Source organism: Pinus tabuliformis, chromosome 2_1, assembly GCF_031772625.1.
Source record: "Pinus tabuliformis cultivar Carrire ecotype Pingquan chromosome 2_1, CPIR1, whole genome shotgun sequence".
Classification (NCBI taxonomy): Eukaryota; Viridiplantae; Streptophyta; class Pinopsida; order Pinales; family Pinaceae; genus Pinus; species Pinus tabuliformis.
Window position 1 is genome coordinate 109,634,409 of NC_142299.1, and position 288,358 is coordinate 109,922,766.

Below are 288,358 nucleotides of genomic sequence, written 5' to 3' on the forward strand. Positions count from 1 at the left end.
AAACTAAAATTCTCTTTGCATTCAACTTCTTAAGGATCTTCAAGCCTACAATTAGTGCCTCATATTCCGCTTCATTATTGGAACAATCAAAAGCCAACTTCTATGAACAAACTCTTACATTACTCGGGACTTTATTTGGTGAGAAAACAGGGTTTCATATCCAAATACCAATTCTAGCACCTTTCCTACCTACTGCTCCATCAAAGTCCATACTCCACAAACCGGCTTCTTCTTCCAAGTGCTAGAATTCTGCCCGCTTTTCTACCTTTGGCTGTTGTCCATCATTTTCTTGCTGTTGGTGAGATGTTGACTGTTCTGTGGTACTTTCAAGCCTTTGTCTCTCTTGATCAAGTACAACTCAAAAATTTTCTGTTATCTCTGGTATATCTTCAACTTCAACTAATTGACTATTTACATCATTGAAACCACTATCGGAATAAAGAACAAAAGATTCTAAATTTGTATGTACATAATTAATTGGATGATTCAACGGTTTCTCCTTGCTTGTGATCATATATTTCATCTTTTTCTCCCTATATAATTTCCTCATCTGACCAAACACAGGAATAGTGGCATAGGAGAAATCTAACTGCAATGTCCCTTTGAGTTTTGCACCCCATGATCTAGATAGAAGCATGCCAAATCTAGGGGGAATGTCGGCCACAACTACATCCATAAGAACATTTTTTGCTGGAATCTAATCCAAAGTTACAACCAAATCTTTAATGAGACCAATACATCTTACTCTACCAAAATCAAAGGAATAAAGGTCATGATACTTTCGAGTGATGTCCAAACCCAATTTTTCCATAATTTCCTTTGGCATCAGATTGTGAGATGCTCCTGAATCAAACATGGCATTGTGAAAAACATAATCATGCAATCTAAGGCTGATGTAAAAAGGAGCTACATCACTATCCTCAGATTGGCCTTCTAATGCTGGACCAAAGATAAGTTCAAGTTGGTCATCTTCCACATTTACCATATCAGACAGAGGATCTATATTCAAAATCTTTGCCACTTCACCTTTATAATTGTTGTTCTTCATTAATTTAGTCAAAGGTATTGACACTTTTAACTTAGCAATTTCATTTTCTAAGCTAAAGGCTGTAGTTTTCTCTACCTCTTTGACTGGAGCATCCTTCTTTTCAGTCTTCTCCTTTGTTGCACTTGGCTGATTTGACTTTTCGTTTGCTGATTGCACTTTGCTGGAAGTAGGATCTGCTAGCTCCTTTCCCTTTTTCTGCACATTTGGAGAATCATTCTTTGGTGGTGTTGCTTCCTTCTGCTTCTGAATTGGATTGATCGGTACATCCCTACTCTTGAGTGAGTATTGTCTTTACTATGCTATCAATGCATTCATGTATCCTCTTTGATATTCATCTGATTCCTCTTCTAGGACTGTTTCATTTGCCAATATAAAATCTTCATCTTTTTGTACAACTGGACTTTCTGAATACTCCTCGTCTTCAGTGATATAAATTAGCAAACCATCTGGAGTAAATAAGTGATTGTCCTCTCCTATTGGAGTCTCATCATCTTCTGATTCAGTGCCATGGACATAGTTCAGCTGTAATGGTGTTTTGACTTGCTGTTGAGCTAATGGATCTTGAGCTCTTTGTTCCCATTGCTTAATTTTGAACTGTGGTTGTTGCTAACCACAAAAATTTGGATCTCTGTCCTATGTCTCAAGCTTATCTGCAATGGTTAATCTATCAAACATCTTCTCAAGCTTATGAAGCACTTGATCTGAGGTGGAAGCTTCTTCCTTTATGGTCACTTTCTTTTCCATCTTTGTCCTAGCTCTCTTAGCTAGCAGATTTGCCTCCACACTTACTGCAATTTTTTGCATATCCTCCAATGTAGCCGGGTCTATTTCTCTCAATTGATATGCCATATCGGGATCAAAGCCATTGGGAAATTTGATCAAAGCCAGCCCCAAAGGTGGCTTGATTTCAGCTGCAATGGCATTATAAACAATATTGAATCTAGCACAATAATCTTGGACACTTTCACCAGCATTCCGCTTTATGTTTTCATACTCGGAAAGGATTTGGAGTGGAATTTTCTTTACCTCCCAACAATCTAGAAATTGTCTATGAAGAACCACCAATGAATTGATTGTTCCAGCAGGCAATGCTCTGAACCACTTTCGCACTTCATCTCCAAACATTTGCACAAATAATCTCGTAGTTACATTCTCTTCATTTATCTTATGGAGATCAAAGAAATCACTCATCCGATCAACATGTTGCTATGTTGTGATACCTTGGGAAGCATCAAACAATGGGATTTTACTTTGATAATCAATGCCCAGAGCATCCAAGTTTTGTGGCAAAATAAGAGGTGCATATCTGGCAGCCATTGCTCGAGGTGGATTTAAAACTGGCCTTGGGGATGTAGGAGAAGTGGGAACAATAATAGTAGTCGATGTGATGGGTGTATGAGGTGTCGAAGGGGATGAAGAAATGTGTGATGCTTGAGGTGTAGAAGGGGTTGATGGGGGAGAAGAGACTGCAGATCTCTGATCAGATATGGTGGGCTACACGGGAATGGTGGGAATAAAAGGAGGCTCAGTAGGAATTTCTGAACGAGACATAATAGTGGATGAACCAAGAGTAGTCGATGCAGATTCTAAGAACTCAGGAATATTGGTAGTCAAAATTGAAGTTAGAAGATTCAAAATATAAGCATCAATTAATCAATTTTCTCTTTCAGTTTCAAGATCTTTAACAAACTCAGGATTTAGAACAGTGGTACCAACTGCACTTTTAGACTTAGTTTCAAACAATGATAGCTCAAAATTTTCATCAAATGGGAGATCTTAAAGATATTCAAAAACAACCGGGCATGAATGAGATCTAAACACAGGAATCACAGAACTTTCTTGATGGAGAATGTTGTAGATCTAACCCAGAATATTATAGATCAAGAATAACAAGATATAAATAGATAGAAATGCTTCTTTATTATCAAAACCCTTATGGTAGGGCAACACCATATATTCACTCCTTAAGGAAGGAGAAAACTCCACAAGCCATATGCTTGTTCATACAATAATCCTTCACTATTTCTTCACGTGGAGTCTCTAGCCTCTATATAGGCCTCATACATACAATACCATGGATCATTACCATGGTTCCCTCATACCATCGACTAATACCATGGGCCCATTACATTATTATTAACTACTTGTGGTCCCTTACATGACATGGGTTAACCACCTTATTTATTACTATGGCCCATCCCATTATTACATTATTACCTTGGGTACCTCCCTTGGTACCCCATATTATCCCCCCTAGGTATATAACAACTGAGGAGTTTATTAAAGAGGCCCTGGAATTAAATTCCCTTATGGTGAAGCAGTAGGAGTATTTCTTCCAGAAGATGTCACACATTACTCCCTATCTGACTACTAAAGACCTACTGACAGATAAGGCAATTGACCAGAGAATAGAGTTTAATGATTTAAACACCAGAATCTCTAAGTTCATTGAATGGCAGGAAACAAAAGATGGAAGAAAATCCAATCTACCTGAGATTGAGGAAACTCATAAAGACATTCTCTTCATGGATTGGGATGCAAGAATCAAACAAGCCGAGCTAGTAGTAGCAAGGAAAGCCGAGGTATCAAATAATATCATTAAGGCAGTGAATCACATCCTTTTCACCACCAATCTCATTAAAGAAGGCAATACGAAAGAAATTCCTGATTTAAATGCTCTATATAAAAGCTAGCAAGAATAGGTGGGGAGTCAAAGAGAGGCAATTACAAAACTGACCACGACCAACTGGGAGTCATATTGGCAGTATCTTGTTAAGCCACACAGCTAGTTTATGAATCTCAAATGTTCCCTTCATACGACTCAATGGATGCTGCCACCTCCCAAAGATGTGATCTTCACAGGAAAACTTAGGACACCATTCGGGGCACCTCCTCAAATTCAACCGATGACCAATATTTGTGATTTAAAGGAAAAGCTAGTAGACAGCAAGTCATCCTCTTAGTTCTGTTCATTTAGCCTCTATTTATTTTTTGATTTAGTTACCTAGTTAGGAGGAGGGTTGTTTGAAACCTCCTCAAATATTGTATAATTTATTTTTCGTACATTGGTTAGAATAATATTTATACCCTTCTCATGCATTTAGAGAAAGGTCCAGACTTTTATCAAAAACATTTGCAAAGAATGCACTATTGTAAGTTTGTGAATGCTTTGGTGAAATTATGGAACATGACCGTTTTGTTTAGATATCAGACTACCTTCCTTTGTTGATGCACTTTTGTATTCTTGGGAGACAATTTGATTTGAAGAAAGAAGTTGGTCTATGTCATTTGTCATATGAGTAGGACTTCACACATATGGTACTATTGTCTTGTATGATTGATTTTGTTTACATTTAATTAGTGGCAAAACTTTACTTTTATGAATTATATGTGAGATTTATTGTTTCTGTTAAGCGTTAATTGCACTTTTGTATGATGCCTAGCTGAAATTGTGATCTTCATATATAACTCATCATATATGTGATATATTTTATAAATTCCTTTGACTAACTATTTATTCAAAGGAATTATCTTTTACGTTATCATCTCTGTTTAGTTGTGTTCAATATTTATTATCACATGTTAAACATATATCTTTGTAGATCACATACCACACAAGAATACAAGGGTTTATATTAGAATAAGTTAGTTAGAGAATTGCATCATAAAATAGGTCATTAGATTATCATTATTCTATTGCAAACACTCATGAACCACACAATCTCATCTTAAAACCCACACTGGGAAACTCGTCCCATTATCCCCAGTCGGAGCCACCACTTTAAACAGAAAATGAGTTATCTTAAGGTCTAAACTAGGTGGTTATCCCCCATGTTTCAATAGCGAAATTCTAATGCCATAATATTTTTGGCGCTAGAAGGAGGGTCTAAACCTTCGTGAATGGCATATAAACCTAAATATAATTCGAAAATAATTCATAAGAGTCAAAACCATTCCACCATTTCTACACCTTCTGAATCTCATTCAGAATCTCCTGATCAGAAGTCTGAAGTTGTAGGGACATCTCCCTCATCTCCTAAAGTTCATTCTTTGATACAAAAATTGGAACAAATATCCATTTCTGCCGAGAAAGCAGAGATACCCAAAGTTTCTAAAGAAAGTGTTACCTCCTTATTACAACAAACTAGTGTATTGACTAGACTGCAAAGTGCAAGACTTGGGGTCACCCCTTTTGAGTTCCCCATCCCTCCATGGTGTAGGAAAGTTACCTCATCAAGATCTGAATCAGGTACCAGTGAGATCACATCACCTTTCCATCCATTCACTTACCTAGTAGTAAGTTCTTTGCCATCTATACCTACTTCTGGACCAACCTTCCCAACTTCTTAGCTTCCAACTCAAGTTATGGCCAATCAACCATGCACAAATCCTGGTGCTATCCTAGTTGCAAATCCAAATGCACTCCCAGGAAACCCAGAAAAATGGCTACCTAAGTATAATCTTGACGATGCTCTCCCGACCGAAGAACATCTAAATAATGCTATGTTAGCCATGAATCTCAATGGGGTTGCACATGAAGATGTTGTAATCACATTGTTTCCTTATACTTTCCAAGGATTTGTTGGGTCTTGGTATTTTTCCCTCCCAGTCAGTTCAATTAGAGACTGGGATACTTTTCAAGAAGTATTTCTTGCAAAATTTGGTGATGATATAACCATAGCATCCTTGATTAATGATCTTTCTAATTTGAAAGCTAATCCAAATGTAAAGATCAAAGATTTCAACTCTAGATTTAACAAATTGCTAAATAAAATCCCAACTGCCTCTAAACCTGCTATAGATGTACAAATAGAATGGTATATATCATCTCTTCCTTCTAATATTGTGATTTTTGTAGATAGATCCAATAAGGCTATCCTTGTAGAAAACATGGAAGAAGCCTTGTTTATAGAAAGAAGAATCATAGCTTTGGAAAAGAGATCAAAAATATATGGAAGGAAGTCAAAGAAAGTAACATTTAAGGATCAACCTAAGAAGAAAGATTCAAAGGACTCTTTCGATCTTGAAGGCCTTTAGAAAATGTTAAAAACAATGTCTAATGAAATGGTCGAAATCAAAAAACAGGTCGCAAATTCCCCTTCTCCCAACAAACCTTTTCGATCATTCAAGAGGAACCCTTCTTCTGCACCACAAGCCCCAAACACCATTTCAAATGTTGATTTTGTCCAAGAAGCAGAACAAGATTCACCAAACGAAGAGGAACCTGAAACGAAAGAAGAAATTGAACTAAATGGGATGTGGGATTTCATCCTCTCAACTGAAGAAGAGGCATAAGCAATGCCAGTGACTACAAGAATTAAAAAATCTCCTAACATGTCTATCATAAACAATGTAAACATTGAAACGGGAACTGATACTATTACCTGTTTCATAGAGATAGTGAAGAAGTGACTCAATTTTGAAAAGGGGTGATGCAGAACACACATGTTTATTTTAGAGCATAGTTTTTGGCACTTTAAATTTTTTTATGTACATTACATTTTAGAATGGTAGTGATTTTCATGATGTTTTAAAAAATGGTAATTCTGCATCAAGTCCTTTTTTTAAAATACCACCGTCTTAATTAATTTATTTATTTTGTAGTTAGGTTTTTTATTGTTTTGCATATTTAAAGAAGAAGGTCGATATTTTGAATTTTCGATATTCTACATATTTATACATCGTTAATTAATATTTCAATCCACATGAAATAATTTTCTCTAAAAAACAATAATTTTTAACAATTGACATAAAAATAACCATTTTTAACATAAATATAACTAAAAAAATACACGTTTTGATCATTATTTGCTAGAGATGCCATGTCAAAATCACAATTTTTGTAGGAAAAATTTAACTAAAAATGGTTAAATAATAGTTTTTTTTATGAATTTCATTTCAAAAAAATACTAATAATCATTTTTTTTCAAAAAATTATGATTAACATAAAAATTAATGCGAAAATCACATAATACAAATATTGAGCGCATAACAACCTTAGTTGAGCGCTTATTCTTCTCATAAAATGTCAAAATCAAAACATTACAAGTATAACTAATTAATAGTTACAAAAAATGAGCTTGATTGCCAAGCATAACTTAAATTTAATCAACAATATCACGTAATCCAAACTCTTTGTCCTGTAGAGTTTCATCATTGTCTTCTTCCACAATATTTTCTGCTTCATTTTGCTCATTTTCCTCCTCTAATGGATCTTTGATGTCTGTGAATCTCCCAATGTACGCCTCTCCAATCATTCCGAGAAATGGTGGTTGGGGTTCCTTTGCATTTTTTGCCACACACGATTCACTAAAGTCCCCTTTCTTCAACCCAATTTCTTGCATTGCATCTGGAAGAAATTGGAGAGCATTAATTATTTGTTGAATAAAATTGCACTGTATTGGATCTTTTTCAATGGCAATGCAATTGCTTCCTTTTTGAAGGCAACATGCTAGTGTTGTACCTAATTATCAAACACAAAAGAAATAATGAAGTAAATTAGTACAATGACATATAAATTAATAAATAACATATTGAGATTCAATTCCTCCCCTTCATTTGAACATATGTCTATAAGATAGTTAATCAATAATTGCTGTTTTTGATAAATGTTAACGATCTCTCCTTTTACTTCTTTGTCTTCATATGTTAGTTTTCTCACAACAGAATCATAAGTTAGTATTTGTCTATGACTCTTTCCATCTACTCGATTAAAAATCATAGACATAGAGCTATCATCTTTTGCCCAACTATCAATATGGATGGACTCACAATCATTTATAAATGGTTGATCTTCATGGTTAAGAAGATTTGACTTTTGCCTGTAACACGAAATAGTAAAAGTTCAATTAAGTTGTACATAAATGAATTTTTTAACATTAATCAAATATACATTTTAAATTTTTTACCATGTAAGCTGCATCCTTGAATTTATTTTCCCCTTGAAGCTTGACAATAACATTGCCAATTGTGTGTTTGAATGAAATGTCAGAAATCTCCATAATGGTGATGACGTGACTTCTAGAAATCCTGCAACCACTTTACTAAGAGCTTGATAAGTATAAGGGTCACTATTATACTCAATGTTTGGAATATTGAAACCATGGTGAATATCTACAATAACTAGGGCATAATCCATTTTAGGTATGAGTTTAGCAATGTAATCACAGTCGCCTTGTATTACTTGATATTGAATAGTGTGTATCCCATTCCAAATGAAATGAGCAGGAGTTGGATCAAGTTCAACATTCTTAAGACGTTGCTTCTTCAGTATTTCGATCTTTATTTTCTAAATAAAGGTTCTGAAACTATCTGGTGCTCCATTTACATACTTCTTCATCTTTTATAAAATAAACAAATATATGGATAAGTTATAAATTAAAAATAGTATACGGATGAATAAAAATGAATGTATAAATCAACATACCTTTTTAAATGCAAGATAATTTTTTTATAATGTTGATGTAGAACTTGAATCTGGATAGTTGCACACAACATCATCCCAACTATCTTCATTCAAAAAATTAACCATTTGTTCTTGAATTTTCAAGTAAACTTTATGACTGCATAGATAAAGTAAAAAATGTTAATATAATGATATGTATAACAAATACTACCAAGAACAATATGTTATATTGAAAAGAAAACTATAATATAGAAATAAATAAAAATAATTCAACAAAATTACTTTTGAAATTCCTTAGACATTTCCTCCAACGATAATTCCCTTGACCTCACACGAGATAATATTTCTTTGACAAGTTGTTCATCCTTCACTCCTTGAATTGTTGTCCAAGGTGTGATAGTATTATCTTGTGGAAGCTGCTTCATTTCAGGCCCTGATTTACTGTTGCTACATATCATTGGTTTAGACTTTTTGACCTTCTGGTTTTTAATGCCAATGTTCTCCCACATGATAAAAATCTCATTAATCAACTCCCATATCTCTCCAGTTATAAATGCCAACTGGAAAATGTTATCAACAGCTCTGAATAAATCACTAAATTTGCCACCTTTTGAATTGATTTTCTCTTCAATTCGATAGCCCATTTCCATACAACATTCCTTTCAGAAATCTACAATAACATTTTTCCTATCCCCACCACATTTTTCTTCAAATTCACTATGAATAAATCTAACACTTTTGATGAAAGTCATAGACATCCTACATTCATTATTTGAATTATGATCCCATTCCACTAACTTTGCTTATGTATCTGATAAACCAGCATAAATGATACATTTCATTGTTTCAAAACGTGGGTTATTGGGATATCCCTCCATCAATTGTCTTTGAGATTCTACAGAATGGTTCCCCCAAAGCACATAATAATTGTATTCAAAACATTTTGACTTACCAAATGCTTCTTTGTTGGGAACTTGAACTGGATCAACAAGAAGTACATAATTAACCACATGAGCATATGGATTGCACCTCATCAATGTCTTCAAGTTGTGAACATGCAGATGCTGTGGCTTTTTGATTTGATATTGACGTTGTCCTTCACTTTCCTTATAGATTTGTCTGAAATTAAGCTGAAATGTACGACCACCCTCAATTAAGTTTCTCTTTTTCAAGTTTTGTCAAATGGCATTTTGTTTTGTTTTGATAATGCCATCCTCTAAATCAGCTCCTGGTGTAATGATTTCTCTACTTTCTTTTGATGTTTCACTAGGTTCTTGATTGTTGGTAATGACTACTTCAAAATGTTCAACTTTACTTTTCTTCTTCATAACATTCTCATCATTAAATGTAACAGATTTATTCTTGGGAATTGTTACTTTTGGTCTTTTACGACTCTTCTCAGTTCCAATGTCATCCTCGGTATTGACAACATATTCTTCACTGCCAGTTTCAACTTCCCCGTCTTCAAAAGTAACTTGTCTACCCTTGCTAGATTTATCCACTAGAGGCTCTTTTTTCTGATCCCTTGGATGTAGTTTTGTAGCATTATGAATTACTACATTTTGCTTGTTTGCCATATCTTCTTCTGACACTGAGTAGAAACTACTGACAACTTTCATAATATCATGCTCTATGAAATGAATGCCACCCAACCTAATTGAACAACTTTCAACAAAATTCTGCCAAACAAAATATCATATGTCAATAAAAACAAAGTTAAGAAAATATAGTGAGACAGTTATAACAACGCAAAACACAAATATAAATATCAATACTTACAATATTTTGTTTCATCTCATTTACAATTTGTTTACACAACTTTGTAGATACCTATCTCGTGTCATACAATGAATATGATAATGGTATTTAATCCTTTCATGTGACTTGGGCGGTTTTGTAAGTATGTAAACAACTTCATTGTCTGGTACCAAACACATCTATGACTCTTCCCATCACGTCATAAATTACATTATCATTAGGTATATCAACATTTAGATATATATGCACATTTTGGCTTTCCCTTTCTTTCACATACTAGACATTTGATGGAAGTTTCACTTCTTTTGATTTCTTCTAATATGAAATCATCTTCTTATCATTTGAGGCACTTGAAAGATTTGTAGGCATCAGCTCAAGTGGGGTTTGTTCACAAATGTTTTTTGAAGATCCACCTTTAAGAGTCTTTGGTCCAGAAAGATTCACAAAAATTTTCTTTGATGCCATTTTCCTGAAAAAATGCATAAATCAGTAAATAACAAAAGCATAGTAACTTAAATTAACAACGAAAACGATAAATGATAATTAATTTTATAAACCATAACAATTTCTAAAAAAAATAAGAAATTAAAAAAATACATCTCCTTGCCACCGCACCCTAAAAATCAGTCGGCTGTTGGGTTCGGCCCCCTAACCCACCCTGGCAGCCCAACCACTACTCGTCTTAGAATCACCTCACCACCCCACGGGCGGGAGGGCTACTGGAGTTGCGCGGGGGGGATCTCTCAGCAGCTATCCCCGCGCCACACCGCTGGCCCACTCGCCCATGAGGTGGTGGGGCGACTCTACCCCGCCCACAATGTTGCGAGGTGATTCCACCTGGTGGATGGGTGAGCCACCTTGGTAGCATAGGGGAGCTACCATCATCTCCCCCTACGCCACCCAGGCGGCCCGCCCGCCAGCGGTGTGGCAGGGTGACTCTTGGGCCGCCGGGGTGGTGCAGAGGAGCTAGCGGGTCAATTCTCAGAATTGCCCCACCACCACGTGGGTGGGCGGGCTGTCGAGGTGGCATGAGGGGCACTGCAGCTAGCTCCTCCACGCCACCCCAACGGCCAGCCTGCCTGTGGGGTGACAACGCGATTCTCAGAATTGCCCCGCCACCATGTGGGTAGGCGGGGTGGGGCAAAGGGCCAGGTAACCATCCCCATTGCCCATAATCTACTTGCGTGTTTGGCTGCTGTGAGCATTACATGGCCCACCATGCCCACTGCGGATGTAGTGGGTAAATTTGGTCCACAAAAAGTTTTAATTTAAAAAAAAAAAAAAAAAGCTTCATTAAATTTATTTAATTTTAAAATTTTCAAAGCAGAAAAAATAAAGTCCCTTTCAAATGCAATAATCCTCCATTGAATATGTTGTTGATAATAATGTAGTTGCTCCATAAATTTGCTCCAAGTCTTTCGCTCCAAGTTTTTTAACAAATATCGGAAAACCTTGATGTGATGTGAGTAATAGTGATAATGAAACTTATTATATAGGTGAAATTACAGAGATGTTTTACTGTACGGTTAAAGTGAGATTAATTTGTTTTAAAAAAAAATAACATGTTCATTTTGTTATGGTGATATAGGAAACTATGATAAAGCAAATATTATGGAATTGTTTTACAACGCGGTGAATGTGGGATTAATTTGTTTTAGAAGGTATTATAAAAATTAGAAAAAACATTCAATTGTTTAAAAAATATTATATAGTTTAACTATTAAAAATAATTTAGGTAAAAGTTTTAGTTTACAATTTTAAATTTAAAGATTTATTTCATAAAAAAATTTAGTTAAAATTTTTCAATAAATTGTAGAATAAAATAATGAAGGGAAATACATGAAACGAAATTTTTGGAGGGAAAATTTCATTCTCTAAGCTATATAATATCTTTAGGAGAGTCTGCATTTGTATCATTCGACCTCTTCCATTTGAAAGGGATGGATTCTTCTGATAGTTAATTTTCTCTTTGTAAATCATCAACATCTTCGTCACGTAACAACTCTAATCGTATTGATGAATATAACGGAAATTTTTCCACTATGAATAGAAAGTCAATTCTTCCACTTAGTCCTAATCCTAAGGACTATGAGAGCAGCACTAATGAAAGAGTGTATGAAGAATTTCAAATAAATAAAGAGTCACAGATTCCACTTAGTCCTAATCCTAAGGATTATGAGAGCAACAATGAAGAGGAGCATGATGAAAAATTTCAAAAGAATGGAGTGTCACGATGTCCACTTAGTCCTAATCCTATGGACTATGAGAGCAGCAGTGATGAAGAGAATGATGACGAATTTCAAAAGAATGGAGTGTCACGGTGTCCACTTAGTCCTAATCCTATGGACTATGAGAGTAGCAATGATGAAGAGCATGATGACAAATTTCAAAAGAATGGATTGTCATGGTGTCCACTTATTCCTAATCCTAAAGACTATGAGAGCAACATTGATGAAGAGAATGATGAAAAAATTCAAAAGAATGGAGTGTCACGGTGTCCTCTTAGTCCTAATCCTATGGACTATGAGAGCAGTAGTGATGAAGAGCATGATGAAAAATTTCAAAAGAATGGAGCATCACGGTGTCCACTTAGTCCTAATCCTATGGAATATGAGAGCATAAGTGATGAAGATCATGATGAAAAATTTCAAAAGAATGGAGCATCACGGTGTCCTCTTAGTCCTAATCCTATGTGTTGTGGGGAAAAATGCCTATGCAGGACGATCCTATCCTCCTAAGGCGTGATAGTGCCTTAGCAACAAACGAATGCAGCTACTTCAGTTTCTTTCCTTTATGAAAATGAAAGAGAGGAGATTGGTAGACTTACCGTTATCTTTCGGTTGTCCCTCGATCTAGACCCTCTCCGCTTTGTGTGTCCACAGCTACTTGCCTCCTCGCTTTTGCACCCACAAGATCACAAGAGAACAGCTACCTGTGACAAGAGAGCAGCTACATGCAACAAGAGAAGGACACAATACAAAGGAAAATACACATATTCATAAATGATTCAGGATTAGAATTAAATCAAATACACTAATGCAAATCATACAATAAACACCAGCATATAGGAAAGAACCAAGAAGCTTTATTGATTGATAAACAGGGTTCAGGAAGAGATACAACCCATAGGGTTCCAACCCAGCATCTCCTTCCCAGCAGCAAGGAATTCCTTCTTCAGCCCCTTTCAAAAGCATAAACACCCAATGATCCAACCACAATCCAACAGCAATTCTTTGCAATACAATCCAGCCTCTCTAGACCTCATGAGAGAGCTCTATATATAGGAGTTTTGGAGAAAGGATGAGTCAGCTAGAGGCTGGCATGAAGCTGACTAGTGTCCTCTCTCACTTCAGTTCTTGAGTCCACTTGGAGATTCTAACTTCCACTTGGAGATTTGGAACCTCTTACTCATCACCAGTCGAATTCCTTGATCCAAGTGTCATTTTGGAAGCTTCCTGGGCATTGACACCTTGAGGAATGAGTCTGCCACTTGTCCAAGTACGCTCAGTGCAGGTGGCCTTCTTTGCAGTTGACATTCAGCGCAGGTACACAGTGGAGCACTTGACATTCAGCGCAGATGCTCAGTGGAGCAGTTGACATGATCCAGAAATTGCTTGTTTTTGAGTGTTTTCAGGTGGAGAACTTTCATAAACTGCTGTGGTTTGCTGGCCTTGTTCCTCTAGGGTTAGGAACAACATGTTTAGGGACTTTGGATCCCTTAATTATTTACATTTCATGCTCAATGATGCAAGGCACAAAAATGTCTATAACAGTTGCCCCCTAAAGTATGAGGCCGTTTATCAGGTGAAATGCTTTATCCAGGGGAGTCCGAAGTTCATCCATTTGCTGGGAGGAGACCTGTAATAAGATACAATACAATACATTGTGATTCATTCTGCTTTCATGATCTAGCTGAGGCGGGCATTCCCATGCTCAGCTTTATAAATACATTTTGGTACATAGAATAGACAATTGTCTGATGGTAGACTGATAGTTCTGGCGAAACTATCATCCTTTGAGGAGGATGATCATCTGCTGCAATGATGTACATAACAAATGTTTTTATTTTTCTGAATATATTATCGCAGCCCGGATGGATGAAACTAGATCCGGGGTCTTCAAACTCGTTCAATCTTCACTCTAAGTACAAGTCGATCCATGTGAGAATTGCGCTGAAGTCGAACATGGAAAGACATCGCTTGATTACCGGTCAATGATGTAAACCGTTAACAAGCGCGAGAGGAATCACCGATAATGATAATGACCCTCAAGGTACTGCAGTACAATTCACGTGGTGTGAAGAAAGGACTTGGCGTCGAACACCACGCGAAATCTTCTGGTCGAAGGTCATTGATGTATACCTGTCGCCGGAAGTGAGAAACTTGCCATTGAGGCATGCAAGCTTCAAAGTACTGAAGCGGTTGTTCCTAGATCAACTTCTTGGATAATGAGCTGATGTCGACAAGAAGCGATCCGTCAAAGGAGGGCCTTAATGAATCCCACATCAGTGACACGGAACGGAGCTAATGATTTTAGTGGAGGTGAAAACAATTTGTGACATATGATTCAGGGTGGCGGTCATGAAATGGATGAAAGATAATGTATGGCAGTGGATGGGACTTGGTTGACTCTTTCTGAACGACTTCTCTTGAACATATGGCGACACTGATGCGATGGATCGGTAGCATTACCCCAAATATGGATGGTGTGGCAAAGACCATGGTGATGTGACCGGTGAATGAAACAACCCAACCCGATGTGATACGGAGGAAAAGTGTCATGTTCAAGAGTGACCTGCTACCATCAAAGACTTCTCGATTTCTTCCCAATTTTTCCCCAGTCATTGCTGACCAGTACCTCTTTATTTTTGTCAAGCTTGAGGAGGATAACATATGCTTGTTCTATAACCTGCCCTTCGGGCAAGCCCATCGCTATGTTTTAACGAGCCTAGCGATAGGGAAACTCGTTCTCGTCTAAAGACAAGTTTGTCGCTATTTAATAATTTTAACGAGTCTAACGACAAGGAAAACTCGGCCCTTTTCATTTTTAGAGAGTCTGAAAAGGTACATAAAGTCAACTCCAAAATTCCTTTTTCGTCATCTAATCCCTTAAGTCCGAAAAAGTATAAAACAATACAGAAGGGATGAGTTTTCGGTACTTTTAACGAGCCGAACAAAACAAGCGCTCGATCTTTTTGTGTAATAATCCCTCAGGTCCAAAAAGATTAAAATCTAGAGGAGGGATAGCTCTTCCTGTCCTTTAACGAGCTGGAAGGCCAAAACTCGGCAATCTTTTCATATTTTACGAGTCAATTGAAAAGAGCTTAAAGAAGACTCGTCTTTTGAGGAATGAGTGATGAACAGGGATAGCAACTGATTCCAGGTACAGGTTGGAATTTTCCAATCACGGCAGTGTCACAAGGATGGCTAGGTGAAATCACTCTTCGCAGCTGTTCCTCAAAAAGGGTAAACAATCATATGGAGGTAAACGATCGGCCAAATGAACGGTGGAGGTGAAGGCTGCGGAAACACGACCAAGGCTTTTTATGGTTGATCAGGTTACATTCTTAATGGTTATTTACCGGGGAAGTTCATTTTTTAACGAGCTTAAACTTGCTCAAAGCTTATGTTTATTTTTTAACGAGCATGAACTATGCTGCTAAAACTGCTCGAAAGCTTATGTTTATTTTTTAACGAGCATGAACTATGCTACTAAAACTGCTCGAAAGCTTATGTTTATTTTTTAACGAGCATGAACTATGCTGCTAAAACTGCTCGAAAGCTTATGTTTATTTTTTAACGAGCATGAACTATGCTGCTAAAACTGCTCGAAATACCAGTCATATGATAAGATTGTCTCATTGTGAGATTCCTATTTTTTATGGAGCTTCATCTCACTACGCTCTGCTCCATAGCCTTCCTTTATGCAAGTTCGGAAATGGCTAACCCCAAAAAATAGATAAATAACCGGTTCCGACACAGCTAACCCCAAAAACAGGTAAATAGCTGCTCTTTTCTTGCACTCCAAAAGGGTTTGCATGCCCCCAGGTATAAAATATGATTTCAAGGTTGCCCCTCCTCCTTCTCACTTCTGTTTTTCTTTGGGTGTTCACAGCTACTTGTCGTCTTGCTAGTTCAGTTTAACGATACTTGTCTTCTCGTTAATTTTAACGGGTCTATACGATACTTGTCTTCTCGTTAGCCCGACTTTTAATAGATTTTTCGCAAGATCGCAAGAGAAGAACACTACTCAAAGACAAAACATTGGTGTTATTGAGAGAGGCTTACCTCTTTCTGGTTACCCGAAGATTGTCTCGTTAGACAAAACACTTCTTTGGCCTACCTTTTTCAGGTTACCTAAAGATTGTTTCGTTAAACAACACTCTTCTTCGGCAATGCCTACCGAAATAGACAAAGATGGGAGACGGGCCCCGTCTCTCCCAAGTACCTTGACAAAAGAATCCTATTCTAGAACAACCCTCTTTCCTTCATGGACGGGGTATGGACTAGTCATATTCTTTTGCGGAAATCCTACCTTATACCCAAAGTTCTCTCCCGAAGCAGACCAGGACGCATGCCCCCTGGGTTCCAGTCATGTCCTCCCGAATTACTCGCGCTTATCAGGAGGACGGACCGTGGGTTGAGACACTTCTTGCATGAATAGACCATTTAGGGATGGTAAGCGACTATTTGTGATGTGTGATCCAGGAAACGAAAGTTGGTCCATGAGCTTGACCATTCTTCCTCCATGTGGAAAACACATTACTCTAAAGAGTGAGGAGACTACTGCTCCCATGCAATATATATAGTCTCGTCCAAGGAGTAGGTTATAATCCAAGGGTCCTTGAATGACCATCACGTTCATTTGAACGGTCTTCCCCTTCAGTGTTATTGGCACATTGGGGAGGATTCCTAAAGGGCGACTGGTTCCTTTATCAAAGCCTGATAGATTTCTCATCTCAGGCAAAAGCGCAGGCGAACCAAGCGCTTTCCAAGCAATAGAGGAAAGGATACTCACAGATGCCCCCTCATCAATGATAGTGCCAGCCATTACCATTCTGTATATTTGACAAATAATTCTGAACGGTATACTGGCTGGCAACCGGGGTCTGCCTAGTTGGTTCCAATCAAAGGACACAACCAGGTTGCTTGGTGGTGGGACCGAGTAAACGGCCGGATAGCGCTCTGATGAACTTCCTTCCTGTGATAAAGGAATGGTGGCATTTCCCCCTTGATCATCAGAGTGAGTGCCGATGAAGAGAATCTGGACGGTGTCGTCTTGATTCTCCTCTGTGATGGTGTCATTCGAAGATGGAGCCTCTGAAGGCAAAACCGGGTCAACTGCCGTATCAACCTTTTGACTTTCGTCAGGCATGGATCCAGACGGTTCATCTTCAATGACAGGTGCTTCGGCTGACCACCTGGGCGGGTCAACCGGATTCTCAACTAGCGAGGGACATGGCAGGAGTTTTTGATATCCAGGAGGAAGATTTGCTCGTAATATCGGGCGATCTTCCAGAACTCTTTTTGCCTCGTCTAAGAAGGGACAATGGTGGATGGCGTGATTGCCTTCACACAGTCTGCAGGGAAATTTAGCTTTCCCGCTCTGTCCTGGAGCTTCACTCCCACTAGTTGACGGTGAACAATCAACATGGCTATCAGAGGTCGATGCTACCGAATTGTGCAGACAGGGGGACCAGTCTCTTAGTATCCGAGGGATACATGGACAATCTCTATGGAAGTGGTCTCCCCTGCATATGACGCATGGCGATTTAGGCCTTACGAGTGCGGTGTGTGGATTTTTGTTAGATGACGATTGTTTGCCCCCAGTCGCCTTAGGCTCCTTCTGCTTCTTTTCTTTCTTCTTCTTCTCCTTTTTCTCCTTAGGAACTCGGTTCTTTGACCGACCAGTTCCGTCAAGCGAAGAGGAAGAAGGAGAGGAAGATGAAGTAGAAGGCTGGGAGGCAACTCTTGTCTGATCTAACTGTTGACTCGACTGCTCAGGAATGGTGGCATTCTGAACGACATTGGTTGAAAAGAGCCAAACAGGTAGGCCAATTGTCAATCCTGGAAGCGACAATGTGGCCATGTGGGGCGCACCAACATCTCCCCAAGAGGAGAAGGGACTAGGATTCCCACCAAGGGGAACTCCTTGGTTGGTGTGCTCCATCTTTTCAACCTAAAGATCAACGCATGAATAAGGGTGATTGTTCCATTTAAAATAAATAGTTAACGACGCTTTTAGACACAACTTGCTTTTTCAGTTTTAAAGAGTCGAGAAAAATCTAAAGATGACTCTAGTCTCCTTCGATATTTTAACGAGCCCGAAGTGACAAATGCTCGGTTGGACTTTTTCTGTTATAGAGTCTGAAAAAGGCCAAAAGAAACTGCTCTGGAGATCTAGGCAGAGGGTGTGCCAAACTTTTCGCAAAACCACAGAATATGTTTTACGGTACAGGTGGTCGATCTTCGTGAATGCTGTGTTCACTGCATTGCGATCAGTAGGGCGGCCGACACGGCTTCCTAAGGATAAAGGATATATGCCTATAGGGGTCTCCCAATATATACGCGACGGTACGTGGGAGCACAAGTCCGTATTAGTGCAATCGTCCCTCAGGAGGAATCACCCACCTTCTTAGAGATTGACAGTCACTACGTTTAACGACGCCGGAACACGTCTCTACCTAGACCTCTACTGTGAGCGTTATGTTGCAAAGCACTGTTAGGTTCATTCAATATATTTTAAGTTGATCTTTTTAAAGTTTGTCTTTCAGGATCACCACGAGATGTATTGGTACAAATTCCTAAATGCAGTCTAAGATGATAAGCAAGCTTTATAATCTTTCAACTTTGAAAATCCTAGCTACTAAGGGAAAAGAGAGCGACTATCTTTTCTCAAAGAGCAATCAGCACACTCTAATGCACTCTCCCTAAATCCAACATGCAATCTTATCAAAATGCAAAATGCACAATGCAGGTGTTTGTTTTCACTTTCTTAGTATAAATGCCTACAAAGAAAGCTTTTTGCACAACTTCGAATTTGCTTTTAAATGACTGAAAATAAACAAGTTTACTTTTTCCCAAATCAGCAAGGGTAGAAGAGATTACAATCACTTTGCGATTTTTCGAAAGAAATACTTGTTTCGACACTTAAAAATGACAAATTCAAACCAATAAGCAAAAGCAAACGATAGATCAAACTGCAAACAGCCAATGAACTCTCTTCTAAGATCACAATCAATCACTCAATCAGATCTGAATCAAGGCTACAGGATGACTATTTCGCTCATGCAAAGGAAAACTGTAAATGACGCCACAAACACATAAAAACACTTACAGTCTTTTTGTACAAAAATGAGGCTGAATACAAGCAAAGAAAAGGGATTACAGATGTGGTACCTATGCTTGTTAAAGGCAACAAAAACAAAGATCAAAACAGGCAAAAGACAGCAAGGAACCCCAGCTACACAAGGCCACACTGGTTCAGCGCAGGTACAACACTATCAGTTTGACATTCAGCGCAGGTAGCCTTCACGGGACCTGCGTTGAAATGCAGATTGCCTTCACAGTGCCTGCGCTGAAAGGAGAAACTCTCGTCTCTCTTGGTTTCCGGGTCATAAAATGCTCAAAAATCAACTGTTTCAGGCCAAATCAAAAACACAAGCAAGGTATAAACAGAGGGATACTTTGAAAGGGTACTAAAGACTATCACAAAGGATCATCAAGTCATTTATGAGTCCATTGTTAAGATCATAGACAAAAACCCAGTAAAGGATCAAAGCAGCAACATTCTACTTTGCAAAGCAGTTCGATTGTTGCCGTTGAGTCTATGAAGTAAACAATGATGCAAGCTCAAACAAAATGACTTAAAGCAAAGTTCTTCCCCAGTGGAGTCGCCAATTTGTTGTGGGGAAAAATGCCTATGCAGGACGATCCTATCCTCCTAAGGCGTGATAGTGCCTTAGCAACAAACGAATGCAGCTACTTCAGTTTCTTTCCTTTATGAAAATGAAAGAGAGGAGATTGGTAGACTTACCGTTATCTTTCGGTTGTCCCTCGATCTAGACCCTCTCCGCTTTGTGTGTCCACAGCTACTTGCCTCCTCGCTTTTGCACCCACAAGATCACAAGAGAACAGCTACCTGTGACAAGAGAGTAGCTACATGCAACAAGAGAAGGACACAATACAAAGGCAAATACACATATTCATAAATGATTCAGGATTAGAAGTAAATCAAATACACTAATGCAAATCATACAATAAACACCAGCATATAAGAAAGAACCAAGAAGCTTTATTGATTGATAAACAGGGTTCAGGAAGAGAACAACCCATAGGGTTCCAACCCAGCATCTCCTTCCCAGCAGCAAGGAATTCCTTCTTCAGCCCCTTTCAAAAGCATAAACACCCAATGATCCAACCACAATCCAACATCAATTCTTTGCAATACAATCCAGCCTCTCTAGACCTCATGAGAGAGCTCTATATATAGGAGTTTTGGAGAAAGGATGAGTCAGCTGGAGGCTGGCATGAAGCTAACTAGTGTCCTCTCTCACTTCAGTTCTTGAGTCCACTTGGAGATTTGGAACCTCTTACTCATCACCAGTTGAATTCCTTGATCCAAGTGTCATTTTGGAAGCTTCCTGGGCATTGACACCTTGAGGAATGAGTCTGCCACTTGTCCAAGTACGCTCAGCGCAGGTGGCCTTCTTTGCAGTTGAGATTCAGCGCAGGTACACAGTGGAGCACTTGACATTCAGCGCAGATGCTCAGTGGAGCAGTTGACATGATCCAGAAATTGCTTGTTTTTGAGTGTTTTCAGGTGGAGAACTTTCATAAACTGCTGTGGTTTGCTGGCCTTGTTCCTCTAGGGGTAGGAACAACATGTTTAGGGACTTTGGATCCCTTAATTATTTACATTTCATGCTCAGTGATGCAAGGCACAAAAATGTCTATAACACTATGGACTATGAGAGCAACAGTGATGAAGAGCATGATGATGAATTTCAAAAGAATGGAGTGTCACGGTGTCCTCTTAGTTCTAATCCTATGGACTATGAGAGCAGCAGTGATGAAAAGCGTGATGACGAATTTCAAAAAAATGGAGTGTCACGGTGTCCACTTAGTCTTAATCCTATGGACTATGAGAGCAGCAGTGATGAAGAGCATGATGAAAAATTTCAAAAGAATGGAGTGTCACGGTGTCCTCTTAGTCTTAATTCAATGGACTATGAGAGCAACAGTAATAAAGAATTTCAACTGAATAGAGTGTCAAAATGTCCACTTAGTCCTAATCCTATGGACTATGAAAGAAGGAGTGATGAAGAACATGATGAAGAAATTCAAAAGAATGAAGTGTCATGGTGTCCACTTAGTCCTAATCCTATGGAATATGATAGCAGTAGTGATGAAAAGCGTGATGAAAAATTTCAAAAGAATAGAGTTTCACGGTGTCCTCTTAGTCCTAATCCAATGGAATATTAGAGCAGTAGCGATGAAGAGCATGATGACAAATTTCAAAAGAATGGAGTGTCACGGTGTCCACTTAGTCCTGATCCTATGGACTATGAGAGCAGTAGTGATGAAGAGCATGATGAAAAATTTCAAAAGAATGGAGTGTCATGGTGTCCTCTTAGTCCTAATCCTATGGACTATGAGAGTAGTAGTGATGAAGGACAGGATGAAGCACTTAGTCCTAATCCTAATGACTATAAGAGTAGCAATGACAAAGGGGAGGATGTAGCATTTTCAGTAAGTAAACAATCACATTTTTGACGTAGTCCTTATTCTATGGACTATGAGAGCAACACTGACAATGCACATGAGGAAGAATATCAAATAAACATCAAGTCAAATTTTCCATTTAGTCCCAATTCTAAGGATTATGACAGTAGCACTGAAGAAGGGGAAGATGAAGAATATCCTCCAAGTTAGTATTTGAAAAGCACAGTTGATCATAGTGTGGATAATATTCCTCTTAATGGTGATGAAAATGCTTATACAAATGATGATCCAATGATGGAGATGTTGCCAAGAAATATTGTATCGAGGAGTAGGAGTAGACATTTTCGTATCAATGCAAGATGTTCTAGTTATACAAGGGGTAGAGCAAAATATCTGATGAGAAGAAGTTCTATCAGCGCTCTTAGTTCAAGTGAATGTTGTCAAAAAGATTTCTTGAAACATATGTATTTCAAATTTGCATGAGAGAAAAGGAAGAGATATTTTTCAATGAATAAAAGCATGCAAAATTCATATTTAGTTGGGTGCATGCAATCTACATTGTCAGGTTATGATTATCATATCAGGTCTTTATTTATCTATAGAAAGGCTTTCAAAATGTTTCATTCGATGGGGAATTTTCATCTCTTGAGAATTCAAGAAAATTTGGTAAAGGATCCCACATTTTATTCAGAAGTACATCACAAACGACAGTTTGGGCCATTATCAAATATTGTAATGTCATGGACGAAAGATTTATATTCAAAGCATGGAGAGTGTATGCCAAATAGAGAGACAATAAATATTCCAGACAATTTCTCAAGATGAGAAATCTACAACTTATACAAAGAATATGTAGAAGGTGTTGAGGGACATGGTCGGTTTATTACATATAATTATTTTGTGAAGGTATGGAAGAAAAAATTCAACAATGTAGTACATGTGCTTCTCTTAAATAAAAAAGAGACAACTTTGAAGGGTCAGAAAGAGGTAAGCATTCATAAATTTAACTTTTAAATTGTATAGTCATCAACTATGAAAACATATTTCTTAATGGCTTTCTTTTATGTTGTGTAGATTCAATTGTCAAAGAACTTCAGCAGCATCGCGAACAACAAACAAGTGAAAGGAAAAAGTTGTACATGCATCGAAAGAAGTGTTATGATAATCCGAATAAATATTTGGGTTTGATAATTGATGGTATGGATCAGAAGAAAACACTTTTACCACATTTTGTTCACACACCCAAAAATTTACAGGAGGAAAATTTTATTCAGTATCACTTGGTCAGTTGTATGGTCTTCAATGGGAAAATGTTGCCAAGGGTGTACTTCACAACTCCAAATTTTCATAATGATGCAAATCTGATAATAATAATAATTCATGATGTGATTTCTCATTGGTCTGGTAATCTTCCGGAAGTTTTGTATCTAGAATTGGACAACACTTGCCGTGGAAACAAAAATCAGGTTGTTTTTGGATATCTAAACATGCTTGTTGAATTGAGAATTTTTTAGAAGGTAAAGGTTGGTTTCCTTCTTTTTGGGCACACTCATGACCATATTGATTAGATGTTCAGTCGTTTGTTAGTCTCATTGAGGAGGAAGGAAGTTGGGATCTTGCCATCATTAATTGAATGTATTAAGAAATCATACATGCCAGAGCCTACTTTTGATGTGTTGGAAGAAACTGTTGACATGTGAAGGTTTATTCTGGGATCGCATGGTGAGTAGAAATGCATTGAACAACTTAATGACATTAGCTTCCAACATCAATTTCATATCAAAAAAATTGATGGGAAAACACTAATATGGGGCAAGAAGTATTCAACTACTGCAGAATGGGCACTGTCATCAGGTTTGGAATTTTTGAAGTTCATTCCAGATCATCCAATATTTGCGTATAAATATTGTTATTACCATCAGTTGGTGAAGTTCATAATGCATGCAGACAGAATAGAGATATAAATTATTCTGATTTCCTAGAACAAATTAAAAAATGTATTAGATATACATATAAGTACTTTGACATTGCTGATTCAGTTTGGTGGGATTCATTTTTCAATAATCAAAGTGATATCATCTCAACAACAACAAATGAAGATATACCTTTGAAAAATCCATTTATTTGGCCACAAAATGTGTCAAATGAACACGAGGAAATAAAAATTGTTGAACAACAACAATCTCAAGGTATTATTAATTCTTCATAGGCAAAGGAAAGAGAGATGTATATTGGTTCCAGAAGATCTCATGCACAACGTGAAGCCATGGAAGACCATTACAAGGGTTCAATACATGATATTAAGGAGGCTTGCATGATCACAGTGCTAGCAGATGGAGATCCCAATGGCTATCCATTCTGGGTTGCTAAGGTTATAAAGGTCTTTACAGAAAATGAGGATGTTACAGGTGTTGAAGTACATTGGTATGCCACAAATACATAGCCATTCAATGGTGTTTATAAGCTAGAGATGGTAGTTGACAAAAAAAATGGCAGAAAGAGAAAAAGAAAGGGTACAAATATAAATCGCCACCGCACAACCATGTTAAAATTCGAGGATGTTGACATACTTGTTTATGACTTCAATTTAACAAAGAGAGGAACTCTTCACTTCAAGATGATAGAGATTCTGAAAAGGTTGTTACCAGAAGGAACAATGTTGAGATGGGAGTATGCTGAAACGAGTCGTAGATCTAGAAGAATTTTGAAACCTGAAATGGTGGGCATGCATGTGGACTCAGATGGGGCATTAGTTGATGAAAGAGAAGAATTTGGAACATCTTTGTCAACATCCACTCATTCATCTGAAGATGTGAATTCGGATGGTGTGCAAGAAAATATGAGTGATTTTGAATAATTGTTTAAGACAATTTATATAACTTATGTTTGCATCGTATTTTGAAATAAAAAATTTGATTTCCATATGGTGTTAAATCAGAAGTTATGAGTCATTTTTATGTTGTTGGATTATATGTCTTAATTATGATAATTTTTATTTTTTAGAATATCTACAATGCAACATTAAATTAGAGATATAATGTATGTTTCATTCAATATAAAACAATGACATTTTGATTAATTTAGTCATGTAATTTGTTCATAATGTCATGGTTTTCTAATTTTATGGCTGAAAAAATTCCAATTTTTTTATCTAGAATGTTATGGTTGAAAACATGTTGAATTTATATTTAGGAAAGAAAAATGTTATTCTACAAAAAACATTAGTGTGTATTTTTCCTCATAAACAACTCCTTTTCTGCACATAAAAATTCGGTTTTACTAGCATTTTTTAAAAATGTTGAAAATTGACCCTAAAAAAAATCATTGTTCCAGTATCAACACTTTTTCGTTTTCAAGGTGTTTTTTGCACGAAAATTTCATTTTCACTTCCATTTTTTAAACATGTTCAAAATTGACCCTAAAAAAAATCATCGTTCCAGTATACACACTTTTTCTTTTTAGCACTATTTTTTATGTTTTTTCGAGTTTTTTTTGCTAGAGTTCCCATTTTGAGTTTATAGTTCCCGTTTCAAAGTTTACATTGTTCACAAATCAGAAGAAAAAAACTACTAATCCTGCAAAGGAGAACAATAGCTAAGAAATCTAAAACAAGCCAAACCTATCTTGTTCCTCCAGATTCCACAAATGCCTCCAAAACATTGGTAATCTCACATACAGTGGAATACAATATAGTGGAAGGCATGAAAAAGACTAGAGCTAACATCTCATTTCATGAGCTCAATAAACTCAAGCAACAACAAAATATTCTATTAAGAGATTTGAAAGTAGTTCCAATACCTCCTCTACCATCTGCTGTAGTTTCTCAAGCTTCCTATGAAATGGGAAAATCCCCCTCATTCTCAAACAAAGTAGATCCTTCAGATCTAGTTCTAACTAGTGATAGGTCTATTTCTCATGTTCCTCCATTTCTACTCACTTATGAAATTTTCAACAGGAATGTTCATAATTGCCTTGTTGATTCAGGAGCCTCATCAATATAATGCTAGAGCTGTGTGTACCAAATTGAACATTACACCTCAAAAATCTGCAGTACACATAGTTCAATTAGATAGGAAAAAGGTAGAGGTTCTTGGAGAAATAGCATCATTTTCAATTAGGCTTTCCTCTAATCCAAATGTTTCACAAACAATTGATATTTTGGTGGCTAATATCCCTAAATTTTACAGTTTGATTCTCAGTAGGGATTGGTCTGAAAAATTGCACGGTTATTTTGCAACTTATTGGTCTCACATGTGGTTGCCACACAACGGTAAACCAAACCAAATTAGGGTAGACCGAGAGAAATTCATGAAATATACAGTCACTGACCTTGAGGGAAGCAACAAATGAGTTTCCTTCACTAATAATGTCATTGGAAATTACTCAGTCGAGTTCTCTTTAGGATCCTTTAATGCTCAAAGGTCTCCCTTTTTAGATAACATTGTAGTTTCTCAAATCAAAAAGATTTCACAAACAGATGCTTCCAAATGTCTAAATTTAGTAGATAAAGTTTCTAATAACTCTCTATTCTGGACTCTCTATTTTGACAGTTCTAAATCAGAAGATGGCATAGGTGTAGGATGCATGTTGATCAATCCGCAACGAGATAAAACCATGCTAGCCTGTAGACTTGAATTCCAGTGCACTAATAATATCTTTGAATATGAAGCATTGATCCAAGGATTGTATAAAGCCATTGGTATTAATGTCAAATACCTGCAAGTCTGTTGTGATTTTGAAATAATCGTGAAACAAGTGAGAAATACAATTCAGTGTGTCTCTGGGCATCTTAAACATTACCAATATTTAGCTCAGAAATTAACTTCTCATTTTTCTGCTTTTAACATATCTTCAGTCCCTAGACTGCAAAACACAAGTGCTGACTTACTTGCTAATGTGGCATCCAAGCTTATCCCCTCAGAATACTTTAGTCTAAACATATTTTCAATAGAGTTAATATTTAGGCCATCTATTCCAGACAATGTAACAAATTGGAGAGTATTCGACAACGATGCAGATATAGTTAATGTCCTTACATCAGAAGGGTTGTATGAAGAACAAATCATAGATGAACATGAGCATGATCTAGAAATCAAACATAATCATTATCAAAACCCAATCCCAAAGTTTGTGGTTAAGATGGAAGATCTCTTTGGTCTAAAAGATAGGTTCAAGAAAATTACCAACTCCAAAACTCAAAGTTCTACTATGAGATTTGAAGTAGTAAACCTAGGATCAACTGAAAAGCCTCACAATGTCAACCTAGTCTTGCCCTATCATCTGAAGAAAGAATATCATTCATTAGGTTGTTGAAAACATACAGAGGTGTCTTTACCTGGGATTACGTAGATCTCAAGGCCTATGATGCCTCTGTAATTCAACATACCATACCTATGACTTTGAATGAAAATCCAATTCAACAGAAGCTTCACAAAATTCACCCAAATATTGAGATTCAAATCAAATCTGAATTGAAAAAGCTTCTGAAGGTCAAAAGAATATTCCTTGTTAGACATTTTCAGTGAGTATCGAATATGGTACCCGTAAGGAAAAAGAACGGTGATATTAGGATTTGCATCGATTTTAGAAACCTGAATAAAACTTGTCAAAAAGATAATTTTCCCTTGCCTACTATGGAACATATATTACAATCAGTTGCAGATTCCGAATTAATGTCTTTTCTAGATGGATTCTCAGGATATAATCAAATTCTTGTGCATCTAGATGACAAATTAAAGGCAACATTCAGGACCAATTGGGGAACATATTCCTATCAGAAGATGCCTTTCAGGCTCATTAATGTTAGTGCCACATTTCAACGTGCTATGGACATTGCCTTTAGAGGTCTAATTAATAAATCAGTTGTTATTTACTTGAATGACATCACAATCTATTCTAAGGCTAAGAACAATCATTTAAGAGACCTAAAGCATATTCTCAAAAGATGCAAGGAATATGGCATTTCCTTAAATCTCAAAAATCTTATTTTGCTTTACCAGAAGGTAAACTCCTTGAGTTTATAGTATCCATGAAAGGAATTTACATTGATCCCAATAGGGTCCAAGAGATTGAAAAGATTCCCCTCCCACACAACAAAAAAACCATGCAATCATTCCTAGGCCAAATAAATTTTGTATAAATATTTTTCCCATATCTTTCACAAATTGTCCTACCCATTCAAGAAATGATAAGAAAAAACACAGTTTTCAGATGGAATAAGGATCAAAGAGAGTCATTTTAGTCAAATAAAAAAGCCATTATTAATGCTCCTTCATTGACAACCGCTGACTTTCTCAAACCTTTTGTACTATATACTTTTTCATCTGATACATCATATGCAACAATTTTGACGTAGTTGAATGATGAAAATATCAAGGCACCCATCTCCTTTTTCAGTTCTACCTTGAAAGGTGCCGAATTAAATTATTCAACTCTCGAGAAACAAGCATTTGATGTTTTTAAGACTTTGAAACATTTCAGACCTTTTCTTCTTAAAACACATAAACAGATAGTTGTACCCTACCTTGCAGTAAGACAACTATTGATCCAAAGATAAGTAGGGGAGAAAAGAGCTAACTAGGTGACTGCACTTCAAGAATATGATGAAGAAATCCGGCTAGCTAAGATTGTTAATGGCCAAGGTTTTTGTAGGATGTTAACAAGACCTTCCCAGTTACCACCAGAAGAGGATCAAGGTAGTGAAGTGCAGATGACAGAGGTAAGCCTCAATTATTCACCATCATAATATGTTGTTTTGAAGTTTTATTTAAAATATGGATATGATCCTATGCATCTTAATTATAAAACAAAGTGAGCTTTATAATTGAAATCAAATCATTATGAACTAGTCAATGATGTATTGTTTATGAAAAATTATGATTCAGTATTGCTAAGATGCTTGGAGAAACCTGAAGCCAAAAAGGTCATACAAGAATTACATGATGGACTAACTGGAGGACACTTCGGGGGAAATACCACAACTCACAAAATCCTGCATGTAGGATATTGCTGGCCAATGGTATTTAAAGATGCACATGAATATGTAAGGAAGTGTAAAACTTGTCAAACCACAACCAGAAGAGAAGGAAAGCCATCATTCCCTTTACAACCAGTTAATGTCCAACAACCATTCAAACAATTGGGATTAGACATAATTGGTGAGATTGTTCCTAACTCTTCCAAACGGCATAGGTACATCCTTACAGCTACTGATTATTTTACAAAGTGGGTAGAAGCTATCCCATTAAAGATAGCTAATATAGAAAACATCACAGACTCCATTGATCAGTACATAATTACCAGGTTTGGCTTACCCTTAGCTTTAATTTTTGAGAATGCATCTTACTTTTCTGGAAATACAATGGTAGAATCTCCTCTAAAGCAAGGTTTCAAGTTGAAATATTCAGCCAATTATTAAAAGCAAGGTAATGGATTAGTAGAATCAACAAACAAGAACCTCATCAAAATTATCAAAAGGACTATTGATCAAAATCACAGGAATTGTCACAAAGAATTAACATTTGCTCTATGGGCAGACAAGATTACTCAGAAAGCCTCTATTGGTTCTTCTTCTTCTGCTTTAGTTTATGGAAAAGAATTTGTTCTTCCCACAAACATAGCAATCCCATATCTTACCCTAGTACAATTCATCAATGAAAACCCTTCTTCTTCTCTCTAGGATAGACAATTTCAAATTCTCAATCTTGAAGAAGAAAGGGAAAAGGCTAAAGAAACCCACTTCCATCATCAACAATTAGTCAAAGCTTATTTTGACACAACTTATGCTAGTAAAAAAACTTTTGAAGTAGGTGACTTGGTTTTAAAATTGGACAAAGCACACGAAGAAAAAGGTGGACATACCAAATTCCAAAGCCTATGGCTTGGCCCTTTTCAAATCATTGGAAAAATTGGGCAATCAACGTTTCTTTTACAAGACTTGTTAGGTAAGAGGGATTCTTTGCCCGTTAATGGGAAAATTTTGAAAACATACTTTTCCTAGGAGATAACCTCTTTCAATTTTGTAACATATTTCTTTTTAGGAAAACAATGGTTAACTAGTATTTATTTTTGGCTTTTCAAAATAAAATATTTGATAACATTTATGTTTTTTCGCTTTTATAAGAAAGCAAGAGTTGAAAGGAATAATTAGGGCATTTGAGTACTAAATTAAACTTGATTTCTTTGGAAAAACTTGATCTTGCTTAAAACATTTATTCTATGAACAAACTCTTATCTTTATAGAATATGAAGGTTTTGATATCAGTCAAGCAAAGAATCTTTAACCTAGTAAGGTGAGATAAAAAGTCTCATTACGAGCTTGTTTACCATGTTCATAGGGGAGTGATTAAACTGATATTAAACCAATACTGCATATCAAATAGGGTAATAGCTAATGATCTCCTCGATCAGAAGACAAGGGGTCTCATAAAGATCCATCTTGTTTAGTTTACTTACAACTAGTGAATGGCATTGTCATTAGTAGGTTACCTTGCCTAGACAATGTCTTTTAAGAAACCATAAAAGAAAAAGATTACATTCAAAAAAGGAAAAAAGGGACAAGGTCCAAATGAGATTCAATCCAAGTGAATATCATTTTGAAATTTGAAAATTCATACAGATGAGACAATGAATCATTGTTGGTTAAAAGATAACCCTATTGAGGCTATGAACGCCTGTTGGTAGCAAAGGCTCTATCTATGATAAATGAGTAAACACCAAAAAACTAATTCACTGAAGATACATGCTATATTACTTTAAATCTTATTATTGGCTGATGTGAACATTTATACTTCTATCATTACAAGAGTAAAGTAATTAAATAAATAAACTGAGCAAGTAATGATGATTCCAGAGAAATATTGTTTACCTTATAACTCATGTAATCATTATTCTTATAACTCTAATTATTTTTAAAGTTTTTAGAAATTTCATAAAAACTACTCAGAGATAACTGGCTCTCCCAAGTGAATCGCCAATTTTTGTACTACGAAACAACCCCCCAATTTATAAAGAAAAATAGTTAAGGTTAGAGTTATAAATGGGGGCCCTTTGAAATTTTTAGGCCTAGGATAATAATAGCTAACTCTAAGAAAATACCTAGCAAAACCTTGCAAAACGAACTAAGGATGAAATCCACATCATAAATCGCAAATCACACTTTTCCACGTGACTATCTTAAAACATCTTAAGAAAATTGTGATTTGCGATTAGGTCTCTCACTGTGATAACCCAATAAATAGCACCTTGTCATTTCAAAATCACATTTTCCACTTCGCAAGAAACTTAGCCATGCCATTAGAATGTCCATTAGCAATTTGCGAAATGTGATATTGCGATATCTGCAATTGCATTTCACTTGATGCATCTGGTAGAACTATACTGTATCCCTTTAAAGATTACGATGCATGATTAAGAGTAGTAAAATGTGTGAAATAATTACGTTTTAAATACTGAAATGAACAAATTGACAGTTTAATAAATATTTAGCGGCCTGAGGAAGGATGATCATTTTCCAGGTTATGGGTAGTTAACATCAAGTATCTCACTAAACCTTTCTCATTATCCAAAGTCATTTCAAAGAAGCTTTCAGTCTTAATTACCTGATATCATTTGCGCTGATATATCTTTTCTATTTCAGGCAAGCTACAAAAGACATGTCACTAAGAAAGGTGATGTAGAAATAGAGCAAGCAGACCATTGTTGAATATGAGTTTACAGAGATGGATCCTATCTTCGTTGATACATTTTGTGACGCTGTCAGAGGCACAATAGATTAGTAAGTTATTTACAATAGGCTGGAGGATGAACATCCTAAAATCACTATTACGAGAGAAACAACTGACTCAACAAGGCCTTTAGGACTTCAGTACAAAGATGCTTCCTGTTCTTTCCTTCATAAGATAGGAGCAAGAGCTAAAATCCTCCCATACATGGATATGATCAAGTGGGTTATCAAAAACCTTATCATTGAAGATAGGCAATTCAAGAATTCAAGGATGGAGCTCATAGGGTTATTCAAAGTAGAGGACTTGAATAAAATGTTCCACATACCTGACCCGCATGATATCTACGACAACACATTTGTGCCTAACTTCACAAAGAATAAACCATACCCCTTCAAGCTAATTCAGGGTTGGAGAGTGTTGGACAACAAATTCAAATATGAAAAATCGGGTATGTATACTATAGTCTCTTTGGAAAACCCCTACAACTATGCAGTAGCCATGTTATGTAGATTGTATGGGCTACCTAATAATACTAAGTTTTCAATGGAATGGATTCCTCTGATTGATTCCTGTGTTAATTCCCATATCATGAATTGGCCCTCCATCCTATCTGACAACCCAGCCACCACCATTACCGAATATCGACAGAAGAAAGTCTCCTCTTCAGATAACCTCCCTCCTTTCCATTTTAGTGCCTACATTATTGATGCTATCTATTTTTGCATGGCATTTCCAACCATGGGTTGGAAATGGACCTTACAAGATCCCTACCCAATCCATCTCAGTCATAAACAAATATGGGAATCGCATTACATAACTCACTTCTATAAGATATTTCATGTTGTTGTGTTGCCCCTACATCAAATAATTTTCAATAAGAAAGCCCCTATGTTTTCCTAAGAAGCCACAACAGACCTGTTTACTTTCGGAAAATATTCCATTAAAGAATGGTTCAACTACATTAGGGTTTTTGGTAGCACAGCTGATCCACATTTCCTTCATTCATATGTTTCTAATAAATTATTAGCAAGAGAGATTGCCTACTAGACAGTGGGAAAGGGCCTTGCCAAAGTTCTCAAATATGGAAAGAAAGTCATTATGGCCCTCTTTCCTTGTCAAATGTGGTTCTTTTTCTTTAGTGAATTTTGTTCATGCTACTAAAGAGTCAGCACATATGGAATCCATCAGGCTTCATATGTTGCCTAAGAGGAAATTTGATCCAAACAAAGTGGCATATAATGTCACTATTGGAGTAAAGCTCAAGCCATACAACCATGAAGATAATTATTTTGAAGACTTGTTATAGTCGACTGTATCCTTTGAACAAGCGTTCAAATGGGAAAAGGCGAATCTAAGACTTGAATATTTTCAAATATTTTAGGAATTCAGAAATGAGAGGCTCTAGGTGATCCCAATGCATCTGTTAAAGCCCAAGGATAAGCCTACACCAAGTGTCACTGTTGATAGTGGAGGTCCTAGATCTCAAGTAGGCTATCAAGTAGACACTGAGAAGACACTAGACACATGGAAACCCTAAGACGTAGACAACACAGTTGAGTCCAGCAGGAAGTCAGTTGAGAAACAAGTGATGAGTACCGCAACTATAGAGATTAGTTTAGAGGTCAAAGGCACTAGTTTGGAGTAGGAGTGGGATCAATTTAATCAGAAATTACAAGGCACTCCTAAAGCCACAAATACCTAAGAAATAGAGGAATGTAAAATTCCTCTGCATGTTCATAATGATACAGAGCCCAAGTCTATCGACGAATAGTCCAAGCCCATGAAGGAACAAGAGACAACATCCCAACATACTGAAATTATCCCTTCTCTGCCCACATTAGAAATTGTTTCGAAAGTAAATAAAATACCTCCACTTGATGTGTTCTTTAGCTCTCTCCACAAGGCTATAGTAAGAAGGCAGAGAAAAGGGATAAGGGTAGACACACCCAAATTCCCACTTGGAAACAAGCTGATGGACATTGTTTGGAAGGATATTCCTTTCAATCTGATTGAGAACTTGACTAGACTATCACAGTTCACAGGAGCATACACATCGGCCACTATGGACAAGGCTACTGAAGTCTCTACTTTGTTAAGGGGAAAAGAGGAGAGAATTGCACAACTCGAACAACAGCTCAAAGAAAAGAAAGCAAGTGTAAGCATGTAACCAGGTGAGCAGCTTGCACAATTACAACAAGACATGGAGGTCTTGAAAATAATCCATGAAGCTGATATATCAGCCAAAAACATGCAACTCCAAGAAATGCAGCAATCCATGGAAAGATACAAGGATGTTCCCACTATTGAGGAGTTTATTAAAGAGGCCCTAGAATTAAATTCCCTTATGGTGAAACAACAGGAGTATTTCTGCCATAAGATGTCACACATTACTCCCTACCTGACTACTAGTGAACAACTGATAGATAAGGAAATCGACCAGAGAACAGAGTTTAACAATTTAAACACTAGAATCTCCGAGTTCATCGAATGGCAGGAAATTGAAGACGGAAGGAAAGCCAATCTACCCGAGATTGAGGAAACTCATTAAGACATTCTCTTCATGGATTGGGATGCGAGAATCAAATAGGCTGAGCTAGTAGTCGTAAGGGCAGATGGGGTACCAAGGAATATCATTAAGGTAGTGAATCACATTTTGTTCACCACCAATCTCATTAAAGAAGGCAATATGAAAGAAATGCCCAATTTAAATTCTCTGTATAAAAGCTTGCAAGAAAAGGTGGGGAGTCAAAGAGAGGCAATTACAAAACTGACCACGATCAACTGGAAGTCATATTGGTAGTATATTATTAAGTCACACAACCAGATTATGACTCTCAAATGTTCCCTTCATACGACTCAATGGATCTTGCCACCTCTCACCGATGCAATCTTCACAGGACAATTCAGGACACATTTCAGGGCACCTTCTCAAATTCAATTGATGATCGATATTTGTGATTTAAAGGAAAAGATGTCAGACAACAAGTGATCCTCTTAGTTCTGTTCATTTAGCTTATGTTTATTTTTGGTGTTAGGCACCTAGTTAGGAGGAAGGTTGTTTGAAACCTCCTCAAATTTTGTATAATCTATTTTTTCCACATTAGTTAGAATAGTATTTATACCCTTCTCATGCATTTAGAGAAGGGTCCAGAATTGTCTCAAACACATTTGCAAAGAATGCACTATTGTAAGTTTGTGAATGCTTTGGTGAAATTATGGAACATGATAGTTTCTTTTAGATATCACACTCCTTTCCTTTGTTGTTGCACTTTTGTATTCTTGGGAGATAATTTTATTTGAAGAAAGAAGTTGGTCTATGTCATTAGTCAAATGAGCAGGACTTCACACATATGGTACTATTATCTTGTATGATTGATTCTGTTTACATTTTATTAGTGGAAAAACTTTACATTCATGAATTATATGTGAGATTTATTGTTTATGTTAAGTGTTAATTGCACTTTTGTATAATGCCTAGCTGAAATTGTGATTTTCATATATAACTCATCATATATGTGATATATTTTATAAAGTCCTTTGACTAACTATTTAGTCAAAAGAATTATCTTTTACGTTATGATCTATGTTTAGTTGTGTTCAATATTTATTATCACATGTTAAACAGATATCTTTGTAGATCGCATACCCCATAGGAATACCTAGGTTTATATTAGAATAAGTTAGTTAGAGAATTGCATCATAGAATAGGTCATTTAGATTATCACTATTCTAATGCAAACACATGAACCACCCACTTTCAACTTAAAACCCACAATGGGAAACCGATCCCATTATCCCCAGTCAGAACCACCACGTTAAATGTAAAAGGAGTTGTATTAAGGTTCGAACCGAGTGGTTATCCCCCATGTTTCTGCAGCAGAATTCTAAGGCCGCAACAGGACGTGCATATTCCAATACTCCACTAGAATTGGTAAGACTTTTGTCTCATGTAAAATTTAATGGTAAGATAAATACTTATGAATTTAACCATGTTCTACAATTTATTCAAGAATTTTCGAAATCACCTTTTCAAGGAATTGACGAAGGTATTTTATGTAGGATTTTTACTCTTACATTCTTGGCAAAAGCTAGAAGTTGGTGTCAATCACTTCCAGTTGCCTCAATTCACAACATTTATTAATTTGTTACAATGTTCCTTTGTAAATTTGATGGCTATGACTACGAACATGTATGTGATGAAATTGATATTTATGAAAATTTGAGTCTGAATCATTGATTGATTTTACCATTTGATTTCATTTAAATTACTTGAAATTTAAAATTGAAGATAAACCTTCTGAAGAAGAGTTATTAGATTGGTTTTAACATATTTGTTTTCTTCCTCTCATTCATAATGCATGTGAAATTATTACAAGCCTTGATCAATCCCCTTCAAAATCTATCATAGAGGTACATCCAAATCATGATGAAGTGGCTTCGGCCATGTATGATAAATTCTTAACATTAGTACACACCTCTCATGGTAATCATGTTAATAAACCAAAATCACAAAGCTTGTAAAATTTCACAAATCAACCACAAGAAGATACAAGAAACATTCTTCAAGAAAATACAATTAGCCAAGTAAATGATCTTAAATATGAAATTTGTGATGAAGAAAATGTGCAAGAATTCTCAAATAGAGACAATTTTAAACCCATTTCTTCTGATTCTCATTTTCTACTTTATCCTAATATTTTTGCTGATATCAATCTATCCCCTCTTAAAATTAATGGCATTTCATAAAATAAAGAGATTGATCTTAATGAATTTCCAATTAGCTTTTATCAATATAGAGCACTAACCATTGAATATTCTTCTCACATTAATGAACATGTGCTTCATATTTCTCCTTGTTTTGATGTATTGGATTGTATCGAAGAGAATTGTAGTGAATGTCGTGAAGTCATTTATGATAGTTACTTTGACATTAAGGATATTTATTTGTCTTTTTTACAATTGAATCCTCATGATGAAAGTCGAATCATATGTGAAAATGAAGAACACTCTAATTTAGAAATAGTTTCAAATAGTTCTCATTTTCAGGCAATTGATCATAATCATGATTTCAACATCCAAGAAACCATCCCAATCTATTATTTATACGATGATCAACCCTCCATTCCTATTCCTATTCATAATTCTCTTTCTAATTCACAAGTTGGTATTAGCAATCATTCAAATTCTATTATAAATCAAACCAGTTCGTGTGAAGAGGAAACTATTTTAAATCAATCCCAATTGTGTTGTAACAATAATTGTAACACTAGTGTAAACTATGATTTTATTTTACTACTTTTCCTACACTTATTTTTTTTAATTTCAGATTTCTTTACTATTTTGAGTTTTCAATTTTTAGATACTATGTGTTGGCACATCGAGAAATTTAACATTAAACACTCAATTGATGCATTGCCCGAGTGGAAATATGAAGTTTTACGTTTTAATCTTGAACATCAAGAGTCATTTCTTTTCCAATTCCAATTGATTCTCACCTCTTATCAATTGCTTCTTTCTTTTCCAAAGCAGTGTCAACAAGAGAGTGCATTTTCACAATGTGACAAGCAATCTAATTCAATTAATAATCTTCCATTGTATCTAATAGATTTCCACTCATCTTTCATAAATCCATTTGAAATATATTTGGAAAGTTTTCCTTCATGGAAGATTGTTAATAGTTTAACACTTGCACATAGCACTAACGATTTTATACAAGCCTTTGAATCAAAATAGTTGTTTCTACAACTTGGCCTATTATCTTCTCTTTTGAATCACCTCCAATCATTAATAAAAATTCATCAATATTTCTATGATCCAATTGAAATTCGATTGGAAAGGATGGTCCAAGAGAAGATAATTCTAAATAAGTTTTTGTCTGTAAATATTTTAGTAATAACTTTATATTCTGCATTCAAATTTAAGTTGTTTAGTTTAATTACATTCTTATTCCTAATGTTTAATCTGTACATACACGTAGGAATTAAAATGCTTACATGGTTACATTGGAAATATGACTATACCTAGTCATTTTCCTTCCATTCCATTAGTAATAAGGAGTAGATTAATTTAGATTATATTCTTTTCTAATTTTATTGCACATTTCAATAAGCAAGTAATGAATTTAATATTTTCAACATCTATTTTTCATTTTATGATCAAGGGATTTAAAATGTATCAGAGTCTTTTGAATCATTTTATTATCTTTATTTTGCAAAACTTCATCACACTGACAATCACGCTTTTAATTAAAAAAAAACATGTGTGGAGAATTGCTATCATTTGGCAATATTTGATTTACAATTACTTATGAAAAGGTCATGGTCATCACTGTTGTCATTTTATGTGAAATTGAGATGAATGTAATCTTAAAATTCATTACTTAGAATTTTAGATTAAATTAATTAGATGATATTGAACAAACTGAATCTGAGAAATACATGGAAGAACTTGAAAATCTATGAGGTAAATTATAGTCAAAATTCTTCTAGAGGTATGCATTTTACAAGTTCATTTTTATCTATCACTAGTTTTTCTTTTCATCATTATTTGTTTTATAGGTTTCCATTGTTTTGTTTGAAAACTTAAAATAAACAAGCAGTTAACTTTTTATAAATCTGCAATATGTTCACGGAAATACTTATTGTTTCATCAAAATTTGAACATTCTCTAAATTTTGCTTCCCCTCATAAAAGTCCTGATAATCCTTTAAAATGTTATCAAAAGACTCATATCAGATCATTAAATTTTGTAACTTTCCTCATTATAAAGTTCTAATAACTTTCTCAGATCAAAACTCTCGATAATTAATTAAATTATTTAAATGGATTTTTTATCTTAAAGAAAAGTTTAGTCAAATGGTCTCTTTTGAATCTTGTAGCAAATGGTCTTACTCATGATTTTATCTATGCATGTTCCAAGTCTCACAATTTGCCTCGTAATTATAGAATATCAAATAGGTAAATCTAATAGATCATGATTAATTACTTTTGAGTTCTCTTTTCTTTTCAATTCTTTGATATATCACTCCATACTTAGAGATTAAAACTTTCATCATATACTTAAATGATACATGATTTGAGTTTGAATCATTCTCTATATTCTGGGGCTGGTATCAATTCAGAAAAGAAAGAGAACATGCATCACTGCAAATGATAAACAAGTGAATCTTAATTTTCATTTTTAGATAAAATCAGTTTTGTCTGATTCCCTTGAACATGTCATCATTTTATTAAGTTTACTGCTTGCTTTAGATTAGATTTAATAAATAATGATTTTGAGTTAGTTACGTTACATTGGAGAAAGTCATATCTCTCAAGTAAGATTAAATGCGATTCTTCAATAGTAAGTCTCATACACTCACTTTCATTCATTTCTTTATTTTTCTTTTAGATTTAGTTTTTTCTTTTGTTGATATGCAACTTTCTTTTTCATCTCTTCACAAGCATTTTCACACCTTCACTAGAGTAAACTTTGAGCTCAAATTTCAAAAGGAAGCAATAACGAATTTCATCAAATCAACCAAAATAGGGGATTTCTAAACCTTAATCTTTTTCTTTAATAAACAATTACCTTGATTTAAAAATGGTTAAAAGTTTTTTGCAAGTTTTGCTTTTGAAAAAGAATATCCATAGCAAACAGAGATTTCCTCATTCGAATTGCATTTTAATGCTTATAACTTTACAAGTTAAAGTTCATCTAAATTTCAACATAAGAATAAGTGTTTTCTTGATTATCTTTTTATTCTTCTGTTAATAAATTTATATAAACAACCTTGTTAGAGTTTTCGTTTCAGATTTAGTGTTGGTTGATTTTACCATCATACTTGTGAATGGTCGTATCTTGAGAAAATTTGGTTATCATATCACATTTACATTTTTGTTTTAAGCATATGTTTGGATTTTCACAAACATCTCTTGAAACCATTTTATGATTTTTTTCAATTTGAAAGTAGAAATTTTTAAGGAACTGGTTACGGAAATTGAAAAATTAGATAAAAATTATATAACTCTATAATCTTTTCCATTAAGTTGTCAAATCTTTTAAACCTCAAAAATTATAAAGTCCTCTTTTATCAGTTAAGAAAGGTTATCTATAAAATGTAAAGACTGTCAAGTATGACTAAGCACTTTCAACTCGGATTTGTCATCCAAAACCCTTAAGGAGTCAATGATTCTCCCCATCCATTAAAATGTAATTTTTAGGGTGTAATTCAAAAACATAATAAATCTAAAAGTTAAGAGGTCTCATCATGAGCCTTCCTACCATGATAATAGGGAAATAATAAAACTGACATTACCAATACTAAACACCAAATCAGGGTAATGGCTTATAATTGTTTCAATTGTAAGATAAGGGGTCTCATCACAAGCTAGCTTGTTTAGTTTGATTATTACCAATGAATGGAATTGTCATTATTTGGCCACTAAACCATGGACAATGTCTTTTAGGCATCAGTTAAAAGAAAAAATAAAAGAAAAATAAAAATAAATTTACCTCTAAATATTGCACTACTAAATGGATGTGACACTGAATTATTTTTGGTTAAAAGGTGACACAAGAATCAATTGTTTCAAAGAATATCAACAATCGGCCCCGCGTTTGCTATTCCCTTTACAATCCAACCTTTTGCTGCGCTACTCTGATTTCCTCCTTTATATAAGCCGAACATTGATATTTCCCCTTTTTAATAGAACTACTCATGGTACATTGTAGATCACCTCACCTTTGATTCAACGGTCCACATTATATCACAATCGAAAATCACTATGGGCAAGCGCTTAGGGTTCGACACATACATATGGAACGCTGCGATGAGATTTGATGAATAATCGCATCGCCCATCGCATATCCCAATTTCCCAATGCTCCAGGCACATTTCCTTACCAACTAACATATCGCGATGCGATGGCTCATAACTGCACATTCCACTGTCTTACGGCTGAAGGTCCTACCATACACCAATGCTTTATTGTGATGCGATATTTCGATGATCGCACATCGCAATTATTTAAGGCCTAAGGTCTAATAATACACAATTACTTTATTGTGATGTGATATTTCGGCAATCGCACATCGCAATTCTTTAAGGCCTGAGGTCCACCCCCTTGTAAATAGATATTGCGATGCAATATAGGTTAATCCAATGGTTGGCGGAATTTCGCACTGCTGGTTGAAACTTAGATCAAAGGTTGGGATTTAAGCGGGCTTCAACACTGTTAATAACACTAAGGACAATGATTTCCATTTAACTCTGAGTTTTATAACATAAAGCATAAAAACAGAGAAATATTTGATTCTATCCCGAATAAAAGTAAACAAGTGCAAAACGAGAGTTCCCATAGATTCGATATATAATCACACATGCATGAATTAGTTATTACTATCAATGTTACAGAGTCTTGGCCATTTGGCTTGATTACAATGATTTAAAAGACCCTTGTTTCAATCTGGAAATCCTCACTCTATTACTTGACTCTCACTTCACTCAATCCTCCCTCATCTCTGCCAATCCTTCTACATTACGTTTTTCTTCCTTTTATCCATCGATTCTCACTCTAATTGTGCTTTAACAACTCAATCTCTATTTTTAAACAATTTAACAGTCAAATCTCTATTATCAAGCTCTATCACACACTTATGCTTAACAACTTGTCATTGAATCTAAAATAAGACAATTTCTACTTATTACAATAATGAAATACAAATCATTTTCTAGAGAGATCCAACCCTGTCATTAAAACTGAATTTTGATCACTCAGGTTAGTGAAATTCAACTTGTTTAGCCACAACATGAATAGACCTTCACATTGCTGGCTAAGTCCAGATGCTCCTGCATCAAACTCCCGGGGAAGAAAAGAACTGTCCTTGAGACTTTTAGGGCTTACTCCATACTTCTGCAACTCTGCTGTTGTCAACCAGATAGCATCCTCCACTAACTGTCCTTTCCATTTGACTAGATATTGAAAATAAATCTGTCCTCTCGTTCTTTTGGATACTCTTTTCTCCAAAACAACTTCCACTTCTTTCCTAGCTGTCTTTGGTATTTGTTCTTCCCAGTTCAAAGTTTTAACTTCATCTTCCGTAGTTTCCTCCTATAGCTATGTCTCTATCCCTTTGTATGGATACAAATCTACAACATTGAAAATAGGTGATATTCCAATTCCTTCTGGCAATTCAATTTCATATGCATTAGCTGAAAACTTTCTTACAATTCTACATGGTCCTATCTTTTTCATCTTTAGTTTATTGTAAGTCTTAGTAGGAAATCTTTCTTTTCTCAAATACACCATCACTAAATCTCCCACTTGGAATTCTTTCTCTCTTCTTTTCATATCTACTCTCTATTTTTATTTGCCACTACTTTCCTGTAATCTGCCTTTGACATCTTCTTGTAGTCTCTGCATCTGCTCTGCAAACTCTTCAACTTTTTCACTTCTTGTCTCCTTTTTACCGAAATTTCTGAGCTCATATACCCCTCTTGGATTCATTCCAAAAACAACCTGAAATGGACTCTTTCCAATACTTCAGTTTGGAGTGTCATTATAAGAAAACTCAGCCTAAACTAGTGCTAAATCCCACTACTTAGGATTTTGATACACTAAGCTTCTTAATATGTTTCCCAAGCTCCTGTTTACTACCCCGGTCTGTCCATCTGTTTGAGGATGGTATGATGAACTGAAACTGAGGTTAGCTCCTAGTTTCTTCCAAAGAGTTCTCCAAAAATTCCCTACAAACTTTGTATCTCTATTAGACATAATACTTACAGGGAATCCATGTAATCTTATAATTTCTGAAAAAAATAGATTAGCTATATGTGTTGCATCACTAGTCTTCTTACAAGCAATGAAATGTTCCATCTTGGAATATCTATCTACCACAACATAAATGGAATCATTCCCTCTTTGAGTTTTAGGTAATCCCAAAACAAAATCCATGCTAACTGCATCCCATGGTCAGTTTGGTATTGGAAATGGCTGGTACAATCCTGTATTATGGCTTCTCCCTTTAGAATGCTAACAGATCCTGCACTTCCCAACAAATATCTTAACATCAGTTTTCATTTTTGCCAATAATAAAAAGCATTCACCTGAGAAAAGGTTTTATCTTGTCCAAAGTGACCATATAATCCTCCACTATGTTTCGCTTTTATTATGTTTTCCCTCATAGAACATTTGGGAATACACAACTTGTTGCCTCTAAATAATAAACCTCCTTGGATAAGATAATCTAACCACTAACTTTTGTTATGAACTATTGGATTTTGTATTGCTGTATAAATGTCTTTGAAATCTGCATCATCTTTGTACATTCCAATCATTTCTTCGAATCCTACAACACCAACTTTGAATTCTTGCACAATAAAAATTACCCTGCTCAATGCATCAACAACTTTATTCAACTTACCACTTGTTTTCTTTATCAAAAAAGTAAAACTTTGAGAAAACTCTACCCACTTGGCATGTTTCTGGTTCAATTTCAGCTAGTTATTTATGAACTGTAATGCATGATTTTTAGAATACAATATAAATTCCTTTAGCAACAAATAATGTCTCCATTTTTTCAAGGCTTCTACAATAGCATAAAACTCTTTATCATAAGAAGAATACTTCTTCTTCACTTCATTCAATTTCTCATTGAAGTACGCTATTGGTCTTTATTCCTGACTCAGAATTGCGCCAATTGCAGCTCCACTAGCATATGTTTCAACTTGAAATACTTTTTCAAAAGTAGGTAAAGATAAAATCAGTTCCTCTGTGATTTTCCTCTTCAACAATTTAAATTCTTGTCTGCTGCTTCTATCCACTTGAATGGCTGATTAGTCTCCTTGATTGTTTCAAGAATTGGTGCATAAATCTGACTAAAACCTCTGATAAATTTCCTGTAAAAACTTGAAAGACCATGAATAGTCTTACCTCAAATATATTTTTGGGAATAGGCCAGTTCCAAATTGCTTAGAATTTCTCTGGATCCATTTTCAACCCTTCATTAGAAACTACAAATCCCAAGTAAATTAATTCTTCTTTCATGAAAATAAATTTCTTCAGATTTATCAGTAGTTTCTCTTTCGGCAGAGTTCTTAAAACCAATTTAATATGCTCTAGATGTTCTTCTTTACTTTTACTAAAAACTAGAATATCATCAAGATAAACAATAACAAACTTGCCTGCATAATCCTTCAAGACTTCATTCATCAATCTCATGAACGTGCTAGGTACATTAGTGAGTCCAAAAGGCATCAGTAACCACTCATACAACCCACTATTTGTTTTAAATGTAGTCTTCCATTCATCTCCTTCTCTAATTCTTATTTGATGATATCCACTCTTCAGATTTATTTTAGTAAAATAATTTGACCCACTCAAACAATCCATCAAATAATCCATGCGTGGAAAAGGAAATCTATACCTGATTGTGATCTTGTTAATGGCTCTGGAATCTGTGCACATACACCATTCACCTCCTTTCTTTGGACTGAGTACTGTTGGTATAGCACATGGACTAAGGCTCTCTCTGATTATGCCCTTATCCATCAGTTCTTACACTTGTCTTCCAACTTCTACATTCTCTTGAGGAGTTAATCTGTACACTACTTTATTTGGCAAACTTGCTCCTGGTATTAGCTGAATATGATGACTAATACTCCTGATTGGTGGCAATGCATTTGGTAACTCATCCACAATAATATCAACAAAATCATTTAACAGAGTTTTGATTTCTTCAGGTAAATCATCTAATTTTGTGGAAGTTAAAATTACCTTCAGTCTCCCTATGACAACAAAATGCATTTCTTCACCTTTTCCAACCTCTTGCAATAGCTCCTTTCCACTCATCAGCATAACACTATTTCCATTTTCTCCTTTGTCAGTGTCTTCCTTCAATGGCAGCAATGTATGTTTATTTGCATCCTTCTCCAGAGTATAACTGTTTTTCCTCCCATCATGAATAGCTTTCCGATCAAACTGCCATAGTCTCCCTAGCAATACATGGAATACATCCATTGGCATTACATCGCATAATATTACATCCTTATACGTACCAATCTGTATTTCAACCTTGCATTTTTCTGTCACAATAATCTGGTATCCTTTCTGCAACCACGACACTTTGTAAGGAGTAGTGTGTATTGTCTTCGCTAATCCAAGATTGTCCACCATCTCTGTAGAAACAAGATTATCAGTGCTTCCACTATCAATTATCACTTTACAACACTTACCTTTGGATTTACATGTAGTTATGAATAAACTCTTCCTCTGTGTCGGTTCTTCAATCTATTTCTTTGACTTAAGCAATTTCCTTCTCAATAATAGGGATTCTCCTACTTCAGGGGATTCTTGCTTTTCCATAAGTCGAGGTGTTTCTGGCTTTGCCTCAGCCACATTTGCATTCCTATGGCTTGCTAGTTTATTATGAGGACAGTCCCATGACACATGTCCCCATTTTCCACATGTGTAGCACTGAATATCTCTACCTCGGCCTCTTCCTCTGGGCGCAAATCTTCCTCTATTAAAATCCCCTCTCTATGGTGGTCTGCTACTTGAACTGCCTACTTCATGTTGATGTTGTTGTCCCCTTGGTCTGGTAGTTCCTCTACTTCTTACTGGGATTCTTACTCTATTCCTCTGATTCTATTTTCTCAACATCTTCTCTTCTACCTTCAAACCCACTTGATAGGCATCCTCAATAGTCTTCAGACTTAGCAAGCTGATCTCGTCCTCTATGTCATATCTTAAGCCATTGATATATCTGGCTACCTTCTCCATTTCATCCTCTACATGTCCTGCTCTAATACTCAATCTATAAAACTCTTCTATGTATTCTTTAACATACATTCCTTTTTTCCTTAAATTCTACATCTGTTTAAAAAGATTTAATTGATAATATTTTGGCATAAATTTGGCTTTCATCTTACTCACCATTTTGTCCCATTGCTTGATCTTGTACTTTCCTTTCCTCGTTTTGGATGTTTGTAGTTCATCCCACCAAATAGCTGCATGACCCTTCAATATGGTAACTATGAATTTCACCTTCCTTTTGTCGTCAGCTTCCTCTTCATAGTCAAAATATTTGTCTAATGACCTGATCCAATCCATTAGCTCTTCTACATTTAGAGTCCCTTCATACGTAAAAATTTCCACCTTTGGTTTTCCTCCTACCTTCACCAACATCTTAATAACTCTGGTAGGTTCATTTTCCTCCTCTTCTTCTTCCTCAGAAGATTCTTCTTTAGCACTATCATCCCCTTCATCAGGTGTTCTTCTCTGAGCAGTCTCAATTGTTTCCATCCTTGCACATAGACTTCAAATCTCCTCTAGTAGAACTGCTTTTGCTTCAGGTCTTCCTCAACCAATGCTAGCTCCTCTTCTTGGCGGCATGTTTATTACAATCAACCTTAATTTATGTGCTCTAATTCCACAAATGATGCAAGAATCAATTGTTTCAAAGAATATCAACAATAGGCCCCATGTTTGCTATTCCTTTTACAGTCCAACCTTTTGCTGCACTACCTTGATTTCCTCCTTTATATAAGTCGAACACTGATATTTCCCCTTTTTAATAGAACCACTCATGGTACATCATAGATCACCTCACCTTTGATCCGATGGTCCACATTATATCGCAATCGCAAATCGCTATGGGCAAGTGCTTAGGGCTTGGCACATACATATGGAACGTTGCGATGCGATTTGATCAATGATCGCATCGCCCATTGCATATCACAGTTTCCCAATGCTCCAAGACCATTTCCTTTCCAACTAACATATCATGATGTGATGGATCACAACCGCACATCGCACTGTCTTATGGCCAGAGGTCCTACCATACACCAATGCTTTATTACGATGTGATATTTTGGCAATCGTACATCGGAATTCCTTAAGGCCTGAGGTCTGATAATACACAATTGCTTTACTGCGATGTGATATTTCAGCTATTGCACATCTTAATTCTTTAAGGCCTGAGGTCCACCCCCTTGTAAACAAATATTGCGATGTGAGATGGGTTGATCTAACAGTTGGCAGGATTTCGCACCGTTGGTTGGAACTTAGATCAACAGTTGGGATTTAAGTGGGCTTCAACACTGTTAATAACACTAAGGACTATGATTTCCGTTTAACTCTAAGTTTTATAACATAAAGCATAAAAACAAAGAAATATTTGAATCTGTCCTGAATACAAATAAACAAAGGCAAAACGAGAGTTCCCATAGATTCGATATATAGTCACACACACATCAATTAATCATTCCTGTCAATGTTATAGTATCTCATCCCTTTGGCTCGATTACAACAATTTAAAAGACCGTTGTTTCAATCTGGAAATCCTCACTCTATTTTTTTTTATTTTTTATTTCTAAGTCAGGCTATGCTATTATATTACAAAAAGTCAAAAATTATAGCAGTTTTACAACAGGGCCGTGGCCATGCGTCTCTAGAGAGATTGGCATTTTCTCATATTTGGACATATCCAGAGTGGAACAGGTACAAAAATTGGATTGTATGACGAACATTACTAACATTGCGACCCTTGACTTTGCATATTTCCGACACAGAGAACATATGGACCAACATAAAGACGAACAGACACAGAGAACAGAAAAGACGAACAGACACAGAGAGAAGCTTTCCTTTCCAGGCAGCGAAGAGCGAACTGTTGGCGGAGTTATTCATCGTCTGTGGTGTATGGCTCATCCTCCACTTTGCATTTGAATTTCTGAGATTCTTCCGAGTCGGAGAGCAGAGTCCTCTGAGCCGGTTCACTGGGGCCTGCGCAGGCAGCCTGAGTAGCTGGGGGGATGCTTTCTCTTGTAGGGCGCTGCATATCAACAACTGGCACCTGCATATCTACTATGGGTGCCGTCCTTTGAACCTGAGGAGGGTTACCATGCGTGTCTTCCAATTGTCCTCTGAAATTGCTACAATGTTCAACAGAAACAGAAACGATGAGAGTAGTATTCGCCATAGTGCAAGGAATTCTGTATCTGACTGTAGGATGCTCTGTATGGCCGCAGTCCATTATTTCTCCCCGCCCATGCACATTGCCACGGCCTGCTGGTCTGCCTTGGCTCCGGTTCTGGTCGGAGGTTGCTTCCACTGAGGAGGAGGGCGAGATGGCGGGCCGGTGAGTTGAGGCACGACCCCGTGAACTTCCTCGGCGGCTACTCATTCTGAGCCGTTCACGCTGCATTGTCCAATTCACGACCAAGCAGGAATTCCTCTGAGAAATCCGCCACAGAACCAGAGAATGTTCCTTCTCTGCCAGCGTTTGCCCCGACACTTCGAGGGAATACCGGAAAGCGGCAGGGGTATCGAGCTTATGAAGCGCCATCACTCCAAGTTGCAGGTAAACAATGAATGCAGACAAGACTTGCATCAAACCTCGCTTGAGTTCACCTTCCGGCGTCTTAATGAAACCAACGGCCAGGTACTGCGTGGCTCGTCCGGGCTGACACCTGCCCATGTGACGAGCCACTGGTCTTCTACGCGTGGAGAGCACCCGCATCCGGGAGGGAATCCTCACTCTATTACTTGACTCTCACTTCGCTAAATCCTCCCTCATCTCTGCCAATCCTTATAAATTACATTTTTCTTCTTTTTATAATTCAAATCTCACTCTAACTGTGCTTTAACAACTCAATCTCTATTTTTAAACAATCTAATAGTCAAATCTCTATTATCAAGCTCTATCACACACTTATGCTTAACAACTTATCCTTGAATCTACAATAAGACAATTTCTACTTATTACAATAATGAAATATAGATCATTTTCTGGAGAGATCCAACCCTCTCGTTAAAACTGACTTTAAACCACTCAGGTCAGTGAAATTCAACTTGTTTAGCCACAACATGTGAACATACATTCACATTGTTGGCTATGTCTAGATACTCCTGCATCAAAAGGTAAACCCGCCGAAGCAGTTGGGTGCACGAATTGCACTTAAGCAAACTCCTCAACACATAATTGTCAACTCGGGGGGATTCGTAAACTTAGAGATGAAGCACGAGCAATGCCAAAGATGGTATGAATTTTCCCGATAGAAATTCCTACTTTAAAGAAAAGCTTGTAGAATCAAAAGAGTAAAAGATAACTGAATCATCAAAGTAATCTAGTGCCGGAACAAGAAAGAATGCATTTGCAAAGGAATCAAAATAAAAAGGAAATCACTCCAACTGATCAATTTTTAATTACTGAGTATGTGTTATGTTTTTCTTTAGAAGAGATAGTTGGAAGTCTTGTAGAATGGACCCTTAAACCTACTTCTTTAGAGATTTCCTTCTTGCACTAATCTGTCCTGCACTATCGCAGTCTGCTTGCACTAGTGCAGCAATAAAGGTTTATGCAAGAGGTATAAATGGTGTCTTTACCAAAGGATTTTAACTTCATGCAAGGGCTTGAACTTTTCCAGGTTCAAAGCACTCAGATCCCATGGCAAGAAACTAGTTCTTGCACCAGATCAGAGTTTCTTGCACTTAGCATTTAATTCTTGAAATAAGTGTTTAATTACTACAAGTGTTATTATACTGTGAAATCAGATTGCACACATAAAAATGAATGTTCCTGATTTTGACAAACTACAGAAATAAAGAAACCATCCATATAATTTATCATGTCATAAAGTATTTAATGAAAGCAAGAAAATTGCGGGAAGTAAACTAGAAAGGCTTGCTGAAATGAATAGCACACCAACGTGCATTGGTGCAGGTTTATTTCTCCTGCTTGGACTAGGCGGGGAAACCAAATCAAACAGAACTGTAGAAAGTGAATAGCACATCAACGTGCACTGGTGCAGGGTGATTTCTCTTACTTGGACCAGGCGGGGATAACGAAATCAATCAGAACTGCAAAAATTGAATAGCATGCCAGCGTGCAGTGGTGCAGGGTGATTTCTCCTACTTGGACCAAGTGGGGAAGACCAAATCAATCAAAACTACAGGAAATGAGTAGCACACCAATGTGCACTAGTGTAGGGTGATTTCTCCTACTTGGACCAGGCAGAGGAAACCAATGCAAAATCAGATGCAAGAAAATAAATTCTAACTACTTCACATTGCGGATCTACTTTCATTCAAACAAGAATTCATGTGTTGTGCATTAAATCACACTTAGCAGTATAAACATAAATTACAAAAACAAAAAATAGGGTAAATGTGCTGGGTTGGCTGGGCCCTAGCCAACCAGTGTGTTTCCCTTTTAAATAGAAACGCTACTCAGTAACTCAGATCAGACTCATTTGTTTAAAGGAACAAATAAGATTTGAAAAGAATGAGGTGGAGCTCCTTCTTCCTATTAATTCACAAAGGAAAAGTACATCATGAAATACAGATTCCAACCCAGATTTGGGTGATACTAGCAAAACAAAGTTACAACAACACTACTGTAGTGTCGCTCCTCCATCGTCCCCCTTTCTACGTGCATCATTCCTCCTATAATAATATTTCATAATGATTAAAACAAGTTGTTCCTTTGCAAGGAATATGGGGATTAAATCCTAACCAATTTTAATTACATAGTATAACAATACAACCATTCCCCTATTAAAAGAATAGAGATTTAATACGAATTTTCCAATTCTTGGATTTTTCTAGAGTTCTGGAAAATTTGGTAATTTTAACAAACTCCCTCCAGAGCACCCTTCGTATCTCCTCAACCATTACATATTTTGGAAAATGGCCTGTGAATTACTCAATCTCCTATACTGGGAAGAAAACCCATGTCGCGGAATTTATTTATTTACCTTCATCTACACAAAAAATGAGGCGGAAGTTGATAGTCTGGACACTTATTGACTCTATTTTCTAGAATTCTGGAAAATACAGTGTTTTTCTATAAAAGTGCTTCAAAAACCTGTTTGTAACTTTTGGAATAATTTGAATCTTAGGAAACGGTTTCGGTTATGGGTAACTCGTTATATTTGTGAAAACCCCATTTTCTTGGATTTCCATAATTCACGTCCATTTGCATAAAAACCATGGTCAAACTTGTCCATTTAGAAATAATGCGGATTTTGAGCAGACTTATTAATTTTCAATGCTGGTGTAGGAATGTGTTCTCCAAGAACCCTACCGGTACTAGTGCAAGAATCTATGTTGTAGGAACTTCACCTCTATTAGAATAGGCATATAACCAACTTTGTGTTAGAGCCTAAATCTACCTCAAGCTGAAGGAAGGCAGGTCTAGGGTAACATCAAACCACGCTTAACTTGGTAGCTAGCACTACCAGGTCGGGAGAGGGCTCTCTCCTTGTCAATCTCAATTCAGATATCGGGAATTAGGGCTTGAGATGAATGAAATGAATGCTGATTTTAGGCTAGGTATTGTAGATCAGAGAATTTTGTGTGATTTTAGGTTTTGGTTACTGAATCAATTGGAGAAGGCAGTTTGGGTCTGGGAAATCAACTCAGGGTTACAGTCATGTCCTATGGGACAAGGTATACAAGAGTTTATGTACTAGCAATGGATTGAGATGGTAGAGTAAGATAGCTGAGGAGTTGAGGAGGGCATAAGAAACTATGAATCCTCTTCAAACAGTGAAAACACTGAAAACCAAATGCATTCCCAAGATAAAGCACTGTAAATTTAGTGTATTTTGTCTATTCACCTTGATTCATTTAGTTTAGAAGAGAGAGAGAGAGATGTGGATACATATAAAACATCAGGAAAAACAATACATAAACTCACTGTCACAAGAATCCCACAAAAATATTTATGAAACTTGGTTTTATTCCTTGCCAAAACTGCTAATACAAATGTTCAGTGAGTCCAACACTTCTGCCAAAGTCCAACCTTTACAGATGAATCAAAAAGTACATGATATAGGCAAGGAAACTCCTCAAGCTAGCTATCAGGGTCGAATCCATAAGAAAAGGGGTGGTTTCAATCATATCTAAACTAAGAACAAGAATATAGGCAGTGGAACAGCTTGCCTCTAAAACCAAGGAAACCAATTCATTACAGCTCAAAACCACTTGGAATTTGATGTAACTACTATATGAAGTGATCTTAAACCATATTACATCAAATTGATCATTTACCATGCTTACATTTACCAAGAAATGAGGAAAAAGTGATCTCCCAAGAAAACTAGGAAAAATCTGGAAAATCAGGAAAAACTGGCAAAATTCATTTAATTCGCAGCACCAAGATTTTAATGCACAACACTTTTTGTAGGCCAGTTTTGGAAGGATTTCCAGAGTCCAAATTAGGCGTAGGATAGCTCGTTGGAAATCCTGTCGAGTCTACTTTCAAGAACAACTTTAATTTCTGAATTTTGAGTCCATTTGCCCCTCCAAAAATTGATACTCCCAAGACTACTTCCTGTGTGGGCAAAAAGTGGCAGAGAGGGCACTTTTTAGGTGTTTTTTTCCCTTTTGGAGACCTAGAACTTGTCTAAAATTCCTCACCATTTCTGAGCTTGCATATTTTTCCATGATGATTCCAAAAATGTAAACCATTTTGCAAGAAGATGTCCCCAACAAAAGCGCAGCACGCACCTATTGGAAAAGCCTGTTTTTCGCATTAAAAATTTCAAAATTGACAAAAATTTCTCCAAATTTCTTGAAATTTGGCATGATTGACCCTTGTTAAGTGCTTTGATGAGACAATGATGCTTCAGCCAAGATCTTGAGTTTACCTTGCTCCTTTTTGCTCCTCAATGCTCTTTTCAGCTTGGCTTTTAGCCTCTTTACCCTTGTTTTGCAAATCTTGTTCCAGGTTAGGTAGTGATAGGCCATATGGTGCAGCATTTTCTTTTCTTTGTTGGCCTTCTCAAGCATATTCTCAAGGTTAATGTTTGCCCTCTCCAACCATGATTCTCAGTCATCCTCAATTTCTTGCTCAAGGGAGGTCATCTTCATCTTTCTCTTCTTTGCCTTTTGCCTGTTTTCCCTAATCATTTGCAGCTCCATAATAGCTTGCTTATCTATTAGTTGCTTGTTTTCCTGCTCAAGAAGGTTGATGATCCATTTGGCCCTCTCAAGGTTAAGTGATAAGGCTTGTATTTTAGCCTCCTCTTTGATAATTATGTCCTTGAATCTTGAGCTTTGAGAGCCTAAATTAGTGACATATCTTTGTCTTGCCATTCAGGAAGGACTTCCTCATGCATCTTTTGTTTCCCTTTGTCTCTGCTCTTTGAATGTTGCCCAACTTGTATAGCTGGAGAAGAAGGCAAGGCCCCTTTCACCCTAAGTGAAGATAACATTCGTTTGTGGTCTGGTGAAGAAAACGAGACCCCTTCCAGCCCTGGTGGAAATAATACTCGCTTGGTAGTAGCAAAAAGCCTCCTTGTGCCTCTCTTATCGGTGACAAACACCAGCACACCTATAGTTTCAGTCTCATGAACACCTGGCTATCCTAATGGCCCTCCTTCCTCCTGAGGCATTGATGGAATCACCTGAGGGCCTTTGAAAATCTCGTGGGCAATAAAGGTATCCCATGGTATATTCAGTAAGCTTAGCTGATGCAAGACAACAATTGTAATCAGTGAGAAGTGGTAAATGTTGTTGAATTGTTGAGGAAAAGGTTTCCTTTGCACATAGTGAGCCATCTTCTCAATATTCCTGCATATAAAGTAGGGGAGGTTCATCATCCTTACTCTTGTGAAATACATCAACAACCTGATATGATATGTGTATAGGCGGGAAAACCTTCCTTCACAGGTGAAAGCCTTGATGAGGAGCTTCATGAGAGAAGCATAAATGTTCTGCAAGTATTTGAAAGGAAAAACCCTACTGATTTCCCTGTGATATCCAGCCTTAATGTAAGGCTCATAATGTTCTCTGCCCACATACTGCCCCTTATTCCACTGTTCACCTACATTAGGGATGCTTGTTGCTGCTAAAATAGTGGCAGGTGTCAAGGTGAAAGAGACACCAACGAGGTTCACCTGGCCATTGTGGAGATGGATAACAAACAACCTAGCAAGCTCATGATGAAATTTTACCCTCTCTACAATTTCACAAAACCAATAACAAGACTGGTGCTTAAAGTTAGCTACAGCAAGAGGGCAAGCAAGCAATTCTATAAGAGTGGTGGGATCCTCCTGGATGATCTTTCCCCCTTTGTGTGGCTTTCTTGGCACATGAGCTTCTCTGGAAGAATCACTGAGAGTTTCCTCTTCCCTCTCATAATCTGAATTTGTCTCCATGCTTTTGGTAATATGATGGGTGAGGAAATTTGAAGTGAAAGCAGATGAGTATGAAGAGATTTTGAAATATGAAGTAGTGTGTATGAGGAAATGAATTCTTGGGGAATAGGAATTGAGTTTCTTTTGGGAAATGAGGGGAGTGAATGGTGTTATGAATGTGAAATAGGGGTTTGGTAGTGAAGTGGATGTAGTGAAAGTGTAGGATGTGGGAGTAAGGGTTTGGGAATAGGGTGTAGGGCTAGGGTTTGGTAAATGAGAGTGGGGTGTGGGGAGTGAATTTTGATGATTTAGGGAGAGGGAATGGGATTTGACAAACTCAATATGAATGGAGTGAAAAAGAAGAGCAAATGACCTTTGACAACTTTGCAAGAGATGATTTAGCAAATTAGTTAGGGTTTGTGTTCACCATTTAGCTAGGGTTTGCTCTAAAGGAAGCCAAACACACTCAAGCAACCAAGGATAACTCTTCTTAGCATGGAGAGGTGATATACTTACTTGGAAAAGGCATCAATTGTTTTTCTAGGAAGTCTGGAAGTGATTTGAAGCAATTCTGGCTTCTCTAACAAGTGCACAGCACCAAGGAATAGGTGCGCAGTGCACTTTTAATGCACAGCCCTAGGAAAAAATTCAGCTTTAAACCTGCAATAGGTTTGCAGCACCATTTTAATGTGCAACACCAAGGCACAAGTGTGTAATGCCAGCAAGATGTCTTGACTTTTCCCCCTGTTTTGCCTTCTTTACTCAAAATCGCGATTTTCTCCCTTTAGCTCTTTCAATTTCAACAATGAAGACATAAAACACATGAATTGGCTTTTATATCCCTTCTCATTTAATTTTTCACTAACCAAGACCCACTTTTCTAATGTTTTGCCAGCTTTTTCAAAATGCTCTATTTCACTTTCATTCTGAATTTTGCCTTTTTTCTGTAGGTGGAATTATACATTGACTTTTTGTAATGGCAGGAGTTGACTTTGTCACCAGGTCACCAGGAATAGCTATTGAATACTTATTACATATAGAAACAATTAAATTACATGAAATTTTTACAATAATGGAAAAAAACTCAACACTAAAGACTCATAACTGAAATGACTAAGAACTAAGACTAACTCAGAACTGAAACAAGACACTCAAAAGTTGAAACTAGACACTCAGCTGAAACTAGACACTCAAAAGCTGAAACTAGACACTTAGAAGCTGAAACTAAACACTCAAAAGCTGAAACTAGACACTCAACAGCTGAAACTAGACACTCAAAAGCTAAAACTAGACACTTAGTAGCTAAAAATAGACACTCAGAAGTTGAAACTATCTTGAAATTAATGAAAACAAAAAATGACTTAAGACTTACTTAACTGAAACAAGTACTTACAAAGCTTTTTAATGGCAGTAGTCCATTGAGATTTGAGGGCTTCAAATCATAATGACAACCACCTGCCTACTGATGAAATATGTACAATCATGTGAAGTGGGCCTTCCAATGTAACTAATCCAGCAAATGGCTACATACTGAAATTTTGCTCTCACTTTGCCCAAGCAAGTAGAACATGTACATGTAGGCAACTCACAATAACAACTGAAACCAAGGCTTATGCTACCAAACTAGGCAACATTCATCTTTTCTAAAGATTGCAAAAGAATGTCGAAGGGATCTTGAAAATCCTAAAGCACTAGCTTGTCTTGAGATCTAGCAACAAAAATACAAGTACTCCCTTCATTATGATCTGAAAAAACAGTTGGTTGATGTTTGATAGGAAGGCATAAAGAAGTATAATCTTGTGCTATCTGAGTGTTGGTTGTGAATTCCTTAACCATGAGAAATTCTGACTTGAATTCTGGCATACTGTGTCTCTCAAGCTCACACTCCTCAATTTCATAGTCTAAGCCATTCCTAAACAGAAAACATTCTTCAAGATTGTCAAACATGATAGCCCTATAATCTTCATGAAGGAAAACAATATCTATTCGTTGATCTATAAATCTAATTTCAAGACTGTCATCATTTTCAAAAGTGGAAGAAGTTTCACCAACACCTTCTTGACCATGTGCACACTACAGACCTGCATTATCTTGGGCTATAACATGGCCTTTCAGGACTTGATCTATCGCATCTTCAGATAGAGGAGAAAGTACTTTTTGTTCCCTTTTGCTAAAACAGTGATTGTCTTCTTTCCCTCCTAAAGATTCACAAGGTTTTTGAATATCTTTATTAATTTCAAGCAGAGGAGTATATAAATTTTCCTTAGACTGCTGATTTATTTCATGTGATTCATGTTGACTATCAAGATGCAAAATTCCTTCATCTTCAACAAAAGAAGAAGCTATGGTACACTGACTATGATCTCATGTAACGAAGTGACTGGCTCTTTGCGACTGTTGTTGAAGGGAAAAATCAAAGAATGCTGCAATGATTTCTTCATCATCATGATTTGAATCTTCCTCATCATCACGATCTGAATCTAGATCTGGAATAGCCAACTTGACTTTATCACAATCTGAAATTAGAACTTGAATTTCCTGACTACCATATTCTGTTATGATTAGATCTGAAATAAGACCTTGTCTTCCATCATTTTCAATTGAACTAACATCTTGAACCTATTGCAAATTTTTCAGAGCATCTTGACAAGTATCCTCTAAGCTCTCTTTATTCTGCTGAAATGGATTTTCATACAGGGCTTCCATGATCTCATCGTCCATGAAGTCATTATCTTCATAAACTTTCTCAAGGTTTTAAATAAAACTATAAACTTGTTTGCAATAGTTCTGGATTAAGTTTAATGATGGATAAGATTCTTTATACCTTTCAAAGAACATGGCATGAAAATCCTTCAAACAGTAAATACTAGCAAGTGGCAAACTTTCATACCAAGATCGGGCTTCACCTTCCAGAGTGGCCATGAATACCTTAATCAAGTAGTCTTCAGGACAATCAACCTTCAACTTGCGAATATGGATGTGAAATCTAACCAGATGTAAAGCAGCATCATTCCTATCATCATCTTTAAACATAGGCAAATTCCTTTGCCAATCTACCTTCGGAATTTTATTTGGGAAACTTGGAATGTGATCTCAGCTCATGGGAGCATACCTTCAAGTAAACAAATCCAGTTTGATAATAATGAATTCACCAAAAAATTCTTCAGGCTACTGGTTCTTGAAGAGTGGAGTTGCCATAAAAATTCTGAACCTTGGGATTCTTTGACACTAGAGTCGCCAGGTGAATGATTTCAACCTTCTAGTGTCTAATTGTTGTCCACCATCAACAATCATATCTAAACTTGATACATTTTTCTGAGGAACATAAAACTACATTCCATGGTATGGTCGCCACTATGTTAGAGCCTAAATCTACCTTAGGCTGAAGGAAGGCAAGTCTAGGGTAACATCAAACAATGTTTAACCTGGTAGCTAGCCCTACCAGGTCGGGAGAGGGCTCTCTCCTTGTCAATCTTAATTCAAATATCGGAAACTAGGGCTTGAGATGACTGAAATGAATGCTGATTTTAGGCTAGGTATAGTAGATCAGAGAATTTTGTGTGATTTTAGGTTTTGGTTGCTGGATCAATTGGAGAAGGCAGATTGGGTCTGGGAAATCAACTCAGGGATACAGTCATGTCCTATGGGGCAAGGTAGACAAGAGTTTATGTACTAGAAATGGATTGAGATGGTAGAGTAAGATAGCTGAGGAGTTGAGGAGGGCATAAGAAACTATGAATCCTCTTCAAACAGTGAAAACATTGAAAACCAAATGCATTCCCAAGACAAAGCACTGTAAATTTAGTGTATTTTGTCTATTCACCTTGATTCATTTAGTTTAGAAGAGAGAGAGATGTGGATACATATAAAACATAAAAAAAAACTCATTACAAAGAAAAAACAATACATAAACTCACTGTCACAAGAATCCCACCAAAATAGTTGTGAAACCTGGTTTTATTCCTTGCCAAAACTGTTGATACAAATGTTCAGTGATTCCAACACTTCTATCAAAGTCCAACCTTTACAAATGAATCAAAAAGTACATGATATAGTCAAGGAAACTACTCAAACTAGCTATCAGGGTCGAATCCATGAGAAAAGGGGTGGTTTCAACCATATCTAAACTAAGAACAGGAATATAGGCAGTGGAACAGCTTGCCTCTAAAACCAAGGAAACTAATTCATTACAGCTCAAAACCACTTGGAATTTGATGTATCTACCATATGAACTGATATTCAACCATATTACATCGAATTCATCATTTAACATGCTTACATTTACCAAGAAATGAGGAAAAAGTGATCTCCCAAGAAAACTAGGAAAAATCTGGAAAATCAGGCAAAACTGGCAAAATTCATTTAATGCGCAGTGCCAAGATTTTAATGCACAACACTTTTTATAGGCCAATTTTGGAAGGCTTCCTAGAGTCCAAATCAGGTGCAGGATAGCTTGTTGGAAAGATTGTCGAGTCTACTTTCTGGAACAACTTGAATTTCTAAATTTTCAGTCAATTTTCCCCTCCAAAAATTGATTCTCCCAAGACTGGTTCTTGTGTGGCAAAAAAGTGGCAGAGATGGCACTTTTTAGGTGTTTTTTGCCCTTTTGGAGACCTAGAACTTGTCCAAAATTCCTCGCTATTTTTGAGCTTGCATATTTTTCCATGCTTATTCCAAAAATGTAAACCATTTTGCAAGAAGATGTCCCCAACAAAAGTGCAGCGTGCACCTATTAGAAAAGCCTGTTTTTCACATTAAAAATTTCAAATTTGACAAATATTTCTCCAAATTTCTTGAAATTTGGCATGATTGACCCTTCTTAAGTGCTTTGATGAGCCAATGATGCTTCAAACAAGACCTTGAGTTTATCTTTCTCTTTTTTGCTCCTCAAAGCTCTTTTTAGCTTGGCTTTTAGCCTCTTTACCCTTGGTTTGCAAATCTTTTTCTGGGTTAGGTAGTGATAGGCCATATGGCGCAACATTTTCTTCTCTTTGTTGTCTTTCTCAAGAATCTTCTCAAGGTGAATTTTCACCCTCTCCAACCAAGATTCTCGGTCATCCTCAATTTCTTGCTCAAGGGAGGTCATCTTGATCTTTCTTTTCTTTGCATTTTGCCTATTTTCCTAATCATTTGCAGCTCCATAATAGCTTGCTTATCTATCAGTTGCTTGTTTTCCTACTCAAGAAAGATGATGATCCATTTGACCCTCTATAGGTTAGGTGATAAGGCTTGTATTCCAGCCTCCTTCTCTTTGATAATTTTGTCCTTGAGTCTTGAGCTTTGAGAGCCCAAATCAATGACATCCTCCTCAATCAAAATAAAATCTTTGTCTTGCCCTTCAGGAAGGACCTCCTCATGCATCTTTTGTTTCCCTTTGTCTCTGCTCTTTGACTGTTGGCCAACCTATATAACTGGAGAAGAAGGCAAGGCCCCTTTCACCCCTAGTGAAGATAACATTTTCCTGTGGTCTTGTGAAGAAAACGAGACCCCTTCCACCCCTAGTGGAGATAGTACTCACTTGGCAGCAAAAAAAAGCCTCCTTGTGCCTCTCTCATAGGTGACAAATACCGACACACCTGTAGTTTTGGTCTCATGAACACCTAGTTGTCCTGATGGCCCTCCTTCCTCCTGAGGCATTGATGGAATCACCTAAGGGCCTTTGAAAATATCATGGGCAATAAAGGTGTCCCATGGTAAATGTTGACAAGACAACAATTGTAATCAGTGAGAAGTGGTAAATGTTGTTAAGTTGTTGAGGAAAAGGTTTCCTTCACATAGTGAGCCATCTTCTCAATATTCCTGCATATAAAGTAAGGGAGGTTCATCATCCTTACTCTTGTGAAATGCATCAAGAACCTGATATGATATGTGTATAGGTGGGAAAACCTTCCTTCATAGGTGAAATACCCGATGATGAGCTTCATGAGAGGAGCATAAATGTTCTCCAAGTATTTGAAAGGAAAAACCCTGCTGATTTTCCTGTGATATGCAGCCTTAATGTAAGGCTCATAATGTTCTATGCCCACATACTGCCCCTTATTCCACTATTCACCTACATGAGGGATGCCTGTTGCTGCTGAAATAGTGGTAGGTGTCAAGGTGAAAGCGACACCAGCAAGGTTCACCTAGCCATTGTGGAGATGGATAACAAACAACCTAGCAAGCTCATGATGAAATTTTACCCTCTCTACGATTTCACAAAACCGATAACAACACTGGTGTTTAAAGATAGCTACAGCAAGAGGGAAAGCAAGAAATTCTGTAAGAGTGGTTTGGATGATCTTTTCCCCTTTGTGTGGCTTTCTTGACACATGAGCTTCTTTGGAAGAATCACTGAGATTTTCCTCTTCCCTCTCATAATCTGAATCTATCTCCATGCTTTTGGTAATATGATGGGTGATGAAATTTGAAGTGAAAGCAGATGAGTATGAAGAGATTTTGAAATATGAAGTAAGTAGTGTGTATGAGGAAATGAATGCTTGCGGAATAGGAATTTGGGTTTCTTTTGGGAAATGAGGGGAGTGAATGGTGTTATGAATGTGAAATAAGGGTTTCATAGTGAAGTGGATGTAGTGAAAGTGTAGGATGTGGGAGTTAGGGTTTGGGAATAGGGTGTAGGGCTAGGGTTTGGTAAATGAGAGTGGGGTGTGGGGAGTGAATTTTTATGATTTAGGGAGAGGGAATGGGATTTGACAAACTCAATATGAATGGAGTGAAAAAAAAGAGCAAATGACCTTTGACAACTTTGCAAGAGATGATTTAACAAATTAGTTAGGGTTTGTGTTCACCATTTAGCTAGGGTTTTCTCTAAAGGAAGCCAAACACACTCAAGCAACCAAGGATAACTCTTCTTAGCATGGAGAGGTGATATACTTACTTGGAAAAGGAAAAAATTGTTTTTCTAGGAAGTTTGGAAGTGATTTGAAGCAATTCTGGCTTCTCTAACAGGTGTGTAGCGCCAGGCCAAAACTCAACTGTAAACCTGCAATAGGTGCGCAGCGCCAAGGCATAGGTGTGCAGTGCCAGCAAGATGTCTCGACTTTTTCCCTTGTTTTGCCTTCTTTACTCAGAATCGTGATTTTCTCCCTTTGGCTCTTTCAATTTCAACAATGAAGACATAAAACACATGAATTGGCTTTTATATCCCTTCTCATTTAATTTTTCACTAACCAAGACCCACTTTTCTAATGTTTTGCCAACTTTTTCAAAATGCTCTGTTTCACTTACATTTTGACTTTTGCCTTTTTCTTGCAGGTGGACTTATACATTGACTTTTTGTAATGGCAGGAGTTTAATTTGTCACCAGGTCACCAGGAACAACTATTGAATACTTATTACATATAGAAACAATTAAATTACATGAAATTTTTACAATAATGGAAAAACTCTGTTTTCACCTCAAAATAGAGTTTTGAGGTAAAAACGATTTATTGAGCATAACAAAAGTAAATTTATGATTTTATGAACCTTTTTATCCTTCTCATGTGCCTGCTGACCTTTTTATTCAATTAGGATGATGGAATGTAGCTAATTGGATGAGACACCTAATATGCGTGCAAAAGAGCAATTTGATCACCGATGGAAGTGTGAAGACACTGACACTAACACTTTGTAAACCTGCAAACACACAAACTATTATTAAATATGCCTTTAATGTTTAAATCTCATTAAAACAAAGGAATAACAAATACTTACTTATTATCTCTGAGAATGCACAAAACTATGACAATGACTATTCAAGCTAAAGAAAAGCATGAGTGATTTCGAGTAAAAGGTGACATAAAGCAAGGAAAAACAGAGGCCTAACATAGCCCTTCTTGCATGTCCTCATGCAAGGAAATCAATTGTCATGTTGTTGCTCCCTTGCAAAAGCAAGATGAAAAACATTTATGGGATTTCGTAATGATGTTTCCTGCAATTCTATGTGATCACATTTCCTATGCTAGATAAATGTTGTTTTAAGAACAGAGTGTTTGCTGGACTCTTTGATTATTTATACTAATTTTAAGAAAATTTATCACAAAAAATACTAAATTGCAAGGATGGTGCATGCTTTCACTGATCTTCTTACACCGCCTAAACTGCACTGCTTTGCTGGCACTTTTATGCTTGCACTATTGTATATTACAACGTGATTTCACTGGTGCAAGCATAAAATCTGCTAAAAAAATAGGGAATTTTGGTTAAACATGGGGTGGAATTTAACATGACTTCCTCAATCATATGAAAGGTTTGCTTCGCCATTTCTTTGATGTTTCTGAGCATATCCTTTTACTCTTTCTCCAGTAGATCCTGCAATAAGTTCATGGGGGAACAAAGACGTGGGAAAAGGGAAAATTCAGAATGGGAAGGAAGTTTATCATAGGGATTCTAAGAATAGTACCATCAAGAGGGCATAAAAAGAAGTGAGATAGGAAAAAAAATTGAAGGGGTAAGGTTGGATTTACGAAACAGATGGGAAGGTAATCATTCTGCGATTGAAGAAGAAAACTGATGGGGAATTACGAAAATGCGATATGAAGAAACGCGGAAAAATTTCTAGAATGTTTGCTTGCTAACCATGTTACAGTTCTAATGAAAATATAAATTGTAAGAATGCAACAAGATTAGGCACAAAAAGTAGAAATTATAGACAAAAGAGTATGGTACATACCTGTTACCTTGTCCCAAATGAATTCCTTGTTTTTTTTTTGGCCCAAAGTCTTATAATGAAAATCAAATTTTTTTGAAAAGGTACAATCTCAAAATAACTACCACAAGTTCATGCACCTACTATAGCAATCTTGTACCTAGATTATGTAGCGCATATCTAGAGGCAACCACCATCAATACACATTGTTGCCAAACAACATCTTGTGAGCAGACATCATTGAGTAATTCATCACTCTAAATACCATGAAAGTCAAAATGAGTTATGATATTAATTAGCAACCTCTTTATTGAAAACTCTAAATTCCATTGTCATCCGGATTCACACTAAATTTCCTCTTAATATAGCACAAAGACTAACCTTTACTAGGGGTACCACATCCTTAAAGATTCTTGATTTTTGAAAGATATAACTCAAAGAATCATGTTCAAATCATCTTTAAAACCAAAAAAGGATAAGTTTAGGGGAAGAGAGAGATAGCCACGCAAATCATAGTATGCAATTAACTTTAATACCACAGACATAGCCCTGCTACCCGCAGGTGTCCATAACCTCGGCAAGGGTGTCTTTTGACCCATCAAAATGTCTGTGTCCCACTTACTAGGCATGGATTCAGAATTATATTATTTTAATTTCAGATGAAGGCCACTGTTCTGGGTTGGTAACCAACTAATGGCAGTGCCACTCACAAGAAGTAACATGGATGAACAGGTTAGCTTGTGATGAGACGTCCTATCTTCCAAATTTTCGGTTGAAAGCCATTACTCTGGCTTGGTGACCAGAAGCAGTAATGTCATGCATGCTAGGTCTCATGATCATGGTAGGCCAGCTCATCACGAGACCTCCTATCCTCCCCTAAATATTTTGTATACTCTGATTATGATTAACCTAAAAGGCTACTTAATAAGTGGGGAGACATATCTACTCCTTAAGAGTAGGGGATGACGTGAAAACTTTTTAATTACCGATCATTATTGACTAGATCCTCTGCCCCAAAGACTTATTAAAGATATCCCGGATAATGACTGAAATACTCCTTGAATTAAGAATGCTAGTGTTCTCATGAATAGCTTATTATGATCTTAACAAGAGTGGTCCTCCATAGGGAGTTTCCAATAGTACCTTCTAAGGGAAACTGAAATTATATATATTAGATGACAACTTCTTAGAGTGATTAGTCATGGTTACTTTGAAAAATCATGAGGTATTAGAGTGAATCATACTCAACAAGATGTGTCACAGATGTGTGTGTTAACAACCAATGTGGATCAACAGTTTTAATGACTACACTTTAAAAATAAAAAACCCTAATAGCATTTTATTCACCTACCCTACTTTACCTAAGAGGCAGAAGACTTCCTTTTATGTATAGGAGTACTTCCAATGAATCCATGTGCAAATCAGGTGAAAATATATATTCATGCTCGAATTTATCATACAAACTTGAAAGTGTACATGAGCATGAAGAACCAACCAATGCACTTGATATGACAACAAGAGTTTTAAAAGAGAAGAATACTCCCTCGCTTGAGTCATTGTTCGGAACCAATGTTCAATATGATCATGGTATTCTTGGTCCATTGGCCCATGCTCCTCATCCTCTTCTTCCATGTCATGTTGATTGTTCTAGTGGATGTTCTCCATTGATTATAGTGCATGATTCATTTGTCTCCTTAGATGACTGGTCAGGGAAATCAAAATAGACTTCCAAATCCTCTTGTGGTGGTGGAGAATTGGACAAGTTCTCAAATATTGTCAAGAAGTTCTCTTCCTGAGAGGTAGAGGTCAAGATCCCAACAGCTACTAGGGCTTGTGAGAGGTCCTTCATATTTATCATCTTCAAGTCCATCTAGTTGATTGATAGTCCCTGTATTCACACACATATTAGTAAAGATGGTTCTTACAACACCCAAAAATGATATAACGGTAAAGATTAGGATATGAAGGTAATTGATTTTAAAAGTTATTGGCTGAAATAAAGCTCACCACACTTGCATAAAAAATACAAAAAGATAAAGGTAGACTTACCCCAATTGCATCAACGGAAAATTCTTACCAATCAAATTGCCTCCTTGGCAACGACGCCTAAATGTTGGGCGCACGAATTGCACTTAAGAAAACTCCTCAAAACTTAATTGTCAACCTGGGGGATTCGTAAACTTAGAGACAAAGCACAGGCAATGTGTTATGAAACCAGCTCACAAAAAAATAGAAAAGAGAGATCAACGCCTTAGAACTTAGCCTCTTCGAGGGGGAAACCTCCTTTACATTACACAAATGAACAATTCTTGGATGATACAAATGAAAAGACCTCCTTTCTATATATATGAGTCTAAGGGGTCATAACATAATCAGAGCTGACATAACAATAATAATGTAAGGGCACAATAATAACAATAGTGGGCTTCTATGGGGCACAATAGTAACAATATGGGCACTACATGGGTACATCAATATAATAAGTGGGTTGTACTATTAACAATAAGGGGTTACACTAGTAGTATAGGGGCCTAACATGCCCCTCTCCTTTAAAAAGTGTTGTCCTCAACGCTTGAGTAGTTCTTGATGCTTCTGTATAAAATTCTTGTCCTCCCATGTGTAATCTTCAGTGGGTAAGTTCTTCCACTTGATGAGATACTCTGAAATTGATCGATTTCGTAGCTGTCGGGTTCTTGTTTCTGTGACTACTCCATGTTCCAATATGATTTTTCCTTCCTCTTCAATTTCTGGAAATATTGTTTGAATTGGGATCTTTTGCAACTTTTGAATAAGTGGCCATACTTCTTCGTTCTTCTTCCATTCATCCCTTGCTTCGTTTATCCAATCTGGTTGGATAATAGAAATAACACAAAACAATGCTTCCACATCCTCATCCTTTCTTGAGAGTGCATCTAAAACAAAATTTTGCTTCCATTTTCTATAGATGATGTCAAAGTCATAACCCAACATATTTGTGACACATTTTTTCTGTTCTTCTAAAGATAATAGTTGTTCTAAAAAGTATTTAAGACTATCATGATCCATTTTTTCCTTGAAGAGTCTTCCCATTCGGTAAGGTCGCCATTTTTTAAGTGCATGTAGTATTGCCAACATTTCCTTCTCATAAATAGCTTTGCTTAAAAACTTTCCCTTGATTGGACGACTTTCAAAAGCAATGGGTCTTTCATCTTGCATTAGAACAACACCAATTCCATTTCCTGAAGCATCACATTCCACAATAAAGGTTTTTGTGAAGTCCGGTGTAGCTAAGACCGGTGCTTGGCACATTGCCTCTTTAAGATGTTCAAAGGCCTTTGTTGCTTCCGGAGTCCATGAAAATGCATCTTTCTTCAATAATGTTGTTAGAGGTGCTGCTATTCTCCCATAATTCTTAACAAACTTGCGATAATACCCTGTCAAACCGAGAAATCCTCGCAGATGCTTTATGGATGTGGGGATTTTCCATTCCTTAATGGCTTTAATTTTGCTAGGGTCTACCTTAACTCCTTCATGAGATACAATATGACCCAAATATTCCACCTCTTGGACTCCAAAGAAACATTTGGATCTTTTTGCATATAATTGTTTCTCCTTCAATAGTTGTAGCACCTTGTCAACATGTTCAACATGATCCTTCCAAGACTTGCTGTAGATTAGTATATCATCAAAAAATACTAACACAAATTTTCTAAGGAATGGTTTGAAAATTGAATTCATCAAACCTTGAAATGTTGAAGGTGCATTGGTAAGGCCAAAAGGCATGACCAAAAATTCATAATGACCCTCATGAGTTCTAAATGCTATTTTCAGAATGTCTTCAGTCTTCATTCTGATTTGATGATATCCTGAACGAAGATCCAACTTGGTGAAGTAAATTGATCCATGCAATTCATCCAGTAATTCATCAATGACAGGAATGGGGAACTTATCTTTAATAGTGAGCTTGTTGAGCTCCCTATAATCCAAACACATGTGCCATGATCCATCCTTTTTGTGCACCAATACTACTGGAGCAGAGAAAGAACTTTGACTCGGTTGAATTATACCAGCCTCTAGCATTTCTGCAACCATACGTTCAATTTCACTCTTTTGGACATAGGGATATCTGTACGGCCTGATGTTTGGAGGAACACTTCCTGGAATCAGATGAATAGCATGATCATGATCATGCATAGGTGGGAGACCTTTGGGAGTCTCAAATACCTTGGAATGATTGTCCAGGACTTTTTGGAGATCTGGAGAAATAGATGATTCCGATGTGGACACATCTAGTGAGCATAATTGTGCAATTACACCTCTTTGCTCCTTTTTTAGAAGCTTTGTCATACCATTAGAGCTGATTATCTTTCCTGGTTTCCCTGCAATACCCCTTAATTCAACTTCCTTTCCTTCCATAGAAAATTTGATGAAAAGTTCTTGAAAATTAAAAGCTATTGTACCCAAGGATTGTAGCCATTGGACTCCTAGTACAACATCAGCACCTCCCATTGGAATGGAAAGCATTGGGCTAGTCAATACATATTCTCCCATGGATAGCTTGATATTATGGCACTTTCCAGAGCAATTTATTGTTCCTCCATTTGCAATCATCACTTGACACTCTGGTGCTGGATATAGGAAGCAATTCAATTCTTTTGCTACCTTACAATGAATAAAATTGTGGGTGCTTCCTGAATCAATCAACACTATTACCTTTTTCTTCTTGATTTGTCCTTCTATCTTGATGGTTTGAGGAGTGGTAATTCCCGCCAATGCATTACAAGATATGGTCGGATTTATTTTTTCTTCATCTAGGCTTTGTTCCTGGAGTATATCCTCTTCTTTTGACCTTTCTTGCTCCTTTTCTTCTTCCTCTTCACAATCTATGTAGAATAATTTCTTCTCAGCACACTTATGACCTTTAGTGTATTTGCTATCACAACTGTAACAAAGCCCTTTTGCTCTTTTTTCTTCCAATTGTTGTGGTGTCAACCTTATAGGTTGTGGAAGACTAGGGGCAACAACACTTCCGTCTTTATAGTTGTGAGTGGTATGCTTCCTGGTTGCCATAATTTTGCTTTCCATTTTTCTTGCTAACCTGAATGCCTTCTCTAATGAATCAGGTTCCCAAAGGCGAACATCATGTTGGATATTATCCTTTAAAGACCCTATGAACACATCAATCCTATGCTCCTCTGGAATATCTTTTACCCTTATGTTCAATTTTTGGAACTCCTCAATGTGCTCCATTATTGAACCCTTTTGTTTGAGACTTATCAATTGGCTAAAAAAAGTGTTGCTTTTTGTATCCTCATAATGTGCTATCAATTCTTCCGTAAAAATTGCCCAAGTGATAAATTGTTTACGAGAGCAAAGCCATTGATACCATACAAACTGATTTGGTTCCAAATATAAAGTTTCCATACGTACCTTTTGTGTGTTTTGCACATTATTGAGATCGAAGAATTGCTCCATCTGTAATATCCATGTGGCAGGATCCTTGCCATCAAACTTCCTCATATCGATTTTTGGAATATGGTGAGTCTTTGATCCAACATTAGCATCTATGGAATCATGATTAACATTTCTTTTGTTCTCATCATGAGTTTCCTTTAGTACCCTTTCACCCTTAGGGGCCATTTCTTGTAACAACTTATTCATATTTATCTTCAATTCGTCCATGTCTGTCTTCAAATCTATCTTCAAATCATCCATCTTAGCTTCCACGTCAATCATCTTAGCTTCTACGCATTTCTTTAAACAATCCATCTTAGCTTCTACACCTTTCTTTAAACCATCCATCTTAGCTTCTACATCTTTCTTTAAACCATCCATCTTAGATTCTGTTTTTGTGCAAGGGACAGTTGTTGCACTTGGTCTTGTAATTTTGATATATCATGTTGCATTTCTTCCTCTTCTTCATGAGTCATGCTAGAGCTTTCAGGTTCCTTACTAGGTGTTTGCATTTTCTTTCCTCGGGGCATCAGTTACCGATAATAATGCTCCGCTATCCCTTTGAATTCCTTCAAAATAAATTTTCAAACCAAGCTTAAGCAAAAATTTAAGAAAATCTACACACCTTTTTTCACTTTGTAGGAGCTCAATATTGCCTCTGATGTATCTCTGTACTTTCCCATCATCTAGTTTTGAATTTGTGACCTGTAGTAGCCCTCTGTGTCCTCTTTCCAATGCCACAAGTCTGACCCAAATTGGATTCTCCAAGGAAGAGTTATGTGAAATCTCCCACAGTGACTTGTTTATAGACTAGTTCAGTAGAGCGAACTTGTACGACGTGCCACGAGTCACTGTTTCGATCTTTGGATTTGAAACATGCACACACAAAACTACAGTCCATCCTCTTTCTGTACCTTCTTACGAAATTTCAATCCGATCCCTAGAGAGAAATTTATGATGATTTTCCCCAGGTCACCTGTTTTGAATGTAATTCAGGAGTCTACAAAAAGACCAACTTCCTCAGATCATATCTCCGCAAATATCATGCGAAAAGCTCTGAAATTTAGACCCAAGGTTCAGCGCGATTTATTCTCAAATGGGTTTTTTTTTGCGACTTCTGAAACGTCACAGAAAAAAAGTTATAGCGAAAATGCCACGATGACCTGTTTGGAGCAGCGAAACCCTAGAATCCAAAGCTCTGATACCAAATGTTATGAAACCAGCTCACAAAAAGATAGAAAAGAGAGATCAACGCCTTAGAATTTAGCCTCTTTGAGGGGGAAATCTCCTTTACATTACATAAATGAACAATTCTTGGATGATACAAATGAAAATCCGCAGATGCTTTATGGATCTGGGGATTTTCCATTCCTTAATGGCTATAATTTTGCTAGGGTCTAACTTAACTCCTTCATGAGATACAATATGACCCAAATATTCCACCTCCTGGACTCCAAAGAAACATTTGGATCTTTTTGCATATAATTGTTTCTCCTTCAATAGTTGTAGCACCTTGTCAACATGTTCAACATGATCCTTCCAAGACTTGCTGTAGATTAGTATATCATCAAAAAATACTAACACAAATTTTCTAAGGAATGGTTTGAAAATTGAATTCATCAAACCTTGAAATGTTGAAGGTGCATTGGTAAGGCCAAAAGGCATGACCAAAAATTCATAATGACCCTCATGAGTTCTAAATGCTATTTTCAGAATGTCTTCAGTCTTCATTCTGATTTGATGATATCCTGAACGAAGATCCAACTTGGTGAAGTAAATTGATCCATGCAATTCATCCAGTAATTCATCAATGACAGGAATGGGGAACTTATCTTTAATAGTGAGCTTGTTGAGCTCCCTATAATCCAAACACATGCGCCATGATCCATCCTTCTTGTGCACCAATACTACTGGAGCAGAGAAAGAACTTTGACTCGGTTGAATTATACCAGCCTCTAGCATTTCTGCAACCATACGTTCAATTTCACTCTTTTGGACATAGGGATATCTGTACGGCCTGATGTTTGGAGGAACACTTCCTGGAATCAGATGAATAGCATGATCATGATCACGCATAGGTGGGAGACCTTTGGGAGTCTCAAATACCTTGGAATGATTGTCCAGGACTTTTTGGAGATCTGGAGAAATAGATGATTCCGATGTGGAAACATCTAGCGAACATAATTGTGCAATTACACCTCTTTGCTCCTTTTTTAGAAGCTTTGTCATACCATTAGAGCTGATTATCTTTCCTGGTTTCCCTGCAATACCCCTTAATTCAACTTCCTTTCCTTCCATAGAAAATTTGATGAAAAGTTCTTGAAAATTAAAAGCTATTGTACCCAAGGATTGTAGCCATTGGACTCCTAGTACAACATCAGCACCTCCCATTGGAATGGAAAGCATTGGGCTAGTCAATACATATTCTCCCATGGATAGCTTGATATTATGGCACTTTCCAGAGCAATTTATTGTTCCTCCATTTGCAATCATCACTTGACACTCTGGTGCTGGATATAGGAAGCAATTCAATTCTTTTGCTACCTTACAATGAATAAAATTGTGGGTGCTTCCTGAATCAATCAACACTATTACCTTTTTCTTCTTGATTTGTCCTTCTATCTTGATGGTTTGAGGAGTGGTAATTCCCGCCAATGCATTACAAGATATGGTCGGATTTATTTTTTCTTCATCTAGGCTTTGTTCCTGGAGTATATCCTCTTCTTTTGACCTTTCTTGCTCCTTTTCTTCTTCCTCTTCACAATCTATGTAGAATAATTTCTTCTCAGCACACTTATGACCTTTAGTGTATTTGCTATCACAACTGTAACAAAGCCCTTTTGCTCTTTTTTCTTCCAATTGTTGTGGTGTCAACCTTATAGGTTGTGGAAGACTAGGGGCAACAACACTTCGTCTTTATAGTTGTGAGTGGTATGCTTCCTGGTTGCCATAATTTTGCTTTCCATTTTTCTTGCTAACCTGAATGCCTTCTCTAATGAATCAGGTTCCCAAAGGCGAACATCATGTTGGATATTATCCTTTAAAGACCCTATGAACACATCAATCCTATGCTCCTCTGGAATATCTTTTACCCTTATGTTCAATTTTTGGAACTCCTCAATGTGCTCCATTATTGAACCCTTTTGTTTGAGACTTATCAATTGGCTAAAAAAAGTGTTGCTTTTTGTATCCTCATAATGTGCTATCAATTCTTCCGTAAAAATTGCCCAAGTGATAAATGGTTTACGAGAGCAAAGCCATTGATACCATACAAACTGATTTGGTTCCAAATATAAAGTTTCCATACGTACCTTTTGTGTGTTTTGCACATTATTGAGATCGAAGAATTGCTCCATCTGTAATATCCATGTGGCAGGATCCTTGCCATCAAACTTCCTCATATCGATTTTTGGAATATGGTGAGTCTTTGATCCAACATTAGCATCTATGGAATCATGATTAACATTTCTTTTGTTCTCATCATGAGTTTCCTTTAGTACCCTTTCACCCTTAGGGGCCATTTCTTGTAGCAACTTATTCATATTTATCTTCAATTCGTCCATGTCTGTCTTCAAATCTATCTTCAAATCATCCATCTTAGCTTCCACGTCAATCATCTTAGCTTCTACGCATTTCTTTAAACAATCCATCTTAGCTTCTACACCTTTCTTTAAACCATCCATCTTAGCTTCTACATCTTTCTTTAAACCATCCATCTTAGATTCTGTTCCTTTTTGTGCAAGGGACAGTTGTTGCACTTGGTCTTGTAATTTTGATATATCATGTTGCATTTCTTCCTCTTCTTCATGAGTCATGCTAGAGCTTTCAGGTTCCTTACTAGGTTTTTGCATTTTCTTTCCTCGGGGCATCAGTTACCGATAATAATGCTCCGCTATTCCCTTTGAATTCCTTCAAAATAAATTTTCAAACCAAGCTTAAGCAAAAATTTAAGAAAATCTACACACCTTTTTTCACTTTGTAGGAGCTCGATATTGCCTCTGATGTATCTCTGTACTTTCCCATCATCTAGTTTTGAATTTGTGAGCTGTAGTAGCCCTCTGTGTCCTCTTTCCAATGCCACAAGTCTGACCCAAATTGGATTCTCCAAGGAAGAGTTATGTGAACTCTCCCACAGTGACTTGTTTATAGACTAGTTCAGTAGAGCGAACTTGTACGACGTGCCACGAGTCACTGTTTCGATCTTTGGATTTGAAACATGCACACAAAAAACTACAGTCCATCCTCTTTCTGTACCTTCTTACGAAATTTCAATCCGATCCCTAGAGAGAAATTTATGACGATTTTCCCCAGGTAACCTGTTTTGAATGTAATTCAGGAGTCTACAAAAAGACCAACTTCCTCAGCGCATATCTCCGCAAATATCGTGCGAAAAGCTCTGAAATTTAGACCCAAGGTTCAGCGCGATTTATTCTCAAATGGGTTTTTTTTTGCGACTTCTGAAACTTCACAGAAAAAAAGTTATAGCGAAAATGCCACGATGACCTGTTTGGAGCAGCGAAACCCTAGAATCCAAAGCTCTGATACCAAATGTTATGAAACCAGCTCACAAAAAGATAGAAAAGAGAGATCAACGCCTTAGAATTTAGCCTCTTTGAGGGGGAAATCTCCTTTACATTACATAAATGAACAATTCTTGGATGATACAAATGAAAATCCACAGATGCTTTATGGATCTGGGGATTTTCCATTCCTTAATGGCTTTAATTTTGCTAGGGTCTAACTTAACTCCTTCATGAGATACAATATGACCCAAATATTCCACCTCCTGGACTCCAAAGAAACATTTGGATCTTTTTGCATATAATTGTCTCTCCTTCAATAGTTGTAGCACCTTGTCAACATGTTCAACATGATCCTTCCAAGACTTGCTGTAGATTAGTATATCATCAAAAAATACTAACACAAATTTTCTAAGGAATGGTTTGAAAATTGAATTCATCAAACCTTGAAATGCTGAAGGTGCATTGGTAAGGCCAAAAGGCATGACCAAAAATTCATAATGACCCTCATGAGTTCTAAATGCTATTTTCAGAATGTCTTCAGTCTTCATTCTGATTTGATGATATCCTGAACGAAGATCCAACTTGGTGAAGTAAATTGATCCATGCAATTCATCCAGTAATTCATCAATGACAGGAATGGGGAACTTATCTTTAATAGTGAGCTTGTTGAGCTCCCTATAATCCAAACACATGTGCCATGATCCATCCTTTTTGTGCACCAATACTACTGGAGCAGAGAAAGAACTTTGACTCGGTTGGATTATACCAGCCTCTAGCATTTCTGCAACCATACGTTCAATTTCACTCTTTTGGACATAGGGATATCTGTACGGCCTGATGTTTGGAGGAACACTTCCTGGAATCAGATGAATATCATTATCATGATCATGCATAGGTGGGAGACCTTTGGGAGTCTCAAATACCTTGGAATGATTGTCTAGGACTTCTTGGAGATCTGGAGAAATAGATGATTCCGATGTGGACACATCTAGCGAGCATAATTGTGCAATTACACCTCTTTGCTCCTTTTTTAGAAGCTTTGTCATACTATTAGAGCTGATTATCTTTCCTGGTTTCCCTGCAATGCCCCTTAATTCAACTTCCTTTCCTTCCATAGAAAATTTGATGAAAAGTTCTTGAAAATTAAAAGCTATTGTACCCAGGGATTGTAGCCATTGGACTCCTAGTACAGCATCAGCACCTCCCATTGGAATGGAAAGCATTGGGCTAGTCAATACATATTCTCCCATGGATAGCTTGATATTATGGCACTTTCCAGAGCAATTTATTATTCCTCCATTTACAATCATCACTTGAAACTCTGGTGCTGGATATAGGAAGCAATTCAATTCTTTTGCTACCTTACAATGAATAAAATTATGGGTGCTTCCTGAATCAATCAACACTATTACCTTTTTCTTCTTGATTTGTCCTTCTATCTTGATGGTTTGAGGAGTGGTAATTCCCGCCAATGCATTACAAGATATGGCCGGATTTATTTTTTCTTCATCTAGGCTTTGTTCCTGGAGTATATCCTCTTTTTTTGACCTTTCTTGCTCTTTTTCTTCTTCCTCTTCACAATCTATGTAGAATAATTTCTTCTCAGCACACTTATGACCTTTAGTGTATTTGCTATCACGACTGTAACAAAGCCCTTTTGTTCTTTTTGCTTCCAATTGTTGTGGTGTCAACCTTATAGGTTGTGGAAGACTAGGGGCAACAACACTTCCGTCTTTATAGTTGTGAGTGGTATGCTTCCTGGTTGCCATAATTTTGCTTTCCATTTTTCTTGCTAACCTGAATGCCTTCTCTAATGAATCAGGTTCCCAAAGGCGAACATCATGTTGGATATTATCCTTTAAATACCCTATGAACACATCAATCCTATGCTCCTCTGGAATATCTTTTACCCTTATGTTCAATTTTTGGAACTCCTCAATGTGCTCCATTATTGAACCCTTTTGTTTGAGACTTATACTTTAACTAAAAAAAGTGTTGCTTTTTGTATCCTCATAATGTGCTATCAATTCTTCCGTAAAAATTGCCCAAGTGATAAATGGTTTACGAGAGCAAAGCCATTGATACCATACAAACTAATTTGGTTCCAAATATAAAGTTTCCATACGTACCTTTTGTGTGTTTTGCACATTATTGAGATCGAAGAATTGCTCGATCTGTAATATCCATGTGGCAGGATCCTTGCCATCAAACTTCCTCATATCGATTTTTGGAATATGGTGAGTCTTTGATCCAACATTAGCATCTATGGAATCATGATTAACATTTCTTTTGTTCTCATCATGAGTTTCCTTTAGTACCCTTTCACCCTTAGGGGCCATTTCTTGTAACAACTTATTCATATTTATCTTCAATTCGTCCATGTCTGTCTTCAAATCTATCTTCAAATCATCCATCTTAGCTTCCACGTCAATCATCTTAGCTTCTACGCATTTCTTTAAACAATCCATCTTAGCTTCTACACCTTTCTTTAAACCATCCATCTTAGCTTCTACATCTTTCTTTAAACCATCCATCTTAGATTCTGTTCCTTTTTGTGCAAGGGACAGTTGTTGCACTTGGTCTTGTAATTTTGATATATCATGTTGCATTTCTTCCTCTTCTTCATGAGTCATGCTAGAGCTTTCAGGTTCCTTACTAGGTTTTTGCATTTTCTTTCCTCGGGGCATCAATTACCGATAATAATGCTCTGCTATTCCCTTTGAATTCCTTCAAAATAAATTTTCAAACCAAGCTTAAGCAAAAATTTAAGAAAATCTACACACCTTTTTTCACTTTGTAGGAGCTCGATATTGCCTCTGATGTATCTCTGTACTTTCCAATCATCTAGTTTTGAATTTGTGAGCTGTAGTAGCCCTCTGTGTCCTCTTTCCAATGCCACAAGTCTGACCCAAATTGGATTCTCCAAGGAAGAGTTATGTGAACTCTCCCACAGTGACTTGTTTATAGACTAGTTCAGTAGAGCGAACTTGTACGACGTGCCACGAGTCACTGTTTCGATCTTTGGATTTGAAACATGCACACAAAAAACTAAAGTCCATCCTCTTTCTGTACCTTCTTACGAAATTTCAATCCGATCCCTAGAGAGAAATTTATGACGATTTTCCCTAGGTAACCTGTTTTGAATGTAATTCAGGAGTCTACAAAAAGACCAACTTCCTCAGATCATATATCCGCAAATATTGTGCCAAAAGCTCTGAAATTTAGACCCAAGGTTCAGCGCGATTTATTCTCAAATGGGTTTTTTTTTGCGACTTCTGAAACGTCACAGAAAAAAAGTTATAGCGAAAATGCCACGATGACCTGTTTGGAGCAGCGAAACCCTAGAATCCAAAGCTCTGATACCAAATGTTATGAAACCAGCTCACAAAAAGATAGAAAAGAGAGATCAACGCCTTAGAATTTAGCCTCTTTGAGGGGGAAATCTCCTTTACATTACATAAATGAACAATTCTTGGATGATACAAATGAAAAGACCTCCTTTCTATATATATGAGTCTAAGGGGTCATAACATAATCAGAGCCGACATAACAATAATAATGTAAGGGCACAATAATAACAATAGTGGGCTTCTATGGGGCACAATAGTAACAATATGGGCACTACAAGGGTACATCAATATAATAAGTGGGTTGTACTATTAACAATAAGGGGTTACACTAGTAGTATAGGGGCCTATAATGCCCCTCTCCTTCAAAAAGCGTTGTCCTACTTAACACTGCATATTCGCTTTCATTCAAACAAGAATTCATGTGTTTTACAATAAATCACACTTAGTAGTATAAACATAAATTACAAGAACAAAAAATAGGGTAAACATGCTGGGTTGGTTGGGCCCTAGCCAACCAGCACGTTTTCCTTTTAAATAGAAACGCTGCTCAGTAACTCAGATCAGACTCATTTGTTTAAAGGAACAAACAAGATTTGAAAAGCATGAGGTGGAGCTCCTTCTTCCTATTAATTCACAAAGGAAAAGTACATCATGAAATACAGAGTCTAGCCTAGATTTGGGTGATACCAGCAAAAGAAAGTTACAACAACACTGCTGTAGTGTCGCTCCTCCACCATCCCCCTTTCTACGTGCATCATTCCTCCTTTTATAATCTTTCATAATGATTAAAACGAGTTTTTCCTTTGCAAGGAATATGGGGATTGAATCCTAACCAATTCTAATTACATAGTATAATAATACAACCATTCCCTTATTAAAAGAATAGAGATTTAATATGAATTTTCCAATTTTGGGATTTTTCTAGAATTCTGGAAAATTTGGTAATTTTAACAAACTACCTCTAGAGCGCCCTTCATATCTCCTCAACCATTACGTATTTTGGAAAACGGCTCATGCCTTACTCAACTTCCTATACTGGGAAAAAAACCCATGTCGCGAAATTTCTTTATTTACCTTCATTTGCACAAAATCCAAGGTGGACGTTGGCAGTCTCGAAGCTCGTTGACTGTGTTTTCTAGAATTCTGGAAAAAACAGTGTTTTTTATAAAAGTGCTTCAAAGACCTGTTTGTAACTTTTGGAATACTTTGAATTGTTGGAAACGGTTTCAGTTATGGGTAATTAGTTATATTTGTGAAATCCCCATTTGCTCGGATTTCCATAATTCACTTCCATTTGCATAAAAACCAAGGTCAAACTTGGCTATTTAGAAATCATGCGGATTTTGAGCAGACTTATTACTTTGCAATGATGGTGCAGGAATGTGTTCTGCAGGAACCCTACCGATACTAGTGCAAGAATGTGTGGTGCAGGAACTTTGCGTCTATCAGAATAGGCATATAACCAACTTTGTAAACCTGCAAACACAAAAACTATTATTAAATATGCCTTTAATGTTTAAATCTCATTAAAACAAAGGAATAGCAAATACTTACTTATTATCTCTGAGAATGCACAAAACTATGGCAATGACTATTCAAGCTAAACAAAAGCATTAGTGATTTTGGTTAAAAGGTGATATAAACCAAGGCAAAACAGAGACCCAACAGAAGCTATGAGTGTTTGCTAGCAACAATGGCTCTACCTGTGACAAATGAGTACATCAAAATCTAAGTTGTAAAAGGCCCCCTACTTTATCTTTATAATTGATTAATGATTGATATGGATAAATATGTGTTTTTATCTATGAATGGTTTTTAAGAAATTACAATTTAATGAGTTTTTATGATCAGAGTAATTTTATTTATCTAAATATTTCAATAAGTAGAATCCCCTTTCTAAATTATTTTTACTGAATTTTTGGAAAATTTTATTATTATTTATCAGAGATAACAAGTTCTTCCAATGAATCTCCAATTTTTGTACTATTCAACAACCCCCAATTTTAAAATAATAATTTTAGATGAAATTTATTATATTAAAATAGGGACCCTTTTAAAATTTAAAAAAAATAATAATAATAAATATTTTTTCTTTTTAATAAAGCATTTTTTTAATTTTAAAACCATTTGACTTTATAAAAATAAAAAAATCCAAATAGCCCCAGAGACCAAAATTCATACTTAGGCTTTTAAAGCCCTAAGTATTAAACATGGGTTATTTAATAAAAAAAATCAAAATAATCGGAGTTTTAACCAAGGTTAGGCTTATCTAAAATCTCATTCCTTGCTGTAGGTTTTAACCCCATACAGAAATTACCTGCATGCAAATTCTAAAACACAGAAAATAAATAATGCGAGAGAATAACACATAAAACACATATACACAGAGATTTTTGCCTAGATCCCAAAACCGAGACTACCAGCTTGATTATTCATTATGTTCCTTTTAATGTTACAATACATATTTTTACATGTCGAAGCAACCAATACCATGGACTGAAAACCATCGCGTCCAAAACCATGGACCGAAAACCATCGTGTCCAAAAAACATGTGCGAAAATCATGCACAAAATGATAGGTGGGTCTGCCCAACCTAACGTAGGGTCCAAAACCAAAATTTTCCATAAAGTGGGGTTACGGGTACCCCTCAAACCCCTTGTGACCTCCCCCTCTCTAACCCCCGGTGGCCTAGTCGTGGAAAGAATATAACACAACCCAACACTTGCATCACAACATATCATGGTTAATGCCTCTCTTCTCACTGCATTGCAATTGTGATTTCAAGAACGAACCCAATGGCGATGTTAACGCAATTCTATAAGCCATCACGACCGAGATCACAATATTTGCAGCCTAAGTCCTGAAGGCCTTGACTCCATATGTGATTGCAATTAGCCGGACTCAAGGGATACTGAATTTTATTTTAAAAGTCGTCGCGTCCATTGCATCGCAAAATCTATGGGTTTGATCACATTATCCCTCTGCGCAAGTGATTGCAATCTACGATAAAGCCTGGACCCGACATAGTAATCAATTGTAATTCATAATATATCGCATCCGAAACCATCAAAATCCCCATTAGTCATGTCAACCATTCCAAAATCCCCTACCAATTTTGATTGCGATATGATAGTCCGAATCTGATGGGAAAATTAATCGTAATTCATAAAATCCCCACATTCACGGCTATGACAAATTTCAAAAGCCATACCGCTCCACTCCAAGTCAAATCTCCCAATGAGAAACACAATTTTTACGAAAATAAATATTAAACAAAAAAGAGTTTAAAAAAAGGAAGACTTGGTGAGACCCATTCCTCTGCCACGTCACCCATTACGTCATCTTCCACATCATTCCCAGGACATCGCAATCGCAAATTTTAACGACACCATTTGTTATCAACTGCTTCATAATTGCGATTCAATTAGCCCATCCCTTCTTTTCTATAATTGCGATATCGCAATCGAAAAAGGCATGACACTTGTGCCATCGCCTCCCGATCCTATTAACTATGATTGCGATATTCCCAAGTATTGTGTTTTTGATATCTCTCCATGTATTATGATTATGATCAAACCGAACATTACAATTGTGATCAAAACCAATCCTTGAATATTGCAATATTGTGATCGTATATTAAATTTGTAGAAAAAACAGTGTGTTTCAAATGCTTAAGGATCTATCCTGATGTGATTTCGATTGAAAGCCCAGTTGTCTTCTTTAAGCATGCTAGTTCATTGTTTTGTTTAACACAACTTATGGATTTATTTTCGACAGTTTGAAAAAGTTAATATTCAGATATTTAGCATTGATTCTATAGCTCATCCGCTTACTGTTTTTTTATTTCAGGTGCAAAAGAGAAGGGACAACTGTACAAAAAGGGACAAGTCATTCCATAAAATCAACCAGTGTTGGATATTTTGGACTCAATCAACAATGCTAAAAGAGATAGAGCGAAATTCCATGGATTGTTATCAAAACTGCTTCTATTTCTGCATTATCTTCACAAATAATAAGGGATTTGTTTAAACTCCCCAGCACTATGTGCAATCATTTTTTTTTTGCATCCTCCATGTGCTATAAAAACGCATTAATCATAATGAATAATGGGTCACCAATCTTAGAAGGAAATCCTTGGAGCTCACACTTCTCTATTCTTCAATTCTATCTTAATAGGAAGACTTGGCCAGGTCCCGAAATTTTTAAAGAATGATTTTGAGAAGCTTACACTTCTATACTTCTCAAAATATTCTTAATAGAACAATTAGATTAGAGTTCTGGATTTCTGTAAAGAGAGCTTCACAAAGACCGCACTTTTGTAGCTTTCGGAGCAGTAGAATAAAAGATGAGATCAACATTGTTTTACTTCACAAATAGAGAACAATGTATTAGGTACTTTTATCATTATTTCTCTGTTCTGTTTTGTGTAATTTGTTGGAAATAATACTGAGAGGGGGGGGTGAATCAGTATTATCAAATCAATAAAACTTTTTCATTTCCATATTCAGAATCATATACGCTACATCATTTAAGCAAAACCACGTGTATACGCAACTGTGATTAATGAAACCCGCATATATCCAATAACCTTATGTTTCAGTTAATTGATCCTTAATGAGTGCATCAGAGCATTATTAATCAGAAGCAGTAAACAGATCATCACACACAAGAAGCACACATGAACACCAGATATAAGGAGGAAACCCAATGTGGGTGAAACCCCCCTGCTGCAAGTCGTCTCTATCTTTTTTCAATAAGATACATCATTTTACAATATTTTGTACTGGTGCAGTCCTTTACCAGTACGCAGGCTTCTACCTGCAGAGGGCTACAACCCTCTCTCGTTTTCCAGACTCTCCTAGATGGGAGCTACAACCCCCTTAGCTCTTGTACTAGCCGATGTACTAGTACGTAGGTGCCGGCCTACAATCTCCTTTCATCCTCCAGGGACCACATTTCATACATTTTCAGACTGGATACTCCTGAAGCACAACACTATAATCTAAAGGCCACGTTTCATCAAATTTTCATACTGGACCCATAAATATCATTGAAGCACAAAACAATCAATACTAGCATCATCAATCTCTGAATCACTGAAACACTGAAACCCTGTCAACAACACAGTCACCAGAACACAGAGCAAACACAGAACTCTGCCATAACAATCAGACCCATCTACAACTTCAAATATTATACTTTATATTGTATACGCTACTACGATGAATCAAACCAGCGTACATACGCGCTTTCGCCAAAGACAACCCGCGTACAGATCTAAAAATATTTCCTTATAACATTGCAGCTGTACTAGACATCAGTCATACTCATAATATTTATAGAACATTACTTGCGTTAGTATGCAGATCTAGAATAAGCATAATCAACCATATAAAGATAGTTCATTTCAAACCATTTGATCCCGATCTCTCCTTAGATCTTGTTCTCCATCAACCGGTGAGATCCCTCCTTAGCTTAGATCAAGAAATGCATCATCAACCCATATCCTGCATACTGGATCTCACACTTCATCAGATATTCAAGACCTTTTAGATGCATTTGCCTAATGATCTTCTTCTCCTTTTATAGTCTTAGGCCTTGCTCAATACCACGGTCCAAAACCATAATAAATCAATACCAAGGGCCCAATACTTGGGATCAACACACTTGTCGAGATACCACGGTCCAAAACCATAGGTTCAAATACCGAGGACTAACTACCACGGAACAAAAGTAAGCTTTCCGACATGTACGCGCTTTTATGTGCATGAAACTGTGTGTATACCCTACTTGGTATATATCGAACCTGCGTATACGTGACTTGGTATACAGTGAACCTGCGTGTATACCCTACTTGGTATATAGTGAACCTGCGTATATACTCTTCTTTCTTCATTCTTTGTAGTCTAATCATCAATTCTTTGCTACTGACCTACTGCACTATAATCTGTCATCTGTGTGAGTTGCCATCAAGGACAACACTTGTCTCATAATGCCAACAATCTCCCCCTTTGGACTTGATGGCAAAGCTAACTTGTCACACTTAGAACTTGATCTTCTTATTCCTTTGAGCTGTCCTGCATCCCATGCATTTAGTCACATCTGTAGATTGATCTAGTTATATGTAAGTGAGATGATCTTCTATGAGTGGGTTGCCATCAAGTACAACACATGCATCATAATGCCAACAATCTCCCCCTTTGGACTTGATGGCAACAACACCAAATCACTCTCCCCCTTTGACATCAAGGGCAAAGGGCGGACCAAGGTATTCTCTTCCTTTGCTGAACATTGCACTGTCCATACTCCCCCTGAGTATCTATTGAAATCTGTGAATGAGCTCCCCCTTTGTATATGCCAAGGTGTACCAATCTATCCATGCTCCCCCTGAGTACATGCCAAGTCTTTGTACTGCTGAAGTGTGCTAATCATGCTCCCCCTGACTGTAGGCAAGATCTGCAAAATATGTTCTTCAAGAAGAACCATGACTTAAGCATCATAAAAGACCTTCCTATCACCAAAAGACTCAATACATACATCCATCACCCAACCAAGTGGGGATATACTAGAATTGACTCATCCACTCAACCAAGTGGGGATACATCAAAAGTTTACACATGATAAAACAAGAACATTACATCTTCATCCCAGGCATAGTGGGGAAACCAATATAGGCCGTTACATGACCTTGACACCATGAAAGAGATACTACAAAAGAGATATATGACATAGAGACGAAATATCTAGAGCAAGTCTTAGCAGCATCTGATAATCACTGTATATATCAGCAACCATGTTCTCCTTCTTTTCTGCAGCTGATCCACCTGAACCAAAATAGCTTGAGTACTTGAACTAAAAGATTCTAAGGTAATGCCAACAATGCATTATTAGAAGATTATCTGCTCTCTCTGAACCTGTGCCATATGGACTCTGACAGACCCATATCAGACTCTCTGCAACCAGAATTTGTCCATGCTGATTTCCTTCAAAACTCCATATACGCGTCTGCACCTGCATATATCGGCGTATGTACGCGGATACCCCTCATCCAACTCACGTACAATAATTTCCATATCAACAACCTGTAAATATCTTGTAACAAGGTATGTTTGAACATAGATGTCAACTCATCCTTTTAAAACATCATCATGAAATCATTCACATTATATCATATGTGAAACCACCATAGCCATTTCATCAACATCAAGCTCTACATGATCCAAGTATCATTACTTGGAAACATCTGCATCAATCAACATATGTAAGTATCAACCTATCATCATATAGATACGAACTCATCATCATGTCTCCAACAAAACGACTTTGAGTAGTCATCCATGTATCAGCACTATGTATCTTGAGCTCAAGCTCTTTTTGACAAAACTTCTTGATATCCTCAACAGCAACAATCCTTATCCACATGAGTGCCTGCATCATAACTGTATGATCTTTATGCATATGACAACAACAGTATATGAGTGACTCATCATCAAGTGAGGAAGATGTGTATTCAAGCTTTGTACTTCTCCTTATCCTTATGAAGATCACCATGTAAGCACCATATATGCATCATCAAAGAGTCAACCATAAATCTGATCTGAACATCTACTATGTAACTTCAAGAATCATATGAGAGTTTATCATAGACAACTCACAACCACATCATAGCAAGATATATCATTTAGCCATATAAGCATCATCACCAAGGACTATTAACCATAATGCCAACAATGAATTATGGAGGGCATATGCTCCCCCTCAACCTGTGCCATCTGTTAGATCTGATCATGCATATATCAACAATAAGCATCAAGACATCATCATCATCAAGTTAGGATCAAACCCTTCTAAACATCTTACAAGTATCAAGACATTTCCACACATCCTCAGCAGACTGTAAACATTATCAAAAAATAATGGATTGAAGCATAACAAATCCTTTTTTTGAACCTGTCCCTACTGCATTTCTTCAGATAATCATATACGCGACTGTGCAGCATCCAACTCGCGTATATACGCGACTTCCCTTTATGGAACTTGCGTATGGGATTCAAGACGCTGAAGTTTTATACTTTCAGCTCCCTCTGAGTCTGTTATGTCTGTGCTGTGCTGTGTCTGAGTACATTGTGCTGTGCCACATCTTTCTGACTGTTCTTCCTTCTTCTTCCATATCTTCAAGTGTGATGTTGTTTTCTCCTTTTGGTGTGATGTCCGTGCTTTTTTCCTGCATTCCTTTGCTATATGTCCAAGCTTGTTACATGCATAACATCTTACATGTTTCATATTTCTCCTGTAGCAATCAGCAGCTTTGTGACCAAGCATATTGCAAGCAAAGCAATATCCATTAAAGTACCTGGAATGTGATGATATTTCTGCATGATGGTCTTGAACGCTTCTTCTTCTACATCTAGCTGCAACATGTCCAAGATTATGACATACATAACATTCAACATTATTCATAGGAGGAGTAAAAGATTTTCTTTGAGGAGTCTCTTTCCTTGATCGTTGATGGGGTTGACCTCTCATCTCCTTGATGATCATTTTAGATTTCTCTTTAGAGTTCCTTGCCTCACCTTGTGAGCTAGATTCACCTTCAACAGATTCATGAAAACCAAGACCAGTCTTGATAGCAGGAGACCTTTGACTACTAAGAATATCATCCAAGGCTTTAGTACTTTCTTGAAATCGCAATAGTTTATCCTTTTCTTCTAATTTACTTTTCAAGATATTTACCTCAACTTGAAGTTGTTCTCCCTTTTCTATACATTGCTTCTTCATGTCCTCTTCAGCTTTCCTTCCTTCTTCCAACTGATGCCTTAGTTCAAGAACTTCGTTTTCTTGTTTTTGGAGTAGATCTTTATTCTGCTTCTTTGATTCTTCAAGATCTTGCTTTAGTGAGCAGATCATAGCTTCAAGCCTTTCATAATAACTGGATCTATCTCTGAGTTTCTTGATGATTGAGCTCCTCTCATTTGCTTCATTTCTTAATGATGTCACTTCACCCTGCAACCTTTGACATTGATTTTCCTTGTCCTTAAGTAACTTTCTTATCTTGTTTCCTTCCTCTAATTGAGCATTTAGTTTGGAAACTTCTTCTTTGAAAGCACATTCCCTTTTGTTCAATAGATCTTGTTGATCTTTAATCTTGTATGTAAGCCTTCTAAATACAACCTCTATTTGATATTTTTCTTGCTCACCCATAAAAGCAAATTCAGTGGTTTCGCTATCACTTTCATCTTTTCCAAATGGATAGATAGCTGGAACATCAGAGGATAACATATTCATACCTGATAGTTCATCTTCATTCTGAAATGATTCTGAATCTGATTCTGAATCTGAAGAGCTTCTTATACCTAATCCCCAATCGATTCTCCCACTGTCATAGATCTTCTGAGATGCCTTATTTTTCTTAGGTGCTTTCTTCTTAAGCTTCTTTCCCATTGTTCCACGGATCTCCTTTAAGCGATCAAGCCTCTATCAAAGGACCTGCTCTGATACCAATTGTTGGAAATAATACTGAGAGGGGGGGGTGAATCAGTATTATCAAATCAATAAAACTTTTTCATTTCCATATTCAGAATCATATACGCTACTTCATTTAAGCAAAACCGCGTGTATATGCAACTGTGATTAATGAAACCCGCGTATATCCAGTAACCTTAAGTTTCAGTTAATTGATCCTTAATGAGTGCATCAGAGCATTATTAAACAGAAGCAGTAAATAGATCATCACACACAAGAAGCACACATGAACACCAGATATAAGGAGGAAACCCAATGTGGGTGAAAACCCCCTGCTGCAAGTCGTCTCTATATTTTTTCAATAAGATACATCATTTTACAATATTTTGTACTGGTGCAGTCCTTTACCAGTACGCAGGCTTCTACCTGCAGAGGGCTACAACCCTCTCTTGTTTTCCAGACTCTCCTGGATGGGAGCTACAACCCCCTTATCTCTTGTACTAGCCGATGTACTAGTACGTAGGCGTCGGCCTACAATCTCCTTTCATCCTCCAGGGACCACATTTCATACATTTTCAGACTGGATACTCCTGAAGCACAACACTATAATCTGAAGGCCACATTTCATCAAATTTTCATACTGGACCCATAAATATCATTGAAGCACAAAACAATCAATACTAGCATCATCAATCTCTGAATCACTGAAACACTGAAACCCTGTCAACAACACAGTCACCAGAACACAGAGCAGACAAAGAACTCTGCCATAACAATCAGACCCATCTGCAACTTCAAATATTATACTTTATACTGTATACGCTACTACGATGAATCAAACCCGCGTACATACGCGCTTTCGCCAAAGGCAACCCGCGTACAGATCTAAAAATATTTCCTTATAACATTGCAGCTGTACCAGACATCAGTCATACTCATAATATTTATAGAACATTACTTGCGTCAGTATGCAGATCTAGAATAAGCATAATCAACCATATAAAGATAGTTCATTTCAAACCATTTGATCCCGATCTCTCCTTAGATCTTGTTCTCCATCAACCGGTGAGATCCCTCCTTAGCTTAGATCAAGCAATGCATCATCAACCCATATCCTGCATACTGGATCTCATACTTCATCAGATATTCAAGACCTTTTAGATGCATTTGACATCAGCAACATGACAGGAGATTATACAGAGACAGGGTGCTGCTACAAGGGGCAGTGGCACTAGAACACGTTCCTCACTAAGAGGGAGTGTTAGTTTTTGTAGAATTGGATGTGTTCTATCCACAAAATTTTGTGGAGAGGCTAGAATATAAGAGATTTCCAAAACCCAGAAATCATTTCTGGAAATTATGCCTAGAAATGACTTAATAAATAATTAGCCTGTTTTTAAATATTTCCTAAGTCTAAACATAGGGAATATGGTTAATTAATCAGAATTAATTAAGTCAAGGTGTGAATTTTCTAGAAACTCACATGGATCAACTTCCAATTAATCTTAGCCATCGACTAATATTTAATCTTGGCCATTGGATTCCCAACAGAGGATTATAAGAAGAAGTCGATGGGCACTTGGAGAATACACTTGAGGAGTTCGATTTTACTTTCAGATCGATTTCTAGAGTAGCAGCAGTTAGTTTCCAAAGAGATATTCAAAGAGACTGAAGCAGTGTAAGGGGTAGAGGCAGTAGCAAGTGAGCTGAACTATCCCAGAGAGGCAATGTTGTGGGGCAATGTAGTTGCTTCAGTCAGGTAGTTCGACTTAGAGAGAAGAAAAATTGTTCTCTTTCCAGAGGTTGGGAAGGAGTCCCAGAGAGTCGAAGGGATAATTTTCTCAGCATCCAAAGGTAGAACGATTTCATCATAGCCAAATCTAAAGCAAGTCATCCAACCAACTATGCAGGGCAGTGCAGAGGCAGACGAAATGCTCCAAGAGGCCGCGTTTTTGATAGGGAAAGTCAAGCCAGAGATTGCTTGTGGGAGAAGGGTAATCCACTTTAGTATATTGCTCATATTTTCTTATTGTTTGGATTTCTAGTTGGGCATCCATAAATGTACTCATATTTCACTGTCGTTGTTGAGTATTGGAAAAGGTATGTATTTACCATTTATTTCTTTATCTTTTCCTTTGAATCATAACTTCTTTACATTCTAAGATGGTAATATGTTAAAGAATTATGATAGAATTAAGGAGATTTGTGATTGATGCAAAATGACTAATTATTGTCTTTTTCTATATAGAAAGTGAAGAAAATGGAAAATCACTATTCAGGAGGAAAAGACAAAGCAGAAGAAATTGTTGTCCCTTTGACAGGAAGCTGTATCCAGATGAGGGGATCAAGATCAGAGTGCATGATCTAGGAAAAGGAAGAGGAAACAAGGCATCAGCACAAGACGACAAAACAATATCTGGAGATCAAAGATATAGCGCATCCCTTAGGATCCTTTGATCCTGAGGGATCGCTGCTTCAAGGCCTATCGGTACTCTTGATACTCCTTCCTAGCCATTATAAAAATGGATAGCGTTCATAGCCCAAGGGGTAGATATTATTTTCAATTTGTAGAACTTATTGTTGTAAACTTAACTTTGATCATTGACTCTCTTTGAAGAGTGATAGTTGTAACTCTACGATTTATGATTAATATATACCTCAGTTGTTGTTCCATTATTTGATCCTGGAGTAACCGCACCAGTGCTTCCCTGGTGGCTAAGGGCCCGACCTTAGTGGATCCACTAGCTTCTTGTATCATTATTTTACGATTACATTCGTGTGTGGTTTGATTTCCTTTGCATTTCTTTAATTCGCTTCACTTAGTAATATTTTGTTCCCGAACATTTCATTGAATTTCTCTGTTATAACGAAATCGTAATTGAATAGCAAGATTATTATTTACAACTGAAAATATCCTGTTGTGCCTTTTGAAACAATATTGCATTGTCTAATTCGGATTCTGATGTCTATCTACAATTGTTGTCGTTGTTCATTTATAGTGGCTATTGCTGTTCATTTACAGATTGATATTGTTATTCATTTACAGTTGCGATTATTGTTCATTTAACTATAGTTCACGTTTAATTGTGATTGTTGTTCATTTCACTGCTGATTAATTATAATTGAAATTGTCGTTCCTTTATACCTGTGGTTAATGTCCATTATGCTAGAATAAGATTACTAATTCAATTACTCTATATTTGCTGTGTGGTTACACTTAATTCGATTTGTTGTTCCTTTCTTAGATCGTTGTTCAATTCCTTTCTTAGTTAAGGATTGTTGTTAAATTCCTTAGTTAAAGATAGTTGTTCGGTTCCTTTCGGTTAAGATTGCTGCTCAATTCATTCCTGTAGATTAAGCTTTGTTGTTTGATCTTTTTAATAGATTTAGTTGTTGTTTGTTTTCTGCTAATCAAATTGTTATTTCCAACATTTACTTGAGTGTGGATAGAAAGATCTACAACTGTAACGAACATTGACTACTGCTCTCTAAGTTCTCAAATTAAGGTATGGTCTATGATTGATTTCCATTTACATAAGTTTACAGGGGAAAGAGTTATCATTACTACATCTTTGACTCATGATTGTTGTAGTTTCTTGAGTGAATGATCTAGTTACAAAGCATTTAAGTTTCTTGCCATTACAATTAGATTTTGTTTCCAGCATTCATTTACTTTTGTAAGCACTATACTACAAACATTACTCTTGAACAAGTGACCACCTCAACCTGAGTACACTCTTGAGATAAAAAATCATACCTGGATTGATAATTAATGTAGGGTAAATAGGGGATAAAAGACACCTTTTCATCAGTCAACATTTTGGCACCGTTGCTAGGGAGAGTGTAGCTATTTGTTTCTTTTGAAAAGAGAGTAGTGTAAGTAACTACTAGGAGAGAGTTTGGTTTTAAAAATGGAAGGTAACAACCTGCGTACAGAGCATGTGACAACCCTGCTCCCCCGCTCGCTTTCCTGCAGATTTGTTGATTATTTTGGGTAGAAATAAGTATTTGATTTGTATGCATGACTAAGTAGGAAAAGCCTGAAAAGAATCCTAAACCACTACCCAAACCGGATAAAGCTAAGGGACCAGTGACCCTTAGCCGATCGACCTTTTAGACAATATCCTTAGAAAGGCAGAATCTCAGCTGTCAATAGGTCCTAGAAAAGATGCTTCTAGACAACCTATTAGTTCCCTTTGGGACACATAATCACCATCTGTAGCCTTTGCTGAGGTGCACAGCCAAACAGAGGAGCAATATTTTCAAGAAATTGAGAATTCTAGCCCAAAATCGTTACAAGAAGGGAATCTTAGTAATCTCTGTGAAGGAGGAGGAGAAACAGGGGAAACCGAAGAACCAAGATCTCCTCTTGGACTAGTTCAGCCACTAAGCAGCCCAGATAAGGGAAGTGCTGTCAAAATCATCCAGAACAAAGCTGAAGAACTTGAAGGGCTAAGATCTCCCCAAATATTAGTTCAGCAAGGAACTCCCATCGTCCCAAACAAAGGAAGTACTGTTAAGGCCATTCCTGCTCCTTGTAGCCAACCTAGGAATACCCTCCTAGAAATCCCAGAAGGATATTGGCACATATTTGACCAAATGGCCCAGAACCAACAGACACCCCAAACCTCGACACTAAAATATCCCATTGTAAATATTGTAGTTAATGCACCTATGAAGACCATTCCTCTTCAGCATATTCCTACATTTAATGGCCTAACATCAGAAGATCCAGAAGCATTTTTGTTTGAATTCAATGTGCTATGCCAGGGGTACGACTATACCACCGATCCCCAAAAGCTAAAATTATTTCCCTCTACATTAAAAGGGGTTACCTTACGGTGGTTTATAGGGTTAGGTGGAGGTGTTATAAACAACTGGGATCAGATGAAATGTGCTTTTCTAAAGAAGTATCATGATTATTGTAGGTCTATAGAATTAAAGGATAAAATATTTCAGATGGTAGCTAGACCTAATGAGACACTAGAAGAGTATGTTGAACGCTTTCAGTATAATCTTTAGAGATCGCCTTATGCATCACTACCCTTACCTGAAAATGTATTAAAAAAGACATTAATTAAAGGCATGAAGGAACAATGGGTTAAAACACTAAACATTATGGGAAAAGGTGACATCTATCAAGAAAATTTTGCTGACATTATTGATTTGTGAATCAGGAGTTCAAGAGGCAGTACAAGGCTAAAACCAGCTGAACATGGCATGCTCACAAGGGACAACAAGATCTCCGGTGGAGGAGTAACCCATGTAGAAATTGGGAATTTACTAGAGAATTTCAAAACTGATATATTGGGGACTCTGACAACGCAACTCGATATTATGCAAGTTAAACAGAAACAAGTAGAAGTAGAGAAAAATCTTGAAATATTCTGCCCTAGATGTAGAAAGAAACACAACCATAAAGAGTGTCCACTGGATGCAGTTCAAGTCTGTGCTATTTGTACAAAAGATCACTCCATAGAGAACTACCCCTCACTCTCGGGTTTGAAAGTAGTGTACAAAGAAGTGGAAGAAGAATCAGAACCACTGTACGTACTCAATCAACACTATCAATGGTAGCCACGACAAATAGGTATGCCCTTCAATCCATCTTCTTCTTTCCAACCTCCGCAATATCATGCTCAACAATATAATAATATATGGCAAAATCAGCCACCCTTTTCAAACTGGTCACAACAACCATTTCCTTCATCACCATGGCCAAATCAAACATGCCAATCTAATTGGCCAGATTTTCCCTACTCTCCACCATATTTGCAAAACAATGCATATCCAACACAATGGTCCCCTCCCACTTCACAAAGTCCAACCTGGCAGACAAACTGGAAAAGACCGATGAATCAACTAGCAGGAACCATTCCACTCCCTCAACTCACACTACCAGTGCCATATACACTACAACAAAATCCCCAGTCCAACTTAATACTGTAACTCCCAGCCCAACCCAACTCGAACCCAAATAATAGACCAGATCAATCTGTTCAAATAATCGAAACACCAAAACTAGAAACTGATCGAAGGGAGTGCAACGACCTTCAATTAAGGTCTGGGTGCATAATAGAAACTGAGGGAGATAAAAATGCTCAAGGTGAAAATCAGCTACCTGTAGAACAACCACTACAAGAAGAGGATGTGGTTAGACATCGAACTCATGACCAAGCAACCACATCTTCTCCCCCATTCCCAGAACGATTAATCATACCGCACCCTATAGAACAACCTAACTTTGATATTCTGGGAGAACTAAGAAACTTGTCTATAAAAATCCAACTCCTCCAAGCTATCCAAGATATCCCAATATATGCAAAAACAATCAAAGCGTTATGTATAAGAAAGCCAAAGAGGAGGATAACAACTAACCCAAATGTCCAAGTAGTTGGCACCCTATCTGATCTATTATCAGGAAGAGAAGCACCTATCAAATATGAAGACCCAACGAATCCTATAGTGACGGTGCAAATCAATGGACAAACCTTTTCAAATGACCTAGTTGATTTAGGGGCTGCAATTAATATTTTAACAACCACCAATTGTCAAAAACTGGGCATTACAGCAGTGGAACCAACCTCCACCTTATTAGAACTTGCTGACCAATTAGTAGTTAGGCCAGAAGGTACACTACATGATGTAATGGTATTCGTAGATTCCTGGGAATACCCTGCCTACTTTCTAATAATCAACCCCAAAAACCGACTTGATGGACACCCTTTAATCTTAGGTAGACCTTGGCTTGCGACTGCTGATGCTTACATTGGCTGCCGACAAGGCAGTATGACTATAACTAGAGGGAGTAATATCAAGAATCTAGCTCTATACCCTCCAGCCCAGCTGATGAGCCCTAGAAATGGGTAATTATATGGGCTCATTTAGCCTCCAAATTCGACTTAATCCACCATTCTCATTAGTTTATTACATGTTTTTGATTATATTTATGTTAATAGAGTGAATTGGGTTAGTCATTATGCCAAAAAGTCTAATGTGTGCTTTTTGCAGATTTTTGGTCAATTTTGAGACAAAATCAAAGCATTAATGAGCATTTGGTAGCCAAACTCGTGGAAGAAAAAGGGAGAGGATTTGTAAGAAGGTGTCCCCTTCATTTATGAGCCCTTACCTTGAATTCTCCATCAAAAAATCGGAGCCCAAGGAGCAGCCAAGCAAGTCAAGTAGGACTGTTTATCTTCAGTTCCAGGAAGCTGAGTTACTTGATTTTAGGAGGACTGTTCGATGTCCCCATTTGTATAAATAAGAAGGCTTAGGGCCTCATTTCAATTAGTCAGATTTTAGTTAGATGTTAGTTAGATTGTAGTTAGATTTTAATCAGTAGGTTAGTCATTCTGTTAGTCTATTTTCCCACTTTAGTGCAGCTCTGTATCAGCACATTTTCGAGCTTTTTCTTGTAGACAGTCTTTGGGATGTAACTATTATTTTTTTATCAATAAAGATGAATCCAGCTTTGCGCTAGCTCTAATATTTCTTAGGAGGCTGTAGCTCTTGGGTTTGGGTGCAACCCAAGTGCCTGTACCTCCTTTGTGTACTTTTATGTGTCTTTGCTGCATTCATAGAATAATTTCTGCTATTTAGATTAAAATCTTGCTTTGTTACTTAGGTCATTTTTTATGATTGAGATAGCTTTTCATGCTTCAGGTTGATTTGATAGTTTGGCAAAGGGAAAGACATACAAAAAGGCCACCAAGAAATCCTTGATCTCATCTTTCCCTCCTTGGGACTATGAGCAGAGACCAAGGCATACTTGCTGCCACAAAAACATTGTTTTTGCCTCTTCATGCAATTGCTAGTGTTAGATTTTTAGTTAGGAAAGTTGATACCAGTTGTACTTGCATGCTTAGAATCTGTTATCGCTAGTTTCCATAGTTATCTTGCATAATTTTCTGCCAATAAACCTCTGTTCATCATGTTTCCAGTTTTTAGGTCAAAGTAGGTCAAAATAGCTAGATCTTTGGTTTTCCTAGTCTTTGTTGATCAGTTTTGGAAAATAGTGTGCAGAACACCTGTGATACCTCCCTGCCTACCCTTCCTCCATCATACAACCTGATCCAACCCCTAATCCAAGATTCCTTCCCTTCATTTGCACATTTTCCCACTTTGCCCTAATTTCTACATTCTTGTGCATCATTGCTCCCTCCATCCTTGAACAAATCCAATCACCTTAATCACTCCTTAGCCTCATTCACCAGGTCCTAGACCCCTTAACATCATTATCCAACCTCCATTTCCACTTTCCCACCGTTTTTCCACCATCATCCCTCTAAAATCCTCTTTTGGATCTTCCTGTAGAACACCCTGTAGAACCCCTGCAGACCTCCTGTAGAAGTTCACATGAGCGGTTTTTCAAGATTCGATCACTATGAAACCATTTTGCATGGTGTTAGGGATCCCGTAGGCTCTCTTCTCACCTTCCCAACCTCCTACAAGCACCCACTCCATTTCCTTTCGCATATCAACCTCTGCACAATCAAAAATTGTTAAAGCACATGCATAATAATTCTGCAAAATTACTCAAAAATATAAAAAGATGATTTTTCCATATTTTTCTTCAGAAGTAGCTTAGTCACATGAATTTTACCTTTACAAGAGTCAATGGAATCCATTCCCACTGCTTTCATCTCTTTTCTTGCACCAGTAGGGTTAGTCGGTAAAACTAGGGTTTGCTAGCGTTCGCATTTCTTTTCAGCTTTCAGCTTCTTTCTGCAAGTAGACTAGCCTCCTTTGAGTTAGCTTTCATCCATCACAATTAAAAGATTCTTCTAAGAGTGCATATAAGTTGGATTAAGCTCCTAGCAGACTTGTGCCAGCTGATCAAGTGACAGCCTGTGGCAAGAGCTAGTACTTATGCATATAGCACCGTCGCTTCCAAGTTTGTTACGAACAACCGGGTTGATAAAAGTAAAGAAGGGAGTCCCAGGAGTTGCAGCATCATTGCTGCAATACTGGGGCCCACCATCTTTTTGGCGCCGTTGCCAAGGAAGCATCAGAGTACTTTGTGATTGCTAATTTTCTGCTATTTTCTACTACAACCTTCTGCTAAGTAGTTTATTTCAGCAAGAGTAGAGTAGTTGTTTCATTTCCATTCTGCAATTTCATTTCCGCAAAAGTAGATTAGACATTTCCTGCTTTCGTTTCATTTTAGCAAGCATAGATTAGATATTTTCCTCTTTCATAGATTAGCATTTCAATTCTGCAATTTCAATTTTGAAAGCATAGATTAGTATTTCAATTCTGCAACTTCAATTCTGCAAGCGTAGATTAGCATTTCAATTCTGCAATTTCCATTTTGCAAGCGTAGCTTGGCATTTTAATTCTGCAATTTCATTTCAGCAACATAGATTAGTCATTTCCTACTTTCATTTCAATTCCGCATTTTCATTTCAGCAAGATGGATTTTAGTTAGTTGCAGTTCAATCTATTTCAATTTTGCAGGTACAAGCAGAAAAAAAGCAAAAATCAACCAAAAATATTTCCTTTCATGCCTTGTAGGAGTAGAGATAATTCAGAAAAATGTTTGCACAACACCCCCACTACTTCACACATCCAACCTTCTCTCTTCTTCAATGGTTGTGATTAAGAAGAACCCTTAGGTGGACAACAAGACATATTTGAAGAACCTCTAGGGGAGAAAAATAAGAAAACATTCCTCTCAAGCAAATGGCTAAAAATAGAAATGTTGGGAGCAGTACCTTTTCTTCCAACTCATCCATTGAAGGTGAAATTGGAAACATGTGGGAAGATTGTAAGAGCGAGATAAGGCAGATGGTTGCCATGCAAATGGATACCTTACAGATCTAAAGGAAGCAAGAGGAATTTGAGAGGGCTTTTGCCATCTTTTGTCCTAGGTGCACTAGAAAGCATCCTAGGAACGAATGTCCATTTCACTCCATAGAAGTGTGTTTTGTCTGTGAAAAATACCATCCTATGAATCAGTGCCCCTCTTTACCTGAAATTAAAGTTGCATATCAGAGGGCCAATGGAGTGACTGAACCACTCTATTATATGAACCAAAGGAGGCCACATGGACCCATACCTTACCAACAGGGAATGCAAGGGACATCCCAGACCTATTACAACCCCTATCAAACCACTTCCATGCCTTCTTAGGGTCCCCCTGCTCATCCTTCCTGGTCCACACCTCCTCCTTTGTCCTTCACATCTCCATACTATGCCCAACCAGCTACTCATCCATTCCACCCCTACGCTCAGCCACAGCCTCAGTGGAATGCACCTCATCAAGGGTGGAGGCCCCAATAGAACACTCCTCCCACTCGTTTACCTCCACCACCTGCTCAATCGCAACCATCACCTCCTGCTCCACCAAGGCAGCCCCAAATGCCTGCTCAACCAAACTCGAACCCAAATAACAGCAGGCTCAGCAAGTATATAGTGGGAAACCACCTGCCCAACCACAACTCCATCCAAATCCATCTCAAATATACACCCCCACTCAACTACCCGTGCCACCATTTCTAAAACCGCACATTGAAGTAACTCAACCCAATTACAATGCTAAGGCACAACATTTCCAAACAACTCCTTTTGAGCTCAATGATATTCACCATAGCTCAGGAAGAGTATTGCAAGAAAGAGATTATATTGACAGCATTGAAGGACCACATCCAGCAAAAGAAGATTCAAAAGAGGAGATCAAAGAACCATGGGCTGCACTTGATGAAGAGAAGACATCAGAATCAGAGATCGAGAGAGCTCCCTCATGGTTACCATCAAATCCTCCATGTATTCAAGAGAAAAATTAGCAAAAAGAGGAAGATGTGAAGGTCATGATAGAAGAAGATATGGAGAATGATCCAGATCAACAAAAGGACCAAGGATATCAGAGCTATATTGAGATATGGTTCCAGACGGTCACTAAGTTGCAGCAATACTCTCTTCCTCAGCTATGTTTGATCCCTTCAAAGTCAAATCATTTGGTCTCTGAAATTTGGATACCTGTCAAAGCATGCATTTCAAGCTTCCACATTATTTTGTCTCTAATCTCGATGTGCACATGGCTCCATTGGAAGTATTCTTATACTTGAAAGTGATTTTTTTTCTTAAGTAGGGTAGGGTAGGAAAAAAGAAAAAAGAAAAAATGAAAAATGAAAATAAGAGGAAAATAAAAATATAAGGTGAAAACCTCCTCGGAGGCACCTCAGATTGGCTCATTGATTGAAAACCTCCATGAGGTGGTCAATGGGTTAGAAAGAAGAGAAAAGAGAAAAGAATAAGATACCTGGGTGAAAACCTCCCTTGGAGGCACCCAGGGCAGGCAACTAGGGTGAAAACCTCATGAGGCGCCCTAGTTCTTTTCAAAAAAGGAGAAAAAGAAAGAAGAAAAGAGAAAAAGAAAAATAAACCTAACTTCTGTTGAATAATTGCAGGTTACAGGAAGGACATTGCGGGTTAGGAGGATTGCACAAAACAAAGACAGAGGTCAGCACTAGGCTGCAGGCATCCCTCACAATCCATTCCTCCATGACCACTACCCTTTCCCAAGATTTGGTCTTATTTGGACTGAGATTTCACCTTCTACAGGAAGTTCTGTGTCTTCTATAGGAAGATCCTGTAGAGCCTACAAAAAGGCCAAGATCGATCTCCGAGGAGGACCCAAAGGTTGGGAATCTATCCATGATGCCTGTAAACATCTCTGCTTCCATCCATCACCATATGTGACCTTTTTCAATCTGCATACACCTCCATTGCACTCATTTTTTTTATGTTCCTACATGGTCACACACAGAAATCCTGTTTTCTTCATACTACCAGCAAAAACTCCTTAGTGAAAAATCAAGCAGCAGTTTTTCACTCACCATACTTGTTACCCTCCATTTAGATTCCTCATCAGCCGAGACCCAAGTCTGCATTACAGCCCAAGCTCATTTTTTCCTTACTGTGCAAAAATTGCAGAATGCTCTGATACAAACATACATAGAGTAGAAATTCGTTTTTCCCCTAACTTGAAAACCATGCATCCATTTAAAAAACTGTTTTATGGGGAGTTGTATAGGGATGATGGCAACATGCCCGAGAAATTTCAGCCAATTCTAGTGCATTTCCAAGACATCAGCCTCCATCACCTTCAGCCATTTTTGCATTTTCTACATATTCATGCATCCATTTCAAAACCTGTTTCATGGGGAGATGCATATGGGTGATAGTAACCTACCCAAGCAATTTCAGCCAATTCCAGTGCACAGTTTCCGAGAAATTGAAACATGCTCAGAAAGTTTCAGGTCAATCCGGTCTATCGTTTGGGAGCTATGGACAAAACAAGTCGTTGTCCTGCAAAAATCTAGCATCAGCAGCATGAGGGTGCAAATCTAAACATTGAAACAGACTCCTGCATCTTACATCTAGCCAGAGGATACCTACACAAGAAAAATAGCCATGTATCAGAAACCAAACCAGCATGCATCCACAGAAACGAATGCATGCAGCAGAAGGAAAGGCCACAACACCTCACAGTAAATGTATTCGACTTCCAGGTACTGACTAAACCCGTTTCTCTGTTGCATGAATGTAATTTAAGAACTGCATGGACAGTGACATGGTTGTGATTAAACAAGAATGGTGGCTAGCTAATTGGCCACCCTCATCCAGTTTAGATAGTGCCTCATCTAGTTCAAACAATGCTCAGTGGGTGCAATTGAAATGTGTGTTCAACCATCTCGGGAAGAAAACTGAAAATAGGTAGTGGTGGCTGTTTAAACTCCAACGTAATTGATGGAAGTGATTATGGGCAAGCAGCATACAATTTCATAATAGCACTACAGTCTGCATGGGGCCAACGTACATCCGGCCATGTCATCTCCTCACCACAAATCACGCCAACAGTTAAAAGACAGCTCAGTTAACGCATTCACCACTCTTTGTTCACTATGCCTTCACGACGTTCTCGATTGGAGTACGCATCTACCACTTCCAGAGCAGCTAACTAGTCACCCTCCACTAGATTTCTACCTGTTTTTTGAAAATATCTCGCCTATCGGGCTCTACAGGAAGCACAATTTCATTCTACAGGAGTCGGGTGACTTCTACAGGAAGGCTTCTACAGGAAAGATAGAAAATATCCCTACAGAAAGAAAACCTAGGATTTTCATCGAATTTCAAGCTCAAAACGAGGAAGGATCGGGAAAACTTCTCTGTGCATGATTTGTTTGTGCAAAGTGGTGAATTGAACATGACACGAGATTGAAAAACGAGAGTAAAAGTCTACCTGTGCATTGAGAAAAAAGTGAAAGTCTGCTTGCATATTTCACTGAGTTTACCCAATTTTTTTCTCTGCATCTAAAATCTCCTCATCATTTTTAATTTTCCTATAAAGAAGATACATGCAGCAGCAAAGGCCAACCTGTGTGTGTGAAAAAACCCGAATTTACATATCTATCAATGTGCTGAAAAAGAACCTGTGTCCTTATGCTCTATTCTGTAAAAAAAAAAAATTATGTTCTTTCATAAACAGATAGACCAAATTCTGGGTGACAGCAGTTTTCAAACAGGGGAATTATTGCCATTTGATATTGTAAGGAGCACACGAGAAATTCCATCTTTGATCTAAAAAAAACCGAATTCAGCTATCCTCTGTTTCAGTGATTGACTGTTTTTTTCTTCCACCTGAGCAATTTCTTTTCTGGTTAAAACACAAAAAGAAGCACTCAACACCATGCCAGGAGGATTCAGGAGGAGCAAACTGAAGAAATTGAGAAGAACATTGATGAGGGAGCACAAGACATTCAAGCAGAGGGCAAAATAGAGGAAGAACAGAAGGAAGAAGAGGAATTTGACAAGACTGCTGAGCCTAAGACAGAAAAGGAGAAAATAGCAAAAACAGAGAAGGGAAAAAGGACAAAGATTGGCAAGAAAAAGGCCAAGAAAGCCCAAAAGAAGGCTACCATAGCCAAGGTAGGCACCCAGCAAGAGAAAGAACAGACACACCCTGAGATATCAGTGACACAAGCAGAAACAGTGGGCATAGAGATTTCTACAGGAAGTGAAGAAAAAGAACAGCAGAAAGAGAAATCCCCTAAAATGTTGGCAAGGGAAGCAGTAGTTGTGCTTGCTGCATTAAGCACACCTACAAAACAAAAAGGAAAAAGAAAATGGAAAAACTCTATGTATTTCAAGGCTAGGAAAAGCACAAGAATTCAAATAAGCAGAATAGGAGGAACAGTGGAAGGACATAGACAAGAAGGCAGAATTTTATGGCACACATGAGTAGACCATATCATAAGCTTGGGATGATAAGGAGGCCACCAGGGCCATGAAAATGAAGAGATAGATTAGTTGCTCGGAGGATGAGCAACACCTTCAGTAGGGGGTTGATGATGAGCCCCAGAAATGGGTAATTATATGGGCTCATTTAGCCTCCCAATTCGACTTAATCCACCATTCTCATTATTTTATTGCATTTTTTTTATTATATTTATGTTAATAGAGTGAATTAGGTTAGTCATTATGCTAAAAAGTCTAATGTGTGCTTTATGCAGATTTTTGGTCAATTTTGAGACAAAATCAAAGTTTAACGAGCACTTGGCAGCCAAGTTCGTGGAAGAAGGGAGAGGATTTGTAGGAAGGTGTCCCCTTCATTTATGAGCCCTTACCTCAAATTCTCCATCAAAAACTTGGAGCACAAGGGGCAGCCAAGCAAGTCAAGTAGGACTGCTGATTATCTTCAGTTCCAGGAAGCCGAGTTGCTTGATTTTAGGAGGACTGTTGGAGGTCCCCATTTGTATAAATAAGAAGGCTTAGGGCCTCATTTCAGTTAGTCATATTTTAGTCAAATTTTACTTAGATTGTAGTTATATTTTAGTCAGTGGGTTAGTCATTTTGTTAGTCTATTTTCGCACTTTAGTGCAGCTCTATATCAACACATTTTCGAGCTTTTTCTTGTAGACAGTCATTGGGATGTAACTATTATTTTTTTATCAATAAAGATGAATCTAGCTTTGCACCAGCTCTAATATTTCTTAGGAGGCTGTAGCTCTTGGGTTTGGGCGCAACCCAAGTGCATGTACCTCCTTTGTGTACTTTTATGTGTCTTTGCTGCATTCATAGAATAATTTCTGCTATTTAGATTAAAATCTTGCTTTGTTACTTAGGTCATTTTTTATGATTGAGATAGCTTTTCATGCTTCAGGTTGATTTGATAGTTTGGCAAAGGGAAAGACATACAAAAAGGCCACCAAGCAATCCTTGATCTCATCTCTTCCTCCTTGGGACCATGAGCAAAGACCAAGGCATACTTGTTGCCACAAAAACATTGTTTTTGCCTCTTCATGCAATTGCTAGTGTTAGATTTTTAGTTAGGAAAGTTGATACCAGTTGTACTTGCATGCTTAGAATATGTTCTTACTAGTTTCCATAGTTATCTTGCATAATTTTCTGCCAATAAACCTCTGTTCATCATGTTTCCAGTTTTTAGGTCAAAGTAGGTCAAAATAGTTAGATCTTTGGTTTTCCTAGTCTTTGTTGATCAGTTTTGGAGAATAGTGTGCAAAACACCTATGATACCTGCTTGCCTACCCTTCCTCCATCATACAACCTGCTCCAACCCCTAATCCAAGATTCCTTCCCTTCATTTGCACATTTTCCCACTTTGCCCTAATTTCTACATTCTTGTGCATCATTGCTCCCTCCATCCTTGAACAAATCCAATCACCTTAATCACACCTTAGCCTCATTCACCAGGTCCTAGACCCCTTAGCATCCTTATTCAACCTCCATTTCCACTTTCCCACCATTTTTCTACCATCAACCCTCCAAAATCCTCTTTCAGATCTTCTTGTAGAACATCTTGTAGAACCCCTACAGACTTCCTATAGAAGTTCATGTGAGTGGTTTTTCAAGATCCGATCATTGTGAAACTCTCTGGAAGGGTGTTAGGGACCCCTTAGGCCCTCTTCTCACCTTCCCAACCTCCTACAAGTGCCCACTCCATTTCCTTTCACCAATCAACCTCTGCACAGTCAAAAATTGTTAAAGCTCATGCATAATAATTCTGCAAAATTACTCAAAAATACAAAAAGATGCTTTTTCCATATTTTAATTTAGAAGTAGCTTAGTCACATGCATTTTACCTTTACAAGATTCAATGGAATCCATTCCCACCGCTTTCATCTCTTTTCTTGCACCAATAGGGTTAGTCGGTAAAACTAGGGTTTGCTAGGGTTTACATTTCTTTTCAGATTTCAGCTTCTTTCTGCAAGTAGACTAGCCTCCTTTGAGTTAGATTTTGTCCATCATAGTTAAAAGCTTCTTCTAAGAGCTCATAGAAGTTGGCTTAAGCTCCTAGCAGACTTGTGCTAGCTGATCAAGTGACAGCCTGCGGCAAGAGCTAGTACTTATGCATATAACACCATCACTTCCAAGTTTGTTACGAACAACCGGGTTGATAAAAGTAAAGAAGGAAGTCCCAGGAGTTGCAGCATCATTGCTGCAATACTAGGGCCCACCACCAGCCAAGTGCAACAATAATAGAAACTAACAAACAACATGTATCATACCTCACATAAAACATTAGGTCCCCATTAACCATAGAAGATGCCCTCGATTTTAAAGATCAAATAGAGGATGATGTTATTAACAACTTCATTAACCAATCTAAATCCATACCCCATGTACAATGTCACATGATAGAGGCAACATTTGACAATTAACTAGAAGAATATCCCCTCAAAGACACTCAAGATCAAACAATACCCACTACCTCTGTTTCAAACAACAAAACTATAGAGATTGAGCCAGGAAAAACCTTGAACATTAACAATAACCTGACTCCTGAACAAGAAGAAAAATTGGTCCAACTACTAAGAAAATATAAGGAAGCTTTTGCATGGAATTATCCGGACATGAAGGGAATTGATCCCCAACTTTCTACGCTCCACATTTATGTAGAAAATGATGTTAGACCCATTCGCCAACCCCAACGAAGACTCAACCTCACCTGAAAGATATTGTGAAAGTTGGGTTACAAAAACTTTTGGATGTAAACATTATCTATCCAATCTTCGATAGCAAGTGGGTCTCCACTAGTAGTGGTGCCAAAGAAGAATGGAAAATGGAGGATTTGAGTAGATTACATAAAATTAAACAAAGCAACACAGAAAGACCACTTCCCCTTCCATTCATTAATCAGGTATTAGACACATTAGTAGGAAAGAAATTATTTTCTTTCTTGGATGGCTTCAGTGGATACAATCAGATTCAGATTGCCCCTGAAGACCAGGACAAAACTACTTTTACCTATCCTCGGGGAACATTTTCTTATAGAGTCCTACCCTTTGGCCTATGCAATGCCCCTGCCAGATTTCAAAGGGCCATCCTCAGCATCTTTTCAGATTTAATAAATGAAGGGATCGAAGTATACATGGATTATTTCACACCATATGGAGACGATTTTGAGCCAGCATTGGACACATTGGAAAAGGTGTTGCAAAGATGTATCGCCACTAGGCTCTACTTGAGCCATGAAAAGTGCTATATGATGATGACCGAAGGGCTCATCCTAGGTCATTATATCTCAGCAGCTAGAATACAGGTAGATTTGCCCACAATTCAAATAATTTTGTTAATACCTACTCCTACCACACAGATAAAGGTGTGCAGTTTTCTAGGATTTTCTGGTTATTATAGGAGATTTATAGAACATTTCTCTCAAATAGCTACACCTCTATACGCACTGACAGGGAATGTTGATTTTGTTTGGATAGATAAAGGCAACCGCGCTTTTGAGGATCTAAAAAAGCTTGTATCAACAGGCCCAATGCTCAGAGGCCCAAATTGGGACCTGCCATTTCAAATTTCATCGGATGCTTCAGACACAGCTATTGGAGCAGTCCTTGGGCAGGAAGAAGATAAAAAACCATACGCAATTTATTATATTAGCAAGAATTTTTCTCCTGCTGAGCTAAACTATATCATTACTGAAAAAGAGTTTTTAGCTGTAATACATGCCATAATAAATTTAGGCATTATATCACTGGATATCCTGTTTTTTTATATACAGATCACTTTGCCATAAAATATTTAGCAAACAAACCTATTACAAATGGTAGAGTAACAAGATGGTTGATTTTATTGCAGGAATTTGACATCACAATAAAAGATCGACATGGGAAAGAGAATCTTGTAGCTGATTTTCTCTCACGAATGCCAAAGCCAACAGACGTAGCAGCAGTCGAAGATCAATTCCTAGATGAACATTTGTTTGTTGTTACTGTCAAGACACCCTGGTATGTTGATGTTGCAAATTATTTAGTAGTAGGAAAATTACCAAAGCATCTAACCCCCAATGAACGAAAACAGATTGTGCATCATAGTACCCGATTTTTTTGGATTGGGGACTACCTATTTCATACAAGGGCAGATATGCACATCAGAAGATGTGTCCATGAAGATGAAATATTTGACATTCTGAAAGCTTCTCATGATGGAACATGTGGCGAACATTTCGTAGATCACAGGACTGATCACAAGGTTTTTCAAATAGGTTATTACTGGCCCACAATCTTTAAAGACGCTAAGAAATTTGTTCAAGCCTGTGACAGTTGCCAAAGAGCAGGACACCCTAGATAGTCCGTCGAAATGCCTTTAAACCAACAATTAGTAATCAAACCATTGGAGCACTGGGCGCTCTATTTTGTTGGTCCGATCAACCCATCATCAAATCAGAAAACATATATTCTAGTAGCAACAGAGTATGTTACCAAATGTGTTGAAGCAGAGGCACTTCCAAGAGCTACAGAGGACTCTATGATTCATTTCTTGTTACAAATATTTAGGCGATATGGCCTCCAAAGGGACATAATCATGGACGGAGGACCACAGTTTGTAGGTAATAAAATCATAGCAACACTAAGAAATTATCACATTCAGCACAAAATTACCACTCCATATCACCCACAAGCAAATGGCCAAGTAGAGAGCACGAATAAGGTGATAGAGGCAATATTGACAAAAGTCTTTGCATCACACAGGTGTGATTGGGTTTCAAGATTTCCCGAAGCCTTGTGGGCATACCGAACAACGTGGAGAAACACCACCAGTTATTCACCATATCAACTAGTATTTGGAAAGGAACTGATCATTCCAATAGAGTTCGAAATACAAACATTAAGAACAACACAGGAGATCGGTCTGGATTTAAATGATGCCTAGACTAACAGATTACAGCAAATTAACGATCTAGATGAAATTAGGCTCTCTGATCTTTAACACTCTACATTAATCCAACAACAGAGAGCAAAATGGCACAATGCCTTGATCAAAAAGAAAATCTTCCACGAAGGAGATTGGGCACTCCTATATGACTCCAGGTTTGAGGATTTTCCGAGAAAACTTCAGACTCAATGGCTTGGACCATATGAAATCCAGAAAGTGCATGACAATGGCACCATTACTTTGACTACTATTGACGGATCTAAACATACCTTTAAAGCTAATGGTCACCGAGTGCGACTGTACCATAAACTGCTTACTCAGGAATCCTTTTACCAGCAACTCTAGGAAGATTCTGATATGCAGATTCTTGCTGAGGAAAATAATCCTTCCTCAGCATTGGTTCACTAAGTTATGTCATTATTCTTAAATTTTGTACATAAGTTTCTCTTTTCTACTTGTATAAATTACTTTATGTACATATTTTTGCATTTCAACAACTTTTGCATTTTGTTGTTCCTTTCAGAAGGAACAACATTTCCGCCTTTTGCTGTCCCTTTCTGAAGGAACAACACTTTTGCATTTTGTTGTTCCCTTTCGAAGGAACAACAATTTCACCTTTTTGTTGTTCCTTGCTGAAGGAACAACACTTTTGAATTTTGTTGTTCCTTTCATAAGGAGCAACATTTCTACCTTTTTGCTATTCCTTTCTGAAGGAAAAACACTTTTGCATTTTGCTGTTCCTTTCTGAAGGAACAACATTTCTGCCTTTTCGTTGTTCATTTATGAAGGAACAACACTTTTGCATTTTGTTGTTCCTTTCTGAAGGAACAACATTTCTGCGTTTTTGCTATTCCTTTCCAAAGGAACAAAACTTTTGAATTTTGTTGTTCCTTTCCGAAGGAACAACATTTCAGCCTTTTTGTTGTTCCTTCCCATAGGAACAACACTTTCACATTTTTCTGTTCCTTTTTGAAGGAACAACATTTCCACATTTTTTTTGTTCCTTTCTGAAGGAACAACATTTCCGCATTTTTGCTATTCCTTTCTGAAGGAACATCACTTTCGTTTTTCATTGTTCCTTTCCAAAAGAACAACACTTTCACATTTTGCTGTTCCTTTCCGAAGGAACAACATTTCCACATTTTTGTTGTTCCTTTCTGAAGGAATATCATTTCCACATTTTTATTGTTCCTTTCAACACTTTCGTTTTGTTGTTCCTTTCCAAAGGAACAACACTTCTGCCAGATTGTTTCGCCATTCCTTTCCAAAGGAACAACACTTCCTCCATATTGTTTTGTCGTTCCTTTTAAAGGAACAACCCTCCTTTGCATTTTTTTTCCTTTTTACCGTCCTTTTTGAAGGAACATCAGTTTCGATTTCGGATGATCTTAGGTTGTTCTACCAAAGGAGAGGTATTTTCTTTTGCGCTTACTTTTTGTTGTTTCGTTTAAGAAACAGCTAAGAGGAACAATAGTTTCGAGTGTATTTTTTTCTTTTGCTTGCTATTCCTTTAACAGTTTTTGCGTGCAGATGTTCTTTTATTGTCCCTCTTAAGGAACAACAGCTAATCCATCTAAGGAACAAGACTTTTTCAGTGCATTTTTTGCTTTTGTGTATGTATGTGTGTATGTTTCATCATTTAGATGATTTTTGTGAATGATGTTTCATTTAAAGGCACATGTATACATTTATGCAAGAACACAAAAACTAGAGGATACTGAAATCAGCAAACCAAAGAAAAATTGTTATCTTTAGAGAAATTGCTTTGAATCGATAAAGAATAAAGAAGAAAGGACATAACTATTTATATCATTTTGCTGTCTTTATTTTCACTAAAACCAATTTGATTGATTATTTTTATCATGTTGGTTCTTTCTTAAATCTTCATAATTCTCTTTGATAATTATTATTGAATAAGAATAAGGGCATATTTTCCTCTATTTAGATGTTTAGACTTCTTCCACCATCCCTACTCTTAAGGAGTGTTGAGCCATCCTCTGTATATAAATAAGAAAGTGCTATATAAAAGAAAAAAAAAAAAAAAAAAAAAAAAAAAAAAAAAAAAAATATATATATATATATATATATATATATATATATATATATATATATATATATATATATATATATATAGATATATCTATATCTATATCCTTACTAACATGATTTGTCAGATGAAGGATAGGGGGTCTTATCAAGAGCCAGGCTACCATAATCATAAGGAAGTAAGTGAAGTGGAATTCCCACTATGGCCACCACACCAAGGATATGATCTATGAGGCATATCAGAAAAATAAAAAGTCCTTGGAACAGGAGGTCTCATCACGAGCTGGCCTGCCCACCTTTCACTCTTTCCTAGTGAATGGCATTATGATTCATTTGGCTACCAAGCTAGCACAATGGCCTCCCTTATGACATCACACAACACTTTCCTAGGCATATATGAAGGATTATGGTTCCAAGGGTGAAACAAGCAACTCTGTCAAGGTTATGGACACCTGTGAGCAACAGAACTCTGCTGATGGTATTGAAGTCATACTTTTCATACACCAATAGTCATTATAAATCCTTTTTCTTATATCCTTATATTCATTTCAAATGAGATTATGTTATATAACCCTCTCAAACCTTTTATACATGAAAAATCATTTATAAATCAATCATAATGGTTAAAGTGGATAATGACTGCATAAGAACTTTTACTTACATCAACTGTCCCATCCTCTATTTTTCACATCATTTCACGGCATTTCCATATCTATTTTCGATTTCCATCATAAGCCTCAGTTTTAGTAATCCGCTGATTTTTGTAATCATGTCATGGATATATGTTTCGTTCCTTTATTTTACTGTACAACTGCAGTCCAGCATGATGCTCCTTTATTTCCGGCCGAGGACGGCCTATTACATTTTAGGGGGGCGTGGGTGACCTCCATAATACATTGGCATACGTGTCAACTCCTTATTTGGAGGCACTATGACTCCATCAAAACTCGAGAATAGAAAGCTTAACAGTGTTGATATTTCCCAATATGCACAGCTTGTTGTACCATCGTCATTTCTGTGTTTTTGCTATGAAAAAATTAACAGTGTGCTAAAGCTTGAACAACTTGCTATTCCATCGTCATTTATGTGCTTTTGCTCTGTAAAAGGTAACAGGTTGCTAAGCTTGAACAAAATGGGAGGCAGATCAATATGCAGTGAACCGAAGGTGTTAATAATCTCTGACACTGCACACAAAATATTAGTGAGAGCAGGATGGATTGCCTACCTTAACCGACTATAGCAGTCTAATGAGACAATGGCCATTGAATTTTTGCAGAATTTGCAGGAAGATTGTTCCATGGTTAGGGGAGGCAAATTACAGTAACATATGCGATAATTGCTAAAGTATCGAGACTGCCAATCATTGGACCAGTATGGACCCAAAAAAAAGTGAGACTTCAAGACGCTATAACCATCTTCCGGGATGAAGGACAGAGCCTTATTGTCAAAGGAAAAGGAGTCCTGCCTATAACCCTGGGAGAACCTTGGGCAGAATTAGCTAGAATTGTGCAAAGCTACATCACATATGATGGCAAAAAAGATGTGGTAAGACTGCGCCATCTCAAACTATTAGCTGTATTAAAACAAAAATGTGTTGTGAATTTTCCAGTATACTTAAACTTTTTACTGCATGATGCTGCTCAGAGTATAAGAAAATCTCGTCATGTAGAAACATAGTAAGTCATCATGGCCTAATTCGGCTAATAATCAGTTATATTCTTGCTCAACAGAAGATTAGATGGGAAGAATTGGTATCCTCAATAGATGGGGGATTGACCTTACCAGCCCCAAAATGAAAAAGATCTCATAGAACATCAATGAGACCGTAGAAACGAAGACAATTTGCTAGATTGGGGAGAAGCAGAGGAATGTTGGGAAATCCCCAAGAAAATAGTAGTTAGCCATTAGAGATATATGACTCAGAGGATGAGCAACTCCCATGACTTGAAGGAGGGGAAATGATGAAGAAGAAGAATTAGAAGAAAATGAAGAAGAGGAAGCGGAAGAGGAAACTGAGCACTCTGGCGAGAAAGAAGGGGAGGAAGTGTTACATAGTAATTTGTCACTGCCTTCACCCCAGTCCTTCTACTGTGTCATATGTCCAAGTAAAACATGCTCATACTGAACAGATGCTCTCTTATGCTGCCAATTTACCCAATTTTCCTAAGCTTTCTGCCTCATCACGATAATGGACTTAATATACGCGACGGATAGCGGTCGTAAATAGTCCAGCTGTGCTTCCAGCGTGGAAGTACATTTGTTTCCTGCAACGGTTGGATTTCATCCTCCAGCGCGAGGCTATCTACTATCTTTAGCGATGGTTTGACTGGCTACATTACCTACTAGCAATGTCAGCACTAAAGCTTAGTTATAAACTAGCGATGATCCAACTTGGGCGAATTCGTTCCAATAGTCGGCCTTCTAGATGTCTCCAGACCTGGTTGTTGGCATAGTTTGTGTCACCCTTCCTTCTCTGGTATGGTAATTCTGCCTCTTGTGCAACCTCCCTTGAGGATAAGCTCCCTCTCTCTCATTTCATGGAGGCTCCTGCTCCTATAAAATCACTCACCATTGCTATGATCTGCTAGTTGCTAGTTGGTAATTTCTTCGATTGAGTAGTGTTGTTAGTGCTTTTGAGTTTGATAGATAGCTGGTGTGGGTGTGAAAAGTGTGGGATTGTTGATAGCTTGTGGAAGGTTGTGAAGTGCCCTTAAATTTGTGTTAAAACTTATGAGTGAGAGAGAGATTTTATATGTTGGTAGATGAATCTTCAAAGAGTGAATGCTTGAGAAATACACTGGCTGGATCCTCTAAGAAGGCTTGTGACGTCAAGACTCGATTGTAAGCTTGCTCTTATTTCATTATTAATACAATCAATGATGCTTTCCTATGTCTTGTATGTAATTTACTTGATAGCTCATGACTTGTTGACTTTGTGAGTAAATAGATCATTGTTGTTTTCCGGTTACGTGCTTTGTTGTATTTCCTTTGCATTGTTTTAGGTTGATCACTCATTGAGGAGAAGGAAGTGGAAGCTGGAGCAACGCAACGGAACTTCACCGACCACCGGTTGAGGTAGGCCTCCAACTATGACTGTTTAAGGAAATCTATTGTTGATCTGTCTTTGTTGTGACTAGACCCACTCTAGGGTTAGAGGGGTTGCCTCTGTCCATAGAGGGAACACTTTCCTGCATCACAGGAAGTAGAGAAACCCAGCAAAAGACCATTACAAAACCATCCATAAGAAGACAAATTGGCCCAAATTTTTGCCAACATGGGATAGTATATCTAGCCCCACAACCCACTTAACCTCGATATTGAGATAGGACAATTACAGGAACACTCTACTCACAGTAAGAGTGCATCCGAGGAGATGGACGATGAGGAAGAAGAAGAAAGTCAATCACAGGAACACTTTGCTCACAGCAAGAGTGCATCCAAAGAAATGAATGACGAAGAAGAAGTAGAAGCAGAAGCCGCCCAAGAAATAGCAGATCAACCCAGGGTTTTCTCCCCTGAGAAACTTGATTAGCAGAATGAGAACACTAAAGAAGTGTTCCAAGTAGAAAATATGGAAATAATCCAGGGTGAGGGTACAATCCCTGAAGAACAAAGCCCAGGCCCAAGAAAAGAAACAGTTGTTCCTTTGAAGAAAACGAATGGAATCCAAAGGTTGTGAAAGGAACAGGAAAGACTACTAAATGTAGTTAAATAGCTCAGACAACAAATAAGGGTTCAAAAAATGGAGAGAATCTCAAAAAGAACCCCTGGAACAAAGGATGTAGCCACCCAGATGGAACCCAATAAAATGAAGACCAAAAGGACTCAAACCGAACCCATTATCATCCAAGATCGCAAGGAACAGCATGCGGCTATTATAAACGTAGAGGCCCAAATAGAAAGCACACCAGTCTATAATAAGGATGTCTAAATAGAGCCATTGTCCTCTAACATCACGACCAACCAGACGTCTCATGAGAAGGAAACACATACTGCAGGAACCAGATGTCGTAATAAGGATATCCAGGTAGATCTCCAACCCAAAAATGTTTTGATGGACAATGATCCAAGGATAGTGAGACTTCAAAAAGGTTTAGCACAGGCCCAGCAAACGATAGAAAAGCTCATAGAGGAAATTGTTCCTCAGGAGAAATATTAATAGTTACAGCAACAAGTAAAGAACATCAATGCATCGAAGAGTGAGGCCTTCGATAGATGGCAAAGGGTAGAGGAAAAAGTTAAAAAGGTAGCCAGTAGACTAGACATAGTTATGAGTCAAATGGATACTCTCTGTTCCCTATATACTGATGTTCTAGCATGTAGGGCACCTGCCAAAAACTATGCTTTGTTTTTGATGGAAAGGTACTTACAATTAAAAAATAAAGCTGTCAAGGCATGGATGCCTATAGAGTTAAAAACTATTGATGATTTCATAAAATGCTATAAACATTATGGTGTGAAAGTCCAACGATTGCTATGTGAGTTTTATTTGCATAATCTTGTGTTGGATGGTGAAACGGAAGAGAGTCCTAGTCCTTTTGTGGGTGATATCCAGCTTCAGGCATTCATCTCTTTTGCTGTTAATCAGATAAAGTGGCTTAAAGCCCATAATACCTTTCAGAGACAGGAGAATGGGTTATATCTGTGGGTAGGGGGTGAACCAAGAAACCCATTACAACTGTGGAATAAGCATAGAAGCTTAATGAGAAAGAAGGGTGTGATCCAGACATTGGGACCCATTCACACAGTAGTTGTCCAGCAAGGGTTATAATACTTCCTAGCCATCAAAGACCTTGCCATAGCAGCAACTAAACTTTGATGGAAGACTTCCAATCGGAATGTTCAGGACAGAGAGGAATTCAATTACGAAAATTTTAAGTTAGTTGTTGATCTCCTAGTTACCTATAGTAACCTCATCTTGAGAGAAGGCTCGTATTGGTTAGGATGTAGGTTTTGAAGTCCAATTATCTGGTATCCTGTACCAGGGTATAAGGCCCTATATGAATTTCCTAAAGGCCAGACAAGGCATATTTTTGAGGTTTTAGCTAGAAATCATGGTTTTATATCACTGCATGAAAATCCTTCTCCAGCCTATTCCCTAATTGCCTCGCATGTAAATTACAATGTTTTCATGAGGGCATGAAAAAGGGTAAGCAGGGGGGTGTGTTGAGCATTGGAAAAGGTATGTATTTACCATTTATTTCTTTATCTTTTCATTTGAATCATAACTTCTCTACATTCTAAGATGGTAATGTGTTAAAGAATTATGATAGAATTAAGGAGATTTGTGATTGATGCAAAATGACTAATTATTGTCTTTTTCTATATAGAAAGTGAAGAAAATGGAAAATCATTATTCAAGAGGAAAAGACAAAGCAGAAGCAACTATTGTCCCTTTGACAAGAAGTCGCATCCAGACGAGGGGATCAAGATCAGAGCGCATGATCCAGGAAAAGGAAGAGGAAACGCAACAATAGCGCAAGAAGAAAAAACAATAACTGGAGATCAAAGATATAGTGAATCCCTCATGATCCTTTGATCTTGAGGGATCACTGCTTCAAGGCTTATCGGTACTCTTGATACTTCTTCCTGGCCATTATAAAAAGGGACAGCGCTGGTAGCCCAAGGGGTGGATGTTATTGTCAATTTGTAGAACTTATTGTTGTAAACTTAGCTTTGATCATTGACTCTCTTTGAAGAGTGATAGTTGTAACTTTGCCATTTATGATTAATATAAAACTCAGTTGTTGTTCCATTATTTGATCCTGGAGTAACCGCAACAGTGCTTCCCTGGTGGCTAAGGGCCCAGCCTTAGTGGATCCACTTGCTTCTTGTATCATTATTTTACGATTACAGTTGTGTGTGGTTTGATTTCCTTTGCATTTCTTTAATTCACTTCACTCAATAATATTTTGTTCCTGAATATTTCATTGAATTTCTTTGTTATATTGAAATCATAATTGAATAACAAGATTATTATTTACAACCGAAAATATCATGCTATTCCTTCTAAAACAATATTGCATTATCTAATTCGGATTCTGCTGTCTATCTATAGTTGTTGTGGCTATTGCTGTTCATTTACAAATTGATATTGATGTTCATTTATAGTTGTGATTGTTGTTCATATAGCTACAGTTCACGTATAATTGTATGGTTGTTCATTTCACTGATATTTAATTATAATTGCAATTGTCATTCCTTTATACCTGTGGTTAATGTCCATTATGCTAGAATAAGATTACTAATTCAATTACTCTATATTTGTCGTGTGGTTACACTTAATTCGGTTTAATGTTCCTTTATTAGATTGATGTTCAATTGCTTTCTTAGATTGTTGTTCAATTCCTTTCTTAATTAAGGATTGTTGTTCAATTCCTTTCTTACTTAAGGATTGTTGTTCAGTTCCTTTCTTAGTTAAAGATAGTTGTTCAATTCCTTTCGGTTAAGATTGCTTCTCAATTCATTCCTGTAGATTAATCTTTGTTGTTCGATATTTTCAATAGATTTAGTTGTTGTTCTTATTATGCTAATCGAATTGTTATTTCTAGCATTTACTTGAGTGTGGATAGAAAGATCTACAACTATAACGAACATTGATTACTGTTGTCTAAGTTCTCAGATTGAAGGTCTAGTCTGTGATTGATTTCCATTTACATTAGTTTACAGGGGAAAGAGTTATCATTACTTCATCCTTGATTGATGATTGTTGTAGTTTCTTGAGTGAATGATTTAATTACAAAGCATTTAAGTTTCTTGCCATTACAATTAGATTTTGTTTCCATCATTCATTTACTTTTGTAAGCACTATACTGCAAACATTACTCTTGAACAAGTGACCACCTCAGACTGAGTACACTCTTGAGATAAAAAATCGTACCTGGATTGATAATTAATGTAGGGTAGGTTAAAAGACACCTTTTTATCACTCAACATTTGAGTAATAAATAAAACCCACTATCACACGGAATGAGTCAATCTTGCGGACAAGATAGACCTTCCTAGAATCTAAAGAAGACCTAATGACAAGCAAACCAATCAGACACTATCTTTCTCTAAATATGCTTTTATAAACAAAGGCAAACAAGTGTTTTTAGGGCCTACCTTAGGTCCAACGCAAGTTTGTGGAAGTCTTCGCTCCTTCGATCCAAATGAGCTCCTTTGTCGCGAATCTGCAAACACAAATAAGGCAAACAAATTAAATAGCACCTAAAAAGCCAATATCATAAAACATATTTAACATGAAAGTCAAGGAGTTCATGAAACAAATAACATGAGATACTTGTTGAGAAAAATGAGTTTGATTGTATTAATTCAAAAGAAGAAGAACTTTACAACCTGTGCCTTGACGTTGTACAAGCTCCTCCCAGGGTTTAGCAAGAAGTCTCCTCTACTTTGACAAGCTTCACTCACTTCCCAATGGAACCAAGAGGTATGTGATCTCTCCTCTCAAGCTCAACTAAGAAGTCCTAATTTCACCAGCATTTACCCTCAAAATGTTTAGCTTCTAACCTCCCTAGTCCTCACCCCAATGCCTCAATTTATAGTGCAATGGAGGGAAGTTACTAGGTCCTCCTTCAAAGGGATAAAGCCCTCCTTCAAAGGGATAGCTCCTCTCATCAAGGGATTAGCTACTTCTCTTTTGGGATGCATGAACCACCTCAGAGAGAACAATCCACGTCAAAATTCCTTCTAGAATCATCTAGAATTAACCCAAAGTGCGTTTTTTATAGTAAACTTGGGCCTTTTTGACTTTCACAGGGGTCCGCACCTACTCCTTTAGGGACAAAGTGCGTAGGTCCGCAGTTTTTATGAACAGAAGGTGTGGGACCGCAGGTACCAATGAGAGAAAGTGCGGAACCAGAGCTTTTATTGATTTTCAATGTCTTTCTCTCATTTTCAAAGCTTGACTTGAAGAGCTGAGGTCTGAGACTTGCTTAGGAGGATAGTACAAGTGATGATGGACCCATACTGACTGCAAATAATCATGGTGATGATATTTTTGTGTAACAGATTGCCCCCTAAAGTGCGAAATCTGTAGTAGATGAGGATTTCATTTATCATTTAGGAAGAGTGAAGTACTTTATCATTTCGAGGATCATCTTGTGGAGAGCCCGGTCAGAACCTGTAAAAACATTCAATGCAAGATATATATATGAGATCATACCATCGCTGAGGTAGGCATTCCCATACTCAGATCAAAACTGATTTAGAAAACTAACTATTGCTCTGATACAGGAATGATCTTGTAATACATCACAAGTATAGACTCATGTGGACACAGTATGGACACAGCCATCTGTTTATGAATAGTCCATTATATAATGAATACAAAATTCCTCGCAGCCTCGATTGTGGAAACTAGATCCAGGGTCTTCATTTCTTTTTCCCGAAACAGTACGATTCTATCCATGCGAATGAATGAGTTGAAGTCGAACATGGTAGAAACCGCTTGATTACCAGTCAATGATGTAAACTGTTAACAAGTGTGAGAGAAACCACCAGTGATGTCAATGGCTCTCAGACTACCCAGTACAATCCATGAGATGTGAATAAATGTGTTGATGTCGAATATGTCACGGAATCCTTTGATTGAAGGTCAATGATGCAACCTGTCGTCAAAGGCGAGAAACCTGCCATTGAGGCATGCAAATCCCAAGGTACTAACGATTTCTAGATCATCTTTCTAGATAATGAGCTGAAGTCGATAGAAAGTGATCCGTCGCAGGCAAGCCCACAACACAAAATCATAGATCAAGTTGAAGAAATTTTGTTGCAAGGACTGACTCAGGGATGGTCAAGATGGATGATAGATATTTTGCAGATGAATGGCTTATTGGCAGTGACCTCTTGAACACATAACGACACAACAGATGGTTTGGTGACAATTGACCCAAAGTTAATACCCAGAAACCAGCTGAAGACTTTCAATGTGGTTTGATCAACTGCTAGGCAAAGGATTTCCCAACCCAGGTGAATAAAAGTGTCGTGTTCAAGAGTGGTTACAAAGTATGACAAACAGGCTCATTTTTCTCTCTTTTCCCCCACCATTTCTGGCAAGTACCTCTTTATTTTTGACAAGCTTGAGGAGGATAACATTTGCTTGATTATAAGCTCATCCTTCGGATGAGTCCAACTTAGTTTAAATTCGAACCCTAAGAAGGAGTGGTTTGTTCCTGTTTGTAATTGAACAGGTCCTTTACTGTGAAATTTTAAGGAGTCGAGTATAGGAGAAACTCGGCTTTTTTCAATTTTAGAGAGTTTGAAAAAACTTAAGAAGACTCCAGGGTTGACCTTTTTTGTAAATTTGTGTCTCCCAAGCCTGAAAAAGTATAAAATAATACTTGAGAGAACCTCTTGATCTTTACGATCAAGGAGTACTTTTCGTAATTAGTGCCCCTGATCCGAAAAAGTAAAAAAGCGATCAATGACACGTTGTTTTATAACTAATATCGAATTTGAAACAACAAAAATCCGGCAATCTTTTCATGTTTTTATGGTCAGAAAAGAGTTGTAAGTGGACCGTCTTTTAGTTCCGTTTTAACAAGTTTAAAAGAAAAACTCGGAGGTATTTTCATGTTTTAGGAGTCAGAAAAGAGCTTAAAGGTGACTCTGAATGTTTTTTCGTCGAAAATGATAGATTTCACCTGAATAATCCGTTATCTTGAACAAAAATGCAAAAATTACTCATACCTGTTTGAAATGGATAAAAATGTTGCAAAAATACCTTTCCAAAGTGAAACATAAACAAATTTGCAATTTATTTACTCAAAAAACTTATAAAAAGGGCTTTCGTCAATTCATTTTTACCGTTTGAGTTTTGGGTGAGAAAATAGTGCTTTTGTTCAGAAAACTTCCCATGAAGATTGTGGAAAATCCAACCGTCGGAATCGAACACCGTCTTCTCCAGGTAATCCACATCATCCTACTCTTCATTTTCAACCGTTTCATTTCTTGTTTTAGGGTTTTATTCCATTTTCTGGAGGGTTTTTAGGCTAAAAACCCGCGCACGGGGGCCCGCAGGTGTACCACTGTTGGCCCGTGGACCCCGACTTTTTCTCCATTGGGAAAAAGTCAGGGGTATGCACCTTCCATGTAGACAAGGTGCGGTCCCACGCACTGTGTCTAACCCGGAGGGTGCGGTCCCCGCCGCAAGGGTTTTTAACCCAAAAATTCGCAAAATTGACCCAAACAAATTAATTTCTAGCATTCTAATTTGTCTTTTAACTTGATGCAGAGAGTACATCATGCTAGATTGGCGTGAATGAGAGCATGAGGACGTGGATGCTGCCGCATGGAACCATCAACCTTCACTTGATGCTTTGAGGGCGTTCGGCTTGTACAAATTCTGGGCCATTCCTAGCATGAGGGCTCAGGTGGATTTCTTACAATGGCTGGTTGACAGATGGAGCATTCAGGACCAGTGCTTCTTCATTGGTGGCCACCAGCTCGAAATTGAGCTGGTGGACATATATTTCTTGACTGGTTTGCCTAAGAGAGGCGAAGACTTGACTCTGTTTGGGGCTAGGCCAGGTGGCCAGTCTGTCGATAGCCTCCGGCTAGAGTTCTGCAACAGCCAAGCTAGAGACAAAGGGATAGACATAAAGACCATATCCCATCCTAAACTCATGGTGATTGCATTTATTGTCACCAGACTTTGCGGGGCTGCTGCATTACATATTGCCACCGGATCCCAGATGCGTATGGTAGTTGATTGCTTTCGAGGCACCATCTTCAACTGGTGCGATGCTGTGTTGGCCAATCTGAAAGACCAACTGACCAGGGCCAAAAACGCACAACTAAAGACCTTTGGTTGTGAGTTTTGGCCTGGAGAGGGTTCCCATGTTGATCCCGCAGCACCTTACTGTTGGAGCTAGGCTTCCTCGAGAGCCCAAACTGATGCGATGGGTTGCAGTTATGGCCCGTCACCCGGACGAGAGGACAGAGGTTGCTCGATTCAAACTTGAGTATTTCCAATGGTTGGAAAACCAGGTCTTTTCTATTCAGGACTTCCCTTACGCTGGGGTAGATTTTCGTGGTGACCCAGACATGGCTCTTCCACCAGGAGAGCAGTGGGATGACTCAGGTAAAATCATTTTCAACATTTTTCCTATTTTAATTTTTTTTTATTATTTTTCATCGTCTCAAAACTGATAGCAAAAGTTTCAAATGCAGATGTGGGTCCACAGCGACTAGCCACTCTCCGGCCTTATGAGAGGAAACAACCAGTTGCAACTACGCCAGCCCCACAGGATGAATTAGCAGAGGTTTTGGCCGAGTTGGAGGGTCATCTGGAGTGCTTGACAAGAGATATTCCGGAGACCACTATAGATGACATTCCTCGTCGACTTCAGCGCTATGTGATTGGGGTCCCAGGACCTTTTAGGAGGTTCCTTTGCAAGGTGGCTCGTGCAGTGGTTTCTTATCGAGATCATCACCAGTGATAGGATGATCGCCTATTGTGGGCACATATGAAATTTTTGTTTTTTGTACTTATCATTTTTGCCGATCATAAGGTGTTTTTCAACCTATGATCGAGGACGATGTATTTTTTGACACACTCCTATATATATATATCACTATTACCGGCTTATCTTGTAAATCATGTTATGAAATGGTTTTAAATTTACATGTATGTTATTGCAAATGTCTACTTAACATTCGAGAAGCAATTGCATCTGCTAATGTATTTAAAGATCTTGGAATATGCTGATATTCAATATAATCAAATTCACGTTCCAAGAGATGCACTCTCAAAAATAATCTTAATAATACTGGATTTCTAATGGCATACACTCTATTAAGCTGTAATACAATGAGTTCAGAATCTAACCTCACTATCAAACTCCGAATCCCAAATGAAATAGATTCAGATAATAACTCAATCACTGCACTATACTCGGCAATGTTGTTCGTTGTTTGGCCGAGGCTTACCCCATGCATAGATACTAACTCGTCAGAAGGCGAATAGATAACCCAAGATGCGGAAGAAATGTTCCGTGTATTACGACAAGAACAATCAGCGAAACCAATGTATGTTTGGAGAGGCATCGACATCTGCAATATCAAGATTAAAACCAAGATAAGCAGGAATAATGACGAAAAAACACTCTCTAAGCTAAGCACAATGTTTAAACTAAAACACACCAGCTAGAAAGAAAAACTATCCTAACTAAAAATCTCCATACCCATCCTTTAAGCATAATACCTCTTCAGGTAAAGACCATTTCTGGGTTTACCCAAAGAGTCCCCGTCAAAGTCTACCAATTCATAGGCCCCTTTTGCTAGCTTTTGCTTGACAACATAGGGACCATGCCACATAGGCACGAATTTTCCAGCGCCTAATTTATCATTAGCTTGATCATAAACTAAGACTAGATCTCCTTCCGAAAAATTTTGAGGGGTCACATTTCGATCATACTGAACTTTCATGCGTTTTGCGTGAGTCTCGATCGCCAATGCAGCATCACGTCGATTCTCATCTAATTGAACCAAGTATAACAAACACTTTTCCTCTTCGGAAGTGGCTGGAAGTAACTCGATGGCCATTTGCAGTGACGGGATTTCGCATTCAATGGGTAACACAGCTTCCAGACCATAGACTAGTTGGAAAGGAGTGAACCCTGTTGATGTTTTTACTGAAGTTCGGTACGCCCAAAGCGCTGAAAATAACATGTTATGCCAATTCGACCGATGAATCCCAATGATTCGTCGGATCATGATGACTAAAACTTTGTTGATGGATTCAACCAGACCATTAGCTTATGGATAATAAGGAGTTGAACTATCGTGACGCAAACCAAGCTGGCCTGTAAGTTCGGTCATCATAACGTTTCGAAAATGACGCCCATGATCAATGATTATCGCTTGTGGGACACCAAACCTAGCAATTATATGATTGAACACGAAAATTGCAGCTGTCTTGCCGTCTGCCTCAAATGTAGGCATCGCCTCGGCCCACTTGGTAAAATAATCTACTGCAAGGATGATATACGCATGCCCCCCAGCCGAGTGAGGGTTACATGTAATAAAATCGATACCCCATTTGGCAAAAGGACCAACGGAAATTATAGGGTGGAGAGGAGTAGGTGGAGCGCGCATCTTTCGATCAAAAATTTGGCAGTTGTGGCATTTTCGGACCGCAGTAATACAATCTTTAAACAAAGACGACCAGAAGTAGCCAGCGCGCAATATCTTTTGGGCTGTGGCATACCCAGACATATGACCGCCACACGCTCCAGAGTGACAGTCATTTAGAACCCTTTCAGCTTCCTCGTGAGTTAAGCAACGTCGAAAAACAGAGTCCGCCCCACGGTGATAAAGAGTATCTCCAATAATCCTGAATTGTTGGGACTAGAATCGAATTTTCCAACGTTCTGACCTTGAAATTTATGGCCGAAAGGATTGCGTCTGGAGATAAACGATGATATCCCCATACCATGGATCTAAAGTGCTGATTAGAAACAAGGATTCGTCCGCAATGGGCTCTTCTGCCACAGTTTCCATATCAGTACGCGGGAAATCACACATTAACTCCGCAAAGACTAAAGATTTCTTAGACTTAGATTTCTCAAATTCCAAGTCGAACTCTTGTAGGATAACAATCCATTTAGAGTACTTTCCCCCTAGCAATTGCTTGGTCAAAATGTAGATCATAGGGTTGCAATCCGAAATTACTATAGTTTTACGTAGTAAAATGTAGTGACGAAAACGTTGGACAGCTTGAACGGCTGCCAATGCCAGTTTCTCCACATGTGAGTATTTTAGCTCAGTTGGATTTAAAGTTCGACTAAGGTAATATATCACATGTTCAGTTCTGAATTCATCTTCCTGAACTAAGACCATTCCAATGGTGGAATGAGAGGTGGCGAGATACAAGAAGTAATCTTGGTTGTAGTTGGGAGGATGCAATAACGGTGCATGGGTCACCGCGTTTTTAAGTGCATCAAAAGATTTCTAAGCTATCTCATCCCAATAGAATGGAGTATTCTGTTTCAACAACCGTGTAAAACCCTTTGTAACCTCGGCGTAGTTAGGAATGAATCGTCGTAAAAAGTTTGCTTTCCCTTGCAAACTTTGGAGTTGGCGAAGACTCGAAGGAGGAGGCAATTTGACAATAGCTTCGACCTTCGAGGGATCGACGCGAATGCCGGCTTTCGAAACTACAAACCCCAGCAATCGACCCGTTTCTATACAGAAGACACATTTTTGTGGATTCAACCGAATCCGATAATGCCTACACCTCATAAAGATTGCTCGTAAATGGACAAGGTGATCAGCTCGATGTAATGAATGAGCAGGCAAATCATCGAGATAGGGTTGCACAATGTGCTTGATGTCATGAAACGCATAAGACATGGCCCTTTGAAAAGTTGCTCTGGCATTCTTGAGCCCAAAAGGTAATTTGCAATAAGCAAATGTCCCCCATGGACAAATGAAAGCCGTTTTTGGTTGATCGGCAGGTAGAATATTGATTTGATTGTATTCGGAAAAACCATCCATAAAGGAGAATATTTCGCTGCCGGCACAATCATCAATGATTTGATCGATATAGGGAGTTGGGTAATTGTCCTTTGGACAGGCTCGATTAATGTCCCTATAATCGATACATATTCTTATTGTTCCTTGCTTTTTGCTAACCGGAACAATATTCGATACCAAATTCGTTAACGGAATCGGATAAATGAAACCTGCTTTGAGTAATTTTTCAACTTTTGCTTTAATTGTAGCAGCTTTTCTTGGGTGAATCTGACGCAAACGTTGCCGGACGGGTTTAGCGTCCGGGTAAGTCTTGATTTCATGAACAACAATCGCGGGATCAATTCCTAGCATTTCTTCATAGGACTAGGTAAACACGTCACGGAATTCTTGAAATAGGGCCTTATATATTTGAATTTCGTCATCTGTACACAAGGCACCTATATGAATGTTTTCAATAATTACAAGCTTAACTGAAATGTCAATAGGAATAGTTCGAGAGATGTTTCCAAAATTTATCTCTGAATCAGGATGTTTCATTGGATTCTGAGGTTCCTTGACATATTCAGTCGTAAAAATTGATGAAAAATCGTTTTCAAAACGATCATTCTCGGGTAAAAACGAAGATCTGTGATGGAGATCCTCCCATGGTAAATCATCTACACATAGGATTTCACGAATTTTCTCATCAGAGTGAACAAGTTTGGAAAACGTTGTTGAATCCGAGTTTGATGTGAAAAGTGATTCCTCATGGACCACATTCATTAAGTCGATTTTGGTTGAAAAAGGGTCGATAAACGATTGCACAGCCTGATACGCAATTTCATATGGACTCAAAGGCATAGCATCACCAAATGAGTCTATCTCAGATTCAGAAGGAATGATCCAAGGATCATCATAAACAATGGTGTCTGATGTAATCATATGAATGGTTGCAAATGAAGATGATGCGTTGATTGGAGGAAAAGGAAAAGTTCCCAGTAAACCGACATCTTTAACTAGTCCTACCCCAACATCCTTATATGGGATAGTTGTTTTACCGACATGCTGAATACTTTCAGCAGAGGCTGGGTCAGATGAAAAGTAAGCCACCTAGTCTATTGTTACGATCTTTCCATTATGAGGAAACTTTATAACCCGAAAGACCGATGAAACGACAGTTGTCATAACGTAAGACCAACTTCGACCCAAGAGAAGGTTGTAATCTAGAGGGGCATCAACCACCTCCACATCTAGATTAACGGTTTTTCCTTCAACCCCTATAGGCAAATCCTATAGAATACCAAAAGGATGAAACCCACGGCCATCAAAGGCCTCTAGAATTGTCGGGGATTGAGTTAGCGAAGGAGAACCGAGTGATCTCCAACACTGTATTGACATAATACATGTTGAGGCTCCCTCATCAATTACAGTCTGATGAATAGGCCTGTTTTTGACTATCACTGGAATCTGGAAAGCCATTTGATGAGGTAAACGCGGTGTACTATTTTCTAGATCGAAAATTATTAGGTTCGAGTCCTGAACGTCAACAGCTCCTATAGCTGACAAAAGTAACTTACGCTGTGCTGGACATGATTGCAGCACTTCCAAAGCCGACATTGCTGAGGGTGAAACAACTAAATACTCAACAATGTTATAGTTCTGAGCCGCTCTCGCATGTGGATTGAAAGCTAAATTTCGAATTATACCCTTGGCGGGCGGTTTGATTACTAAGTCTAGATTAGGTTTCTCGATCTGTAGTGGATCGGAACTGGGAGCGGAGGTTGATGGATTAGAATGAGAAGATTCTGCTTCTTTACCATCAACAGGACTTTTACTACCATAATCTTGCGATCGAGTCGCAATCCTAACATGGGACATCATCAGTATGGGTTCTTCATTGGCACTCGAGGAAGAACCTAACATCTTACTGTCTTGACTTGGAAAAGGATCCTTCAAAACAGCAGGCATTTGGGAACCTTTGACAATCTTCGCAACCTCTGCACGATGAGGACAGTCTCTTGTAAAATGTTCTTCATCACAAATGAGACAAGGATAACGAGGTTTGCGTTTTTCATCATTGGATTCCGATTTTTCAGGTTTCTCCTTTGAATTTTTGTCCGTTTTATTCTTCTTCTTTCCTTTCTTCTTCCCACCGGATTTTGATTTGGCTGTAGATGACTCTACAACGTGAATATCGGCGGAAATCTCTGCAGAAGAATCTCCTTTCGGGGAATCAGGCAAGGTTATGATAGGAGAAGAATTCTTGGAAGACTTCTTCTTACTTTTAGTGTTAACCGTACCAATCATACCATCAGCGGCATGAGATCCCGAAGGAGCTGCAGCGATTTGATTCTGCTTGGGAAGATCGGGGATTTTCTCGTGTAACGTACCTGACTGAGTATAGACCAAGTCAAGGTACTGTGCTTGAGCAATTACTTGCTCCTCAGTAACTACTCCGGCTTTAGCTACATCTTCAGTGATCTTTGGCAACAAAGACTTTACAAACCACTCAGCCAAAATCTGATCCGGAATAAAAACCTTCACTAAACGTCGTCGACGTCTCCACTCATGAATATGATCTAAAATGTAAGTGGATGTCGATTGCTTTAACGAAGTTAAAAATTCCGTGCCATTGTCATATATGACTGACAACTAAAAATGAGTTAAAAACGAGGTAGCTAACTAACTAAAATTATAAAAAGTTCCTCATGGTAACTCAATGTACCACTTGGCCGCAAGACCAATTAGAGTGCGCTGGAAAAGCCTTAAACGGATTGAATCATCTGAAATGGAGTTAGACGCACACCAGAAGTGATAAGTCATCACATGGTTCGACGGGTCCTCTCCTGATTTGCCTTCGAACTTAGGAATATCACTAGGCAACTTATTCGGCATTGGCAGCCAAAACGGAAGATAATTAATGGGATCGTTCGTTAGGCGCGACAAGTCAGGCAAGTCCAAAGTTACGATAAATGATAACTGATGATTAGGGTCCCTAAAACTCTGGGTCATGAGACCAGCCCCAGGAGGAGGATATCCAAGATAACTTGGAATAGGAATTGCATTTGGGATATTGTATCCTCCTGGAAAACCAGGATTAACCGAACCGTACTGGGGTTGTTGAGGTTGTAGATAAGTGTACCCAGGGTACGGTTGATACTGATAGACTGGCTGCTGCACAGCCAGACCGAATTGGTACTTTCCCTGGTACGGTTAATAAGTAAATTGTGGTTGACTTGTGACAACCGTACTTGAACCAGGTTGTCCTACAGGCATCTGAACCGAAGTTTGAATCGTGGATCCAGAAGGTGGTAAAGATGTCTGAGGAGTAGATACAGGGACAGTAGAAACAGGAGCTGTCAATACTCCAGAAGTAGGTGGGGTAGATTGAACAGATGTTGTGGCAGTTGCAGCAGTCGTTTGAGGCGGAGTACGAGGCATACTAGGCCCAGGCTGAGAAACTACCGAAGGTACAGAAGTTTGAATATTAGACTGGACTGGTTGCTGGGGTGTACCAGAAACTAAGGGTTGTCCAGTTTGAGATGACAACTGTACATTTGGCTGCAACACCTGTTGAGTTTGCGATGGATCCCACACTATATTCATTCCGGGGTACAGACCCATAACAGGTTGAGAATATTGAGGACCATAACCGGGTTGAGGGTAGGATTGATAATTCAAAGGTACATTTCCCGTTCCTTGAACATACGATTGACCGGAGGGTGGTTGGAAACCTTGGTTCGAGTACTGACCTTGGGGTTGATACCCTTGAGGCACGTACTGATACTGGGGTTGACCTTGAGGTATAAATTGATACTGGGGTTGACCTTGGGGTACATATTGAGTCTAGGTTTGACCTTGAGGAACGTACTGTCCCGTAGGTATGTATTGTCCTTGAGGTTGCCCCCCAGGCACAAATTGGGTACCTTGAGGTTTCCCCCCAGGCGATAATTGAGGATTTTGAGGCTGCCCCCCAGGCGGTAACTGGCCACCTTGAGGTTGAGGATTGGGAATAGAACCTGACATCATGAGAATATCTTCTACGCTCAACGGCTTAGTACCATTGCTTCCAGTTAATAACCCTTGTTCAATGGGTTGAGGAGATGCTCCCGAAAAAGTACCAGAAAGTGACTGATACCCAGAGGGAACAGAAGGACCGCCGTACAAAAAGGATTCGGGCGATTGAGTAAACATGGACGACTGTCTTGACATATTTAACAGAGGATAGTAACCCCTAGGTGTTGGGTGATAAGGAATACGAGGTGGTGAAAAACTTAACCCTGGGTTTTCTAAGAAATTAGTCAAAGAAAGATACCAAGTACTGCTCCTAGGTGGACTGTAAAAAATTGATTCACGCTCCCTAAGTTCAATAACAGGTTGATTTTCAGGGATAGGGATGCCTACTTCTTCTTCCGGAGTAGAAAGTTCTTCAATAGCTATGAGTCCATAAGGAAGATCTTGGGTGATTACTCTTTCTACCCTAGGTGAACCAGGACCACTAGAAGCTAGAGAGGCAAACCCCGATGTCGAAGTAGCAGCAAATTCACTTTCAGGTTTGGATATTTCAGGTTCCTCACCTATATCACTAGTAGATGAAAAGCTACTAGTAACTTCGGAAACAGACACTGATTGCGGATTATAATCTGCTACTAAAGCTTGAAAATCAGGATGTACCACCAAAGAAGACTCTCATTCTTCAGGTGATCCAACTCTACTATCTCTAGGAGTGACGAGGGCTCTTAACCCTTCAGGCCGACTTGGTGAAAACTCAGGAGGTTGGCCCCGAAGTCTACGGGACTTCCTCGATAATTCAGCCACGATTAAAAAAATTTAACTACTTCACACGCAAACAAAGTAAAATCTCAATGAAAACCACATAAAGCCTCTAAAGAACCAAACAAATTTGAATCACACACCTAAAGAATCTAGGAGATCAAACACACACAAACAGTAACTTTCCGTACTGAAAACACTAGTTGGTGATGAAGTCCAACGTCGCAGAGTTCAATACAGAAATGGCGGTTAGAACAGTTACCCCGGCAACCTACTTAATGAATAGACTGGCACAAGTTCCTCCACTTAACCGTCTCGAGTGAAGAGAACCCCCCAGAAAATCCAAGTGAGTCTAGCCGACGTCTGCTCCAGGTACAGTGGGATCTTCCCACCACTGTCACCTTAGGAAGAATCCTAAATAATATGACCACTAAGGTTACCAACTGGAACAAATATACCTGGGGGAACAGTCTACGATCCGATACGCACGCAAGGGCAGAGTAGCAAGCTCAATCCCCTTGAAGGCTCCTTGACATAATCCAAGGTTTACCAACAAGTGACCCCAGGCTCCTCGACAATGGTTAATCCGAGGTTTACCGTTTTTAATACGTGAATATCTGGCATCGTTCCCAATGAGGAAGGATTGATTCCCACACTGGTTCGGACACGATCTCGTGCTTCTCCTTTAAGAGGAGCTTTCCCAGAGCATAAATGCAACAATTGGATTTCTTCCCTACCACAAGATACAGCTACTTGTTTGTTTTTACTGTCTTGGAGAGTTAATTACTCTCCTACTCCAAGACACTAGCCTAAGCTATGTTGGTGTATCAGAGCCCTAGAAATAAAAATTTTACTAGATGAATTCTACTTTAAGCGTTATTTTTATTGGTTTTTGTTTAAGTCAAAAGGTGCGGAGATGAAACTCGTGGTATGAAGACTCGACTCAAAATCACTAAAAATGCACTTAAGATGATTTAAACAATCTTTTCTCTTCGATGAACTTCTAGCTAGGAAAGAGTTTGAGAATGCAAATACTTTGTAAACACAAATCTTTCTTAACAAATAAATTAAAAGAAGAGCTTTTGTCCTTTCCAATGCACTCAAAATGAGACAACTAGTTATTTTCACAAAAAAATTCCTTTTCTTTTCAAAGCACTCAACCACTACAAAAAACAAACTTTTCCAAAAGAGATTTTTTTATTTTTATAAAACACTCAAAACTATGCAAAGGACTAAATTTGAGATCTATAAACTATAAAAATCTATTTGAAGTCAAAGCTTACAAAATGTCTTTTTGAGGATGTTTTACTTAGCTAAATATGAGCTAAGGGCTAATTTATGCAGAATCACAAATCAGTCAAAAAACAACTACTCTTTCGTTTCCTTTTCTTAAAAATGAAAATACAAACTTTTAAACACAAGCTTTTCGAAGTTTTGTAATGAGAAAACACAAAGCGGATTCCTCAACAAGGGTAGATTTCATAAATGGTCAGACTCATAAGAAGGCTGGCAGAAACCAAGGTGATCTGAGGTCCCTACAGCTTCTAAGCTCAGAGCTACTACAAGACCAAAAATGAAAACCAAAACCAAACAAGCAAAACCCCTAGGAATTTCACCTAAAACCCTAACACCAATGAAATCAACCTAAGGAAAGCTTCTGACAGGTTATATGCAAGTCTGGGCAGTGGATAATAACATCTAAATAAAAAACCAAGCTGACTAACAGAGGAAATCTTGGGTTTGTCAAAATTTTGACAGGGTCCGCAGGCCCACAGTTGGCACAGGTGCGGTACCGCTCTGTGCTAAAAGCCAGAGTGCAGATAAGTACGCACTGTGTCAAAAAGATAGGGTGCGGTCCTCTCCCAAAGTTATGAAAAACAAAAAACAACCCTGGATCTACTAATTCTACTCAATTCCACACACAACAAGCCAAAAACAGAAACAAAAACAGAGTTTCTCAGGTCAAAGTACAAACAAGGAAAAAATCAAGTCCCCAGCAGAGTCGCCATTTTGTCACACGGAATGAGTCGATCTTGCGGACAAGATAGACCTTCCTAGAATCTAAAGAAGACCTAATGAGAAGCAAACCAATCAGACACTATCTTTCTCTAAATATGCTTTTATAAACAAAGGCAAACAAGTGTTTTTAGGGCCTACCTTAGGTCCAATGCAAGTTTGTGGAAGTCTTCGCTCCTTCGATCCAAATGAGCTCCTTTGTCGCGAATCTGCAAACAAAAACAAGGCAAACAAATTAAATAGCACCTGAAAAGCCAATATCATAAAACATATTTAACATGAAAGTCAAGGAGTTCATGAAACAAATAACATGAAATACTTGTTGAGAAAAATTAGTTTGATTGTATTAATTCAAAAGAAGAAGAACTTTACAACCTGTGCCTTGACGCTGTACAAGCTCCTCCCAGGGTTCAGCAAGAAGTCTCCTCTACTTTGACAAGCTTCATTCACTTCCCAATGGAACCAAGAGGTATGTGATCTCTCCTCTCAAGCTCAACTAAGAAGTCCTAATTTCACCAGCATTTACCCTCAAAATGTTCAGCTTCTAACCTCCCTAGTCCTCACCCCAATGCCTCAATTTATAGTGCAATGGAGGGAAGTTACTAGGTCCTCCTTCAAAGGGATAAAGCCCTCCTTCAAAGGGATAGCTCCTCTCATCAAGGGATTAGCTCCTTCTCTTTTGGGATGCATGAACCACCTCAGATCGAACAATCCACGTCAAAATTCCTTCTAGAATCATCTAGAATTAACCCAAAGTGAGTTTTTTATAATAAACTTGCGCCTTTTTGACTTTCACAGGGGTCCGCACCTACTCCTTTAGGGACAGAGCAGGCAGGTTCGCAGTTTTTATGAATAGGAGGTGCGGGACTGCAGGTACCAATGAGAGAAAGTGTGGAACCAGAGATTTTATTGATTTTCAATGTCTTTCTCTCATTTTCAAAGCTTGACTTGAAGAGCTGAGGTCTGAGACTTGCTTAGGAGGACAGTACAAGTGATGATGGACCCATACTGACTGCAAATAATCATGGTGACGATATTTTTGTGTAACACCCACAATACTACATTGGTTTTCCCAAGTTGGGGGTTTTTGGGGACATTTGTCCAAAAATAACTGTGTAAATTTATGTGTGTGTGCTAGCATTTCTTCCAGTGTTTATTCTTCCACAATTTTGTTTGTGTACGTTGTAGTGTGAGTTATTCAATATTTTCTGTAGGATACAGTAAATAAATTGTTAATTAATATAACAATTAGGTGGGTAATTTCTAGTTGTTGCAATAGGATTTAGGTTTCCAAATATTCACATGGTTTCAGAGTGCAAATGATCAGCAGAGAGCTCAGTAGTGAAGAGAGGAGTTTCATTGTTCATTGTGGGAAGAAGATTGCAACCATAGAAAGTAGCACAACCACTTTGCCAAGAAGCTGAATTTCTTGAGGATATTCGATTTTTTTGAGAGAGGGACTGAAAAATTTGATCTCTCTAGGCCGAGGGATTCTAGAGGTAGAGGGAGTAGCCCAATATTTTCATAGAGAAGATCTCTAGCTAGACGTAGTAGTTTTGCAGTACTTTTCTAGAGTAGATCTAGCATAGGGTGGAAGAAGAGCACACACTGAGGGAAAATTTTCCTCAAGGAACTTCTAGTCTCAACAAATTCGATTTCCCTTACAAATTAGGTGTCATTGTGAGCAGAGTTTCTCACCCCAAAAGAGAGTGTGAATAGACTAGGAGCAGCGGAGTAGAAGGGAAGAGGATATTTTTCACATTTGTTGAGATGACCATTATTGGACTTTGAGACTAGAAAAGGTTGGATGGAGCTTCCAACTATGCCATCTAGAAGGAAAGGATGTCATTCCTTCTAGATGAATATGGCCTAAAGACATATATTGATGCAATGGTCAAGTGCCCTAACATGAAAATTAGTTGAAGCAGTATAGAAAGGAGATGGTGCGGGAAAGGAGGCTGATCCTAGGCAAAGTCCCAGATCACATTGTTTCTCACATAGCTCGAATATATACTACAAAGGAGATGTGGGATACACATTCCACATTGTACCAGGGCACTTCCGAGCAGTGAAAGATGTACTTAGAGGAAAAGGTGAGGCTCATCCAAATGTAGAAGGGGGAAGGCATAGAACCCTTCCTCACCAAGTTTCAGGGGTTCCAGGACCAATTTTGAGTTGTTGGGGTAGCGCCTAAACTAACAAAATTAGAGATATTGGCACTCAACAGTGTCTCTAAGGACTGGAAAGTCTTTGTCGAAAGCATATTGGGTAGAGAAAAGATACTATAATGGGACACGATGTGGGCTGACTTGTAGCAGGAGGAATTGAGGCAAGCTCTTCTAAAGGGCTCCATCAATGGTAGTAGCAGTGGATCAAAGCAGGTGAAGGAGTAAGAGAATGTGGCCCTTGCATCTAAGGGTCCCAGTTAGGGACAAGGGGAGTAATAAAGGAAGAATGAGGATGTGATGAAGTTCAAGTGCTTTAGATGTGGTGAACTTAGTCACTATAGTAACTAGTGTCCTCTCAGGAAAAAGGACAAGGAGGAGAAGCAGGACTAACATGTAGCATCAACAGAGATCAATAGGTTGTCCTCCAAATTAGAGTAATACTTCACCATGTTTGTTGACATACCTCTAGGAGTGAGGTGGGGAGATTTGGTTTTGTTGCACCAGAGTGCTACAAATGGGCATGATCCTTGAGGAGTCCACCTCTTGGATCAATAACTTTCTATGGGTGCCCACAATATTCAGTAGCAGGATGGACTAGTGACAATTGATGTAGTTAGATGCCAAAGTGATAGTTGCAGAGACTAGTAACAGTCAGATGTTGGGGAACACAATGCAGATTTGGCAGCAATGCAGTTGGCACAGTGTAGAGCTAGCATAACACAGATTCTTCAGTGATATTCCAGATACTATCAACAGTTAGAGACTCAGGTGAAAGATGCATTATAGTGATTACAATTGATTCAATATTTAGGATGCTTCTTAGTTGCAGTTGTTGCAATTGCAAAAAAAACAAATGTGAGGGATTTGAAGTGTAGATGCAATGTTAGTAGCAGTTCAGTAGGGTCAATAGCAACAAAAATGAAACACATATAAGAGTTTCATAGTAGCCACATGACCAGACATCTGTGACAGGAGATGATGCAGAGACATGGTGCTGCTATAAGGGGCAGTAGCACTAGAACACATTCCTCACTAAGAAGGAGTGTTAGTTTTTGTATCATCAAATGTGTTTTAGCCACGAAATTTTGTGGAGAGGCTAGAGTACAGGAGATATCCAAAACCCAGAAGTTGTTTCTAGAAATTCCACCTAGAAATGTCTTAATTAGATAATTAGCCAAATTTTAAATATTTCCTAAGTCTAAACTTAGGGAATATGGTTAATTAGTCAGAATTAATTAAGTCAAGGTGTGAATGTTCTAGAAACTCACACGGATCAACTTCGAGTTAATCCTAGCCATCAATTAAGATTTAATCTTGGCTCTTGGAGTCCCAACCGAGGATTATAAGAATAAGTCGACAAGCACTTGGAGAATACACTTGAGGAGTTCTATTTCACTGGAAGATCGATTTCTAGAGTAGAAACAATCAGTTGCTAGAGAGAGAGAATTACAGAGATCAAAGCAGTGTGAGGGGTAGAGACAGTGATCCAGAGGAAATATTTTCCAGACCCGTAGAGGCAGTAGGAAGTGATCCAACTTATCGTAGAGAGGTAGTGCTAAGGGGTAGCACAGTTGCTTCAGTTAGGATGTTCAATTTGGAGAGAGGAAAAATTATTCTTAGTTCTAAAGGCCGAGAAGGAGTCCAAAATATCCAGAGAGACACTTTTCTCAGCATCTAGAGGTATAATGACTTCATCATATCCCATTATGAACCAAGTCATCCATTCAGCTACGTAGATTAGAGCAGAGGCTCACGCAGTGCTCTAGGAGGCCGAGTTTTTGATAGGTAAAGTATAGCAAGATATTGCTTGTGGGGGAAGGGTAATTTCCTTCAATATTTTGCTAATATTTTCTTGTTGTTTGGATTTCTTTTTGCACATACATAGACGCACTCATATTTCTTTGCTGCATAATAAATAAAACCCTCACTACTGCACTGGTTTAACCAAGTTGGGTTTTTCCAGGGACATTTGTCCAAAAATAATTGTGTAAGTTTATGTGTGTGTGCTAGCATTTCTTCCAACATTTATTATTTCGCAGTTTTATTTTTGTATGTTATAGTGTGATTTATTTAGTATTTGTTGTAGGACATAGTAAATGAATTGTGAATCAAAATAACAATTAGGTGAATACTTTGTAGTTGCTGCAATAGGAATCGGGCTTTTGAATTTTCACAGGCGTGACTTCAATTTGTTATGTAAAATAATCAATCTCAACAACTATGTACTTGTGGCCACTATTGGAGGGGGATTTCATACAATAGAATGGATGCCCCATTTCTAGAAAGGGGGATTCATCAACATTAGGTGTAATGGGGTAGGTGGGGCATGTGTTTTATGAGTTAAAAAATGGTATTTGACATATACTTTAATATCTTGGATGTAATCATGGAAGAATGTTACCCAAATAACTGGATAAGAGCACTTTTTGGATGGTAGATATCCATAAGAGTCGATGACCTTTACATGCACCACTATATTAGTCATTGAGAATGCGTTTAATGTCTATTGGATTGAGGCACCAATGTAAAATGGTTTCTACTCCCCATTAATAGATAACATATCTAACTAGGAGATATCAAGGGGATTCATTATGGATGAAACAACAATTATCTTCTAAGATACGAGGGATGAACTAAGTACAGAGATAGAGGAGAATGTTTGCATTTTAAGAGTTGCTAGAGAAGATGATGAATAAGTGTTCATTTTGGAAACTATCATCTATTTAGGAGTCCTTTGTTTTGAATGATAGGTATGTTATGAACTCAATGAGAATTAGTGCCTTCTTACTTTTTGGAGTGGAAAATTAAAGTTCGAATTTTTGAAGAATGATAGTCTAATGTGTGAAATTTCAATTGATGATCCAATGAATAATTAGGTATTGGATGGGATTGGAACTTTCCATGACCTTTCTGGTGCACAATAAGATGTAATGGTTTAGCTTTTGAACTAAAGTAAGGCAAGCATTATATTTTATCCTAACCATAATTAATGAATGACCCTAATAATTTTTTTCTTAGATATTATATGATATTATTATGGAGATGATCCTTATATTGAACTAAAACACTAATGATTGAGACATGATATTGATAGGTATATGGTATAATCTTTGGTGAAATATGGGGGGGCTGATGATTGGGGCTTTCAAGAAAGAATCGTTTAATGTGATGAATGATTGTTGATCTTATTCATCCAATTGAAATGGAATATCCTAGTGCGAGACACATAAAATTCTAAGAGTGCAAGTAGCATAATCAGGGGAAAATCATCTTAAAACGTTAGCCTTCCCTTGCAGGCTCTGCAATTGGTGCAATGAATGGCTTGCACTTTTCTAGGATCGACCATGATCCCCAATTGGGATACAATAAACCTAAGTAATTTTCCATATCAAAAATAAAATACACACATCAGAGGCTTCAATTTAATCTTATACTTGCAATACCTATGGAATATAATACACAAGTCCTCTAAGTTTTGAGAACACTACTTAGAGAGGGTAGTGAGATCATATAAGTAGGTGAGAATGGGATAGGAAATGTTGTGAAAAAAGTTGGTCATTACCTACTGGAATGTGGCTCTAACATTCCCAAGACTAAATGACATGATGCAATACACATATCTACCTCAAGGTAGTGAACATAGTTTTGTATTAATCAACATGGTTTCCAAGGCTTAGGTATTGAATCACACACTTCACACTGCAAAATCCAATTCCAAATACAAAAGGGGAATTTTGTTATGGATCAAAATAAAGTGAGAAAAAAGTGAACTAACATTAACCAAAGTAATTTTTTATAGAAAGAGATTAGGTGATTCTTTGACATCAACCCTATGAACAAACATCACTCAAAGACAAAACACCAAAGAAATTATCACCCAAGTTTTATGGATCCTATGAAATTATCCAACACATTGGATAGGTTGCATACAAACATGCTGTTTCATCCCACTTAAAAATTCATCTAATATTTCATGTCTTGTATAAAAAAGGTCATGGGATTTGTTATCACTTACTGCAAAATGTGTTTCCACTTTTCCAAAGAGTAAATGAATAGAGAAGTTTGCAGTTATTTCCAAGCCATAGAAGGACTCAACATCTACATCAGACCCACTCCATTGGAAAGTGCTTAAAAACCAATTTCCAACGAGATATGGAAGTCTGAAAATGGACTCATGGATAAAAATATATGGTCTACTAAAGTTCAAGGGTTGAAGCCTTAGGAAGGTTGAAAATATCGGATATTGCATATTAGAAGTCTAGAGATATCGACGATCGCAACATCAGAGAATCAAAGATATCGACAATCATATATCAAAGGCCCTGAATGTTGAAGGTCCAATACATCAAAGCATGTACTATTAGAGCTTTGAGGAGATCAGCACATTGCAATATCACAACATCGGAACATCAAAAATCAAAGAATCAGAACTTCTAAAAGTGTAAACCTTTTAAAAGTTGCGATATTCAAAAATTTCTGATAGTGTTAAAAACCACTGGGAATGCCAATAAGGGATTAAAAAGGGTTTTCATCGCAAAACCAAAGGTGGGAGGCCCCTTTACTCTCTCCTCTAGTGGGACACATGGTGACATATCATTGGTTCCGATAAAGATATAGTGGCATCAGACGCCATCATGATGTGGCAGTATGGTAGGACACATGACAGGAAGTTTTGGCATTTTGAGGGGCCTAAGGGGGAAATATGGGTGACACGTGTCACCACTCCCAAGGTGCCACGTGGAGTGATGACATCATATCAAAGGTTGTGGATGTCGACACTTCATAACTTCTGATAAGGGGGCTCCGATATTAGGGCTAGCACATGTTTGAGAAGAACTTATAGAACCAAGGGCACTAAGTTCTTAACAAAGAAGAAAAACCCCCAGGCAGAGACAAAATTCCCTAGTGCCTTCAGGCAAAGACTTTGGTCACCGCACCCAGTCCCTCGGGGGAAAATAGAAAGGGGTTAAAAGAAGGGGGCCAAGGGCATCAAACTATGTTTTTGTAATGTCTTTAAGAATAAAATTCATGATGAGTAAAAGCTCTCATATAACACTATTGCAATAATATAGGACATCTTGGGCTCTGATAGTGTAATACAGAGAGTTATGAGGTGGATGGGTTGGAAGCTACAAGATTGAATGTGATAACAAAGAAGTTGGTCTCGAAAGTAATGGCGACGATACAAAATCATTGGGTCAAGGCAACAAGGACCATGATCCATAGGAAAGATTGTTCGGCCATATTTGTGCTTTGATGCATGCCTTCAGTGAGTAAATGTAGGTATGGGACTTAGGAAGCAGTGTGGAGGTCACCTTAGAATTAACTTTTCACCATGGATCTCCACGTAGTTAGGCAACAAAAGACTATCAAGTCAATATCTGCTTTTGCATTGTGACAAGAAACCGACAATTGATCACTCCTAGCTGAAGAAAGTGGGGAATTCAAGCAGTTCAGGTGAAAATGAGATGTGAACCAATTGAGTAACACAGAGGGAACATCATGGACAAGGAATGGCCTGATCAGAGCCAATCACAAGAATGAGGATTGACATATTTTGCTATGGTCATCATTTAGTCTTCCCATGTTTTGTTATTCTGTACTTTGTTGTATTTTAAAAAAAAAATCAAATTTGTTGTAATCATTTTGGGCAGCAGAGCCATCGCATGCCGAGACAGCTAGTCGATCAGACAGTTGGAGCTCGGCTGAGATATTTTGTAGCTTTTGGTGAAATCTCCCCTCTACTTATAAATATAGGGAAGAAACACTTAAAGAAGGTTCATACTTTTTTGAAAGAACTCTTGGAAATGGCTTTTTCCTATTTTCATGAAGGCAATGTTATGAATCTTGATGTATGCACATTTTGTAGAAGATTAATATGAGATTTCTGGTGATTCCAACGTATTGGATTGCAGTATGTTTATATTCCTTTTTGTTTTCATCTATGTTAAATATTCTTCTAATATTTCATGTCACATAGCTGCTAGACATATTTCTCATTAGATGTAGATTTATTTAGATCAATTTATTGATGGATAATGCCTATGTTTTTGTGGAAATTAAGTCTTTAAAAAGCGCTCCATGTATATTATAATTGCATAAACATTACCTTTCTATCATTTATTTCTAAATCCAAATATATAGAATTCTTAAAGTTTAAGCTTTGTATGACAGATTCCTCCTCTACTAACTTCTACCATTACATTTGTCTTAACAACTCATTTTCTGCAAGCTCTCAATTTGAGTTGGCCACCACTGACGAAGGATCATTTCCTATGTATTCCTGTGTGTATGTTGGTTCATACATTATATCTTTATGAGTGGTTTTGAATCAATTATATTTGAAATACTTGTGACAAACTATGGTGCTACAAGTCCTTAAGATAAAATTGACAACACTAACTAAGATTTCCTAGGCACTAGTCTCTTATCAACCTAGAGACTATCTCTAGCGGGCTTCTATATCTTCTAAAGCACTTGTGTGATAGGATATATAAAAAACAAAAACATATTTCTCGCATCGTTTCCTAGGAACAAATCAGAATATTTTCCCCTAGGTATGACAATTTTCACATTCCCCTGTCATGTGAGCAAGGGAAGTGTGGGTTGAAGATCTCTCACCTTGGCGACTCCACTGTTTGACTCTTATTGTAAAAACCCTGGTGAATCCATTGTCTATATCCTTATTTAGTCATCCTAGCTTTCAAGAGGCCTCATACTCGCTTTGATGCTAAACGGCAGAAAAGTTCCCATACATCTAAACTTGAGATTGTAGAATTTTCTCTACAAATCAACTAGCTCACTGATATCACGTAGAAATTTCACCTGTAAATCCAACTGACATATGCAATGTACTAAAGCATAATACTAGATCTACATCTACCATAAACTTAGTGAAAGCTTAATTGAACATGGGTAACATCAAGCATGAACACAGATAACTGATAAGAAGGAATCAATCACACATAACATAGAATATATCACTGGGCAAAACACCAGCATAAAACCCCAAAATTGTATTATCAATCAAGTGAAAATCCTCAACAACATATAAAAAGAATCAGCTCAAAAGCTATCCTGCTCTCTCTGTACTCCAATGATATAGATCATAGACTACCTAGGCCTCCATATATAGGCCACAAGTCCTCCAATCTAGTATTTCCTTGCACAATTTTGATTGGGGTCAAATTACATAACATGTGTGAATTGGCCTCAATCATACCTGTTGTCAACCTCAGGTCCAACTACGCAATCCTTGAGGACTCAAGTTACTCTTGCATGCAAGGAATATTCACAAGGAAAATGCTAGCATCTGATAGTACACTATCCCTCATCTGATCTCAACTGGGTCTCTGTCTGAACTACCATGCATTAGTTATTCATGAGAGAATACTCAGTTATCTGAAAATAATAGTTGTCACATGCATGCAAGCATCAACAAACTATATCTCATTAATTTAACAACTTGTTAAATTAATCTAACTAAACTTGACTAAGATAAACTAAGTCAACTGATACTCTCAATATAGAACTCATCCTTAATTCCTCAATAAGTGGAGCAAATCAAGGACACATTCCCTAATCAATGGAGAAATTATTGCATGTTTTCACAAAGACTTCAAGTTTGATTTTCCTTAACTAATTAACTCAAACTGAATTATTTAATTAATATTCAAACTGCTGGTAAGACCAAATTCGAATTTTACTTCCTATTTTAGACCAGGGACTGTCTAAAAATAGGAATCCAACTTGATCTGCTAAAAATAGAGCTTTTATTTTTAGCACTTCCATTTGTCATTCCTTGTTGCCCAATCCAGCACTAATGCCCAAATTGCTATTTTTAGCAGTGCTATTTTTGGCAATTTCTTGTTGCCAATTTTCAACACTCCCTCTCAACAAGAAAGCCTTCCTCTCGAACCCAATCCTATACCTTCGGAATGTTCTGCATGCAACACATCTACCAAGTTTGGTTGCTCCACCAACTCTCGGAACATGAAAAAACTCCCAACTGACCTCTCTGTTGGGCTAGAAACATACTCTGATGTTGAAGCTCTACTTGTTGCTGACAAGTGCTCCCTCTCTGACCTTGCACTAATGCAACATCTCCATGCATCTCACACCGTTGCACCCTTCTCTATGCTACCCTACACTGTGCAACACACTTGTGCGTCTTGCATTGTTGCACCCTGCATGCTCTGTGCTGTCCTAGGATTCCCTGCACTGTAGCTCTCTCTGTCGCTCCATCTGCATCTGTCTCTACCCAATCAGTCAGTTCCTGCTTTTCCACATCAGGGCTCTGGTAGCAATGTCTCATCCAAGAGGTTGGGTACCTCAAGGATCCTGCCCCTCCTCCTTGGGACAATCACTCTATATCGCCCCACCTCTTACTTGGAGGTATGGCTGCATGTGATCCCTTTGCTCACCTTGCTCAAAGTTTCCCCCTACTGGAGGTCTCTACATGAGTAGATGTCTCTACTCAATCTCCACTCAACTTCCCCTATTGTGGCTGCTCCACAACCTCTTGAAGTTGTTGCACCAATCGTGGCTCCTCCACACTCGTCTGAGACTTCTTCTAGCACTGCATGTTGAGAGGTAATATACCCTCCCTCTCAACCACCAAGTCTCCATCAGTTTCCTTACTACTCAAGGCTTTACATGCATCTCGAAACTTAAGAGCATACAGGTTCTTGACCTATGAATTGATCTGCTTCACCTGTCTAGTGATGATGTGTCTAAGGAAAACCTTTCCCTTATTGAAGACTACATCATAGCCTTTGTCTTCCAGCATTGCAATCGACACCAAGTTTCTCTTCAATCTTGGTACATACTTGACATCGTTCAAGGTAAGGCAAGCTCCATGCTCCCTCTAAAAAATAACCATGCCTACACCTGAGACATTATACTTTTCATCATTACCCATCGCTATGAGTATCTAGATATCTTTCTCCTCCAAAGTATTGAAAAAACTCTTGTCATCGATCATGTGGAAAGAAGCTCCATTGTCAAGAAACCAATGACTTCCCACCATGGATGAAACCATGCATGCGAAGAGTGTGAAATCTAATTGAAGCTGTGAAGTAAGTGCCTCACCTTTAGATCCTTCTCCGGATCCCTTCTTAGATTTCCTCTATGGACAATTTGCAGCATAATGGCCCACCTCATGACAACGAAAGCATCACACTTTTGATTTGTCAACCTTCTTCCCACCATTGGAAGAACTGGATTCAGAAAGAGAAACCTTCTCCTTCCCTTATTTTCCTTACTCGCTAAGGCACAGTTCTCCTCATCCTCCATGGATGAAGAACCATCTCTAGTGCTCCGTCTGATTTCCTCCTGCATCAAATCCAACCATAGTCATTCCCAATCTAGCAGTTTCTCCCTTCCATTAACCAAGTCCTGGTAGCTATGCCAGCTCTTGGGAAGGCCAAGGAGTGATAGACTCACCATATCATCATCAGCTATCACGACCCCTACACTTGCAAGCTCATCCCTGCATGTGATGAGCTAGGTCAAATACATAGAGATCATCTCATCCTTTTCACAGTTGATCTTTCAAAGTTTGTCCTTCAGTGCCAGCTTCCTCTGATCACTGCTATTCTGATATAAGTATTTCAATGTTTTCCACATTGCAAATGGAGTCTCCTTCCCATGGAGGCTCAAGAAAATGTGATCTCGCACTCTCTCTAAGAGAATTCTCCTATCTCTAGCCACACACTTCTTCCATTCTGCCAGTTGAGTAGCATCAGTAGGCTTAGGGACTTCTTGATCAATGAAGTCCTTAAGGCTTTTATCTTCCAATATTGCCTCCATGCGATCCTTCCAAGCTATATAGTTTGAGCTGCCATCAAGGGCATACTCAAACCTCAAATAACAGAATGCCAGTGGTGAAATAGATGTGATAAGAACTTTGGATCTATATCCCGAATAACAAACTTTGAATTCCTTCTTGTATACTATTCTTCCTTGATCACTTGTGCTCCGATACCATGTATAATTTTCTCTACAAATTAGCTAGCTCACTGATATCATGTAGAAATTTCACCTGTAGATCCAACTGATATATGCAATGTACTAAAGCATAATACTATATCTACATCTACCATAAACTTAGCAGAAGTTTAATTGAACATGAGCAACATCAAGCATGAACACATATAACTGATAAGAAGTAATCAATCACACATAACATAGAATATATCACTAGGGAAAGCACTAGCATAAAACCCTCACACTGTATTATCAATCAAGTGGAAATCCTCAACAACATACAAAAAGAATTAGCTCAAAAGCTATCCTGCTCTCTCTGTACCCTGATGATATATATCATAGACTACCTAGGCTTCAATATATAGGCCACAAGTCCTCCAATCTCCTATTTCCTTGCGGAATTTTGATTGGGGTCCAATTACATAACATGTGTGAATTGGCCCCAATCATACTTGTTGTCAACCTCAGGTCCAACTATGCAATATTCAGGACTCAAGTTCCTCCTACATGGAAGGAATATTCACAAGGAAGATCCTAGCATCTGATAGCACACTGCCCTCATCTGATCTCAACTGGGTCTCTGTCTAAACTGCCATGCATCAGTTATTCATGAGAGAATACTTAGTTATCTGAAAATAATAGTTGTCACATGCATGCAAGCATCAACAAACTATATCTCATTAATTTAACAACTTGTTAAATTAATCTAACTAAACTTGACTAAGATAAACTAAGTCAATTGATCCTCTCAATATAGAACTTATGCTTAATTCCCCAATCAGTGGAGCAAATCAAGGACACATTCCCCAACTAGTGGAGAAATTGTTGCATGTTCTCACAAAGACTTCAAGTTTGATTTTCCTTAACTAATTAACTCAAACTGAATTAATTAATTAATATTCAAACTGCTAGTAAGACCAAATTCAAAATTTACTTCCTATTTTAGACCAGGGACTGTGTAAAAATAGGAATCCAACTTGAGCTGCTAAAAATAGAACTTCTATTTTTAGCACTTCCATTTTTCATTTCTTGTTGCCCAATCCAACACTGATGCCCAAACTGCCATTTTTAGCGCATCTATTTTTAGCAATTTCTTGTTTCCAATTTTCAACAGAAATCACTCACCTAAAAGGGTTTTCAAAATGGCTATTCCTGCTTCCTTGGCCAACGAATTTTCCCCACTAGATTTTTCTTTTGTTGTTGGTTATCCCCATCATGACCCTTCATTTCACGAATGGTATACCATTTTGGCTAGATTCAGTGGCGACACAGATAGAAGTTCATGTTAGGGTTGGTAGTTTATTTGTCAAATGTCTTCGAATAATCTTAATTTTTTGTTTGAATAAGTCAAACTTATAGTCATTTTCATTGTCATAAGTTTGACAATCATTATCTAACATCGCCATGAGTTTAGTCATCAAATGGTCCAATCAGAGCATGAAGTAGTATTGAGTCATTGGGAGTCATGGTTACATATTTCTAAACAATCAAGTCATGGGGTATGTGTCAGTTATGTGTCTGTCAGAAAGTTATTTTGAGATCATTACAGTCGAAATTCCGTTACTCAAACAAAATGGACTTTTCATAATATCCTATTTCTTTCCCCTTTCTAATCTTCCCTTGTTTCGCTAATTCCATAACCTATATTTTCCAATCTCCCATTGTTCATTCATAGATCTCTTTCCTTATCCCCTATTCGTTAGTCATATGACTTTTATTTTTCCCCACCCTATTCTAAACCTATTCCCTCAAAAGACCATGATTACATAATATACATAACATAACCCATATATTCCCCCCACTATCTAAGCAACATATCTACCCAAGTGTTCTAATGATTCCCATGCACAAATCATCATATCACCCCAAATGGAGCACCTTATCACATCATGCTACATGACAAAATAGGTGCCAATTCAAATCAAACAAAATGACCACCATATCTCTTGCACAGTGTCTACATTGATGAGTTCAAGCTGGTTAATTATCATGGTTGAAGAATGAGGATTAATTTTTAGCTAAGTTAATGATTGAGAATAAAGTTACAACCATCACAAAGTCATCACTACACACAGTGCTACGCAGTCATTGTGCAACATCCTTCTAAAGCCACAGAACTTTGAAGCGACTTGATTCTCACTTTTCTGCTAATCTAGAGGTAGGGTATTAACACTCAGATCCTAGCGTTTGTAAATGAGTTGAACTAAGGGTTAATAGAGTTATGAGTAGATCATTGTTTCTGACGTGTTGTGCAACCCCTGTTTTTGTTGCCCAGTGCTGCACAAATACTCTGTTTTATTCATCATTTTAAAGAACAAGTTCCGATCACATGAAGGCGCATTTTGGGAAACCGAAAGAGAATTTTCTCAAGAATGGGTCAGATAACAATAAACTCTTCTCTTTTTTTTAATAGGAGTCATGGATCGGGATATTCAAATGCATATTCAAAGCATAGTTTTCAGACTTTGCAAATTTCCTGTTTTAGTCATTGTTTTCCAGAGGATCTTATAAGGCTCTGGGAAGAATTTGAAGAAAATGAGATAGGTTTATCTCCAAGAAAAGTTCATATACAACAACCACCTTCCGTTTTTATGCAATTTATACCATTTGGGAGCTAGAGGTGTTTCTTCGAGGCCTATTTTCACAGTTTTTGTTGGCAGAATTGTAAAAAAATTGGAATTCGGTTTGAGATTATGAAATTTCATGGATATTTTGAGGGTTCCATTTGTCAGAAGGTGGGTGGATGAGTTCGTTTCTAAGTCAAGAGTTGGGTCATCACCGAGTAATCAGCCAAGTGTCTTCCTTTGCATGGAAAGTCATGCCAATAGGGTATAGTACTTAGTTGTTGTGAACAGATTTTGAAAATTAGTATTGTTTCTTGGTTTTTGTGTCAAAAAACATGATTCGATGATCAGGATGATTTTATGGATTTGGATAGTTTTTTAGATAGGATAGTGTGATAAGGTTTAGTGAGTTTTTTTATTTTTTACATTAGAAGAAAAATACTATCCATATGTTAATATTACTTCTTTTGTGACCAATTCGATCCACCTCATTGATCAAATATGCATTGCATCTAGACATAGAAATTTTGAGGATTGTAAGGTTATTTAAAGCAAAGTATTTCAAGTTTGAAAGGGTTGGATAGTATTGTGAATTGGGTTATCAGAAACTTTTGTATTTTGGTCTTGTTTTCATGAAAAAAGGTGCTTATTGCTTAGTTGTTCCAGTTTACATTCACAGAGATACTTGTGGTATTGTGCTTCAGATTTGTTCCCTTCTTGTGATAGCTATATTATTCTATTTCTTTTACAGTCCTTTTGTTTATGGTTATAATGATTTAGCTGTGTTAGAATTCATTCTCATATTGCTCTAATTACGCTGTGTAAAATGTTTAGTTGCAAATGAAATATATTATACCCTTATTTTCTTTTTTTTAATTCTTAATATCGAGTCTCAAATATGCAACATCAGAGCCTCATCTATTTCTATTATACGTGAATGAGTATTATTTGTGTTCATCTCCCACTATACTACAATTTTTTTCCTTTATCTAAAGTATGTGCTAGACAAGCCTATGTGTGTGTAATTGGTTGTTATATGATTAAGCATCATAAGGCAATAGCTTTTGGATCACAGATATTCACTTTCCAGTAACCTTCATTTACTTTCAATAAACATTTTTCAAAAGATCCATTCAGATCTGTCTCGATGTGCCTTATAATCCTAAAATCTTTAGTTAACAAAGAGAGGGATCCCCCTCCAACTAGAAAAGGCTAGTTTCTAGCTAGAAGCAATTTATGGTTACTGTTATAGCATCATTTATCACCTTTATATACTTGATGCTCTGAGTTATGGCCTTGCGTGGCCTTTTCCCTTCAAACTTGGTCCAATTATTGAAAAACATTATTTTAAATTCCATACGTGACTCTGCCCTTCAAAAAGAGCATGCACACACGGGTCCAGCTATACCCAACCCACGTATATGATTTAAAATATGAAAAAATATAAAATTGATATTTTTTGGGCGGGGTTTATGGTTTAAATCATAAGCCTACCTACAAGAGCTTGTGGCCTAACTATATCCCAATTAAAAAAATTGTTTTGAGGTGATATAAATGCACCTCATAGGAAAGACCTAAGGGGAGAGAAAGAAAGGATATTGACATTATAACCAATTAGTCCCTGAACAATTTTGATTTATTCCTATGCTTCCTGCACTCCCAGCTATAGGAAACCTCGGTTTCCTCATAGAGATGTCCATCACCTTTATATGGCATCCATGTGTATGCATTTGAAAGAGGATTATTGAGGCTTGGGCTAGACGAATCTAGAGGAAGGTTTTTCATGGAATCATGAACAAATCGGGTTGTATTTTTCCACATTCTTTTGTAGTCATCAATAAAGAAGCTATGTTTTTCCACATTCTTTTCTAGTCATCAATAAAGAAGCTATGTCTTGTTCCTGATGTTATGATCTTAATTCTTTAATTCATTTTATAATCTAATGATGTATGATTTCATGTTTTATATTTATATGCTTATATGATCTAACATCTATATCATGAGCTTCCTTTGAACTACTGCTAGTATATATACTTTTATTGAATGAGTTGCAGTTTTGATGCATTGGAGGAAGCAAAGGGTTTGGACCCTATGGGAATGACCTGAAATGTAGGACATTCAGGTACTATCTCTTCTTCCTAATTTAGTAGTTTAGGCATTAGGAGTGCTTTTTTGCTTTCTTCTTGTTGGTGTATTCCCTTTGCTCTGTTGGGGTGCTCAAGCCATACCCTAGGGTGTGTTATCACTCTAAAATTTCCCTAGAGTTGTTATCTTGTGTCAAAAGAAACATTAGAGGTAACCACAAACCTACTTTTGAGATCAGGATTTAGCCCTCCTAATGCTCAAATAGGGCTCTCAGTTTATGATTTAACTTTATTAAGTTAGCTGATTTTAAGCTAGTTATTTAAGCTTTGATTGGACTTTGATTTTGATTTGGTGGTGCAATCACTGACTTAGATGGATAGAGGGATGTCCTTTACCATTGTGCTATGGGGTCAAGTGTAGTGTATCTAGGAAGGATAATATGGGGTACAAAGGGAGGTACCCAAGGGAATAAGGTACTAATGGGATGGGCCATAGTAATAAATAAGATGGTTAACTCGTATCATGTAAGGGACCACAAGTAGTTAGTAATAATGTAATGGGACCATGGTATTAGATAGATGGTATTGAGGGAACCATGGTAATGACCCATGGTATTGTATGCATGAGGCCTATATAGAAGCTAGAGACTCCACATTGAGGGATGGCAAGGATCATTGTATGAACAGACATATGGCTTTTGGAGTGTTCTCCTTCCTTAAGGAGTGAATGTATGGTGTTGCCCTACCTTAAGGGTTTGATCAATAAAGAAGAATTTCTATCTATTTCTATTCTTGGGTTTATTTCTGGGGTTTATTTGCATTATCTTATATTTTCATATCAAATCTATAACACGTGGTATTAGAGCTATAACAAGTGGTATCAGACACTTTCTTGGGCAAAAGTGGAGAATTTGTTTTTATTTTTTGTAGGAACTTTCTGGGACAGTGATTTTGCAGATCAGATTTTTATGTTTTGGGGAAAAATCTACAAAATCTAATGATAGATCTAGATTCTTTGTGAAAACAATACCCTATTTCAAAAAAAAAAAATCGGTCGAATCGGAGTCCGGATGAAGGAGATATCACTGATCTAAAAATCACAGGTATTGCAGACAATTTTTCGGGGTAGCGATTTTGTGGCACAGATCTATACTTTTTGAGGAAAAATATACAAAATCTAATTGTAGATCTAGATTCTTTGTGAAAAATACTTTATTTAAAAAAAAAAATCAGCTGAATCGGAGTCCGGATGAAGGAGATATCAATGATCTAAAAATCAGTGGTGTTGTAGACATTTTTTCAGGGCAGCGGTTTGCGGCGCAGATCTATATGTTTTGAGGCAAAATATGTAAAAAATAATTACGGATCTGGACTGTTTGTGGAAAAACACCCGATTTAAAAAAAAAATCAGTTGAATCGGAGTCCGGATGAGGGAGATATTGTTGATTTAAAATCAGCTTTTTTTTTAGAATTTTTGGTGACGGCGAGAGAGTTGCAGCGCGGATTTGAAATTCCAGTGCCTAGATCGGGATTTCTACCACATGAGAAGATGAAGAATGGTTGTTCCATTTCCAAAATAGGTCATAATAGGGATTCTGAGCAATATTGACGGAATTGTGGCCATTTCAAATTTTCGCCAAGTAAGTGACTTTTTTTTCAAAACACTCTTCATGGCGGATCTTAATTTTACAGGGAAAGATGATAGCCTTACTATTGAAGAATTCATACAAAGTCTAAAGTTCAAATATGGGGAATTTTGGAGGGTTATAATATCGATTAGTTTCAAAGATGAGGCTGCCAAATGGTGGCGCTCATTTGACATCGACTAGTTCCTCAAACTCTCAAAGGTCGAATATGAAAGATTCCTTTAAGACGAATGGTCTCGTGCTAAGAAAAAGAATGAGACACGAAAGGGGTTATTTTCTACTGGTGTTTCCTCATTGCAGGTTCATGGATTGATTCAGAAAAATAAAATCATTGTGTCTATAAATCTGAGTTGCAAGCAAAATCTCATAAATGTCAACTTGGCAAAAAAATTGCAAGTACTAGCGAAACACGTTGTAAACACACAAGTTGATGATGTTCAAGTTTATAATGATTTGAAGTTTTTTATGGATAAGTATGTGTTGCATGGTGATTTTTATACTTCAGATATGGATAACATGGATGTTGTTTTGGGATAACAAGTGGTATCAGAGCACTTTCTTGGGCAAAAGTGGAGAAATTTTTGTATTTTTTGCAGGAACTTTCTGGGGTGGCGAGCTTACAGATCAGATCTATACATTTTGGGGAAAATTCTGCAAAATCTAATTGTAGATCTGGATTCTTTGTGAAAAATTACTCGATTTCAAAAAAAGAAATCGGCCGAATCGGAGTCCGGTTGAAGGAGATATCGCTGATCTAAAAATCAGTGGTGTTGCAGACATTTTTCGGAGCAGTGAGTTTGCGGCGTAGATCTATACATTTTGGGGAAAAATCTGCAAAATATAATTGCAAATCTAGATTCTTTTTGAAAAAATGTTTGATTTCAAAAAGAAATCAGTTGAATCAGAGTCTGAATGAGGGAGATATCGCTGATTTAAAATAGCTCTTTTTTCAAAAAAATTGGTGACGGCGAGAGCTACAGTGCAGATCTAAAATTCTAGTGCCTGGATCGGGATTTCTATCACATGGGCAGATGAAAAATGGTTGTTCCATTTCTGAAAACAGGTCATAATAGGGATTCTGAGCAATATTGACTAAACTGTGAGAATTTCAAACTTTCACCAAGTAAGTGAATTTTCTTCAAAACATTGTTCATGGCAGATCTTAATTTTACAGGGAAAGATGATAGCCCTACCATTGAAGAATTCATACAGAGACTAAAGTTCAAATATGGGGAATTTTGGAGGGCTATAGTACTGATTAGTTTCAATGATGAGGCTGCCAAATGGTGGTGCTCATTTGACATTGACTAGTTGCTCAAAACTCAGAGGCCGAATATGAAAGATTCCTTTTAGACAAATGGTCTTGTGCTAAAAAAAAGAATGAGACACGTAAGGGGTTATTTTCTACTGGTGTCTCCTTATTGCAGGTTCATGGATTGATTCAGAAGGTGAAAATTATTGTGTCTATAAATCCGAGTTGCAAGAAAAATATCATAAATGTCAACTTGGCAAAAAAATTGCAAGTGCCAGCAAAACACATTGAAAACACACAGGTTGATGATGAGGATGTTCAAGTGTATAAGTATTTGAAGATTTTTATGGGTAAGTATGTGTTGCATGGTGATTTTTATACTTCAAAGATGGATAATATGGATGTTGTTTTGGGATATCCATGGATAGAATCCCTGGGTACTATCAATATTAATGTGCAAAAGAAATTCCTGAAGGTCTGGTATAAAAAGAAGAAAATTACATTACAAGATATTTCCATCAATAAACAAGTAGAGTCCACGGAGGTTGAAGCAGAAGATGTTCCAGGGATTGACATATCAGATGATGAGCCTTTGATGATCGACAATCAAACACAAACAGAGGCTGAAGCAGAAAAAGTTATAGGTGCTGATACATCGGATGAGGGCTCAGTGGTGGAAGTAATATTGGAAGATAAGACACCACAATAGGCACCACAACAGGGTGAATTAAAGAAAAAGACACCGTGAGTAAAAACTTCAACATATCATCATCCACATCACCCCACAAGAAAACAACCAACAAGATGGCAACCAATTAGCCACAAGGATAACAACCCCTGCATGACAGATAGAGAGGAGAGAAGATCCACCTACTACACATTAATACAGAAGAGTTGCCACGATCAACTTCCATCTCAAGCGAGCGAGGCACCAGCGAGATCGAGGGTTCACCTTTCTCTTGGATGGCTAGATGCACGTGCATGGTACCAATGGACTACTCTTTTGAGTAGATCTTATTATTTGTGTTCTTCCCATGTTTCGAGGACGGAACATGTTAAGGGGGGTGGAATGTAGTGTACCTAGGGGGGGATAATATGGGGTAAAAAAGGAGGTACCTAAGGGAATAAGGTAATAATGGGATGGGCCATAGTAATAAATAAGGTGGTTAACCCATATCATGTAATGGACCACAAGTAGTTAGTAATAATGTTATGGGCCCATGGTATTAGATAGATGATATTGAGGGAACCATGGTAATGATGCATGGTATTGTATGTATGAGGCCTATATAGAGGCTAGAGACTCCACATTGAGGGATGGCAAGGATTATTGTATGAACAGACATATGGCTTGTGGAGTGTTCTCCTTCCTTAAGGAGTGAATGTATGGTGTTTCCCTACCTTAATGGTTTGATCAATAAAGAAGAATTTCTATCTATTTCTATTCTTGGGTTTATTTCTTGGGTTATTTGCATTTTCTATATTTTCAGGCCACATCTATAACATCAAGTGTCAAGAAACAAGGATTGAATCAAGTTCTAACGATAATGTTTACAAGGGCAAGGTAGATGAGTAAATTCAGATCTTTTAGGCTAGATGTTGAAATGGTTTTCAATTGGGGTCATGGAGCAGTTAAGGATTCCTCAAACCGGATAATGAGGGGAATGATAGAGGTCAATCAAAACTAGGGAGCAATAAAGGATTCCCTACTCTAGATATTAAAAGAAAACATTAAAATGAATAATTGTTCAGGACAGAGTGTACTTAAAAAAATTCTGTAATAATATTCCAGTTATTTCATTCAATTTAGATAACATGCAAGTATGTGAAACACTTAAGAAGATAACAATTTGACAAACATAAAATATTTTGCTGAAGTGGCCCAACACATGAATCCTATAATGCAATGCCTTTATTACTCAGTCCAGTCTATTGACTTGAAAAAATGCTACAGTGAACCCTTATGCTTCAGATCAATACAACCATAGATATGTTAAGCAATCCACACTCTATGCTTCGAATTATCAAGTATTTATACAAAAACTTATTACAAAATATCCCAAACTGTTTTAGTAATTATTCAAGGAAAAAGAAAAATCTTCACACAAGAAGATAGAGATAGATATGTAACTGCTACAAACTGTCCCTATTTATTTGGCTCTGCTATCAGATCTTTTGGTGCTTTCTCTCCTTTTTTGTTGCTTTACATTGGCTATCCTTTTACTTTTCCTTTTAACTGATACTCTTTCATCTGATACTCTTTGACTTAGCTGATCTGTTGTTTTTCTTTCACTGCTCTGTAATCACTGTTTACCTTGCATTTTCACAGTAAATCATTTAATTTTTCCCAAGTGTCTGTTTGTGGTAATTTAATATTTGCTATTCTTCTATAGGCTTCATCAGCTTCTTTGTATTTTGCAATGGTGGGCTTCTTTACAAAAAAATATGTTTTACCTCATGCTGGAGGTAGAAGAGGTTCTCAAAAGTCTGGTAAAGAACCTTTCCTATAGGCATCCCTTTCATAGATGAACTATTGGCTTGTTCCCTTGTCACTTCTCTGATTTTCTTGTTATAGTCTTCATGTGGCATTAACCTATCATTTATTACCAATGGATTTGGCAGACATTTCTCTCTTAAAGAATCAAATTTGACCATGAACCTGCCTATAGCTAGCTCCATGGTTTGGCATTTTTCCTCAAGCTGCATCATTAGGTTCCTCTTGGTGATTACCTTCTTCACTTTTAGTAGAGTGCCAGTTCTGTCAGCTATGTCAAGCTCATGCAATTCATAGTTATTGTTTGAGTTAAGGAATTGGATTATTCTTGAGGCTTCTGCTGGCATATTTCCAAGTTCGGCCTTAACCTGTTGAATTGCTTCAGCAGACTCTTTGACTAAATCATTTTGTTCAAAGATAACTTGTATAGATGGCCAAATATCATTAACAGAGTCAATGATATTGGCCTATAGCTGCTCTTTTTCTCGGGCAAGTGGCTCCTTCAATATTAATTCCTTTTGCAAGTTATTTATCCTCTCCGTCAACCTGTTTGACTTCTGTACTTCATTTTTATGCATTATTTGAGCCAGTTTCTTCTCTTCCTCTAGACTTCTTATCTGTTCTTTAAGTTTATTTATTTCAATGGTTTGAATGGACATGTCCTCCATGGATTTAACCAATTTTCATGCTTCATCACTTGGATAAGTTGTTGTTGTTGTTGAACCTGTTGCTGATGTAGTTGCTGATGTGGTTGGAAGTGTTGTAGCTATTGGAGCTGTTGGGGCCAATGAAGCTGCCAAAGTTGAAGGAACTACTGTAGTGACTATAGGGATAGCAGTGGCAATAGCTGCCTCAAGGCTAGTTTGTTTCAACTATACTAAACTATCTAATTCATTCTCCATTTCTTTCAATTCAACATCTAGTTGAAGAATGAGATTCATCATTTCATCCTGCTAGGTTTGGCTCTCTACGACCTCCTTGGTCTATGGATGTTCAAAAAGAGGCAACTTCATTTGTTTCTTCAAAGAAAAAATGTATTCATTTTTCTTCTTTATGAGATTTTATGCTGCCTTGATGTTATTTAGATTATATCCAATCTCAATCACCAAGTCCTCCAGTGACTTGATTTTGTTATCCTTGGCCTATGAGGATGCCTTTTCTAGCTTAAACTGTGTTGTGATGTTGTACAAAGAGCTTTGAAGTTTCTGCATAGTTATTTCTTTGTTAGTCATTGTGGATTAAATCATTTCACCTGCCTTCTTATGAAATTTAATTTGATCAATAGGGTGAACATCCCTGGCCAAAACTTCAAACTCTATCTTCCTATAATCTGTTGATGTTTTAGGCTGCTGGACTGTAGGCTACAAAAAGGTCATTTTCATTTCACCTGTTTTAATGTCAAAAGTTGACATCAGCCTATTTTGATTGCTAGGAATCTACTTGAAGTACTGGGCATATGTTTCGGCCTTCAATGCCTCATTCTTCAACTTGATTTATTTGTACTTCTCTTTTATATCTTTCACTTTATCCACTAGTTTGTTGGATAAAGAGACTTGAATAGTAAGGTTTTTTTCAATAATCTGAGTATTTGAGGTGGAAGGTTGATGAGTTTCCTTTGAAACTGTTGGATCTTTACTTTTTTCAACCATTGTGTCACTATCAATTATTTCAACTGTCTCAATGGTGTCTTCTTTCTCAATTACAGGATTAAGCTTAGGCTTCTTCCTGTAAATGATTTCAAACCTGTCATTTATAGTATTCATTTTAGACCTAGAACCTTATTGCATGGTTCTTTTTACATTTTTGTCCCACGTGGTTGGAGTCTGTAAAATGGGACTAATACCCATCTGTTCTTGTAGGGTTGTAACCTACAGAAAGGAACTAGTATCTATCTGCTTTTCCACATGTATTAAGATATTTTCCACATATATTAAGGTTTTTTCCAACCACTCTGACTGGTTGGCATATCTTTCAATATCTGGCCTAGACTCATGCATAAAATGGCTGAATTTGAACATGAGCCTTAATTTGTTTATGACTCCATTAGGGTCATACTGCCACATGAAACTGCTACTGAACTTCATTTGCTGCAAAATTTTCTTTGCTTCTTGTCTAACTTCCCTATTATTACAAATAAAAGGGCCTAGTTAGTTTTGATCTTGAACTATGTTTTCTTCCTAGCTAATAGAAAAATGACCTCATCTTTGTTTATGATCTCCCTGAAATACTCTAATGCAAATATCCTCATGGGGAGGTATTTAGGTAGCCTACAAGGAGTGAGTTGGCACCCATATATCCTAATTTCAGTGTGGTCCTCGTATAGATACTAGTCTCCTACTCTACTATTTTTAGAAAATTGCAAAACTCTTTTTATCTCATCACTGATTATGGGTTGATTGCTACTGGTTATCATGTTTACAACTGGATGAAAAAAGGAATCAATGAAATCTTTATAATTAAAAATAGTGGAATATTTTTGGATTAAGGGTGTCCAAAAGATGACCGATCTTGGATGGCCCTTAGTGTCCAACATTTGGATGCTGACTAGAAACTTCTCTGACTGGAAATATAGGAACATGTGGAACAATACTAAAGAGTATTTGAATACCCTTTCATTTGGTAGTTTGATCAATTGATCATGGATTCTATCTACCAAGAACTACGCAAAATTGAAAATTGCAGCTGGAGGCTTGCTTGGGAAAACACTAGAGACAAAAGCAAGTACAGGCTCATCTACAAATTCATCAGTGGTATACCCCAGGATACAAGACAACATGGTTACAATTTGTTTGTCCCTTTCAAAGAAAATGGTGGCAGATTATGGAGGACTGTCTGTAGGAGTATGAGACTCTTCTAGGATGAATGTTTGAAAGATTTGAGCCCTCTTGGGAAGGTCCAGCTTTATGTAAAGTTCAAGCAAGGCTTCAATGGAAAATGGGGTCTCATTTGGGTTTGGATGGATCTGTAGCATTTTATTTATGGATTCAGCAGTGATTGTAAACAAAATCTACTGGTCAGGAGAGACTATGGCTCTTTGACTTGCGATATAGCAAGCTTGGCAGAAGTGGATGATTTATGAGAATAGGTATACTTGTGGGAACACATATTTGGGAAAATTTGATTCCCATAGATGAATGTCATCATTTTGGTTCAGGAATTTATCTTTACTCCAGTAGTGGGGCTTTAATAGGTGGCTAGAGGTAGATGTGTCTTTAATTTGGAAATCTTTATCTACCAATCGGAGGTGGTCAATGTCCAGGTGAGGGGTTTTCAGGGGTTTTCACTCAGAATGCTTTGGGAAGCCATAATTGGGTTTTTTCTATTGAATTATTCTTTCTAGGGCTTTAGGAATAGGGTTGAAATAACTGGAACAGTGGGAAGGGTGAATATAGTTCGTAGGAAAGGCTTTCTTCAATTTGGCAAGGTTTTTTAATTAATTGAGTTAATTAACCTTATATATAAACAGTGTGTAGAGCTTAATTACATGGTCGTTCTATTTCTTTCAATAATACCTGGAAAAACGATAACTAGGTGTGCAGACGGGTTGTGTGGTAGTAGCAGAGGTTTATGAGGCTTCAATTGTTTGTGTGCTACTTGAATTTGGAGTTTGCGGTGTCTTCCGGTTGCAATGTTGGTTAAAATGGTTGTGCATGTTTGCTGGGCTTCAGAATCAGTCGGCAAAGGTGTTCGCAATGAAATAACGATGAAAAGGGTAAACGGGTGCCTTTTTTGGTTTTTAACTGACAACAGTTAACTTTTGGGCATGGGATTAATATATGAATAGTGGGCAGTTTTATTTTTCACGGGGAGGCGGTTTTATGCCATATCGCATCGATTTTGGGTGGAGGGTAGTATTTTTTTAGAGCACGTGATACAATGTGGTGCTTCCACATAGCGAAATAGTGATCGACCAAAACCATGAATCTCACGTGCTTTTGGAATTTTAACTATCGGATGATAGGAGTGCGCGATATGGATAAGGGTCGTCGGATTTCAGAGTGTTTGATAGGAGGTCTATCGCACGGTGGAGTTGTGAGGATTGAGTGAGGGAGTGGGGTCACATTTAATTACAGTGAAATGTAATTAATTGAAAAGTAATCACGAGATTTTAATATAAGTAATGGGTTAATAAATGGCGGTGACCATCGGTTATACGGTGGGGGTTTTAACTATATGCCAAGGTTTGGTGAGTTAAACGGGTCTCGGGGAATTATAATGTGGGGGAATTTAAATACATAAAGTGGGAGTATAGTTTAGGAGATAACTTAGAATAAATGGTTTTAGTGGGTTTTTAAGGGAAAAAGGGAAATTAATAAAGGGGGGTGTTACACATTATTTTGTCACTATCCCTGTACTCCCCGTTACTTGATCCTGGAGGACCTATACAGTGAACCTTGCATGCTTTGTCTTCATGAAGAAACTCCCATTGTATCCCTCTTCATGAGCAGATCAATTCCCTTTTGCACCATTTCCCCTTAAAATTCTGTTTTGCCCAGTTTACAAGACCAACGCTAATGAACTTTGTCTCCCCCAAACTGATGTACAGAGATTAGCACTATCCCTAGCACTGACTGGAGCAATTGAGTTATGTTCAAGTCACGTCAGTCCTGTTATGGAAAGTTTTTTAAATTAGGAGCCGAAGCTTCCAGCTCTAGAAGCTTCGTAATGGAAGTCTAGTAAATGGTTTGACCGGATGGGGTCAAGGATGTTAGTTTGGGCTCCTTTCCCCTATAAGGATGGAACTACCTCAAGGGATAAGCCCTTCTCCCATGAGAAGAGGATCCATCTCCCATCCATTTTTCTTATATAAACCTCCCTTCTTCCCAAGCACAAGTTAGTGTTAATGTTAATGTGCTAATGCTATTCTGGTTTGGAGTAGAAAAGAAGCTATTACTAGTTGTAGCTATCTAGTTGTGTGAGGGAGAAGTGTGATTTGGTTTTGAGTGAAGCCTAAAGGGAAGAGCCATAAAACTATTGTGGATTGAAGCCATCATGGGATGCTAGTAGAAGTGTGTGGGAACCTGGTCTTATCAGAGGAGGACTGCAATGTCAAGACAAATAGTTGTAATCTCTCTTTGATATTAATATATGCAACTATTGATTGATTTCCTACATGATTTGTCATCTTACATATTCATGGCTTAATGTTTCTTGACTTGTTAAGTAGGTTGAATTATAATTTGTCTATTATCATGGTTGTTGTTTGTTGTTGTTTACTTATTTCAGGTGTTTGAAGAAGGAAGCGAGAGATAGATAGAGCGAGCAAGAAAGGACATCATCAAACAGGATAAGAAGACTAAGAGGTAGGCCCTCTGAATTGGTTCTAACCTAAGGAAATCTTCCACAGAATGTATTTTTTGTGGCTAGATCGATTATCAGGCTAGATGAATTTGTTTGTGTCCGCACTTATAAATTCACTTCACCACAAATTGGTGACTCCACTGGGGATCCTAATCCTTTTTGTTTGTTTTGGATTTCATGATTTCGTGAGAACTTTTCTAGTTCCACTCTTTCCCTTTGGTTCTGTTTCTTTTCTCTTTCTTACTGGCCTGAGTCTAAAGTTCATAGTAGTAGATCTGGTCCTTGTTTCAATTTATTTTTTCTTAACTCCCTCGAGAGCGCGCTTAATTTGCTAATAGTCGTGTCGATCAGCGAGTTGCTGAAACACAGTTGTGCCTATTAGGTTCCGATACCAATAGGAGTCATAATTTTGAATGACTAAGGTTAAGCCTTGTAATATTGTACATACCTTTGCTTTTTGCAAATGTTTTCCATATTAAAAAATTAAAAAATGTAAAGAGGGTATGTCCTAAAAGAATAATCAAAGGACAAAAATAATGAAAAGGTAAAAAATGAAAATATATGAACCCCAAAAGACAAAAGGAGATCATGAAAGTGTGCAAGTCAAAATGCCACTACTATTTATTTTTTATGCATAATAAATGATTGTGTGTAGCTTTTTACTCATGCCACAATCTATGATAGTTAAATTGTTTAAACTTGGCTATTTCATGTTTTAAATTTTATGTTTATAGTTAGAGAATAAAATCTGACCAAACAATGTAATCTTGGTAGATCATTAGATAGGTAGAGTGAATAAAAGGAGCTCATCAGTTTAATCTGAGTTCTTGGATGATATAAGGTTATATTCAGATAGTTTCTATATAAAGAAAAGAAAATATTGATAAGGGTTTGCTAGCCTAAATGCACCCAAATAAAGTGAAGAAAAAATGGTAGGGTAAGTGGATGGGTAAGTAGTAGAAAGGTTGCAGAAACATCATGTGATTACACAAAAAGCACTTACGTCATTGTTCCAAATACATCTTTAAAATATGCATAAGTGGTAAACAAACAAAAGGCAATGGTTCACAATATGATTTATTTAACATCCCCATAATTGTTTTTAACCCCTATAACCCTTACTAATTTCTCTTTCATAATAAAAATATTAACACCTGTAGCTCTTTAAGTCAAAAAGGCTCAGAGAATTTCTGTAAATTCTGGTGGGAATGGACCCTCGGCTTGATGACTTAAGAAGGAAAGGTGTTAAATTCCCTTGCAATTCATTCATCCCCCTCACAAAATCCTTTTTCCTAAGGTTAATTTATTTTGCCTAGGAAAACCCCATGGTAAACATATTTTATGCAAAAAAAACCCACCAAATTACATTTATCATAAGTACTAAATGTATGGAAAGTGCATAATATTTCATATACCAAAGTACAATACCCCTTCCACTCATTTCACCTCATATTAACTTTTTAATTAAATATATAAAATTCCCAAAAAACCCATTAGCCCATATCTATTTAAATCCTTTATATAAAATAACCCCACGCTTTAGTTTAGTTATAAACTATATAACTACCCTATATCCCCCAAAATATATTAAAATTGTGCCCTCAGTCCTTAATCCTATATTAAGGTGGCCCCAATGAGATTAAGTGTTAATTTAATCCTATACTGCCGGTGATTAGACCCACGGCCCCCCCGAAAACTATATGTGTAAATCACTGTGCAAATCCATCTCCCGACCACTGTTGACCATCCCTCCCCCTCATCCAATGGCCCATAATCATATTTGTGGCGCTCGATGTCTATCCTTTACCCACCCAATAAGGTAGTTTTCCTCGACCCCCAGAATGCTACGTGTCACTCGCTCGACTAGATCGGGTGAGCCCACCTCAAAACCACTTCCCTCTCAAAAATGGTGCGATGACTACATTAAACCATCTTTCTGTATAACCAAAAAAAATGCCCTTTGTTCATCATTGAATGAACCCACCAAAATTAACGCTTTCCCTATATAAGCCCAATTACCCATCTTTTCACTCTTTTCGTGCATTCGCTAGGGAGAACTCAGGAAGCCATTACGACCCTTGCAAACTGAGAATTTGCTCACAGACCTCTACCATTACTCCTTAGATGTTGTAGATAGTCTAGCTCGTTCATCAGTCTGTACTAGAACCATACGGACCTCTGTAGCCTCCATCAACCACCATTTATAGTCAATTTCGCCTAATTCCAAGTATTTAACCATGGAAAACCAACTCCATTGTCAAATTCCAAGTAAATTCACCCTCATAACACTGTTAATTAAGTAAAAAATATCAAATTTACTTTGATTTTTACACTTTGAGCCATAACCATCTACAAAACCATTGTTGCCCTAAAAAATCTAAATTACCCCCCACACTCAAATCCACAAGAACTGAGTATGGCTGCCCCAATTGCAATGGATATAAGGGCCATCTCTACACCTCATTTAGACTTGGACCACCTTCCTTTAGCTAATAAATATTTGCAAATAAAAGATACCACTACTCTAAAGCCCCTTCGCAAAGTACATTGCCAAAGTAGGGACAAATACCTCAACCATGCTAATGAGATTGGCCTTTGGGAGTCAAATTTGCCCAAATTCCAGTTCCCCCAAGTCCACTTTTTCCCAGAGATTTTCCACTACTGTCATACCAATTACATCCCTAGTCAGAAATCAGTCATGTCCCCAAACCAAACCATACCTTTCACCATCACTGCTAAGTCCATAAACGAAATGCTGCAGCTCCAACCAGGGCCAAACCTAACTCCCCTCTTAATTGGAGACCTGTTGGGCCAGTACCCAAAGCTTAGTTTTGCAAAATTGGCCCAATTGTTCCAAACCTTCATCAGAGAGGAAAAACACATCCCTAAGGATCCCCCTCCATATGTAGTTGTTATTTTCCCCATGGGGCCAGAACATTGTAGCCATGATATCCTATGTTTTGTGGTAGACCACTAGTGAATAAATTGATGAGTTAATCCTTGCCTTCATGTCCATCTACACTCCACGACAGCCTCCTATTTTCATTTATGACTATGCCCAATTTATAGCTGATAGGATGCATGAACAATTCCTTAGAATGAGCAATGAAAGAGTTTTCAAGTATTCCTCAGTCTTATACCATATGTTCTTGTATTATCAACCTGATAAGTTCCCATTCACCCTTCAGAAGTTGGACACCAAGGGTCAGCCCAGGTCAGTCATTTTTTGGACCCCATTGGTCCACCAATATCAGTCTCCATACTCTTATTCTGATTTCATTGATTTATTTGTACACCCAATCATGACAATGTTGACTGGAAGCCCTCCTTCTAGAATTAGTCTAGAAATAAAGAAAGTCCTCCAACTTTCCAAGGAGACTAAAGTGGGTGATTGGTGCCTTTATCAGAATCATACATAAATTAGAATATATGGTTGCATGCTTACACCATATAGGTTGACAAGATACCTCCCCATGAGGTTGTTTGCATTGGAATACGATAGACAAATCATTAATGTAGATGAAGTAAAATTCATCAATGCCAAGCAGAAAGCCAATTTCAAAATGAAAGAACAACTAGGCCCCTTCATATGCAACTCTAGGGAGGCAGGCAAAGAAGCAGATTTGATATTGCAGAACATCAAGTTCCAAAGAAGTTTTGTTTGGATATATGACCCTTTGGAATTCATCACAAAGAAGAGATAAAAGGTCAAGTTAGGACCTTTCATTCACTATCCCATACCTAAAATAGAATCCTATGCCAATCAAACAAAATGGGTGGAAGGTACCCTAGTAGACCAAGATACTACCAGGGTAGACATAGAGAATACTCTCATTGATCTTGAAAGATAACTTGATGAGGGTTCTTTCCTGCAGGTATCAGAAAGATCAGACCAACCAGAGACAACCATGAGTACCCCTCCAATTATGCAGACTCCTCAAAATGAGGAGAATAACCTGAAGAGAAGTAGGGAGGAGGCCACTACATCAGCAAGAGAAACCTCATACGCTCAGCTAGAAACAAGCCAAGCAAAAAGGCAGAAAATGAATCTTGTCTATGAAGAGGAGGATACAGAGGGCTTAGCTGAGGTCACAAACATAGAAGGAAACAGAAGCAGACCTACCACTCCATCTGAAGGCATGCAAGGGCCTTCCACATCACAGACTCAGGTGTTGGAAAGTCAGCTTAGTGTGGAAGTGTCTTCATTCAATAGGCCTATAGATAGAGACCACGACATCAAGGAAAGCTGCAAGGAAATCAAATCAAGAAACGAAAGGCTCAAGGCCCAAACCTATGCTTCGTACCTAAAGTTTATTCCTACTAATCAAACAAGGCTAATGTCATATTTTGACATTAAAGAGGGAAAGTTGCAAATGTCTTTCATCAAACCTACAGCCCAACAGCCAATGACAATATATGATTTCAAGAAGGTATACTTTGAAGTGTTAGCAAGGGATATTCATCCCATAGACCAAATTGAACTGCACAAACAGGCTGGAGAAATGATATAATCCACCCTAACAGGTAAAGCTATAGCTACTCATCAGCTACAAAATTCTTTAAATAATATTTCAACACAATTCCAGTTAGAGAATGCCTCCTCACAGGCCAAGGATACCAGGATCAAGTCCTTGGAGGAATTAGTGATTGAATTGGGACACAATCCCAAGGATATAAAATCTATAGAGAAGCTCATTAAAAATAAGAATGATGATATAGCTGCATTGAAGAAACAACTAGAAATACCTCAGCTACTACATCCACAAACATTGGAAGTCCTAGAAACCCAGCAGAAGCTTGAAGAACTCATGGACTTAGTCTTAAAGCTGAATGATCAACTAAAAGAGAGAGAAAAGGAATTGGATGCTTTAATCAAATTAAAACAAGTTTATGTGGCCACTTCTTCAGCAAATGTTATCCCTACAGTATCTATAGCAGTGCTATCCACATTAGTAGCATCTTTGGCACCTATAGCTCCACTTACAACACCCTTACCAGTAACAACAGAATCTACATCAGCAGCAAGAGCATCAGGAGAGAAAGTAGCAGAACTGATTAAAGCCATGGAAGAGATTTTTATCCAGGCTATTAAAATGAACAGGTTAAGAGAAAAGGTTGCAAGTTTGGAAACTGACTACAAACTTGCCGAACTTAAGCAAAAATAAGAAGCACAAAAAGCTCAAAGAATGAGTGAAAGAATCAAAGTCTTAGAGAAAGACTTAACACTGGAGAAACCCCTTGGGAAAACCAAGGAAATGTTGTGGGCCAATATCATTGACTCTGTCAATGATATTTGGCCATCAATTCAATTTATTTTTGAGCAGATAGAGTTAATAAAGTTAGCTACGAAAGCTATCTAGAAAGTAAAGGAGGAGTTGGGAGATAAGCCTGAGGATGCCAATAGACTCATCCACTTCCTCAACAACAAGAATAGATATGAGCTCCATGAGCTAAATATAGAAGATAGGACTGAGACTATTTTAGAAATAAGGAAGGTCCTTTCCAAAAGGAACCTTATGCTTAACTTAGAAGAAAAGTTTCACAATATGCAGGTAGCCATTGGTAGGTTCATGGCTAAATTCAAGATTTTGAGGGAGAAAGGTCTACCCAGTCCTCTGGTTATCAATGACAGAATCATGACACAATTGGACTATGGTAATAGGCTCAGACAGTTGGCTAAGGAACAAGCCAACTCTTCATCCATAAAAGCATTACCAATAGGAAAATTTTTGTACAACACATTTGGAAACTTGTTTTTCCTGGAGCATGGGATCAAACATTTATTCCTCACCAAGCCCAATTTTGCCAAGTATACTGAAGCCAATGAAATATACAAGAGAATGATGAATGTAAAATTACCTGATGCAGAATGGTGGAAGAAAATGACTGATTTACTATGATAAATTTATAGCAAAAAGTTATTGCACAACGAAAACAGAATAAGCTCGTAAACAGGTGAAAATAGCACATCGGGGTTAAAGAGTATTAGGGTCAAAGAGTATCAGCTAAAAGGTAAAAGTTGAAGAAGATTCCAACATGAAACACCACAACTGCAAGCCAACATAAAGGGCTACACATCAACAATAAAGGCCAGCACAACCATAATAAAAGGGACAACATGAAACAATTCAATAGTTGTCTCTATCTTCTTGCAAGAAGATATTTGTATTTCCTAGATTAAATCTCAAGTTGTTTTGAGATATTTTGTAATAATTTTTTGTATAAATACTTCACAAATCGAAGTATGTAGGGTGGATTCCAAAACATTTCTATAGACTTCTTTTTCTTAAGCCTATTGCATCAATGACTAGACCAGCTAGCTAGATCAAGGAATAAAGATCAGATATTTCACCGGATTCTTGTGTAAAGCAAAGTTCAAATAAGTATTTCTCACATTCAATGTTATTTTTCTTTAAGTTTTTTCCACAGTCTTACTTGTATCTCTAAAAATCTGAATGCTATAACATGGAATGATATCTCAGAAATTGCTTAGCTACACTCTGTCTTGACTGTTATGCATATTGAATGTTTTCTTCACAAATCTAAGTTAAGGAATTCTTGATTGCTCCTTAGTTTAGGTAGTTCCTTGTGATCTATAGCAAAGGATTCTTAATTTCCCTTTGTTCATGATTATCCTTTGTTCTTCATTTTAATCCTGGTTTGAGAATTCTTAAGTGCTCTCTCACCCTGGTTAAGATCATTTCACCCATTCAACCTAAATATTTGCACTTTACTTTGCTAGCCTGCCCTGTGAACATTCCCTTTAATGAATTGATCCAGTTATGCTATCCATTTGTTGACTCCATAGCCCAATGGCTTAAATACCTTGCTCTATCCATCTGTTCCAATAATTCCACCACCCAATCTTTAATTCAAATCCAAAATCCCATGATCATTAAGAACTAGCCTAAAATCCCAGTAAAACAAAGCTAAATCATAAAGAGAGAGACCTCTCTGAGTCATAGGTTGGCTAGAGCCTATACTTAAAAGAATGGTTTGTGGTTACCTCGGTATCTTCCTTCTTCTAATAACTTCTAAGGAAAATTCTGAGTGATAACATCACCGACCAGCCTCTGGTGCTTGTTGTCAGTTAAGCAGTTGCGCCAATGCCTGTAAGTGAATATTAGGGCCTGACCCCAATCTTGACTAGTGTGTTATGCTCTTGTGATTTTGACCCCGTAAGACCTTTGGACCGTTTTCTCCCTGGCTAGGAAGCTGCTTTTCATCTGGTTGTGTTTTCTTGTTGACTTATCATCTTTCTGCTTGATTGATGGAGTCATTGAGTGGTCAGTGACACTAGGGAATCTAGTTTGTCATCCATTCAATAGTTTGTGAACTCAGTAAGTCAAGGTGTAGGTGTACTTACTCCTTGCATTTTGTTTTTTGGTCCTTTTACAATTTTGACCTCTTTTACACAAGTTTGAAAAGTTTTTGTTTGCTTGTCTAAACGTTTCTTTTTCGGCATGGATTACGTTGCTTGTCTTATGGTTGGTAAAGTTGGTGTTTCATTAGTCTGAATGAGTTTCTCTTTTCATGTGTTCATCTGCTTGAAGAGCTTATTGTCTCGAGAACATTTTCATTGAAGGATTATATGTGAAAAGTTTGTTTTGTTGTTTCATGAAAAAGTGTAAAATTCTAGCTTGTTGCATCATTGTGCTACGATAACTTGCATCATTAGAAGACTAGAATTGCATTGGAATTTGAAAAAGGAAGAGAACTCTTTTGCTTTTGGAAGGAATAATAGATAAGTGCTTGTCAAGAAATTAGGAATTGGAATGCATTTTTCATTAATTTAAGTTTTGAAAAAGTAAGGTAGTGAAAGATCATTTCATTTTCAATTTCTTGATCGTTTGCATTTGATTGAGTAGTTTCTACCCTCTCTAGTGTAGGCATTTCATCGAATTGAAAGGGTCTTGTCTCATCTAGTTGCATTTAAAGTTTTTTGAGTCGCATCACTAAGACCTAAAAACTGAAACATAACTCAAGATAAACTTTAAAATAAATTCAATTAACTTAAGGTGCATTTCACATTAATGATCATATCTAGAATGTTTGGGCTAGATACATCTTTTGGCGTCTTTAAGCCTAGTAGTTGTTGTTAGCTTTGGCATTAGATAATGCTAGTATGGATTTGTGCTCCCCATACTATCGAGTATATAACGGGAGACCCCTCTAGGCTCCAATCCTTTTATCCTTAGGAAGCCGAGTCGGTTGCTTTGCAAACATGATACACCAAACAGAACATTCGGGGTGATTTCCTGCTAGTAATTCTTGGTTTGCCGAGAGGTATTATGCAGTTCACGATTACCTAGTAATCCTGTTTACCTAGATCATCTAGAGCAGTCATTTGATATTTTTGACCCATTAAACATAAAATATAAATTGAGCACTTGTCCTTTCAAGCTCATTTCCAATCGAAAGTGATAGAGTCATCTTTGTTTCTTTCTCGACTCTTAAAAAATTAAAGAGCACTAGTCTTTAATGCAACTTGATAATTGATTTCCCACGATACAAAAACACCCTATTAGTTTCTTCTGATACCAAATGGTGAGCTTCCCTTAAAAGAACATTTTAAAGCCTTGATGCTAATTTTTTTGTTGGCTAAGACAAGTCATCGTGGCTGAACCATTCGGTTCACCTAGTTCCTCTTCCTCTCCTCTATCTGAAAGATTGTCTGACGAGTCGTTTCCTGAGTTACCAAAGTCGCTTGAGGACCAACGTGTTGAACTCATAATTATTCTGAGCATTCAACCTTTGTCATCTCGTCCTTTGCCTACTTTCGATACTGGGTCATCTATTGATCTTGACCCAGAATCTCTAGACAACCCCATTCAAACTCTAGAGAACTCCCCAACCACCAACCATAAGCTTGGAATGGTTATCTACCCTCTAAACCCTCTGTTTGACCTTGTTGTGATATCACTGTAGTGTCCTTACAGTCCGTATGACTAGCTGGGTGTTCCTCTTGAACTATCCCCTCATACTCATTCGTCCATTCATCGTTGTTTGTTTCCAAACATGGAACTCGAACGCGATGCTCCAATCACTTCTCTGGATGACTCCGAAGTTTCTACTCCACACACTATTGAGGGGGAAGATTTTCCTTTTCCTCCCGATGGTTTCCCCTATTCAGGGGCTATTCCCGCTAGTTTTCCACCCAACTGTGTCTTTGGAACACCTGGTTTCACATACACCTAGTGCCTCATCACTTTACCATAACCTTGTTTGGGCATCAGGTGCCATGACTACTTCAGGTCCGTTCGTTATGAACATGACTTCCCAATAGGTTGTTACCTCAGTCTTGGTGCAACCCACCGTTCTGAATACCCTTGTATCATCAATCTCAGTTACCCATTAGGCACAACCGACTGTTCCAAAGAATGTCTCTGTCAATTCCTCCATCCCTCTAGTCAGTGGCTAGGCTGTGCCAATCCCTAGAGGGAAAAACCTAAATGTTTCTATGGTGTCAAGTGCCACTAATGTGAGCAGCTCACAAGCTCACATGCTTGGTATAAACCAACCTTATTCTAGTATTATTCATAACCCTTCTGATCCCACTAGATCAAGCAATGTCCAGTACCAAAAAGTTTAAAATCTCGTTGGTTTGTCTGGATCGAGCAACGTTCAGTATCAGCAGCCCTATGGGGCTCATGGCCAATACCAAAATCCTTATGTTTGATATGGTTCTCAAGGAATGGTTAATCAATCTTACACCCTCCAATCTGGGCAGTACATCTAGCTTGGCTATGGCCATAATCAGTTCAGAAATTTCTCGGGAATTGTTTAAGTACCCTTGCAACAGCAAGGATAGCCTCTACAACAATAAGGGCAACCTTTTTTTATTGCAAGGGAAACCTTTGTTGCAGCAAGGGCACTCCGCACAACCACAAGGGAAATGATCCTGAAACAACATCAATTGCAACAACCGTAAGGCTAACCCTTGCAACAGTTGCAACAAACCGCGTAGTAGTAGATGCAATATTCTCCGCACACCTCTCAACCCATGTCCTCGTACGGTCAACCTCTACAGCCCCAAGGACAAATTTTTCAACTACAAGGTCAACCCTTGCAATAGAAAAACCAACCAAGGCAATAGCAGCCATTTTATTTATATCAATAGGGTCAACCCTTGTAGGGGCAAGGTCAAGTCCTGTAGCAGCAGGCTTGAAATCCTCAAGTCCTAGGTCAACAGGTTCAGAATCCTACCAGCCAAGGGCAACAAGTGTATCAACCTTATGCTCAAGGGCTGCAGGTCCAAAACCCTCTTATTCACGGACAACAGGCTCATCACCCGTATGTTCAAGAACAACAGGTCCCATATCCACATGTCCAAGGTCAATAGGCTCAACAACCATTTAACCTATACGTTGCTTATCAACAACCTATGGCCAAACAGTTCCAAGGTATTCAAGGTCACAATCCTCCCTATGGTTAAGGTAATCAATAATGGGGGCAGCCTCAGATGCCATATGGCCAAAATCTCCCACTTTGGGGCCAAAATCCTTACTATCAAGGATGGGTTCCTCCGTATGGACCCGCTTATCGACCTCCCATGCATTTTAACACCCAATTACCATTCTTGTCTGCACTCGAGTTGCCAGATGTATCTCACCTTAGGAATGATCCAATCCTTCATTCACCGTACTGGCCTTCGGTTCCGTCCAAGATACCAAGTTTTGTCCAAGGTTCGATGGGAAAGCTAAAGAAGATCCTCAGGCCCATGTGATGATGTATCACCTCTGGTGCTCATCGAACTTGTATGTGGACAATTCCATTCATCTCCGTCTTTTCCAACGAACCCTCATAGGTGCTGCAGTGAAATGCTACATTGAGCTACCTCGAAGTACTTACCATGACTTTAACTCTTTAGCCATGGCTTTTCTCACGCATTTTTAGTTGCCAGTTTGTTATGAAAGTAGCACCTATTTACTTACATCACTTAAGCAAAATACTGTGACACACATCTCTAACCACATCCATGAATGGAGACGTATACGTCACCTGATAAAATTCAATATTGTTGATCAGTTACTCAATGAATGGTTCACCAAATCATTCGTGGCCCCAATTTCTTGCGATATAGCTATGGGTGGATGTGTCACTGAAGAGAAGGCCATCACTCATGCCCAGTACTTGGATCTAGTTTACTCTTAATCTGGCACTCTGTACGAGTTATTACCTAGTGCTCTGTGGCCATCATCCAATCCCATAACACCAAAGTCACCAGTTGTACCTCTCGTTGATGGAGTTATTGGTTCAGTATCCCAGACCCTTGCTAAATCTTCTTCCAAACAGAAGTTGGTCTAAAATGTTGTTCCTAATAGTTCATCCCAGAATCCATCTAGCCCTGGTAAAACCTCAGAGGTCCACACTGTCTAGTCTACTGCAGCGAACAAATCCTCGAAAGGAAAAAAGAAAGGCAAAGGCAAGGGTAAAGTTGATGCCCCTAAACAGAGTCCTCCAAAATCGTCTGTTGGCGAATCTTCACAATGGAAACCTAATTATCCCTATCTAATTTGCGAGGAATATCACTACACTAAGGATTGTCCCTGACGATCTAAAGTTAGTCGCTTTCTCAAAGGGACACCCTTAGTCCTCAAACAGTCGTTTCCATCTCAGCAGACCCAAATGGTAGACCAACCCCAATCTGCTTTCTCCGGATCTCAAGTTTTCATGATGAGTATGCCTATTAATATGGCTACTAGATCAAAAGACTATCAAACTCCTACTTCGATAGCTGGGAAAGAGAAAGAAATTTCACCCTCTTCTTCTACCCCAAGTTCTGGCCCTCTTCATATCGAGTGCCCTAACCCTGATTCCACTATACGGCCACCCTCTTCAGGTGTGCTGCAGAAATCCTCGTATAATCCTAATGCCTAAGCTTCTGAAAACTATAATATTTTTGAGGATTTGGCTCAGGCACCGTTAGCCATGTTAGCTCTCGAGGTAATCCAAAGCTGCCCATCACAGCGGAAATCTTTGCTATCAACTATCAGGGCATCAATCCCACTGATTCCAATTTTATATGTTCTGATCTTGAGAACCATGTTCTGCACCTCCCTCATCAGATTTCCTTTCTTATTTAGTTGATCATCAATGAGAGGACAATCCACCAGACTATCATTGATGAAGGTGCTTCCACCTGCATCATGTCAACCGCATGTTGGAAGGATATTGGTTCTCCTACTTTGAACCAATCTCCAAACAATTTGGAAGCTTTCGATGGGTGTGATCCGCGACCCTTCAGTGTCTTACCTAACTTTACCATCACCCTAGAAGGGAAGACAGTGCAAGTCGAAGTAGAAATTTTTTGACGCCAATCTCAATTATAATCTTCTACTCAGCCGAAGTTGGACCCATGCCATGCATGCCATGGCCTTCTCTTTATTTCACGTCATTCATTTTCCCCATTAAGGGAAGATTGTCATTGTTGACTAGTTGTCTTTATTTGCCTCTTCCTCCTCAGATGGCAATGTTCCATATGTCAAGCACACTAGTGCTCCCTATGAGAGTGTGGGGGCAGGTCTTTTCAAAGATTCTGCCTTAGTGGGAATATTTCCAATCCCACCTCCTAATGTTGCCTCTCTCAACATGATCTCGGTCAAATCTGATCCTTGGGTCATACCTTCAGCAGATCTTGTTGATACTTGGGGAAAAGTTATGCTCCTAAGTCCCGATGAAGTCAATTACATGGAAATTGTTTCGGCTTCAAACTATGCATGCTCTAATTCTTTCGATACGTACTCTCAATCCTCATGGCTTAGCACTTTGGAATCGCCTGATCCCTTAGCCAAGACGTTCCTTGCTGATGAAGGTATCATGGAAGTCATGTCTCACAAGGAACCACCATAGATCGATACTCATCATCGCTCCTCGTTCTTGCCTCGCTCGATGGTCATGTCTATCGCTTTCAACGAGTCCTCTTCTCCATTTCCACCACTGATTGTTACTCATGAAGTATGGTCGGAAGGAAATCTAGGTAATATTACCCAAACAATGCTGATTGAAATTTCTATTAAACACGGTATCGTTGAACACGTTCATCTTCGGGTATCTTGTTCTCCAGATGAGATCAAGACATATACTCATCTATATCAGGAATTCTGTGATTTGTTTGCATGGTCCTAAGAATAAATGCCCAGCATTCATCCTAGCATTGTAGTGCATGAAATACCAATGTATCTACATGGAAAGGTTGTTCACTAACGACTTCACCCGATGCACCCTAGGAAGGCTGCCTCTATTAAGGGTGAAGTGGAGACTGGGTGTCCGAAATTGTCCCGGTGACTGAAAAATAGGGCACGATCCATGTTTGCATTGATTATCGAGATCTCAATCATGCTTATCCTAAAGACAATTATCCTAATCCCTTCATTGATCAAATCATTGATGAATGCACCAGGAGCGAGATCATTTCCTTTATGGATGGTTTTTCTGGTTACAACCAGATCAAAATCGCACCAGCCGATCAAGAAAAGATAGCCTTTATCTATCCATGGGGTGCATTCACATACAAGAAGCTCCCTTTTAGCCTTAAAAATGCTGGAGGCACGTTTCAACGAGCAATGTCTTATGCATTTCGTGATATTCGTAACAATGTCTAGCCTTACTTGGATGACCTTCCCATTCATTCTCGTAAGCACCAAGATCACCCAAACCATCTTTGACAAATTTTCCTGCATTGTAGACACTATAACATTTGGTTAAACCAGCACAAATGTGTTTTCTACATAGAATCAATACGACTCCTAAGCTTCATCATTTCCAAGGACAGTATTCGCCTTGATCTGCTAAAAGTTGAGGCCATTCTAAATTTACCCCCTCCATCCTCACTAGACCAACTCCAAAGCATGCAAGGAGAGGCCAACTTTCTCTGTCATTTTATACTCAATTATGTCGGGCTAGCCACAGGATTTACTCAGTTGCTAAAAAAAGGAACGCCCTTTGTATGGGATGAGGTGGCCCAAAGATATTTTTACAATCTCAAGGCCATCCTTTTAAAGGCTCCTCTGTATCACCCACCAGACTATTATCAAGATTACTTCATTCAAATATCCATGACCCCTAGCACCATTGTTATGGTCTTGGTCCAAGATGACGATGAAGGCAACAAACATGTAATCTACTACCTTAGTTGGAATATCCTCGACATTGAAACGTGTTATGCACATGTCGAGAAGTTGGCTTTGGCTGTCGTCCAGGCTATTCAACACTTTCGACACTATATCCTTTTGAGCACGACTACCATGATTTCTAAATGCAACCCCATGACATATATCCCAACTCATTTATTGATCAGGGGAAAATATTCTAAATGGATCGTGATCCTGCAAGAATTTGCTTTAGTATTCACTATCGCCAAATATAAGAAGTCACTTGTTTTTTCCAAATTGATTTGTTCCCTTCACTCCAAGTCTCTCCCTACTAGTGTAGATGAATAGATTTTGGATGAGACCCTCTTTCTGATTAGCAACCTTGATCTGTGGTATGATGACATCATCATGTATCTCCAGACGACCACGTTTTGGTTTGTGTTGACCAAGGATGATCGCTGTAGGATTCGACATCACTGCCAACCCAACCATATTATTGGTGATACTTTATACCATGTCAGTGTCGATTCAATTCTTCGTGGATGCCTTACAATGGAGGAAGCTAAAAGAGTTCTTAATGATTGCCACTCTAGGGCATGTGATGGTCATATGTATGGTTACACTACAACTCAAAAAATCCTTCACGCTAATTATTTCTGGCCATCTATCTTCAAAGTCTGCATTCTTGTTTTTCGCAAGTGCCATGAATGCCAAATTTACCAATGCAAGATGCATGCCCCACTTGCTCACCTACACCTCTTCATTACCGTTGGTCCATTTGCAAAATGGGGCATTTATTATATGACATGTAACCCTTGTTCGGCTAGGGGGCATGGCTATATTATCGTCGTTGTGGATTATTTCACCAAATGGGCTGAAGTGATGCCTACATACTCTACAGATGGTAAGACAACAACTCAATTCTTTTTCAACCATGTTATTTCCAGGTTCGATGTACCCTAAGCCATTATCACAGACCAGGGCTCCCATTTTAGAGATTACATGATGGCTGAGCTGACATCTGCATTGTGCTTGCACCACGATGGCTCGATCCCATATTACCCTCAAGCCGATGACCAACATGAAGCTGTGAACAAAGTCTTGGTCACAATTCTTCAGCGTACCATTGGGATGAACAAGTCAAATTGGCATCTCATGCTCTTTTCAGCTCTATGGGCCTACCGAACATCAACGAAAGACGCAACTGGTTTCACACCATTCCAACTGGTCTATGGTTTGGAAGCAAAATTGCCGATCGAATGCGAGATTCCATCACTCAAGTTAGCTATTAAACTCCTCCCTGAAACGTCACCTCAAGAGGAACACCTATTATATTTAGAACGACTAGATGAGACTCGTTGTTTCGCCGCCTTGTTCATTGAAGCACAAAAGAAATGGGTTAAATCCCATTTCGAATAGTCAGTCTCCCCTCGTGCGTTCTCTGAGGGTGATTTGGTCTTACTATATGACCAAGCTAATGATAAGCTAGGGGTAGGCAAGTTCAAACCCATGTGGCATGGGCCCTACATCGTGAAACGTGTTTTGCAGAAAGGAGCCTATGAGCTTATTTATTATGAAGGAAATCCTCTCGATAAGCCCCGAAACGGGCTTTACCTTAGGAAGTACTATGCTTAGGCCATCTTGCATGGTTACTTGTGTACATTAGTGTGTCATTCATTTTTTTGCATTATGGTTTTGTGTGGTAGTTCTCAAACAACTTTCTTGTTTACTATACATTTCTTGTTTTGTAGATGTTTGCGACTCCCCACATTGGTTTCGCTGATGGTTCTTGTCATAGTACCCGAAACCTATCATCCGTGGCATGCACCATTTAGGACCCTAACGGTGAGTTGATTGACCTTCAAGGAATATTTCTATGTCACAACTAACAATATTACTGAATATAGTGTGGTCATCGAATTGTTGTCAGAAGCCATTGCTTTAGACATCAGAGAGTTGGTTGTCAACCTGGATTCACAGCTTGTTGTCCTTCAACTCAATGGGAAATATTCCATCAGAAACCATAAAATATTGAGAATGTATCTCTACATCCATCTATTGGAAAGGTATTTTGATTACATTACATATCATCATATTCTTAGATGCATGAATACATTGACAGATGCATTAGCTAATCCTTTGTTGGATCGACATTTACGAAACATGTTAAAGGATTAAAAAAAACAATTTGTAACATAGTAGATAGGAAAATACGCCATATATATAGATGTATATATATATATATGGTGATAATGTTTGATACATCAAAACCCCAAAAAATAATATGTGTGTCTAAAATAACATCGGCGGCTCGTAGGCCTCATATATCCATGGCACGCAGGCCTCAAAAATATGCAAGTGCTGGATCTAGGAAGTAATCAACATGGTGGTCGTGGTAGCATGATACAGCTCATCCAACATGAGTTAGCAATCGGTGGATCCGATCCGAGACTCCAACCGTGTGTCTCTGGTACTAACAAGAAATGTCTCTGACCCAAGCATACTCCGAGATACCATGAGTCAACCCCTCAAGGTTCCTCATGATCTCCTCCTCATTGTCACTCCCTTCTTGATAGGTAGTGACATCATCAATAGGGAGGGGGATGTGCCTGGCTATTGGGGACATCCCAACAGGCCGCTTTGGTCCAACACTTGCATTAACAAGAGAAATGTTATAAGCACATATATACCAAAACCAATTAAAAAATCAAAAAATCAAAAAATTGTTTTTTTACCTTAATCATCAAAGTCCTCTCCATTCGATAAGGGAATATCTGGACCTTTGTGGAAATCAGTGCCACTGTATGGCCACTCCTCCACGATGAACATAGGTCGGTATGACATATGCTAACCCCTAGTGATCCTAGGCATCAAACGACTCCAGCGAGCCATCCGTGGATCGCGTGGCATAGGAGGATCTACCTTAGTCAGTTGATACTGGAACAATGGTACTCGTTCAAAGAAGAAGGTCACAAGCATTGATCCGAAGAAAAATTGCTGCAGATTCCCCGCTTTGGCTTTGGATAGCTAGCACTTGATGTTGATCTTCATGGCCTATACCCAGTTGAAGATCGTAGGAGTTGTGCAGTCAATAGCATAAAGGAACTTCAACTTGTTAATCTCATGTTCCACCTGGGACCCCACCACTCTGTTGATAGTTAACAGAAGCACTCTTAATGTCAGATCTTGAGGAATGGAAATCTCTATCTTCCCACTTTTGGATTTTAGAGCCTCAGGGAAGTGTTCGACAAGCAAAGAAGATATGCTTGCCCCAATTGGTCGTGACCCATACAAGTTCACTGGTTCCCTTCCAGAAGATAGTCCAATGATGAAGTATAAATATGAAGTTTCTAACTTTAGCCCCTAGTTTCCAATGACAAAAATCTCATGATTAATGTCCCAAAGACTAATCAAGTACCGAAGCAACTCAGGTTGGGCCCGCATCCCTAGCGTGACAAAGAAATTGAGGAGCCCATAAGCCCTCAAAGATTCCAGACAATTTGGGTCATTCATTGCATGGGTGTCAACATCCTCATGTTCCCGTTCTTTCCATTCCACCATTTTTAGTGATTCTTTCCTGCAAAAGCCATTAATTTGAGTAAAAAATAATGCTTGGCCCATAATATATAAGTTTAAACGGTGAATTTTTGAGGAAATATGGTTTTTCCCTATTCACAGTGCTGACACGTTTGTTTTAAAATTAGTGACACCGATCGGTGTGTCTGGCTTTGTTAATCACCCTCGGCCAATGCAATTCCATGCCCGGAAATCCCTCCAACCAAGGGCGAAAAATATTTTCAAAAACCCCCTCAAAAAACTAAAAATGGTTAAAACTAGAAATAAAGGAGATGAAAATGGAGCTCAAGGCTTTGGCTTTTACCTGTTACTGGCGAATCATCGATTGACCTTTCGGATCTCTTGTAATCTGCTCCAGAACAATTAGGGCAAAAGTGATTAAAAAAATTTCACAGCAAAGTAAAATGGTAAATGGTAGAAATATATTTTCTCTCCCCTTTTTATTCATTTTTTCATGAAAATATTAGGTTTTTGTAAATATTTTGACCTATTTTGCCTCAAGAACTGAATAATACACTTTACCTTATTTGTGAAGTGACTGGTGATGGATGATCGATGATGATGATGAGTCACGTTTCAGCTCTTTTCTTGACTCGTTAAACTCATACGAAAAGATTTCCAAGTGTTTTTCCCTTTTGACTCGTAAAAGAAAATAAAATGGGGGGTCCACTTTCAACTCTTTTCTGACCCTTTAAAAGCAAAAATATGGTCGAGCTGTTACCGTTTTGAACTCGTTAATGGATGCGAAACGTCATGCGCCCAGTATAAGTTTACCCCTTTTTCGAGATGGGAGGCACTATTTACGAAAAAGGTATTCCTTGACTAAAATGGTCAAGCAGTTCTCTAAAGTATTGTTTTCTACCTTTTTGGGCTCAAGAGACACAAATGTATAAAAAGGGACCATGTGGAGTTTTCATTTACATGTCTTTTTCAAACTCTCTAAACATGAAAAATATATCGAATTACACCTTTGTCGGACTCATTAAACTATTAAACGACACCGGATTCATCGTTATGATGAATATGAGCTTCTCCTTCCTAGGGCTCATTAAACTTATGAGGTCGGATTCATCCGAAAGATCAACTTACAATGAAAGCATATGCTAGCCCCTTCAAGCTTGCGATTAAAAAATAATTTGGGTACTTGCTAGAAATGGTGGGGGGGAATTTGGAAATCTAACAGTTGTGTTGGTAGCTCACTCTTCAACATGACACTCTTTTCTTCGTGTCGAGTTGGGGTATCCTCCTTTGTATTTTTGAACTTACTGGGTTTGGGCCATTCATTTTTCCCTTTCATTTGATCTCTACCATGTCATCATGACCATTGATCTCATGGATCCAAAAGCTGCCAAACTTTCAGTTGTGTCACCAATATGTTCAAGAGTTTTCTTTTTGTAGTTACACTTACCTCTGATTCTCTATATCATCCAAAATCATTTTGCATCCTTTTGTATCATGTCGATGATGTGGGAAACATTATGGCCCTCCTTCGACTTCGTTTCTTTTCATTTATTTCAATTCATTATCTGGGATGTTGACCGAGAGACTCCTTTCTGGTACCTTAGCGCTTGCATGCCCTAATGGCAAGTTCTTCACACTTGATGACAAGTTCACATCATTGCTTTCAATCAAGTGATTTCATCGGTGTTCGACTTCAGTACCTCTATTCACATTCCATGCATTGTGCTAATAGTACCTTGAGGACCACTGTCATTATTGGTGGTTTCTCTCGTGCTTGTTAATAGTTTACATCATTGATTGGTAATCAAGGGATTTTCTAGCATGTTCAACATCAACACATCTATTCACATGTTAGAATTTGTACTTTGATCGGGTCGTGTTGGAGCACAAGACCCTGGACTCAGATCACAAAAGTCCAAATTGTGAAGTAATGTGACATGGTTATGATGATATGCATGTCTCTTTCAGATGGCTAGCTCTAACCAAACCATGAGTTATCATATTTTATCCTTCTCATTATTGGATGGTTGCGACCATACGTTGGTTTCATTATGATCCTCTTTGACGAATGGTTGTGCCCATTCCTTGATCTAGTTACATGATCATTCTCTGGATGTCTACGTCCATGCCATGATTCATGTATCATTTGACAAAGTTTTCAGTTATGTATATGTATTTTTACTTTCTTACAAGTTTTTCGATAGTAGACTACGATTCCCTACACTGATTCATAAAGCATGTCATCCCTCACTCTAGCTTAGCCTTCAAGCTTTAGGGGGCATCTATTACACAAAATTTTGTCACTGTCCCTGTACTACCCGTTCCTTGATCTTAGAGGACCTCTACAGTGAACCCTACATGCTTTGCCTTCATGAAGAAACTCCCATTGTGTCCCTCTTCATGAGTAGATAAATTTCCTTTTGCACCATTTTCCCTTAAACTTCTGTTTTGCCTAGTTTACAAGACTGGTGCTAATGACCTTTGTCTCCCCCATGCTGATGTGTAGAGATTAAAATTATCCATAGTGCCGACCAGAGCGACTAAGCTGTGTTCCAATTGCGTCGATCTTGTTATGGAAAGTTTTTTAAATTAGGAGCTGAACCTTCCAGCTCTAGAAGCTTCGTAATGAAAGTCTGGTAAATGGTTTGGTCAGATGGGATCAAGGATATCAGTTTGGGCTCTTTTCCCCTATAATGATGGAAATACCTCAAGGGATAAGCCCTTCTCCCATGAGAAGAGGATCCATCTCCCATCCATTTTTCCTATATAAACCTCCCTTCTTCCCAAGGACAAGCTAGTGTTAATCTTGGTGTGATAATGCTATTTTGGTTTGGAGTCAACAACAAGCTATTACTAGTTGTATCTATCTAGTTGTGTGAGGGAGAAGTGTGATTTGGTTTGGAGTAAACCCTAAAGGGAAGAGCCTTAAAACTATTGTGGATTGAGGCCATAATGGGATGCTAGCAGAAGTGTGTGGGAACCTAGTCTTGTCAAAGGAGGACTGCAACATCAAGACAATTGGTTGTAATCTCTCTTTGATATTAATATATGCAACTATCAATTGATTTCCTACATGATTTTTCATCTTGCATATTCATGGCTTAATGTTTCTTGACTTGTTAAGTAGGTTGAATTACAATTTGTCTGTTATCACGATTGTTATTTGTTGTTTACTTGTTTTAGGTGTTTGAAGAAGGAAGCAAGAGATAGCTGGAGCGAGCAAGCAAGGAAATCATCAAATGAGATAAGCGAACTAAGAGGTAGGCCCTCTTAATTGGTTCTAACCTAAGGAATCTTCCATAAAATGTATCTTTTGTGGCTAGCCCCATTATCAAGCTAGAGGAATTTGTTTATGTCCGCACTTATAATTTTACTTCACCATGGGAGGGGGGGTATTATTTGTGATGGGAATGGGTTTCACACTAGGGAAAGGGGTTTTGGGATGGGGAAATGGAATGAAAATAAGGTGGAAATTGGAATGAAGGGGAGGGGATATTTTTAACAAGGGGAAATGAAAGGAAATGGTGCTTAGAAATGAAGGGGAAAAAGCATTAGGGAATGAAAGATAATGAAGGGGTAATGAAGGGGAATTAAATAAAGGGTTTTAGCGAAATGAGGGGAAGTTAGTGAATAATCTTTAGTGAATGACCCTTGCCTTTAATAATTCCTCCTTCACATAAAACATAGGATCAAGTATGATGAAGGTGCATTTGAGTTGGCAACCTTGTATATTTCCAAAACTTCTTTTACCTACCCTTTATTTACCCTAGGATTTTGTCTTCATTCATTGGGTGCATTTGAGCTTGCTGATCCTTTATTTCTATTTCTTTGATAAGAAAACTATCTAATTCTAACCTTATAACTTCCAATGTTTTATATTAAACTGATGAGCTCATTATTATTCTCTACCTAACTACTGATCTGCCAAGATTGAACAGTTTGGCTAGATCTTCATTCTCTATGTATCAACATGAAATTTAAAACATGGATGAATCAAGATTAAACTATTTGACCATCATGGATTGTGGCATTTTTGACAAGGTGCACACAATCTTATTTTGCAAAGTACAATAAAACGAGTGGTATTTGAATTTGCACACTTTGATGATCTATTCTTATCTCTTTTTCTTGGGTTCATATTTTATATCCTTTTGCTCTTTTTCTTCCTTTTGGTCTCTTGATTATTCTTTTTAGGACTTCACCCTCTTTTCATTTTTTATTTTTAATATGGGGAAACATTTTGCAAAAAGCAAAAGTATGTACAATATTACAAGACTAATCATAGTCAATTCAAAATTATGATTCATGTTATTATAGGACCCTAACAGTGGCTCCACATGGGGATGGCATTTCCTGGTGAAATGTCAAGAACATTAAGCCCAGTAGCCTTTGAATCTTTGACTGTGGTTGCCTTGTAACTGCTTCTTTGTGATCTACTTTATTCATACATATGATGCTACACCTTTCAAAGCTTAAGGCCTTCTCTTCGGGATTCAACCTCAAAAGATAATCATCCAATCCAATCCAAAATTTGAAATGATATGTACAATGAGCAAAGTAAAGAAATGAAATAATGTTAATCTGCGAATAAGTAATGCTTCAGCATTCTACCATTGACTGGTCGACCTGATAGATTTGTTCCATCTAATTGCCTCAAGAAAAATGCATTGTTACCTTTGTAACCATAAATGATGTAAGGGCCTTGCCATAGGAAATCAAATTTACCATGTTGACCCTTTTCTTCTCTTTTGGAATCCCATTTGAGTTCTTTTTCACCGATGTAAAAATTATCAGCTTTGGTTTTCTTATCAAAAATATTTTTTATTTTATCTTGGATCACTTGGGATTTGACATAGACTTCTTCTCTAGTTTGTTACAAATGTATTGTTTGATTTATCCTCCTTTGGATATCATTTGGTTCTACTTGAAACTCTTGAATAATTTTCATCACTAGTACTCCTAAAGTGGATGGAAAAACAACATCCATTCCATATACTAGTTGATAAGGAGATGTACCAATGGACGTTTTGGTAGTTAGTCTGTTTGCCCATAAGGCATTAACCAAATTTTTGTTCCAGGTCTTCTTATTGTCTTCTAACCATTTCTTGATGATATTAACAAGTATTTTGTTTGAGGATTCTGCAAGTCCATTACCTTGAGGGTAATAGGCAGTGGAATGGCCAAGGGTAATGTGATATCTGTTACAAAAGTCTACCATTTTCTTGGATTTGAAAGCAGCTGCATTATCAGTAATGATCTCTTATGGGCATCCAAACATGGAAAGGATGTTGTTCTCAAGGAATGAAATGATGACAAAGTCTGAGGCTTTTCTAGAAGGGATGGATTCTATCCATTTACTAAAGTAGTCAGTGGCTATCAAAATCCATTTATGTTGGGCTGAGGAGGATGGGTGAATTTCACCAATGAAGTCTAGACCCCATTGTTGAAATGGAATTTCTGTGGAGATGTGTTTTAGGGGAAAAGGTAATAGCTTTTCCTTACCTTCAAAGGTTTGGCATTTGTGGTAGGAGGTCACATATTTCTTGACATCTGCAAAAAGGGTAGACCAATAAAAATCTACTCTTAAAATCTTACAGCAGTTGTTTTCCAATATAGGTTTCCTCCACAATATCCTGCATTCTTACATAACTTTGTCAGCTTCATATTTTAATAAACAATTAAACAAAATGCCACCATTATCTTTCCAAAATAAAGAATTATCTATGATACAATATTTCATTGATTTCATTTTCAAGAATCCACCTTTAGTTCTGGATAAACCAGGGGGAGATTGTAAATTTAGTAAAACAAATATGATATCTGCATACAAAGCTGAATCTATGAAAGGTTCACTGATCTGTGGAGTCACCATCTCTTCCTTATCATCTAGGGAACCAATGAAATTTATATCTAAGGCTTGATAGTTTGATTCAGCCATGAATTTAGCTAAACCTTGGCCTTTGATTAGTTTTGTGGGATTTATTTCAATGCCATATTCCAAAATAGTGGGAATCCATTTACCTTTCTTTCCTTTAGGCCCATTCTGTGTTAAAATGTCCTTTACTACTGAATTTGGAAGATATGCAATGATGTTTGAGTATAAAATGTATACTCTGAAAAATTTAATAGCCTTTACTAAAGCAAGTGATTGTTTTTCCATTATGTTATACTTTAGTGTTGCATCTCTCAAATATTTGCCAAAAAATTCAATAGGATCCTCATAACCTTGATCATTCTTTTGCAACAAGATTGCTGCAATAGTATGTTCTGAAGTAAAAGAAAAAATTATAAAATCTTTCTTGAAATCAGCACTCATGAGGGCAAGTGTTTTAGTAAGGGCTTCTTTGATTGCCTCAAAAAATTGCTTAGCCTTGTTATAGACATATTTGGGCACTGCAACCCCAATATTATATGTCGATAAACCAAGGGCTCCTTAACCCCTAAAAGTGTTGTTTCATGCCCTAAAGAATCATGGTCAACTAATTACATCATTCCCTAGAATTTCCACCTGAAAAAACCACTTAGAACTAGCCAAAACTAGACCATACTGACTGCTCCACTGTCAATGTGCGATGCATACTGAAGAGGCCTTTTGTACGGTGCGATGAGCGAGAATGGACAAATTTCTGAGACAGTTTTCTAGGTGGACACTCATGGAATCTTCTAAAAACTTCTCCTATGACACTTGCCTCTCTGAATTCGCCCAGGGATGAGTAAGAGATCCAAGAAATCTCCAAGTGGAACCAAGAAGTACAAGCGGAATGACACTAATAAAAAACCTAGAGATGACTCACACCCTTGTAAACATCTATAAATGGATCCATCATTTGAGAGATCTAGAGGATGGAATTTTGTAATTTGTAAGGAAGTGTTGATAGTTTGTCTTTGAGAGGGAACATTATATTGTTGGGTGATCTTCCTTTTCATGAGGTGAAGAGGGCTTTGATGATGGGAGGATGATGCTGGATTAGACAGCTGGGTTGTAATCCTCTCTTCTATTATTAATAAAGTTCTTTGAGTTTTCCTCCATACAATCGTGTATTTGTGAATGTTGTTATTTGTAAATGCCATTGTATGCTCATTGTATTTCTGATTCTGCAATGCTTATGATATCATAGATCAAGATGCTTTGATGGTGTTTTGTTACTTCATTTCTACAGGTATTCTCTAAGCGGGACAAGTAGGAGAAGAGTTGCAAGCTCCATCAAGGAGGAGAGAAATCAAGCAAGGAGTCAAGCGGAAGATCCAGGTTGGTCCCTTTTCTTCTCTCTTATCTATCATACATAGAGGAAATCACAAATTGCTTTGGTTGTTTATTTCTAGGATAGTTGTCAATCCTAGTGGGACTAGCAGATCGAAAAGGCACTAGTTTGCTCAGAAACAAAATGACGACTCCACTAGGGAACGAATAGTTTGTTTGTTTGTTGTTGTTGTTTGCTTTATAAACTATAGATGGAGCCTGAAGTTAGCCAGATAGCCTTCGAACTACTTTTGCTATGCAATTGCAAAGTAGATGAATGTTGCTTTAGTCAATCTCCGGTTTAGTTTATGAACTAAACATTTGACTTACAAGAATCCTAGATGCCCTTGTGGTAGCTCATTAACCTCCCAAGATCATACCCCTATACTTTTCTCTTTACTGTCCATAATAGCTCAGCTTAATCCACTGAAATCAACTGTAAATTTGAGCCAAAACCCATCTTAGTTGCGCTCCCTGGCCCATCGCACTGTCTGTAACTGGAAGCCAGTATGCATGCACTTCACGTGTGTAGTAGGTGAGATGCATCCCTGATTCTGTGAAGCATAGGTGTGATGACTGAGTAATCATATTTCTCTCCTTGAAATTTGGGGTTTTTGTCCTTGTTTTCAGCTCTGTTTGATTGTTTTGCTGCTTATGAACAGTATCTCATTGCTAAAGCCTCCTTGCTTTACATAGTTCAGCCTCCATTGATTAGGATTAGTAAATGTTTTTATGTATTTTTCCATCATTTACAGTCCTTTGTCAAAAAGTTGCTTAAATCGAACTATCGTTTTGGTGCAAAAAGTGTCGTAGCTATCATTTTTTGTCAAAAAGAGAAGTGTCGTAAAGTCTTCCTTCTCTAGATAGTCGATTGAAATTTTTGTTTTGTATTTGATTTGATTTGTTGTTATTTGAAGTGTTGAAATCATTTTCTATTCGAAATTGAAAAGTGTCATTTAGTCTTCCTTTCCATTTTGAAAAGAAATTGTCGAAATGTCGCTTTGAGTGAAATGTTTTAGATCTATACTTAGTTTTCCTTTTTGGCATTCCTCACATTAAGGGAATGAAAAACAAATACATACATTTGCATTTGCATCTAGACTGTTTGCGAAAAATGATTTAGGAAAAGTGCATTTAGTGTGTGCTTTTTGCTCTTTGTTTGAAAGAATCATAATCTTCTTTCCTTAGTAGCTAGGATTTTCATTGCTAAAAATAAACAACGATTGTTTATCATTTTAGATTGCATATTTAGGAATTTTACATGTGCATCATGCGGTGAACCTTGAAAGAAAAACTTCTAAACAAGATCAAATCTAAAATAAATCTCAATGAACTTAACAACACTTTGGAACGTAACGCAACACATCTAGAGGTGTAGGCTAGAGATGTGTTCCAGCGTTGTAAAATCTAGTAATTATTGTCTTCATCAAAGGTTGGGTGATTCCTCCTCTTTGATATGACAAGTGCTAGCATGGACTTGTGCTTCCTATACCATTGAGTATATATTGGGAGACCACAATATCCTTATATCCTTTATCCATAGGAAGTCGTGTCTACCGCCCTATCGATCGCAATGCACTGAACACAACATTCGAAAAGATTGACTATCGTACATAAGTCCTTGGTAATTTCTCTTTAATTACCACCAAGGTGTATATTGCAGTTTTGTGATTGGTTTGGTAATCCCTCTATCTATATCTCCAGAGTAGTCACTTTTGTTCCTTTCCGACTCCTTAAAATAAAAGGTCCATCTGAGCACTTGTCACTTCAGTATCATTAAAAATCGAAGGGGACTAGAGTCATCTTTAGCTTTTCCTCGACTCTTAAAAATTGAAAAAGCAAAGTTGTGTCAAAGCGTCATTAAAATTTATTAAATTTGGAATAACATCCCTATTCATTCGTGGATCTTAGGTTGAGATAATGGAGTCCACCAATCATGGAATCCCTCTCGAGGGGAATCCTAGTCCATTTTCTTCTTGGGAAAATATTGGTGTTCCGTATATGGTCACATTGTCCCTTCCAGGAATCACAATCGGTCTACCGATATGGCTATTCTCAACCTCTGTCGTTCAAAATACCGTAATTCCTCAACAATCGAATCAACAACCATTTGATACTGAAGTTGACACTTCACCTTATACTTCATTTTTTTCTCCCTCCCCTTCTTCCTCTTCGCTTGGTGAAAATTGTGACACTAGTAACCAAGTAGCTGAGAAGAAGAAGAAGTCAGTTAAGCAAGGGGGAAACCATGAATCATCCAGTGAAAATCCGCACACTAAATCTCCCAAATATCCTTTTGTAATTTGCAGAGGAAACCATTTTCATCGAGATTGTCCTTGCATTCCGCGGATCTTGAGAGAATGGTCTCCTCATTCACACCGCCCGGTGTCATCAACCTCTGGCAATCATGTTGATAGCACACCATCAACTAGTGAAAATGAAGTTCCTAGACAGAAAGGAAAGGTCAAAATTCCATGTGGATTATGTGAAGGGGACCACCACCTTCCCTGTTGTCCTTTTTTGGATGAGGGTAAAAGAGTCTTACATAACTGTCCTACTTCATTACAGCGACTTCCATTTGGATACAAGAAAATCACCTCAAGTCCTTTACTAGCTGAAAATCCAATTGATATAACTCAATCATTGGTCAAAATGCCTATCATTGAGAGTGAACCTTCTGAGTCCATACCAGACCAAATTCAGCAGGTCAAGATGGCAGTCGACCCAGTCTTGCCTTCAGAAGGTCCACCTTTAGATGATACAATTTCCAAAGAGAATGAGAACGATGTCATTCAAGTTCTTTTTGTTAATACAGAGTCTGATTAACTTGGTGGCAATCCACCCGTTCCTTTACAACAGGAGGAAAATTCCCCAGTTCAAGGGGTTCATTCAACCGTTTATTTGGTACCCCCTCCAAGCAGTCTAATTGCTTCCTTTGATTGGAATTGACTAGCAAGATCCCGCCTTCTTTCTAATGTACCATTCCGAATCGTAGTACAAGTTTACAAACTGATTGTGTTTGGCACTATCATAGATGAAGGGACTTCAATGAGTATCCTTTCCTCAACTGCTTGGAAAGCGCTTGGTTTCCCATCGCTTATACCTGTTACTCAGAATTTGTCAGGCTTTAACAAAAGAACTAGTCGACTATTAGGGATCCTTCCTAAGTTGTCGATAAATTTGAGAAGGAAAACCGTTCACTTGAGTGTGATGGTAGTCCAAAGGCCATTAAATTACAATCTACTCCTTGGACGTGACTATTTTTATAGCATGGAAGCTATTGTTTCCACACTCTTTCGAGTAATGTGTTTCCAGCATGAAGGCAAAATTGTCCAGCTTATTGACCAACTTTCATTTCCTGGTTCAAACACAGCTCCAAGTCAAATTTCATCCCTAAATGGTCTCTTTGCATCAAGAGTGTCTCTTCAACCTTCATTCCATCCACCTGATTGCAGCTAGTAGTCCGGTGAATGTAACAAAGCTTAGGGGGCATGCACCCTTGTCTATTTGGTGGATGAACCCAGCTGAAAAGATAGGTTCCCTGTAGGTTATGTGATTGGTCTGAAGCACCATTCACCTTTGTCTGCGCTTTGGATGAAGCCCAAGAAGTGTTTTGTCTAACCGCTGACGAAACCGTCCTACCATATGAATCTCCCTGTAAGTAATGTGATTGGTCTGACACACCATTCACTTTTGTCTATTTGGCGGACAAAGCCAAGGAAGTGTTTTTGTCTAACCGCTGACAAAAAAAATCCTGGTTAACCACAATGATATCCATATGGTTACTGGAGACTCTCCTTTTCTCGATGCCTGGGGGCATGCAAACCTTTTTATGCAAGTGAAAAACGACCAATTTCATTTTTTAGCTTTTTAGATTTTTTAGCTTTTTAGTTTTTCAACTTCTTAGGTTAGGTGACTAGTCTGACCCACCATTCGCCTTTGTCTGAGAAGCAGATGAAGCAAAGGAAGCATTTGAACCATTCCACAGATGAAACCATCCTACCTACCCTCAGTAGTTCCTTAACTTTCTAGTTTTTTTTTAGCTTTTTATTTTGGTCGTTTCTAGCTTACATAATAACGAAAAATGAGCAATGTTTTCACAAGGTTCAAGCTCGTTAAAAAAATGAACCTGCAAAATGAGAAATGTTTTCACAAGGTTCAAGCTCATTAAAAAATGAACCTACCAAATGAGAAATGTTTCCACAAGGTTCAAGCTTGTTAAAAAATAAACCTACCAAATGAGCAATGTTTCTGCAAGGTTCAAGCTCGTTAAAAAATGAACTTGCCAAATGAGCAATGTTATCGCATGGTTCAAGCTCGTTAAAAAATAAACTTACCACTGAGCATATGTTCCCCTAGATTTCACACTCGTTAGAAAATAAACCCACCTTTGGTAAATAACCTTTGTGATTGCCATAATGTTAGCCTTTTGGACCTTGGTTGTGTTCTTGCCATCACCTCCATTCTTTTGGCTGATTATACGCTTCCACTTGATTGTTTACCCTTTTGAGGAACAGCTATGACGAGTGGTCCTGTTAGCCACCCTCTTCACATCACCATGTTTTGAGAAGTTCCAAGCTTACCCGGAACCAGTTGCTACCCTAAACACCACTCGTTCCTCAAAAAACGAGTCCACTTTAAACTCTTTTCAGACTTGTTAAATATGAAAAGATTGTTGAGAAATTGGCCTCTCCAGCTCGCTAAAGTGATTGGAAGTGCCATCCCTCCTACATATTTTAATCTTTTTGGACCTGAGGGATTATCCCACAAAAATATCGAGCGCTTGTTTTTTCGGCTCGCTAAAGTGATCGAAAAATCATCCCTTACGTATTATTTTATACTTTTTCGGACTTAAGGGATTATGCTACAAAAAGAGACTGCTGGATTTTTCTTTTCGTCCCTTTTCAAACTCATAAACATGAAAAGGACCGAGTTATCCTAGTCGTTAAACTCATTAAAACAATAGCGACAAACTTGTCCACCCAGACAAGAACGAGTTTCATTGTCACTAGGCTTGCTAAAACATAGTGATAGGTTTGCCTGAAGGGAAAATTATAGAACAAGCATATGTTATCCTCCTCAATCTTGACAAAAATAAAGAGCTACTGGTCAGCAATTACTAGGGAAAAAGGGAAGAAAACTTAAAGAATTTTATTGGTAGCAGGTCGCTGTTGAACATGACACTTTCACTCCATCACCATGATTGAGTCAGGTTGGGTTATTCCGTTCACTGGTCGTATCACCGTTGGTCTGCCGTAACATCCATATTTTTCAGTTAACGCTACCAATCCATCTCAGTTTCACCAATATTTTCAAGAGAAGTCATCAGAGAATTCACCATCTAGTCAATGCCTCATCCACTGCAATACCTTCACCCTCCATTTTTCATGACTGCCATTCCTAAACCTTGTATCATCAGATCGTTTTCACCTCTAGAAAATCATTTGCTTTGTTTCATGTCATTGACATGGGATACATTAAGGCCCTCCTATGATGGGTCACTTCTTGTTAACATCAACTCATTATCCAAGAAGTTGACTTAGAAACAACCCTTTTAGTACTTTGAAGCTTGCATGCCCCAATGGCAACTTTCTCACTTCCAGTGATAGGTTTACATCAATGGCCTTTGACTGAGAGATTTTGTGTGGTGTTCAACATCGGATCATATATTCACACCACGTAAATAATATTGTAGTACCTTGAAAGTCATTATCATTATCGATGATTCCTCTCACGCCTATTAACAACTTACATTATTGGCTAGTAATCAGGCGATGTCTTTCCATGTTCGACTTCAAGACATCTTCTCACATGCATCGACTTGTACATCGGGAAAAGATTGAATGAGTTTGAAGACCCTGGATCTAGTTTCATCCATCCGGGCTGTGATACATTCAGGAATACAAAGACATCAAATGTACACAGAAGCTGCACAGATGATCATCCAAGCTAAGGGATGATGACTCTACATATAAAGAATCACCAGTCTGCAACTGCAGACAATTATCTGTTCTATGTACATGAAAATGAATTTATAAAGCTAAGCACAGGAATGCCCGCCTCAGCTAGATCATGGAAAATTATATTGTGATGATGTATTATATTGTATATTATACAGGTCACCTTCCAATTCGAATACCTTGGATCCTCATGGTAAAGCATTTCACTCGACATCTAAAGATTTACGACTTCATGCTTTAGGGGGCAACTGTTATAAACATATTTGGGCACTGCAACCCCAATCTTATATGTCGATAAACCAAGGTCTCTTTAACCCCTAAAAGTGTTGTTTCATGCCCTAAAGAATCATGGTCAACTGATTACATCATTCCCTAGAATTTCCACCTGAAAAAACCACTCAGAACTGGCCAAAACTGGACCATACTAACTTCTCCACTGTCAAGGTGCGATGCATACTGACTCCTACACTAGCTAGGTGCGATGCATACTGAAGAGGCCTTCTGTGGGGTGCGATGACCTAGAATGGACAAATTTATGAGACAATTTGCTAGGTGGAAACTCATGGAATCTTCTAGAAACTTCTCCTATGACACTTGCCTCTCTAAATTCGCCCAGGGATGAGTAAGAGATCCAAGAAATCTCCAAGTGGAACCAAGAACTACAAGTGGAATGGCACTAAACAAAAACTGAGGGATGACTCACACCCTTGCAAACATCTATAAATGGATCCCTCATTTGAGAGATCTAGAGGCTGGAATTTTGTAATTTGTAAGGAAGTGTTCATACTTTGTCTTTGAGAGGGAACATTGTATTGTTGGGTGATCTTTCTTTTCATGAGGTGAAGGGGGATTTGATGCTGGGAGGATGATACTAGATCAGACAGCTGGGTTCTAATCCTCTCTTCTATTATTAATAAAGTTCTTTGAGATTCCTCCATACAATCGTGTATTTGTGAATGTTGTTATTTGTAAATGCCATTGTATGCTCATTGTATTTCTGATTCTGCATTGCTTATGATATCATAGATCGAGATGCTTTGATGGTGTTGTGTTACTTCATTTCTACATGTATTCTCTAAGTGGGACAAGTAGGAGAAGAGTTGCAAGCTCCGTCAAGGAGGAGAGAAATCAAGCAAGGAGTCAAGCGAAAGATCCAGGTTGGTCCCTTTGCTTCTCTCTTATCTATCATACATAGAGGAACTCGCAAATTGCTTTGATTGTTTGATTCTAGGATAGTTTCCAATCCTAGTGGGACTAGCAGATCGAAAAGACACTAGTTTTCCCAGAAGCGAGCCTCTACTGTCCACTTAAGTGCTAAATCTTTCTTTAACATGTTATTAAATTCTCTAATTAGTTATGCTAAGTTAGAGATGAATCTTCTAAGAAAATTTATTTTTCCTAAGAATGATTGTAATTCCTTAATGTTTCTAGCACGGGTGATGTTTAGGATTGCATCTATTCTAGCTGGATTAATTCTAATGCCTTCTTTTGAAATTATGTGTCCCAAGAGTTTACCTTCTTCTAGCACAAAGAGTGTCTTTTTGGGATTCAAGGAAATGCCAAATTTTCTACATTTAATAAAAACTTTTCTTAGGTGATCAAGATGTTAATTATCTAATTTGGAAAAAATTGTGATGTCATCTTGGTAAACAACTAGAAAGTCATGGATTTCTTTTGCAAAATCTATGTCCATTACTCTTTGGAATGTTGCTCCAACATTCATCAATCCAAAAGGCATTTTTAAATACATGAAAGTATCACAAGGAGTGGTAAATGCATTCTTTTCTTGATCATCTAGTTGAACTAAAATTTAGTTGTATCGAAAGAATCCATCAAGAAATGAAATTCTGGATGAGCTTACTACCCTCTCGAGAATGTGGTACATTTTAGGGAGGGGATAGTTATCTTTCAGTGATACTTTGTCCAAGTTTCTGAAATCAACACAGAGTCTAATTTCTCATGTTTTCTTTTTAGTGGTGACTAAGTTAGAGACCTAGTCTCAATATCTAATAGGTGCTATGATTTGTGCTTGATACATCATTTTTTCCTTTTTTTCAATTAAGGGCATAATAACTGAATTAATTCTCCTAAGCTTTTGTTTAAATGGTTTTCAATCTTCTTTGATGGGTATCTTATGTTGAATAATGCTAGTTTCATAGGACTTGAGGTCTTCATAGCTCCAGGCAAAGACATCTTGAAATTATTTAAACAAACTTATGTATTTTAGCTTCTCATCTGGAGGTAATGCTTTAGACAATTTAATAAGCTTAGGTTTTTCTTCTGTTCCTATGTTACATTCTTCTATGTCTGATCTTAAAGGCTCCATTTTTTGTTTTCTAGCTACATCATCTGAATCAAACAAATCTTCTAATGGGAATAATCCCTTAGGCAAAAATTTATTTTTAAGGTTCAAAATCTCAGAATTGTCATTGACTATTTCCTCTATTTGTACTTTTTCCAACTTATTTATTTCTACTTTAGTGAATTTAGTGGGTTTATATACAGTATTTACATCTATCTTACCATCTATGATGTCATCTATTGTACAATCAATATCTATGTTACAGTTTTGGAATTCTCCCTCAGCATTCATAAAATCATAGATTTGAGAATCTTGTGAAAAACTCTACCAATATTTCAAATTGTCAAGTATAACAGGTTTTTGTCTTACCTCTGCAGTATACCGGCAATTGGGCTAAAAGGGTAATTTGTAAGTGCTAGCAAAGGTAGCCAAACTATGAGCTTGCATGTTCTGTTTCCTTGGAATAACAGCAAAATCAATTTCAAGTAGTTCTTTAATTAGATCTAGAATAGTTTCTCTGTATTGGCTCAGTCTAGGATTATTCACAGAATACTCTCCTCTAATTTGTTTTATGATCAATTCAGAGTCTCCCATTATAGAAACTCTCTTGGCTCCAAGTTTTCTCACAATTTGTAATCCTAAGACTAAAGCTTCATACTCTGCCATGTTGTTTGTGCATTTAAAGTTTAATCTAAAGGCATGACCTTTAGAATGGTTATTTTCCATGTTATGAATCCAAACTCCTGCACCTGCTCCTAATCTATTCACTAAACCATCAAAGTCTAAGTGCCACCTTGATTCATGAAATATGTTTTCACTGTCAGGTGCTTTGTATTTTTCTTCTAGAGTTGTGATTTCATTTTTGCCATTGTCTTAATTATACAAGATAAATGAGTCCATATTAGAATGCATGGAGTATATAGGGTAATTCTGTGGTTTTTCTGAACTAATTATCATGTATTTCATCAACATTTCTTTGTAAATATTTCTTTGTTGACCAAATACAGAGATGGTAGCATATGACATGTCTAACTATAGGGACCCCTGCAATTTTTCTTCCCATGAGATAGATAATAACATTCCATACTTGGGTGGGATATCAGAAACTACTATGTCCATAAAAATACTCTTTGTTGGGCACTGGACTAGAGTTACGCATAAATATTTAATTAGGCCAAGGCATTTGACTTGACTAGAATCAAAGGAAAACAGGTCCTTGTAGGGTCTGGTGATATCCAAGTTTAACCTTTCCATGATTGCTTTAGGCATTAGGTTATGGAATGCCCCTGAATCTAGCATAGAATTATGTAAGATTTTATCATGAACATTTAAGCTAATGTAGAATGGAGGGATACCTCCTTGTTGATGTTTGCCATTTAGTTCTGGACCAAATAATAACTTAGGCTTATCATCATTAATGTTTACAACATCTTCGCCTTCACCTATGTTTAGTGTTTCAGTGATTTCTCCTTTGTATGATTCACTTTTCACTAGCTCTGTGAAAGGAACTGATATTTTCAATTTGGCTATCTCAGTCTTAGTGTTGAATGGAAATTGAGTTTTTCCTAATTGAATGATTTCTTCCTTAGAAATTGTGGTCTGTGTACTTTTGTCTTCTTTATCAGTACTTGGTAACTTAGTTTGTGTACCAACAATTTTGTTTTGAATTTTCTTATTTGGAATAGTTTGAGTAATAGTTGAAGTTTGAGTTTTAGCTGAATTTATGTCTACAATTTTTGGGCTAGAAGTCTCCTGAGTTCCTCTAGGGAGAATTTGTAGAACTTTGGTCACAGGAGCTTCTGCTATTTTTTTAGTTTGGGTTTGGACTGATTTCTTAGTGGGAACTTTTGTATTCTTTTTACTTCTAAGGTTATACTACTTGTGAACTTCATATATAGCATATTCATAGCCTTGTTTTTAGTCAAAGGACTCTCTAGATTCTAATTATAATTGTTGTAACATGTACAATTCCTGTTCTTCCTAAGTAAGAAAAACAACATCTTTGTTTTTAATCCCCAATAGGTTTATTTGGGTGTCCTCCACTTCTTCATGGTTTTGTGAACCTTTAGCATAATTTTCCTGGAAAGGTGGTCTAATCTGTTGATCGGGTATAACATCTCTTGCTTTTCTAGTATTAGGATTTTTCCTAAAGTTGGGGTTTCTAATTGGGGGTGCTTGTTTATTTTCCCATTGATATTTTCTTCAAATATTTTCTAATCTATCCATTATCCTTTCTATAGTTTTAGCTAAACTGTCTATCTTACCATTTGAAGTGGATGGTTCCTTTTTAATGGTAACTCTTTTCTCATTTCTCATCCTAGCTCTGTTAGCTAATAAATTGGCTTCTACACTACCAACATTACCTTGCATTTGTTCCAATGTTTCAGGGTTTGTTTCTCTCAATTGGTAAGACATATTAGTGTTAAAACCATTAGGAAATTTGATTAGTGCCAAGTCTGGTGGAGGTTGATATTTGCAGGGATTGCATTATAGACACTGTTGAGCCTAGTACAATAGTCCAGAATAGATTCATTAGGAGCTCTTCTAATGTTTTCATATTCAGAAAATATTTGTAAAGGGTTTTTCTTTCTTTCCCATTTATTGATAAACAATCTATGGAAAGCAGCTAAATTAGCAATATGATTAGTAGTGTTGTGGGGAAAAATGCCTATGCAGGACGATCCAATCCACCTAAGGTGTGACAATGCCTTAGCAACAAACAAATACAGCTATTCTAGTATTCTTCCTTTATGAATTAAGAATGAAGAGAGATGGATGGACTAACCGATGTCTTTCGTTTGTCCCTCGATCCGGCTTCTCTTCTCTTTGGGAGTTCCCAACTACTTGTCTTCTCGTTCGCCCAGCTTCAACAGGTCTCTGCAAGATCACAAGAGAAGAACACTACACAAAGACATGGATTCATATTCATAACTAGTTCAAGATTAGAAATAAACTAAACATACTAATGCAATCATACATCAAAGATACACCAGTATATAGGAGAAACCAAGATAGCTTTATTGATGAATAACAAGGTTCAGGAAGAGATACAACCCAGAGGGCTCCAATCTAGCATCTCCTTCCCAGCAAATGGAATTCCTATCTTCACCCCCTTCAAAGCATTAAGCACCCAATGATTCCAATCACAAACCAACAACAATTCTTTGCAATAACAAAATTCCAGCCTCTGGATCTCATGGAGGAGAGATCCATATATAGATGTTTGGAGAGAGGATGAGTCAGCTTGAGATCTGACTAGTGTCCTCTCCCTCTGTCAGCTCTTGATTCCACTTGGAGGTTCTTGCTCCCACTTGGAGATTTGGAACCTCTTACTCATCACCAGTCGAATTCCCTGAGGCAAGTGTCATTTTGGAAGCTTCCTGGGTTTTGACACCTTGAGAAATGAACTTGCCACATGTCCACTCTCGCTCAGCGCAGGTAGCCAGTGTTCCCTTTGACATTCAGCGTAGGTAGCCAGTGTTGGCTTTGACATTCAGCGCAAACAGCTAGTGTAGCCACTGAAATGATCCTGAATTGACTTGTTTTTGAGCAGTTTCTGGTGGAGAACTTCTGTGAATTGCTGTGGTTTGTTAGCCTTGTTCCTCTAGGGGTAGGAACAACATGTTTAGGGACTTTGGATCCCTTAGATTATGGACATTTCATGCTCAATACTGTAAGGCACAAAAATGTCTATAACAGTTGCCCCCTAAAGTATGAGGGCGTTTATCGGGTGAAATGCTTTATCAGGGGGATCCGAAGTTCATCTAATGCTGGGAGGAGACCTGTAATAAGATGCAATGCAATACATTATTTTTCATACTGCTTTCATGATCTAGTTGAGGCGAGCATTCCCATGCTCAGCTTTATAAATTCATTTTTCTGTACATAGAACAGACAATCGTCTGATGATAGACTGATAATTTTGAAGAAATTATCATCCTTTGAGTAGGATGATTATCTGCTGCAATGATGTACATGTCAATGTCTTTATCTTTCTTGAATATATATCGCAGCCCGGATGGATGAAACTAGATCCGGGGTCTTCAATCTCGTCCGATCTTCACTCTAAGTACAAGTCGATCCATGTGAGAAATGTTCTGAAGTCGAACATGGAAAGACATCGCTTGATTACCGGTCAATGAGGTAAACCGTTAACAAGCGCGAGAGGAATCACCGATAATGATAATAACCCTCAAGGTACTGCAGTACAATTCATGCGGTGTGAATAAAGGACTTGGCGTCGAACACCACACAAAATCTTTCGGTCGAAGGTCATTGATGTATACCTGTCGCCGGAAGTGAGAAACTTGCCATTGAGGCATGCAAGCTTCAAAGTACTGAAAGGGGTTGTTCCTAGATCAACTTCTTGGATAATGAGCTGATGTCGACAAGAAGTGATCCGTCAAAGGAGGGCCTTAATGAATCCCACATCAGTGACACGGAACGGAGCAAATGATTTTGGTGGAGGTGAAAACGATCTGATGACATATGATTCAGGGTGGCGGTCATGAAAGGATGAAGGATAATGTATGGCAGTGGATGGGACATGGTTGACTTCTCTGAACGACTTCTCTTGAACATATGGCGACACTTATGCGATGGATCGGTAGCATTACCCCAAATATGGATGGTATGGCGAGACCATGGTGATGTGACCGGTGAATGAAACAACCTAACCCAATTGTGGTACGGAGGAAAAGTGTCATGTTCAAGAGCGACTTGCTACCATCAAAGTTTTCTTGAGTTTCTCCCAATTTTTCCCCAGTCATTGCTGACCAGTACCTCTTTATTTTTGTCAAGCTTGAGGAGGATAACATATGCTTGTTCTATAACTTGCCCTTCGGGCAAGCCCATCGCTATGTTTTAACGAGCCTAGCGATAGTGAAACTCGTTCTCGTCTAGAGATAAGTTTGTCGCTATTTCATGCATTTAACGAGTCTAACGACAAAGATAACTTGGTCCTTTTCATTTTTAGAGAGTCTGAAAAGGTACGTAAAGACAACTCCGAAAGTCCTTTTTCGTCATCTAATCCCTTAAGTCCGAAAAAGTATAAAACAATACAGAAGGGATGAGTTTTCGATAGTTTTAACGAGCCGAACAAAACAAGCGCTCGATCTTTTTGTGCAATAATCCCTCAGGTCCAAAAAGATTAAAATCTAGAGGAGGGATAGCACTTCCGGTCGCTTTAACGAGCTGGAAGGCCAAAACTCGGCAATCTTTTCATATTTTACGAGTTAGATGAAAAGAGCTTAAAGAAGACTCGTCTTTCGAGGAACGAGTGATAAAACGGGTTAGCAGCTGATTCTAGGTGCGGGTTGGAATTTTCCAATCACGGCAGTGTCATAAGGATGGCTAGTGAAATCACTCTTCGCAGCTGTTCCTCAAAATGGGTAAACAATCATATGGAGGTGAACGATCGGCCAATGGAAAAGTGGAGGTGACGGCGCAAACACGACCAAGGCTTTAATCGCTGACAATGTTACATTCACAGTGGTTATCTACCGGAAGGTAGTTCATTTTTCAACGAGCTTAAACGTGGAAAAACACTGCTCGGTCTTATGTTTATTTTTTAATGAGCATGAACTATGTGCTAAAACTACTTGATGCGGGTTTAATTTTTAACGAGCTTGAACCCTGTAGTAACACTGCTCGTGGTAAGTTTGCATGCCCCCAGCATAATAACGCAAATCGAGGTGCATGCCCCCCAAGCTTCATTGTATTAAACTCGGTGGTTGGAATGAAGGTTTACCTTTGAGACTCAGAAAGGGGATTTGTTTCATTTTTTAATGAGGTTGACAAAGTAAAAGAACTATCCTCATGACTCCTTGTTTCATTTTTTAACGAGGTTGACATGAGATAAGAACCGTCCTCGGAGCCCATTGTATTTACAGTATTTCTATTAGGGCGATGATCCATGCTAACAAAATGTTTAGGAATCTTCCGAATCCATTAGATATAGAAGATTTCATATTGTAGGTTTCCACTGTGGCTACTTCCGCCAGATTACTCGCAGGCGGTAGGGCAAAGGTACCCATTAAGGCAGGGTCTTTTAGGAGACCTACTCCAATGTTTTGAAGCGAATGATTGCTTCCATGGATCATTGGAGTGCTTCCCGTAACTTGTGAACTGTCAGGAAGGAAAGTTTGTTGGTCGACAACTGTAATTCCTCCTTGAAAGGGAAATGCAATCTTCCTGAAGTAGGTCGACACAACTCTGGCCATGGCATATATCCAGGGCCTTCCCAGTAGGATGTTGTAATCGAGGTTTCCATCGATTACTTCAACATCAACTTCTACTGTTTTGCCCCCCAGTTCAACTTGCAAGTTACTTAAAATCCCGTATGGAGTGTATGATCGTCCATCAAATGCTTTTAACGTCGTTGACGATTTCGACAAGGGTGGTGAGCCTAAATTTTTCCAGCAACTCATCGACATAAGACATGTAGATGCCCCCTCATCAATAATTGTTAGATGAACAGTTTTGTTGAGGGCTTTCACTTGAATAAGGAAAGCTAGTTGAGCCGGTAACTGAGGGTCATATTCTTTATGATCAAAGGCCACAAGATTGGAATCCATTGGGCCAATCCCACCTATTGTTGATAATAAAGCTTGCTCTTGGGAGGGGAAATTTTGCGGTACCTCAAGTGTCGACATAGCGGACGGCAATTGGGCCAGGTCCTCTACTATATTATAATTCTGTGCTACTTTGGCACGAGGATTAAATGTCGATTTGTGTACTACTCCATTTGGCGACTTTATCATTGGTTCAGGAATGATGGGTGGCACAACTTTGGTTAAAGTTGTCATCGAACTACTAGGTTGTTCATTAGCCTTCTTATTCGACAGCCGTGGATTCCCGTAATCTTTATTCCTTGTCAAAGCATCATTTTGCTGCCTTGAGACAGACAACATAAGCACTTGGGATCGGGAAGCATTTTGATTAGCAACCAGTTTGGTTCCCGGGCTTGGAAACGGATCAGTCAATACCGCTGGGGTTTTTGAACTCTTAAAGAGTTTCTTAACTTCAGCTATATGTGGACAATCTCTCGTCCAATGATCCTCATCGCATATATGACACCCCGCAGGGGGTTTCCTTTTTCTCCCTTTCTTTTTCTTCTTGCCCCCTGGTTGCTTCAGTTGTTTGCCCTTGTCGGTCGACATGACATTTACTTCCGAGGCAAGAAGTTCCTCATTTGCATTTTGACTAGAAATCTTACAGGCCTTTTTAGATGTAGCCTTTGTCGATTTCGTATCTGTTTTGCCAATCACGCCATCGCCGGCATGAGAGTCATTGTTTGATTTAGGAGGAGGAGGAATTGAGAATTCCGGTTTAGGGGCGTCAGGTATTTTGTCGTAGAGCGTGCCAGACTGAGTATAGACCAAGTCCAGATATTGCGCACGAGCGATGACTTGCTCTTCTGTTACGACTCCCCCTTTTGCCACATCTTCCGTGATTGTAGGAAGTAAGGATTTGATAAACCATTCAGCTAATAGCTGATCGGGAATGTACGTTTTCACCATCCTATGACGACGTCACCACTCATGTATATGATCAGATATGTGAGTGGCCGTTGTCTGTTTGAAGTTGGTTAGGCGTTTCGTTCCCGTTTCATACCTTATCGGTAATTGAAAATGGGTTAAGAAAGTCGTGGCTAAGGTACTGAAGTTGTCGAACGAAGCTCTAGGCAACTCAATATACCATTTTGCCGCTGGACCCGTTAACGTCCTCTGAAAAAGGCGAAGCCTTATCGAATCATCGTTTAGGGTGTTTGATGAACACCATAGATGAAATGTCATCACGTGATTCGATGGATCTTCACCTGGATTTCCATTAAATTTAGGAATATCTGACGGAAGTTTATGCGGAATTGCTGGCCACCAAGGGGCATAAGCAATTGGATCATTCGTCAGCCGGTTTAGATCTGGTAATTCTAGAGTTGCTACAAAGGGCAACTGTTGATTCAGGTTAGGCGAAGCATACCCAAGATACGATGGAATTGCCTGAGCAGTGGGTCTTTGCATACCAGCATAATGTTGGCAACTTTGACAAGGTTGATGGGCATAACCACTATAATATGGTTGCCCATTACTTACAAAGACTTGTTGCTCAGATCCTTGATATGATTGCTGGAATGGCGGTTGTTCTGATTGAACCAGCCCTGGTTGTTGGATCATTTGCTGTTGTCCAATACTGGATGATTGACCAAGATGAGGAGTCATAGTACTTGTTTGAGCCTGAGTCGCTCCAGATAAGGAGGCACTAACCTGAGGTTGTGATTGAGTCGTTGAGACAAGAGGCTGTTGTATTGCAACCTGAGGCTGTTGGGGTTGACATACAACAGGTAGCGCTTGTACTTGCGACGCAGTCACCATAGCAGGTATAGTGGGAATATTCGACACAGGGTGGACTGGTTGCATTGAATATACAACCCTTGGTTACTGAGGCAGTATTGGTACCCAACCGCTGGATGTAATTCTAGTTTGACCTGAACTTTGTTGTAAACTCCCATATGGTTGTTCTCCAGGAGGGAACAATGAAAAGGCATACTGCCCTCCATATGGTGGAAATCCAGTACTTAAAGGGTAGATTGGCCTTTGAAGACACATTGGATCAATTTGTTGAGTTTCAACATAAGAAATACCAGACGATAATCCAGATGAAGAAATAGGAACTAACCATGTCGCCGAGACAGTCTCTGATTGGACTCCAGCTTGTTGTTGACAATTTGCCGGGATAGATGGTATACCATCGAACATCGTTGGGGTAGCAGCAGAAGGCTCTGCCGCTGCTGTGTCGGACGACACAGTCCTGGATGTCGACGGTTTTTCAGACATATCTAGTCTATCCAAAAGATTTTCTAGCGATTTCTACAAGAACTTACGATGAAAAGAGACTAACTTCGAAGATCAACGAGGGAAAGGTGATGATTATTCCGTTTAAAATAAATTTTAACGACGCTTGGACACAACTTTCTTTTTCAATTTTAAAGAGTCGAGAAAAAGCTAAAGATGACTCTAGTCTCCTACGATGTTTTAGCGAGCCCGAAGTGACAAATGCTCGGATGGACTTTTTCCGTTATAGAGTCTGAAAAAGGCCAAAAGGAACTGCTCTGGAGTTCTAGGTAGAGGGTGTGCCAAACTTTTCGCAAAACCGCAGAATACTTTTTAAGGTACGGGCGGTCGATCTTCCTGAATGTTGTGTTCAGTGCATTGCGATCAGTAGGGCGGCCGACACGGCTTCCTAAGGATAAAGGTTTTATTCCTATAGGGGTATCCCAATATATACGCGACGGTACGTGGGAGCACAATCCGTACTGGTGCTATCGTCCCTCAGGATGAATCACCCACCTTCAACGAGATCGATAGTCACCAGGCTTTACGACGCCGGAACACGTCTCTGGCCTAGACCTCTATGTTGTGCGTTATGTTGCAAAGCGTTGTTAAGTTCATTCAGTTTATTTTAGGTTGATCTTTTTAGAAGTTTGCCTTTTTGGATCACCACGAGATGTATGGTACAATTCCTAAATGCAGTCTAAAGATGATAAGCAAGCTTTATATCTTTTCAATTATGAAAATCCTAGCTACAAAGGGAAAAGAAAGACACCATCTTTTCTCAAAGAGCAATCAGCACACTCTAATGCACTTTTCCTAAATCAAACATGCAAACAATCAAGATGCAAATGCACAATGCAGGTGTTTGTTTTCCGCTTTCTTAGTATTGATGCCTACAAAGAAAGCTTTTTGTACAACTTTGAATTTGCTTTTAAATGACAAGTACAAACAAGTTTACTTTTTCGAAATGAGAAAGGGTAGAAGAGAATACAACACTTTACGACTTTCGAAATGAACACTTGTTTCGACACTTAAAAGAGACAAACTCAAACCAAAAGCAAAAGTAAATGTATAATCAACTGTAAATAGCCAATGAACTCTCTCCTAAGATCACAATCAACAGATCTGAATCAAGGGCTACAGGATGATTATTTCACTCTTGCAAAGGAAAACTATAAATGACGCCACAAACATATAAAAACACTCACAGTCTTTTTGTACAAAAGGAGGCAGAATTTAAGCAGAGAAAAGGAGTTATCAGACTAGTACCTATGCTGGTTACAGGCTGCAAAAATCAGAGATCAAAACAAGGCAAAACAGAGCAGAGAACCCCAGCTGCACAAGGCCTAACTGGATCAGCGCAACCTCAACACAGGGGTTTTGACATTCAGTGCAGGTGGCCTTCACGGGACCTGCGTTGAAATGCAGAACCTCTTCACAGGGTTCGCGCTGAAGGAGAAACGAGAGTTTCTCACTGGGTTCTGGGTCACAGTTTGCTGATTAATCTACGGTTTCAGGCCAAATAAAAGCAACAAGCAAGGTACAATCAAAGGGATGCTTTGAGGGAGTACTAAGATCTATCACAAAGGATCATCAAATCATTTGTGAGTCCATTGTTCAGATCATAGACAAATCCAGTGATTGGATCAAAGCAGCAACTGTCTACTTTGCATCTGAGAATAGCAGATGCAGTTCGATTGTTGTTGTTGAGTCTATGAAACAAACAATGATAGAGACACAAATAAAATGACTAAACAGATCTCCCCAGCGGAGTCGCCAATTTGTTGTGGGGAAAAATGCCTATGCAGGACGATCCTATCCACCTAAGGTGTGACAGTGCCTTAGCAACAAACAGAGACAGCTATTCTAGTATTCTTCCTTTATGAATTAAGAATGAAGAGAGATGGATGGACTAACCGATGTCTTCCGTTTGTCCCTCGATCCGGCTTCTCTTCTCTTTGGGAGTTCCCAGCTACTTGTCTTCTCGTTCACCCAGCTTCAACAGGTCTCTGCAAGATCACAAGAGAAGAACACTACACAAAGACATGGATTCATATTCATAACTAGTTCAGGATTAGAAATAAACTAAAAATACTAATGCAATCATACATCAAAGATACACCAGTATATAGGAGAAACCAAGATAGCTTTATTGATGAATAACAAGGTTCAGGAAGAGATACAACCCAGAGGGCTCCAATCCAGCATCTCCTTCCCAGCAAATGGAATTCCTATCTTCACCCCCTTCAAAGCATTAAGCACCCAATGATTCCAATCTCAAACCAACAGCAATTCTTTGCAATAACAAAATTCCAGCCTCTGGATCTCATGGAGGAGAGATCCATATATAGATGTTTGGAGAGAGGATGAGTCAGCTTGAGATCTGACTAGTGTCCTCTCCCTCTGTCAGTTCTTGATTCCACTTGGAGGTTCTTGCTTCCACTTGGAGATTTGGAACCTCTTACTCATCACCAGTCGAATTCCCTGAGGCAAGTGTCATTTTGGAAGCTTCCTGGGTTTTGACACCTTGAGAAATGAACTTGCCACATGTCCACTCTCGCTCAGCGCAGGTAGCCAGTGTTCCCTTTGACATTCAGCACAGGTAGCCAGTGTTGGCTTTGACATTCAGCGCAAACAGCTAGTGTAGCCACTAAAATGATCCTGAATTGACTTGTTTTTGAGCAGTTTCTGGTGGAGAACTTCTGTGAATTGCTGTGGTTTGTTAGCCTTGTTCCTCTAGGGGTAGGAACAACATGTTTAGGGACTTTGGATCCCTTAGATTATGGACATTTCATGCTCAATACTGTAAGGCACAAAAATGTCTATAACAAGTAGGTAATCCTTTAAACCATTTTTTGACATCTCCTACTAGTGTTTGGGCAAATAATCTCATTTTCACATCAGACTCATCAATCTCATGTAACTCAAAATAATCAGTCATTTTATTCACATGATGTTGGGTAGTATACTAACCAATAGCATCAAACATAAAGATTTTACTTTGGTAGTCTTGGGGCATGGCATGTAGTTGAGCTAGTAAGACCAAAGGTGCATATTTGTCTGCCATGGCTAAGGCTTTGGTTTGACTGGGGGGTAAAGTAGTGGTGCTTGAAGAAGAACTTGAAATGGTTGTAGATGAACTTGAGATGTTTAGTTGGAGAGGAATTTTAGGTATGAATGGTTTTGGGGAATGAACTGTAGTGGATATTATAGGTGAGGTTGTAGTAAATGAAGCTGTATTTATAGTTTTTAAACCAATAGCATCAAACATAAAGATTTTACTTTGGTAGTCTTGGGGCATGGCATGTAGTTGAGCTGGTAAGTCCAAAGGTGCATATTTGCCTGCCATGGCTAAGGCTTTGGTTTGACTGGGGGTAAAGTAGTGGTACTTGAAGAAGAACTTGAAATGGTTGTAGATGAACTAGATGAACTTGAGATGTTCGGTTGGAGAGGAAGTTGAGGTATGAATGGTTTTGGGGAATGAACTGTAGTGGATATTATAGGTGAGGTGGTAGTAAATGAAGCTGTATTTATATTTTTTGAAGACTCCATAGAAATTTCAGGGGTAGTAGTAGTTAGGGCAGCTAATTCAATTGATTGTTGAAGATAAGCTTCGTCTATATGCCTTATCAAAGTTGAGGTTAAAGCTTCTAGCTTGTCAAAAGTATCCAAAACATGTTGATCTAAATTAGGATGTATAGGAACCTTCTTTGATTCAATAAATTAAATAAAATTGGGATCTATTACATTATCATGAATTGAATTTTCAGATTTGGTGCGAAAAAAAAGAAAGCTCATATGATAAATCAGATTGAATATCCTCTAAATTTGATAACTCTTTAGGAAGTGAATTTTATTTAACTAAATGACTATTACTTCTTGGCTTTCTACCATTTTTGTTTTTCTTAAAATTCAGTGAAGATCATCAACTATTATAGCAGGGTTTGGATCTGGATGTGCCCTGCTATAGTGTGTTCTTTTGGAAGCTAGATTTTTATTTTTTTTATTTTTAAATGAAACTTTTTAACAACTCTAAAATGACCTTAAGGTGAAGAGATTATATTTTAAGATATTCTTTAAGATTTATTAGATTGAGGACTATTAGCTAGTATGGTTGTCACTATGTTATCACTCTAAAATTTTCCTAGAGTTGTTATCTTGTGTCAAAATAAATATTAGAGGTAACCACAAACCTACTTTTGAGATCAGGATATAGCCTTCCTAATGCTCAGAGAGGGCTCTCTCTTTATGATTTAACTTTGTTGAGTAAGTTGATTTTAGGCTAGTCATTTAAGCTTTGATTGGGTTTTGATTTTGATTTGGTGGTGGAATCACTGACTTAGATGGATAGAGGGATGTCGTTTACCATTTGGCTATGGGGTCAAGTGTCAAGAAAACAGGACTGAATCAAGTTCTAAAGATAGTGTTTATAGCGCAAGGTAGTTGAGTAAATTTAGATCTTTTAGGATGGATGGTGAAGTGGTTTTCAATAAGGGTCAAGGAGTAGTTAAGTATTCCTCAAATCGAATAATGAGGGAAATGATAGAGGTTAATCGAAACTAGGGAGCAATGAAGGATTCCCTACTCCGGATATCAGAAGAAAGCATTAAAATGAATAATTGTTCAGGACAAAGTGTACTTAAACAAATTCTGTAATAATATTCCAGTTATTTCCTTCAATTTAGATAAAATGTAAGTATGTGAAACACTTAAGAAGATAGCAATTTGAAAAATAGAAAATACTTCACTGAAGTGGCCCAACACATGAATCCTGTAATGCAATGCCTTTATTACTCAGTCCAGTTTGCTAACTTGAAAAAATGGTACAATGAACCCATAGGTTTCAAATCAATGCAACTATAGAAATGTTAAGCAATCCACACTCTATACTTCGAAATATGAAGTATTTATACAAAAACTTATTAGAAAATATCCCAAACTGTTTTAGGAATTATTCAAGGAAAAATAAAAATCTTCATGCAAGAAGATAGAGACAAATATGTAATTGCTGCAAGCTGTCCCTGTTTATTTGGCTCTTCTGTCAGATATTTTGCTGCTTTTTCTCCTTTGTTGTTGCTTTACGCTAGCTATCCTTTTACTTTACCTTTTGACTGATACTCTTACATATGATACTCTTTGACTTAGCTGATCTGCTTCTTTTCTTCCAGTGCTATGTATCCATTGTTTACCTTGCATTTTCACAGTAAATCATTTAATTTTTCCCAAGTCTTTGTATTTGGTAATTTAATATTTACCATTCTTCTGTAGACTTTATTAGCTTCTGTGTATTTTGAAAAGGTGGGATTGTTTACAAAAATATGTTTTACCTCATGCTGGAGGTAAAAGAGGTTCTCAAAAGTTTGGTAAAGAACCTTTCTTGTAGGCACTACTTTTAAAGAGGAAGTATTAGCTTGTTCCCTTGCCACTTCTCTGATTTTCTTATTATAGTCTTCATGTGCCATTAACATGTCATTTATTACCAATGGATTTGGCAAGCCTTTTTTCCTTAAAGCATAAAATTTGACCATGAACCTGCCTATAGCTAGCTCCATGGTTTGGCATTTGTTCTCAAGCTGCATCATCAAATTACTCTTGGTGATTACCTTCTTCACTTCTAGGATAGTGCCAATTCTGTCAGCTATGTCAAGCTCCTACAATTCATATTTATTCTTTGAGTTAAGGAATTGGATTATTCTTGAGGCTTCTTCTCGCATATTTCCAAGTTCAGCCTTAACTCTTTGAATTGCTTCACTAGACGCATTGACTAAATCATTTTGTTCAAAGATAGCTTGTATAGATGGCAAAATATCATTGACAGAGTCAACGATATTGGCCCATAGCTGCTCTTTTTCTTGGGCAAGTGGCTCCTTCAATGTTAATTCCTTTTCCAAGTTCTTTATCCTCTCAGTCATCCTATTTAACTTCTGTACTTCATTTTTATGCATGTTTTGAGCTAGTCTCTTCTCATCCTCTAGACTTCTTATCTATTCTTTAAGTCTGTTTATTTCAGTCATCTGAATGGACATGTCCTCCATGGCTTTGACCAATTTTCCTGCTTCATCACTTGGATGAGCTGTTACTGTTGTTGAACCTGTTGCTGATGTGGTTGGAAGTGCTGTAGCTACTGGAGCTATTGGGGGCAATGAAGTTGCCAATGTTGAAGGAACTGCTGTAGTGATTGTAGGGATAGCAGTGGTAGTAGTTGTCTCAATGCTGGCCTATTTCAGCTGTATTAAGCTATCCAATTCATTATCCATTTCTTTCAATTGAGAATTTAGTTGAAGAATGAGATCCATCATTTCATCCTGCTAGGTTTGGCTCTCTAGGACCTCCTTGGTCTGTAGATGTTTAGAAGGAGGCAACTTCAGTTGTTTCTTCAAAGTAGCAATGTCTTCATTTTTCTTCTTTATGAGCTTTTCTTCTACCTTGATGTCATTTGGATTATATCCAATCTCAATCACCAAGTCCTCCAGTGACTTGATTCTGTTATCCTTGGCCTGTGAGGATGCCTTTTCTAGCTTAAACTATGCTGTGATGTTGTCCAGAGAGCTTTAAAGTTTCTGCACAATTATTTCTTTGTTAGTCATTGTGGAGTAAATCATTTCACCTGCCTACTTATGAAATTCAATTTGATCAATAGGGTGAACATCCCTGGACAAAAATTCAAACTCTGTCTTCCTATAATCTGCTGATGTTTTAGGCTACTGGATTGTAGGCTGCAAAATGGTCATTTGTATTTTACCAATTTTAATGTCAAAAGCTGACATCAACCTCTTTTAATTGCTAGGAGTCTGTTTCAATTACTAGGCATATGTTTCAGCCTTCAATGCCTCATTCCTCAACTTGATTTATTTGTACTTCTCTTTTATATCTTTCTCTTTATCCACTGTTTTGCTAGATGAAGAGAGTTCAATACTAAGATGTTTTTCAATAATATGAGTATTTGAGGTCAAAGGTTGATGAGTTTCAGCTGAAACTGCTGGACCTTTACTCTTTCCAACCATTGTGTCAGTATCAATGATTTCAACTGTCTCAATGGTGTCTTCTTGCTCAGTTATAGGATTAAGCTTGGGCTTCTTCCTATAACTGATTTCGAACCTGTCATCTATAATGTCCATTTTAGAGCTAGAACCTTCTTCCCTGGTTCTTTTTTACATTTATGTCCTGCACAACTGGAGTTTGTAGAATGGGACTAATACCCATCTGTTCCTGTAGGGTTGGAACTTGTAGAAAGCAACTAGTATCTATCTTCTTGTCCACATCTATTAAGGTATTTTCCATCCACTTTGACTGGTTGGCATATCTTTCAATATCTGGGCTCAACTCGTGCATAAAAGGGCTTAATTTAAACTGGAGACTTAATTTTTTTATGACTCCATTAGGGTCATACTACCACATGAAACTACTACTAAAGTTCATTTGTTGTAAAAATTTCTCTGCTTCTTGTCCAACTTCCCTATTGTTACAAATAAAAGGGCCCAATTGGTTTTTGATCTTAAACTGTGTTTTCTTCCTAGCTGAAAGAAAATTGACCTCATCCGAGTTTATGATCTACCTAAAATACTCTAATCCAAATATCCTCATGGGGAGGTATTTAGGCAGCTTATAAGGAGTCAGTTGGCATCCATATATCCTGATTTCAGTGTGGTCCTAGTATAGATACCAGTCTCCTACTCTACTATTTTTAGACAATTGCAAAACTCTTTTTATTTCATCATTGATTGTAGGTTGATTGATACTAGTTAGCATGTTTACAATTGGATGAACAAAGGAATCAATGAACTCTTTATCACTGAAAACATTGGAATATTTTTGGATTAAGGGTGTCCAAAAGATGACATATCTTGGATGGCCCTTAGTGTACAACTTTTGGATGTTGACTGGAAACTTGTCTGATTGGAAATACATGAACATGTGGAAGAGTATTTGAATACCCTTTCATTTGTTAGTATGATCAATTGATCATGGATTCTATCTGCCAAGAACTGGGCAAAATTGAAAATTGCAGCTAGAGGCTTACCTGAGCAAGAAATAGAGAGGTGTGGAGTACTAAATAAGGTATGTTTTTGATGATTATTTCAGTATCTTTTCATTAGAACTTACAAACCTTTTGCATCATGAACTAGAAAAATGATAAAGAATTATAATAAAACATGTGAGATTAATATGCAAGACGAAAACGTTGACAATCATCATTTCCTTATGCAGGAAGGAGGAAAAACGAGAAGTTGTCGTTCCAAAGGAAAGGACAAGGATGGGTTAACCGTTGTCCCTTTGACGAGAGATCAAATGCAAACAAGGCAAAGAAAATCAAAGCGAATCAACCCGGGAAAGGAAGTGGAGATATCAGCTCGGCGCAGGAGAGGAAAGAAATGACTGAGGACTAACGGTTCGGCGAATCCCTCAGGATCCTTGATCCTAAGGGATCGTTGTTTTATCTATTTCTGCACTTAGATATCTCTGTCGTCACCCTTATAAAAGGGGCAGCACTATTAGCTCGGGGAGAGTTAGAGACGGTTATGCTTTTATGTAATTTCTTTTAAGATCAAAACTTTGATCATCGAGTCTCGTTAAGAACTGGTTTATTGTAATTCTGCTCTATGCATTAATACAAACTTGGTTACTATTTCATCTTTGAGTCTGGAATAACTTCAAGCGGTGTACCCCTGGAGGCTAAGGGCCCGGCCCTGGAGGACACTTGCTCCTATATTATTACGTTTGGTGTATGCGTGGTTTGCTTATCGATGTCATTTGGTAATCTGATGTGTTTTATAAGTTTACATCACATGCTCTGTTATGTTTAATTTATTAAGGTTTCTATAGACATAACTATTGTATTGACTCTGCATCATATTACTGTTATTTTAGGAGTTGATATAATACTGCTAGTCTTTACAGAATACTGTTATTGTTCCATTACAGAGCCTTTGTGTTGTGCACTTGTTCATTAACATTACAGAATTCATCTTGGAAGTTATGTTCTTTGCGATTGTTGGATTTATGAACAATGTTGTTCTATTTTGAAATGCAGTCGTATTCTTTCTAACTGAGATCGATACTTGGATCAGATTACTATTTAAGTGTGTTGTGTGCGTATATGGTTTTCAAGCGCTATCCCATAATTTATCAGTAATTAGTGTTGTTCCATTGGTGTGTGTTATTCAATCTACCCTTAAGAGTGAAAGATTGCCATTTGATTCCTGTAGATTATGATTAATGCATTTGATCTGATAGACTAAGGTGTTACTACTTGTGAGACTTAGTTGTTGTTCTATTTCTTAATTGCTGTTCCATTTTGGATTTGCTGTTCCATTTCAGATTTGTTGTTCCATTTCAGATTTTCTGTTCGATTTCTTAATTGCCGTTCCATTTCTTATCTGCCGTTCCATTTGTGGGTGTTGACGTGAAGAATGATCTGAGGCTGTAGTGAGCATTGACATCTACTATCCGGCTCCCAGATCCATGATCTGTTCTCTGATTTCCTTTTCCATCAGTTTCCAAAGGGATGGGTTATTGCTACCAAACCCTTGACTGATAAGTTGCTTAGTCTTTTGGATGTGTGATTTAATCTTTTGAAGTAGTTAAGCTGTAGACAAGCATCCATTTACTCTTGTATTTCTGAACACTGTACTACTAGCATTACTCTAGCAAATGATAGCCTCAGACTGAGACACTCTTTGAAATAACAGAACATTCCCGGATTGACATATTAAGGTAATAAGAGGTGAAAGAGACCCTTTTTATAGCTCTACATTTTGGTGTCGTTGCCGGGGAAAGAGTGTAGCCATTTGTTCTTTTTTTTTCAGAGTAGTGTACGAACCTACTAGGGAAGAATTGGGTTTTAAAAACGGAAGGTAAGAACCTACGTGTGGAGCATGTAAAAGCCCTGCTCCTCTGCCCGCTTTCCTACAGATTTGCTGCTGTTTTGTTTGAGTAGAATTTAGTAGTTAATTTGAGTGCATGACTAAGCAGAAAAAACCAGAAAAAAATTCCAAACCTCTACCCAAGCCAGAAAAAGCTAAGGGCTGGTGACCCTTGGCTGACCAACCTTCATAGACGAAATCTACAAGAAAGCATAATCTCAGCCCTCAGTAGGACCCAGGAAAGTCATTTCTAAACAGCCTACTAGTTCCCTTCAGGCCACAGGATCACCATCTGTAGCCTTTGCTGAGGTGCATAGTCAAACTGAAGAGCAGGAATTTCAAGAAATTGAAAATTCTACTCCAGAACTATTGCAGGAAGGGAATTTCAGTAATCTTTGCGAAGGAGGAGGAGAGACAGGAGAAACCGAGGAACCGAGATTTCCTCTCGAGACAACTCAGCCATTGAACAGTCCAGACAAGGGAAGTGCTGCAAAAATCATTGTTGAAGAAACTCAATCTCCTCAGACATTAGGCACTCTCATTATCCCAGATAGAGGAAGTGCTATTAAAACTATTCTTGTTAAAGCCATTCCCTCTCAACCTAGGAATACCCTCCTAGATATCCCAGAAGGTTATTGGCATATATTCGACCCAATGGCTCAAAACCAGCCAAACACCCAAACCTCTACATTACAATACCCCATAGTGGATTTTGCAGCAAATGCGCCTATGAAAGCAATCCCTCTTCAACATATCCCTACATTCCACAGTCTTACATCAGAAGATCCGGATGCATTTTTATTTGAATTTGATGTACTGTGCAGGGGATATGATTACACCACCGACCCCCAGAAACTGAAACTATTTCCCTCTACACTAAAAGGGGCTTCTTTAAGATGGTTTATGGGATTAGGTGGTGGGGTTATAAATAACTGGGATCAAGTGAAAGAATCTTTTCTAAAAAAATATCAGGACTATTTCAGGTCTAGAGAACTGAAGGACGAAATATTCCAGATGATAGCTAGACCAAATGAAACATTAGAGGAGTATGTGGAACGTTTCTAGTATAATCTACAAAGATATCCTTATGCATCACTACCTTTACCTGATAATGTGTTAAAAACAGTGTTAATAAGGGGCATGAAGGAACAATGGATTGAAACATTAAACATTATGGGAAAAGGAGATATTTACCAAGAAAATTTTGCTGACATTATTGATTTATGTATCAGGAGCTCGAGAGGCAGCACAAGAGTAAAACCGACAGAACATGATCGGTTTGTAATAAATAATAAAACTTCGACAGAAGGAGTAATGCGTGTAGAAATTGGAAAATTATTGGAAAATTTTAAAACTGATATACTAGGGACACTAACTACACAACTTGATATTATGCAGGCCAAACAGAAGCAAATGGAGGCAGAACAGAATTTGGCAATCTTATGTCCCCGATGCAGGAAAAAGAATAGCCATAAGGAGTGTCCATAGGATGCAGTCCAAACATGCGCCATCTACACAAAAGATTACTGTACGGAAAGCTGCCCCTCACTTCCTGGATTGAAAGCAGTATATAAGGAAGCAAAAGAAGAGCCAGAATCGATATATTTACTCAACCAGCACCGTCAGTGGCAGCTGAGACAATCTGGTATGTTTCCAGACCCAACTTCTTCTTTTAAGCCTCCACAGTATAATGCTCAACAATATAATATGTGGCAAAGTCAATCCCAATCCCCGTTTCCAAACTGGTCACCGCAGTCGTTTCCTTCCTCAAACCCGTGGCTGAATCAAGCAAGCCAATCTGGTTGGCCGAATCTTCCTTATACTCCACCATATTGGCAAAGTAACACATACCCACCGCAATGGACTCCCCCTACTTCACAAAGTTCAGCCTGGCAGGCAAATTGGCAGGGACGGATGCATCAGCTAGTAGGAACCATTCTGCTCCCTCAACCTACACTGCCAGCCTTACAACAAAATCCCCAGTCTAATCTGAGACCGCAACTCCCAGCCCAACCCAACCCCAATCCAAATAACAGACCGGTCCAATCTGTCCAAATCATAGAAACACCAGAAATAGGAGCCGATCTGAGGGACTGCAATGATCTGCAGTTAAGATCTGGGTGTATTATTGAAACCGAGGGAGATAAGATAGTTCAGGTTGAAAATCAGTTACCCAGAGAACATCTGTTGCAAGAAGAGGATGTGAATAAACAACAAACTCATAATCAAGCAACCACATCCTCTCCCCCGTTCCCAGAACGATTAATCATACCTCGACCTATACAATATCCTGATTTTGACATTCCGGGAGAATTACAAAATTTGTACATAAAAATTCCATTCTCCAAGCCATTCAAGACATCCTGATATATGCAAAAACTATCAAAGAATTGTGTGTAAAGAAACCAAGGAGGAATATAACAAATAATCCAAGAGTCCAAGCAGTTGGCACTCTATCTGACTTATTATCAGGAAAAGAAACACCCATTAAATATGAAGACCCAGGAAATCCAATTGTAACTATCCAAATTTATGGTCAGACCCTGTCCAATGCCTTAGTTGATCTAGGAGCTGCAATCAATATCTTAACAACCACAACTTGTCAAAAGCTAGGCATTACATCTATAGAACCCACCTCTACCTTGCTAGAATTGGCTGACTGATCTGTGGTTAGGCCAGAGGGTACACTACAGGATGTCATGGTCTTTGTTGATTCCTGGGAATATCCAACCGATTTTCTGATAATAAATCCCAAAACCCAACTTGATGGACATCCATTGATTTTGGGTAGATCTTGGCTTGCCACTGCCGATGCTTATACTGGCTGCCGGCAAGGAAATATGACCATAACCAGAGGACCAAATATCAAGAACTTAGTTCTATATCCTCCAGCGCAGCCAAGTGTCACAATAATCAAAACTAATAGGCACCCTGTATCATACCTTACTGATAACATTAGATCTCCATTAACTATACAAGAGGCACTTGATTTCAAAGACCAAACAGAAGATGATGCCATTAATAATTTTATTAGTCAAACTAAACTCACATCCCGTACACAATGTCATATGATAAAGGCAACATTTGATAACGAATTAGAAGAAGATCCTCTTAAAGATACACATGATCAAACAATACCTGTTACCTCTGTTGCAAATAGTAAAATTGTGGAAATTGAATCGGGAAAAACCTTAAACATTAATGCCAACCTCACATCCGAACAAGAAATGAAGCTCATCCATTTGTTAAGAAAATATAAAGAAGCATTTGCATGGGACTACCCTGATATGAAAGGAATTGACCCCCAATTATGTACACACCACATTTATATAGAAAAAGATGCGAGACCTGTTCGTCAACCTCAAAGGAGACTTAATCCTCATCTAAAAGATGTGGTAAAAGCCGAACTGCAAAAACTTTTAGATGTCAATTTCATCTATCCTATCTCTAATAGTAAATGGGTCTCTCCGCTTGTGGTGGTACCAAAAAAGAATGGGAAATGGAGAATCTGTGTGGACTACAGAGAGCTAAATAAAGCAACACAAAAAGACCACTTCCCTCTCCCATTCATTGACTAAGTATTAGACACTTTGGTAGGGAAGAAATTCTTTTCTTTCCTGAATGGCTTCAGTGGATACAATCAGATTTAGATTACCCATGAAGACCAAGACAAAACTACTTTTACTTGTCCTTGGGGAACATTTGCCTACCGAGTTCTACCTTTTGGCTTATGCAATGCTCCTGCCACATTCCAAAGGGCTATCCTTAGCATTTTTGCAAATTTAATAAATGAAGGACTTGAAGTATACATGGATGAATTTACACCATACGGAAATGATTTTGATCCAGCATTGGATACCCTAGAAAAAGTCCTACAATGCTGCATTGCTACCAGGCTTTGTTTAAGCCACGAAAAATGATATATGATGATGACTAAAGGACTTATCCTAGGACATTATATTTCAGCAGCTGACATTCAGGTAGACCCAACCAAAATCCAAATAATTTTGCTTATTCCCACTCCTACCACTCAAACAGAGGTACACAGTTTTCTTGGATTTTCTGGTTATTATTGGAGATTTAAAGAACATTATTCGCACATTCCTGCACCTCTGTATGCACTAACTGGTAACGTTTATTTTCTTTGCACAGAAAAATGTGAACATGCTTTCCAGGATCTGAAGAAGCTTGTGTCCATAACCCCAGTCCTTCGAGGACCAAATTGGGATTTGCCATGTCAGATATCATTTGATGCCTCAGATACAGCCATTGGAGCAGTCCTTGGGCAGGAATTTGATATTACAATCAAGGATTGACCTGGAAAAGAAAATCCTGTAGCCGATTTTCTCTCAAGAATACCAAAGCCAATCGATGCAGCAGCAGTTGAAGACCAATTTCCGGACGAGCATCTATTTGCTGTGGCTATTCAAACACCCTGGTATGCTGATGTTTCCAATTACCTAGCAGTAGGTAAATTACCAAAGCATCTAACACCTAATGAGCGAAAACAGATTGTTCAGCGGAGTGCTCGATTTTCTTGGATTAGGGGCTATTTGTTCCACACAGGGGCAGACATGCATATCAGGATATGCGTTCGAGAAGATGAAATATTTGACATTTTGAAAGCTTGCCATGACAGACCATGTGGTGGACATTTCACCGATCGCAGAACTGGACATAAAGTGTTGCAGACAGGGTATTATTGGCCCACGATTTTCAAAGATGCAAAGAAATTTGTCCAAGCCTGTGACAGTTGCCAGAGAGCAGGACACCCTGATTAGTCTAATGAGATGTCTCTGAAACCACAGCTAGTCATCGAACCATTTGAGCGATGGGATCTTGATTTCGTTGGGCTAATTAACCCATCATCAAACCAAAAAACATATATTTTGGTGGCAACAGAATATGTCACCAAGTGGTTTGAAGCAGAGGCATTGTCAAGAGCTACATAGGACTCTGTCATACAGTTCCTGTTCCATCTATTTGTACGTTATGGCCTTCCAAGAGAAATAATTACAGACGGTGGACCACAGTTTGCTGGGAACAGAATAGCTGTAACACTCAACAACTATCATGTCCAACATAAAATTACTACTCCATACCACCCATAGGCAAATGGGCAAGTAGAAAGTAGCAATAAAATAATAGAAGCAATCCTAATGAAAACCATTGCGTCACATAGACGTGATTGGGCTGCCAGACTACCTGAAGCACTGTGGGCTTACAGAACAACATGGAGAAGCACCACTGGTTACTCACCTTATCAATTAGTGTTTGGAAAATAACCCATTTTCCACATAGAATTCGAAATCCAAACATTACGAACAGCACAGGAAGTTGGCTTAGATCTAACCGAGGCACAGATTAATCGATTATAGCAGATCAATGAGCTGGACGAAATTAGGCTCTCTGCACTTCAAAACACTACCCTGATCCAATAGCAACGAGCTAAATGGCATGATGCTCTCATTAAAAATAAAGTCTTCCACGAAGGAGACTGGGCTCTTTTGTATGACTCCAGGTTTCAGGACTTCCCTGGGAAACTCCAGACTCGTTGGTTGGGACCATACGAAATCCAGAAGGTACATGACAATGGGACCCTTACTCTAATCACTATTGACGGTTCTGGATATGCCTTCAAGGCAAATGGCCACCGAGTTCGTCTCTATCGCAAACCACTCACTCGGGAGTCCTTTTGCCAGCAGCTACGCCGAGACTCTGATATGGAGATTTTGGGGGAGGAAGAGAAGTCTTCCTCACCTATAATTCATTAAGGAATTTATTTCTTTTTACAGTTTGTACATAATTTCTTTTCTTGAATCATTTTTGTACATATTTTTGAATCAATGTTTTGTTGTTATTATTTTTGTTGTTCCTTTTTTTCAAAAGAACAACATTTTCTTCTGGCTGTTCCTTTTTCAAAAGAGCAACCCCCTTTGGATCAGCCGTCATTTTGTTGTAATTTGGTTCTTTTTCTTTATTTTTTTGTTCTGCTGTTCCTTTTCCAAAGGAACAACATTTTTTATTTCTGCCGTTCCTTTTCCAAAGGAATGGCATTTGTGTGTTTTTGTTGTTCCTTTTCCAAAGGAACAACATTTTTTTATTTCTTCCTTTTCCAAAGGAATGGAATTTGTGTGTTTTTTCTGTTCCTTTTCCAAAGGAACAACATTTTTTATTTTTGTTGTTACGTTTCCAAAGGAACGGCATTTGTGTGTTTTTGCTGATTCCTTTTCCAAAGAAACAACATTTTCGATTTCTGCTGTTCCTTTTCCAAAGGAACGACATTTGCCTGTTTTGTTGTTCCTTTTCCAAAGGAACAATGTTTTTGATTTCTGCTGTTCCTTTTCCAAAGGAACGACATTTCTGTGTGTTTTGCTGTTTCTTTTACAAAGGAACAACATTCCCTATTTCTGTTGTTCCTTTTTCAAAGGAATGACATTGCTTTGTTTTGCTGTTCCTTTTCCAAAAGAACAACATTTTCTATTTCTGTTGTTCCTTTTTCAAAGGAACGGCATTGGTATGTTCTGCTGTTCCTTTTCCAAAGGAACAACGTTTTCGATTTCTGCTGTTCCTTTTCCAAAGGAACGACATCTGTGTGTTCTGCTGTTCCTTTTCCAAAGGAACAGTGTTTTCCATCTTTGCTGTTCCTTTTTCAAAGGAACGACATTTGTGTTTTCTGTTGTTCCTTTTCCAAAGGAACAGCATTTGTGGTCTTTTGTTGTCCCTTTTTCCAAAAGGAACACCACTTGCATGCTTTTTCTCTCCTTGTGAAACAGCTTGTTCCTTTTGCTGTTCTAAATTGAGGATGCTTATTGCTCCTGTTCTTTCAAGTCTTTTAGAATATAGCTATGCACTTATGCAATGGATACAAAATCACAACATACTGAAATCAGTCAATCATAAATCGCTATCTTTATAAGAAATTGCTCTGAATTGGTAAGAGGATAGAAGGAAGGACACGCTTATTTATCATCTTTTGCTGTCATTGTTCTACTAATTCTGCTCTGATTGGTTATCTTTATCATGTTGATCCCTTTTAATCCTCTTTGATTATTATTTAGGAATAAGAGCAAAGGGTTTGTATCTTCCTATTGAGATGTTAAGACTTCTTCCACCATTCCTACTCTTAAGGAGTGTTGAACCACCCTTTGTGTATAAATAAGGGAAAGTACTTTATGAAAAACAAAGAAAAAAGAGCAAACATGACTTATAAGTTGTCAAATGCAGGATAGGGGGTCTCATCAAGAGCCAGCCTACCATGATCATGAGGACGAAAGCGAAGTGGCATTCCCACTATGGCCACCACACCAAGGATATGGTCCAAAAGGTATATCAAATGAACAACCCTTGGAATAGGAGGTCTCATCACGAGCTGGCCTACCCACTTTTCGCTCCTTCCTCGTGAATGGCATTATGGCTAACTAGTCACCAAGCCAGCATAATGGCCTACATTTTGACATCACACAACATTTCTTAAGCATACACAAAGGATCATGGTTCCATGGGTGAAATAAACAACTCTGCCAAGGTTATGGACACCTGTTGGCAACAGAGCACTATTAATGGTATTGAAGTCACATTATTTACACCAATAGGTAGCTATTAACACCCTTCTGTTTCTTATACCTTAGTAATCAATCATATATTATTTCCCGAACCATATAATGCATGGACATTTATTATTACCAATCATGATAGAACAATTGACAATGACCACATGAGATTCCGTTTCCACGGCAGATGTCCTATCCCCCAGCCTCGCATCATATCATAGCAGTTTCTTACGTATTAAGCGATCCAACTCTACGCCTCAATTTCGGTAATTCGCTGCTTTTGTAAACATGGCATATTGCCATACGCTGTTCCTTTATGACTCTGCTTCAGAGCGGGCACTGCTCCTTTATTTGATGGCTGGGACAGCCTATCACATTGCGGGGGGGGAGGTTAACCTCATCATTCCCTGGATTACGTGTCAGCTCACTATTCGGGAAGTTGTGTACTGGGGTATAGCACGGCTCAACGGTATACTATTTTCTTTTATTTTTTTCTGCATGACTTGCTGTTCATAAGCCATTTCTATTGGATACTCTGCAGCATTAGATTTTGAACAAGTCTTGCATCTGTCAGCCTCTCTGTTTTTCAACAGCACGAACAGCTGCCATTCCATTAAGAGTTTACAGCGAAACCATGGGAGGAGGATTGATTCGGAGAGAACCACAGGTGTTAACAGTCTCTGCAGCTGCCTAGGAAATCCTGGCAAGAGCAGGGTGGCTGACTTATCTCAACCGTTTGCAGGAGTCTAACGAGACTATGGCAATTGAATTCTTGCAGAACTTGCAAGAGGATTACTCCACAGTGAGGGGGAGACACATAGCAATCACTGATGACATAATCGCAGAAGTCTCGGGACTACCAGCCACTGGACGTGTATGGACATGTTGTGCTATACAACAACCCCCCATTTCATAAAATTTTAATTTCAAAACTATAATATGAAATGGGTCCCTTTTAGATTAAATTGGTATCAACTTATCATTCCTCAAAAGGTCCGAAAAGAAACAAAACATTATAAACCTTTCGAGACAATAATATAATCGGTCTTATAATAAAAAATGAATAATTCTTTATTATTGTGATAAAGCGATCGGAAGATCGCATATCACAATAACAAAGGATGCATAACAAAAGACCCATTGGTTTTCCCCGATGCGACAAGCGCGAATAACTATCAGATATCAGGAAGGTAAGCAGTCATAACAAAAGGCCCCTCTCTTTGCTCCAATGCGATATCACTATCGGTGATCGGGGAATGTAACGTGCATGCAACCGAAAGCCCTCTTCTAAAAGCTCCCAATACAAATTAGTGATATCGCTATCAGCGATCGGGGATTCCATAATGACACCAATATAACTACTTAAACATCCCTCTGATCCCCGATTGCGATAAAGCTAAGCGCAACTTTCAAAAAGGATTGATAAGGCTTGGGTATATTGTATTGAATTATTATTTAAAGCCTTTCTCTTCCCAATAGTGATTCACTTGCGCCCAACCGCGAAAACATCAAAGCCATGCTTAAATGAATTATTCGGCCAATAAACGATATGATGAGCATTTAAATGATTGACAGGTTTAACCGGCCAATTAATGGAGCAATTATGCCAAAATATCTTCAAAGATTGTATCCGCAGCAGTCTTATGTTAATCCTCCATTATTCATTGATTGATATAATTCTTTCATACTTGGTTTACGCCACCTATTCTCCGCATTACATCCATTTTATCTCCTATGCAGAGCTCCTCCGAAGCAGCGAATTTAGGCCAAATGGGGAAGAAGTCTAAGAAATTTGGAATAGCTTCAGATTCCGCAGTAACAGGACAACACACTGCCAATCCAGGGCCAAGTAAAAAGGATTAATCTCAGACACCACATGTCTTGGTCTCGGTAATATTACTTGGCAGAGAATCTATAATCTGGTTGAGGCCGAAGAGCCTCAGGAAACATTAGTACAAGCTACAGCAGACCCGAACTGGAAGTCCAAGGCAACCCTAAAGGATTTGGCCGACTCTTACCTACACCGGATAGCGGCTCGAGAGCAAATTCTTCCATACACAGATGTGGTAGGATGGGCAGTTGAGGAAATTCCAATTACCAACAGAACATTTTGCACTATCAACGGGAGAGTATTCGGTTCATTTCAGCCCAATGATTTGAGACAAATGTACCATTTGCCCGAACCAGAGAAGAGGTATAACAAAGCATTTCTGGAGAAGTTCAGAGATGAAAATGAAATTGAATCAGCACCTATATGGGAATGGAGACAAAACCTAGCGAAACACAAGCATGAGTCTTCAGGTAAGTACTCTGTCGATTCCTTGTGTTCTCCTTATTGTTATGCTGGAGCGATGATGTGTAGGATTTGGGGGTTGCATGATTCTGCAAAATTCTCCATAGAGATGGTACCTTTAATGGAAGCAGCAGGAAATAGCGAAATAATGGATTGGGGGAATATATTATCTGATAACTTAGCAACAGCTATTCTTGAGTTCAGAAACAAATCTCGCGTTACTGATAGGTTCATTCCTCCATTTTACTTTACTGCCTACATCTTAGATACCCTCTGTTTTAACTCCGAATTTCCTATGCTGGGGTGGAGATGGACTCCACAGGACCCCATTCCCATTCATATCTATCACCAAAAGTTGTGGAAAGTCCATTATAAACACCACCTATATCAAGTTTCCAATGGATTTATGTTACCCATCTACTATGCAATTTTTGACAAACCTACTCCTAAGATTTCCTCACAAGCAGAGATTGACTTGACAGCCTTAAGAACCTGGTTCGGAGAAGAAGAATTTACATATGTAAGAGTTTTCGACAGTCATGCCAGGCCTCATGTCCTCCCCTTGTATATACCCGACAAACTATTGGCTCGAGAGATAGCATATTAGCTTACATCTGAAGGAGTTACACAGACTCTGAGGAATAAAAAGAAGCAAGTCTGGCCTCCTTTTCCTCTAAGGTGTGGCGTTTACACTTTGCATGACTACAAGCATGTAGAGAAAGAAGCAAAGAATATAAATACACTGAATCTCGCCACTCTTCCTAACAGATGATTTGATCTAAACAAAGTCATCTATCATGTACTAGAACAGGCAAAACTCACTAAATTTGAACATAAAGACGATGAGTTTGATGACCTATTCTCCTCGGCCGAGTCATTATTTCAAGTTCAAGTGCTAGCTAAAATGAGATATCAAGACAAAGGGTTAGTTGAATTTAACAAACTTAGAGAGTAGAGGTTGCAAACTCTGCCTCTAGATTTGTTAGCCACTGCCCTGATGACACAGTCAAGTGAGCCTGAACAGCGACTTACCAACGAACCTCTTGCTACATCAGAAATTTTTTAAGAAGTCCAAAGAAGAGAGAAGGAGGAACTCCAAAGGAAAGAGCAGGAAAAATTCGAGAGGAAAGAACAAGAGGAAGCGCAGAGGAAAAAACAAGAGAAAATATGTGAAGAGGAACAAAAAAGGCAGCAGGAGCAGAGCAGCAAGGACGTGAATGTCGATACCCAGATTGACCCAAGGTTGCTCCAGGAATGGCAGCAATTCGATTCAATCATAAGCAATCTAGAAAGCTCAAGAGAAGTCGATACATCCAAAGCAGCCGATACACAGGATACAGCATCAAAAGAGGTTCCAAGCGAAGGAGCTAGCGGTCTACCCCCTACTACAGACTTGAAGGAATTCCCAAAGATCCTTCGGATCAAATCATTTTGCAAGTGGAGTATATACCTCCATTGGATGTCTTTCGCAGCGCAAAGCACAGGGCCATAGTAAAGCGACAGCGGAAAAGGAGAAGGATTGATCAACCTTCCCTGTTCCCTGAACAAAAAGTGACAGCAAACGTAGTTTGGAAGGAGGAGTTCGATCCTTCTGATGACCTAACAAAATTGTCCTAATATGCTGGAGCCTATTCGGCGGCCACCATGGACTAGGCATCAGAAGTGAGTAATTTGTGAAAAGAAAAAGACCAGGCAATCGCTTCGTTACAAGCACAGCTATTGGAGGCACAACAAAAAGCAGAACAATTAGAACAGAAATTGTCCACGCAGCAACAGTTAAATAATCAATTGAACAAGTAGTTGCATGAAGAGAAGCAAAGGGTAGATTCGAGTGCAAGTCAAAAGTAGAAAGAACTATCGGAGGCATTATCAAATTTGAAGACAATGAATGAACAGATGGTAAAGACAAAAGATGAGCAAATTGCTCAATTATTAGGTCAAATGGAGAAGTTCAAGAGTCTTCCACAGCCTTCCGATTTCAGAGCAGAAGCACTACAGATTAATAAGGCACTGGTAACACAAATAAGATTATTGTGTCATAAAATTGCTCAAGTTGAACCCCTGTGTGACATAACAGCATCAAAAATCGATAAATCAGACGATGCTAGACAAGACTTAGAGTAGGCCAATGAGACCTTAACAGATTTTCTTACTTTGTAGGACACTAATGAGGGACAGGCAGCAAATTTGCCTAAAATCCTAGAATCCCATAAAGAAATTTTATTTATGGAGTGGCAGTCCCAATTGATGAAGGTAGAGAGAGCATTTTCTAGATGCAAATTATCCACAAGTAATTTGATTGAATTAATGAAAAATACTCTCTATTTATCTAATATAATCTCTCAATGTTCACCAGGTAAATTACTATCAGCCAAAACATTGGAGCAATCATGTTATCAAGTGCTGGAAAATAATGGGAGATTGATCATAGGTATTAAAAGTTTAACTTGGGACACCTATTGGTTGTTTCTAGTAAAACCATACAGCCAGAGAGCCGCCCTCAAGTGCCTAAAAGATGCAATCGGGTGTATCATTCTCGATATACACGATGCCACCTATGGTGCTCAACTTAATTCTCATCTCAGCCACCCTCAAGAAGTGGAACCAATGCTAGAGATACGCCAACTTAGGTCGAAAAGCAAACAGCCAGAGTGATGAATCATGCTGCCGACTACCAGATTGCTTTTGGGGAGATATTCAAGATCTAGTTGTACCAATTTAGTAGCATTTTAATTTTGTAGGTAGTTAGTTTAATTAAGTATTTATAGACCCTTTCATGTATTTAGAAAGGGTCGTAAGTTTTTGTATATGACTTAAACCTGAAGTTGCACTACTGTACTTCAGGTATATTTTTTATAAAGACTGGGCCAATTATTCCAATTTTGATAATGAAGCTTTTATGTGGATGTGCACTACTGCCTTTATTTAAAAGTATTTCTGAGTCGGAAGAAGGAATTCGAATTGCGATTGATGTTGGGAATGATTTGCAGCTCATATGGTACTACTATCTATGTCTGAATTCATTCTTTTTATGTGAATTGTTATTTGATCATTCTTGCTATTATTGAATATATGCATGTGTTTTAACAACATTCTTTATACTTTCCACTATTGGATGTTTACAGCGTGCTTTTCTTCTAATCATACATGTATCAGTAATATAAAAATATAAGTGTAACAATGTTTTATTAATTACTTTGTTCAACTATTTGAACAAATCAATTATTATATGAATAAATGTCTATGTTTGTTGAATAGAGTCATCTATATGCCTATTGATGAACAGAGATCGTCAAACATTGCACTTAAGAATAGAAGCTTCCCAGGATAGAATAGTCATTTGTATTTTCACTTTTAGATTAAGTCATCCATCCATTGTCACTTATTAGAGAACCAGTCACTTATCTAGCCCTTTTATTCATTACTGGGAAATTGGTCCCATTATATCCAGTCGGAGCCACCATCCCAAATGGAAAAGGAGTTGTATTAAGGTCCAGACCGGGTGGTTATCCCCCAATGTTGATGCAACGATTTTCAAGGCATCAACATTTTTGGCGCTAGAAGGAGGGCATGAACTGTGAATGGTGAGCAAACCCAAATCTACAGTCCATTCTGAGAGTAAATCTCCCTCCACATCACCTCGTACTTCCCAATTGCATGCTGGTTCTCCAGCATCCAAGCAAGAAGAAGAGGAACTGTGAATGGTGAGCAAACCCAAATCTACAGTCCATTCTGAGAGTAAATCTCCCTCCACATCACCTCGTACTTCCCAATTGCATGCTGGTTCTCCAGCATCCAAGCAAGAAGAAGAGGAATCAACTACCACTTCTCAAACCCACAATACTCCAGAACGATTAAGTCCTGAGTCTCCTGAAGTTCAGTTACTCATCCATAAACTTCAAGGCTTCTCGATATCACCATAGAAATCTAAGGTATCTCAAGGCAGTGAGACTTTGCAATTCAATCTACCTCATCCTCTCACCAGACTTCAGAGCGGAAAGATCGGTATCGAACCTACTGAGTTTCCCTTACCTAAAAGGAAAAGGGCAAAGAAGAACACTGAAGGATCTGACAGTGAAGCATTTTCATCCACATCCTCCATCTCATCTTCCCCAGTGCGAAGTCAGCCATCCACTCCCTCATTACATATTGTTGTTCATCAGGGATTAGGAACTTCAACATCCCAACCTGCTCAATCCTCAATATCAATTCCTTCCCAAACATCTGGAATTTCATCAGCAATCTCATCCACTACTGGTGTTTCAATGGCAGATCCATGGAATAGTCCTGGTGTGGTCAATATGCCTACACCATTACATGCATTGCCTGATTCTCCTGAAAATGGCTACCCAAGTTTAATCCAGATGCTCGAACACAAGCTGAAGAACATATTAATAACTTCATGTTATCAGTTAATCTGAAAGGAGTAACAGAGGAAGATGTTGTCGTTAGGCTTTTCCCTTATACTTTGCAAGGATCAGTGGGATCTTGGTATTTTTCCCTGCCCTCTGGATCCATTACCAGTTGGAACATTTGCCAAGAACAGTTTCTTACTAAGTATGGCAATGATAGATCTTTAGCCACATTAATCAATGATCTCCCCAATCTTAGGATAGAGCATAAGGAACTGATTAAAGAATTCAACTTGCGATTCAATAAACTCTTGAATAAGATTCCAACGGCCTCCAAACCATGTGAGCAAATCAGAAGCGAATGGTATATAACTGCCCTACCTGCCAATATAGCTATCTTCGTAGACAGGCCTGCAAAACCAACTTTAGCTGAAAACATGAAAGAAGCACTTGCTGTGGAGAAATGTATTAATGCTCTAGAAAAGAAAGCTGCTCTTGAAGATAGAAAATCCAAAAACGTTTCTTGTAAAGATGATTCAGAGAAGAAAACTCCTAAAGATCCATATGATATGGAAGGTTTAAAAAAAGTCCTCAAGACTATGTCAAATGAAATGGTCGAAATCAAAAAGCAAGTAGCAGAAACCTCAACAAAAAGGCCATTTAGGAATTTTCAAGAAAACTGAATCAAAACCACCAAATGTTATATCCAATGCTGATTTAGATCTTGAAGAGGAAGAAGAAGATGAAACAATTTCACCATCCGATGAATTCGAAGAAGAGGAAGTTGTTGAATGCCATGGAATGTGGGACTTCATATTACCTAACTCCGATACAAAAAATGAACAAGAAGCTTTCCCTTTGACTACTAGGAGTAAAGGTGCCCCTAAACCTGTCCAAGCAAGTTCAAAGAAAAGGAGTGCAGGTACTACTACTACAAAGGAAAAGGTACCCCCAAAGAAGCCGGTTGCAACAGTACCTCAAAACCAACCATCATCCTCAAATATACCTTCCACATCTAAAACGTTGGTAGTATCGGATTCAATGGATTACAAAATTGCTTCTTAAGGAATTGAATGCAGTTCCTTCTTCACCTCTTCCTAGTGCTAAAGCTGCAAATGATTCAGGTCAACCACCTTCTGGTAGGGTTGAAGCTACTGATACGATTCTAATTGGAGATGGATCAAATTCCCATACTCCTCCTTTTCTCTTAACCTACGAGATCTATAATCGAAATCTACACTATTGTTTGATTGAATCAGGGGCATCCTCTAATATAATTCTAGCTTCAGTTTGTTCCAAACTAAACATTGAGCCCCAAAAGTCTGCAATTCACATTGTGCAGTTAGATAGAACCAAAGTCTAGGTTTTAGGGGAAATCAACTCTGTGACTATCAGGTTATTGACTGATCCACGAGTAGTTCAAAGAATTGATATCTTAATTGCTGATATAGCTGAGTTTTATGGTTTAATCTTGAGTAGGGATTGGTCTGAAAAGCTCCATGGGTATATTTCTACCGATTCGTCCCATATGTGGCTACCCTACAAGGGAAAGCCAAATCAAATAAAAATCAATCGGGAGAAACATATGACCCATACAGTTACCGAGTTTGAACAAGAGAATCAACCAATAGCATTTAATAACAATATCTTGGGGAATTATTCATCTGAATCATTCTTTGGCAATTATACTGCCCAACCATCTCCTTTCTCAGTAAACAATTTCACATCCCAAATTGAAAATTTTTCACAAACCGATAGATCAAGATGTGTTAATGTTGCTGAGAACACTGTAAATAAAATTGTTGATAACTCTTTATTTTGGTCTTTATACTTTGACGGATCTAAATCCACTGAACGATCAGGAGCAGGTTGCATTTTAGTTAGGCCTAAGGGAGAAAAAACGATGTTCTCTTGTAGGTTGGATTTTGAATGCATGAATAATACAACTGAGTACGAGGCCTTATTTCAAGGACTATATAAAGCTATTGGCCTTAATGTTCAATATTTGAAAGTGTTTGGTGATTCAGATATTGTCATAAAACAGGTTAGAAACACAATTCATTGTCTTTCTAGTCATCTCAAACACTATCAGTCTCTGGTACAAGAACTCACCTCTCAATTTTTAGCATTCAATATTTCTCCCATCCCTAGGTCTCAGAATTCAATAGCTGACTTGCTAGCCAATGTTGCTTCTAAACTCCTACCTTCCGAAGATTATAGCCCAGATAGATTTTCAGTAGAGTTAATTTGTAGACCATCGATTCCTGACAACGTCACCAATTGGTGAGTGTTCAATCACGATGAAGACATCTTACAATTTTGACTTCCGGAAAGCGATCATGATCTTCAGATGAAAGAAAAACATGAGGAAAACTCAATACCAAAACCCGTGGTTAAACTTGAGGATCTCTACGATATTAAAGACAGGTTTAAACAGGTAACCAATTCAAAGCTCCAAAGTTCCACCTTAAGATTTGAATTGATAAACCTTGGTACTGAGCAAAACCCTCAAAACATTAGTTTGGGATTAGGACTTTCTATGGAAGAAAGGATAGCATTCATTAGATTATTAAGAAAAAATAAACATGTCTTCGCTTGGAAATATGATGATTTAAGAACATACGATGCATCAATCATCCAGCATACCATTCCAATGCTTTCTGAACAAAAACTAGTTCAACAAAAGTTGAGGAAAATACATCCAAACTTAGAGAGTCAAATAAAATCAGAACTCAATAAACTCTTAAAAGCTAAGATTATTTTTCCCGTTTGGCACTCAAACTGGGTTTCCAATATGGTGCCTGTTAGGAAGAAAAATGGCGACATCAGGATTTGTATAGATTTTAGAAATCTGAATAAGGCAAGCCAAAAAGATAATTTCCCGTTACCTACCATGGAGCAGATACTCCATTCAGTAGCAGGTTCTGAGTTAATGTCCTTTTTAGATGGTTTTTCAAGATATAACCAAGTTTTGGTCCATCCTAATGACAGACTCAAAACTACCTTCAGAACAAAATGGGGAACTTACGCTTATCAGAAAATGCCTTTTGGACTTATTAACGCAGGAGCTACATTCCAAAGAGCGATGGATATAGCCTTCAAAGGATTAATCAACAAAACAGTAGTTGTCTATTTAGATGATATTACTGTATTTTCCAAGAAGAGATCCAATCATTTACATGATTTGAATCAAATCTTTGAACGCTGCAGAAGGTATGGTATTTCACTCAATCCCAAAAAATCCTTCTTTGCTCTTAATCAAGGAAAGCTCTTGGGCTTTATCATTTCCAAAGATGGTATTTATATTGATCCGGATAGGATTAAAGAAATTTTTGAAATTCCATTTCCTCATAACAAAAAATCCATGCAGTCATTTTTAGGTCAAATTAACTTTGTCAAGAGATTTGTTCCCGATTTTTCCCACATCATTTTACCATTACAAACTATGATTAAGAAAAATTCAGTGTTTAGATGGGGATCTACAGAAAAGGAAGCATTTGATTCAATCAAACAATCAATAATCGATGCCCCTGCTTTAAACACTCCTAATTTTTTTAATCATTTCATATTGTACACTATCGCATCCGATTCATCTTATGCAGCAGTACTCACTCAGATTAATGATCACAACTTGGAAGCACCGATTTCATTTTATAGTTCAAATCTGTAGGGTGCTGAACTAAATTATTCCGAAGTTGAAAAGAAAGCCTTTGCTGTGTATAAAGCTGTCAAACATTACAGACCCTTCCTTTTAAAAGCTCATACAAAAGTTATAGTTCCTTTTCCTGTAGTAAGGCAATTACTAGTCCAAAGGGACTTAGGTGAAAAAAGGGCAAACTAGGTTACAGCACTTCAAGAATATGACTTGGAAATCAAGCCAGCAAAGATTGTTAGAGGCCAAGGTTTTTGCAGGTTATTAGCAGGAGCATCCAACATTCAAGAACCAGGTGATACAGAACATATTGAAGAAATCAACCAGATAAGTATCACTGATTCTGAATCGCAATATGCATACTTGATCTTTTATTTGAAAAATGGATATGCACCTCCTAACCTTTCTTATAAAAACAAACGGGCCATTATATTAAAAGCAAAAAACTTCATAATCATTGATGATGTACTTTTTAGGCAAAACTATGATTCAATTTTATTAAGATGCCTAGAAAAACCTGATGCACAAAAGGTTTTGCAGGAACTACATGATGGACTAGCAGGAGGACATTTTGGAGCTGACACAACAGCCCACAAAATCATTCATGCTGGATATTATTGGCCCACCCTATTCAAAGATACTCATGAATATGTAAGGAAATGCCGAAGTTGTCAAATCTCCAGTGGAAGACAATGAAAGCTAGCTTTCCCTTTGCAACCAGTCAACATTGAACAACCATTTGAGCAATGGGGATTGGACATCATTGGAGAAATCACTCCACATTCATCTAAATAGCATAAGTATATCCTTACTGCCACTGATTACTTTACTAAGTGGGTTGAAGCGATTCCTTTAAAGACAACAAATTATGAGGCAATTATGGAATTCATAGATCGATTCATCATTACTAGGTTTGGTGTCCCAAATGCTCTTGTTTTCGATAATGCATCTTATTTATCTGGAAATGCTATGTTTGAGTTCGCTATTAAAGGAGGATTTAAATTGAAATATTCTGAAAATTACTATCTCCAGGGTAATGGTTTAGCAGAGTCTACCAATAAAAATCTAGTTAAAATTATTAAGCGAACTATTGAACAGAATCATAAAAACTGGCACAAATCTTTAATATTTGCACTATGGACTGATAGAATAACACAGAAGGCTTCCATAGGTACTTCTCCATTCAACCTTGTATATGGGAAAGAAGCAGTGCTACCGACCAATCTAGTGCTTCCTTCTCTAGCCCTAGTTCAGTTTATTGAAGAAAGCCCCTCTTCTTCTATTCAACTTAGACATGATCAAATCTTAAAATTAGAAGAAGAAAGAGAAAAGGCCAAAATTACTCATGCAAAACTTCAACTTCATCCAGTTCAAAACAATTACAGGTTGGTGATCTAGTTCTAAAATGGGACAAATCCCATGAGGATAAAGGAAAACACACCAAGTTCCAGAAGATGTGGCTTGGACCATTTTAGATTTTTGAGAAGATAGGCCATTCGGCATTCATATTACAAGATTTATCAGGAAAGAGAGATTCTCTTCCTGTTAATGGCCTCATCTTAAAGAAATTCTTCAATTGAGGAGGTAACCCCTTCTCCCCTTTTTTTTTTCTTTTTCTTTCAGTAGAATTTGTAGTTTTTAGGACCATTAGGAAATAAAGTTGTAAGATATCTTCCATTGGCCTTTGCTATATTGAAAAGTTGCTCAAAAGAAGTAGTTTTAATATTTACTTTTAAAATAGAAGCCTTAAACAAAAGGGACAATTTCTAGGAAATTAGGTATATTCACATTCTGAAACCCCATTTCATTTTTGTGAAATCTTCTCAAAATTTAGAAGTACTGTAAATCATTTTATGGCTTTCAAACTGGCCACAAAAGGGTTCTCAATATCAAAACAGAAACTAATTCAATCTTAGCATCTTCAACTCTTACCCTGTCATCCATTCTCTCTTAAGGAGAAAATTGTCCATCCCATTCATCCAAGTTTATGATTACTCAGAGTGTAATTGTAAAATATTTGATATAAAAGATAAGGGGTCTTATTACAAGCCTACTTACCATGATCATTGGGAAATAATTTAACCGACATTACCAACACTACGTACCAAAACAGGGTAATGGCTTATAATCATAAGACAAGGGGTCTCATTACGAGCCAGCTTGTTCGGTTAGATTACAACAAGTGAATGGAATTGTCAAACAGCTAGCCACCAAACCAGGACAATGGCTTTTTATCTTACAAAATAATAGAAAAGGAAAAAGAAATACAAAATATGAAAGCATATTTTGAATTCATTCTTTTAATCATACTCTGAAATGGATGGGATAATGGACAGTCAAATGGTTAAAAGGTATCCCTATTGAAACTATGAATGTTTGCTGGCAGCAGAGGCTCTACCTATGACAAAGGAGTCAATTAAAAAGGCTAAGTTCGAAAGGTTTTTTTTGTTTTATCATTATCAACCAATAGAGGCCAATTTAAAACTTAGAATGTATCTAATTTTAACAAGAGAAGAAATTAGCAAAAATAGCTCTTATTATATTCAGAATGTATGTATACCTAGTTATATTAGAATTTTCCTCTTTGATAAGATTTCTATACAAAGAAAGTCTAAGTATTTCAATATTTCTCAGAGATAACTATTTCTCCCAGCGAATCGCCAATTGTTGTGCTATGTTATGAAACCAACTCAAGAAAAGATAGAAAAGAAAGATCCACGCCTTAGAATTCAGCCTCTTCGAGGGGGCAACCTCCTTTACATTACATAAATGAACAATTCTTGGATGATACAAATGACAAAACCTCCTTTCTATATATAGGAGTCTAAGGAGTCACAATATAATCCAGCCGACCTAACAATAATAATATAAAGCCACAAAAATAACAATAGAGGGATTCTATGGGGCACAGAAATAACAATATGGGGGTAATAGGGGCACAACAATATAAATAAGGGGTATAACTACAATAGTAATGGGGTAATCACTAGTATTATAGGGACCCAACATGGTAATCACTAGTATTATAGGGACCCAACATGCCCCTCTCCTTCAAAAAAGTGTTGTCCTCAACGCTTGAGTAGTTCTGGATACTTCTGCATAAAATTCTCATCCTCCCATGTGGAATCTTCAGCGGATAAGTTCTTCCACTTGATAAGATACTCTGAAATTGATCGATTTCGTAGCTGTCGAGTTCTTGTTTCTGTGACTGCTTCCGGTTCCAATATAATTTTTCCTTCCTCGTCAAGTTCTGGCAATATTGTTTGAATTGGGAGCTTGTCACCTATAACCTTCTTTAAACATGAAACATGGAAAACTGGGTGCAATCGAGAAGCTGCAGGAAGCTCCAATTTGTATGCCATAGTACCAATCTTTTGCAACACCTTGTACGGACCATAATACTTTGGTGATAATTTATTATCCTTCTTAGCTTGCTTTAGGGACATTTGCTTATATGGTTGTAGCCGTAGGAATACCCAATCACCTACATCAAAACTTCTTTCACTGCGATGTTGATCTGCCTGTTGTTTCATTCTATTTTGTGCCAACACGAGGTTATCCTTTAAGAGTTGGAGGACTTGTTGTTGATGTTCGATGTGATGTTCCACTGCCTGAACCTTAGAATTTTCTCTTAAATATGATGTGATGGATGGTGGTTGATACCCATAAAGTGCCATAAATGGGGTCATTTTTGTTGCTGTATGGAAGGAAGTGTTATACCACCATTCAGCCAGAGGCAACCATTTGACCCATTGTGTCTGTTTATCAGATACAAAGCAACGAAGATATCCTTCCAAACATTTGTTTACTATCTCAGTTTGCCCATCAGATTGAGGATGATAAGATGAGCTATGAGCTAACTGAGTACCAAGACAAGAAAATAATTCTGTCCAAAAATTTCCAGTGAAAATGGGATCTCTGTCACTTACAATAATCTTTGGGTTTCCATGTAGCTTTTGAACTGTTTCCATAAATGCAGTAGAAACTGTACTGGCTTTAAATGGATGTGATAATGCACAAAAGTGTGCATACTTGGTAAGTCTGTCAACTACCACCATGATGACACTCTTTCCCTCAGACTTGGGTAAACCTGTGATAAAATCCATTGAAACCTCCTCCCAACGTTGGCTTGGAATGGATAAAGGTTGTAATAGACCCGGTGTCTTAATTGTTTCAACTTTATTTTGTTGGCAAACCAAACATTCCGCCACAAACTTTTGAATATCTGATTTAAGGCCATCCCAAAAAAATTCCTTCTTAACCCTGTGGTAAGTTTTTAAAAATCCTGAGTGCCCTCCTAAGGGAGAAGTGTGCAATTCCATAAGAATCTTTTGTTTTAGCTGGGAATTCTTACAGAGGTATAAGCGATCTTTGTACCATAACGAATCATTTTTCCAGCTAAATGTATCAGAAGTACTGGAATCTTGTTGTAGCTTTCGAATAAGTGCCCACACTTCTTCGTCATTCTTCCATTCCTCCCTTGCTTCGTTTATCCAATCTGGTTGGATAATAGAAATGGCACACAACAATGCTTCCACATCCTCATCCTTTCTTGAGAGTGCATCTGCCACCACATTTTGCTTCCCTTTTTTGTAGATGATTTCAAAGTCATAACCCAACATCTTTGTGACCCACTTTTGTTGCTCTTCAGAGGATAATCTTTGTTCTAAAAAGTATTTAAGGCTATCATGATCCGTTTTTACCTTGAAGTGTCTTCCCATTAGGTAGGGTCGCCATTTCTTAAGTGCATGGAGTATTGCCAACATTTCCTTCTCATAAATAGCTTTGCTTAAAAACTTTCCCTTGATTGGACGACTTTCAAAAGCAATGGGTCTTTCATCTTGCATTAGAACAGCACCAATTCCATTTCCTGAAGCATCACATTCCACAATAAAGGTTTTTGTGAAGTCCGGTGTAGCTAAGACCGGTGCTTGGCACATTGCCTCTTTAAGATGTTCAAAGGCCTTTGTTGCTTCCGGAGTCCATGAAAATGAATCTTTCTTCAATAATGTTGTTAGAGGTGCTGCTATTCTCCCATAATTCTTAACAAACTTGCGATAATACCCTGTCAACCCAAGAAATCCTCGCAGATGCTTTATGGATGTGGGGATTTTCCATTCCTTAATGGCTTTAATTTTGCTAGGGTCTACCTTAACTCCTTCATGAGATACAATATGACCCAAATATTCCACCTCCTGGACTCCAAAGAAACATTTGGATCTTTTTGCATATAATTGTTTCTCCTCCAATAGTTGTAGCACCCTGTCAACATGTTCAACATGATCCTTCCAAGACTTGCTGTAGATTAGTATATCATCAAAAAATACTAACACAAATTTTCTAAGGAATGGTTTGAAAATTGAATTCATCAAACCTTGAAATGTTGAAGGTGCATTGGTAAGGCCAAAAGGCATGACCAAAAATTCATAATGACCCTCATGAGTTCTAAATGCCGTTTTTGGAATGTCTTCAATCTTCATTCTGATTTGATGATATCCCGAACGAAGATCCAACTTGGTGAAGTAAATTGATCCATGCAATTCATCCAGTAATTCATCAATGACAGGAATGGGGAACTTATCTTTAATAGTGAGCTTGTTGAGCTCCCTATAATCTGGACACATGCGCCATGATCCATCCTTCTTGTGCACCAATACTACTGGAGCTGAGAAAGAACTTTGACTCGGTTGAATTATACCAGCCTCTAGCATTTCTGCAACCATACGTTCAATTTCACTTTTTTGGACATAGGGATATCTGTACGGCCTGATGTTTGGAGGAACACTTCCTGGAATCAGATGAATAGCATGATCATGATCACGCATAGGTGGGAGACCTTTGGGAGTCTCAAATACCTTGGAATGATTGTCCAAGACTTTTTGGAGATCTGGAGAAATAGATGATTCCAATGTGGAAACATCTAGCGAACATAATTGTGCAATTACACCTCTTTGCTCCTTTTTTAGAAGCTTTGTCATACCATTAGAGCTGATTATCTTTCCTGGTTTCCCTGCAATACCCCTTAATTCAACTTCCTTTCCTTCCAAGAAAATTTGATGAAAAGTTCTTGAAAATTAAAAGCTATTGTACCCAAGGATTGTAGCCATTGGACTCCTAGTACAACATCAGCACCTCCCATTGGAATGGAAAGCATTGGGCTAGTCAATACATATTCTCCCATGGATAGCTTGATATTATGGCACTTTCCAGAGCAATTTATTGTTCCTCCATTTGCAATCATCACTTGACACTCTGGTGCTGGATATAGGAAGCAATTCAATTCTTTTGCTACCCTACAATGAATAAAATTGTGGGTGCTTCCTGAATCAATCAACACTATTACCTTTTTCTTCTTGATTTGTCCTTCTATCTTGATGGTTTGAGGAGTGGTAATTCCCGCCAATGCATTACAAGATATGGTCGGATTTATTTGTTCTTCATCTAGGCTTTGTTCCTGGAATATATCCTCTTCTTTTGACCTTTCTTGCTCCTTTTCTTCTTCCTCTTCACAATCTATGTAGAATAATTTCTTCTCAGCACACTTATGACCTTTTGTGTATTTGCTATCACAATTGTAACAAAGCCCTTTTGCTCTTTTTTCTTCCAATTGTTGTGGTGTCAACCTTGTAGGTTGTGGAAGACTATGGGCAACAACACTTCCATCTTTATAGTTGTGAATGGTATGCTTCCTAGTTGCCATAATTTTGCTTTCCATTTTTCTTGCTAACCTGAATGCCTTCTCTAATGAATCAGGTTCCCAAAGGCGCACATCATGTTGGATATTATCCTTTAAAGACCCTATGAACACATCAATCCTATGCTCCTCTGGAATATCTTTTACCCTTATGTTCAATTTTTGGAACTCCTCAATGTGCTCCATTATTGAACCCTTTTGTTTGAGACTTATCAATTGGCTAAAAAAAGTGTTGCTTTTTGTATCCTCATAATGTGCTATCAATTCTTCCGTAAAAATTGCCCAAGTGATAAATTGTTTACGAGAACAAAGCCATTGATACCATACAAACTGATTTGGTTCCAAATATAAAGTTGCCATACGTACCTTTTGTGTGTTTTGCACATTATTGAGATCGAAGAATTGCTCCATCTGTAATATCCATGTGGCGGGATCCTTGCCATCAAACTTCCTCATATCGATTTTTGGAACATGGTGAGTCTTCGATCCAACATTAGAGTCTATGGAATCATGATTAACATTTCTTTTGTTCTCATCATGAGTTTCCTTTACTACCTTTTCACCATTAGTGACCCTTTCTTGTAGCAACTTCTTCAATTCTTCCATGTCTGTCTTCAAATCTATCTTCAAATTTACCATCGAATCCTCCATCTTAGCCATTCCATGCCCTTTATCTTAGATTCCACGCCATTTATCTTAGATTCCACGCCACTTATCTTAGCTTCTGTTAGCTTTTGTGAGCGTGACATTTGTTGCACTTGTTCTTGTAATTTTGATATATCATGTAGCATTTCTTCCTCTTCTTCATGAGTCATGCTAGAGCTTTCAGGTTCCTTACTAGGTGTTTGCATTTTCTTTCCTCGGGGCATCAGTTACCGATAATAATGCTTTACTATGCCCTTTGAATTCCGTTAAACCAAGCTTACACAAAAATTTAAAAAAAAACTACACACCTTTTTTCACTTGATAGAAGCCTGATATTGAATCTGATGTATCTCTGTAATTTCGGATCATCCAGTTCTGAAATTGCTACCTGTAGTAGCCTTCTACGTCCTCTTTCCAATGCCACAAGTCTGAGCCAAATTGGATTCTCCAAGGAAGAGTTATGTGAAATCTCCCACAGTGACTTGCTTTTAGACTGGTTCAGTAGAGCGAACTTGTACGACGTGCCACGAGTCACTGTTTCAACCTTTGAATCTGAAACACACATACAAGAAACTACAGTCCGTCCTCTTTCTGTACCTTTTTACGAAATTTCAATCCGATCCTCAGAGAGAGAGTTATGACGATTTTCCCCAGGTCACCTGTTTTGAATGTAATTCAGGAGTCTGCAAAAAGACCAACTTCCTCAGATCATATCTCCGAAAATATCGTGCGAAAAGCTCTGAAATTCGGACCCAAGGTTCAGCGCCAATTCTTCTCAAATGGGTTTTTTTTGCGACTTCTGAAACGTCACAGAAAAAACGTTATAGCGAAAATTCCACGATGACCTGTTTGGAGCAGCGAAACCCTAGAATCCAAAGCTCTGATACCAAATGTTATGAAACCAGCTCAAGAAAAGATAGAAAAGAAAGATCCACGCCTTAGAATTCAGCCTCTTCGAGGGGGCAACCTCCTTTACATTACATAAATGAACAATTCTTGGATGATACAAATGACAAAACCTCCTTTCTATATATAGGAGTCTAAGGAGTCACAATATAATCCAGCCGACCTAACAATAATAATATAAAGCCACAAAAATAACAATAGAGGGATTCTATGGGGCACATAAATAACAATATGGGGGTAATAGGGGCACAACAATATAAATAAGGGGTATAACTACAATAGTAATGGGGTAATCACTAGTATTATAGGGACCCAACATGGTAATCACTAGTATTATAGGGACCCAACATGCTATACAACAACCCCCCATTTCATAAAATTTTAATTTCAAAACTATAATATGAAATGGGTCCCTTTTAGATTAAATTGGTATCAACTTATCATTCCTCAAAAGGTCCGAAAAGAAACAAAACATTATAAACCTTTCGAGACAATAATATAATCGGTCTTATAATAAAAAATGAATAATTCTTTATGATTGCGATAAAGCGATCGCAAGATCGCATATCGCAATAACAAAGGATGCATAACAAAAGACCCATTGGGGTTTCCTCGATGCGACAAGCGCGAATAACTACCAGATATCGGGAAGGTAAGTAGTCATAACAAAAGGCCCCTCTCTTTGCTCCGATGCGATATCGCTATCGGCGATCGAGGAATGTAACATGCATGCAACCGAAAGCCCTCTTCTAAAAGCTCCTGATACGAATTAGTGATATCGCTATCAGCGATTACATAATGACACCAATATAACTACTTAAACATCCCTTCGATCCCCGATTGCGATAAAGCTAAGCGCGACTTTCAAAAAGGATTGATAAGGCTTGGGTATATTGTATTGAATTATTATTTAAAGCCTTTCTCTTCCCGATAGTGATTCACTTGCGTCCAACTGCCAAAACATCAAAGCCACACTTAAATGAATTATTCGGCCAATAAACGATATGATGAGCATTTAAATGATTGACAGGTTTAACCGGCCAATTAACGAAGCAATTATGCCAAAATCTCTTCAGAGATTGTATCCACGTCAGTCTTATGTTAATCCTCCATTATTCATTGATTGATATAACTCTTTCATACTTGGTTTGCGCCACCTATTCTCCGCATTACGTCCATTTTATCTCCTGTGCAGAGCTCCTCCGAAGCAGCGAATTTAGGCCAAATGGGGAAGAAGTCTAAGAAATTTGGAATAGCTTCAGCTTCCGCAGTAACAGGACAACACATTGCCGATCTGGGGCCAAGTAAAAAAGGATTAATCTCAGACACCACATGTCTTGGTCTCTATAATACTACTTGGTAGAGCATCTATAATCTGGTTGAGGCCGAAGAGCCTCAGGAAACATCAGTACAAGCTACAATAGACCCGAACCGGAAGTCCGAGGAAACCCTAAAGGATTTGGCCGACTCTTACCTACACCGGATAACGGCTCAAGAGCAAATTCTTCCATACACAGATGTGGTAAGATGGGCAGTTGAGGAAATTCCAATTACAAACAGAACATTTTGCACTATCGACGGGAGAGTATTCGGTTCATTTCAGCCCAATGATTTGAGACAAATGTACCATTTGCCTGAACCAGAGAAGAGGTATAACAAAGCATTTCTGGAGAAGTTCAGAGATGAAAATGAAATTGAATCAGCACCTATACAGGAATGGAGATAAAACACAGCGAAACACAAGCATGAGTCTTCAGGTAAGTACTCTGTCGATTCCTTGTGTTCTCCTTATTGTTATGCTGGAGCGATGATGTGTAGGATTTGGGGGTTGCATGATTCCGCAAAATTCTCCATAGAGATGGTACCTTTAATGGAAGCAGCATACAATAGCGAAATAATGGATTGGGGGAATATATTATATGATAGGTTAGCAACAGCTATTCTTGAGTTCAGAAACAAATCCCGCGTTACTGATATGTTCATTCCTCCATTTTACTTTAGTGCCTACATCTTAGATACTCTCTGTTTTAACTCTGAATTTCCTATGCTGGGGTGGAGATGGACTCCACAGGACCCCATGCCCATTCATATCTATCACCAGAAGTTGTGGAAAGTCCATTGTAAACACCACCTATATCAAGTTTCCAATGGATTTATGTTACCCATCTACTATGCAATTTTGACAAACCTGCTCCTAAGATTTCCTGACAAGCAGAGATTGACTTGACAGCCTTAGGAACCTAGTTCGGAGAAGAAAAATTTACATATGTAAGAGTTTTCGACAGTCATGCCAGGCCTCATGTCGTCCCCTTGTATATACCCGACAAACTATTGGCTCGAGAGATAGCATATCAGCTTACATCCGAAGGAGTTACACAGACTCTGAGGAATAAAAAGAAGCAAGTCTGGCCTCCTTTTCCTCTAAGGTGTGGCGTTTACACTCTGCATGACTACAAGCATGCAGAGAAATAAGCAAAAAAGATAAATACACTGAATATCTCCACTCTTCCTAACAGACGATTTGATCCAAACAAAGTCGTCTATCGTGTACTAGAACAAGCAAAACTCACTAAATTTTAACATAAAGAAGATGAGTTTGATGACCTATTCTCCTCGGCCAAGTCATTATTTCAGGTTCAAGCACTAGCTAAAATGAGATATCAAGACGAAGGGTTAGTCGAATTTAACAAACTTAGAGAGCAGAGGTTGCAAACTCTGCCTCTAGATTTGTTAGCCACTGCCCCGATGACACAGTCAAGCGAGCCTGAACAGCGACTTACCAACGAACCTCCTGCTACATCAGAAATTTTTGAAGAAGTCCAAAGAAGAGAGCAGGAGGAACTCCAGAGGAAAGAGCAGGAAGAATTCCAGAGGAAAGAACAAGAGGAAGCGCAGAGGAAAGAACAAGAGAAAATATGTGAAGAGGAACAGAAAAGGCAGCAGGAGCAGAGCAGCAAGGATGTGAATGTTGATACCCAGATTGACCCAAGGTTGCTCCAGGAATGGCAGCAATTCGATTCAATCATAAGCAATCTAGAAAGCTCAAGAGAAGCCGATACATCCAAAGTGGCCGATACACAGGATACAGCATCAAAAGAGGTTCCAAGCAAAGGAACCAGCGGTCTACCCTCTACTACAGACTTAGAAGTAATTCCCAAAGATCCTTTGGATCAAATCATTTTGCAAGTGGAGGATATACCTCCATTGGATGTCTTTTACAGCCCAAAGCACAGGGCCGTAGTAAAGCGATAGTGGAAAAGGAGAAGGATTGATCAACCTTCCCTGTTCCCTGAACAAACAGTGACAGCCAACATAGTTTGGAAGGAGGAGTTCGATCCTTCTGATGACCTAACAAAATTGTCCCAATATGCTGGAGCCTATTCGGCGGCCACCATGGACAAGGCATCAGAAGTGAGTAATTTGTTAAAAGAAAAAGACTAGGCAATTGCTTCATTACAAGCACAGCTATTGGAGGCACAGCAGAAAGCAGAACAATTAGAACAACAATTGTCCACGCAGCAACAGTTAAATAATCAATTGAACAAGCAGTTGCATGAAGAGAAACAGAGGGTAGATTCGAGTGCAATTCAAAAGTAGAAAGAACTATTGGAGGCATTAGCAAATTTGAAGACAATGAATGAACAAATGGTAAAGACAAAAGATGAGCAAATTTCTCAATTATTAGGTCAAATGGAGAAGTTCAAGAGTCTTCCGCAGCCCTCCGATTTCAGAGAAGAAGCACTACAGATTAATAAGGCACTGGTAACACAAATAAGATTATTGTGTCATAAAATTGCTCAAGTTGAACCCCTATGTGACATAACAGCATCAATAATTGATAAATTAGACGATGCTAGACAAGACTTAGAGCAGGCCAATGAGACCTTAACAATTTTTCTTACTTGGCAGGACACTAATGAGGGACAGGCAGCAAATTTGCCTAAAATCCTAGAATCCCATAAAAGAAATTTTATTTATGGAGTGGGAGTCCCAATTGATGAAGGCAGAGAGAGCAGTTTCTAGATGCAAATTATCCACAAGTAATTTGATTGAATTAATTAACAATACTCTCTATTTATCTAATATAATCTCTCAATGTACACTAGGTAAATTACTATCGGCCAAAACATTGGAGCAATCATGTTATCAAGAGCTGGAAAAGAATGGGAGATTGATCACAGGTATTAAAAGTTTAACTTGGGACACCTATTGGTTGTTCCTAGTAAAACCATACAGCCAGAGAGCTGCCCTCAAGTGCCTAACAGATGCAATCGGGTGTATCATTCCCGATATACATGATGCCACCTATGCTACTCAACTTAATTCTCGTCTCAGCCGCCCTCAAGAAGTGGAACCAATGCTAGCGATATGCCAACTCAGGTCGAAAGGAAAACAGCCAGAGTGATGAATCATGCTGCCGACTACCAGATTGCTTTGGGGGAGATATTCAAGATCTAGTTGTACCAATTTAGTAGCATTTTAATTTTGTAGGTAGTTAGTTTAATTAAGTATTTATAGACCCTTTCATGTATTTAGAAAGGGTCGTAAGTTTTTGTATATGACTTAAACCTGAAGTTGCACTATTGTACTTCAGGTATATTTTTTATAAAGACTGGGCCAATTATTCCAATTTTGATAACGAAGCTTTTACGTGGATGTGCACTACTGCCTTTATTTAAAAGTATTTCTGAGTCGGAAGAAGGAATTCAAATTGCGATTGATGTTGGGAATGATTTGCAGCTCATATGGTACTACTATCTATGTCTGAATTCATTCTTTTTATGTGAATTGTTATTTGATCATTCTTGCTATTATTGAATATATGCATGTGTTTTAACAGCATTCTTTATACTTGCCACTATTGGATGTTTACAACGTGCTTTTCTTCTAATCATACATGTATCAGTAATATAAAAAGATAAGTGTAACAATGTTTTATTAATTACTTTGTTCAACTATTTGAACAAAGAAATTATTATATGAATGAATGCCTATGCTTGTTGAATAGAGTCATCTATATGCCTATTGATGAACAGAGATCATCAAACGTTGCACTTAAGAATAGAAGCTTCCCGGGATAGAATAGTAATTTGTATTTTCGCTTTTAGATTAAGTCATCCATCCATTATCACTTATTAGAAAACCAGTCACTTATCCATCCCTTTTATTCATTACTGGGAAATTGGTCCCATTATATCCAGTCGGAGCCACCATCCCAAATGGGAAAGGAGTTGTATTAAGGTCCGGACCGGGTGGTTATCCCCCAATGTTGATGCAACGATTTTCGAGGCATCAACAGGACGTTAAAAAAGGAGAGATTGCAGAAGATTATAGAAATCTTCCAGGATGAAGGCCAGAGCCTGGCAATTAGAGGAAAGGGAGTTCTGCCAGCAGCACTAGGAGAGCCGTGGGCAAAATTGGAAAAGACCATTCAAAGCTACATCACCTGTGAAGGCAGAAAAGATGTGGTAAGACCACGACATCTCAAACTCTTAGCTGTACTAAAGTAAAAATGCTCTGTAAATTTACCTGCATTTTTGAATTCGTTACTTCATGACGTTGCATGGAGCATAAAAAAGGCATAGCATGTAGAGTCAGTTGTTAGTCATCATGGGTTGATTTGGTTAATAGTTAGCCATAGCCTCACCCAGCAGCAGAGCAGCTGGGAAGAGCTAATTGCCATGATAAATGGGGGATTGACCACACCATCCCCAAAACGTAAACATGCCACCAGTACACCTGAGTGTCCAGAAATACGCAGGGAATCGGCAAAGCATAAACATGCCACCGGTACACCCGAGCGGCCAGAAAAAATGCAAGAAATCGGTCCGACTAGCACGACTAGGAGGGAGGCTGGAGAAGCCCCAAGAAAACACCAGCCAGCCAGTAGAAATTGAAGATGAGCAACCCCCACGGCCAGAAGGGGAGAATGATGAGAAAGGAGTGCAAGAAGAAGAAGAAAAAGAAGAAGAAGCTGAGAAATCTAAAGAAGAAAAAGAAGAAGAAGCCGAGCAATCTGAAGAAGAAGGAGAAAAAGAACTGAAACCGAAGAAGATAAAGAAGAAGAAGCCGAGCAATCCGAGTAGGAGGAGGAAACGGAACAACAGGAAGGTAGCCCGTTGTAGGACCCATTGGGAGAAGATGAATTGGCCGAAGTTTTGGCCAATATGGGCGAATATGGCCAACCTTCCAGTCCATCAGATCTCCACACCAACAAGAAACCCCAGGAGGAAAATGCACTTGAAGAATCACATGCAAAGGAGGCAGAAGAAGAGAATCTACCTGTTCATGATGAAAAGATAACAAGAGATGCTGAACAGGAACAATCCGTTCCCAACCAGAAGACACCAGAAGAAATTCCGGAGGAAACAGGGGCAGAAAAAGAGGTCGCCCAAGAAATAATAGAACCAGTTAGGGTTCTTACCCCAGAACAGCCAGAGCAGAACAGTGAAGAAACACCCCAGAGAGGAAATCTGGGAATTAGTCACAGTCCAAGCCGCAGTGAACAGCCTGCTGTTCTTTCTAAGGAAATTTTGGAAATTAAAGAATTGTGAAAGGAACGGCAGAGATTACTCAATATAATAGTCCAGCTCCACCAGCAGATTAGGATTCTAAAAGCAAGGAAAAGGGTAAAAAGGACTTCGGGAAGGAAAAATGTGACCACTCCAGCAAAACCCCTCAAGTCAAAGGGGTGGAGGACCAGAATCCATCCTGTTGTTCAAAACCCTACCGAAAACCAGGCTGCTGTTCCAAATGATGCTGAGAAATAGACTGTTGTTCCAATTGAAAAGGAACAGCAATGGACTGATATCCACGTTAAGATAGAAATGGATGAGATGTTAACCTGTGATAAGGAAATTCAGATGGAGGCACCACATTCGGGAGTGATAAGGGTTATGAACTCAAAGCAACGCAATAGGAAAGTTCAGGTAAAACTCCCGACCTCCACTGCCGCATGGAGAAGAGATCCAAAAACAGTAACCCTACGAAAGGGTTTGAAGCAAGCTCAGCAAGAAGCAGAAAAGCTTAGAGAGAAAATGGTCCCTCGAGAAAAGTATGAAGAGCTACAGCAGTAGCTTAGGAACGTCAATCTATCCGAAAGCCAGGCCTTTGAAGGGTGGTGAAGGGAACAAGAGAAAGTCGCGAAGGTAACTCGTAGGTTAGATATAGTTATCAAGCAGATGGATACCTTGTGTTCTTTATACAATGACGTCCTAGCATGTAGAGCCCCTGCTAAGAATTATGCCTTGTTTTTACTGGAACGGTATTTGCAATTAAAAATAAAGGCTGTTAAAGCAGGTGCTCCCATACAAATTAACACCGTCAATGATTTTATAGACTGCTGTAAGCACTACGGGGTAAAAGTCCAGAGACTACTGTGTGAGTTCTATTTACATAACCTTGTATTAGACCAGGAGACCGAGTTGAACCCTGGCCCTTTTGTTGGGGATATCCAATTGCAGGCATTCATTTCATTTGGGGTTAATCAAATTAAATGGCTTAAAGCCTATAATACTTTCCAAAGGCAAGAAAACGGATTAGATTTGTGGGTAAGGGCTGAGCCTAGGGACCCAGTACAGTTGTGGAGAGCACATAGAAACCTCATGAAGACTCCAGGTGTAATTGAAGCATTAGGACCCATGCATGAGGCACTCATTCGATAGGGATTAGAATACTTTTTCTCTATCAAAGACCCTGCCATTGATGCAGCTAAATTTCGGTATCAAATCTCTAATTCGAATATCCAACTCAGGGAACTGTTTAAGTATGAGAATTTTAAATTAGCTACCAACTGGTTGCACCTCTATGGAGAAATCGTTTTGAGGGTAGGGCCATCCTGGTTAGGATATAGGTTCTGGAGTCCAATTATTTGGCACCCTGCACCCGGATACCAAGCCCTGTATGAGATGCCTGAGGGTCAGACAGGCCATTTCTTTGAATACCTAGTTACGCATCATGGCTGTAGGCCTCCACATGAGATTCCATCTCCAGCCTATTCTCTCACTGCCTTACATGTCAACTACAATGTTTTCATGAGGGCATGAAACAGGGTAAGCAGGGGGGTGTGTGGAGTACTAAAGAAGGTATGTTTTTGATGATTATTTCAGTATCTTTTCATTAGAACTTACAAACCTTTTGCATCATGAACTAGGAAAATGATAAAGAATTATAATAAAACATGTGAGATTAATATGCAAGACGAAAACGCTGACAATTGTCATTTCCTTATGCAGGAAGGAGGAAAAACGAGAAGTTGTCATTCCAAAGGAAAGGACAAGGACGGGTTAACCGCTGTCCCTTTGATGGGAGACCGAATGCAAACAAGGCAAAGCAAATCAAAGTGAATCAGCCCGGGAAAGGAAGTGGAGATATCAGCTCAACGCAGGAGAGCAAAGAAATGATTGAGTACTAACGGTTCGGCGAATCCCTCAGGATCCTTGATCCTAAGAGATCATTGTTTTATCTATTTCTGCACTTAGATATCTCCGTCGTCACCCTTATAAAAGGGGCAGCACTGTTAGCTTGGGGAGAGTTAGAGACGGTTATGCTTTTATGTAATTTCTTTTAAGATCAAAACTTTGATCATCGAGTCTCGTTAAGAACTGGTTTATTGTAATTCTGCTCTATGCATTAATACAAACTTGGTTACTATTTCACCTTTGAGTCTGGAATAACTTCAAGCAGTTTACCCCTGGAGGCTAAGGGCTTGGCCCTGGAGGACACTTGCTCCTGTAGTATTACGTTTGGTGTATGCGTGGTTTACTTATCGATGTCATTTGGTAATCTGATGTGTTTTATAAGTTTACATCACATGCTCTGTTATGTTTAATTTATTAAGGTTTCTACAGACAGAACTATTGTATTGACTCTGCATCATATTACTATTATTTTAGGAGTTGATATAATACTACTAGTCTTTACAGAATACTGTTATTGTTCCATTACAGAGCCTTTGTGCTATGCACTTGTTCATTAACATTACAGAATTCATCTTGGAAGTTATGTTCTTTGCGATTGTTGGGTTTATGAATAATGCTATTCTATTTTGAAATGCAGTCGTATTCTTTCTAACTGAGATCGATACTTGGATCAGATTACTATTTAAGTGCGCTATGTGCGTATATGGTTTTCAAGCGCTGTCCCATAATTTATCAGTAATTAGTGTTGTTCCATTGGTGTGTGTTATTCAATCTACCCTTAAGAATGAAAGATTGCCGTTTGATTCCTGTAGATTATGATTAATGCATTTGATCTGATAGACTAAAGTGTTACTGCTTGTGAGACTTAGTTGTTGTTATATTTCTTAACTGTTGTTCCATTTCAAATTTGCTGTTCCATTTTGGATTTGTTGTTCCATTTCAGATTTGCTATTCCATTTTGGATTTGTTGTTCCATTTCAGATTTGCTGTTCCATTTCGGATTTGCTATTCCATTTCAAATTTGTTGTTCGATTTCTTAATTGTCGTTCCATTTCTGGGTGCTGACGTGAAGAACGATCTCAGGCTTTAGTGAGCATTGACATCTACTGTCCAGCTCCTAGATCCACGATCTGTTCTCTGATTTCCTTTTCCATCAGTTTCCAAAGGGATGGGTTATTGCTACCAAACCCTTGACTGATAAGTTGCTTAGTCTTTTGGATGTGTGATTTAATCTTTTGAAGTAGTTAAGCTATAGACAAGCATCCATTTACTCTTGTATTTCTGAACACTGTACTACTAGCATTACTCTGGCAAATGATAGCCTCAGACTGAGACACTCTTTGAAATAACAGAACGTTCACGGATTGACATATAAATGTGAGGTAATTAGAGGTGAAAGAGACCCTTTTTATAGCTCTACAAGAGGAAAGAAAGCACAAGCTCATTTACAAATTCATCAGTGGTACCCTAGGATACAGGACAACATGGTTACAATTTGTTTGGCCCTTCTAGAGAAAATGGTGGCAAAGTATGGAGGACTCTTTGTAGGAGTATGAGACTCTTCTAGGATGAATGTTTGAAAGATTTGAGCCCTCTTGGGAAGGTCCCGCTTTATTTAGAGTTCAAGAAAGGCTTCAATGGAAAATGGGTCTCATTTGGGTTTTGCTGGATCTGCAGCATTTGATTTATGGATTCAACAGTGACTGTAAACAAAATTTGTTGGTCAGGAGAGACTATGGCTCTTTAACTTGGGATATAGCAAGCTTGGTAGAAGTGGATGATTTTTTGGAACAGGTATACCTATAGGAACAAGTATTTGGGAAATTTTGATTCCCATAGATGAATGTCATCATTTTGGTTTAGGAATTTATCTTTACTCCAGCTGTGGAGCTTTAATAGGTGGCTAGAGGTAGATGTGTCTTTAATTTGGAAATCTTTGTTTTCCAATTGGAGGTGGTCAATGTCCATGTGAGGGGTTTGTAGGGCTTTTTCACTCAGAATGCTCTAGGAAGCGAGAATTTGGTTTGTTATATTGAATTATTCTTTCTGTGGCTTTAATAATAGGAATAAAGTATCTGGAATAGCGGGAAGGGTGAATATAGTCTACAAGAAAGGTTTTCTTCAGTTTGGGAAGGTTTTTTAATTAATTGGGCTAATTAAACTTATATATAAACAGTGTGCAGAGCTTAATTACATGGTTGTTCTGGTTCTTTCAAGAATACCTAGAAAAATGATGAATTGGTGTGCAGATAGGTTGTGTTGTAGCGACAGAGGTTTCTGAGGCTTCAATTGCCTGTGTGCTACTTGAATTTGGATCTGCAGCATCTTCTAGTTGCAAACTTCGTTAAAATGGTTGCACAGGTTTTCTAGGCTTTAGAATCGGTCGGCAAAGGTGTTTGCAATGAAATAACAGTGAAAAGGGTAAAAGGGCGGATTTTTTGGTTTTTATCTGACAATAGTTAACTTTTGGCCGTGGGATTAATATATGAACAATCGTCAGTTTTCATTTTTGTGGGGAGGCAGTTTTATGCCATATCACACTGCTTTTGGGTGGAGGGCAGTATTTTTCGAGAGCACGTGATACAACGTGGCGCTGCCATGTAGCAAAACAGTGATCGGCCAAAACCGCAAATCTCGTGTTCATTTTGGATTTTAACTATTGAACGATGGGAGCACATGATACAAAAAAGGGCCGTCAGATCTAGGAGTGTTTGATAAGAGGGATATCACCCAGTGGAATTGTGAGGACTGAGTGGGGGAGTGGGGTCAGGTTTAATTACAATGAAATGTAATTAATTGAAAGGTAATAACGGGATTTTAATATAAGCAATGGGTTAATAAACGGTGTGGACCATGGGTTATATGAAGGAGTTTTTAACTATACACCAAGGTTTGGTGAGTTAAAAGGGTGTTGGGGAATTATAAAACAGGGGACTTTAAATACATAAAGAGGGAGTATAGTTTAGGAAATAACTTAGGATAAAGGGGTTTAGTGGATTTTTAAGGGAAAAAGCGAAACTAATAAAGCAGGGGGGGTATTATTTGTGATGGGAATGGGTTGCACACTATGGAAATGGATTTTGGGAAGGGAAAATAGAACGAAAATAAGGGGGAAAGTGGAATGAAGGGGAGGGGATATTTTTAACAAGAGGAAATGAAAGGAAATGGTGCTTAGAAGTGAAGAAGGGAAAAAACATTAGGGAATGAAAGATAATCAAGGGGTAATGAAGGGGAATTAAATAAAGTGGTTTAGTGAAATGAGGGGAAATTAGTGAATAAGCTTAGTGAATGACCTTTTCCTTTAATAATAACTCCTGCACATTAAACATAGGATCAAGTATGATGAAGGTGCATTTGAGTTGGCAACCTTGTATATTTCCAAAACTTCTTCTACCTACCCTTTATTTACCCTAGCATTTTGTCTTCATTCATCAGGTGCATTTGAACTTGTGGACCCTTTGTTTTTTTCTTTGATAAGCAAACTATCTAATTCTAACCTTATAACTTCCAATGGCTCAAATTAAACTAATGAGCTCATTATTATTCTCTACCTACCTAATGATATGCCAAGATTGAACAGTTTGTCTAGATCTTCATTCTCTATGTATCAACATGAAATTTAAAACATGGATGAATCAAGATTAAACTATTTGACCATCATGGATTGTGGCATTTTTGACAAGGTGCACACAATCTTATTTTGCAAAGTACAGTAAAAGGAGTGGCATTTGAATTTTCACACTTTGATGATCTATTCTTATCTCTTTTTTTTTGGGGGGGGGGTTGATATTTTATATCTTTTTGATCTTTTTCTTTCTTTTGGTCCCTTGATTATTCTTTTTAGGACTTCCCCCTCTTTTCATTTTTTATTTTTAATATGGGAAAACATTTTGCAAAATGAAAAAGTATGTACAATATTACAAGACTAATCATAGTCAATTCAAAATTATGAATCCTATTATTATAGGACCCTAACAATGTGTATTATTCTTGTAACAGAATTGGCAACTCTGTTGGGGAATACATCTGGTATTTCCTAGTTTGGGTTGTTTCTCTCTTGATCTGGGCCTTATTGTTTAGTTTCTTGTTTTTCTAGTATCTTTGACTTGTCTACAATCTAGGAAAAATGTCTAATCGACTGGATCAGGGCTAAATTTTTATTTTTCTTTGCTGACTTTTCTATACATGAGTTTTAGTTTACACAGTTGTGTATACACACGCTTTTGTCCAAAGAAACACACATATACATGTGTCTCCTTGAGAATAGTCATGTATATACATGGGCTTGTCACTACACAGTCGCATATGCTTGGTTTTGAGTGAATTTTTCAAATGATGAGTCTAGTAAAGGGTTTTTATTGATTTTTCTTGCTTCTATTTAGTCATTGACTATTTGGGAGAGTCCTTCTTCTTGTAGATTTTCAGTTTCCTATATCTCTTTGTGAGGAAACCTAGTCAACCTAGGGTTTACTTTTTGGTGAAGTGTTGGTTTTTGTGTTTGGGTTTAAGGCTTCTTAGTGAAGTTCTTGGCTGTTCTGAGCATTTGGAACAGAGAATTGGTCTCAATTCACTCATAACCTAGCCTTTATATTTCTTTGCCTTGCTTTCTGGAAAGTTGATATCTTTGGTTTTTTCTTAGTTTTTGAGAAAGTCCTTGCAATCTTGAAATTTTTTCTTGGTCTTCTTCAAATCCTTCTTCTTTGCTGGAGTTTTTATGTTGTTGTTCAGATCATTTTGTTTGAGTTTGTAGCCTCTTTCCATTTTAAGTCTTATCATGCTTATGAATCCTATGGCTTGTGAAATTTGAGATTCTTTATGCTTGAATTTGTTCTTGAAGCCTTTAGTAGTTTTTGTTTTCTCAATAACTCTTTGTGTCCTTCAAAAGAAAAAAGGTAAAAACATCTTTTGTTGCCTTTATTTTTATATTTGATTTTGTTTTTGGTCTTCTTATCATTTAGAGCAAGTGTGAAGTATTTTCATTAGGCCGAATTTGCTTGATTTTGGGAAAACGTTTGTGAATAAATTTTTTCTTCATTTTTTCAAGTTTTGGCCTCTTGATAGTTTTGAGAGACACATTTGTTTGCTTCAAGAGTAATCCTTAGAATCTTGCATTAAACAATTAGTTTACATTAGGATAGTTTCACTATAAGATTTTTTTAGTCTTTTTGTAGATTTTGAGTGTGTGAGTGTGTGTTTTGAAATATATATATATATATATATATATATTTTGTCTTTCATAGTTTGTTCGTAGAACCTTCTAGAAATCTCTTTCATCGAAGAAAAAAAGTTTCATATACATGTAGCTATATTTTCTATTGATTTCTTTTTGCATCCATAACATCAAAAAGTTTCACTTCCATTTTACCCCTGACTTAAGAAAATCCATTTATATCAAGGGTTAAATTTAAAATGAACTAGAATTTTTTTATTTTAAAACATTAACTAGTATAGGTCATTTAGGGCCTTGGAATAGGTGTGTAGAGAGTTAACTCTCCAAGGCCACTCTGAGTTTAAACATAGAAGATGATTAAAAGAGTGAAACCCAGAGTCGTAAATTTGACAAGGAAATCTCTTCTCTTCAGGGAGTTAAGAACAAGGGTGAGTGAAGGAAGGGAAGAGAGATACCCCAACTCCTACTTGGTGGATCCCAACCAAAGACTATTTCTCTCAGTTGTCGATATAAACTGCTGACTTTAGTTTCCTTGCCTAGGGACCACATAGGTGACTGCGATGGGGAATACCCATGGTACCTGAGGCATATGTCATATCACTCTCATTAGTACCTCTAAAGGGTGCCCTTGCGAAGCTCGGGTACTTGCACTGGAAAAGGCTTTTGATTGGTGGTCGATGTAACTATTTCTGTTACCTTCGCTAGTAGGCTTGGGTTGTAATTATCCCAAACTGTCTTCGAAAATTCCTTTAATTCACTTTCTTACTTTTTGGTGTCTGGTCCTATTGTAGCGGCTACAACCACCCTCCAAAATTTTTCCTTAGCCTTGTTTTGGATCCTCCCTACTAACCTTTCTCAGCACCTTGTCCTACTTTGTCAAGTACACAAGCTTCATTGTTTTGCTTACACAAAGGCAGCTTGCCGATCACAGCTTGATCCATTCCCCTCACAGGTTGTTCACCTGGACTTTTTCCAGATACAGGCTGAGTATCTCCCAAAATAAATTATGCATTTCTGGAGGGAAACCAGCCTTCCTTCCAGAACCTGTGCAATCCTGTCTAGCAGCCTACTGGGCTCCAAGATTGTGCAGTTCTGCCAATGAGCACTCCCAGTGAAAATTGCGCAATTTTCCATAGTAGGGCTACTCAACCCAGAATTTGTGCAAATATAGGCAGCAGTCATCTACTCTACTTAGAAATTTCACAAATCTATCAGGTACCCAGCCAAAAATGCGCATTTTTCTCAAGAAGTTGAGCAGCTGCATGCATGAGCAGTCCAGTTGACCAGTTCCACTCGGAACCAAGGAAACTTGACTTGCATGCATGCATGACTTGCTTTTTCCTAGAATAGAAAAAGGAAACATGCAAGAGGCATCCCATGATTCAGGGATCTATTTTTAGCAGTCGGAGGTTACATTCAAGTTTGTTTTAGAAACTTCCCTCCAAGTGTCCCTTTTTCCTAGATTTGTGGCATGCCCATCATGAGTCCCAACTTATTTATTCGATGCATCAAAGCTCATTATTTCACATCGATCTTGGAGCTCTGAGATCCCACAACACATCCAGGACTCCTTAACACATTCAGCTCAACTATTCATGAGTAAGTGGCCCCAACTTGTCTTTTTCATCATTTTTGTCACTTTTTGCATATTTGCTTGTGTGAGTGTTGTTTTCTTGATTTATTTGAATGATTGTTGTCATTTACACGTATACTAGCTTGTTCTAGCTCTGTTTTAGTTTTCGTTGCTATCTCACTATTATCGCATGCATGAAACTGTTTTGCACGAACTTTCGCTGATTCGACGAATCGCTTCACCCATGCATGTTGATCTATTTGCTGAATCTTTCATTCATGTTTACATGCACTTTACATCACTTCTGCTATCACTTCTTTCAGTTTCCCGGTGGCAAGTTGGGCCAACCTTGGCCCAGACTCCGCCTTCACTGAGACAACATTGCGCAATCTAGGGAAAGAAGGCTCTGCCATCCTCTCCAAAAAAGCACATTTCTACCTGGCACTGTCCTCTAGGACTATTTTATGCATTTTTAAGGGATAGTGACTACTGGCCCAGAAAATTGTGTAATGCAGTCCCTGAGTTTGTAGCCACTCCTAGCTGGAATTGTGCATTGCACAATCCCAACTGCCAACAACTAGTCTGTATTGCACATTGTGCATGTCTACTAGCCAATATTGCCTCTCAGATAGCCCAAACTACCTTTTGCATTGTTCTAGTAACCAGTCACCCAGCCTCCCAGAAGAAATTGCGCAATCTTGCCCATCAATTCCCAGGTATGTGTTGTGTCATTCCCTGAATTTGCTTTGCTTTTCGCTGACAGATTTCTTGCCATGCATGTTTCCTGTCTTCAGATATTTCAAGTGCTCATCCATCTCAATGGCTTCCAAGAGAACAGGATCATAAGAGACTGATGGAATTGCAGCTGGAGCAACAATTGAGTGAGTCTCCTCTAGTCTATCGATCAATGAAGATACAAAGTTGTATCTAGACAAGGACATCAAACTGAAGTGGCAAGAGGTCAATGAAATAATTGCAGGAACTTTTGGGTTATACCTTGAAGAGTGTCATGTGTACGTGAACATTCAAAAGTCTAACTTATACTAGATTGCTTGTAGATACCCTGCATTCCCATGTGCAGACATGATACACTAGATCGTCTCTCACACAAATCGCGAGATAATGACCTTGAGCAGTGTCAGTGGGATGAGACTTGCGACCTTCTAGGCACGATATTAAGATGAGATGTATCAGATGTCAAAGTCCATGACTGTCATGAAGACTCCATTATGATTACCCAACATCAGTGCTAACACTAGAGACATTTTGAAGGATTGGGTAAAGGAGCCAGTTTGATTAAGGATGGCATCCAACTAGATATACAAGACGAAGATACTATTATGAAACCAGCTCAAGAAAAGATAGAAAAGATAAATCCACGCCTTAGAATTCAGCCTCTTCGAGGGGGCAACCTCCTTTACATTACATAAATGAACAATTCTTGGATGATTCAAATGACAAAGCCTCCTTTCTATATATAGGAGTCTAAGGAGTCACAATATAATCCATCCGACCTAACAATAATAATATAAAGCCACAAAAATAACAATAGATGGATTCTATGGGGCACAGAAATAACAACATGGGGGTAATAGGGGCACAACAATATAAATAAGGGGTATAACTACAATAGTAATGGGGTAATCACTAGTATTATAGGGACCCAACATGCCCCTCTCCTTCAAAAAAGTGTTGTCCTCAACGCTTGAGTAGTTCTGGATACTTCTGCATAAAATTCTCATCCTCCCATGTGGAATCTTCAGCGGATAAGTTCTTCCACTTGATAAGATACTCTGAAATTGATCGATTTCGTAGCTATCGAGTTCTTGTTTCTGTGACTGCTTCCGGTTCCAATATAATTTTTCCTTCCTCGTCAAGTTCTGGAAATATTGTTTGAACTGGGAGCTTGTCACCTATAACCTTCTTTAAACATGAAACATGGAAAACTGGGTGCAATCGAGAAGCTGCAGGAAGCTCCAATTTGTATGCCATAGTACCAATCTTTTGCAACACCTTGTATGGACCATAATACTTTGGTGATAATTTATTATCCTTCTTAGCTTGCTTTAGGGACATTTGCTTATATGGTTGTAGCCGTAGGAATACCCAATCACCTACATCAAAACTTCTTTCACTGCGATGTTGATCTGCCTGTTGTTTCATTCTATTTTGTGCCAACACGAGGTTATCCTTTAAGAGTTGGAGGACTTGTTGTTGATGTTCGATGTGATGTTCCACTGCCTGAACCTTAGAATTTTCTCTTAAATATGATGTGATGGATGGTGGTTGATACCCATAAAGTGCCATAAATGGGGTCATTTTTGTTGCTGTATGGAAGGAAGTGTTATACCACCATTCAGCCAGAGGCAACCATTTGACCCATTGTGTCTGTTTATCAGATACAAAGCAACGAAGATATCCTTCCAAACATTTGTTTACTATCTCAGTTTGCCCATCAGATTGAGGATGATAAGATGAGCTATGAGCTAACTGAGTACCAAGACAAGAAAATAATTTTGTCCAAAAATTTCCAGTGAAAATGGGATCTCTGTCACTTACAATAATCTTTGGGTTTCCATGTAGCTTTTGAATTGTTTCCATAAATGCAGTAGAAACTGTACTGGCTTTAAATGGATGTGATAATGCACAAAAGTGTGCATACTTGGTAAGTCTGTCAACTACCACCATGATGACACTCTTTCCCTCAGACTTGGGTAAACCTGTGATAAAATCCATTGAAACCTCCTCCCAACGTTGGCTTGGAATGGATAAAGGTTGTAATAGACCCGGTGTCTTAATTGTTTCAACTTTATTTTGTTGGCAAACCAAACATTCTGCCACAAACTTTTGAATATCTGATTTAAGGCCATCCCAAAAAAATTCCTTCTTAACCTTGTGGTAAGTTTTTAAAAATCCTGAGTGCCCTCCTAAGGGAGAAGTGTGCAATTCCATAAGAATCTTTTGTTTTAGCTGGGAATTCTTACAGAGGTATAAGCGATCTTTGTACCATAACGAATCATTTTTCCAGCTAAATGTATCAGACATACTGGAATCTTGTTGTAGCTTTCGAATAAGTGCCCACACTTCTTCATCATTCTTCCATTCCTCCCTTGCTTCTTTTATCCAATCTGGTTGGATAATAGAAATGGCACACAACAATGCTTCCACATCCTCATCATAACCTAACATCTTTGTGACCCACTTTTGTTGCTCTTCAGAGGATAATCTTTGTTCTAAAAAGTATTTAAGGCTATCATGATCCGTTTTTACCTTGAAGTGTCTTCCCATTAGGTAGGGTCGCCATTTCTTAAGTGCATGGAGTATTGCCAACATTTCCTTCTCATAAATAGCTTTGCTTAAAAACTTTCCCTTGATTGGACGACTTTCAAAAGCAATGGGTCTTTCATCTTGCATTAGAACAACACCAATTCCATTTCCTGAAGCATCACATTCCACAATAAAGGTTTTTGTGAAGTCCGGTGTAGCTAAGACCGGTGCTTGGCACATTGCCTCTTTAAGATGTTCAAAGGCCTTTGTTGCTTCCGGAGTCCATGAAAATGCATCTTTCTTCAATAATGTTGTTAGAGGTGTTGCTATTCTCCCATAATTCTTAACAAATTTGCGATAATACCCTGTCAACCCAAGAAATCCTCGCAGATGCTTTATGGATGTGGGGATTTTCCATTCCTTAATGGCTTTAATTTTGCTAGGGTCTACCTTAACTCCTTCATGAGATACAATATGACCCAAATATTCCACCTCCTGGACTCCAAAGAAACATTTGGATCTTTTTGCATATAATTGTTTCTCCTCCAATAGTTGTAGCACCTTGTCAACATGTTCAACATGATCCTTCCAAGACTTGTTGTAGATTAGTATATCATCAAAAAATACTAACACAAATTTTCTAAGGAATGGTTTGAAAATTGAATTCATCAAACCTTGAAATGTTGAAGGTGCATTGGTAAGGCCAAAAGGCATGACCAAAAATTCATAATGACCCTCATGAGTTCTAAATGCCGTTTTCGGAATGTCTTCAATCTTCATTCTGATTTGATGATATCCCGAACGAAGATCCAACTTGGTGAAGTAAATTGATCCATGCAATTCATCCAGTAATTCATCAATGACAGGAATGGGGAACTTATCTTTAATAGTGAGCTTGTTGAGCTCCCTATAATCCAGACACATGCGCCATGATCCATCCTTCTTGTGCACCAATACTACTGGAGCAGAGAAAGAACTTTGACTTGGTTGAATTATACCAGCCTCTAGCATTTCTGCAACCATACGTTCAATTTCACTTTTTTGGACATAGGGATATCTGTACGGCCTGATGTTTGGAGGAACACTTCCTGGAATCAGATGAATAGCATGATCATGATCACGCATAGGTGGGAGACCTTTGGGAGTCTCAAATACCTTGGAATGATTGTCCAGGACTTTTTGGAGATCTGGAGAAATAGATGATTCCGATGTGGAAACATCTAGCGAACATAATTGTGCAATTACACCTCTTTGCTCCTTTTTTAGAAGCTTTGTCATACCATTAGAGCTGATTATCTTTCCTGGTTTCCCTGCGCCTTAATTCAACTTCCTTTCCTTCCGCAGAAAATTTGATGAAAAGTTCTTGAAAATTAAAAGCTATTGTACCCAAGGATTGTAGCCATTGGACTCCTAGTACAACATCAGCACCTCCCATTGGAATGGAAAGCATTGGGCTAGTCAATACATATTCTCCCATGGATAGCTTGATATTATGGCACCTTCCAGAGAAATTTATTGTTCCTCCATTTGCAATCATCACTTGACACTCTGGTGCTGGATATAGGAAGCAATTCAATTCTTTTGCTACCCTACAATGAATAAAATTGTGGGTGCTTCCTGAATCAATCAACACTATTACCTTTTTCTTCTTGATTTGTCCTTCTATCTTGATGGTTTGAGGAGTGGTAATTCCCGCCAATGCATTACAAGATATGGTCGGATTTATTTTTTCTTCATCTAGGCTTTGTTCCTGGAGTATATCTTCTTCTTTTGACCTTTCTTGCTCCTTTTCTTCTTCCTCTTCACAATCTATGTAGAATATTTTTTCTCAGCACACTTATGACCTTTAGTGTATTTGCTATCACAACTGTAACAAAGCCCTTTTGCTCTTTTTTCTTCCAATTGTTGTGGTGTCAACCTTATAGGTTGTGGAAGACTAGGGGCAACAACACTTCCGTCTTTATAGTTGTGAGTGGTATGCTTCCTGGTTGCCATAATTTTGCTTTCCATTTTTCTTGCTAACCTGAATGCCTTCTCTAATGAATCAGGTTCCCAAAGGCGAACATCATGTTGGATATTATCCTTTAAAGACCCTATGAACACATCAATCCTATGCTCCTCTGGAATATCTTTTACCCTTATGTTCAATTTTTGGAACTCCTCAATGTGCTCCATTACTGAACCCTTTTGTTTGAGACTTATCAATTGGCTAAAAAAAGTGTTGCTTTTTGTATCTTCATAATGTGCTATCAATTCTTCCGTAAAAATTGCCCAAGTGATAAATTTTTTACGAGAGCAAAGCCATTGATACCATACAAACTGATTTGGTTCCAAATATACAGTTGCCATACGTACCTTTTGTGTGTTTTGCACATTATTGAGATCGAAGAACTGCTCCATCTGTAATATCCATGTGGCGGGATCCTTGCCATCAAACTTCCTCATATCGATTTTTGGAATATGGTGGGTCTTTGATCCAACATTAGAGTCTATGGAATCATGATTAACATTAATTTTGTTCACATCATGAGTTTCCTTTACAACCTTTTCACCATTAGTAAGTATTTCTTGTAGAAAATTTGTCAAATCTGTCTTCAAATCTGCCATGTCTGTCTTCAAATCTGTCTTCAAATCTGCCATCGAATCATCCATCTTAGCTTCCATGCCCTTTATCTTAGATTCTACACCATTTATCTTAGATTCCACGCCATTTATCTTAGATTCTGCGCCATTTATCTTAGCTTCTGTTAGCTTTTGTGAGCGTGACATTTGTTGCACTTGTTCTTGTAATTTTGATATATCATGTAGCATTTCTTCCTCTTCTTCATGAGTCATGCTAGAGCTTTCAGTTTCCTTACTAGGTGTTTGCATTTTCTTTCCTCGGGGCATCAGTTACCGATAATAATTCTTTACTATGCCCTTTTAATTCCGTTAAACCAAGCTTACACAAAAATTTAAAAAAATACTACACACCTTTTTTCACTTTGTAGAAGCCTGATATTGAATCTGATGTATCTCTGTAATTTCAGATCATCGAGTTCTAAAATTGAAACATGTAGTAGCCTTCTATGTCCTCTTTCCCATGCCACAAGTCTGACCCAAATTGGATTCTCCAAGGAAGAGTTATGTGAAATCTCCCACAGTGATTTTCTTCTAGACTAGTTCAGTAGAGCGAACTTGTACGACATGCCACGAGTCACTGTTTCAACCTTTGGATATGAAACATGCATAAAAGAAACTACAGTCCGTCCTCTTTCTGTACCTTCTTATGAAATTTCAATCCGATCCCCAGAGAGAAAGTTATGACGATTTTCCCCAGGTCACCTGTTTTGAATGTAATTTAGGAGTCTGCAAAAAGACCAACTTCCTCATATCATATCTCCGCAAATATCGTGCGAAAAGCTCTGAAATTTGGACCCAAGGTTCAGCGTGATCTCTTCTAAAATGGGTTTTTTTTTGCGACTTCTGAAACGTCACAGAAAAAAAATTTATAGCGAAAATGCCACGATGACCTGTTTGGAGCAGCGAAACCCTAGAATCCAAAGCTCCGATACCAAATGTTATGAAACCAGCTCAAGAAAAGATAGAAAAGATAAATCCACGCCTTAGAATTTAGCCTCTTCAAGGGGGCAACCTCCTTTACATTACTGTTGATGCCCCGAAAATCGTTGCAACAACATTGGGGAAACCACCCGGTCCGGACCTTAGTGCAGCTCCTTTTCCATTTGGAATAGTGGCTCCGACTGGGGATAATGGGACCAGTTTCCCAAGAATTATAAGTAAACGGGATGGATGAGTGACTTATGATATAGGATGGTAATAAGCGAACAACTAAACTATAGGCGAAATATAATAACTATAATCTAATCCCGGGACTTATCAATTGGTAGAGCGTAGCGTTTGATAATCTGTGCTTTAAGGCAGGCATATAGATGACTCTAACACTAAAGCATAGATGTTTAAACCATTTAAGATTGCTCTGCATAATTAGTTATGCAGAGCGATAATAGAAAATTACTACACTTAGTCATTTATATCATTGCTACATGCATGAGTAAAAGAGATAACAAATCACAAAACATTCAATAGTGAAATGAAATGAAGATTTGTTGTTATATCGCATACATGTATTCAACAATAGCAAAGATAATGACACAGCAATTCATATAAGAGGAAAGAACACAGATGCAGATAAAAGTACCATGTAAGCTGCTTGATCAATCCAGTATATTAATCACTATGTCGCAGTCCTTCCTTCAAACCAGAAAGCATTCCAAACAAGAGACAGTAGTGCGCAATTGTATACAATAGCCTTCTAATTAAAATTAAGAACCATCGGTCGAGTTTCACAAAAGAATATAGACTGAAGCACAATAGTGCAAACTTCAGCCTTTAATTCTATTACAAAATTTTACGACCCTTTCCAAAACAATGAAAGGGTCTATAAATACTATGCTATTCTAAATATCTAAAAAACTGAAAAGCTATTAAGTTGGCATCAATAAATATTTTTCCATCTTTCTTGGCGATCTGGCAGTCGGCAGTAATGCTTCATTTGGTGGTCTCTTTGCCTTTACACCTTAGCTGACATATCGCCAGCATTGGCTCTACTTCTGGTGGAGTGTTGAGACGTGAAGTGAGCTGGGCATCATATGTGGCATCCTGAATGTCGGAGATCAGGCATCCGAGGGCATCTGTTAAACATTTGAGAGCCGACCTTTGAGTGTGTGGCTTGATAAGAAAAGACCAATATGCTTCAGAGGTTAAAGTATTTACTCCGGTAATTAACTTCCTCTGTTCCTCCAAGTCATGATAACTTGTTTGTTCAATCACATTTGCTGTTGTTATACTTCCAGGTGTGCACTGAGAGATCAGGTTTGCTAAATAGAGTGTGTCGTTGACTAGATCAATCATATTGGTGGCAATAATTTTACACCTTGAAGCCGCCCTCTCCGCTTTCATCACTTGAGTTTCCCATTCCGTGAAGAGTATGTTCTTATACGTTTCATAGATTCGGGGCAAATTAGCCGCTTTTCCCTCTTCAGAATCTTGCCACTCAAGATATTCGGATAAGGTTTCTTCGGCCTGATCTAGCTCGCTTCTGGCTTTCTCTATTTGCTCACAAACTACTGTAGATGTCTCGCATAATAGCTCAGCCTTAGAAAGTTGTCGGCATAGAAGTCTGATCTGAGATAGTAATGCGCCATTTATTTGAGCTGCCTCTGCTCGGAAATTTTTCACATTCTGGGTGCCCTTGATACCTTCGAGCTGTGCTGATAGTTGTGCTATTCTCTCATCTTTTGATTTCATCATCAGCTCGTTCGCCGTTCTCAACTGCGACAATGTGTCCAACAACTCTTTCTGCCTCTGGATTGCGCTCTGGTCTATTCTCTGTTTTTCGGCTTGCAGTTGCTGTGTTAATTCATTGTTCTACTGTTGTTGTGCCAACAACTGCTCTTCTACCTGTGCTGCCTTGTTTTTCGCCTCAATTACCTCTGCCTGTAATGCACAAATCTCCTGGTCCTTAGTTTTTAACAAAAGACTTACTTCCGATGCTTTATCAATAGTCGCTGCGGAATAAGCTCCCGCATACTGCGACAGCTTTGTCAAATCATCGGAAGGGTCCAATTCCTCCTTCCAGACTACATTCCCCATGACTCTTTGCTCAGGAAAGATGGAAGGTTGATCAAGCCTTCGTCTCTTCCTTGAGCGTTTAACAACTGCTTTGTGCCTAGGGCTGTAGAAAACGTCCAGGGGAGGAATATCTTCCACCTGGAGCACAATCTGATCGAAAGGGTCTTTGGTGATTACCTCGATTTCCTTTGAAGTGGGTGGGCCGCTGGTTCCGCTTAGAACCTGAGAAGAAGTGGTGTCTGTGTCTTTGGAGCCTTCCTTTCCACTGATAATGGAATCGAATTGATTCCATTGTTTAAGCAATTCAGGATCCATGGAGGTCTGTTTGTGTTGCTCCATTTGGGATTTACTCTTTTCCTTTTCTTGTTCCGACCTCTTTTGCTCCTCCAGCTCTTTTCTCTGTTTCTCTTCTTGCTCTCTTCTTTGCTTATCCGCTAATTCCTTTTTCTGCCTATCCACCAGTTCTTTCTTTTGTTTTTCTTCTTCTTCCTTCTTCCGCTATTCCTCCATCTGCTTTCTCTGTTCTTGTTCCTTCAGCTCTTTCTGCTGCTTTTTTATTTGCTCCTTCCTCTGCTTCTCAGATTGCTCCTTTCTCTGCTTCTCTGCCTGCTGCTTCTTTTTCCTTTCCTCCTGTTGTTTCTTTTGTTCCTTAGTTGTAACAGGAGGCTGGCTTGTCTGTTTCTGACCAGGCTCACTTGAGGAGGATGCTGAGGTTAATGACAATAAATCTAGAGGTAGAGTTTGCAACCTCTGCTCTCTAAGTTTATTGAACTCAGTTAAATTCTCATCATTGTATTTCATCCTGGCAAGCTGTTTGGTTTGGCTTATTGTATCGACAGCTACGAACAGGTCATCAAACTCATCCTCTTGATGGTCAATCTTTGTCAGTTTGGCCTGTTCTAGGGCAATGAAAGCAGTCTTCCTTGGATCATAGAGTCTGGCTGGCATAGTGGGCAGAGATAAAGCTTGCATCTTTATAGCCTCCTTTTCTGCATGTTGAAGATTATGCAGGGTAAAAACACCAATTTTCAAGGGAAAAGAGGGCCAACCCCTCTTCTTTTCTTTCTTGAGAGTTTGTGTGACACTCTCGGCCATAATCTGGTAGGAGATTTCTCGGGCCAACAATTTGTCTGGAACATATAAAGGGAGAACATGCCGCTTGGCCTGGCTCCCAAAAACCCTAACATAGGTAAAATGCTCCTCTCCAAACCAACTTGCGACAGCAGGTAAGTCGAAGGAAGCCAGATAGGAGATTTTGGGAATGGGCCGATCAAAAATGGAATAATGAATGGGAACCATAAAACCATTGCAAATTTGATGCAAATGGTCCTTGTAAGAGGATTTCCACAATTTTTGATGATACAAATGAATGGGCGAAGGGTCTTGGGTGGTCCATCTCCAACCGAGGATGGGAAACTCAGAGTTAAAACACAATGTGTCCATAATGTAGGCACTATAATAAAATGGGGGAATTTTCCTTTCGGTGACTACAGATTTAGCTCTAAAATCCCGAACAGCTATAGTCAACTTATCAGAAAGAATGGTGGCCCAATCCATGATTATACTATTGACAGCGGCCTCCATCAGGGGAACCATTTCTATATCAAAATTGGCAGAATCATGTATTCCCCATAGCCTACACATCATAATTCTCGCATAGCAATAGGGCGAAGCCAAAGAATCAACAGAGTACTTACCCGAGCTTTCGTTCTTGTGTTTGGCCGGGTTCTGCCTCCAATCCCGAATGGGCTCGGATGGTACTTCATTTTCAGCTGCAAACTTCTCCACGAAGTCTTTATTGTAGGTTTTCTCTGGCTCAGGCAAATGATACATTTGCCTTAGGTGCTCTGGCTTAAACGACCCGAAAATCCGTCCGTCTCTTGTGTGGAATGTTCTGTCAATGATTGGAATTTCCTCAATTGCCCAGCGCACTACATCAGTGTAGGGAAGGACCTGCTCTCTAGCTGCTATCCTGTGAAGAAAGGAGTCGGCCAAGTGTTTGAGAGTAGCATCGGACTTCTTTAGTACATCCACACTAGCCTCTGTCACTGTCACTTTCGGTTGCTTAGCCTCTAATAGATTATATGTGCCCTGCCATGAAGTCCTAATGAGACCAGTACACGTAGTGTCTGAAATTAGGCCTTTCTTCTTATCCGCGGCAGCTTGTCCTGCAACAGATGTAGCAGCGGAGCCCGCGGTCCTCTTGGATTTCTTCCCCATCATGCTCAGGTTTCTCTCAACAGATGAATTCTACACAAATGCAAGAGAAATCGTAACAAGGAAATAATAATGATAATCCATAATTCGAAAGATATATATCACTTAACGCGTGGCGAGATTAATTTTTGAAGGTGGCTGTGGATCTAATCACTGGGAAGTCATTGCAGATGCATTGATGGTGATTTAAGGCCTGCTACCCATTAAATGAGTATTACTCCGTTATCCGGCTGAATGACCCCCTTAAGCGTGCAACAGATATTTTGGCGGTTAAACGCAGGCGTTCGTTAATCGAAGGGGCAAAGTTTTAAATACACATGCATTACCTTATCCCTGCATTTAACGGCGTTTTGAAATTTGCGCTTTGTCAACCGGACATCAATATAACTTAAAGGCTTTAAGTGATGACTGTTCGAGAATGCCGACCGCCGATGAGCGATATCGCATCGCATCGGGGGTAAGACCCGAGCGCCTTATCAAAGTGCATGGGATTCTGCCGACGGCCGATAGCGATATCGCATCGGGTCGGGGTTTATAACATAAAGCATTTCTTTCCCACACGAGGCAGCGCCGATAGCCGATCGCCGATATCGCGTCGCGTCGGGGCGTGAGTGATGTGCTCTTATTAGGTGTACATTGAATACCGCCGATCGCCGATAGCGATATCGCATCGGCAAAGACCAAAGTGTCATTTAAATGTGTTTCTCTTGTTATTGTGATATGCGATCTTGCGATTGCTTTATCGTAATAACGAAAGATTGTTTAATTATTGGAACATTATTATTCAAAAAGGCTTAAATTCATAAACTCATTTGATTATCATACCTTTTTTGAACAAACTCATTGATGCCAATTAAATTTCTAAAAGGGACCCATTCCATATGTTAATTTTTTTGAATGAAAATGTTATGAAATGGGGGGTTGTTGTAGAGCACAACAATTGGCGATTCGCTGGTAGAACCAGTTATCTCTGAGACTAATACAAACACTTAAGATTTTCAAAAATAGAAACTCAATCAGAAGGGGAAACTTTTAATATAACTAGATATTCATGTGTTCTGACTAAAGTGAACTTCATTTCGTTAACTTCTTCCCATTTAGTTTCAAGAAACAAATACATTCTAAGTTTTTAAAATAAGTCTTTATTGGTTTATATTGATAAAACAGAAAATTCTCCCAAATCAGTGTTTATAATTAACTCCTCTGTCATAGGTAGAGCCTCTGTTGCCAGCAAACGTTTATAGTCTCGACAGGGATACCTTTTAACCATAGTATTGTCCACTTTTCCATTCACATAAGAGTGTGATTAACAGAATGAATCCAAAATATGTTTCCATATTTTATTTTTCATCTGTTATTGATAAGATAAAAAGCCATTGTCCTGGTTTGGTGGCCAGCTGTTGACAACGCCATTCATTGGTAGTGATTTAACTGAACAAGACGGCTCATGATGAGACCCCTTGTCTTGTAATTTCAAGCCATTACCCTGTTTTGATAGGCAGTATTGGTAATGTTAGTCAAACTATTTTCCTATGAACATGGTAAGCAGGCTTGTAATAAGACCTCTTATCTTTAATCTTTTATATTTTAGAATTACACTCTGAGTAACCATAAACTTTAGTGAATGGGGTGAACAATATTCTCCTTAAGAGAAAATGGATGACAGGTGAAGAGTTGTAGATGCTGAAAATGGGTTAGTTTCTATCTTAAAATGGATAACCTTTGGAGACCAGTTTTGAAAAGAGAAAATGATTCATAGAACTTTTACCTCTTGAGAAGAGTCTTCAAAAGTTAGATTGTATTTTCAGAACACAAGGATATCTAATTTCCTAAAAATTATTCCTTTTGGTTGAGGGTTCTATTATCTAAAAGCAAATATTCATATTATTTTTGTGAGACAGCTTCATCAAACACAGCAAAAGGTCAATGGGGATACTCTATAGTTTTATTTCCTACCAATCCTAAAAACTACGCAAATCTACAAAGAGGAGAAGGGATTACCTTCTCAATTAAAGAATTTCTTCAGGATCAGGCCATTGACAGGGAGAGAATCTCTCAACCCTAATAAATCTTGCAATATAAAAGTTGAATGGCCTATCTTCTCATAGATCTGAAATGGTCCAAGCCACATTTTCTGAAATTTGGTATGCTTACCTTTATCTTCATGGGCCTTGTCCCATTTGAGAACTAAGTCACCAACTTGAAGCTGTTTGGAACCGGATGATGCTGAGTCAAAGGATGCTTTGATGATTTGTTGATGTTTGGCATGAGTGATTCTAGCTTTTTCCCTTTCTTCTTCTAATTTAAGAATTTGGTCATGTCTAAGTTGGATAGAAGAAGAAGGAGTCTCTTCAATGTATTGTACTAGGGCTAAAGATGGAAGAACCAGATTCGTAGGCAATACGGCTTCTTTCCCATACACAAGATTGAAAGGAGAGGTTCCTATAGAAGCCTTTTGTGTTATTCTATCAGCCCATAATGCAAATATTAAAGATTTGTGCCAGTTTCTATGATTCTGTTCAACAGTTCGCTTAATGATTTTGATGAGATTATTATTAGTAGATTCGGCTAAACCATTTCCTTGGGGATAATAATTAGCAGAATATTTCAGTTTAAACCCTCTCTTAATAGCAAAATCATACATAGCATTTCCTGAGAAATAGGAAGCATTATAAAAAACGAGAGCGTTTGGAACACCAAACCTGGTAATGATGAATTGGTCTATGAACTCGATGATTGCCTCTGAATTCGCTGCTTTCAAAGGAATAGCCTCTACCCATTTAGTAAAATAATCGGTAGCAGTGAGGATATACCTATGTTGTTTGGAGGATGGTGGAGTAATTTACCCGATGATATCTAATCCCCATTGTTCAAATGGCTGTTCAATGTTGACAGGTTGCAGAGGGAAAGCTGATTTCCGTTGTCTTCCACTAGATGTTTGGCAATTAAGGCATTTCCTTACATACTCATGGCAATCTCTAAATAGAGTGGGCCAATAATATCCAGCATGAATAATCTTGTGAGTTGTTGTGTCAGCTCCAAAATGTCCTCTAGCTGGTCCATCGTGTAGTTCCTGCAAAACCTTTTGAGCTTCAGGTTTCTCAAGACATCTTAACAGAATAGAATCATAATTTTGTTTAAAAAGCACATCATCAATGAGAGTGAAATTCTTTGCTTTCAATCTAATGGCCCTTTTATTTTTGTAAGATAAATTTGGAGGAGCATAACCGTTCTTCAAATAAAATATTAAATCTGCATATTGAGATTCAGAATCATTGACACTTATCTGATTGATTGATTCAGTCTGATCCAAGTCGCTTGATTCAGGAATGTTTGATGCTCCTGCCAATATCCTGCAAAAACCTTGGCCCCTAACAATCTTTTCTGGCTTTATTTCTAAGTCATATTCTTGAAGCGCTGTGACCCAATTGGCCCTTCTTTCACCCAGTTCTTTTTGAATTAATAGCTGCCTTACCGCTGGGAAAGGGACTATAACTTTTGTGTGACTTTTCAAAAGGAAGGGTCTGTAATGTTTGACTGCTTTGAATACAGCAAAGGCTTGTTTCTCCACATTGGAATAATTCAATTCGGCACCCTGAAGATTTGAGCTAAAAAATGAAATGGGTGCTTCTAAGTTGTTATCATTCTGTTGTGTGAGTACTACAGCATATGATACATCGGACGCAACGGTATACAATGTAAAATGATTAGAAAAATTCGGAGTATTCAAGGCTGGGGCATTGATTATTGATTGCTTGATAACATCAAAAGCTTGCTTTTCTTCTGATCCCCACTTGAAGACTGAATTCTTCTTGATCATTGTCTGAAGTGGTAATGCAATTTGAGAGAAATCTGGAACAAATCGTTTGACAAAATTAATCTGACCCAAAAATGACTGCATCGATTTTTTATTGTGCGGGAAAGGGATTTCAGAAATTTCCTTAATTCGATCAGGATCAATATAAATGCCATCTTTGGATACTATAAAGCCTAAGAGTTTTCCTTGGTCAAGAGCAAAGAAAGACTTCTTTGGGTTTAGAGAAATACCATATCTTTTGCATCGCTGAAAGATTTGATTTAAGTCATGCAAATGATTATATCTCTTTTTAGAATATACAGTAATATCATCAAGATAGACGACTACTGTTCGATTAATCAACCCTCTAAAGGCTATATCCATAGCTCTCTGGAATGTCGCTCCTGCATTTATGAGTCCAAAAGGCATTTTTTGATATGCATACGTTCCCCATTTTGTTCTAAATGTAGTTTTAAGTTGGTCCTCAGGGTGAACCAGGACCTGGTTATATCCTGAGAATCCATCAAGAAAGGACATCAATTCAGAGCCTACTACTGATTGGAGGATTTGCTCCATAGTAGGCAATGGGAAATTATCTTTTAAGCTCACTTTATTTAGATTCCTGAAATCAATACAAATTCGAATGTCGCCATTTTTCTTTCTGACCGGCACCATATTAGAGACCCAGTTTGAGTGTCGGACCAGAAAAATAATCTTGGCTTTCAAAAGCTTGTTAAGCTCCAACTTTATCTGGCTCTCCAAATTTGGATGTATTTTTCTTAAATTTTGCTGAATTGGTTTCTGATTAGGAAGCATGGGAATGGTATGCTGGATAATAGATGTATCATAAGTCTTTAAATCATCATACTTCCAAGCAAAAACCTGTTTGTTCTTCCTTAACAGTGTAATGAATGCCTCTTTCTCTTCAGAAGAAAGTCCTAATCCTAAATTGATATATTGAGGAGCCTGCTCTGTACCTAAATTTATCAATTCAAACCTTAGGGTAGAGCTTTGGAGCTTTGCATTAATTACAGGTTTAAACCTGTCTTTAATATCATAAAGATCTTCTAGCTTTACTACAGGCTTAAGAATTACATTTTCTTGAGGTGCTTCTTTCATTTGGGAGTCATGCTCATCTTCTTCAATGATTTGATTATCATAGGACTTTTCAGAAGTTAAGAATTGTAAAATATCCTCATCATGGTTAAATACTCTCCAATTAGTGACATTGTCGGGAATTGAAGGCCTGAAAATCAATTCTACGGAAAATCTATCAGGGCTGTAGTCTTCCGAAGGTAGGAGCTTGGAAGCTACATTGGCTAGTAGGTCGGCTGCCGAGTTTTGTGACCTGGGTATAGAAGAAATGTTGAATGCCGAAAAATGTGAGGTGAGGTCTTGCACTAGCGATTGATAATGCTTGAGGTGATTTGAGAGACAATGAATTGCATTTCTCACCTGTTTAACAATTATTTCGGAATCGCCGAATACCTTTAGATATTGCACTTTAAGGCCGATTGCTTTGTATAATCCCTGGACTAAAGCTTCATATTCGGCTGTGTTGTTAGTGCATTCAAATTCTAATCTACAAGACAGCATTGTCTTTTCTCCTTGTGGACTGACCAAAATGCAACCTGCTCCTGAGCCTTCGCTGGACTTAGAGCCATCAAAATATAAAGACCAAAATAAAGAAGTATTATCAAATGTATTTACAGTTTTCTCAGCATCATTGAAACATCTGGACCTATCAGTTTGTGAAAAAATTTCAATTTGAGATGTAAAATGATTGACTGAAAAAGGAGATGGTTGGGCAACAAAGTTGCCAAAGAATGACTCTGATGAATAGTTCCCCAAAATGTTGTTGTTGAACACAACAGGTTGATTTTCTTGCTCAAATTCAATAACTGTGTGGGTCATATGTTTCTCTCGATCGATCCTTATTTGATTTGGCTTTCCCTTGTAGGGAAGCCACATATGTGACCAATCTGTGGAAATATACCCATGCAGTTTTTCGGACCAATCTCTGCTCAAAATTAAACCATAAAATTCAGGTATGTCAGCAATTAAAATGTCAATTCTCTGTACAACCCTAGGGTCGGCAGACAACCTGATGGTTACAAAATTAATTTCTCCCACAACTTGCACTTTAGTCCTATCCAACTGTACAATATGAGTGGCAGACTTCTGGGGTTCAATATTCAGCTTAGAGCAAACTGAAGCTGGCATTATATTAGATGAAGCCCCTGAATCAATTAAACAGTTGTGCAGGTTTCTATTATAAATCTCATACGTCAGCAGGAAGGGTGGAGTGTGAGAATTTGACTTATCTCCAATTCAAACTGAATCGGTAGCTTCAACCATACCTGCAGGAGGCTGACCTGAATCGTTGGCGGCTCTTGCACTGGGTAGGGGAGTAGAGGGAACAACATTTAATTCTTTAAGAAGTAATTTTTGTTGATGCTTTAATTTGCTAAGCTCAAACATAGTTATATTTGCCTTAGTTTTCTTCATGTCATCAACAATGTTATACTCCATTGAATCAGATATTACTAATGTCTTGGATGTTGAAGGAGAATTAGAAGTTGAAGGCTGGTTTTGGGGGGCTACTACAGGTGATTTTTTAGGGGGGACTTTTTCCTTTGCTGTAGCAGCACCTGCGCTCCTCTTCTTTGAAGTTGCCTGAGCAGGTTCAGAAGTACTTTTACTTCTAGTAGTAACTGGAAAGGCTTCTTCTTCATTCTCAGTATCGGAGCTTGGGAGTATAAAATCCCACATTCCATGGCATTCAGCTACATCTTCTTCATCATCGGTTTGTGAAGTTGTTTCCTCTTCCTCTTCTTGTTGATCTGCATCTGCGTTAGATATAACATTGGGCGGCTTTGATTCAGTTTTCTTATAAGTTCTGAATGGTCTTTTGTTTGAGGTTTCGGCTACCTGCTTCTTGATATCAACCATTTCGTTAGACAATGTTTTAAGGACCTTTTGTAAACCTTCCATGTCATAGGGGTCCTTTGGGGTTTTCTTCTTGGAATCTTCTTTAAACAAGACCTTTTTAGCTTTTCGGTCTTCTATAGCAGCTTTCTTCTCTAGAGCGTTTATGCGTTTTTCAACAGCAAGTGCTTCCTTCATGTTTTCAGCTAAGGTAGGTTTCCCAGCCCTGTCTACAAAAATAGCTATGTTGGCAGGTAGGGCAGTAATATACCATTCGCTGCGAATCTGTTCGCTTGGTTTGGAATCTGTAGGGATTTTGTTAAGGAGTTTATTGAATCTAGCATTAAATTCCTTTATAGGTTCCCTATGCTCTATTCTCAGATTGGAGAGGTCATTTATTAGAGTAGCCAAAGACCTATCATCTCCATATTTGGTAAGAAACTGCTCTTGGCATGTGTTCCAACTGGTAATGGAACTAGCGGGTAAAGAGAAATACCAGGATCCTGCTGACCCTTGTAAGGTATAGGGGAAGAGTCTTACAACAACATCTTGCTCTGTCACTCCTTTTAAGTTAACTGCTAACATAAAATTGTTAATATGTTCTTCAGCTTGGGTTCCGTTATCTGGATTGAATTTAGGCAGCCATTTTTCGGGAGCATCTGGTAGATCATGCAATGGTCCAGGCATGTTGACTGCACCCGGCCTAGTCCATGGGTCTGCCATTATGCTAGCGACAGTGGTTGACACTACTGTCGGGATTCCAGATGTTTGGGGAGATAATGAAGTCGCGAAGAAAGCAGGTTGGGATGCAGAGGATCCTAATCCCTGATGAACAACAATATGTAATGGAGGAGTGGGTGGTTGACTTTGCAGATGGGGAGATGAAATGGAGGATGTGGAAGAAAAATCTCCACTATCAGATCCTTCAGTATTTTTCTTTGGCTTTTTCCTTTTTGGTAAAGGAAACTCAGTGGGTTCAATACCAAGTTTTTCACTCTGAAGTCTGGTGAAAGGATGAGTGAGGTTGAACTGCGAAGTCGCACTGCTTTCTGATATCTTAGATTTCTGTGGTGAGATCGAGAAGCTCTGAAGTTTATGGATTAGAGACTGGACTTCAGGAGATTCAAGACTTAGCTGTTCTGGGATATGATGGGTTTGAGCAGTGGTAGTTGATTCCTCTTCTTCTTGATTATGGGCTGGCGAACCAGCATGCAATTGAGAAGAACGACGAGATTTGGAGGGAGAATTACTCTTAGAATGACTTGCCGATTTGGGTCTGCTTGGCATTCACAGTCAAGGCCCTCCTTCTAGCGCCAAAAATGTTGATGCCCCGAAAATCGTTTCAACAACATTGGGGAAACCACCCGGTCCGGACCTTAGTGCAGCTCCTTTTTCGTTTGGAATAGTGGCTCCGACTGGGGATAATGGGACCAGTTTCCCAAGAATTATAAGTAAACGGGATGGATGAGTGACTTATGATATAGGATGGTAATAAGCGAACAACTAAACTATAGGCGAAATATAATAACTATAATCTAATCCCGGGACTTATCAATTGGTAGAGCGTAGCGTTTGATAATCTGTGCTTTAAGGCAGGCATATAGATGACTCTAACACTAAAGCATAGATGTTTAAACCATTTAAGATTGCTCTGCATAATTAGTTATGCAGAGCGATAATAGCGAATTACTACACTTAGTCATTTATATCATTGCTACATGCATGAGTAAAAGAGATAACAAATCACAAAACATTCAATAGTGAAATGAAATGAAGATTTGCTGTTATATTGCATACATGTATTCAACAATAGCAAAGATAATGACACAACAATTCATATAAGAGGAAAGAACACAGATGCAGATAAAAGTACCATGTAAGCTGCTTGATCAATCCAGTATATTAATCACTATGTCGCAGTCCTTCCTTCAAACCAGAAAGCATTCCAAACAAGAGACAGTAGTGCGCAATTGTATACAATAGCCTTCTAATTAAAATTAAGAACCATCGGTCGAGTTTCACAAAAGAATATAGACTGAAGCACAATAGTGCAAACTTCAGCCTTTAAGTCTATTACAAAATTTTACGACCCTTTCCAAAACAATGAAAGGGTCTATAAATACTATGCTATTCTAAATATCTAAAAAACTGAAAAGCTATTAAGTTGGCATCAATAAATATTTTTCCATCTTTCTTGGTGATCTGGCAGTCGGCGGTAATGCTTCATTTGGTGGTCTCTTTGCCTTTACACCTTAGCTGACATATCGCCAGCATTGGCTCTACTTCTGGTGGAGTGTTGAGACGTGAAGTGAGCTGGGCATCATATGTGGCATCCTGAATGTCGGAGATCAGGCATCCGAGGGCATCTGTTAAACATTTGAGAGCCGACCTTTGAGTGTGTGGCTTGATGAGAAAAGACCAATATGCTTCAGAGGTTAAAGTATTTACTCCGGTAATTAACTTCCTCTGTTCCTCCAAGTCATGATAACTTGTTTGTTCAATCACATTTGCTGTTGTTATACTTCCAGGTGTGCACTGAGAGATCAGGTTTGCTAAATAGAGTGTGTCATTGACTAGATCGATCATATTGGTGGCAATAATTTTACACCTTGAAGCCGCCCTCTCCGCTTTCATCACCTGAGTTTCCCATTCCGTGAAGAGTATGTTCTTATACGTTTCATAGATTCGGGGCAAATTAGCCGCTTTTCCCTCTTCAGAATCTTGCCACTCAAGATATTCGGACAAGGTTTCTTTGGCCTGATCTAGCTCGCTTCTGGCTTTCTCTATTTTCTCACAAACTGCTGTAGATGTCTCGCATAATAGCTCAGCCTTAGAAAGTTGTCGGCATAGAAGTCTGATCTGAGATACTAATGCGCCATTTATTTGAGCTGCCTCTGCTCGGAAATTTTTCACATTCTGGGTGCCCTTGATACCTTTGAGCTGTGCTGATAGTTGTGTTATTCGCTCATCTTTTGATTTCATCATCAGCTCGTTCGCCGTTCTCAACTGCGACAATGTGTCCGACAACTCTTTCTGCCTCTGGATTGCGCTCTGGTCTATTCTCTGTTTTTCGGCTTGCAGTTGCTGTGTTAATTCATTGTTCTACTGCTGTTGTGCCAACAACTGCTCTTCTACCTGTGCTGCCTTGTTTTTCGCCTCAATTACCTCTGCCTGCAATGCACAAATCTCCTGGTCCTTAGTTTTTAACAAAAGACTTACTTCCGATGCTTTATCAATAGTCGCTGCGGAATAAGCTCCCGCATACTGCGACAGCTTTGTCAAATCATCGGAAGGGTCCAATTCCTCCTTCCAGACTACATTCCCCGTGACTGTTTGATCAGGAAAGATGGAAGGTTGATCAAGCCTTCGTCTCTTCCTTGAGCGTTCAACAACTGCTTTGTGCCTAGGGCTGAAGAAAACGTCCAGGGGAGGAATATCTTCCACCTGGAGCACAATCTGATCGGAAGGGTCTTTGGTGATTACCTCGATTTCCTTTGAAGTGGGTGGGCCGCTGGTTCCGCTTAGAACCTGAGAAGAAGTGGTGTCTGTGTCTTTGGAGCCTTCCTTTCCACTGATAATGGAATCGAATTGATTCCATTGTTTAAGCAATTCAGGATCTATGGAGGTCTGTTTGTGTTGCTCCATTTGGGATTTACTCTTTTCCTTTTCTTGTTCTGACCTCTTTTGCTCCTCCAGCTCTTTTCTCTGTTTCTCTTCTTGCTCTCTTCTTTGCTTATCCGCTAATTCCTTTTTCTGCCTATCCGCCAGTTCTTTCTTTTGTTTTTCTTCTTCTTCCTTCTTCCGTTGTTCCTCCATCTGCTTTCTCTGTTCTTGTTCCTTCAACTCTTTCTGCTGCTTTTCTATTTGCTCCTTCCTCTGCTTCTCAAATTGCTCCTTTCTCTGCTTCTCTGCCTGCTGCTTCTTTTGCCTTTCCTCCTGTTGTTTCTTTTGTTCCTTAGTTGTAACAGGAGGCTGGCTTGTCTGTTTCTGACTAGGCTCACTTGAGGAGGATGCTGAGGTTAATGACAATAAATCTAGAGGTAGAGTTTGCAACCTCTGCTCTCTAAGTTTATTGAACTCAGTTAAATTCTCATCATTGTATTTCATCCTGGCAAGCTGTTTGGTTTGGCTTATTGTATCGGTAGCTACGAACAGGTCATCAAACTCATCCTCTTGATGGTCAATCTTTGTCAGTTTGGCCTGTTCTAGGGCAATGAAAGCAGTCTTCCTTGGATCATAGAGTCTGGCTGGCATAGTGGGCAGAGATAAAGCTTGCATCTTTATAGCCTCCTTTTCTGCATGTTGAAGATTATGCAGGGTAAAAACACCAATTTTCAAGGGAAAAGAGGGCCAACCCCTCTTCTTTTCTTTCTTGAGAGTTTGTGTGACACTCTCGGCCATAATCTGGTAGGAGATTTCTCGGGCCAACAATTTGTCTGGAACATATAAAGGGAGAACATGCGGCTTGGCTGGCTCCCAAAAACCCTAACATAGGTAAAATGCTCCTCTCCAAACCAACTTGCGACAGCAGGTAAGTCGAAGGAAGCCAGATAGGAGATTTTGGGAATGGGCCGATCAAAAATGGAATAATGAATGGGAACCATAAAACCATTGCAAATTTGATGCAAATGGTCCTTGTAAGAGGATTTCCACAATTTTTGATGATACAAATGAATGGGCGAAGGGTCTTGGGTGGTCCATCTCCAACCGAGGATGGGAAACTCAGAGTTAAAACACAATGTGTCCATAATGTAGGCACTATAATAAAATGGGGGAATTTTCCTTTCGGTGACTACAGATTTAGCTCTAAAATCCCGAACAGCTATAGTCAACTTATCAGAAAGAATGGTGGCCCAATCCATGATTATACTATTGACAGCGGCCTCCATCAGGGGAACCATTTCTATATCAAAATTGGCAGAATCATGTATTCCCCATAGCCTACACATCATAATTCCCGCATAGCAATAGGGCGAAGCCAAAGAATCAACAGAGTACTTACCCGAGCTTTCGTTCTTGTGTTTGGCCGGGTTCTGCCTCCAATCCCGAATGGGCTCGGATGGTACTTCATTTTCAGCTGCAAACTTCTCCACGAAGTCTTTATTGTAGGTTTTCTCTGGCTCAGGCAAATGATACATTTGCCTTAGGTGCTCTGGCTTAAACGACCCAAAAATCCATCCGTCTCTTGTGTGGAATGTTCTGTCAATGATTGGAATTTCCTCGATTGCCCAGCGCACTACATCAGTGTAGGGAAGGACCTACTCTCTAGCTGCTATCCTGTGAAGAAAGGAGTCGGCCAAGTGTTTGAGAGTAGCATCGGACTTCTTTAGTACATCCACACTAGCCTCTGTCACTGTCACTTTCGGTTGCTCAGCCTCTAATAGATTATATGTGCCCTGCCATGAAGTCCTAATGAGACCAGTACACGTAGTGTCTGAAATTAGGCCTTTCTTCTTATCCGCGACAGCTTGTCCTGCAACAGATGTAGCAGCGGAGCCCGCGGTCCTCTTAGATTTCTTCCCCATCATGCTCAGGTTTCTCTCAACAGATGAATTCTACACAAATGCAAGAGAAATCGTAACAAGGAAATAATAATGATAATCCATAATGGGAAAGATATATATCACTTAACGCGTGGCGAGATTAATTTTCGAAGGTGGCTGCGGATCTAATCACTGGGAAGTCATTGCAGATGCATTGATGGTGATTTAAGGCCTGCTACCCATTAAATGAGTATTACTCCGTTATCCGACTGAATGACCCCCTTAAGCGTGCAACAGATATTTTGGCGGTTAAACGCAGGCGTTCGTTAATCGAAGGGGCAAAGTTTTAAATACACATGCATTACCTTATCCCTGCATTTAACGGTGTTTTGAAATTTGCGCTTTGTCAACCGGACATCAATATAACTTAAAGGCTTTAAGTGATGACTGTTCGAGAATGCCGACCACCGATGAGCGATATCGCATCGCATTGGGGGTAAGACCCAAGCGCCTTATCAAAGTGCATGGGATTCTGCCGACGGCCGATAGCAATATCGCATCGGGTCGGGGTTTATAACATAAAGCATTTCTTTCCCACACGAGGCAGCGCCGATCGCCGATATCGCGTCGCGTCGGGGCGTGAGTGATGTGCTCTTATTAGGTGTACATTGAATACCGCCGATCGTCGATAGCGATATCGCATCGGCAAAGACCAAAGTGTCATTTAAATGCGTTTCTCTTGTTATTGTGATATGTGATCTTGCGATTGCTTTATCGTAATAACGAAAGATTGTTTAATTATTGGAACATTATTATTCGAAAAGGCTTAAATTCATAAACTCATTTGATTATCATACCTTTTTTGAACAAACTCATTGATGCCAATTAAATTTCTAAAAGGGACCCATTCCATATGTTAATTTTTTTGAATGAAAATGTTATGAAATGGGGGGTTGTTGTAGAGCACAAAAATTACATAAATGAAAAATTCTTGGATGATTCAAATGACAAAACCTCCTTTCTATATATAGGAGTCTAAGGAGTCACAATATAATCCAGCCGACCTAACAATAATAATATAAAGCCACAAAAATAACAACATGGGGATAATAGGGGCAAAACAATATGAATAAGGGGTATAACTACAATAGTAATGGGGTAATCACTAGTATTATAGGGACCCAACAGATATTACGGAAGGCGTACCAATAATTGGTCATATTTGCATGTTGACTATATGGCTAAGTAAGCATTGAAACCTTTCCACAGAGTTGGGTGATCAAACTAGACCAACTGGCTAGAGAAGGAAAACCATGTAACTAGTCTGGCATACCGTCTCATCAGCTGAAGGAGCAAGTATCTAAGGCTTGACAATCACTCAGAGGTATGCATGTAGAGATTTACATGTTCGCCTACACCTTAGATGCATTTTGTGCCCAACAGGAGTTCCCGGGCTTAGAGTGGGCACGGTCATGAGCAGAGACTGCTGTGAACACATATTTCAAGTTGTTGTCTGAATACAACTTCAGAGGAGTAATCACACGGTTGTCTGATCATTTTTTCACTCGAATGTACAAGATGATATTTGAACAGGATCCACCCTGCATGTCAAAGGAAGCAATGGAGGCATTGATAGGCATTATAGATTGGTATGCCTCACTGTCCAGCATTTTCATCCGAATGTTCAGTGTGGAGAAGCCTCTGCATGTTCTGTGAAAGTTTTCCTTGGATGTACTTGACATGTAGGAAGTAGCATATCACATCTCGGTAGGATTGACAGCTAGAATGCATCAAAAGAAGAAGGCACCTTAGCCATATTCTATTGCAGATTGAGTTACATTAGATTTGGAGTATCAAGAAAGCAAATGTCGAAGAAGAACAGATGAAGAAGTACCTGTTCGACCCCTGAAGCTACAATCCGTATGACCCACATTGTATTGTGAAGCTTCATTGCACGATAGTTCAGTTCAACTAGATCCACGGGGCATTTCATTGGGCTGAGGAGGACTCATGGAGGTATTGCTATAGTTCCTCCAGACCCAATGAATAGGTTAGCTTCACTGTGGAGTGGTTAGTGAAGTAACATGAAGTAGCATCATGGAGAGCACTAGTAGTAGCAGCGATAGAAGCGGTAGCAACAGAAGTAATAGAGCCAAGCATACCAGTGCACAACAAAGGGAAGAGGAAGATTGTTGATCGTATGGACGAGGACCAAAGCTGCAAGTTTCGAGCAGATCCACTTATAAAGCAAGAATCTATGGCTATAGAGGCAAAGAGGCACTAGCACGACAAGAAAATTGCACAAAGTTAGAGGGATAAGAAGATAATGGAAGAAGCAAAGAAGGAGTTGCATGAGCTGAGGGAGCAACTTTGAAAAGAACAAGAGCTGCACAAATAGGATAGGGAAGCATAGAAGCAACAGATATAACATGGGGTGCAACATGTGCAAAGAGATGAAGAGGCGTCCATACAATTATTTGATTCATCTGAACAGCTGGGATCAGGCGAACAAGGTGAACCATCACAAGAGCGAGACTTTGCTCATGAGATAGAACAAGCTCTTCAATAGTTGGATGCTGACATGGAGTAGCAGGAGTTGGAACAGGACATTGACCTCATGCCTCAGCACAAAGAGGTCAACTCACCTACTTCAATGCATCCAGATGATGAGCAAGTCTCGAATGACCAAGGAGGCATTGAGATCCTTGGAGATCATCCATAAAGTGAGATGCATGACATCTCATTTGATGAATATCATCATAGAGTTGTGCAGTCTCACATAGTTCCAACTCCAAAGGATCATACATCTCCTACGCAGGTTGAAGAACAAGTGATCATCACTGATGTGGACAAACATCCAGCTACCTTGGCTGGTGCAACCAGAGTCTATGCCGAAGCCACTAGCTCAAGTCTTCATTTTACGATTGTAGGTTTTAACCCATACAGAAATTACCTGCATGCGAATTCTAAAGCACAGAAAAATAAACAATGTGAGAGCATAACACATAAAACACATATACACAGAGATTTTCCGACTGGATCCCAAAATTGAGACTACCAGCTTGATTTTTCATTATGTTCCTTTCAATTTTATAATACATATTTATACATGTTGAAGCATCCAATAACATGGACCGAAAATGATCGCGTCCAAAAACATTGGCGAAAATCATGCACAAAACCATAGGTGGGTCCGCCCATCCTGACATAGGGTCCAAAACCAAAATTTTCCAAGGTAGTGCCCTGGACCCCATAAAGTGGGGTTACGGGTACACCTCAAACCCCCTGTGACACCCCCCCCTGCCCCCCCATGCTACACAGTTGGCTAAATGAAGGGGGGCTCTGCCCCCCCTCTAAGCCCCCAGTTAACTACGTGGGCTAGTTGTGGAAAGAATATAACGCAACCCAACATTCTCCCACTTGTTGTTTTCTTTTTGTTATCTCAACATCAAGCCCTAATAAGCTGTTGTGATCAGGTAGACTTTAAGTAACTATTTCAAACCTACTTTAGGCTGAGGCTTAGCCTCCCCAACCTGAGAGGGCTCTCTCAAAGGATTAATGATCTTTGATTATGATAAAGATGGCTAACTCTTGTGAAACAAAGGTAAAATGTGAGTGGTGGAAACACAATTAGAAACTATCTGTTGTGGGGAAAAATGCCTATGCAGGACGATCCTATCCACCTAAGGCGTGATAGTGCCTTAGCAACAAAAGAATGCAGCTACTTCGGTTACTTTCCTTTATGAAATATGAAAGAGAGGAGATTGGTAGACTTACCGTTATCTTTCGGTTGTCCCTCAATCTAGATCCTCTCCGCTTTGTGTGTCCACAGCTACTTGCCTCCTCGCTTTTGCACCCACAAGATCACAAGAGAACAGCTACCTGTGACAAGAGAGTAGCTACATGCAACAAGAGAAGGACACAATACAAAGGCAAATATACATATTCATAAATGGTTCAGGATTAGAAGTAAATCAAATACACTAATGCAAATCATACAATAAACACCAGCATATAGGAAAGAACCAAGAAGCTTTATTGATTGATAAATAGGGTTCAGGAAGAGATACAACCCATAGGGTTCCAACCCAGCATCTCCTTCCCAGCAGCAGGGAATTCCTTCTTCAGCCCCTTTCAAAAGCATAAACACCCAATGATCCAACCACAATCCAACAGCAATTCTTTGCAATACAATCCAGCCTCCTTAGACCTCATGAGAGAGCTCTATATATAGGAGTTTTGGAGAAAGGATGAGTCAGCTTGAGGCTGGCATGAAGCTGACTAGTGTCCTCTCCCACTTCAGTTCTTGAGTCCACTTGGAGATTTGGAACGTCTTACTCATCACCAGTCGAATTCCCTGATCCAAGTGTCATTTTGGAAGCTTCCTGGGCATTGACACCTTGAGGAATGAGTCTGCCACTTGTCCAAGTATGCTCAGCGCAGGTGGCCTTCTTTGCAGTTGACATTCAGCGTAGGTACAGAGTGGAGCACTTGACATTCAGCGCAGATGCTCAGTGGAGCAGTTGACATGATCCAGAAATTGCTTGTTTTTGAGTGTTTTCAGGTGGAGAACTTTTATAAACTGCGGTGGTTTGCTGGCCTTGTTCCTCTAGGGGTAGGAACAACATGTTTAAGGACTTTGGATCCCTTAATTATTGACATTTCATGCTCAGTGATGCAAGGCACAAAAATGTCTATAACAGTTGCCCCCTAAAGTATGAGGCCGTTTATCGGGTGAAATGCTTTATCCAGGGGAGTCCGAAGTTCATCGATTTGCTGGGAGGAGACCTGTAATAAGATACAATACAATACATTATGATTCATTCTGCTTTCATGATCTAGCTGAGGCGGGCATTCCCATGCTCAGCTTTATAAATACATTTTGGTACATAGAACAGACGATTGTCTGATGGTAGACTGATAGTTCTGGCGAAACTATCATCCTTTGAGGAGGATGATCATCTGCTGCAATGATGTACATAACAAATGTCTTTAATTTCCTGAATATATTATCGTAGCCCGGATGGATGAAACTAGATCCAGGGTCTTCAAACTCGTTCGATCTTCACTCTAAGTACAAGTCGATCCATGTGAGAATTGCGCTGAAGTCGAACATGGAAAGACATCGCTTGATTACTGGTCAATGATGTAAATCGTTAACAAGCGCGAGAGGAATCACCGATAATGATAATGACCCTCAAGGTACTGCAGTACAATTCACGTGGTGTGAATAAAGGACTCGGCGTCGAACACCACGCAAAATCTTCTGGTCGAAGGTCATTGATGTATACCTGTCGCCGGAAGTGAGAAACTTGCCATTGAGGCATGCAAGCTTCAAAGTACTGAAGGGGTTGTTCCTAGATCAAATTCTTGGATAATGAGCTGATGTCGACAAGAAGCGATCCGTCAAAGGAGGGCCTTAATGAATCCCACATCAGTGACACGGAACGGAGCTAATGATTTTAGTGGAGGTGAAAACAATCTGTGATATATGATTCAGGGTGGCGGTCATGAATGGATGAAGGATAATGTATGGCAGTGGACGGGACCTGGTTGACTCTTTCTGAACGACTTCTCTTGAACGTATGGCGACACTGATGCGATGGATCGGTAGCATTACCCCAAATATGGATGGTGTGGCAAAGACCATGGTGATGTGACCGGTGAATGAAACAACGCAACCCGATGTGATACGGAGGAAAAGTGTCATGTTCAAGAGCGACCTGCTACCATCAAAGACTTCTCGATTTTTCCCAATTTTTCCCCAGTCATTGCTGACCAGTACCTCTTTATTTTTGTCAAGCTTGAGGAGGATAACATATGCTTGTTCTATAACCTGCCCTTCAGGCAAGCCTATCGCTATGTTTTAACGAGCTTAGCGATAGGGAAACTCGTTCTCGTCTAAAGACAAGTTTGTCGCTATTTAATGATTTTAACGAGTCTAACGACAAGGAAAACTCGACCCTTTTCTTTTTTAGAGAGTCTGAAAAGGTACATAAAGTTAACTCCAAAATTCCTTTTTTGTCATCTAATCCCTTAAGTTCGAAAAAGTATAAAACAATACAGAAGGGATGAGTTTTCGGTACTTTTAACGAGCCGAACAAAACAAGCGCTCGATCTTTTTGTGCAATAATCCCTCAGGTCCAAAAAGATTAAAATCTAGAGGAGGGATAGCTCTTCCTGTCCTTTAACGAGCTGGAAGGCCAGAACTCGGCAATCTTTTCATATTTTACGAGTCAATTGAAAAGAGCTTAAAGAAGACTCGTCTTTTGAGGAACGAGTGATGAACAGGGATAGCAGCAGATTCCAGGTACAGGTTGGAATTTTCCAATCACGGCAGTGTCACAAGGATGGCTAGGTGAAATCACTCTTCGCAGCTGTTCCTCAAAATGGGTAAACAATCATATGGAGGTAAACGATTGGCCAAATGAACGGTGGAGGTGAAGGTGCACAAAACACGACCAAGGTCTTTTTATGGTTGATCAGGTTACATTCTTAATGGTTATTTATCGGGAAGTTCATTTTTTAACGAGCTTAAACTTGCTCAAAGCTTATGTTTATTTTTTAACGAGCATGAACTATGCTGCTAAAACTGCTTGAAAGCTTATGTTTATTTTTTAACGAGCATGAACTATGCTACTAAAACTGCTCGAAATACTAGTCATATGATAAGATTGTCTCATTGTGAGATCCCTATTTTTTATGGAGCTTCATCTCACTACGCCTTGCTCCGCACCCTTCCTTTATGCAAGTTCGGAAACGGCTAACCCCAAAAACAGATAAATAACCGGTTCCGACACAGCTAACCCAAAAAACAGGTAAATAGCCGCTCTTTTCTTGCACTCCAAAAGGGTTTGCATGCCCCCAGGTATAAAATATGATTTCAAGGTTGCCCCTCCTCCTTCTCACTTCTGTTTTTCTTTGGGTGTTCACAGCTACTTGTCGTCTTGCTAGTTCAGTTTAACGATACTTGTCTTCTCGTTAATTTTAATGGGTCTATACGATACTTGTCTTCTCGTTAGCCCGACTTTTAATAGATTTTTCGCAAGATCGCAAGAGAAGAACACTACTCAAAGACAAAACATTGGTGTTATTGAGGGAGGCTTACCTCTTTCTGGTTACCCGAAGATTGTCTCGTTAGACAAAACACTTCTTTGGCCTACCTTTTTCAGGTTACCTAAAGATTGTTTCGTTAAACAACACTCTTCTTCGGCAATACCTACCGAAATAGACAAAGATGGGAGACGGGCCCCGTCTCTCCCAAGTACCTTGACAAAAGAATCCTATTCTAGAACAACCCTCTTTCCTTCATGGATGGGGTACGGACTAGTCATATTCTTTGGCGGAAATCCTACCTTATACCCAAAGTTCTCTGCCGAAGCAGACCAGGACGCATGCCCCCTGGGTTCCAGTCATGTCCTCCCGAATTACTCGCGCTTATCAGGAGGACGGACCGTGGGTTGAGACACTTCTTGCATGAATAGACCATTTAGAGATGGTAAGCGACTATTTGCGATGTGTGATCCGGGAAACGAAAGTTGGTCCACGAGCTTGACCATTCTTCCTCCATGTGGAAAACACATTACTCTAAAGAGTGAGGAGACTACTGCTCCCATGCAATATATATAGTCTCATCCAAGGAGTAGGTTATAATCCAAGGGTCCTTGAACGACCATCACGTTCATTTGAACGGTCTTCCCCTTTAGTGTTATTGGCACATTGGGGAGGATTCCTAAAGGGTGACTGGTTCCTTTATCAAAGCCTGATAGATTTCTCATCTCAGGCAAAAGCGCAGGCGAACCAAGCGCTTTCCAAGAAATAGAGGAAAGGATACTCACAGATGCCCCCTCATCAATGATAGTGCCAGCCATTACCATTCTGTATATTTGACAAATAATTCTAAACGGTATACTGGCTGGCAACCGGGGTCTGCCTAGTTGATTCCAATCAAAGGACACAACCAGGTTGCTTGGTGGTGGGACCGAGTAAACAGCCAGATAGTGCCCTGATGAACTTCCTTCCTGCGATAAAGGAATGGTGGCATTGCCCCCTTTATCATCAGAGTCAGTGTTGATGAAGAGAATCTGGACGGTGTCGTCTTGATTCTCCTCTGTGATGGTGTCATTCGAAGATGGAGCCTCTGAAGGCAAAACCAGGTCAACTGCCGTATCAACCTTTTGACTTTCGTCAGGCATGGATCCAGACGGTTCATCTTCAATGACAGGTGCTTCGGCTAACCACCTGGGCGGGTCAACCGGATTCTCAACTAGCGAGGGACATGGCAAGAGTTTTTGATATCCAAGAGGAAGATTTGCTCGTAATATCGGGCGATCTTCCAGAACTCTTTTTGCCTCGTCTAAGAAGGGACAACGGTGGATGGCGTGATCGCCTTCACACAGTCTGCAGGGAAATTTAGCTTTCCCACTCTGTCCTGGAGCTTCACTCCCACTAGTTGACGGTGAACAATCGACATGGCTATCAGAGGTCGATGCTACCGAATTGTGCAGACGGGGGGACTAGTCTCTTAGTATCCGAGGGATACATCGACAATCTCTATGGAAGTGGTCTCCCCTGCATATGACGCATGGCGATTTAGGCCTTACGAGTGCGGTGTGTGGATTTTTGTTAGATGACGATTGTTTGCCCCCAGTCGCCTTAGGCTCCTTTTGCTTCTTTTCTTTCTTCTTCTTCTCCTTTTTCTCCTTAGGAACTCGGTTCTTTGACCGACCAGTTCCGTCAAGCGAAGAGGAAGGAGGAGAGGAAGATGAAGTAGAAGGCTGGGAGGCAACTCTTGTCTGATCTAACTGTTGACTCGACTACTCAGGAATGGTGGCATTCTGAACGACATTGGTTGAAAAGAGCCAAACAGGTAGGCCAGTTGTCAATCCTGGAAGCGACAATGTGGCCATGTGGGGCGCACCAACATCTCCCCAAGAGGAGAAAGGACTAGGATTCCCACCAAGGGGAACTCCTTGGTTGGTGTGCTCCATCTTTTCAACCTAAAGATTAACGCGGGAATAAGGGTGATTGTTCCGTTTAAAATAAATTGTTAACGACGCTTTTAGACACAACTTGCTTTTTCAGTTTTAAAGAGTCGAGAAAAAGCTAAAGATGACTCTAGTCTCCTTCGATGTTTTAACGAGCCCGAAGTGACAAATGCTCGGATGGAATTTTTCTGTTATAGAGTCTGAAAAAGGCCAAAAGAAACTGCTCTGGAGATCTAGGCAGAGGGTGTGCCAAACTTTTCGCAAAACCAGAGAATATGTTTTATGGTACAGGTGGTCGATCTTCGTGAATGTTGTGTTCACTGCATTGCGATCAGTAGGGCGGCCGACACGGCTTCCTAAGGATAAAGGATATATGACTATAGGGGTCTCCCAATATATACGCGACGGTACGTGGGAGCACAAGTCCGTATTAGTGCAATCGTCCCTCAGGAGGAATCACCCACCTTCTTAGAGATCGACAGTCACTACGTTTAACGACGTCGGAACACGTCTCTACCTAGACCTCTACTGTGAGCATTATGTTGCAAAGCGTTGTTAGGTTCATTCAATATATTTTAAGTTGATCTTTTTTTTAAAGTTTGTCTTTCAGGATCACCACGAGATGTATTGGTACAAATTCCTAAATGCAGTCTAAGATGATAAGCAAGCTTTATAATCTTTCAACTTTGAAAATCCTAGCTACTAAGGGAAAAGAGAGCGACTATTGTTTCTCAAAGAGCAATCAGCACACTCTAATGCACTCTTCCTAAATCCAACATGCAAACTTATCAAAATGCAAAATGCACAATGCAGGTGTTTGTTTTCACTTTCTTAGTATAAATGCCTACAAAGAAAGCTTTTTGCACAACTTCGAATTTGCTTTTAAATGACTGAAAATAAACAAGTTTAATTTTTCCCAAATCAGCAAGGGTAGAAGAGATTACAATCACTTTGCAATTTTTCGAAAGAAATACTTGTTTCGACACTTAAAAATGACAAATTCAAACCAATAAGCAAAAGCAAATGATAGATCAAACTGCAAACAGCCAATGAACTCTCTTCTAAGATCACAATCAATCACTCAATCAGATCTGAATCAAGGCTACAGGATGACTATTTCGCTCATGCAAAGGAAAACTATAAACGACGCCACAAACACATAAAAACACTTACAGTCTTTTTGTACAAAAATGAGGCGGAATATAAGCAAAGAAAAGGGGTTTCAGATGTGGTACCTATGCTGGTTAAAGGCAGCAAAAACAGAGATCAAAACAGGGCAAAAGACAGCAAGGAACCCCAGCTGCACAAGGCCACACTGGTTCAACGCAAGTACAACACTGTCAGTTTGACATTCAGCGCAGGTAGCCTTCACGGGACATGCGTTGAAATGCAGATTGCCTTCACAGTGCCTGCGCTGAAAGGAGAAACTCTCGTCTCTCTTGGTTTCCGGGTCATAAAATGCTCAAAAATCAACTATTTCAGGCCAAATCAGAAACACAAGCAAGGTATAAACAGAGGGATACTTTGAAAGGGTACTAAAGACTATCACAAAGGATCATCAAGTCATTTATGAGTCCATTGTTAAGATCATAGACAAAAACCCTGTAAAGGATCAAAGCAGCAACATTCTACTTTGCAAAGCAGTTTGATTGTTGCCGTTGAGTCTATGAAGTAAACAATGATGCAAGCTCAAACAAAATGACTAAAACAAAGTTCTTCCCCAGTGGAGTCGCCAATTTGTTGTGGGGAAAAATGCCTATGCAGTACGATCCTATCCACCTAAGGCGTGATAGTGCCTTAGCAACAAACGAATGCAGCTACTTCGGTTACTTTCCTTTATGAAATATGAAAGAGAGGAGATTGGTAGACTTACCGTTATCTTTCAGTTGTCCCTCGATCTAGATCCTCTCCGCTTTGTGTGTCCACAGCTACTTGCCTCCTCGCTTTTGCACCCACAAGATCACAAGAGAACAGCTACCTGTGACAAGAGAGCAGCTACATGCAACAAGAGAAGGACACAATACAAAGGCAAATATACATATTCATAAATGATTCAGGATTAGAAGTAAATCAAATACACTAATGTAAATCATACAATAAACACCAGCATATAGGAAAGAACCAAGAAGCTTTATTGATTGATAAACAAGGTTCAGGAAGGGATACAACCCATAGGGTTCCAACCTAGCATCTCCTTCCCAGCAGCAAGGAATTCCTTCTTCAGCCCCTTTCAAAAGCATAAACACCCAATGATCCAACCACAATCCAACAGCAATTCTTTGCAATACAATCCAGCCTCCTTAGACCTCATGAGAGAGCTCTATATATAGGAGTTTTGGAGAAAGGATGAGTCAGCTTGAGGCTGGCATGAAGTTGACTAGTGTCCTCTCCCACTTTAGTTCTTGAGTCCACTTGGAGATTCTTACTTCCACTTGGAGATTTGGAACCTCTTACTCATCACCAGTCGAATTCCCTGATCCAAGTGTCATTTTGGAAGCTTCCTGGGCATTGACACCTTGAGGAATGAGTCTGCCACTTGGCCAAGTACGCTCAGCGCAGGTGGCCTTCTTTGCAGTTGACATTCAGCGCAGGTACAGAGTGGAGCACTTGACATTCAGCGCAGATGCTCAGTGGAGCAGTTGACATGATCCAGAAATTGCTTGTTTTTGAGTGTTTTCAGGTGGAGAACTTTTATAAATTGCTGTGGTTTGCTGGCCTTGTTCCTCTAGGGGTAGGAACAACATGTTTAAGGACTTTGGATCCCTTAATTATTGAAATTTCATGCTCAGTGATGCAAGGCACAAAAATGTCTATAACACTATCCATTGGGCTTATGGAGTCAACATCATTTCAGTATAACAATGTCATCAACCTTACATAGAAGTCAAGGCATTCAGGATTCAACACATTTAGAACATACCAAAAACATATAGGACCACACAGTCTATGAATGTATACAGGAAATTAGAGCACCATGAGTGAGTTCTAAGTGATTACACATTCATCCCACTACAAATATTGGGAAGAGAACAATACAACACATTCTGAATATCGAATCCCTCCTGAGTCCTGAGAAGCAAAGCCAATTGTGTATTACTAAAACAGAGTCTTTACATAAAGCCAAATATCAGAGCTTTTCTCAATAATTTTCCAACCCTTTGTACATTAGATCTTCTTCTATATATAGAGCTCTTTACATAACTGATATTCCTCCTCCAGCATGAGGGGAATTCGAATTCATCCTACTATGACACCTATTGATACTTAAAACTAACTATTAAATGCAAATGACACCTAACTAGCAGTCCTAGAGACCTAATACAACTAGGAGTGTAACTCCTTATCATGATTACAAAAACCTTATCTAAGCATTTAAAGCATTCTTGACAACTTGCAACCTCAAGAAGTCGAATTTGATGAAGCCTCCCACGTGGTCATCTGACTGCTGAAGACAAACCCTAGAAATTAGGGAACATGTTTCCCTGTTTTTAGGTTTAGGATCCCTGAAAATGGCACGTGGGACAGAGCCTTTATCTCCTCATCCATGACACATTTTTTGAAACTGAAGGAGGTTTTTGTAGTCCATGTTGTCTAGAACAAAAACATCTCTTGGTTTTTTAAAACACTTCTCCAGTTGTCCAGAATCTGTCCTTGAAACACACGTGTCAAATAGGAAAAATCCGTTCTCTGAATTTTGGGTTTCAAAGAAAGCTTATTATCTCCCAACTGAAAACACTTATGAAGAAATTGAGATAGGTTATTGTAGCTGGAGAGTTGATTAAGAGAAATCTCCTTCAGAATTCCAAAATACCTTTTCATGTGACCATAAACTGATCTTGAAAAAGACTGCTAAAACCAGAAGACCAAGCTTGACTTTCAGCAGTTTCATAGCGCAAGTTTAACCATAAATTCCTCCCACCTCAGAACGAAATTGAAGAAACGGAAAGAGATTTTTGTAGTTTAGTATGTTAGGAAGAAAATCCTCTTTCATTTTTCAAAATTGAGTTCTCAACTGCTTAGGACCCCTTCTAGAAGTTTACTAGTAAACGCAGAAAGCTGAGTTTTTTTATTATGAAACAGGCTTTTTCAGGGATTTCGTAGCGCGCTACGAAAACTCCTAGTTCAGTGATTTCATAGCTAGTTTCAAAATTTCTCCAAAATGATGTGAGATATTATTTCTAAACACCTGGTAAGGCTTCTAGAACATGGAATGAGGCTGTCAAACATTATTTGGAAAAGGGGTATGACCTTAAAAGACTTCTAACCTTATGACCTAACCCTTAAAGCATGAAATGACCTAGAGACCCTTTAACACCATGACTAGAAGAAGGGTTTGTAAATGAGAATGACACTAATTGTGATGAGATGACTCAAAACTTATAAGACTAGGACCAGAAACAAGGAAACTTTCCAAAGCTTAGAGACAAAGATTTTAGGGTGATAACAGTGGCTCCACTAGGGATAGTGTGCCCTTGTGGTATACTAAGAACTTGTAGCTCCAGTGCCACTATCCATCCTCTAGAATAAAACTCTGAACCTCTGCCCAATTTTCTCCTCAAGCCTTTAATGATTTCTGAATGAAGAATTCAAACTGCACCTACTGAAACAGATGCTGAGTCAACCTTGAGCTCATTTGCATTTTCCTACCTACCTGCTAGCTGCAATTTCCACTTTAGGTCATGCAACATGATATTTCCAATAAAGCCAATCAATTGTCCTTTTTGATGTTGGAGGCTCTTGACTACATTCAACCTCAAAATAACCATGATAGTGAGATGACCAAATCAACTTATAATTTATATGATCTTCATAATGTAAATGTAAATGAAATACTGATGTGCAAAACTTTGCCATGTATTCATTTATAGGGTCAAAGGAAACATGGTTATTTTGATAATCATCATAACATTCTATCTCTTCAGACAAATGATCCTCAGCCACACAAAATTCCTTTGATGTGCTATCCAACTGCCTTTCTACATGATTCCCATAGACAATGTAATTTTTTTCATTATAAAGATCATTCTTTGATGCAAGCTGCTGCAAGGAATTACAAAAATGAACAACCTTTTCCTCTGCCTGAGGGTTATATCAATTTCATACTCATTGTGACCAAAATGTTGGCAAGTTTGCTACATCTTCTCATTTATATCAAAGGATGAAACATGGTTTTCATAAGTAAACCCCTGCTGATCTTCATGCTCCATTTCATGAGATGTTATACTTTCTTCTTGGTGTTGAAATGCATTGTTATGAAGAGCCTCTAAAATTTCTTCATCCATAAATTCATCATCATCATAACAATCCTCCAAGTACTGAATAAGACTTAAAGAATGTCTACAACAATCTTTGAGCAACAATAAGGAAGGATGACATTCTTTATACATCTCATAGAATTCATCATGAAAATTAGCAAGCGAATATATTGAACCATTTTCCAAACCTTTATACCAAGACCATGCTTTTCCTTCTAAAGTGGTCATAAACATATTCATGAGACAATCTTCAGGGAAATGAACCTTAAGAGTGCGTACATGCATATGGAACCTAACCAAATGAAGAGCAGCACTGTCCTTCTTTTCATCTTTGAATATTGGAAGATCATCTAACCAATCAACCTTTGGCATAGGGTTTGGAAAACCAGGGATATGAGACCGATTCATAGGGGCATACCTGGCATTCATTCTTGCAATGGAACTCATTTTGAAACTTCATCAAGCTGCTGATCCTCTAGCAGTGGAGTCAGCTTCCAATTTGTTAATAGGGTAGGTAGGTAGGAAAATGCAAATAAGCTCAAGGTTGACTGAGCATTTTTCAATAGATGTAGATTTCTTTCTCCTACAGTGATCATCAAGCTTAAGCCTGAGGTGAAGGCCCAAGAAGCTTGAAGGGGATGCTTGTCAAGCAAATCTATGTTTGTTATGAAGAGGAAAAAGCAATGGACCTGCATGTTCTTAGTGTACCACAGGGGCACACTATCCCAAGTGGAGCCACCAATGAATAGACTTCAGGCTCCCGGTAGACGCACCAAAATGTTATCTCAAAATCAGACCCCTGATAGGCTGCTGATCAGGAGGACTTTGAGTGACTATTTCAAACCTACTTTAGGCTGAGGCTTAGCCTCCCCAACCTGAGAGGGCTCTCTCAAAGGATTAATGATCTTTGATTATGATAAAGATGGCTAACTCTTGTGAAACAAAGGTAAAATGTGAGTGGTGGAAACACAATTAGAAACTATCCATTGGGCTTATGGAGTCAACATCATTTCAGTATAACAATGTTATCAACCTTACATAGAAGTTAGGGCATTCAGGATTCAATACATTTAGAACATAACAGAAACATATGGGACCACATAGTCTATGAATGTATACAGGAAATTAGAGCACCATGAGTGAGTTCTAAGTGATAACACATTCATACCACTGCAAATATTGAAGAGAAGGTAATACACAACATTCTGAATAGTAAACTCCTTTTGATTCCTGAGAAGTAAAGCCAAGTCTTGTATTACTAAAATAGAGTCATATACATAGCACAATAGCAGAGCTTTTTTCAATAAATTTCCAACCCTGAGTACATTGCTCTCTCTTCTATATATAGAATTCTTTACAAAGTTGAGATTCCTCCTCCTATGTGAGGGGAACTCGAATTATGTTTGCTATGACACCTACTCAAACTTTAACTAACTATTAAATACAACAACTGCTAACTAGGAGCTTTAGAAACCTAAGACAATTAGGAGTCTAATTCTACATCATGTTGAACATAGCATTTATTACATTCAAGATTCGTTCTCTGACAAGTGGTTTCCTTCAGCTTTAGCCATGATGGATGTTTAAACTCTTTGCTGGCCCTTACTTTCTTATCTCTTCACTGCTGCTGGAAAGTAGGAAACTACCCCTATTTTTCTACTTTTAGTTTCCTCAAGGATATTCATAACCAATTCACCATGCTGTTCTTCTTTGATTACATAAAAGTGTATTGGAGTGCCACGTTCTTGATATGCTGTAAACCTTACCCATGCACATGTATGAGAATAAAACCTATTTAATTTTTCTTGAAGTATGATGAACAATACTTGGTTGTGATCAGTTTTACGACAAATGGTTTATGGTTTATATATGCTTTTCCTTTGCTCGTTTTGTCCTTGCTGAATGCTTGTATTGTGTAAATGATCCTTCTTTAGAAACTCTTTTTCGAAACGGTTTCCCTTTTGTCCCTCAAAATTGCTCAACTTCATCAAAATATGTAGCTACAGCAGTTTCGTAGCGCGCTACGAAACTGCTGTGCAATCACAAAAACATAGTTTAAATGCCAAATTTCGACCATCTTGAGCCTCTTTGTATTTCTGACCTCTCCATGGAATTCCTCTTTACATCGCTGACAAGATTTGCTTGCAACTTTTCAAGAAACAGATATTGCTCCTGAGGAAGAGATGCAATGACACCAATAACACCATTGACTATTCCAAATATAACTATAGGAATCTGGCTAGATTCTGAATCTGGAAGATGCATAACAAGAGATCCATGCCTAAAAAGATATAACAAACTCTCCTAAGTGGTATTCACCTACAACTTCCAATTTTCCTCTCTCTTCATCAGTTGCAGCATCGCTATTTTTCCTCACTGTAAAAGGGTTGAAATTGTTCTCTTCTCCAGGTATAAAATGTATTCACAAGACCTAACAATGGATATCCTAATTTTACCGACTCTATACCATCAACTGACTGCCTTGGATAGAAATCACTATGACCATCCTCATCAATCTCTGGTCACTCTAATGTTAGAGTTGAATCCCAGA

At 38.3% G+C, this 288,358-nt stretch overlaps 1 protein-coding gene across 1 annotated transcript in view; it reads right to left on the bottom strand.

Annotated features, from left to right (window-relative positions):
* Positions 1 to 288,329: 288,329 nt before the first annotated feature.
* Positions 288,330 to 288,358, bottom strand: part of LOC149199032 (CBS domain-containing protein CBSCBSPB3-like) — a 381-nt gene continuing 352 nt past the window's right edge. Inside the window, exon 1 of the mRNA XM_089400434.1 lies at positions 288,330 to 288,358. This exon is cut by the window's right edge and continues 352 nt beyond it. Coding sequence (XP_089256560.1) covers positions 288,330 to 288,358 — 29 coding nt within the window.